This window comes from Mauremys reevesii, linkage group 10 (assembly GCF_016161935.1).
Source record: "Mauremys reevesii isolate NIE-2019 linkage group 10, ASM1616193v1, whole genome shotgun sequence".
NCBI lineage: Eukaryota > Metazoa > Chordata > Testudines > Geoemydidae > Mauremys > Mauremys reevesii.
Genome location: NC_052632.1, coordinates 8,350,058 through 8,579,750, shown reverse-complemented (window position 1 = coordinate 8,579,750; position 229,693 = coordinate 8,350,058). Strand labels below are relative to the sequence as shown.

General features: G+C 41.9%; 2 protein-coding genes and 1 long non-coding RNA gene across 16 annotated transcripts; 1 reads left to right on the top strand and 2 right to left on the bottom strand.

Annotated features, from left to right (window-relative positions):
* Positions 1 to 37,954: 37,954 nt before the first annotated feature.
* On the top strand, positions 37,955 to 213,800 carry MEF2A (myocyte enhancer factor 2A). 13 transcript variants are annotated; one of them, XM_039491481.1, is made up of 12 exons: positions 37,955 to 38,040; positions 41,061 to 41,185; positions 106,278 to 106,485; positions 124,296 to 124,499; positions 168,113 to 168,250; positions 171,258 to 171,477; positions 179,619 to 179,678; positions 192,440 to 192,630; positions 194,998 to 195,021; positions 199,400 to 199,526; positions 208,717 to 208,843; positions 209,603 to 213,800. In XM_039491481.1, exons 3-12 carry the CDS (start codon positions 106,432 to 106,434, stop codon positions 209,925 to 209,927), a joined length of 1,470 nt encoding a protein of 489 aa, XP_039347415.1. In that variant the 5' UTR covers positions 37,955 to 38,040; positions 41,061 to 41,185; positions 106,278 to 106,431; the 3' UTR covers positions 209,928 to 213,800. The 13 variants fall into 13 exon arrangements, with proteins under 13 accessions (XP_039347415.1, XP_039347416.1, XP_039347418.1 ...); XM_039491482.1 differs by lacking the exon at positions 37,955 to 38,040 and adding an exon at positions 38,079 to 38,246; XM_039491486.1 differs by lacking the exons at positions 37,955 to 38,040; positions 41,061 to 41,185 and adding exons at positions 52,718 to 52,767; positions 84,441 to 84,667.
* LOC120373271 lies at positions 84,342 to 87,109 on the bottom strand. Its single transcript, XR_005585470.1, has 3 exons — positions 87,065 to 87,109; positions 86,921 to 86,966; positions 84,342 to 84,435 (listed from the first exon to the last, which is right to left on the bottom strand). It is a non-coding gene; the product is annotated as an uncharacterized LOC120373271 (long non-coding RNA).
* A 5,954-nt stretch (positions 213,801 to 219,754) lies between the features above and the next one.
* LYSMD4 (LysM domain containing 4) lies at positions 219,755 to 228,278 on the bottom strand. 2 transcript variants are annotated; one of them, XM_039490291.1, is made up of 3 exons: positions 228,185 to 228,278; positions 225,417 to 225,704; positions 219,755 to 221,646 (listed from the first exon to the last, which is right to left on the bottom strand). In XM_039490291.1, the coding sequence occupies exons 2-3, from the start codon at positions 225,687 to 225,689 to the stop codon at positions 220,990 to 220,992; spliced, it is 930 nt and encodes a 309-aa protein (XP_039346225.1). In that variant the 5' UTR covers positions 225,690 to 225,704; positions 228,185 to 228,278; the 3' UTR covers positions 219,755 to 220,989. The 2 variants fall into 2 exon arrangements, with proteins under 2 accessions (XP_039346225.1, XP_039346226.1); XM_039490292.1 differs by having other exon boundaries at positions 228,194 to 228,270.
* Between the last annotated feature and the right edge of the window lie 1,415 nt (positions 228,279 to 229,693).

The window sequence follows — 229,693 nt, the reverse complement described above, 5'->3', positions numbered from 1 at the left end:
ATCCTATTCATCTTCTCATGATTCTTCCTGGGACGGGTCAACTGTCGTCAGTTCTGTCACTCTCAGCTGTCACAACAAGGGAGACAGCAACAAGCCTCCCACCGAGTAGGACAGGTGCTGCGTTATTTACAGCATTGAATATCTAAAAGTGAAGCCTTGAAACATGCTTGTCAGGCAGCTGTTGCTTGGTGCAGACATCTCCCACCTAGCCACAGACCTGAGCTTTTGCAAGACATTGCTTGAGTCACAAACTAAAAGGAACTCCTTGGTCTCCATATACCACCAAAGTGATTGACTTTCTGTGGGTGCCTCCTAGGTAGCTGTAGGGGACTGGCACCATCTCAAGCACCCTGATGCTATTTTGCATGGTAATGAGAAATGTCAGTATTGACAGACTCATGCTGCAATGTCCCCTGTCAATCATGACTGGCTGCCTGTCCATCTGACTAAATGAGTGGCTGCTGCTAAGGGCCTGCCATACAGAGCATGTGGAGAGGGTTGTGGGGAGATCAAAAGATGAAACATCTTGGAGAGAAGATAGAAAAAATATTCTAGCAAGTGTCATATTGGAGCTTTCAGCAAACTGACCCTTTTGATGCATTCCCCCAATGTGATTTAACGTGACAGTTTGAGCAAAAGGCAGAATGTTCCATAAGAGTGAAACAAAAGTGATGCTTGAAGTAATGAAGGGGGAGCTTGACTCACAGACATCTTTAAATGAAGTACTGAATGGCTAACAGAGACACACACACACACTCCATATTTGTAAGATGCAGCTATCTAAGAAAATGTATTTTTTTTTAAATGACACTATCTAAAAATAGCTTCCCCAAACCACAACAGAAACTCAAGCCACCCTTGATTTTCAGATACACGGAGCATTCACAAAATTCTGTTGAAGTCAATGGAAGTTACAGGTGATCAGCACCTTTGAAAAATCGAGCAATGGGTGAATAGATAATATGACAGACGTGAGACTTCAGAAGCATGGAAATGTCAAAAGGCTATTCTACTGAGATGTGCTGGATGCTATAGGCAGAGAGGTTATTCATAAACTTCTACCTATCAGTGTTATATGTATCTTTGTGAGGTAGGGATGGTATTCAGGGGAGAGGGGGAGTGTTATCTTCCTCCAGGCACTAAAATCAATGGGGGCATAATTACTGCAAATCCTGGGATAGCTAAAGAACTCCGGAGAAGCACCACCCGCGGAGGCGGGGGAAATGCATAGGCTGAGTCAGACAAGGTTGAAGTGGTGCAGGAGATGAAGGATGGGGGGTTGGTATAAAGGGTCAGCCTGAACTGACTAGCATCCCCCGTTTTGATCCAAAAACTGATGAGATTAACCAGGAGGGCAAAACCCAGCTGGAAGGGTTTGCAGGACTGGATCTGCCGGGGTCTCCACTTGGGAGATGGAAGACACTTGGTAAGCATTGCAAATGTGAAGGCTGTTTTATGTTTTCTCTGTAATGCTTTTGTCCTAAAATAAATGTACTGTGCTTTGTGAAAGCTGGCTGGTTGCTGGTAAATGCCGGCATAGCCCCTGGGAGAGAGCCGAACGGCATGTGCTGGACTATGGTCAGACCTGCTGGGACAGTTACAGTGAATTGCAGGGAGATTTCAGGTCTAAATCCCCAATCTGGAAGGAGAGGGATGAAGAGAGGTAATGATGGGAGGCCTGAGACCTAAAGGGATGCTCTTGGGCAAACCACAGAGGGGGCAGAGGTGCAAATAACCTGGATGGTGTCACAGATTGTGCAAAGTGCAATTAATGTCAGCCAATTAGGGCCTTGTTGGACCAAGTGGGGACGTGAATTCCATAGCTGAACCCTTCCGCATGGTTGTCTTGTGAGCACAAAGGCCAGGTCCAGCTGTGCACAATGAAGCCTCAGAACCCATTGATATTATTCCTTTCACAGGTGGGATGAAGTGGGAGTTAGGGATCTAGACGATTTGAAAATCCTACTAGGCACCTATATGCATAGTTTTCCCTGTACCATCTTTGGCTTGTTTCAGCTGCTGATGTGATCTGGTCCTGTAGCCAAGCCAGGTGCGAGTCCAACCCATCACAGGGCCTCCAAGTCCTTTACTTAAAGTCCAACTGGACACAGCAAAACAACTGAATCTTCAGCCTAGCTGGGCTCAGTTGGTCACTGCCTACTTTGCAAGCTCACCCTAGCTTCACGCCATCCTAACATCCACCCCAGTTCCTGGACTTGAGTCCCACTTCCGAGGGGCTGTCACACTCTCCATACACTAGGGTTTCAAACAGGCCACAGTCTCTGGTCGGCCCTTGTCTCCAGTCATGTTTCCAGCTCAGCATTCAATCTCCCAGGCTTCCCTCAGTCCAAAAAAGAAAACTCCCATTTGTCTCTCACCTGCCTCTGCTCTCTGGCCCTTCCTCCGGCAGCTCTTTGCTTCTTCCTTCATGAAGGACCCACCCCTTCCCTAGCTGGGCTTGACCACCATTGATGACTGATACCCCTCCAGGTGCAGCCCAGTAGGTGAAGTGGCTTCAGGTCACTTTAATACATTTGTCCCTTCTGAGGAACTATATACCCCATCACACCCACGCACGTGGCTTTTGCATACATGCCCAGTATCTCCTGGTTAGTGCCGGGTAAACTCTCTTCCCAACAAGATGGGCACAGTATTTCCAGCTTTTAGGTTAGCCTGACTGTGATAAAAGAGACATCTTCTCAAACTCAACACTTTCATTCTCAGGTGTGACTATGAGCTGTCCAAAAAGGAGCTTTTTTTTTTTCTCTCTCTCAGCATGAGGATGGTTCATATATAGCAATCTGTTAGCTGTTTGGCGTTAAGAATCCCAGCAAACTGACCTTTCCATAACACCCAGTAGGCGTCAGAACACAAAATGGAAGGGACTTGTTCGTGCTCTTCACTTTGCATGTGCTCTCTCTAGTTATGAGAACTTCTGGGCGTTCAGTAATTTGAAGTAGTGGCCAGGTTCAAACAAATTTCAAATTTTGGAGAAGTTTGGCCCCAGACCCTGACTTTCTGACTTTAACAGGCCTTTGTATCTGAGCAGCTGTTTTTAACATAAACAGCAGTGCACCACTGAAATAGATGCTAAGTGGCACTCCTGCATCAGAGAGGCAATTGCTAGGGAGGAGATTGAGTGCAGTATATTGCAGTGACTCTGAGCACTGTGTTATGTTATAGGACTTGTGAGAAGTCTGGTTAGAGGCACAATCAAAGTTCCTTCCAAACCTATTCACAGTAGGGGATAGGTATGTACTGGTGCCAGCAGCATAAGTGTCAGGAATCAGAAACCTCATCTCCCCAAAGACAATACAGATACATTAGGAAGTGATGCTGCTCATTCATTAGCTGGCAGTCGTCTTCCAAGTCCATACAGAACCAATGGCCCTTCCTATACTGCAGTGTTGGTGGCTCTTAAACAGCTGCTGTGCTCCAGGTTGCTGCTTTTCTAGGCAGAGATGGGTCCAAGCTGCAAAGATCAGATCAGACGTATTGGTTCTCTAACTAGCTATTAGCATGAGATGCTATTGAACAAGCAGTGAGTGTCATTTACCACTTATTAACCTATGCACATTTACTGCGCTACAGAACTCAGACTTCCTCCGGCTCTTGTACTGAGAGAAGCAACAACAGGGAGAATGTAAGTGAAACACTGTCACAGGCGATGTTAATTCAGACAGCAGCACTGGGACACTGTGGCTTTGGGCTACTCTTATATTTCATGCAAGGAGATCTTGATTATTTAATGTAAGGATCTCAATCCAAGCATCCTGCCTAGAGCTGGTTGGAAAATGGAACTTTTGTACAGGGAAATTCCAGTATTAGGATGTTTGTATCTAGTCTAACAGTTGAAATGTTGAACTTTTTCACAGAATGAAAAGTTCTGGAAAATGTCGACATGGGACCATGGCAGTGAAAAACATCACCATTTCTAATTGAAATGTCGCTTCATACCGAGCGGTTTCATTTTGAGCTGTCTGTCATGGAGCACCCTGCTGCAGTCCATAGAGGCATCAGGCTCCCTTCATACCAGTCTCCTTGTCTGCTGGCCTGCCCCCAGTGTGACAGTATCAGGTGAAGCACTGTGTTCTCCTGCAGAAAGGCTAGCTTCTGCTGCCTGTGGGATTTCACATTCAGGTCTGCTTGTTGATGGAGGAAGGAAATGCACTCAACCAGCGCAGCATATGTGCCATGTACAGTGTAAACACATAGGAGAGCTTTCTGGAGATGTATTACTAAGCTCTTTATAGCTTAATGCCATCTTGAAGTGTAAGGAAAGGCATAAGCAGCTTAATGAGTTAAAATGATCCAGTGTCCTTCAGACAGTTTAAGGCCACAGTCAAAACCCAAGTAGGCCACCTGATCTGTATTCTGCCACCCCACTCCCACCCTCACCCCATTTTTCTCTTAGGCAGAGTCCCTGGGCCAGCGTTGTGTGTGGAGCGATTGTTAGGAAGTTTGTCATTGTTTAACAAGCAGGTGGTCAGAGTTTAATGATTGGGGTTATAACCAGAGCCATCACCGGGTGTGAATACCGAACACCATTGGAATGACACCAAAAGATCTACTAGAGCTTGGCATATCACTATCACCCTTACCTGTTGGATGATTCAGTGCTGGCTCACCACATACTCAAACCTTTGGGGAAGCAGTCAGGCCACTGGGCAGGGTTACACCTGGCCATGCAGGGTAAGACTGAGACAGCTTCTGCTTCTCCTCCTCCTCCTCCTCCCAGTGTGTTGAGGAAGAGCAAGGGAAGCTCCTTCCCTTTCCTTCAAGATCCTCATGGAGCTGTGAGGGCTTGGGTTCAGATGGCTCCCTGGACACCTCTTCCCCCGCAAAGGCCTTTATTGCTTGGTGAGAGGATCCTGACTGGCCCTTCCCCCCTGCTGCTGAGGTCAAGGTGCTTCTCCCAGGCCAGCAACTACCAGATGCTTGTTACTGCCCCACTGCTCCCTGCCCTTTCCCACATATGGTGTGTTGGCTGGATGCCTTGGAATGCTGAGGGCTTTGGCTAATCACTTTTGGGGGATAGGAAGGCATTTTTCCCCATGGGGTGAGGGGTCAACTTCCTCTCAGCATCCCAGAGTCTGGCTTTAAGTTTTGTCGTGCTGCGGGAGTCCAGTGCAGATACTGGAGTTGGCAAACTTGGCGAGCTCATGGCCCATTGAGGCTGGGGCCGTTCTGGGGCTTGGTATGTTTGGAAAGGAGGTCTAATACAGATTGAGAAGTCATTGGTAAAACTCACAGAGGCCGGGTCCTTTAACACCAAGGACTTTATCCTAGACATCTATCCAATTTAGGTGCTTAAAGAGCTACAGATGTGCCTCAGTCTGATAAGAGGGCTCCGCCTATCTTGGGTTAGAAACAGAGACTTTGCATTTCATGCTGTTCACATCATCCATTTACCTTGGCTTGTCCAAACTGCTCTTGATGTTTCACATTCATGCATGCACTCTTGGCCTGATCTGGCTCCCACTGGAACTTTGCCAGCGGGGCTCATGTTGGTCTGTGAAGTGCTTGGGCTGGATATTTCATCGTGAAGTAAATGCAATAGCCTCAATTTAAAAGCTTGGTTATTTTAACGGAAACAAGGAGTTCAGCGTCTAAAGACATGAGAACACATGAGTCCTGGAAAGAGTTGGCCCCATTCAATAGCATGAGAAAGGTCCTGCCACTCTTATTTCCCTGACTAGCCACGCTGCAGTCTAATTTGCATCTCACATTGCCTTGCCACATGTACCATCACTTTCCTCCCCTAATGAGCAGTGATAGAGAGATGAATTGTCTGCAGCCAAAGGAGCACACAGACACGTGGTGATTTCGGCCTGAGCTGGCTGAAGGCTTTTAATAGGCTATTCTATTCTGTGTTTTTTATGCAGCATAAAAAGTTCTCAAAAGCCAGTGCTAGAATACTGTAGAGCAGACACTGCTGCTGGGTAGTGTGGTTTACAGTTGGCAAGAGAGGACTGTTTTCTCACTTTGGCTATTTTTGTCCCTGGGCGGAGTGAGAAAATGACTTTAAACCAATGCGCAATTTTAAGTTGGAGTAGATAGTCGTTCAGTGACACCTCTGCTTATGCAGCAACTATCCCTTGATACAACAACAGTGCTCTGCTTGCCGTCTGTATTAAAGTTCATTATAACCGTCACTTCTAAACATTGAATCTCTCTAAGACCAAGTGTTTTGCACCAAATTCTGATTGCTTTATTCATCTGTATAGTGCCATTGTGGGTCCAGGAAACACATAAGGCAAGTGGGCAAGATTGTATCCTATCTAGATGTATGTTTGCATGTTCAAAGGGGGCTTTAGGAAAGGCTGTTTCAACATTTTGACTTTGTTTTTTTTCTTTTTTCCAAGCTTGAAACACTGTTAATGAGGTGTCAGACATCCCGCCATTCAGCAATGAGCTTTTACACAGCGAGAGGGGATGACTGCCAGTGGTTAGAGCACAGGTCGGATGTTGGAGTCAGGACTCCAGGGTTCTGTTTCTGTCTGTCCCCGTGGGCACGTTAGAACTCCTCCAGACCTCAGCTTAGTCCTCTAAAAATGGGCATGACAATTGTAAGATTTAATTAATGTGCTTTGCTAAGAGACCTTTGCAAACTCTCTCTGAATGAAAACTGCCATTCCGAAGCGTTGGTATAAACCTCTGAATATTTGGGTGAGTTTGCTTTCAGTAGGGCATCAAGATAGCCTGACAAAGTCTGATTAACAGCAAGATGAGTGAACTCAGTATAGTCATATTTTTATGCCCTGTTCCAAACTAACTCCAGCGCTGCTGATTATGTCCCTGGCGCGCTGTCACATCTCTTCTGCAGCTTCCCTCAAAGCCCAAACCAAGAATCTGTGACACACACGCTAATGCCACGCCACAGCACCAGCTGAAAGTGCCAGCTCAGAGAGCCAGTCCAGGAATAGCTTCTCCGGGCTGCAGCCAGCAAACCTAGTCATGTAAGAGAGACACTGCCCAGCCTCAGAGGGAGAAAGGGAGCTATGCTGCTTTATGGGAAGGCAGTCGGAATGTCTGTTCTTGACTTTAGTTCGAGACACGGGAGAAAGCAGGCTCAGTGCTGTTGGAGCAGGACCCTGACAGCCACTTGTTTCCAGGAGCTCCCCCAAGAGTCTAAGGGATGGATTTAGCCTGATTTACTTTTTGTGACTCGCCAGTTTGGTGGTGCAAGTGAGATCAGAATCAGCAATCTGGGAGTTGTGCTTTGGCAGTCAGTGTGAAAGGAGAGACTCCAATAGGTTGCGCAGCAACAAGCTAGCTCTGTTCTCTTGCGTAGATGGCTTTCTGGAGACATGTCGGGCAGATGGAAAACTTAATGAAATTCACAGAACCTCCTGGTGCAGTACTAACATATCCTCGCCAGCTTTCCAGCCCAAGGTTGTGGTGCAGCAGTGGGGGACGTCTACACAGACAGAGCTGATGGCAGATTAACCTCTTAGGGACTTGTGAAAGGGATCATTTCTTTAGCAGGCAGACAGCCTTCTTCCTAAAGTCACTGCTGCACTTTGGGGTGGAGTTACCCACTGTAAAGGCCATGCACAAGCATAGATGCTGGGGGTGCTGCCGCACCCCCTGGCTTAAAGTCGTAATAATAACCCAAATACAGGGTTCCTGCCTTCAGCACCCCCACTCTAAAAATTGTTCCGGCACCACTGTGCACAAGATCATGCTCCCAACAGCACATTGATATTGTAAAGCTCGTTCAGCTGTTACACCTCAGAAGCTGCACAACATAAATAATAACTAACCGGGACTTAGTGGTACATCCACCACCTTAGCTAGAAGAACGGCTGTTACGATAATTTATATTTCTGCAGGGCCTTTTATCCCACAGCACAAATAAACCAGGGGGCTCAAAGGATTACTGCTAATTATTTATATTGCCTAGAATACACAGGGACAGTGTGAAGTGCAGTACAAACACAGCGCATGCCCCAAACCATGTACAGTCCTGAGGACACTGTCTTAATCCTCCCCTGAGTACCTTAATCATCTTCCAGTGGCACTTAGTGCTGCAGAAGAGGAAGGAGGAAACAAATGCTTTATATAGTAACTGTGTTGTGTCTTTGATTCTCTCTCTCTCTGCTAACACCAGCGAGCCTTTTCTGTGCTTTTAATTTTCTGTTTACTTCAACCTGAGGGCAGCAATTTTTTTTTCTACACCTGCCCCCAAAACCTGGAGTTTGGATAGCTTTGGTTTGCTGAATAGTTTCCAACAGTGCTGGAGGATGATTTCATCTCGCAAGTTAGGTAGGATTATTTTTTTTTTAAACCTGAGCTCCATTGGAAAAGCTGCCTTTTTTGAGAGAGAGGAAAGGGACTTTGGAAAAGCAGTTTTTGAAAATGGGCCTTGACTTTGTTTAGTGTACAAGTATCAGAGGGGGAGCCGTGTTAGTCTGGATCTGTAAAAGCAGCAAAGTGTCCTGTGGCACCTTATAGACTAACAGACATATTGGAGCATGAGCTTTCGTGGGTGAATACCCACTTCGTCAGATGCATGTGGGTATCCGACGAAGTGGGGATTCACCCACGAAAGCTCATGCTCCAATACGTCTGTTAGTCTATAAGGTGCCACAGGACTCTCTGCTGCTTTTAGTGTACAAGTAACTCAAAGCTGACTCAATAAGAACCTTGGCTCGGCTTCATGTGTGAGTTTCCACGTGGAGCAGCACACAGGACCTGTTAGAAATGATCTCCAGATATTGTGAAACTTCCACAGAAGGGACTGGTGAAGAATCCAGTGTCAGTGTCCCTCCTCCGCTTTCACAAGTAAACTTTCTAGCCTTTTCCGTTGCAAAGGTCATTTTCCGAGCCCAACATGATCACTGGGCATTTCCCTAAAAAATCGGTGTCTTCATGTGTCCTTCCACCACAATCATAGGTTTTTCCAGTGTTAGACGTATGCTACAGCCCAGCCTGTAGTCCTGGCAAGGTCTTCCATGGTGCATGGTTCCTCCAGGAGCCAGCAGACCAAGAGATGTGGCATGGTTTGTGTTTCACCACAGTTACATGTCTCTGGGTTCTTGGAATATCCCCACATCCACACCTTGACTTTTGACCTGACAACTCTAGTTTGGAGGCGATTTTAAACATCTCCAGGTACACCAAACCTTCTCTGCATCTTCAGCAATGCATGCAGGACTGTCAATGTTCTCATCGAGCATTTGGAGCCACCTGTGCCACATTTGCAGTTGTGCAGGAGTCTGATTTTTTTTTTAAGCAGTTTTGTTGTGGCTTGGAAGCTTTTCCATGATTTGAAGTGGCAAACTGCTGCAGTGAGGCCATGTAGCGGGTGTCTGGTATCTTCAACCTGTTGTCATCATTCCATTTTGCTGGTGACTGCTCTCCTAACATCTGGTGGAGCACTTAAAGGTTGTTCACATTTGTTAGTTTTAGACATCTTGTGATGTAGCAACAACTATCCTTCAGTGCAGGGGCCGGCTACTTTACATGAACCAGTCTTCACCACACCGGACATGTGTATTTGGCCATCAAAGTGCAACCATGGTGGCCCTCAGTGTTGCTGGGTTGGTTCCCCATTTTGAATTTGCCAGGTTCCTGAATATGTTGTTCTGGGTGCTAACTTTGCCTTCCATTTTCTCCACATGCACCCTGAAGGAGAGAGTGCGGTCTAGCATCACTCCAAGGTAGGTATCCTGAAGTGAGCAAGTGATACCCTATTCCAGACCATGTTAAGTTGTCTATTGGCCTTGCAATGATGAAGATGGAAGAGACTCACTTGCATTTTGGATGGGTTGGTGCGCCGTTGTTTTATTGAAATAGACCAAGGAAGTATTATCCCCATTTTACGTATGAGAAGACTGAGACACAGAGAGATGTAAATGATTTCCCCAAAGTGACACAGGAAATCTGTGTGAGAGCCTTGAACTCAACCCATGTCTCCTGAGTCCCAGCCCAGTGCTTTTACCACAGGACATTTCTTCATTTTAACTCCTACTTTCAGGTGTCTTCCTCGCCTGCCTGACTTCTTGCTCCTGGCATCTGGTGTGCGTGCATGTGTGTGTGTGTGTCTCCATGTCCATGTATCTGGTGCTGCATCCTAGCAAATGCTAATATATTTACCTGTTGAGATTTACCCCATAGTAGAGACCTGTAGCTAGCTAGGCACTATAGGATACAAGCTCCTGGCCACCCCTTCTGGAACAATGGTCCCAGATTGCTGATGCAGTTTGAAGCGCTCACCAGTCAAACGTTTGATTTAAACCTGGTTACACTATAAAACAACAAAGCTTTGAAGCGTACTGCCGAGCCAGGAGCAACATGAGAGCTGGAGCTGCAGTTCACCCCAGCCTTTGCTTCTCATCTGTTTTCCGTGGTTCCCAGAACTGCGGTCCCAAGAACCCCCCCAATTGCTGACATCCATCACTAGACCCGTACATCTCCTGAGCGAGGACTGACGGTTTTGGCTGTCGCACATAGTGCTCAGTCCGCGGCGGCTTCTCCTATTATTGCGGCTGTGTCTGAAGTGAGGCCTCTGTGACGCCAGTCGAGTTGGCATGTCATCAGCCCATCTATCAGTGCTGGCGTAATGCCAGTAACCCACACGGGGATGAGGTAATACATTTGCATTTTAATTCCACAGCTGTCGGTTTATCAGTCTGATTTATATGACGACGATGGATGTCATCCACAATTACGTTAGCTAGGACAAAAATTGAGCAGGATTCGGACAATTTACACTCCAGAGCATAGGCTGACCACTAACTGCTTAGGGTTAGGAAGAAACTTCTCCCAAGGCTCTCCTTTGTACAACTGCCCATTAGAAGGGGCTTACACCTTCCTCTGAAGCATCTGATACAACTCTCATCAGAAATGGGATATTGGTCAAGACAGACCATTGGGCTGCTCCAGTCTGTCAGTTCTAGCTGTCTAATCTACGCTGTATATACACTGCCTGCCACCACTGGATCTAAGGAGAGTTCTTGTATCCTGTTAGGCTATTTGTTTTATTTAAATGGATACAGCAGTCGCCAGAGCTAGCCTCAGACTTCCCAGAGCTCAATCAAGAGGAGTCAGAGAGACTTCTGGCTGCTTCCAATGCAGGCAGTTTAAAGGTTCTCCTGTCCTAATCAATGTGTGGTATTAGAAGTAAAACCAAGCGTCCTCTCTCAATTGAACCAGAGAGGGGCCGCAAAGTCTCCTTTCTCGGTGCTGGGTTTTATTGGGATTGACGTGCACTCTGCAGCCGGGAACATAACGTGTTTGTTTTAGTTCACAAATTAAAAATAAAGCCATGTTTGTTTGCATCGGCTGAGGGGTCCTTTTCTCACAGCTGCTCGAAAAGCCAGCTCTGCCAGCCAAGCAAAACAAGGTTTAATGTTACAACATGCACCGTGAAGGGCAAAACTGGTAATTAGCTTGCAAGAAGTAAAGACACCAGTACAATAGAAACCCAGTTAAAGGGTAGGAACCTAACTGCAGGCTGTGTCAGATATAGGATTAAGTGCAAGGGGGTGTTCCGCTTTAAAAGGGCAGCAGCTATCTGTAATGAGTCATTCATGTGAATGTGGGGAGAAGTAAAGGGGCTGCTTTTAAGGAAGATCTAGCAAGGAACCATCACGGACACGCTAGCTAAATATCACAACCCACTTCCAGCCTTCCCGTCTTGGAAAGCTGGTTGTGAAGATGGCAGCTCTGGTGCTCTCTGGAATCCTCAGTTTCCCTTCACTCCTGTCAGTCAAATTCCAGGCATTGGGGAGGGACAGACACTGCACTGGTGGTGTTGGTCAATGAACTTGTAGCAATGAACAAGAAGAAAGGATCCAGCTGATCCTTCCGCATCTATCATCTCTTTGGGATTGCTGACCTTACGGGCATTGCAGACACAGCTGCAGTTTCTAGCAGGGTTGGATGGCATCACTACTGAGTGGCTCTGCTTTTTGTGTGTGAGATCCCAGAGGTCACAGTAGTTTGGGGCAATTGCTGAGGAGGGTTTTATCTTGTTGCCCTGTTCAATGTCTGGGGTGAAGGCATCACTGGCAGGGCCGGTGCAAGGATGTTTTGCGCCCTAGGTGAAACTTCCACCTTGCGCCCTCCCCCGTTCCTGAGCCCCTGCCCTGAGGCGCCTCCCCACCGCGGCAGCTTCCTCCCCTCCACCCTGAGGCGCCCCCCCTGCTTCACTTCTCCCGCCTCCCAGGCTTGCGGCGCCAATCAGCTTAGGCACCGCAATCCTGGGGGGCGGGAGAAGTGAAGCAGCCACGGGGTGCTCGGGGAGGAGGCGGGGCAGGGGTGAGCTGGGGAGGGGAGTTCCCCTGCATGCCGCCCCCCCCTTACTTGCTGCAGGTGGCCCTCCCTGCGCTCCCCTGCTGCAGCTCCCTCCGCCTAAATGCCGGCGGCGACCGGGGTGGCTGAAGATCCGGCTGCTGCGGTCGCTGCCGAAGAAAATGCCGCCCCCCAAATCCTAGCAACCTAGGTCGCCTAAATGGTTGCACCGGCCCTGATCACTGGGTGTTGTGTTCTCAGTATGCTGGTGACACTCAGCTCTGTGTCTTTCGCTATCTAATACAGTGAAGATGATGCAGTGTCTAAATGCTGGTTTGTACTATGGTAGCACAGACCTTGATCTGTGCCCCAGAGCGCTAGGCCTTGCGCGTACACATTGTAACCAACCGTCCTTGCCCTGAAGAGTTTACATTCTAAATAGACAAGCTGAGAGCAGGAGACAGGAAATGTTATTTTTAAAGATGGGGAACTAAGGCATGCAGAGACTTGACCAAGGTCTCACAGGGAATCCTTGGTAGAGTCTGGAACTGAATCCAGATCTCCTGACTCCCAGTGTTAAACCCACAAGACCATCCTCTCTTAAATGAAAATGAGACCTGGATGAGATTGGCTGAAGTTTAGCTCAGCCAAGACAGAGACAACGTTGGCGGTATGAAGAAGCCGCCGGAAGAACTAGTGAAGATTATACAAGCATGCCTGATTGGGAAAGTGCACCTGCCTTAAGAACCTTGTAAAATCTTTGGATGCTCAGTTACCACCGTGACCAAGAATGCTTTAAGGTACGATGGAGCTAGTGCAGAATGGAGCTGCCAACTTGCTAAGTGGTGCCTCAGGCATGGAATGCATGAATCTGCATTGACTGCATGTATCTTCCCAGGTGTAGGTTTTAACCTATCAAACCCTAAATGGGTTTGTGAGCTGACAACCTCAGAGTCTGTCTTTCGTCCCCTGTAATCCTACCACCCTGGTGATCTGCAGAGGTGCTCAAATTGGAAAGAATTCTTAGCAGTGTCACATTCTCTGAAGGCTCCTCAACTCCCTTTGCCTGGGTCTAGTAAGCCTCAGGCTCGTTCACCTACTGAACACGTTGCAAAGCTTTTCCCTTCTCCTTGGACAGTGGAGGTGGAGATGATTGGAGAGAAGTGAGAGGGTTAGATATGGGGCCATTGATGGGGGAGTGTTATTTCAGTACTGCGTGTGTGCAGTTCATCGCATGTGTTGTGTTATATTGTGCCTTTTAAAATGTTATTTATTTGTATTACCGTAGCACCTGGGAACCCCAGTTCTGGACCAGAACCCCATTGTGCTAGATGCTGCATAAACTCAGACTAGAAAAATAGTCCCTGCCTCAGAGTTAAAGTGCCTAAAGCCAGGAATGGGCACTTAATGGAACATGAACTATAATAAGGGTGTATTTCTATTGCTGGACAAATCTCAAGAGGTTCTATGTCTGGGTTCATTTAAGCCTCCAACAGTTCAGATGCTGAGCTAACCTTTATCAACTGTCTTGAGTCAGTCAGGCAGAAGTAGATTAGTAACTTTAGCAGGGCTGGGGATATTGCAAGATCACTCTTTTCTGTGCCAGCTTTGTTTCAAAAGTTCTGCTCCAAGGCCATATAGAGATGGGTCAAACTTGAAATTTGGATTCAGATCCAATTTTTTGCAAATGTTGGGGTGGTTCAGATCTAGAATTTTTTCACTGGGCAGTTTCTTAGCAAAGTATTTTTGTTTTAAAGAAAAAATATGTAATCAGCTGCGAAACTGTAATGCATTGGAAAGGATAAGAAAAGGTTGATGTTGTGAGCTTGCTACCTTTGATATAAGGTGTCAAATGACAATTACTTTCCCAGACTTTGTTAATGCAGATTTTATGTATATATATGAGTGAAGGATTGATGGCTTGTCCAGAATATCGCTACAGTAGGCAAAGAAATGGCCTAAACATGGAAAAGTTAAAAAGGTTTAAAAAAAAACAAAACTTTAGCCTTCTCCAAAAACGTTTGAAATAATGAAAAGAACTGAAGTGAAAAGCGATTATTAAGAGATCTTGTGAGGATCAAAGTCTTGTTTCAGTTTTGCCAATGGAAAAAAAAACTTTTTATCTGTTCATATGTTGAGCTTAAAGTAGGGCAGAATATTGTCGCTTTTTAAAATGATTTCATTTTACAATTTACTTTGGACAGGAGGAAGGGGTTCTTTCTGTTTGTTCTTTCTCTTGTCATTATGTGTCCTTAACACAAAAGGCCAGTCTGGCTCTGAAATGAAGAACAGGGTCATTCTATGAACTGATGGTTCATTAGTGTCCTTTTGATACACCAGAACAGTAAGATACTTCTATTTTTCCCCCACTATCTAGTGAGGTCTATGCTCTGAAATCAAGACATCTTCCCTCATAATGTTGCTGTGACTGAGTCATTCTCCGGCTTCGTCTTGAACAATTGCACCAATAACAATCATCCTGATTGTCTGGAATAGATAGTTCAAAGTCCAAACTGAACTAAGCATCTAATTTTCATGATTTCCACACAGAACATCCTATAACCCAACTGCGTGCTTATCCTTGGTGGCTTCTCACTGAAATGACCACAGTGTGTGTGTCCTGAAGCATCTGGGATACGATTCCAGTGAACGTGATGTGGTATTGCTGACCCTTAGCATACAAAATTCACAACTGGGGACCCCAAAATCATGATATTGACTTGAAAATTAATACAGTGGGGATTTTAAATAAATAAGAAATGGCCTTGGTGCTGATGAGTTGTAGCAGGTCTCTGACAGAGTTCGGGGACTAGGGGGAGAGTGCAACTAATTTCCCTCTGCTTAAACCAGAACAGCCCCCTCCCTTCTCCCTGCCTTGGTGCCGTGAGCATGAGGAGAGCTCCCCTTCGTGTTTCAATCTACTGGGGGCTGGTGTGGACAGAATCTTCCTCCAAGGCTGTAGAGTGGCTCTCTGGCCCCTGTTGCAGCATCAGAGAAGTGGTAGGTTTTACACCAATATCCTGGTGGATCTATGTGTATGAGGGTCCACAGACCCTCTCCCTCCTCCCCTCAAAGCAGCCCTCTGCACTGGGAGTCCCTGAAGAGCTGCCCTCTGCAGCCTACCGCTGGCACGGTGCCACTCAGTGGGCTTCCCCAAACCTGCCCCACCAAGCAGAGTATCTTGATGCTGTTTATGGCAGCGTGTCGAGTCCACACCCTGCGCGCCCCCCAGCATGGCTATAAGCAGCAGGGTAGATGGTGAGGCGCTGGTTAGGTGAGTACAGATACGCCTGTACTCTACATGGCGCTCTGCTTGCCCAAGCAATGCCTCCCCCCATCCACACGGCTGTTATTAGCAATGCAGGGTCCCCCTGCCTCACCACTGCTGAAGCCTTTCTTCACCACAGGGGAAAGACTCTGGCAGGGGTGAGGCGATGTGGGGAAAGGCTCCTGCGGTGAAAAGCAGCCCTGGCTGGGGGAGGCAGAAGAGAAGGGGTCTGGCAGCTCCCCAATGCTGCAGCCTTTCACTGCCACACGTAGCTACACACTGCGCTGTGGACACAGCCTGCTTTTCACTGTGGTGTATAGCTACAGGTACCCTAGAGGCCACTGCCACTGGTGTGCAGTGTAGACATACCCCGCACCGCACAACTTTTTTTAGATGCTCTCATGCTTTGACACTTGCGACAACACAGTCTGTCCACCTCCGGGTTTCTCGCACACAATGCTACTGCACCAGGGCACTGTTACCTGGGCTGCAGTGTGCATAACCTTTGATATATGTTATGTACTGGTTCTTCATCACAGAAAACACTGTTGGCATCAGAGAAACGATGCTTTCTTTACTCTCGTGTCATTCTATACATTTTATCTTTCCTGATCTTTTGTTCTTGGTCTTACTTTAGTTGAAATGGTTGTTAGGGACTCCTGGGTGTAAGGTGTATAAGCTACATTATACAAATGTAAGTGTCCTGGGACAAAAAGATATTTTATCCTCATCCTTTCATTAACTGTTCTTTGTTCACCTACTTCTAGATTAGCTCTGCCTAGCTGCAGCTAGTATGTTAATGATCGTACAAATGGCAGAGTCAGATTGGCCTTTCTCTGCTTTGCTGGTGTGAACCTGGAGTAAATCTGTTGATTCTAATGGAGCTAGGACTAATGTAACTGAGAACTGAATTTAGTCCCATGTGTCTGTCTTGAGAGGTATGATATGATGATATGCTGGAGGGCACACATCCTACGTTCCGACGGTAGCTTTGCCCATGGTAATCACTTACATTAAAAAAAAGTTATTTTTAGAAAGATCATACACTCCCTGTAATTGTTTTAAATGCATCAAAGTGCCTGCTGCTCTAAATCCTGTGAGTTATGGGTTTGCTTTATTTTTTCTATAGCCAAACTTAAATCCTGGATTCATTGAAACCTTTTGGAAAATTGGGATCATTCCAAAGTGGAGAAAAGGGAGGGCGCCCTGGTGCTTTGCCAAGATCAGCAGTGATTCATTCCCACGTTTTATGCTCTGCTTCCAGTGAAGGGCAGAGACAGGGAACTTTGTAAGGAGATCTACTGAGAGATTATCTTGTTCTAGGGTAATCTAACCTGCCTGAGTTTTATTGGAAAATGAGCCCTACACAATCCCTATGTTGCTAGATAAAGTGCTTTAATTTAGGAAGTTACTTAGCCAAATTCTGCCCACTACCTTCTTTCCCATCATCTCTTCCAACTACTGAGTATTGAAGGGAATCCAAAAATAGTCTGTTTCATCTAATCTCTCTAAGGTACCACTGAGATATGCAAGTGCTGTCTGTCGTGATAGAGGTGCTAGTAGTGATAGGGGAAATGTCAAAAGCTTCACATTAAGCATCCAAATGTTGGCATTCCCTACAGAGAGATTCTGCAGTAATTGTCCAAAACTCAGGAGCTGGCATTACTATACAACGGTAGATTTACTTATGGTGTCCTGGTCCACAACTGGCTCCCAGACATTACTACAGTCCAAATAATACATAATAATTAACATGGCATGTGTTACGCTTTTACAACAGTCTGTTTGTGCTACTGCTTAATAAGAGGTCACTCAGGAATGGACTCTCTTGTGAGATTTCCATCATTTTCAGTTCCAGTACCCACCAGAAATAGCACGAGAATAGACTTGCTCAGGGTATTTCAGCCCCTCTCGTCCAATCAGGTCCCCGGAAATGTAAAGGCATGGGAAAACAAATGGAGCCAAACATTCCAGCACCTTAAAGTTTGCTCACAATCCAATTCTAGAACTAGAAAGAGAGAATTTGGGGCGGGGGGGGGGGGGAACGGGGAAGGGAAGCTTATTGTTCTCTTCTGAACAAATTTTTCCCTCACTCTTTCTTAGAATTCTGAGAGATTTTGATGGCACCTCTGCAGTAGTGGAGATGAAAACAAGCAAATCTTAGGAAATGATTTCTATCAACGGCAGTGCTGTTGAGTTGGATATGGACAATGAGTACAATGAGAATTGACTTTTAAACACAAGGAATAAACTCTTGCTTTGGTATTTCACATGGTATTTGGAGGGGCCCTGGATGTTGACATGATCATGGTGTTTCTGGCATTTCCCATCCTTAATATAGGAAAAAAACACAGTATGATAAATACTGGCTGCTTTTTGGTGGCAACCACTGTAACTTACATAAAGCAAGAGGCAGATACCCCTTAAATACAGTGGAGATACCTGGAATGGAAAATGTAAGCAGGATGGAATAAGGATTTTTGCATTATGATTCTTGAAAGATTCTAAACGTGCATTGTTGGCCCATAATCAACTGTGCAGGAAGACCAAAACTCTAGGTCTTAGAAGTTGAACAGTTTCAAAAGCTGTAGCTGAAAATATTGATGATTATTTTGTCAACATCCACTCAAAAATATATCTGTGAATAAAGGTTTAAGGACGAGTGTTTGGTCATGACCCAATAACCCAACTTTCAGAAATCATTGTCTTTATTGTAGATTAACATGTAGATTGGATTGTTTTGATTGGTAATGGAAAAATATTAGCCAGAATATTTTTTTCTTCCCTGTTCAAGGCACATATTAAATTGCAAGTTTCTGGCAAGGCGCTCCCAATGTTATTTGAGACGAGAGAGGAATGTAAACTATGTCAGCAGAAAACAACCGACTAGCAGTTAAAACGCTTGAGCCCGAAGTCGCTCCAGGAATGAAAAGAAATACAGCAAATGGGCTTTCTTTGTTTGAGTCCAAATACAAGTGAAGCCTTGGAACTAGGTGGTGGTTGGGTCTTCCTGTGGCCATCCCTTCCACAGCAGCCGGAGTGCTTGGAGACTGCTAGGCAGGCAAGTCTTGAAAGTGCCAGGACTGATGTGGTGCTGCTGCAGAGGGGAGAACTGATACTGAAATCCCACATGTGTGTACAGTTCTCCAATGGGCCACAGAGCTGTGCTGCATGGGGGCTTCTTCCACCTTGCTGTTAATGTCAGTTGAGGCTTAATATGTGGATCTGTGACTATGTAGAACTGCTGGCTATTACCTCTTCCCTGGGCAGGTGAAGCACACCAAGATGCCAAAGCGGGGAGGGGAGAGGAGGAGTGAATTTAAACTTTTTTTTTTAAGCCTGGTGGGGGGTTTTCACCAAGTTGCAGCCTGTGGGCTTTTACGCTTTTGCTCTGGGCTTTTTGTGTGGGTGCTTTGACCATAGCAGCTAAAAAGAACAGTGGCCCTTACCAAAGCCCCGACCCAAACCGCCCTGACCTTGAAAACTTTGGGGCTGTTTGTAACTGGAACCTACATCCAAATTTTTGCAAATGACCCTTGGCCAAATTCACAACGTTTGTGCCTAGCCAACATAAGCACCTTTGAATCCATATATAGGCACCCAAATAAGTGCCTGACTTCCAGGCATGCTGAGCACCTGCCACTTCTGTGCCTGCCCCGGGAGTTGCACATTCCAAGCACCTCTGAAAATCAAGCTGCTTCTTTAGGCATCCACATCTGGATTTCAGTGCCTAGCGTCAGGCTTCCAAATTTGGAAATATTGGTCTCTAGCTAAGCAGCAGTCCAGTCTCTAAGTCAATGTGTTCAGATCCAAAGTCTGGGTGGCAGGGTAGAACGAAGGGTCTGTTTTGCATATGGATCAGAATCTGAATGTGCACTTAGCTTTTTTTAAATAGAGCATTTAGTTAAGTTTTCAAAGAAGAGAAACTGTTAATAAAATATAAACTATTGACTTTGGCATAGGACTGACAGGACTTTAACCCTTTAAGTTTGTCTTTAAAACAAAAGAAAACTTTGCAATACACGTTACTTATACGCAAGCATGATAATTAGTGTCATCTGCATCAGCAGCATGTTTGCACTTACATAGAGCGGCTAATGTAGGGGTGTTTTGCTATTGACTACCATAGGAGCAAGAATACTCCCATGGAGGAAGACCTGGTCCCTGTGCACCAACTCCCACTGCAGGCAAGGGAAAGATTTCCATTGATTTCAATGGGAATAGGATTGAGCCTTTAAGCCCCACTTTTGCAGGGAACTGTCTCTCTCCTGGCATGTGCTGAACACCCTTAACAGACAACACAGTTAAGACACGCATTAAACCAGATGCATCACTTGCATCCGAAGAAGTGGGTATTCACCCACGAAAGCTCATGCTGCAAAACGTCCGTTAGTCTATAAGGTGCCACAGGATTCTTTGTTGCTTTTACAGATCCAGACTAACACGGCTTCCCCTCTGATATTAAACCAGATGTTTGGGAGACAGTAGGATCTTTAAGCAGTGCAGCTGTTGCTCTTGTGGTGCTGTTTTACACCACTCCTTCAGAGGATTAGCAATACGATGGGGCAAAGCTGCTTGACACAAGCAGAGTGAATGCTAATAAACTCTCAACAGAAAAATCAGAGAACTTGTCCATATCAATATTTTCTTTTAGTGCAAGTGGAAAAATTTAATAAAATCAAGAGGAAATGCTCCCTGCCCCTGCACATCATTCCTCTACCACAATAACTGACCAGCCTCTGTGCATTTTTCTTTTTAAATGGAACCCTCTAACGACAAAATCAGTTAATTCAAATTATTATTTTTTTTCAATAACCCGTGCTCCCATAATTGTTGAATCTGATGGATAGAAGGTGAATATACGACTCCCTAAAGTTTTTTTTAGCTAAGTCCTTCTTCGGTATTAACCCTTTACTCCTCAAACATATTTCCTCTCCTCTCCATCCCTAAATTTTTGACATTATATTGCACGCTCCAGTCTTTCGCCAGATACATTTTTACTTGCATGCAAATTGACAGGAGGAAGTTTCCCTGTAAATACCATGCTAATTAATTACAATTTATTCCATGGCTCATCAGAATTCTCAGTTCTAATTGGTTATCAGATTGCCTGTAACTCACAGTAACCTGATTTAGAGCCATCAAAATTGTTGAATCTACATAATAAAGTGAACGTGATGAAAAGCAAATGCACACCTAGTTTATATGTGCATTATCATTGTCATCAAGGTCAAAGAATCTTTTTCCTGCCAGATCTACATATTCATAAAGCCGTTTGCACGATTAATGAGACGGAAGATTAAATGGTTATGGATTAAGAACAAACCCTACTGTTCTCCTAATTAGACTGAAAGTTACTTAGTTCATCTGATTAGAATTCCAAATTCAAACTAGCTAACACAAGCATAACACTCCCTTGCCTTCCCCTCTGCTCCCCTCCCCTGCATCTCTGGACCAATGTCTTTGAGAAACATGAACACAAGAATTGCCATGGGACAGACGAAGGGTCCATTTCCTTATTCCCTGCCTCTGACAGTGGCCAATATATACTTCAAGGGAAGGTTGAAATCTCCCATGATACACATAGGGTGAAATTCACTTGCAGCCAAGGGCTTGTGCTAAAGGGTGACACTAGCAGGCAGACAAAAACAACAAAGAGTCCGGTGGCACCTTAAAGACTAACCGATTTATTTGGGCATAAGCTTTCATGGGTAAAAACACTTCTTCAGATGCCTGGAGTGAAAACTGAACCACTTCTTCAGATGCCAATTTTCACTCCACTCCAGGCATGTAAAGTAGTAGTTTTTTACCCACGAAAGCTTATGCCCAAATAAATCTGCTAGTCTTTAAGGTGCCACTGGACTCCTTGTTGTTTGTGGATACAGACTAACACGGCTACCCCCTGATACTTGACACTAGCAGGTAGGGCATTTGTTCAAAGCCCTTAGGCCAGGATGAATGTTTTCCCTAATTTTGCAAGGCCATTGTGAGGAAGCTTTTTCTGCTGTCACCTGGCAATAGTCCTATTCCTTGAGGTGTGAAGACTGAGGAAAGCTCTTGCAATTTTATCCTGGCTGCTGCAGCTGGCATTTATATAAACCTCTATTCCTTTTTAAAACTAACTCACCCATGTAATTAGCAGAGATGGGCTCAGACCAAGCCTCCAGGTGTGAGAGATCCACAGCCAAACTTTGCCACTTCTCCTGTAACGTGGGCCAGATCAAAACCCTGGCTCCAAATGCCCAGAGACGTTAAGGACCAGACCTCAGTTCAGATGGCCCTCTCTATTAACAGTCCGTTTCTGAGCATGCTGCTAGGTGGGCCACTTGTTTTGGGGCGGAGTAAGTCTTTACCAATATCCCTGCCTCCACCAAAATTCTCCTACATGGGTTATGTTCTGCAGCTGTGCTGGGCCTCCCTTCTGACCCTCCCTGGGGCTGCACAGCTGTTACTGTTCCAGCTATCACTGTGGGAGGGTCTGGCAGATCTGTCAGAGCTCCCTCACAAAGGTCTTTCAAACCAAGCATCGTGGAGTGAATGACGCCCTTTAACTTTCTATGGACATTTGTCCTTCTACTTTGAGCTTCAAAATGGTAGGATCATTGACTATTTGGCTTCTGTTTTTCCCCTTTCCCTTTTTTGTTTTGTTTGGGTAGAGGAAAGGCAGCAAGAGGAATGTGACAGAGGATCTGTTTAAATACGAAAGGGAAAGCAGTGGATTTTGGGTGCATTGTCCTACTTCCTCCCTCCCCCACCACTTTTACCATTTTTGGGGGGAGGCTGGTCTGCGTATCTTAACTAAAAGAGAGAGACGTTAAAGCAATTTTCACTGGTGTGTTGATGCTAAAATAGCAGCAGACTCTATGCTTCCATTTTCTATAGGGAGCAGCTTGCATCTTTCAACGGTGGATGTGAAACAAAATTTGCTGAGAAATATCTAAAACTAAAAGGAACGAGAAGGGAACTGTTAAAAGGTTAAAATCCTGCCTGCCAGCCTATAAACCATTTCAATTACTCCATAGAAATTCCATTTACTGAATCATCTTTTGGATTTATAGCTGAATTATACATCCTGGTTGAGGACCACGTGTCCCCACTGTCCTGCTTCAAAATGTACCCTAATGAGGGGAGATTATAAAAATGCATTTAAAAATGATTCGGCGAAGGGGGTGTAAGGTCCCTGCTGCAGCCAGCCCTTGCTTGACATTGCTGCTGAGAACATAGCAACTGTGCTGCTGTGATCGGATGTGACCTAGATTTCAGTTCTCTGTAGCCCCTGCTCTCCCGGATCTTGCTTAGGCCTAAATGATTTGAATATAATCATTCCTGGATTCTTTCAGCAAAGCGGGACACACTTCTCCATCCCCCCTTCCTTCAGCCCATCAAACCACTCCACCCTTTCCCCTAGTCTGTTTCCCCTTCACTGCTGTACAGCTGCCAGGGAAGAGGACAGGGCTTAGGGCAGCTTTATGATTGTTAGTGACAGGTGGGAAAATCCGATGATTCGCTGTTCATCCAGAAGTGTCAGTGTGTTACCTGATGAAACACTATAGCTAAAATACATATGGAGGAAGGCTCATAGACTGGCGAGAGGAAAAATAAATGCTCTGGAGGTCTGAGGGCAAGGCTGGGTGTTGAGAGATCCTGAGTTCTCATCCCAGCTCTGATGTTGCCTCTCTCTGTGGCTGTGTAAGTCACTTAAATCAGAGACTTTTGGTTTAAGGCAGTTGATTGGGCTCAGGCGATCTGGGTTGAATTTCTAGCTCTGCCCCAGACATCCTGGACAAGTCACTTAAACTCCGTGCCTCAGTTTCTCTATCTGTAACATGGGGATAAGATTTCCTTTCCTCTGCCCTATGGCTGTTTATATTATAGACTGTAAACGCCTCAGGGTAGGAGCTAAGTCTCTTTCTAAGGATACGTACAGCTCCTAGCACAATGGGGCCCTGATCTTGATTGGGTCATCTTGGTGCTAGTGTAATGCAAATTGCATTACATCTATTCGACATTGGTGAGGCCTCATCTGGAGTACTATGTCCAGTTTTGGGCCCCACACTACAAGAAGGATGTGGAAAAATTGGAAAGAGTCCAGCAGAGGGCAACAAAAATGATTAGGGGGCTGGAGGAGAGGCTGAGGGAACTGGGATTGTTTAGTCTGCAGAAGAGAAGAATGAGGGGGGATTTGATAGCTGCTTTCAACTACCTGAAGGGGGGTTCCAAAAAGGATGGATCTAGACTGTTCTCAGTGGTGGCAGATGACAGAACAAGGAGCAATGGTCTCAAGTTGCAGTGGGGGAGGTCTAGGTTGGATATTAGGAAAAACTTTTTCACTGGGAGGGTGGTGAAGCACGGGAATGGGTTACCTAGGGGAGATGGTAGAATCTCCTTCCTTAGAGGTTTTTAAGGTCAGGCTTGACAAAGCCCTGGCTGGGATGATTTAGTTGGGGATTGGTCCTGCTTTGAACAGGGGGTTGGACTAGATGACCTCCTGAGGTCCCTTCCAACCCTCATATTCTATGAAATAATAATAAACATATCTGCCTCAATTCATATGTAAAGTGGAAATCATAATGATCTTGTTATCCACTCTGCAGAGATGCTGCGAGGCTAAATTCTCTGTAGTGCACCATGAAGTTCTGGAGTTGTTCTGTCAATGTAGAGTTAAATGTTACAGTGTGGGCGGAGTGAGGGTTTCTGCCAAGATTTTACTTAACTCCAATATTGCCCATCAATGTGATTGACTTGACACATACATTCAAAACAATTTGAGCTTCTCTCCCACTGTGTGGTAGCAACTTGGATGTGAAAATGACACATGCCACTGTGAGTTGATAGTTCACTGTTTGATGCTGGGGGTTGCAGTTACTCTGTTTACTCAGTTTGGCACTTGGCAAGCATTCTTTGCCACTTTACGGCTGTCAGTTCTGCCTGCTGAGGAATGAGAGAAACCTTCCCAAAACCATCCGCTCAAAGCGAACCTTTGCTGTAACTGACCCATTCGATGGCATAGGAGCCAGGAGCCTAAATATGTTTTCTCAAGATCTGCTCCCTTCCCCTGTCATGCTTTTATTTTCAAGTGGTATTTCCTACACTGCTGTAAACATGAGGGTGGCTTCTGTCTTGTGATTCAGCAACCCTTTGCCATGACATTCCTTTCATAGCACATTGGTGATAGGGCTGGATGCACTCTGTGCTGCCTCCAAGGCTTATCAGAGACTTTATACCACGAGCGTTTAGATAATGCGGTGATGGGTGCTTGAGAAATAGGAAATCTGCCTGGAGCCCGGTTGTTTAACTTACTGTCTGTTGGATTTGTGATATGAGCGGTGCATGTGTAGTAAAATGATATAGAGTGGAACAACTTTATGGCTACCTGGGAATTCATGATTCTCACTTTGCAGTGCATTGCAGCCATAGAGAACGGGCAACAACTTGGATATTATGATGATTTGTGTTACCAGAGCGCTCGGAAGCCCTAATTATAGACCAGGACCCCATTCTGCCAGGAGCTGTGAAGACACAGACCTTGCCTCAAAGAGCTTACAAGGAATCCTCCAGCTCCATAAACACGGACCTTGTTGTCTGAGCTACAGGAGAACTAGAGAGACAAGGTGGGTGAGGTAATATCTTGGACAAACTTCTGTTGGTGAGAGAGACAAGCAGAAGAAGAGCTCAAAAGCTTGTGTCTCTCGCCTACAGAAACTGGTGCAATAAAAGGTATTGCCTCAGCCACATCGTCTGTCTAATGTCCTGGGATTGACATGGCTGCAACACCACCACAGTCTATAGGAGAATCTCAATTCGCTATTAGTAGTATAGTGCCTATGACGCAGGGTAGGGCAGTTGTGATCCGTCCAGCACGGGGCAGTGTGTGAAATATAGGTTAGCCAAATTATTACAATCAGTATCTTTAACAGAAGTGTGAGAAATATTCCTAACCAACCTGAAACTCCCCTGGGTTCCTGTTGTGTTACACAAAACAGACCAGATCTGTCAGAAACCTCACTGAAGCGCATGAATCTTTAGAAAGATCCGGGACTCAACCTTGAGCAAACATGGCCCCACCCATGTTAGCTGTCTGAAATGTGTAGCTTTGCATGTTCTCCAGGTGAACCCTCACCTATTTTCAGGAAGTGTTTGTTGTGTCTTTTGCTGCACCATTCACAATAGGAAGAAACCAAAACAGGGCACAGCCAGGCCCCAAATAAGTGTGTACTAAATATACACAAACACTCCAGGCTAAGCTGCACACATACTGCTGCTCTGACTGGTTTCTGGTGGTTTCTAAAACACAGACCACAGTGAGCGCTACTGAGAGGACTCGTAAACTACTTAAAGGAATATTACCTTATTCTTAAACACCAGAGTTCTGCTTTGTGATTTGGCAGTTGTTTGAATGTGAAACTCTCAGTAAAACACAGGACCCAGGGGAGGAGAGTCAATTCCATGTGGATGATGCCAAAGGAAATATCCATGTGGAGTGAACCTGCTGCATTTGTTCTCCCAGCACAGTGGTATAACCATGGAAAAAACAGTAACTGTGCAACTATCCGTGAAATCAAAACGAATGCCTGCAGTCCAGATCCCAGCCCCACTGGAATCCAAGGGGGTTCTCTCAGTTGCTTCAAAGAGACCAGTACTAGATTAAGCACTAAAATTAACTGGGATGAAGAGAGGCGTTTCATCCCTAGTTATACTCACTCCTTGCTGGAAGCTGCCAGCAGCTGCAATTAGCAATTGTCATTGTTTGCTGTTGTATGGGGAGCTGCAGGTGATGGAAAATTAAATTGGTCCCTGTGGGCAACATGATTTGACTAGATCCACCTATTATCAAGGAGTCTGGTGTACTTTGAACTGTAGGTTGGGTGGCAATAATGAGACATGGAAAACTGGTACATCACAACTGATGGAAATCTGGTTGTGGAATGGGTAGGCAGGAATGCTAGATAGCCTGTAACAGATGGAGAGAGACAGAGACTCCCAGTCTCAAGTCTATGCCTTGTAAGAGTTTGTTTAAGGATGCCAACTGCATACCCAAGAAGAAGAAAAATCAGCTGATAGATCATTATCTAATTTATATGGCCCTGCGTTACTCTGGTATCTGAGCCCCTCACAGTCTTTAATATGGTCACACAGGCAGTCTGATATAGGGCAGGGAATTGAACCTGGGTCTCCTTAGGCCCATACTAGCACCTTAACCACTGGATCATCCTTCCTGTTTGTGCAGTATTAACCATTCAGCTAGTACATGGTTCTGAAAATGGTGTGCAGCTTTATAACCTATTGCATAGCTGTGGTATGGCTAAAGCTTTGGATTGCACTGTCATGTGGGCAGGGGTCACATGAATCTACGGCCCTGGACCCGTATCAATACTGACCAGGCCTCTCTCAGACTATGATAAATGGCCCTTTCTGTGGCAGCCGTGAGGACTTAGACAATAGTTGGTGATACAGTCCGTCTATAGACCAGTGGTTCCCAAACTAGGAGCGCGGCTTGTTCAGGGTAAGCCCCTGTTGGGCCGGGCCGGTTTGTTTACCTGCCGTGTCTGCAGGTTGGGCCCATCACAGCTCCCACTGGCTGTGGTTCACGGCTCCAGGCCAATGGGGGCTGCGGAAATGGCGACCAGCACATCCCTCGGCTTGTGCCGCTTCCTCCAGCTCCCATTGGCCGAGAACGGAGAATCACAGCCAGTGGGAGCCGTGATGGGCCGAACCTGTGGATGTGGCAGGTAAACAAACCGGCCCGGCCCACCAGGGGCTTACCCTGGAGAAGCCATGCCCCTAGTTTGGGAACCACTGGTCTATAGAGGCTTGTTGGTGGTGCTTTGTTGTATTAACCTTCTAATGTAGCCCTAACAAGCCCACAGCTTGACCTTGAATGAAGGAAACCCCTGGAGCTTGCCCCAATTGTGTTTCACCTTGGCTATCACAGCCTCTTCCTCCCAGCCTCTGACTCGCACCTGGCTTTCCTCCAGCCTGTCCAAAATGGTGCTGCAAAAATCGTCTACCTGGCTGGCCACGTCCAAGCATTTGTCCTCAGATCTCTTCAGTGGCTTCCTCTCACCCTCACGTTCAGGGCCTAGTACTCCCTGGCTCCCTCTCTGTGCTCTTCTCCTCCTCAACCCCTTTGCTCTGCCCAAGCCACCTCCCTTATTATTAGTTTTTATTCCAGTAGCGCCTATCGGCTCCAACCAATATCTGGGCTCGTTGTGCTGTACGAACACAGAACAAGTGAGTGCTTCTCATGCACTCTCACCCTTTTGTCTTTTCTTGCCAGGGTCTATATTACCTGACCCTGTTCCTGACCCAGTCTGCCATGCTTACATCCTCTCCTCCCTTCAGTTCCCTCCTTCCCGTTCATTTCTCCGAAGAGGTCTTATAACCTTCTCTCTCCTCCACTATCCCATCCACCAAGAAAGTGCTTCTCTGCTCCATTGGAACAATTTTGTTTCTTCCCATCCCCTCTCCTGCATTTGCACATTGTCTCTCCAGCTCATAAGCTCCTTAGGGCAGGGATGTTTTCTCTGTGCATGTCTGTAAAGTACCTCACATGCTGCTGGCACGCCACAAGTAATAACGTAACAGTAATAAAGCTTGGCAAAGTACAACAGGTAACTGGTGGTGAGCAGGCAATTTTGTCTCTATATTCCCCCCCACTCTATCTCTTGCATGTCAGGTTTTAAGATGTGCATGCCCCTCATGTGGTCTATTCATTTGGTATGAGCATTGATTTTATTGTACAGTTGTAAGCCCTAGAATATTACTTAGATCTCTAGTGCTGAGCTTGGCACAAATAACGTGGCACCAGCGTTTTCAATACCGTTCTCATTATAAAGAGAGAACTTTTCCCTGGAAGTCTACAACACCTCTTAGAAATGAATTGTGAGCAATAAGGATGAGTGACAGCTTTTCCCCTGGACCTCTCTTTATTAAGTGACATCAAAGGACTACCATTTGCTTCCTTTGCAAATGAAATGTGGATTAAAATAGCATTAATAAGACCTAACATATCATATTAGGGACACTTAAAAATGAGAGCCAGTCATTTGTTGCAGAATAGACATTATTCTTGTCCAGTAGCAGCAATGTATGAGAAGGTACCTTACAAATTTCAGGAAAGGATGGGCTATTCTGAAGAAATACGGGATTCTTTATGCTTCTTAGCTGTATGAAAATATTAATAGGAAAAGAATATTAAAAAGAGTGGATGAGTTACATTGGAAAGAACAGCATGTGTAACTTAAAGCCATCTAGATCTTTGAACATCTTTCCCAATAGCTCCTGTCCAAGCAATTCAAACTTGTGCCTATTTATAGCATAACTTGTTTTTATCACCTGATAATTGTCAGCGTTCAATAATAAGATTAATTGTTACCTGTACGAGAAAATCCTGCCTTGAAAATGGCTAAGATGGTGCATGTGTGCAAGTCATCAGCTTTGGGGGTTCTTTCCTCTTGCTTATCCCTTCAGGGGTAAATGGCACCAAAGTCAGAAACAACGTTAACCCATCTGATTGAATAATAATAAAGATAACGATAACTTGGATTGATATAAAACACCTATTGTTAGCGGACGTAGAACACTTTGTGACAGGGAAACAGGCACAGGGCGATGTAGTGTCCTGCTCAAAATTACCACTGAACTTGTAGACTCTTGTAAACCCCAGTGATGTGCTCTCATTTGGGACAGAGCTTGAAGCCTGGTCTACACTAGGCGTTTAAATCGGTTTTAGGAGCGTAAAACCGATTTAACGCCAAAACCGTCCACACTAGGAGGCACCTTATATCGATTTTAATGGCTCTTTAAACCGGTTTCTGTACTCCTCCCTAACGAGAGGAGTAACGCTAGTATCGGTATTAACATATCGGATTAGGGTTAGTGTGGACGCTGATCGACGGTAATCGCCTCCGGGAGCTATCCCACAGTGCACCAGTGACCGCTCTGGACCGCAATCTGAACTCGGATGCAGTGGTCAGGTAAACAGGAAAAGCCCCGCGAACTTTTGAATATTTCCTGTTTGCCCAGCGTGGAGCTCCGATCAGCACGGGTGGCGATGCAGTCCGAAATCAAAATAAAAAAAGAGCTCCCGCATGGACCATGCGGATGTGATCGCTGTAAGGGCAGGCAAATCCGTTCTATCAGCGCTCCGTTACAGAAGATGAAATTCAGAATCCTTTTTTAAAAATCTCCAGACAGACGCCATAGCAGGGACTCAGCGCACTGCAGCGTGACAAGCGTAACGGAAAGCCAAAGAATCAAATGGATGCGCATGGACTGGAGGACTGAAGCTATCCCACAGTTCCTGCAGCCTCCGAAAATTATTTGCATTCTTGGCTGAGCTCCAAATGCTTCTAGGGTCAAACACAGTGTCCGCGGGTCAGGGCATAGCTTGGCAATCTACTCACCCACCCCCCACCCACCCCCAGAAGCGAAAGGTAAAACAATCCTCTGACTCTTTTACATGTCACCCTATCTTTACTGAATGCTGCAGATAGACGCGATAGTGCAGCACTCAACACCAACATCCTTGCTCCCCCCCCGCCATGGGCGGCTGATGGTACAATACGATGGAAATCCATCCTCATCATCAGCATAAGCTGATCGTACAAAAAGCTGGAAATCCATCTTCATCATCAGCCTCAGCTGATGGTACAAAAGGACTGGTAACCGTCCTCGTCATCAGCCTATTGGCCCTAATTTTTTCTGGTGGATGGATGGTGCAATATGGCTGGTAACCATCCTCATCATAGCAACAGGGGGCTGAGCTCCATCAGCCCCCACCCTTCATGTGTAAAGAAAAGATTCAGTTGCCCCTGGACTAGCAGTGGGATGCTGGGCTTCTCTCCTACACACTGCTTAATGTCCTGTCTGGACTATCATAGCAGCTGGAGGCTGCCTTCCACTCAGTTCTCACTAACAAGTCAGTGTGTCTTATTCCTGCATTCTTTATTAATTCATCACACAAGTGGGGGGACAATGCTACGGTAGCCAAGAAAGGCTGGGGGAAGAACGGAATCAACAGGTGGGGTTGTTACAGGAGCACCCCCTGTGAATAGCATACAGATAATAATTTCTGCAGGCTCTGACACAGAGCAGCTGTGCTCTCTGGTTCTATGATACGGTGGTTCTCTAGCACACTTGCCTATATTAGGCAGCACTGATTCTATTTTTAGATACCAAAAAGGAGGGATTGACTCAGGGAGTCATTCCCAATTTTGCCCTGGCTGATCGGCCAGGGGCACTTATGACAGCAGCTAATGGTACAAAACGATGGAAGGTGCAATATGGCTAGTAACCAATCTTGGCTTTTGCACCCCTGGCTGATTGGCCAGGGGCACTAGCAGCAAATGGTACAAAAGGACCGGTAGCCATGATCATCCTCAGTTCCAATTTATGGAAGGGTTTGGATGGTGCAATATGGCTAGTAGCCATCTCTGCTGTCATGCAAAAGCAAAAGCATGCTTCTGTGTAGCGCTGCTGAACCGCCTCTGTGAGCGGCATCTAGTACACATACGGTGAGAGTCACAAACGGCAAAACAAGCTCCATGATTGCCATGCTATGGCATCTGCCAGGGCAATCCAGGGGAAAAAGGCGCGAAATGCTTGTCTGCCGTTGCTTTCCCAGACGAAGGAGTGACTGACGACATTTACCCAGAACCACCCGCGACAATGATTTTTGCCCCATCAGGCACTGGGATCTCAACCCGGAAGTTCCAAGGGGCGGGGGAGGCTGCGGGAACTATGGGATAGCTAGGGAATAGCTACCCACAGTGCAACGCTCCAGAAATCGACGCTAGCCACGGACCATGGACGCACACCACCGATTTAATGTGCTTAGTATGGCCGCGCTCCACCCGATTTTATAAATTCTGTTTTACAAAACCGGTTTATGCAAATTCGGAATAATCCCGTAGTGTAGACGTACCCTCAGTCCTCCCATGTGCTTGCATAGAGCACTCCGTGCATATTGTGCTCCCTACCAGAAAGCTTTGTTAGGAGTAGCAATTCCTCTTTGCTAATGAGGGCAACCAGAGAGACTTGAGGTGAGTCCAAAGAAAAAGATATTTTACCTCAATGGACAATGTACACAATTCTGCTTCCTTATTGGATTGTAAGAAGTCAATTCTAAGCTATGGAATTCCTCTCCTTAGTTTCAAAAGAGAAACTCTTTCATGTATGGCTCTGGTGGAGAGATTTTCAGAAATGTCTAACAACAGCATTCGGAATACAGGCAGATATTGACATCTGGGGTCAAAACACTGGTTGTGACTTTGCCTTGATCACTGTTTACCTCACAGAACTTGCTAGAAGTCAGTGTGGTGCTTATTATTTAACCCAGATGTTGTACAAGAATTTTCACCTCTGTGTCACTTTGTTTCCCGTGTATTACTTTATATAAAGTAATAATTATAGCTAATTTTATTTCATTTTTTCATAGATTTCTCTGTTGTAAAATATTTAAATTTAATAAAAGAAAACATTCTGAATCACAGAATGAAAAGCATGATTTTTAAAGCAATACCATTATAAAGGGATTTTTTTTTAAACTACTTTGTCCAGGGAAATTTACATGTATTTTTGTCTTAAAGGGCATTTGTCCTATGTGGTGGGATAATAAATAATGTAGCAGCCCAGAATGCACTCCTCCCCTCCCCCACCCCTCAAGCTGAAAGAACTCAATTCTCAGAAAGTTCTGGGCTGTATTCTAAATCTAGAATCCAGGGTTCTCTAGTGGCGAATCATGGGAGATGAAGTCCAGCCAGGGAGTCTGGCCCATAGGGGAGAATGGGGGCATGTGGCACCCAAACTACAACTCCCATGGGGCATCATGGCAGCTAAAACAAACACAGGTTAATGTTGAACTGCTCCCAAAACTAAAGGTTTGGGTTGACCCAACCTGAAACAAAATGTTTCATTTCAATTTTTGTGATGAAAAATTTAAAAATGGGGGGAAAATTAAAATTGTCCTGAGAAAATTTTGGGTTTTTTGCAGAAACTGCATTTTCCCTTTGAAAAAACATTTTGATAGAAAAATCCCAAGCAGCTCTAATTCTTTCCCCCCCCACACCCTCTCTTTCTTCCTCCTCCTTCTTACTTCTAGCACTCCTAACTTGATGGTGGCCCTGGGAGGGTGGCAGTGGGTTGCTGAGTGATGCCTTTAGCAATAATGTGGCTTTAAGCACCTCAGTCTGAATATGTTCAAGCTCAGGTGCAACTGGCGGCGTTCCAAAGCTGGGGATCTGCTATTGCGAATGTTCTGTCCCCTGCTCCCTAAAGCCCGATTCTGGTCTTCTCTACCTGTATCTTCCCTGTAGAGAAAAGCTGTCTTGGTGGCTGGTGAGGCAGTCTCTGAACTAGCCAGATCCTAACCTCCACAGGCCCTTGTCAAATGAGACTCAGCTTTGAATTTGGTCTGGAAATTAATACAAAGCCAGTGGAGTGCCCAGAACACTAATGCAATATGTTCATAACAGCCTTTGCTGAGTTAGAGGGGGCTGCCATGTGCTGGACAAACTGTAGCATCTCTGTGTGGTACTTGCATTCACTCCCAGGTGGCTGGAGTTGCAGTAACCTGGAGGTAAGGAGACTGCGAATCAACAGTGCATCGTGCAAGTATTTGGATGGCTCCTTCTGACACAGAATGAAAGCGATAACAACAATGACCACAAGTGCTACACCCATCACAAGAGCAAAGGAAACTATATGGGACACAATAGAAACCCGGAAAATGAACTCCAGAGGATGGGGCAAGGAGAGAGGTTCAGTAGAACAGCCAGCACAGTGCTCCAAACTGAACTGCAACTTGGAAAATGTGATTCAAATACGCAGCTCTGGGAAATCAAGGAATCTCTGCTCAATATTAGGAGGCTTGTTTAAAGCTTGAACAAAGGTTCAGTGGCCCTACCTGCCATGCAAGGGGTGAACTCCCCCCGTGCCCTGCGTGACTACAGGATTGAGCAGAGCCTGGTTTGGTATCCACAGGCGGATCAGATTCCCCAGATGGAAATTAGGAGTAGATATTTAAGGTGGCATAAGACGTCTCCCTTAGAGTAAGACGTCTCCCCCATACTCAGTGCTACAGGGCTGAGAAAACAGGCTAGGCTGTTTCTTCCAAAGGCTAAAAGCTTTCAGTCGCAGGACAGGCCTGTAAAGCTTTGCTGTTGCTGCCCATTCACCTGCTTATTTGGTTACACAGCATTGAAGCATGTTCTTAAATCACATCCAGTAGAGGAGTCACCTCAAATGATGGCCCTGTGTACCCACACCACGTGTGCCAGACACCCAGACGGTAACTGGTGCTCTTATCTAAGGGGTGCCAAAGGGACTTCCGCCACTTACAGCCACTGCTGCTTTGCCTGGCATCCTCCTCCTCTGGGCAAGGGGGGGCTCCCCAGGGCAGGTGGGGCATTCCACAATATCTGTACCCTCTTCCCTCACCCCACTCCAGCTCCCCTTCATGTGGGTATGTGGTGAAAAGTGTCGGCCCCTTGGGGTATCTTCTGAGCTGGACCACTTATTTCACTGATACAGGCAAGGAAGAAAAATGAGCAGCATCTGCTTCTCTCATTGGTGGGAACATTTGAATGATGTAATCACGGAACGAAAGCCATTTCCTGTGGCTTCAGCTATGAAAAACTGGACCAATCTTCCATACATCACTTGGAAAGAGAAGCTCTTCCTGCAGCATGTTGTGCTAGGGATCCACTTGGCTGCGGCTCTGAGAGCGCAAGGGGCTCTTGGAACTCACAGGAACTTCGACTGTCTTGTCACCAGCAGTGTCTTGGCAGGGAACTTGCTGCACTGGGCATAATGACTCATTGTTCCTGTGGCAGGAAAAAAGATGCAAGCTGGGGAGGAGATGAAGTAAAATCAAAGGAGAAAAATTGGACCTCAAACCCAGTAAAGCTGGACATTATTGCAGTAAAAGGAATGCCTTGCTTTTCTGTGGCACTGTGCATGTGAGACTCTCAAAGCACCTTAGGAACACTAATAAATTTCAGCCTCGCAAGAGCCGTATGACACTGGTAAGTATTACAGATGAGGAAACGCAAAGAGAGATTTCAAGCAACTTACTCAAGGCTGCACAGTGTGTCACTTGCAGAGGGGGGGATAGAACCCAGGTGTCCTTACTCATGTCTCTGCACCAAACAGAGGATCACTAGGGGAAACTTTGTGAAATATGCAGTTTCTTTGAGGACTTGAAACAAGATTAGCTTTATAGTTCAGGCTAAATAGGACATGCATATACTATTAAAATAACGCAGAATCAGCTGGCATGGTGACTTGGAAGCAGCAGTAATTAATCTGTGAAATTCCTAGAGGAGGGAAGCCTCGCAAAGGCCCGGAAGCTGCAGACTTCAGTGCAGAACACATCATAATCTAGTTAGCAAATAATAATGGAAACCACAAATATTTACAGAAGAGGAGCTGGGAAGCTGGGAGCTGACTGGGAGGCTGTTGAGCCCTGAGAGCCAAAAAACAGAGTGTTTAAAGGTCTCAGTGTTTTTTTTCAATGGACAGTGCTATGGGGAGGAACCTTGATTTAGGTATAGTCACTGCACTTTTGGAGAGCACATACTTTAGGCCTACTTCTCCTTTCACTTATGTGATTGTAATTTGGGAGTAACTCAACTGAAGTTAACAGGATTACTCCAATTTACACATGTGAGAGGAGAATCAAAATGCTTGATGTCCCCTGGGGATCAAATGCACCTGTCCAGGGATTCACAGAGGGCTATTGTGACAGAACATTAGGAATAAGGTTCTCCTTCTTGCTTGTATCAGTTGTAAGTGTCAATCTCCACCCAAAGAGGAGTTTACATGGGCAATGTGAGTTACCTTGGGAGCAGTGCAGAGCCTGCTTACATGCTGTTATACAGTGCAATGTTTGGCATACTACACTGCATTTTGGTTAGATCTCCCTGTAATGAAGAAACTGTTAGCTGTCACTCTTTACTAACATAAACATTCGCCTATTTTAAGCAGGGCTATAATGATGGCTGTTTTTGCTTCACTGATAATGCTCCTGTCTTCATGCTGAATGTGGATAGGAAGCTGAAAATGTGTTTGAGGCATTGTTAGCGCCGGGTTTCACACACACAATCAGGGCTGATTCGTAAGCAGAACAATCAGGTAAAATTATTTTCCTTATGTGAAAGAGTCCTTGGATCTCCCACTTGGACTTACACTCACTCCTTCAGTAGGTCCAGCTATGTCCTCTCCTTCTGTTACTGTGGCTCAGTTTATTCTCCATTGTCATTCATGGGACTGTCTTTACCCAGAGTTACTATGGATCTTATGCTCTTCTCACATGCTGCCTTTGTGATGAACTTTCTGACATCTCCAAAGTGTCTGTTTCCAAAGTGGCTGTGGCAATACAACCTGATGTGTATTAACCATGGTAAGTACCCAGGAGGAACTCATTTCCATCTGCTTCCCCAGTGCCCATGTATTCCTTTATAGCAGATTATTGTCAGCAGTATGTGGGGAGAAGTCATGCAGTCCTAAAGCTTTAGTTCTAGCACAAAGGAAGCACTCCTGGAAGAGAAGTTGGCCTTGGCATATGGAGCAGCTTGTGAGCAGGCAACTTGCCTACTAGACAGGAAAAGCTGTAGACGGCTAATAGATCATGTGTATATATGCAGAGAAGGCAAGATGCACAGCTGGGAAATATGAAACATATTTCTGTAAACTCCTGCTCCTACAGGTAACAGTGCATAGAATCATAGGACTGAAAGGGACCTCAAGAGGTCATCTAGTCCAGTCCCCTGCACTAATGGCAGGACTAAGTATTATCTAGTCCAGGGGTAGGCAATCTATGGCACGCGTGCCGAAGGCAGCACGCGAGCTGATTTTCAGCGGCACTCACACTGCCCAGGTCCTGGCCACTGGTCTGGGGGGCTTTGCATTTTAATTTAATTTTAAATGAAGCTTCTTAAACATTTTAAAAACTTTATTTACTTTACATACAACAATAATTTAGTTATATATTATAGACTTATAGAAAGAGACCTTCTAAAAACATTCAAATGTATTACTGGTACGCTAAACCTTAAATTAGAGTGAATAAATGAAGACTCGGCACACCACTTCTGAAAGGTTGCCGACCCCTGGGCTAATCCATCCCTGACAGGTGTTTGTCTAACCTGCTCTTAAAAATCTCCAGTGACTGAGATTCCACAACCCCCCTCTGCAATTTATTCCAGTGCTTAACCACCCTGAGAGTTAGGCAGTTTTTCCTAATGTCCAACCTAAACCTCTCTTGCTGCATTTTAAGCCCATTGCTTCTTATCCTGTCCTCAGAGGTTAACAAGAACAATTTTTCTCCCTCCTTCTTGTAACAACCTTTTATGTATTTGACAACTGTTTTCCTGTCCCACCTCAGTCTTCTCTTCTGCAGACTAAATAAACCCATTTTTTTCAGTCTTCCCTCATAGGTCATGTTTTCCAGACCCTTAATCATTTTTGTTGCTCTTCTCTGGACTTTCTCCAATTTGTCCACATCTTTCCTGAAATGTGGCCCCCAGAACTGGACACAATACTCCAGCTGAGGCCTAATCAGTGCGGAGTAGAGTGGAAAATTACTTATCGTGCTTTGCTTAAAACACTCCTGCTAATGCATCCCAGAATGATGTTCGCTTTTTTTGCAATAGTAGTTACACTGTTGACTCATATTTGGCTTGTGATCCACTCTGACCCCCAGATCCCCTTCTGCAGTCCTCCTTCCTAGGCAGTCATTTCCCATGTTGTTTGTGTGCACAAATGATTGTTCCTTCCTAAGTGGAGTACTTTGCATTTTCCCTTATTGAATTTCATCCCGTTTACTTCAGATCATTGAATTTTAATTCTATCCGCCAAAGCTCTTGCAACCTCTCCCAGCTTGCTATCATCTGCAAACTTTATAAGTATGCTCTCTATGCCATTATCTAAATCATTGATGAAGGTATTGAACAGAACGGGACCCAGAACTGATGCCTGCAGGACCCCACTTGATATGTTTTTCCAGCTTGACTGTGAACCCTGATAACTACTCTCTGGGATTTGTTTTCCAACCAGTTATACACCCACCTTGTAGTAGGTTGTATTTCCCTCATTTGTTTGTGAGACGGTCATGTGAGACAGTATCAAAAGCCTTACTACAGTCAAGATATACCACGTTTACCACTTCCTCCCTATCCAGAAGGCTTGCTCCCCTGTCAAAGAAAGCTATTAAGTTGGTTTGACATGGTTTGTTCTTGATAAATCCATGCTGACTGGTGTTAATCACCTTATTATCATCTAGGTGTTTTCAAATTGATTGCTTAATTATTTGCTCCATTATCTTTCTGGGTACTGAAGGTAAGCTGATTGGTCTGTAATTGTCTGGGTTGTCCTTATTCCCCTTTTTATAGATTGGCACTATATTTGCCCTTTTCCATACAACCAATGCCAAGCCAAACGGGGTTAAAGGAATAACTTCTGGCACCTGAGACAGGTTCTTGGTCCTGTTGAATAAGACAGAATGCTGTGGGGGAGAAATGGAGAGAGTCATGGTAATGAGTATGGAAATTGTATTAGTAGCTTGGCCATCTATGTTTAAACTTCGTTAATCTCTAAAATATGATCGTTTATAGTTTAACAATTCCTGGCCTTCTAGTTTGAGGCATAAAAGCCCTCAGTTTTTCTGTAGTCAGTTGCCATGTGTAAAGAGCAGGTGGTTAACAGCAAAGCAGCAGTCTTGCTTTCACATCTCAGCATGGTAAGTTTAATTTAAAATAATCAAAGATGCTTTTTTTTCACCTCTTGGTTTCTACTGACAAACTGAATTCCTTACAGTATCCTTGTTGGCTTTGTAGGGAGCTAGAAGTTTGCTCTTAATCACGTGCCCTCTGCATATAGCTGCTTTGTATGCTCATTAACTCATGATCTACTCAGCACTAGATTTATCTAATTCGTGCATCTATTTAGAAATCTGGAGTGGAAATGACAAGCTAAAGCAAACCAGATTTACTGTGACTGCGTGTTCACAGTATTTGTGTATTGAGCTATTATGATCAAAACTCTGGGGGGAAAAAGTCAGGAGTCTGATCCCTTTAAATAATGTACAATAGACAGCCACCCCTGTTGAACCTAACGAGAATAGTAGCTATTGCAAGCATCCATGCTGGCCTTGCTCTCTCTGAGAGAGCCAGAAAGTCAGCCTTGTGGAGACAGCACGTGGAATCTGACACTACCGTGTAATCGAGAGAAAAGAGGCCAAATGCATTATGTATGAGCAGAAGGCTTGGCTTGATGTTAACAAGAGAGAAGTTATTTCAAAGGGAAAGTGGCTTCCAAACATTGGCTTTGCGTTGTTCCCTTGGAAAGGAGCCTGTGTTTTAAATTGCATTACTCGTTTTATTACTGCTCTCTTATTGTTCCTTTGTTTGATTTCAGTGTGCCTGGTGCTGTACAACTTAATACAGTGGGAGAAGCAGCCGCTGCTGCAAGGACTGACTGCAGGGAGGGATAGCAGAAATTGTTTTGTAGCAGTTAATCCCAGCTCTGCCCAGGGAAGGAGTGTTTCACTGAGGGAGCAGCCCTCACACTAGGGTTTCCAGTGGTTGGGGACAGCTGTCAGTCCTGATTGCAGTGCAGAGGAGACCAGCTAGCAGAAGGTGGGGGAGGTGATCCTCTGAGTCAATGTATCCACTGGCTGCCTTGGCCAGCCCTCTCTCTGTCCACTTCTGAGCCCCTTATGGCTTTTGGTCAGTGGGCTTTCAGTCACCAGGGCCTTGACCAGAGTCTTCGCTAGCAGATGTTGTCCTATAACCTGGGCTGGGTCTGGCATTAATGGTACAGTTCACACCCCATCGCAAAGCAGCACAGACCACGTTCTGTTTTGTCTTACGAGCTGTTTTCTGTCAATTAGCCTTGAAGGTGAGACACCGTCTGCGATAGTAGCTGGTGCCTGATGGACTCTGCCTTTCGTTTTGAATGATGGCCACATAAATCTAGGGCTTGGGAAATGTGCCACGCTTCTGGGTGCAATGGAAACTGAGCTTCTCTCTTCACCCTCCACAGATACACGTGGCTGAATGGGTGGGATGATGGGTAGTTGTACTGTGGAAGCACCTAGAAGCGCCAATCAGAGTTCAGGGCTCCGTTGTGCTAGGTGCTGGACGCACATGCATATTAAAGACCTTGCCTCAAAGAGGGAAGTCGTGATCCATGCCTCCCACACCCGCCTGGGTTTCTTAGCTGAACCTCCCCCTCGTCCTCTAATGCAGATCAACCGACAGATGTCAGATGGCTACTGCCTTTGGTCATTACTAACCCCAACCTGGCTTGGGTTTGAACCAGGGAGCTATAACACAGATTTCTGTGCTGTGAGCACTAACACACACAATCATTTTTTTTTAAAAATCCCATCCAAATGCTGCCTCAGGGGTCCCAGTGGTAAATAAAATGTAGGTCCCCTCCTCCCTGCCGCTGTAGCACTACATTCTCCTGTCACCACTTCTGCGTCATGGCTACTTCAGCTTTCTGGGACATAAAATCCAGGCTTTCCCTGCCTCAACTGTGACTGCCTCCTGGTGCCATCCATACCAGTCAGCACTTCATTTCTGGGAAGGAAAAATAGGGCAATGGAGTGGCATAAGAATAACTGAGCCTCTGTAAAAGTCAGGGAGCAGAGAAAACGCTATTCCACTAGAATTGACTGGAAAACAAATTCTGTTCCTTGGTTTCTGACATTGGCTCATTTATTCTTCTTGGGGCTTAATTAGCAGTTACTACTTTTTCTTAATTTACCTCTAAAACTATTTAGTGAAGATGGCTCCTGAACAGATAGACCCCATGAGAAATTTCAGCGGCAGAAAAATCTGAAGAACATTGGGATCTAATTTGTGGCCCAGAACAAATGTGTTAGAGCAGGAAGTTGCTGATAAGTCTTCCCTTACTGCTTTTGGTAATAGCCCCAACTGTGTGAAAGATGCTCTACAGACAGATGTGAGGTCAAAGTCCTCACCTTGAGGAGTGTGCAATCCAGCTATGCAATGAGCAAGCACAGTCATTGGGGATGGGAAGATGTGTTCCTGAGCAGTGAAATTTAGACTTAGTAGTTTTGTGATTTTTCTTGTTTGTGGCAAGGAGAGAAGGGTTAAGAAAAGTGTATCTGTCCTCTAGTTTGTGTTTGGATTCTTGTGGGCTGAAAAATTCGTGATCAGCTAAACTTAAGGAGCCCTAATGAGCGTTGTGATGAGTTCTAACCCTTCTTAAAACAGTCCTGAGTATACTCTGTAGGTGAACCTTGGTAGCACACACTAACTACAGGTTATCTCTGCTCCTGACTGTATGATCAGAAAGTGGGAGTTCAGTGACTGACACTTTGTGCTGCAAGTTATTGCTGCCATGTCTCTTTCTCTTTACAACTTTACATGGGGATAGAGTTGAAAGAGATTGCAATGAGCTAGCTAACGTGTGTGTGCACTACTTTAGCCTTCTATGGATGGATTCAAAACTGCTCAACTCTGGCTGACTTGGCCTATGACACCAAGAGCTAACCGAGATTCTCATTTATTTTGGGTGGCAGAGCAGAGGCCCTGTGGCTTGGAGCAGAAGAATTTGAGTTCCAACTTGGCTGTCACTATGAAGTTCTGTGGAAGTGGGAAATGACTCTGCATTGCTACCATTGGACTCTGAGGTCAGAAGATATAGGTATGTGAGAAAACTCAGTCCATTTTTGCTCCTAATGTGTTTGATGATCTTAATTTTCCAGATTGCTTCACCTGAGAAGCTTCTCTTGTGGACTATTCTTTAATGTTAAATCTTTCCAAAATGAAGCAGGAGCTTTATATTGATGTGCCTGAGAGATGCTGTGCACGGAATGCAAGGTCTCGTACCCAGAAACCTGGTTTTTAAACATGCTAGCTCACTGTGGGAGTGCCTGAGAATGTGACTGTGTATGGAGGACACAATTGCAGTCTGAACAGGAGCAAGTTTTGGTTAACCAGAGCTTGGATACCTGGGGTGAAATCCTGGCCCATCTGAAGTCAGTGGCAAGACTTCCATAGACCTCAATGGGGCCAGGATTTCACTCACTGTTGACTTTTAGCTGATAGAAATAATGAATCACTTTCTAAAGGAAATGTATGATTAATTAAACTAGTGATCAGAAAGCATGTTGATTTAAAAAAAATTACTAAAATCCACATGCTGCTGCTTACTATGTGGTATCTATAAATGGTATGTTTGATCTTAAATTGACAAAAGCTGTGCTGTTGACCTACCTCAAATTACTGAAAAGGATTTAGATTGTGTGAATAATTCAGTACAAGACACTACAAACATCAACTCAAAAGTGGCAATATTACACACACAAATTTTATTTGCAAGCTGTCAGAACCACGTGTGGCATTCTCTGCTACTTCTGTTTACTTCTGAGTGGCCTGTGCAGAATGTTCAAACACAGTTCATGTGAACAATCCTCTTCTTTTGTTTTTTTTTTCTTTTGCTGAAAACAAAACAGCCACATCAAGTCAGATTGTCATTAGCTTTTCAGAGAGATTTTGTTTGCACTTAGCACACAGTTGGGGCCAAAGTGAAAGCTGGATAAGTGCCTGAACTATTCAGCTGGAAATTACATCTTGCACAGGAACCTAAATGTCAAATTCCACAATCCCCCTTACAGCCAGAACTGTTTCAACTCCCTTTTCCCCCATGACTTTCCTTCATTTTACTACAGATGTAAGTGTACTTTCCTTCAGATATGATAAATCATATTTGAGAATGCCACTATCTAGGACACAGTAAGCTATCACCCAGCATTTCAAATGACACTTAACTACAATAACAAGTAAACAGAGCCCAGGAGAGAAATGCATTTTGAAATGTGCTGTTCATGCTAGTAATGCGAAGCAATTAATGAACCAAGAGAGTGAGGAATGAAGGGAATTACTTTTAGTTCTTGTAAAGACACTAGTAGATCAATGGGCCATATATTCAGACCTGCTGAAAATGGGTGCAGCTCCTGTGGAAATCTCTGGGACTCAGCCATGCCATTGCTTATGTCTTCCATGCACAAAGGGCAGAATGTACTCTCAGCCTCAAGATAAAAGGAAAACAACAGAAGAAAGAACAAAATCTACAGGAGTGAGCACAATGTGTGTGTCTCATTTTGGAACTGCCTCACAACACACCAGAGAAACAGAAACTCCTCCACACATTTAAAGCTGCAGTACACAGAAAAAGAGTAAGAGCAGTTACTTAGTTTCATGCACCACAACTCAGAGAGTGATATGAATTACAGGTCTGGCATACCTGGGTGATAAATAGGTGGGTGTTAAAACAATGTAACTTGTATCCACTTGGCAATCAGGGACAACCAGATTCTACTCTTTCACCAGTCAGTGGAGTCACTCCAAACTTACACCAGGGTAACAGATCAGGATCTGGCCTTAGATGGGTAACACTAGTATACAGTATTAACCTAAGGGAGAAGAAAAGCGGTGTAGAATGGAAGGCAACTAATGGTAGGATATAAAGAAAAGTAGGTGGAGAATCTGTTTTGTTTTACATACTATTGCTAGTTGCTTTTCATGATACAGTCCTCTCTCTAGCCCTTCTGACGGGCACATTACTCCTACCTTATTTGTAACTTACACTAATATTGAGTTTGGTCCTTTACTTCTTTAAATGATAACCCTTTCAAGGAATCACTTGGTTCATTCAACTGTGACTTGAAAAACCTGATTTTAAAATGTTTTCTGAAATCCACATGCTCTTGCTGACTACACAGTATGTGTAAAGCATACGCCGTTTGATCTTGAATTAACAAAAGATGTGGCTTAGATCATCTTACCTCAAAAATTCCTGAAAAGGATTTGGCTTATATGAGTAATTTGGTACCAGAGGCTGTACAAACATTGACTGTAATAGCAGAGTGTTAAGGTTAACAGTAAGGCTAAATGCATAACATTTATTCTGCTTTAAAGAGCGTAAATATAGTCTAGTTAAGAGATAGTTGAAAAACGTATTTCCAAGAGCAGTGGCCTACAGTTTAGTTCTTTATGATAAAATAAATAACTTCTGATTAACTTCAAGTTCCAATACTTCAGATGTTTGTTGTCACAGAGAGGCAGCCTTGACGATTGGCAGCGCTGGTTTAGTCTCATGTATTTGCAGAAATCACTCGATCCAGACAGAGCACCTCATTCTTTGCTGTTTTCAAGGTTTCTCTCTCTTTGGGCTGGTCTACACTAAAGCTGTAAGTCGACTTCAGTTACGCTACTTCAGTTATGCAAATGATGTATGTATGTAAATTACATAACTCAATTTAGGTGGATTTACAGCAGTGTCTACACCACGTTATTTTGATGGGAGACGCTCTCCCGCTAACTTACCTTCTGCCTCTCGGGGAGGTGGAGTGCAGACATCAACGGGATAGTGCTCTGCCATCGACTTAGCTTGTCTTCACCAGACCCACTAAATCGACACCACTACATCGATTGCAGCAGTGCCTATTTAGCCAGGGCCAGCTTTAAGCCGATTCCCCCGATTCCCCAGAATCGGGCCCCGCGCCTAAGAGGGCCCCGTGCCTTAAGCATCTTTTTAATTTTTTTATTTTTTTTTACTCACCCGGCGGTGGCGGGGGGTGGTGGTATCTGTTCCGGGTCTTCGGTGGCATTTCAGCGGTAGGGGGTCCTTCGGTGCCACAGAAGACCCGGAGCGAACCCCCTGCCGCCGAAGTGCCGCCGAAGACCCGGACCGCCGCCGGGTATTCGAATCGGGCCCCGCAGTTCATAAAGCCGGCCCTGTATTTAGCGGTAAGCCCTCAGATACTAATGTTTCATTTTTGATTAGGCAGAGGGCTTGCAAGAGTCATTAAAGAAATCACTAATGCTTCTGCAAATGCAATGGGCCGGATTCCAGTTTGAGATGCACAAACACATCACTGCAAATATTTTCCAGATAATGACGCTGATGATATTGTAATCTGGAGTTAGAACTGCAAGCAGTTTTCCCTCCTACACTCAACTATCCTGATAACACACTTCTGGTACTCCAAGTGTGTGGCCTCTTGTGGATGATGAATTATACAGTATTGCATAGAATCCTGTTCAGATACAGAAAATCAGAGTGGGTAAAATTCATCCCCTGGCAGAGGGCACTTAAAAAGCCCTCTATGCCACAGAATATCTGTTGTACGCTTGAGCCCTGATGATGGACAGAAGGAGAGCACAGGGAGGCAGCTGTATCTCCTCCATGCTGCCAAGGTGAGCTCCTTGTGTGTTCAGAACAGGTTGGCACAGCAGGGCATTTTGGGAGTGGGATGGGAGAGGGACCACTAGATTATTGTTTTCCATGGACTTTGAATTGTAAGCTGTTTGGGGCAGGAACAGTCTTTTTGTTCTGTGTTTGTACAAGCCCCACAACAGGGGTCGGCAACCTTTGGCATGCAGCTCGCCAGGGTAATCACCGTGGCGGACCGGGCTGGTTTGTTTACCTGCTGCGTCCGCAGGTTCGGCCGATCGCGGCTCCCACTGGCCGCGGTTTGCCGCTCTGGGCCAATGGGGGCGGCGGGAAGTGGCGTGGGCTGAGGGATGTGCTGGCCACCGCTTTCTGACACCCCCATTGGCCTGAGATGGTGAACTGTGGCCAGTGGGAGCTGCAATCAGCTGAACCTGCGGACGCGGCAGGTAAACAAACCGGCCCAGCCCACCAGGGTGCTTACCCTGGCGAGCCGCGTTCCAAAGGTTGCCGACCCTTGCCCTACAACAACGGGATCCTGCTCCATGACTAGGGCTCTTAAGAGCTATCACAATATTAAATAATAATTTTCCATGACCATTCTCAACAGACAACTTCTTAAAGAATTATCCTCACCTATGCAGAGAGTAAAAACCAGGGGTCAAATTCCAGAGGCTTTATTTGAGCAAATTTCCCATTAGCTACAAAGATAGTTCTGCTCTGTTAAGCACCTCAGAGCTTGTCTACACTTGCAGTGCTGCAGTGGCACCCCTGTAGTGCTTAGTGACGACGCTACCTATGCCAACAGGAGAGCTTCTTCCATTGGCGTAGGTACTCCACCTTCCTGAGAGACGGTAGCTATGTCAATGGCAGAAGTCCACTCATTGACATAGCGCTATCTGCACCGGGAGGTGAGGGGTGAGGTTGGTATAACTAAGTCACTCGGGGGTATGGCCTCTGGTGACTAACCACTACTAAGCAACACATCCCAAATTTCAAACAGAGATAGACAAAATCCTTAGAATGTCACTGAACAATTGTGAGTGATGAATCCGTTCAAGAAAATCATGATCTATTTGCTGATGTTCTCCGTCAGATCAAGTTATTCTCTCAGATCAAGTTATTGATGATACTTTAGATTATTAAAGCTGTTTTAAAACCCAGATTAACTCTTTCAATAACTGTGTTTTTGTTTATGTGCTACTTCTCCCTCAGCTAGAGGAATGCACGTAGACTAGCCTGTTTCATGTTTGTTCACAGTCAGTGTTCTAACCCAGGACCATGTTAGCATTATTACATATTTATTAATTATATGTTCAGTGCGACCCCGTGTGCTCAGTGCTGTACAAGGTACAGCAGAATACACTGTGCCTTGCCTTAGGAGCTTAATGTGATTGATTGACCCAAATCCTACTGGAAGAACCAAAGAGGTTCTGTTAGAAACTCTTTCTCTGACTTTGTGTTTGCTGAGGCATCGTTGAGAATTTGGTCCATTGTCCTTGCCCATTTCTCAAGTTGTGTTTGTTGTTTGAAATGAGTGCACATGCCCTAGGCAGTGTACAGCAGTTGAGCAGCTGATTTTTGTTTCTTGCTGCTAATTTAAAGTGTTTTTATTTGTTAGACTAAAGCCTATGTCTACACACACACTTGCACCAGTTTAGTTTAGCCAGTGCAAACTTCTGTGTTGCACTCTCGTTCTGGACTGAGTGGTATATTTCAGTTTTATTTAAATCTGTTCCTAATTAACTTAAAGGAAACCAAAATAGGACCTGGTCTATGCACACAGTGATACTGGTTTAATTAAAGATGTGACTTCAAACGGATTTAATTAAACAAGTGTAATGGGGTGTGTGGACATTCCTATGCTGGTTTAAATCTGGTTTACAACAGTTGAGCCTTTTGCATCAGTTAAACTAAATTAGTTTAAAAATCACACTTTAAAGTAAACTGGTGCAACTCTGGGCTCCATCCTGGCTCCACTGAGATTAATGAGAGTTTCTGCATTGTCTTCAGTGAGGCCAGGATTTCATCTTGTGTGCAGATAAGCCATAAGGCCCAACATTCTGGGACCGAAGGTTGAGCTAAGATTCTCTTTCTTTAAAATAAGATAAACAAACAAACACCTCAGATTTTCCACTAGATAACTCCAGCCCAACTTTATTACTATACCCTATGGGAGATTTTAAGCAGGAGTTTACTCCTGCCTGCTTGGAATGGAAAAGAGAGTTGAACTGGGACTGTCACGAGGCTAAAACAAAACCAAGTATCCAAACACGTGTGAACTCTGGAGAATTTGGATCCAGATCCACACTGCATGACTTGGGACTATATAAAAATATGCCAAGGATATACAGGACTAACCAGCAAAACTGTTGAGGATGCTGTGCACCTGGCAGAATCCAAGTCATCTCATTTTCAAGGGTGCCTTGAGTGATTTGTCACTTAAAGGGACACCATCGACTTGAACTTTATAGTCAGTTTTTAAAAAATGGCTTAAAAGAAGTTTCGGGTCCAGTGCATCCTTCTGTGTGTTTTTGTGACTTTGAAACCGCGTTTCCCTATTGTTTCCAAACAGGGAAAATGGCCTATACAGGGGAACCAGTGAAACTGACTATATACACACAGTGCTGTCAAATATAGAAGTTAAACAAATTGGCAAAAAGAACATTCTTTCTCTAATCTGTCAAATCTAGTAATTTTCTAATTCAGACAGAAGAACAATTCTTAAACTGACAGTGTCCCTTTAAGAGTTTGTTTCAGATTAAGCGACTCAGAGTTCAGTTTTAGCATAGAGAATCCTTGCTTAGTTTATTTAAAATTTAAATTAGAGATAACTGCAAAATGCATTTATATAGGTTTCTAAATGGTAAATTGTATCTAAGCATCTTAAAAATTCACATGAAATTTCTACCAGTTTGGAGGAAGGACAAGCTCCTGCTGCTGGTACCACTTAAAAAAAATAACTAATTTAAAAAACAGGCAGTTTACTATTGCATTTATTTTTGCAGCAATACACATATTTTAACCAGTATATAATATTAGATGAAAGGCTGCAGTGTCTGAATGATGCAGTAAATATGATTTTTTGAAAAATGTAGAAATGATCAAATATTATGGAAGGAAAAAAGTAGTTTAGTGGATAAAATATTAAACTGTAATAACCATTTTTCTTTGGATCTGCTTAGCCTACTTAGTGTTCTGTGTAAGATGTAAATTTATAATATGCATATGTACACATCTGTCTCTATAAATATACATGTGCATCCCACATTTCTAAAAACAGGACGTGTGCTGGGAAAATACAGGAACAATGAACTTCCTTAAGAGAGGCTTATTTTTTCAAGTTATTAAAAGAAGGTGGCAAGCATTCATGAGGATATGAAAATTTAAAGCCGTCTGAAGGAAACTCTTGAAAACCTCTGGTTAAAGTTGTTGCCAAGGAATCTCAGCTATGTTATGTCAGAATGTTTAATTGCAAGCAGCAGCTTAATGAATGGAAAGATATTGCAAAAGCAGGAAGTTTCTGAAGCTACATAGAGCAACCATGAAAATAAAATTCCAAAGGTTGTGGATCTGAAATCCTGTTGGAAATTGAAATTTCCATCTACATTATTACTCCTTTTCCTACTGTGTACAGTTTGCCAGCTGTGCGGCTAAAGGGAGGTAAGCTGCTCTGGATATCATCTTCTCTTAGGCTCAGGCACCATTTGTTATGTTAATGTGAAGAAGTCAACTTCTTTGCATTTGTTGTTGGGGTGTGTACAGAAATACAGCTTGGCAATAAGGGGAGGAAAAGCAAATGTCAGGGTGCATTAAATAATGTATTTTTTTCTTTACTTTCCAAAAAGCTTGCTTTCAGCATGATGCTATTTATACCATCTCTCTAAAACCCAGCTGTTGATTCATGTTAATATGCAAAATGGTGCAGAAGTCCCAGCAGAAGTGTGTGAATCCCAGAGAAACCTATATTCTGTCATTTTGAGAACATATTAAATATCACAAGTTTTCCTGGGATGTGGGTCAGTAACGCAGTGTGTGATGTAGGCAATACAAATATTTCTGACATTTAATACCTGATGTTAGGAGGCCAAACAGAGCAGCTGACTCAAAACAACATATCTGTGATTCCACAGTTGGACATGGTTGAAAGAGAACTTTTACCTGTAACTCCACCCTGACAAATGTACCATACACCCACATTACAGCATTCTTATACAAGCGATCTTATGTACCTGACTGAGTCAATGTGGTCTTCCTTAAATATCTCCATTAACTTTATTTAAGTTTATTGAATTTGTCCTGCGGATTGTAGAACACGTTGTTTTTAGCCTCTTCTAGAACTTCTTTATTATTTGACAAATACCCATAAAGCTACACACCATCTAATTTATTTGTGACTTTACAATTCCTGTTTGTTTTATTTTTTAAAAAATAAAACAAATGCCATTAGGTATATTAATTAAGAGCCAGAGACTGAGTGTTTTTGTGTGAAACACTGTGAAAAAGCAGCTGTTTAAAACACCACATATGCTCTAGAGGTGACATAAGGTGTTGTAAAGGTAATTCCCAGGCTAGAATGTTTACTTTTGGGTGGATGGTTGTACAATATGAGATAAGAGTCTGTTGGCAAATAAATCAGGGAGGATGACTTAGACAGACCCTGGAGTCCTGAAGAGTTCTGATTGAGTGGAAATACATTGGAGTAGAGAGTGGTGGGGAACCTCTATTGCCATTATAACTGCTAAAAAACAATGTTAACTGAGATCCACGCAGCTGGCAAACCAATACTCTGTGAGCTTATCTATTTACAATGAGGACAAGTTCACAGCAAATGTCTATCTCTTTTCATGGTTTTCTTGTGTAGTTTCCATTCCTTTGTTCATATTTGTATACATGGCACAGAAACTGCATTAGTTACCTTAGTCAAAAAAGGGAGGTTTTTTGTTTCACTGGTGGTTCTTGATCTAGCAGTAGTCTTTGATCCACTCACCATGAGTTTTCTGTCCTGCCTGTAAATCCTAGGTTGGATAGATAGAATTGCATCTTGATGATTCTCTCCTTACCTCTCAAGAGTGACCCCAGAAGGAGTACTGTTGGATAATTACGCACTTGCCCTATGAGCATTCTCATGTGATGTTCTGTGGGCTTTTGTTCCATTACTCCTCCTATGAAGATACTGAAACAATCAGAGCTGCCCTGTTTGGTGAAATTTCTCCTATTTTCCTGACTGGCACTGGGACGTAGATTAAACAGGAGCTGGTTCAGACTCAGTGCAGAATAGATGAGGAGGCATTGGTGGTAGGATGAAGTATTTTCGTGTGTGTGTGCGGGGGGGGGGGGGAGGTGCTGGCTGATGGTTTTGTGGTTGGTTTACCTACCCTTTATCAAACAATACAAACTTCAGATCCTAGAGTCCCTATCTACTCTTGGATTCTTAAGTGGAAGCAGTGGCCAGAAATTCCTTTTTACCATTTGCATTTGGCTTACAAGGTAGCAATCCTTTTACTCTGTGATGTGGATTTCAGCTTAGTCAGCCACAGCTTTGTGCCTTTCAGACTGGATTATCCCAATATATTTGTCTTCATGGGACAACTGTGGAAGTCCTCTTGGAAATTTATAGTCAGTGCAGAATGATGTTGCCTGCCTACTTAGTGGTATTAGTCATGTTGATCTATGATGACCTCTGTGGTTTAATTAATTAATTATTTCATTGACCCAGCACAGGGAAAGAGGTTAAACAATATTTAGATAAATTAGTTGTCGAGGCCTGCTGACTTGAATACAAAATCGATCCTAGGTACGGACAGGAGTGTGCAGGGGCCAGTGTGATTGGACAGGGGCTGTGTGAGGATGAGGGGTATGATTGGATAAGGGGGGGGGTGATCATTTTTCTGAAAGGGAAAACGGGAAGGACACCATGTGGGGCTCGCCTGAGTCCCTCGCCTGAGCCCTCTCCACCTGCATGGGGCTGGTTCGAGCCTTGCACTGACACTTCCCCCCCATGTTCCTCTGCACCCCACTGTTTTTTTGACAAAAGTGGCCATTTGCTCTTTCCAACTGATCAAGTTGGAAAGAGCAAATGGGACAAATGCCCATTCCTGCAAAAAAAAAAAAAAGTCAGGACAGCCAGGATAGGTCTTAAAAAAGGGACTGTCGTGACCAAAACAGGACCTCTGTTGACCCTAATAAGGGGGTGCACAGGAGGCAGTGTAACTGGACAGAGCTGGATGTGGGGTGTGATCAGATGGGGGCACAAAAGGGGCAGTGTCAGGATGAGGGGTGTGGTTGGATGGGAGTGCATGATTGGACTGAGGCTGTGTGAGGGTGAGGTGAGGGGCATGGTCAGCTGAGGAAGTGCATGGGGCCAGTGTGACTGGTTCAGGGCTGTGTGAGGGTGGAGGTTAGGCGGACCAGTTGTCCAGTTTTTTGACTGGAACACAGGTCACAAAGGGATCCTGGTAGCTCTGGTCAGCATTGCTGACCGGGTCATTGACTGTCCAGTTGGTGGTGCCACATAACGGGCCTGGCAGGCTTCTTGCTAGGCGCTGCGCACCGGAACTCCCACAAAGCAGCTGGCATGTTCCTCCTCTGCGTAGGGGCAGCCAGGGGGCTCCACATGCTCACGCCGCGGCTCCCACTGGCCAGGAACGGCGGTCAATGGGAGTTGTGGGGGTGGCATCTGGGGACAGGGCAGTGCGCAGAGGCAACTGGCTGCACTGCCACATAGGAGCTGGAGGGGGGACGTGCTGCTGTGTGCGGGAGCTGCTTGAGGTACGTGCTGCCTGGAACCCCCCGCTGCCCCCACCCACGCCCCAACTTCCTGCCCCAGTCCCGTCCTGCTCTCTGAACCCCTCAGTCCTACCCTAGAGCACCCCAAACCCCTCCTCTCCACCCCAGAGCCTGCGCCCCAGCTGGAGCCCTCGCACTCCCTCCCCAGCCCCCGCCCCTGAGACAGGGCGGGAGGGGGATAGAGTGAGCAGGGGCCGGGCCTCAGAGAAGGGGTGGGGCCTGGGCAGGGGGCGGGGCAAGGGTGCTGGTTTGTGTGCCCGGAGAAAGTTGGCAGCCCTGGAGGGGGCGTGGTCAGATGAGAGAAGTGCTGCGGGGGCTGTGATTGGACAGAGTCGGGTAAGGGGCGTGACCAGATGAGGCTGTACACAAGGGGCAGTGTGATTGGAGAGGGGCTGTGTGGGTGCTGTGATGAGGGGAAGGAGGCGTGGCCGGCTCCCCACGCAGCGGACGCCTAAAGGGGCAAGCAAACAAGGGAACCGACCTAGCCCTGAGGGGGCTGCTTGCGCATGCGCCTCTTGTTGCTTGGGAGACGAACTCACGTACATGCGTCACTTGCTTTAAAGTAAGCGACAGAGAAGATGAAGGGTTCTTTGTACGCATGCGCTTCCCGATAAGAGCTCTAGCCACCGCCAAGGCCTCCTTCCAAGCCGAGCTGCACAGTACTCAGTTTTGATTGGTTGGTGCGTCCCGTTCTCTCTGTCTTTGATTGGCTCTTTATTCCTGTCATTCAAGAACTCCGCGTCCCATAACTTCCCCACCCACCAGCTGCTCTCCCGTTGACTGGCACTTTACTCTGCCCGACCCCCTTCCTCTCCCTGATTGGACTGTTCTTCCCGTCACTCTGTCTCGCTGCCTATCAGCTTCCGGTTCTGTTCGGATTGGGTCGGGTGTAAAGATCATACACTCCGCCGCTCCCTATGCCCATACAAAATAATCCTGTGGCGCTAGCTGTGTCGAGAGGGCCCAGTCAGTCCCCTCTGCCTGGGATAGATTATAGGCCTTCCCCCATACCCCACCTCCCCGCGCTGAGCGGCCGGCTGTATCCCAGCAGCAGCCGTCAGGACAGGGCGCGGAAGGATACCACAGGTTGGTCGGCTGATTCTGAGAGGAGAGTGACAGAAAAACTAGTTCCGGCTCCGCCTGTGCCTTGTTTCCCCAAAATAGCGCCCAGCGGGTATCCGTGCGCCGGTGTCAGTGTCTCCCAAGGAGCCTCAGCGGGGAGGAGGCAGCGGCAGTAGCGGGGTGCAGGGGGCGGCGGACGGGTGAGTGAGTGAGCGAGCGAGCGAGCGAGCGGGCGGCCAAGCTGGTTGCCAGGGGCGGGGCAGTGAGGAAGCGGGAGAGGCTGAGGGCACAGACGCGGGGTTACGCAGGTTGCCCCGGGGCCGGGGCGGGGACCCCGCGCTGACAGCCAGCCCCGCGGAGTGGGGGGGCGGCTGTCACGGGCTCAGTGTGCGGGAGACCCCCGGGGGGAGAGGGGGGGCTGCTCCTGGGGCGGGGTGGCGAGTGAGGAGCGGGATCCAAAGTGTGCGTGCGTGTGAGAGTGAGTGTGAGGGGGTGTCGCGCGGGTGGGCGAGTTGTGCTCGCTGATGGGCCTCTCGGGAACTTCCTGTCCCTCCTGCCCTGCGGAGGAGATGGAGCAGGCCGGGGCAGCCTGTTCGGGGGCTGGGTGTCAGGGAGGGGAGGAGGGGCGTGGGTGCGGGTACATGATGGCAGTCAGGGAGCGCTGCGGTCGAATTGTATTTATCTAGTGGCGAACTTCCCCTTGTGGGACGGAGGGGGGGACGACGACACCTTTTGACCTGCTCGTTTGTTACCTGGAAGGGTAGACGCCCCACTGGGTAAACGGCACCGCATAAAGGTGGGCGATGGTTTTTGTCCAGAAGAAGAGTGTATCAGATGCCGTCAGAGAAGTGAGGATTTTCTGGAAGCGGGGGTTGAAAGAGGAGTTGTTCAGAGAGTTCTACGGTGAAAGAAGGCAAATGTTTTGATAATTTTTTTGAGGAGGGGCGGATCTCGGTTTTGTGTGTGATCAGAGAAAGAAGAGGTGTGAGTACAGTTGTCTGTGTGCAAACAGCATTGTATTAAGCAGTTTTGTCCAGAAGTGATGAAAAAAGGTAGGAAGGAGACCATACTCTTTCTGAATGAGTAACAGCAAGTCCCCTGAGTTTTTTTTTCTGAGGTTAGCTTATGAAACTAAACTTTCCAATACATTTTATCTGCTTTTGAGATGGTGAGGAAGGTGGTGAAGGAAAGGGTGCTGTTCAGAACATATAGCAGTGAAGGTGTTTGGCAAGTGGTTCACTTCAGTTTTGCAAGTGTGCAAACGGTGTAAATTGAAATTGTCTTCAGAAAGGGAGAAGTTAGAAGGGAGGCTGCTTTTGTGGCTAATGGCAAAACCAGTGAATCCCACAATCCTTGGGGATCTATCTTGCCAAAATAAGTGGTCATATCTTCCCATCGTTTAAGAAAGATATGAGATGGGAAGTAAAGGGTGTCAGAAAGTAGATAGTGGTAGCAGAGTAGTAATTCTGAGACAGTGGGAGAGAAATAGTATCAGAAACAGAAATCTGTCTTTGGCATGAAAACAGGTTTTATGTATATTTTGTAGCATAACACTTATATTTTATTTTAGTGTTCTTTTGTAATAGCACAAGTGATCTGTAAACTTCCTAAACCTTTCAGTAGGGTATTATATATGAGCACTTCCAGAATCTAGGTATAGTGTTTTGTCATCTAAGTGTGCATATTTTTTCATTGATGAAGTTTTGGCAGATACTTAACTTTTACAGAAGGTGGCAGAGCAATGATCTTGAAAGCAGTCTGTGATATTTCTTTTAATGAGTCTGATTTTAAATAGGATATACAAGATTGGAAAACTTATTATTGGCCAGCAACTCTTCCAAAAAACAAAGATCAAACAAACAAACCCCAAAACCCAACAACAAAATCCTGTTTCTTCTGTGTCTGAGTGAGAAATGTGATTTTCCCAGTTAAAATTCTGCTAATTTTATTTAGTCACTATAACATGTACAGAATTATTTCTCAATTGATACATTCTTTCTAGACAGTATATTATAGGTGTGTTTCTTTTTGTAATGCACGACTTCAGAATTTCTTTAGTAACTAAATAGCACAATATCTGGTGGGATAAATATTTAAAAAATGCTGAATATTGAAATATTTGTCAAAATTACAGAACCCTAAATAGGGAAACTAATGGTGTAAGAAAACAAAACATTATTGATATTTGGGGATTATATTAACTTTATATAGTTGGAGAAATAAGTGTCTCGTATTCAGTTCTGGGTTACTAGAAAGATTTATAAATTAGGATTTAAGAGGAAAGCAGCACGCTGATCAGAGGGATAGAAGGAAGTGAATTATGGAAAGAATAAAAGAGCCAAATATGCACTTTATTAAATGGAGACTAAGGTGGGGTGAAAAGGCGTAAGTCTATCAATATTTGCAGGGTGTTATCACTAGCAATGGAGAAGAATAGGATGGGATGGAATTGGGCATAACGAGGCAAAAATAGAGGGAAAATTTAAATATAGAGAACAGTCCTGCACTGGCAGGGAGATAAAATAGTTTATCCAGGTCATTTCTGACTTCTGTTATTCCATTTCTGACGAGTATTCACTAACTGTATAATTACAATAGAAGCATAGAAGTCTTCAATATAATCATGTATTTGCTTTATTTCTCTGGATGGTTTAAATGTGTATTTAAACCTTCATGAATATTTACCCACCTGTTTATATATAATCTTTCATCCAAGAGTCTTAAAGTGCATACAAACATTAAACCTCACAGCTCTGTAATCGCACAATACCATTTCCTATGCCTAGAAAGGACAGGGTGAAATAAATTGATTCATTATGGTTTAGGTTAGACATTAAAATGTCCTTAGAATTACAAAGTTTAAGCACTGGAGCAAATTATGTAGGGAGGTTGTTGAATCTCTATCATTGGAGGTTTTTAAGAACAGATTAGACAAAGAGCTGTCAGGGATGGTCTAATAATAATAATACAGCAGGAGACTGCACTATATGACCTATCAAGGTCCCTTCCAGTCCTACTTTTTGATGATTCTGTGATGCTAATGAAGGCTTTAGGTGAAATGTTTCATAGGATTGACATGGGAGTACTAGGGCGTTGGCCATTTTGCAACTAATAAACAGTTTTGAAGAAAATAATGTTATATTATAAGTAGCCAAATCAGTTTGTGACAGCACAAGTCTTAGAACTTGTTTAGAAACCTTATTTGAACGAGGGCACAGGCTTACGTGACATCTGTGTTTTGAGCTAGGAGATGTGATTCCCAGCTTGTATAGATGTACCTGCTCTAGATCTGCTCAAGCTAGCACCTAAAAATAGCATTGTGTGTGCAACGGCATGGGTGATCACTTAGGTTAGCAGCCCCAAGTACAATCCTGCCTGGCCCCCTGGGTATACACTTGGGTGGCTAGTCCGTGCCGCTGCCCATGCCACTCTGGATATACTGCTTATTTTAGGTGTACACTCAAGCTGAGCTAGCACCTTACATCTACTTGAGCTGGGAATATCACCTTTCAGATCAAATGCAGACATATCCATAGTCTTTCCATAGGATTTACCTTAAACCAGTTAGTGACAGTCTCAGCGATTTACAGGTTTACTGTACCACAGTGTTAGTCAGGATTCCTGTGTAGTCCCACAACACACAGGGTGATGCTAGCAACTTAAGTGGAGATTCCAAACCAATAATGCCATGTAAATTAGTGTAAACAATGTCAGGAATCATGCCATACTACCTTGCCTTGTCACAGTCACACTATACATTATAAAACACATCTGGAGGGGCTGGGGAATGCTCCTAACAATTGTAAGAATAGTTTAGTGTAATACTGTTTGTTGCATAACCATGTTAACTTAAACTAGTCTGGAATGCAGTTAATCTTTTTGCTACTATAGACAGCGTATAAATATTACGGTGCCTAGAATATGAAATACTTGCCCTCCCATACCGGTTATGTGTGTGCTGTGCAGTATAGCTTGTGTGTTTCACCTGGTTGCTAAACATGCACTTTCATTAAAATTGAAAAACTGTACATAATGTGTCCATTTTATCAGGAACACAAACTTGTTTTTTTTAGGGAATATTTTTGAATTTCTTACAGAAACTGTACAATGTAAGACTTAAAAAAAAAAAACTTTTGCTAGTAGTTAAGTCATCTATGGTTTTATTGTTTTTTGTTTGGAAAGAATCTATCTCGTTTTGGGTGCTACAGAGTAGTTCCAGTATATTACAGTTCTTTAAAGAACCAGTTATCAACTGTGTTTAATAAATGGTGGTTCCGCGTTTCCTCTGGAAGAGGGGCCACAATGCTCAATTTTCCTTCTCTCACTCTTTGGTGCAGCGGTGGTGGTGGCAGAGAGAGGAAATGCAGCTTCTTTGTGTTGAGGTCACAGTGAAACTATAGCTGTTCCTGGGGGGAGGAAAAGCACTTCTGGTGTGACTTCCGTAGAATGACAGCCATATTGCATACGAACAGATAGGCAAAATATACAACCAGCACATTGAAATACAGTTTTTAACATGTAGGTTGTGACAGTGACAAAAGCAAGAGTATTCAAAGTTAAGGTTAATCCTCTGTACATAGTGTTTTGTTTGGGGAAGTGGATGTACATATGCACTTGGACTACTATAATTAAACTTGTATAGATACAGTTGAATGATCTTTACAAAACAAGTTGTTGACCTTTTGTTCCTACATATATGTTGTTGTAGTTTTCTCTGAATGAAACAAATCAAGAGAGAGAAGAAAGTATGTTAGAATCTACACTCATGCTGAGTAGTGGGAATTTTGCTGCATTCTGTTCAGACTAGGTACATTCAGTGGTTAGTTTGGCTTTGGTCAAATCAGAAAAAGTGTACAAGATCTTCTCCCCTTTTTGGTTTTGTAGTATATGTTAAATGGTACTGAAGGGGCTAATCGAATTACTAATTTAAGAACATAAAATGGTCATTCAGGGTCAAACCAATGGTCCATCTAGCCCAATATCCCGTCTTCTGATGGTGACTGGTGCCAAATGCTCCAAAGAGAGTGCATAGGGAAATGTATTCAGTAATCCATCCCCTGTCATCCAGTACCAGCTCCTAGCAGTGAGATGTTTAGGGACATCCAGAGCATGAGTTTGCATCCCTGACCATCTTGGCTAATAGCCATCAATTAACCTATCCTCCAGGAACTTATCTTTTATTTTTTTGAACCCTTTACAACATCCCCTGGCAATGAGTTCCACGAGTTGACTGTGCTATGTGAATAAGTACTTCATTTTGTTTGTTTTTAAACCTGCTGCCTATTAATTTCATTAGGTGACCTCTGGTTCTTGCTATTTATCCCTTCACGTAACACATTTCCTTATTCGCTTTATTCACATCATTCGTGATTTTATAGACCTCTATCATATCCCTCCTTAGTTGTCTCTTTTCCAAGCTGAACAGTCCCAGTCCTTTTAATCTCTCCTCGGATGGAAGCTATTCTATACCCTTAATCATTTTTGTTGCCTTCCTCTGTACTTTTTCCAATTCTAATATATCTTTTTTGAGATGGGGCAACAAGAACTGCATTCAGTAGTCAAAGTGTGGTTGTACCATGGATTTATATAGTGACATTATGATATTTTCTGTCTTATCTATCCCTTTCCAAATGGTAACTAACATTGTTTGCTTTTCTGAGTGCTGCTGCACATTGAGTGGATGTTTTCAAAGAACTATCCACAGTGACTCCAAGATCATTCTTGAGTGGTAACAGCTCATTTAGACTTCATTACTTTTGTGTATAGTTGGGATTATGTTTGCATTTATCAACATTCAAGTTAATCCGTCATTTTGTTACCCAGTTTTGTAAGATCCCCTTGTAACTCTTCACAGTCTGCTTTGAGCTTAACTATCTTGAGTAATTTTTCTATCATCTGGAAACTTTGCCATCTCACTGTTTGCCCCTTTTCCCAGATCATTTATTAATACGTTTAACACCAGTGGTCCCAGTACGTATCCTTGGGAGATCCTGCTATTTACCTCTCTCCACTGTGAAAACTGACCATTTTATCCTATCGGTTGTTTCCTGTCTTTTTACTGATTCATGCAAGGGCCTTCCCTCTTATCACATGACTGCTTATTTTGCTTAAAGCCTTTGGTGAGGGACCTTGTCAGAGGATTTCTGAAAGTCTAGGTATGCTATATCCACTGGATCATACTTGTTCAGATTTTTTTCTTACCCCCTCAAAGAATCTTTAATAGATTGGTGAGGCATAATTCCCCTTTACAAAAGCTGTGTTGACTCTTCCTCAACATATCATGTTCATCTATGTGTCTGATAATTCTGTTCTTTACTATAGTTTCAACCAGTCACTACCAGCTTGGTAGTGAAGTTAGTCTTACTGGGCTGTAATTGCCAAGATCACCTCTGGACCCTTTTTTAAAATAATCGGCATCATATTAGCTATCTGCCGGTCATTTGGTACAGAGGTTGATTCAAGTGATAGATTACATACCACAGTTAGTAGTTCTGCAGTTTCATATTTGAGTTCTTTCAGAACTCTTGAGTGAATCCCATTTGATCCTTATTACTGATTTAGTGACTCATTACTGTTTAATTTACTTGAATTTAATTTATAACTTTCTGTTGACATCTCAGTTTGGGACAGTTCCTCAGATTTTTTTTGTCCCCTAAAAAGAATGGCTCAGATGTGGGAGACTCCTTTAGCTCCTTAGCAGTGTAGACCAATGCAAAGAATTCATTTAGATTCTCTGCAAAGCCCTGTTCGTTCTTGAGTGCTCCTTTAGCACTTTGATTGTCCTGTGGCCCCACTGATTTTTTGGCAGGTTTTCTGCTTCTGAAGTTCTTAATTTTTTTTTTGATATTTGTTTTTGTGGGTTTTGGTAGCAGCTCTTCAAATTCTTTTTTGGCCTTCCTAATTATACTTTTACACTTGAATAGGCTAGCTAAAATGCTGCTGAAGTATAGTTAAACTGAAATTGTGCTTAAAATATTTCCCATATTTATGCAGAATGTATTAAGCCTCCAAAGGTGTCAATCCCTTCTATGGCATAGTTGAAACCACCTACTCATATTTTAGACTTTTTCCCTTAATTTTATTTTTAAAATGTGTTGTTTGATGTTTTTTGGAAAAAGAGTGTATTGTTAAGTGTATTGCAAGTTCCAAAGTTAATTCTCTAACTTCCTGAACTGTATTACTTATTGCCAGTGTTATTTGGGGAAAGCAATCGAAGTGTATTTTAAGTGGCTGTTCAGATATAACTGTATAACACACTACACACTGGGAGTTTATCAATCTTATTCCTCCAGTTACTATGTATTCTGTAGAAAATAAAGTAATGTATAACTCCCATTTTTTTATGAGAGTGAGCTACTGGTTGATCCCCTTGCAATGGTTTTTGAGAAAAATAATTGCTCCTATCTTGAATTTTTGCAGTTAAGCCAGAGACACCATCTCTTCTTTTAACATGCATTCTTTCATGTTGTTTCTTAGGTGAGTTGAATGGAAGATATTTCTTGCGTCCTAAGGAACTTCTCAATAACCCATTGATGCTTTTGTGTTCAAGAATATAAGTCTATAAAAATACCTATTTTGTTCATGTGTATTTGTTAAAGGTTGATAATACAGTAGGAAAACCTAAGTACTGTAGAGCAGCATGCTTTCATTTTCAATTCAAACTTAAAGGCACTTGAAACCTTGTTAGACCAATATTCTAGGTTCTGAAGAATTACTTACTGGAAAGTGCATTCTTGGTTTTGGACAATTGAACTGTTCACATACCATTTATTTATTTATTTATTTTTTTATTTGAAACTGCATTGGCAAGTTTGACATAAGAGGCTTTTATTAGTTGTGCTTTTCCCAGGGTACATATCTTACAATCATCTTACATCTTCACCAAAACTTTATTAATGCACTCCTGTTCATATGGATCTGATCTGCAGTGAAACTGACCAGAGTCTTATTAATTGCAGTATTCTCTTTGGTAAAGCTATGAATAGCTTTGCTGCTGCTGTTTGTTTGCAAAGTGGAGAGGACAGCAATGAACTGGTGTTCTATTTGGTTAATGGCTCAGAAGTTATCTTTGCTTTCATATGGGGTATAAACTTTAAATTACAGCCTAAATTCTGCAGAAACTGGTACCCATATTTGCCAGCAAATGCCTCTGGTGAGATGGGAGAATATCTCTCACAGCACAGTGGGAACCCCCCCCCCCCCACACACACACACCATAGCTGGTTTCAACTGTGTAGTGGGACCTGGAATACACAGGTTTTGGTTGGTTGGGTTTTTTTGCTTTTGAAGTTACACACTAAATTCTGATTTTTTTTCACAACACTACCCTTCCCCCCCCCCCCCATGGATAGCCCCACCTAGTAAGCTGTCAGTTTTTTTGAACTTCTGTTTCACTGGAATATTTACAAGTTTTTGAACTGAGAAACATGAGAGATTTAAATAGGAAGACTTCAACTATTTTAACAAATTGAAAGGGAAGTGATGGAAAACTTCAATATTTTTGTTATGCCTATTAGAGAACAATCAATTAGTAGAACTGAATAAATGCTTAGAGGGGAAGGAGAATGGGTGAAATCTCTGATTATTTGAGAGGGGTGTGGCTGTAGTTGCAAACTATTTTGGGGGCTTGGTTTATTAGAATCTAAAGCTTCTGGATAGTGTGCAAGGCATATGATAACATGGTTGCATTTAAAAGGTTGCTATTAAATCATAATTTTCAATCTTGAGAGGTTGGTTCTCATTCTAACTAGTAAATGTGATAGCTATTGATCTGAATAGCAGCAGTGAAATTACAAATGGAGGATTAGTATGTAGTGATGACCAGATTTCAGTGTATTAATTTATCTGATTCAGTATGCCAGAAGTTGAAAAGTGGTGGGAAATGGTTCCATTATTTACAACTGAAGTAATGATAACATAATCCTTTTATGTTAGAATGTAAATATTGTCAAGAGTTAAGTAGCAATAGAAAGCATTTGTGCTCAGTTCAGATGTGCATAAATCAATGTATTTGGATTCTTCAAGATCAGATTTTTCATCAACTGAAACTATTGTATTGAAAGAATAATACATTGAGTGTGATCCTGCAAATGGGAAATCACTGAAGCATTTTGCCATGGGTTTACTCCTCAAGATCGAAAGTTGCAGGTCTGAGTTGTTATATGCCGCAAATGAATAAAAAGGGGGGAGTTAAAGGACAAACTAAAAGAATTACCTTGAACTAAAATCCGTTTTGGTTGGTCAAAAATGGGAAATGACCCAATGATTCCATAAGCATATAGCTCTTACTTAAGGCTATTGATTATATATGTATTGAAATATTGTGTTTGAAGATGCTGAGTATAGTTTTCAAAAGCACCAAAGTGATTTAGGCTACCAAGTGTTGATGTTTTGTTTGAGAATGGGACGTCTAGTGCTTTTGAAAACTTTACATCCTGTCTGTAAGTGTAAAGTATGACAATAAAGTATGACGCTTGCTGAGGAAATGGAATAAAGCACACTCTGGAAGTACAAAAAATCTTCCAAAGCTATCATCAGCCTCAAGGTTAGCCGATTGAAAAATGCTCCAGCTTCCCAGTGATGCTTGATGGAACTTGTAGGGCTTGTCTACACAGTGTGGCCAAGTGCCCGAGAGGGGTGTGAATTGTAAAGTGCTGTAACATGGTGAGCCCTAACTGCCCCATATAGACCGTGCTGGTATGCTTTAAAAGGTACGTAGTTTGCATTAATGTTGTGCTATACCTTAGATTGTGTTTCTATGTCCAACTACCATAGTATTTTGAAATCTGCACAGAACACAAAATTGCTCACAACTGGCATACGTTTTGTTTAGCCAGGGACACTACGGAGAGGCATTAAACTTACAAGAGCAATTGAAGGAGGAATCAAAGGGACTCGACACATGACAGGTAGCTGACCGCTGTCAGACACCAGAAAAAATCTGGCTTGATATCATTAACCATACAAGTCCAGTATTGAAAAGTGATTTGGAGACATTATGGTGCTCTTCCTTTACTTAGTTAATGTGCCTAGTCCAAAATGTAAATGTCAAAGGCTAAGTGCATAATAAATAGGAACAAAAGGTTCAAATGTGATTGGTTGAACATGTTGAATTTGCTCCTTCTCTTGCAGTATTTAAAATTGAGGAGCCAGATTTCTACTCTTAAATCTTCTTGTGAAGAAAGGTGTCACAGTTAATTGGATCAAAATGGTGAAAAATCATGAAGTAAAATCACAAATATGCGGTTACTGGATTCATACTCGTATTACAGCCAGTTCAGTATTAATTGAGCCTATTTTTGGTGTGTTTGGTTAGGTTTAAACATCATAACTGGAAGTGCTGGTGAAAGTGTTTAAATTGGTTGTGTATTGTCCACAACATATCTATTTATGAGAATGTATTCAAAGTGAATTATATAGTAGATGTGTTTAATTACATTAAATATACATGCTTCCCCCAGGAGAGAATCTGTTAGCAGTTTTTGTGCCCTGTGTTATGTCTCTGTCACAGGCTGGCAGTTCCTTTAAGGAGAGTCAGGCTCAACCTGGCCTGTAATGGATCAGCTACCCTCCCCAGTTGACTTTCATTATCTAGGGATCAGATTACTTAGGTCAGTTATCAGACCCACTTGGGAAGAAGTCAGGTGACTTCTGTAAAGGGCTGGTAGTGCTCAGTTGGTGAGTGGTGTTGCCTTCTGTGATTCTCCCTGAAGGAAAAGGATGGCAGGAGAGAAGGAGGCTCCTGTGGTAGATCCTGGACAGGGCCAAACCCCAGGCAGATGGCCTGGAGGTAGACTGGGAATAAGAATCCAGCCTGTGCGGCGGGAGGGAGTGGGGAAGAATCCAGAGAGGAACCCCTCAGGGTCAGCACTTGGGTTGGAGCGTGGCCTCCAGGGAGAAAGTCTGGAGGGTCAAGCACTCTACAAGAGAGTAGAGTGGAAGGGTAGCCTAAGCAGGGCAAAAGACCCTTCCATTTTATGTTTCCTTTGGGACTATTGTTTAAATTCATTATCAGTGCCCTGCTTAGGGTTGCTGGGGAGAGATGGTGGCCCACAAGGAGCAACTATGGAAGGCCACCCTGCTACAATCTGCAGTGTCCATATTGAGAATTTCCCCTCACCTATGTAGTTCTTGCAGCGTTCTAGTAGTTCAGTGGCTTATAATGGCTGCTTCCTACAACCTGCTACATTCCGTACATCAGAATGCCAAGTTTATCACTGTAATATGTAGTTTTGGAGCTGGGAGCAGGGATTTTACTTTATTTTATGCACTTGCAAAAAGGAATAAAATTTATTCTTTGTATCAAACAGCCAAAATGCCTGATGCCTGTCTAGCCATGCAGGATCTTCTTAAATCCTAAGAAACAGCTATTGCTATTAATAGTATGTCCCAAAAATCATAGAATCATAGACTTTAAGGTCAGAAGGGACCATTATGATCATCTAGTCTGACCTCCTGCACAATGCAGGCCACAGAATCTCACCCACCCACTCCAAAATCTTAAGGCTTTAAACTTTTTCCAGCAAAATCAGTAAGATTCATACCCATGTTCCTCAGTTTTTTTGTTTTAGCCCTTAGTTCTTTGTTCAGCTTTCTGTAGCTTCTCTCATAACTTATTGGCCAGTTCAAACTTTAAAATGTTATCTCCTTGCCTTTTGATTAATTGTATATATTGGTTACTATGTATTTTTCTATAGAAACACTTCAGTGTGCCTGCAGATGATGGCTTGTTCTCATGCGATGCTTTTTTAGCAATTTTAACTTGCTTTTCTTTGTCTGTCTGTCTGAGAAGATTATCGTATAAGCTACAAGAACACATTTTGCACAGTAAATTGACTTGTGTGGACTAAGGAATAATCTTTGCATTTGCATTTCCCTGTAGACTTCCTGTTTCTCCTTTTATGGTCTCCAGTATTGCATTCATGAAGATAACATCCAGTAGCCAATCCTTGAAGACTTACAGTGGTTCTTGATGCATTGTCTTATTAATACCAAGGTTTGAATGACTAATTTTGTTAGTGATTTCTGAGGAAGCAAAGCTGTTAATGAATAGGTTCTCCTCAATACTTTCTTCTTGATTGGTTTTGTAGGCTAGTCAGTTTTTCCTACTTCTGTAATTCTGGAGTTGCTATCTGAACTATAAAACTATCTTGCTACCAGTTGAATCTTTTAAACTTGTGATCTCAGTGGCCTTGTTGGGATGTTGAGGTCACATTTCTCTCTTGTCCTTACTCCACTGTTTTTAATTCTTAATGGTCTCTTCTTCTTGATCTTAATAGTTTAAGAGACTTCACTGGCATAATTGGTTTATCTTAATCTGATCTGTTAGTAGATATTGGAGCATTACCTCTAGAAGGGAAATTCTGTTTCATACAAGAATACTCTGAACATATCAAGCATTTAATTACAAGAATAATTCTTTCTGTATTTTACAGCATTCAAGGCAATATTTTCCCGTTATATTTTGCTAAAATATAAGGGAGAAAGAGAGAAGATGCTATAAACTAGACTCAAGATATTACTTTATTAAATGCAACATACATTTTTATTCATCCTTTTCCTTTTGAGTGGTACGAAAAGCAACTTTCTTTCCCAATAGTTTATCATACATCATAGAAACCTATAGAAAAAGGACTTTAACATTTCCAGAGAGAACTAGAGTATACTTCACCAGATTGGCATACAGAGTCTTTGGTGAGTCTCTAGAATCTCTTTGTATGATGCAAGCAGCCACTTGGTCAAATGTTTACATGTGGAGTAGATATTATACTTTGGATCTGCGGTCACTGGCTGCTACTGTTCTCCGAGAGAAGGTGCTGTCCATTGTAGTACTGCAACAAATAAAAATGCTAGTTATATAGTTCAGAAAGTATTAATTGGTTGGAATTTGGGAAGAAGTTCATCTCCCCTCACATTTTTAGTAATAAACTACTGTTTGTTTATGTGAAGTTATCTTTTAGAAAGAGATGAGGAAATCTCAAATGCATTTACTGTTCAGGGAAAAAACCATTACATTGCTCAATCTTTTTCTTCTGAGCTCAGTTTTCCTACAGAATAATGTTAGGATGGAGGGTAGGTAGGAACTACACCTCTACCTTGATATAACACTGTCCTCGGGAGCCAAAATATCTTACCATGTTATAGGTGAAACCATGTTATATTGAACTTGATTTGATCTGCTGGAGCACGCAGCCCTGCCCCTCCCCCCCGGAGTGCTGCTTTACCGAGTTATATCCGAATTCTTGTTATATTAGGTGGCGTTATAACGGGGTAGAGGTGTATGTGTGAAACTGTACAGAGGTATGTGTATCCTTATAGTCTTCTGGGGCTTATTTTTGTTGGTTGAAAAATAGCATCCAGGAAAACTCAGGGTTTTTTTACTGATATATAACTTTCTAGGAATTGAATCTTTGAAGATGAATAGGAATAACTCTACTTAACATCTTTCCATAGCTGCAGCTTTCTCTCCTACTTAGTAAATTCCTCCTGTAGCTTGTCTTTGGAAATGGGTTGGCTGCCAAGAGAGTTCTTTATTATTGTGTTGAGAAGTTCAGCCTCAGTCTTACAACTATTTCCCTCTCTCATACTAATTGATTTCTTTACATTTGTGTATATAGTGTTACTGATGTACTTAAAATCTAGTGATGTTATAAAGCTATTAAAGCTGTATTTTTAATTCAGATAAGTTGTCTTAAATCTGCTTTGCACATTAAGAAATAGATGGATTTGTTCTCTTAAAGCTTAAGGATACCACTATAGAATCTCTTAAATTAATTATGAATTGTGTCTTTGTAACATACAGCAGCTACTTTTTGAGTAGTAGAGAGGTTCAAAATGGCTTTTAGAATGGCTTAAGTATGTGAAGTGGAGGACATATGACTCCTAAAAGCCTGTTTCACACAGAGGAAACTGTAACATGTCTAGCTGATTTGCCAGCATGCATTTTGGCAAGACAATCAGGAAGAAGATTCCAAAAGCATTTACAAAACTTTGAAGGCTTTTAGGTAGAAGGAGGAATTGGCAGTTGACTCTCTCCATTTGCTTCTTCACAGACATTGCAGTCAAAATACTGACTTGATTGTCTTTCTGTTTGTAATAAACATAAGATAAATGATATACTATTTCTGCACTAAATTGTAGGGCTTAATTCAAAACAAACAAAACCAGAAAGTATTCGAAGGTAAAATGTTGCAACCCCTAATCCTGACAGCAGTCATTGAAGCTAGGAAAGTATTATTTCCTAACTTGGACTTTGAAGCTGACAGAAAATTAATGACTAGACCAAGATTGCATGAGTAAATAGAAGTCACAGCTAAACTTGTGAGTTCGTGTTTCTAGTCCTGTACTTGAACCACTGGTCTAGTGGTCCTTCAAAGTTCAGGTCATGACCCAGTGCGGGTTGCGAAATGCGAGGCACTGGGTTGCCTTGCTCAGCACCCAGGGACTCTTGCGGCTGGCCAGTAAAAACTAATAGTCCTTACCTGTTATGACACCACGTTGCACCCCAGGAGTGGCCAGCAGCAGGGCCGGCTCATAGGCAGGGGAGCCACGGGGCTCTGTGCGCTGCCCGAGCACTGGCTCCACACTTCCATTGGCTGGTTCCTGGCCAATGGGAGTTGGGGGGGGTGTGCCTGTGAGTGAGAGGCATGAAGCTGCTTGCGCGCCTCCGCCTAGGAGACGGACCTGCTGCTGGCCACTTCCAGGGCGCAGCACGGTCCCCGGTGACTGGACAGGCGAGAAGCCTGCCGCTGTGCTGCTGACCGGGAGCTGCTGGAGGTAAGCCTGTGCCCCAACCCCACATCCCAATCCCCAGCTCTGAGCCCATCCGAAAGCTGGAGGCCTTTCTTGCATCCCAACCCCTTCTTCCCTGGCCCCAGCCCAGAGCCCTGACCACCTCCTGCACCCCAGCCACCTGCCCCAGCCCTGACACCGCCCCAAACCTGGAGCTCCCATCTGCACTCCAAACCCCTCATCCCTGGCCTCACCCCAGAGTCTGCACCCCCAGCCCAGAGTACTGACCCTCTCCCAGACCCCAACCCCCTCCCGCACCCCTGCCCCAGCCCAGAGTCCCCTCCCACACCCTGAACCCCTCATTCCTGGCCCCACTCCACAGCCCTCACCCCCACAGCCCAACCCTCTGCCCCATCCCTGACCCTCTCCCACACCCCAAACCCCTCATCCCCAGCTCCGTTGAGTCACGGGCATCGACAGTTTTCTTCAACTGGGTTGCCAGAAAAAAAGTTTGAAAACCACTGCATTAGACAACAATGCATTTTATACATCAGGCTCAGTTTGTAAGCAACTGTATTTGCATTGCTGTTTTTTCTGTCTGTTAAAAGAATCTAGACAAGAACAGTTTGCTTATTTTACTTCACAGAAAAAATGAAAGAGGTTACTTTCCAACATCAGTGTGTTAGAAGGGGTTTATTTGTACCTGTTCATTGTATTTGGCATTATTTTCAAGTGATTCAAAGCTTCATTTGCAGAAAATATGAAATTAAGAAATCAATAATCTTCTGAAAGCGAGTTGGAGTACCACTTTCCATTATGGAATAAAATGGAATTTTTGAATAGTTATTTCTTATGGTAGTTGTGTAGCATTTACAAATGTGATACTTTAATCTCTTTTGAAGATTAAAATGCAGTATTTATATATGTAGGGCTTTGCGTTGCCTATAGAAAAGTGTCCAGGCATCAAATTATAATTTTAGATTTTTAAATCGCTATTTAAAAAAATCCCTTCCCCTGGCTTCTGTATTGTTTTGTGACACTTTATAAACTTCTGCTCACTTCTCAAGAATAGCTGTTTTGTATCCTCTTCTGCTCTGGAAAGTGAGTAGTAAGGAACAGTGTTTAAACACTATTCATGTAAAATCTTCTTCTAAGCTCTTGCCTACACTAGGGAGACTCTAAATATTTAATCACAGTAACCAACGACAGTGGGAGCCCTGGGCCTGGTTTGTACATCAAAGTTTTGCCAGCATAGCTATGTCAGTTAGGAGTATGAAAACAATTACATTCCTAACCAATTCAGCTATGCTGGTGAAAACCCTAGTTGCATTGGCCAAGTGCTTTTGCCTGTGTAGCTTATTTTGTTCCCAGAACTGGTATAAGCTGTACTGGCAATGGACTTATTTAAAATCTGTATAGTTTATCTATACTGGTAATCCTTTCTAGTGTAGACAAAGCCCTAGTATCAACTAAACCACTTCCGAGTTAGTTTAGATCAGTACTTCTCAAAGCTGGTCCGGCACTTGTTCAGGGAAAGCCCCTGACGGTCTGGGCCGGTTTGTTTACCTGCCCCGTTCGCAGGTTTGGCCGATCGCAGCACCCACCGGCCACGGTTCGCCGCTCCAGGCCAATGAGGCTTGCGGGAAGCGGCGCGGGCTGAGGGATGTGCTGGTTTAGATGGCATGAAACTTTAAAATACTGGTGGCCAGAATCCAGCCTCCATAGTGCTGCACTGGTGTTAGTGACGGAGAAAGTTATGACAATGAGCATGCTGTGGAAAAGGCCTACTTTGTACAGTAGTTTAACACAGTTATAGATAGCAAGGTTCTTACATGCTTGCCTTGAGCAGTGTGGAGATTTCTCTTAAAAATGTGCTAACCAAACCAGGCTGTTGGCTTCCTTCCTCTTCAAGGTAGTTTGTAGTGTCTTTTTTTTTTTTTTTTTTTAAAGTATACTTATTAGTCATAGGGACTCTGTCCATGCTGGTCAGGAATCTGTGCTAGAACCTTCCTAGAAACAAATGTTAAATTATGCTTGTAGTTCCGTTCCCACTGTGCTTAGAGCTTTAATTGCTGGATTTTGGAAGTGTCTTTTCTTGTGCCTTTCCCATGTATCTTATCTCTATGCTTGTTTGGAGTTCAGTTAGCATTTCATTACAGGGTTGTAACACAACTTGGTAGCATGGTTAAAACACTAGTCCTGGTTAAATGGGTGATACCAAGCTGTTTGTGTAGTTGTTGTCTGTATAAACCAGGGATCGGCAACCTATGGCATGCATGCCAAAGGTGGCACGCGAGCTGATTTTTGCCTGGCACGTGGCTGCCGGCCAGGGTCCCAGCTGCCAGCCCCGCTCAGCGTCCTGCTGGCCTGGGGTTCCGTTCACTCAGCTGGTAGGAGGCTGAGTGGGACCGGGACTCCAGACCGGCGGCAGGCATGCCCCCCGGCTCATCCCTCACCGCGCTCAGGTTCTGCGGCTCCCAGAAGTGTGAGCCGCCGCTGCTGCTCCTCCTGCAGCTCCCCCCCCGCCCGCAGCCTCAGCACTCCACATGGAGTCAGTGTCTGACTGGCATGGGCATGGTGAGGGGAGTCCCGGGGGGCAGTCAGGGAGCAGGGGGAGGATTGGATGGGTCGGGAGCTCTGGGGGTCCTGTCAGGGGGCAGGGAGTGGTTGGATGGGACGTGGGAGTCCCGGGGGTGTGGATAAGGGTTGAGGCAGTCAGGGGACAGATAGGGGGTAGAGTCCTAGGGGGGCAGTTAGGGTTGGGGGGGTCTCAGGAGGGGGCAGTCGGGACAAGGAACAAAGAGGCTTAGGTAGGGGGTGGGGTTCTGGGGGGCAGTTAGGGGCAGGGGTCCCAGGAGGGGGCAGTCAGGGGACAAGAAGCAGAGGGGGTTGGGGGTTCTGACAGGGGCAGTCGGGGTGGGAAGGGGGAGGGAGTGGATGGGGCGGGACTAGGGCAGGACTCTCCCCTCTTTTTGATTGTTGGAGTATGGTAACCCTAGGCGAGGGGGAAGCTGGGGGGCGCATGGGGGCTGGCGCCCGCATACATTCACTGCAGCCTGCAGGAGCCCCCTGGGGGGTGCCGGGACACAGCCTGGGCAGGAGGGGCAGGGTGGGTCACGGCTGCTCCCCGATAGAGGCACTGCTGCCTTGGCAGGGCTGCTGCATCCCTGCACCGCACCGGTTCCTCCATGGCTGGGGCTCGCTGCTGCCGCAAGCGGGCTCTCCGGTGCCTCCGGAAGGCGGGCTCCTCCCTGCTGAGCTGCTGCAGCGGCCCATGCCAGGCAAAGCCAGTGAGTGGACTTGGGGCGGGGGCTGGTGGGGTGGGGAGGTCTTGTGGGGGGGCTGTGCACCCTCCAGGGGAGTTCGGGGGCGGGGAGGGGGAACCTGGTCTGGGGAGCAGCCCCTGGGCATGACTGGCCCCTGGGGTCTATAAAGGCTCATTGGGATTTGCCCCTCAATTAACTGTTTTCCGGGGGGGGGGCACAAGGTGGAAGTTTTGCCTAGGGCGCAAAATATCCTTGCACCGGCCCTGCCCCATGGGGTGCGTGCACCCCAGGTTAAGAACCACTGCACTAAACTGATAAGATCTGCATTTTAATTTAATTTGAAATGAAGCTTCTTAAGCATTTTAAAAAACTTGTTTACTTTACATACAACAATAATTTATAGACTTAAAGAGAGACCTTCTAAAAACATTAAAATGTATTACCGGCATGTGAAACCTTAAATTAGAGTGAATAAATGAAGACTCGGCACACCACATCTGAAAGGTTGCCGACCCCTGGTATAAACAGTCTCTAACAACACACTTCCACAAAGCTACATTGCAATTACATATCCTCTTGTTGGAAGGGTACAAGAAACATCCAGTCAAGTTCTTGATGCCACTCTTAGATCTGCTGAACTCAGCTGAAAATTTGGAGTCTTTGCAACATATCTGTACCTCCACCATATCACTTCCAAAGTGCGTCAGTGATTTTGAGACTCAGCCCCTGAATCCCAGCATCCAGCACTGGTGTGGGGACCTCTACCTCAGTGGGGAGTTCCTTCATAGTTGAGCACAGTGACTGAAACTAAGTTAGCCCCCTTCAGTTGTTGTTTTGAGACAGGCAGGAGTATTGTTCCAGGAGTGATTTACAGGTACCAGTCTTCCTCATTTGGGATTGTCTGTCCTCCTTAATGAACTCTCTCTGGACTACAGAGTAGAACTGAAGGAAATCATGACAGAGGGATAGTTCAAAGCCATTCACTCTCTTCAGGCAGAAGTGGGCGCCTCAGATATAACAGCTAGGTCGGTTGACAATGAAATGCTTTTCCTGGCTGTGCTCTTTAGGCACTTCAAAGGAGCTGCGAGCCACTATAGAGGACCTACCAAAGGAGGGGCCAGAAAGCTTCAGCATGAAGACAGATGATGCCCATTGCTCTCTCGGGTTCCAGGGCTTTGCACTTCAGCTACCAGATGAACACTATGCTGGTCCCAAGGCCAGTCATGCCAAAAGCCGCAGCAGAGGCCATATTGCTCTACTGAACCTCTTGAAAAATCCTAGTTTTCCCATAGAAAAAGCTTCTCTTCTGTTTACTCTGCATACCCACCAATAAGCAGCAGATTTGACGGATGAGTCGAGTTCCACACAAATCCCTGATTATGGACCCCTCACTCCCTTGTGTGTGTTTTCTCCCTTCTTCTCCTGCCCCTTTGGGGGGTATCAGGAGACCTATTGTATGCCTTCTGTCTAGTTCCTCTGATTCCCCAGAGTAATGATGATGAAGATCAGATGAGATGCAGCCACAGTTGTCCTCATAGTGCCCTATTGGGTGAGACAGTTATGGTTCATAGACGTGTTATGCCAGTCTGAGACACTTTTTGGATCCTTCTCCTGATCATCCCAGATCTTCTCTCTCCCAGCCAAAGACACCCGAACCCCAAGTCCCTGCACCAGGTGGATCTTATTTGTTGCAGACTAGTGACTTCCCCTCCTGTGGGTAGTGAAGCTCATTCTACTATACGTGAAGTGGCTTCCTCCACTTATTTTAAGAACACTTTATTCAAGAAACTTGCTGAGCTATCATAAGGATCTCTGTTGGTACATTTTCAAAACATTACTTACTGGACCTGGAATCTAGGTTAGATGCCAAGTTCATGAGTAGCTCTACAATATATTTAGCTAGGACTTCTCAGACCCTCCTCCTTTCAGGGCTACACACGGACAAAGCAATGGGGTAACCGTGTTAGTCTGTATCACAAAAACAACGAGGAGTCTGGTGGCACCTTAAAGACTAACGGATTTATTTGGGCATAAGCTTTCTTGGTTAAACCCACTTCTTCAGATGCATGGAGTCAATACAATACAAAAAACGCAAACAAAAACCCAAACCGCAAACAACACCAGTCTTGGAGATGCTTTGTGTTGATCCCCTGGCCATTCCTCTTTCTTTGCTACTTTAGAGTCCTCCAATACATATGGGGTTCCTGAATTTGCAAGAGATCTTGAATAGTGGATGGGCCTGCACTTCCTCTTATGGTTTGAGATGAAAGGGCGCAAGGACATGTGGAACACATGTGTAGCCCCAACACACACTGCTGGCTAAAAGACTTTAGACATACGTACGTGGAACCATGTGTGCTATTAGTAGGATCCATGTGGACAAAGCACCTTTTGGGTTTTGTCCAATTTTAAGAGTTTCATGGGCAGTCAGGAAACACACCTTGCTTAATTATAGTATCTAAATGAGACACAATTCTTTCTTTTTAATGGATAGTAACTCTTAATAAATGTTATCAAAGCCATCTGTCTTAGCTCAGTTCCTCAAAAAACTTGCAAGAATAACACGTAAGCTACTTTAGTTATGACTTTAAATTCAATAGCGAGACCCATGTAGCTGGCAGTGCACCTGCATCTTTAGGAGGGTATGTCTGATCACATGCTCTCGTGTGGTTTCAAGTTGTGAATTCCTGTTTTAGCTTTTGTTCTTATCTTCATCAGAAGAGTACTGAAAAACTATTTGAGGTATTCCTGTAAAAGAAATGATAATCTACAGCCCACTCTGCACCTAGCACTTTTTTAATTAAATTCCTTTGTTTAAACATATGGTAGGTATCTTATGTATTACTTACAACAATTTTCTGCTTTAAAATGCATGATTATAAAACAGATGAAAAGTAACCATGACAACTCTTTATATTTAGATTATCACAAATTTAACCATAGCCAGTAAACCTAAAAAGTAAACAAATTACAACTTTTCTTTGCATATTTAATTTATTTGTTGTCTAAAATGTAGTTCAATACCTCAACTTCCATTTGATTTATACTTGCATATATTAATTTCAGTTCCCAAACCTGGCCCTACTAGCTCTTCCAGAAATAACCTTGGAGGTCTTCTGATAATACTGAGTAGATGGGGTATTGGGTTAAAATTGGGGAACTGGATCACAAGTCCACTGTTTTAGGCTTAATCAATTTTTGCCTTTATTTCAGTTATGGTGTCTGAACATATATTTATGCCGGACAAATAACAGACAAGATGCAATTGGTAGGGACCCAAGTTACCACATTCTGGGGGCCTGGGAAATTTTCGTATACTTTTTGATGGTCTGTTGATCTCCTGGTCTGATCCTTCAGTCTTGTACTTCAGTTTATGGTTTGGTGTGTCTCTGATTTGGGCTCTGTTCACTTATAGAAATATACTACAAATTACTTAATCTTTATCCAATTGGCTTTTAACACATCAATCCTTTTGGTGTCAGGTAATACATATAATACACATGTGCAAGTTTCAGTTACCCAACTTCTGCATTTTTCCTACTGGTTTTGCAGCTTTTGGGTCACGTTATTCTGTGTCACCCTGTTCCTAGGCCTTCCCAAAAAATGTTTTGTATTTTTTTTATATATTACATGTTTGTGTACCTCTTATTTACATCTTCCAACACGACATATAACCTGTTTTGCCAGCAATAGTGTTGTTTTAAACAATTTGGCAATTTTATATCCAAGACGAATTGGCAAAAACACACTCGGGTTAGGCAAGGTCTTGGCCTAAGTGCCACCTTGTGCATACTCCATTATCCATAATTACAGATAATTTAAAATATAACTAACAGCTTTTAATCTTACCATGTATCAATCCTTTTTTTTATATTTTAGTATTTCATTCATTGTATATTATCCTCCCCCTTAATCTATTTGTGGGGGGAGAGGGGGGGAGTTATGGAAAAGACGAGTCTTTAATGTCAACATTTCTTATCTTCTTTAAACATGGGTTTACAAATGCCTTTTTCATTCCAAGTCCAGTTTTGTTTATGAATCATTATAAAAAAAATCTTCACTGGGGAATTTTTTGTGTTGCGTTTTGAGGTGTCTCTCAGTTTTAGGGCCTTGATATTTAGTTGCTTTTAATGTATCCCAACATGGGAATCAGCATGCAGCCTTCTTGTCTGGGAGTAGCAACCTAGGATTGAATGTCTTGTGGTGTGTGTGTGTGTGTGTGTGTATAAAATAAAGTGGCAATCTACCTGTTACGAGGTGGGGAAATTTAAAAAATCGCTTTCCTTATTATTCTGTATATAAAGAAAATATTGTCCATTGGAACATTTTGGCTATACAAGCCTACTGTAATCATTTTCAGATTTGGTTGGTAGTGCAGTGCACACCCTGGAAGTCCATTACAGAAGGTACAGCCCAGTGTGATGGAGGTGTTCTGAAGTTTGCTTTAAGACTCTTCTGGGCTGTCCCAGAGATCAAAACAGTCCCTGATGTAACTTAGAACAGCTACTGTAAGTTGCAGTAGCCTCCCTAGTGCTCACTATACATTCAGGTCAGAATGCATGTAGTGAAATGTGCTGTGGGCTCTACCCTGGAGTACCGTCCATAATACCATAGAAACTGTACTGAGGAGATTCTTCCCTGTTTCTTGAAGGCTGATTGACTCCCATATGCTGCTGGAGCGGGAGGCAGAATCCTTTCCAGAGAGGGGACAATGTAGGCCACAGTCAAAGATTTAGATGATAATGAACAATAGTCCCTTCATGTAAGGTTTGGGGGTGTGCTTTGGTTTTTTTGCCAGTCTGCTGCCTCATTCAACATGTAGTTTGTGATGTTCTGATGGAGGCAACTTTTTAGTATTTATTCTTCAGCGTTTGCCCCATATCATATACCACTGCAATCCTTTACACTGCCTCACTGTAAAACACCATCCAGATTCTACAGTAAATATGGTATTCCTCTTCGTTTAAGCCTCATTTCAGTACACAACCCTGACTCATTAACAATCAATTTGCATGCTGAATGAGGCAGTGGTCTGGTAGGGGAAAAATGGGATGTGGTATGCAGATGTTCATTAAGAATCAATAAAATGTTTCATTGACGACTACTGGAATAGTATTAAAGTTGCATGTAAAAAGACCTACTTTGTAATAATCCTATGCAGTGATGTTGTAGCCATACTGGTCATAGGATATTGGAGAGAGAAGGTGGGTGAGGCAATATCTTTTATTGGACCAACATTTGTTGGTGAAAGACGAGCAGAAGAAGAGCTCTGTGTGGCTCAAAAGCCTGTCTCTCTCTCCAACAGAACTTGGTCCAATAAAAGATATTGCCTTATACACCTTGTTTCTATAATAACTCTATGTATTTTCCCATGTAGCTTGTGCCAGAGAGGCCTAAAATGCCCTATGCCCCAGAAAATTGAGGACTTTTTCTATTATATTGCTGCTACTTTGAAAGACTAGCAGGCTGAACAGAGTGTACACTTTATTTTCTCCTCTGCTGTCTTCCTTTCCCTACTTTGTCTGCTACATAAATATTTCTGGCTGTATTAATTTGGGATTCAAAATGGATGATGATCCACTTAGTTGCCCTTCTCTCATGTTGATGCTGGAGTTTTGTAAGGGTACGTCCATACTTACGGCCGGGTCGATGGGTAGCGTTCGACTTCTCGGAGTTCGAACTATCGCGTCTAATTTAGACGCGATAGTTCGAACTCCGAACGCGCTCCTGTCGACTCCGGAACTCCATCACCGCAAATGGCGGTGGCGGAGTTGACGGGGGAGCCGCGGTGTCTGGACAGGTAAGAAGTTCGAACTAAGGTAGTTCGACTTCAGCTACGCTATTCTCATAGCTGAAGTCGCGTACCTTAGTTCGACCCCCCCCACCCTAGTGTAGACCAGGCCTAACAGAACTGCCTCTTGGGGCTTTAGAGTTATCCTTAAAGGAAGAGGGAGCTGGAAAGTCTTGTCAACTGAGCTTGAAAAATGCACTGTGTGTATACTTAAACTGTCGTAATTGCTTCATTTGCACTTTATTCATGTGAACAATAAGGCAAACACAGATAAAACTACAGATGTTTGCATCCTGAACTAGCTACAAAACTGAATTTTAGCATTTCTCCTTACTACTACACTGGGCATATTGTGTACTGAAAGTGTATATTCCAAAATTGGATACATATTCAGACTTCCAAAACTGCTGGAAAACACTTTTTTATCACACCATCTGTTCTTACTGTATATGTAGATATAATCTATAAAATCAAGCATCTAGGTGCAGTTATATCTATGTAATTCTTATTTAATCTACCTCTCAGTTCTGTTAGGGTTGTACAGGTGTTAAATTTTCACACTGAGTCTAAAATTAGTATTGAAGTATTGTTGATAAAGTCTAATGGCAAGTGTCAAAGTTGATGGCTATTGAAAAACCATTCATAACATCTAGTGTTATCAAGCATTTCCTTTTTAAACAGCCAAAAATGTTACAAATGACCGCTGGAAGTATTTACTTTCTTGTCAGTTGACAGTATTTTCCCTTTGCAAAAAGAAGAATCCATCGGTTTATAAAATTATTTGCCTTTTAAAGAGACAATAAGGTTTTGGATAGGGTTGAGTGCCATGCATTGCAATTTTCTGATGCACTGTTTTCTGTATTTTAATGCGGTAATGCAGTTTATAGCAGATCAAAATCTAAGACTTTCCTCACAGCATTTGTCAAGATGGATAAGTTTTGAAATGATCAGAATACTAACATAAAAGATTTATTGTGATATGATGCTCAACAGATTGTGATTATTTCACCTGTAACTGGTCAGGTTGTTCTGGACAAAATATGGAACAAATTATTGTTCAGTTGGGTGTTCTGCATTTGTGACAGTTGTATTGTATAGAGAGATGCAGAGTTGAATCTCAGTTCTTGAAATAGGGTGGGGAGATCTTTTGGTGGTTTTTTTTTTTTTTTTTTAAGGCCTGGTTCCTGTGTTCTTGTGCCAAAAACAACCAACCACCAGTAAGAACAGCAGCAAAAAAATCTTGAGCACAGGCTACATGCTCATCTGCAAGTACAAATATGACCCAGGTTTAGATGCCATAACATTATTTTTAAAACCACATCAAATGAATAATATTAGGATGATACTATTTGATTGCTCACTGACTGGCTTAAAAAAATCCACAACTTTAAAACTAAATCAAGTTAAGCATCCTAAAATAATAAAAATAGTAAGCATCTTTATGGTTTTCCTATACATTTATTCTCAAAACACCGCAGCATTCATGTTACAATCCATGTTCTTTCTTGAATTAAAAGTCAATCACAACACTACTCCACTCTCTTCAGTGCTTAAAGTGTGCTGAATTGTGGACCTGGAAAACAGAAGTAAAAAAATGAGCCAAGTTGCTGGGGGGTGGCTGCAGAAAGATCCCAGCAGTTCAGGCTGGCTATACTCCCCTTTCCAGTTGGTGAACAACAAAATTTCTCTTCTGCTTCTTCCCTGCCCCCTCTTCCATCCTGCTGCACCTGGCCTGGGAAAAGGGACAGGGAACCCTGTTGCAGCCTCCCCAGACCTGGGAGACAGATGTGAAGAACGTTAGGAGTAACAATAAGGATGGAGGGGGTGAAATTGTTTATGAGGATGGGATTTGTTTGAGGCTTCAGGGACAGAATTAATTGCTGTGCAGGGGAATAGGCAGATATGGGAGTGATAGACCCTCCACTTTTTAGACCTCTTTAAGCACTGACTTTTTTTTGCTGGTAAGTGGCGGGGAAACTATGCATATAACTCATATATTACACCAAAGATTTCCCCTTCTCTGTTAATACTTGGCAAATAAGATACCTTATCTGGTCTAACAGTGTCATCATTCTGTGATGAAGTGACAAGAAATGCTATACACAGGCACACGTTCTGCTTCTGTTTATGTAGTAATTACTGACAAATGTCTCTCTCTGATGGAAAATCTATGCAGTTTTTTTTTTTTTTGGGTGGGTGGCAGGGACACTGCATAATTTCTGCAAAGGATTATTTGTGAGAAAATTGTATTCTATTTGTATTAAGTTTTTCTCTGCAACTAAATTCTTATGAAGGAGAGAAGTTGTAATGTTGATGTGAATACTTAGTTTTAGAGGTAAAAAAAGTTGTAGTCAGCATATCCAGGAATATAGGTTTTAAGTAAATAAAAAAAATTAGGCAACAAACATAATAACTAAAATAAAACTGCTAGAATTAAAACAGAGAATTATTTTCTTCATTTTGTAAGGTAAAGTGAGATACGGACATCTTGGTTCACGGGACATTGGGTTCTTAGATAATTCCAAACTAGTATTCATTGTTGCAGACTGATTAAGGAATCATTTGACAGTTTCTCAGTGAACTAATTGGGAGTATATTCTATAAGTGCAATAGTTGCAGGCCTATCTGCACCTCTCCCACCTTTCTGGTCTGTCTCAAGGCACGCAAAACAGGAGTTGGGCCTCTTGTTCTCACCTGACTTGAGGGCGAAATCTTGCAATTCCTTCATTCCTAGACGAGGACCCAAGTTCACGGTGTTGTGTGTACAATCCACTTATCACCCTACAGAACTGAGTGGGGTTTCAGGCACATACCTTATGTGACCAGTAATATTGACCAAAACCTTACTTAAATGTGTTATTTAATTGGCACAAATCATTAGAGAAGAAGGGACTGTAAAATAACAAACAGACGATGTGCCTATTTAGTCTAATCTAATCTTACACTTCACTAAAAGCTAAATTAGATAGGCTTTCCTCTTCGGGCTTATCTACATACACAGTGCTGTAGTCTGTACCAGAGGGTTCTAAATTTTAGTTAGCAGTAATATGTCTCACCCTAATTGGCCCACGTGGATCCCCCTGGCAAACACTAAAATGTTTCCTAGTATGCATTAATGTTGTCCCCTTTCACAATGCTTCATTAATGTGCACTATGAAACGTCTTGGTGCATGCCAGGAGGCTCCATGTGGGTGTGACATACTAGTGTGACATGCCCTCAAATTACATGCCCCCTGCCCCCAGGCATCGGGGCTAAACTTTTTTTTTAATGAAACCTGAGAATCTCAACACAATTCTAGCATCTGGATATTTAAGAAAAGCTACAAATATCATGAGACTCTTGATACAGTTGTGATGAGTGGCTAGACTTGTGTTGCCAATAGAGTTGTCAAATTTATTTTAAAAATTGTGAGATTTAAAAATATCAGTTAATCAGTTTTTGTTGCCCTGTTAAAAAATAGAATAGCATTTAAATATTTTTGGATGTTTCTACATTTTCAGATATATTGATTTCAATTACAACACAGAATACAAAGTGTACAGTGCTCCCTTCATTATTTTTATTACAAATATTTGCACTGTAAAAAAGATAAACAAAAGAAATAGTATTTTTCAATTCACCTCATACAAGTACTATAGTGCAATCTCTTAATCCTGAGAGTGCAATTTACAAATGTAGAACTTTTTTTACATAACTGCACTCAAAAATAACACTGTAAAACTGTAGAGCCTACAAGCCCACTCAGTCCTAATTCTTGTTCAGCCAATTGCTAAGACAAGAAGTTTGTTTACATTTACAGGAGATAATGCTGCTGGCTTCTTATTTATAATGTCACCTGAAAGTGAGTGCTAGTGTTCACATGGCACTTTTGTAGCTGGCATTGCAAGGCATTTATGTGCCAGATATGCTAAACCAGGGATCGGCAACCTTTGGCATGCGGCCCGTCAGGGAAAGCAGCTGGTTGGCTGGGAGGGTTTGTTTACCTGCAGCGTCTGCAGGTTTGGTCGATTGCGGCTCCCACTGGCCGCGGTTCGCCATGCCAAGCCAATGGGGGCTGCAGGAAGCGGTGGCCAGCACATCCCGCATTCCGTGCCGCTTCCCGTAGCCCCCATTAGCCTGGGACGGCAAACTGCGGCCAGTGGGAGCTGCGATCGGCTGAACCTGTGGACGCTGCAGGTTAACAAACCCTCTTGGCCCGCCAGGGACTTACTCTGGTGGGCTGCGAGCCAAAGGTTGCTGATCCCTGTGCTAAACATTGGACTTGTAAGCTCTGAAGTTTTACATTGTTTTGTTTTTGAGTGCAAAATCTACATTTGTAAATTGCACTTTCACAATAGAGATTGCACTACGGTACTTGTATGAGGCAAACTGAAAAATCCTATTTCTTTTGTTTATCTCTTTTACAATGCAAATATTTGTAATAAAAATAATATAATTAGCACTGTACGCTTTGTATTCTGTGTTTTTCTACATTTTCAAATGCATTCAACATTTATAATACATCTAAATTGATGTTCTATTATTAACAGTGTGATTAAAACTGCAATTAATTGTTTGACAGCCCTAGTTGCCAGTGTTTCTTTTTCTTTGACTTGCATCCGAAGAAGTGGGTATTCACCCACGAAAGCTCATGTTGCAAAACGTCTGTTAGTCTATAAGGTGCCACAGGATTCTTTGTTGCTTTTACAGATCCAGACTAACACGGCTACCCCTCTGATACTCTTTTTCTTTTACATTTTAAATTTTGTGCCAATTACATGTCTCCTGCAGTTCTAACTAATCCCAATTTTATTTGATACTGTGCAGAGAGAAATGTTTTATGTACATTTTCTGCTTTCAAAGAAGTGTAATAAGATTAAAAGTTTCTATATATCAAACTTACCAAAACTCCACTGTGAATACAGTACTGACCAATTTAAAGGTTAACCAGTTTACTGACTAATAGTGAGAATTAGGAGAGGTGGAAGTGCTCTGAGTGAGGGGGGGGGCATAGGCACCTGAACTGTGGTCCCCTGTGCTGCTCCCACAGTGCCTCTTCCCCCTGAGATTACCCCCTGCTCACTTCTCTCCACCCCTTCTCCCTGTTGCTCGCCCTTACAGCCAGTAAAAAGTGGGAGAGCCCTGGCCGCCTCTTATTCCGGCGCCCCTGGTCAGAAGTGACATCAATATTTTATCTGTGGTTTTTAAATCACTAGTGCTGTGGAAAAAGTTTTGTCAGTGGGTAACAGGTTTAAAAACCTGATGATTATATCAGCACTCTTCTGTGATCACACCGTTTGGCATACAGTAGCAGGGTTTTACTTGTATTTGATCACAACATGCAGATTAATGAAGACAGACACAGGGATGTATTTAAGCATCAAACTGCAACTTTAGTAACACTTGGGAGGAGCGCTATATGCCTGCCAACTCCCCTCTTCCCCCCGGCCTCGTGTGTCTCATACCAGGCATTTAACTAGGTGTAGTCAAGATTACAAGGTTTCCATCATACAACTCATGGAAGACCCTCCTTAGTCTGCCCCTTGAACTCAGCTTTAATGAATCCTCTGCTCTTGCAAGAGGGGAGGTAAAGGTTTCCAAAACAGCGACCTCTATCTGAAGACTATCTCCCTTTTAGCTACAGTCTCAAAGACCAGTGAAATCCTGGGTCTCATTTACTGCTGGGAGCTGGCCTTTTTAGCCTATATCTGCAGTGGAAACTGGCAGCAAATTGTGAGCAACCAAAGAACCGTAAAAGCCTGGGAAGGGTTTAGATTGATGTGGGGGAGGGAGGCATGCTGGCCAACCAACTCTTCTGTTCCCTCCACCCTTTGCCAATGGGAAGTAGAGTGCCCAAGGAGGAGTTAGGGCCCAGCCCTGACATTTTCAGGCATGTACTTTCCCCCTCTCGTTTGGGTTCTTCATTCCCCTGCCAGTCTGACCAGCATAACTTTCTCTTTCTCTGCCCCTCCTTTCCGTTGAGATTGAGTGGGGGCATTTCCCACTGAACTATTTGCAAGTCAGAGTTGTTGGATTTTGGTGCTCCATGTTATTTTGTAGCTCCACTGCCTATATCCCTCCCAGTTCCATGGTAAGACATTGCGTTTTCTGCCTGCATTTTTCATGGCATTGGTTCATAATGAGTTGAAGGATACAAATGCTGCATTTATAAGTCAATAGTAAGCTCTATTAAGTTTCTTCTATCTTCAGAAAGGATCCTGTGTTCATCAAATTCTTCAGCTGTGTTGGAGCCCCTCAACTTTTCTAGAAGGTTGCAAGGCCAGTAGGTTTTTCTCCCTCCTCCTTCAAGGAGAGAGCCCATAAGTAAGCATTTCTGGTTCTAAGTAACCTTATGCAGACAGTTGCTTTCTATTGGCCCTCTTCTTTAGGTCCTCAGAAATTGTACACCTCCTGTTCTTTTGGAACATAACTGCAAGACGTATTCTGAGAGCCCCAGGCACACTTTAATCCTGAGGAGCATGGTTGTTATCAAAGTATTTAGGATGAGACTTAGATTAATTTTTTTCAATTAATCTAGCCAAATCATAGCACTTGTCTCAATTAATTTGACATTAAAGGTTCTTCACACTAAAAGTATGAACAAAATTTTGGAACGCTACACTGACAGAATGTGTGCAAGTACTCTTATGGTGTACTTGGCCATAGCTGACTGCATTTAAAAAAGAAAAACAACTTCTTAAAAAATCACCATTCCTAAAGTGTATGTATGTAAAGAAAGATATCACTGGAAGTAGGACATGCTAGTTAGGAAGCTCTGGGAAGCTTCATCTAGAACACCTGCTGCAACAATTAATATTTTGCCAAAGCCATTCTGGCATGGATGAGCAATCTGCAGAGGAACCAGATTTAGCTCCATTCTATATCAGAGCTGTTCCCAGTAGTAGGGTTTGTATGATGCATCTAAATTATGTTAGCTTAGTCCAGTAATACAAAACTTCTAAGGCAATGGGAAGAGTGGGCAGAGCTATGTAACACTATGAAGGGAAGGGATGGGATGGATAAGAACAGTTTATTGCACTAAGTTATGTAGCTGGAGTTAAATTTTGTTATGCGTCTATGCTGAAGGGCAGTGCCTGCATTTTAACTGTAGATAATTGAAGAGGATTAGCCCAATATTTCAAAGTAAATACAGTATATTCAAAGGATCTGCATATTTTTTGGAGGGAGGGGGAAAAAGCTTTTTTTTTTTTTTTTTAAATACAAAAAACTAGTGACAGTAATAAAGCAGCTGAACATGTCAGGCCCTAGTCATACTGTCCCTTCTAGGCTCTGTCTTTGCTGATGCAGGTGAAATTGAAGACTGGGGCATTGGTATCTCAGCTGTTGCCAGCTACCCGTCATCATTCATTGCTTCAGCTGCTACAGTTCTTCAAACCAGCACGTAGAAGAAAAGGGAGTGCAGTCTCCTCCAGGTCAGGAGCACTCCACAGTGTCCCATTCTTTATTTCAAAACATATTCACAACAGTTGAGGTTTATTGCAGGCCAGAGGACATAGGGGGGGAAGATAGCTCTGAGAAGATTCTTAATGTGTGTTTGTATAGAAACTCTGTATTTTATAATTGGCTGTGATTCATCTTCTAGCTACATGTTCATATGTTATCAGAAATCTTGGGATTTAAAGATATGGATGGAGTAGATAAAATACACTGTAAAAACACAATTGAAGTCTGGATTTTAGTGTACAGAAATCACTTTTCCTGCATGTATGTGTGCAAATATAATTTTTTCTTACACTTTGTGTGTCTGTAATGCCATGTGGTATCTTCACTTCTGCTAAATTATCATCCAATTTGTTTTTTCAGGTTGACTCAAATGGCACTTATTACTAAAGTAGACTATGGTAATTAGGAAATTTAAAACAAAACTTATCAGATATCAGATTTTTTTAAATTGCTGTGTCCTTTGGGGTTGTTCATGTGCCCTGTGCCTCCCATGTGAGAGCTCAAAGGGTGGAACGGCTGTGACCATTCCTTAGTTCTCTCTTACCACCTGTTGCAGCAAGATGAGGCCCAGTGAAAGCATCAAAGATCTTAGATTGGTTGTTTCACGTTTGGTGATTTCTGTCTTCGCACTCTTTCTCTAAGGGAAGTTCCAAAGAAGGAAGAAAAAAAATCAATTGACATTCCCACTCTGCGCCCTCCACCCCTTCTGGTACAGTGGGGTGAAGCACTTTGTGTCAACTGTCCCACCTTCTGACGAAGTCCAAACCCTCAGGGTTCAAACCATGCCTGTCCTGCAATGGGCTGATCCCCTCCCTCAGGGATGGACACAGCAGAAGCATCTTCTGCCTAAGAGAGAGCCACATTCCCAGGTAAGTTGTTTGTGTGCAGGTCCTTCACTGCTGGGACCCACAAGTTCAGGGACATGCAGTTCAATTTACATCTACTTGAGCAGTCCATGTGGGTCACTTCAGACTCAGTCATTGCTTACAACCAGAGTGAGGCCAGGTAAGCTAGCATCAATCAGTGCTTCTTTGAGCACTCCTCACACTCCAGGATTGGGCAGTGGAAAGAACACAAAGATGACACTGCCAGAGTCAGCACTGATGATATTGACCATTTCAATATCTGCAGAGTCTCTGGTGCCTAGACACAGCTTTGGTGTTGGTACTTCTGGCTCTGACCATGCCAGCTCCCCTCCTGACTGCCCCAACTCAGGCACTAAAGCTGGCGCCTGTGCCTGCCTGTAAATGGGATACTGATTCTTGTAGCCATTGTGAGTATAAGTGTACCTTTGAGACCAAGGGGAGCTTGCAGAGAGAGAGACTGGACAGCACTATAAGGACAAAGCAGCTAAGAAATCAGGCATAACAAGAAGCCAGACACTGAATTTGATATTGATGCCCATGTCTAAGAGGCATCCATATTACCCCCAGTTGCACAGAAGCAGCCAGCATGGGACCTGTTATGAATTCTGTACGATCCCTTAATGCTGCACTTATTCCTCCTTCCCTCCTCTCTGGTGTGAAGCAGGGAACCCTCTCCCTTGCCATTGAATAAAGAACCCAATGAGGTTGTCAGGGAGCCCCTCTTCAGAGTGCCAACCCAATGAGCATGGAGCAATGAATGGCACTGGGGCAGCCAGCCACAACCTGGCCAATACCCATACAATTTACCAACTTATCCATACTGGCCTTACTGGGGACAGTACTTCCATGTGTCATGGAGCAGATCACCTTCCCACATGTCCAGAAAAAAGAAACCAGTCACACTTCCTGGTGGCTTTGTTGGCTAGACCAGCCACACTAGAACAGGAGATGATAGAGCAAGGGTAGGCAACCTATGGCACACGTGCCAAAGGCGGCACGCAAGCTGATTTTCAGTGGCACTCATGCTGCCCGGGCCCTGGCCACCGTTCCAGGGTGCTCTGCATTTTAATTTAATTTTAAATGAAGCTTCTTCAACATTTGAAAAACCTTATTTAATTTACTTACAACAATAGTTTAGTTATATATTATAGACTTATAGAAAGAGATCTTCTAAAAACGTTAAAATGTATGACTGGATCACAGAACCTTAAATTAGAGTGAATAAATGAAAACTCGGCACACCACTTCTGAAAGGTTGCCGACCCCTGTGATAGAGGGACAATGATTCCCCCCCCCCATCTTCCCTAAGAAATACTCCTCATCACTCGGCAAAGCGCATCACCAGCACCCACCCTGTCAAGAGATGACTTTAAAGTAGTAGTCTCCAAACTTTTTATCTTATGCCCCCCCCTTGCCCCTGAAAGCTTTTGAAAACTTGTATTTCCACCCAAGCCCAGAGTTCTGCATTGTCTCTGTAGTACAAGAGAAGTCAGAGTCCAATAAGGGCACTCCTAAGGACAAGGGACCCAAAGAAGTTAGACTTGTGTGTTCAAAAGCCTCTTTGTAGCTTTGGGTGGTGAACTACCAAGTACAGTTGCAGTACAGAAGTACAGTTACTTCTTGTGAGGGAGAGTAACCCACTTGCAAAAGTTCAGCAGGATGGCAGGGATGAAATGAAAAACATCATCAGGGAAGGGGGCAGCTTTGTCATGAAAACATCACTGCAGATGGCATGGGTGCTGTGATACGGCTGCAAGGTTGATGGCCATGGCCATTGCCATGACAAGCCTTGTGGCTGCAGGCATCTGGCATATCACATGAAGTAGAGGCCACAGTAAAGGACTTGATTTTTCAGGGAATGGAGCTCTTCAGCCAGAGTACAAATGAAGTGCTCCAATCCCTCAAGGATTCAAGGGCCATGTTAAGGTCCTTTGGGGTTTATGTGCTATTTCCCTGCCAAATGTCTTGTATCAACCCTGGCTAGAGCAGAGGATACATTATTCCCAGACCTAGAGCCAGACTGTCAGCAGCAGAAGACCGCTAGGTACTCCAGGATACGCCCCCTTCTGCCTCCTTGGCCAACCCAGATCCTTCTCAGAGGCAGCAGATGTGATAGAATATCACGTGCCACAGCAGAGCCCATCCTTCAGGAATCACCTTGCTTTGTTCCATCAGGCCTGGGTTGCTATCACAGCCAACAAAGGAGCAATATATATCATTACCCATGGCTACCCTTTAGACTTCCATTCCACCTACCTGCCCTTCTTTCCCATCCCTTTTCATGGACTCATCTCACAAGAGCCTGTAAAACAAATGGAAGTGACCTCATTGCTTTATCTGAGAGCCGTAGAAGAGATACTGTGGGAATGAAGAACAGAGGAAGAGCCTTCTACTCCTTACTTCTTTCTCCAGAAGAGGAAAGGGGGTCTTGGTCATATCCTAGACCTGAGGAAAGTGAACAAATACATATTTTGCTTCAGATTCAGGATGGTAATACTTAACCTCTGTCATTCTATCTTTCCAGGCTGAAGATTAATTTGTGTCTCACTACTTGCAAGATGCGTACTTCCCTGTATCCTTATATCTGACTTACAAGGAGTACCTAAGATTCACAGTGGGACCCAACCATTGCCAATACAAGGCACTACCATATGAACTCTCCACAGCACAGAGTCTTCACAAAATGCCTAGCAGTGGTAGCAACACACCTCAGAAGAAAAAGGCATTCATGTTTACCATTGCACCAATGATTGTCCGATAAAGGGCAAATCCCAACAGGAGGCTGCGGTACATCTGAAATTTGCTTTCTTCCTGTTCTTTCAGCTGGGTCTGTTAGTGAACTACAATAGAGTTTATGGGAGTCCTTATCAAATCTGATTTGGCAAGAGCATACCTCCCTGAAAACAGGTTCTTGTTACAGCAGTCATTAGTTTGCAGGGTAGAATCAGCCCAGACTAAGAATGTATGGATGTTTCTGGAGTTGCTTGGCCATATGTTGGGGTGTGTGTATATGTGACACCACTTGCCAGACTTCACCTACAACCACTCCAACTCTGACTCAGTTCAATCTATTCTCCAGCAATGAACCAGGTGAACAAGAAGGTGGTGATCCCACCACACGTTGCAACACAATTTAGCTGCTGGAAGAATCCTGGAAATGTGTGTGGAGGGATACCATTCTCTGCCCTATCCCTGATAAAGACTTTTAATTATAGGTGAATCAGGTTCAGGTTGGGGACCCCACTTGGACTATTTACAAATGCAAGAGGACATAGGGCTCCACATCAATATTGTGGAGCTCAGAGCTATCAGGCCAGCCTGCATAATATTCCTACCTGTTCTTCAAAACTATAGTGCGGAGTCTTATGTGCATCACAGAGATGTCATCTACATAAGTGTTCACCTTCTTGCTTATTTCTCTCTCCTCTGCCTGGGAGCTATCAGGCTCTGGACGTGGTGTCACCAACACAGGATGACTCTGATGGCTCTTCATCTCTTGGATGTCAGCAAAAACCTGGTGGATTTCCTAAGTAGTCAGTTACCTCTCAGGAATGGTCATTGTGGAAATCCATCATAAAGCCGATATTCCTACTTTGGGGGACCTCAGTAATAGACCTGTTTGCCTCCAGTGTCAATGGCAAGTGCTTGAACTCTTGTTCCAGAGGTGGTATAAGTCTGGGCTCGTTACTGGACACCTTCCTTTTGCAGTGGTCTCAAGGCCTCTCGTATGCCTTTCCACTGATTCCCCAAGATGATTTCCAAAATCATGTGACAAGTCTTTGATTGTTTTCGTAGCTCCATACTGGCCCAGGCACCTTTTGGCCAATGGATCTATTACTTCTCCCTACAGTGTCCAGGCCTGATCTCACAACACCATGGACAGCCAGATACTCCATCGAGACTTGAAGTCAGTTAACCTGATGGCATGGTTGTTGGCTGGTTGAATGCCACAGATGGAGATTGCTTCCTGCAGGTCCAGAAAATTCTGATAGATGCTTTTCTGCTCTGTATCAGACTAACATATTCATCTGAATGGAGAAGTTCTTGATACCGACAGCCCATCATGGTCTGGACTGGTCCAGGCCTCGTTGCTACAGATCCTTGTCTACGTATTGCATTTAAAACAGGCTGGCCTCTTATTCAGCTCTATTAAGGTCCACTTCACGGTGATTTCAACTTGCCATCCACCTGTACAATTATGTTTGGTCTTCTCTCTCCTAATAGTATCAAAGTTTCTTAAAGGGCTGTTACGCACCCACTAGTCAGAGGCAGGAACCTCAATCTATTTCTTCTGAGACCTTTGGAGCTTCCATTCAAATCTCTGTCAAACTGCTCCCTGTACCACCGCCCTCCGAATACAGTGTTCCTAGTGGTTAAATGGGCTATACCTGGAACCAGCTAGAGCGAATGGCCCAGGATAGAAGACTCTGGAGATCTGTGGTTGGCGGCCCATACCCCGGTTGGGGTGACGGGCATGAATGATGATGATGAGTGGTTATTACGGCAGCCTGGAGAGTCAGTGCACTTCAGGTGCTTATGATTGACAATATTCCATAGGAACAAGACTGTTGCAACCTCACCTGAGTTTCATTCCTAAGGTGCGTTAAGGTTCCTAAGGTGGTCTCAGAATTTCACTTGAACCAGTCAATCAAGCTGCCTGTTGTCTTCCTACAGCCACCTGCTGCACAAGGAGAAAGGAAATTATATACACTAGATATATCCAGGACTTTGCTTTATTACGTTGACGACCAAATTGTTCAGCCTATTGCCCCATCTATTTATAGCTATATCCAAGTGTTCTGAAGTTCAAGGCATCTTCTTACATTGTGTTAGCCATTTCAGTATCCTCAGTATTTCGCTTTGCTATCAGTTGGCTAGTGTATCTGTCACACCAAACATCAAGGTTCACTCCACCAGAATTCAAGTTATATAGTCAGCCTGTTTCAGAAATGTGCCAGTTTCCAAGCTCTGCAAGGCGAAAATGTGGTGTAATTTGCTCACTTTTGTCAAGCGTGTTGGATTTAGTGGTTAGAGCAGATACCAAATTTGGAAGAACAGTACTTCAACTTCTGTTCAGTTGATGCAGCTGAAATTCCTCATTCTCATCATCCTGAGGGGATGTTGTTTAGTCATCTACAGTGGGATCCACACTGACACATACTCAAAGAACAAACAGTAACTGTAGTTCTTTGAAATGTTATCCCTGTGGATCCCACACCAACCCATTCTCTATCCCTGCTTTCAGACGTCTCAGCTACCATGGGCTTCAAATGGTGAGGGAATTGAGGGAGGTTCACAGCCATTCCCCCCTTCATGCTCTCACTAGGGAGCAGGAGAAGATACGGAGTGCATGCACAGTTCTGAGGGATTTTGCTATTCAAAAAAAATCTGAACTCTCTCACATGAGGCACATGCACTTCAACAGTGTACATCTAAATCTTCTCCACATTGTCTACATCATCTTAAAAAAAACAGTTACTGCAGGGTAAGTAGCTATTCTTTTTTCACATAATATACACTTAAGATTAGCGTAGTAGTTATACAGACTGTTCTCTTGGGCCTGAAATATAATTTAAAATAATGTGACCGGTCTCCTTAAAATGGAGATTACAGCTGGTATGGAATCATACTCTGTGCTCAGTTTCTTTGATGGACTTATTAGACCAAAAATAAAGTGCTCTTCTCTCATTAGAACTATAATCTGGAAGATTGATTTGTTTCATGTAATCAAGAGAGAGTTTATGAAAGTTAATTGTAATGTTCTTGAATGCCAAGATGTGTAGACTTTTAGCAGAATTTTTTTTGTAAGAACTCTTTAATGATGGTGAAGTTTTGTTAATAATGTAAAAAGTGATAATGGCTAACTATCTTTGGATATTTTTTTTTCTGAATTGCCATGCAAAAACAAGTCACCCCTCTTTTTCCCCTTTAGGGTCTAAGAACTTCTTTGAATTGCAAACTTTTAAAATAAACCTTTAGAGATATTTTTCAGAAAAATAAGACGCTTGCCTATTTTTCTCTTCTTCAGCTAGCTGTTTTAAACTGTCAATATGTATTCCCCGTGCCTTTTCTCCTTTCCTTTAACTTTGTGGGAGTGTATTAGAGGCTACAATCAAGAGTACAGAAGAATTTCAAATATTCACCTGTAACTATATTTAGCAAAACAAGAGTTAGTTATTTTGTTTCTTTCTGTTGTATTGAAATAAACTCTTCTTTAAATCATTTTAAAATTGAGGTTGTCCATAGCAAAACACACACATTTTAAATAAAATGTCACTGTATACAGTATACCCCAGTGGGTGCAATAAAAGAGGCTAGTTAAGAGTTGCGTCTCAAATAAGTTCATAAGAATAATATTGCTTCTAAATGATATTTAACAGAAGGAAATTAGAAGCATCTCTTGCAGTATTGTTAATAGGAATATCCTTAGTTATCAATGCAAAGATGGATATTTAAACTGCGGAAATCCATCACAAAGCCAATATTCCTACTTTGGGGGATCCCAATAATAGACCTGTTTGCCTCCAGTGTCAGTGGCAAGTGCTTGAACTCTCGTTCCAGAGGTGGTATAAGTCTGGGTTATATAAATGAGTTCAATAATGGGTAATCTCATAGGCCCCCATTCTGTAAATACGCATGTACTTAAGTTTACTACCATAAGTAATACCATTGAAATCAGTGAGACTATTCACAGTAGTATAGTTAAGCATATGTAAGTATTTGTATGAGTGAGCCCATAGTTTGCCCTTTCAGAGTAGTTTTTATATGAAGATCTCAAAACACATTACAAGATTACTGCAATTTAGGTATCCCCATTTTTATGGATGCGTTGAAATGACTTGCTTAATGGCACATGGGAAATTGGAGTTGTAAGATGTATCAAAGAGTTCTGGTTTCCAGACCAGTGCCCTAATGATCAGACATCAACTTGTCATGAAGAGAAAAAATGTTTGTTGGAAGTTGAGATGTTCCGAGATACTTAATTAAATTTTCTGGGAAGAAGAGTCCACTTCAAAAGGGAATATCCTATTCACCTGTCTTTTATTCAGAATTTTTATTAACTTCTACATGAAGTTTCTACAAAATTATTTTTGTAGACATAAAACCCACAACAATATTAAATTGATTCATTTTACTATAAAACTTAATTATTTGAAAGACACATTTGTCGAATGCATCCTTTAAGAAAGGAAAAAGTATATCATATATAGTTTCTGCCTATAAACATATTCATGTTACAAATTGTGTATTTTAATTCATTCTGATTAAAATCAAATTGATTATGCTCCTGCTACACAGTTCATTCTAAATGTGGTTAAAAGCAGTTTTGAGTTTAATCAGAGGACCACCACCAATCTTTAGAAACATGCAAGAATATTTATTTGGAATTAAAAACTTACTTTAATATAATATTTTATTGAGTAAAACTTTCAATTGTGTATAAATTTCAGTAAGCTGAGCTTCAAAATGTTAAGTTTCTGTCGGCAAATTTGAGTTCAGAAAGACAGATCAGAAACTTTCCCCCCATAAATTTTAGGGGAAAAAATTGTAATACGTTGCTTAACTGAGGCCAGGTTTCTAAATGTAACTAAGTACTTACACTTCATACAGAAATGGAGACTTTCTTTTTAACAGAGGTTATTCAATCAGTTTTCCTTCTGATATTTGCTTGTATTCATAAAATATATCAGATCTATGTGAACTGTCAAAATTGGTTTCTGTATAATACAAGCAAACTGAAAAGTTTTACACCATGGTGTGCACCAAAAATGTCATTTAGTAACATAAACAAGTCAGTTAAAGCATCAAAAACAATGGTCTTAGAAATGCTGCTAGCCTGTGGCATCTTGTTTTCCCTCTGCCAGTTCTTACAGATGCTGGCCTGTGGTCACTCCATCCAGCCTTTCATCACTCTGTGCTACATGGTTTCTAATCCATTTACTAGTCTTTTAGTCACCTTTCAGTTGTATGGGTTTTAAGTAATAAGATAATTCCGTTACTTATTGCTTTGACCTGATTGGAGCATGTTGGTTGCTCCTCTGTTTTAAAAATTGCTTTTAAAAATCATGAGTGGTAAGTGTATTTAATCTATTTGTGTATTAAATAATACCATGCTATGAAAATGTTTGGTATTGAAACCAACCCTTTATTGGTAATGTGAATTAAAAATAAGTTGTGTGTTTGTCATTTGCATTGTTAGGTTAAATAAAGTTGCTATTTGTCAAACTGTTTCTAGCATTTAGTACTTTTAATAAATTGTAGTTCTTTATATCTTTGTTTTTAAACAGATTGAACTCTGGGTCAAAGTGATCTCATGTGATAAATACAGTAATTTAAAAACAAACAATTGAATTCTATCAGTCAAGGTTTTCCCCATATAAAAGATTATACAGTGTTTTTTTTCCTTTGTATTAAAGCTAAAGTTTGTAAAATGGATATATAAATTTGCATGTTCCTCCTGCATTTCATTTACATGACTTGCTCAGAGACACTTTTCTCATACAAGTTCAAAGTGAGGAAAAAGTTTGAACTAAAAAGTTGAGAATGTTATTTTACTTTCTAAAAACTTAGTTCAAACATGCCAAGGCAGAAAAGGAAGCTAACATTTTATGTTGGACTTTGAAGGAAAGATTGGAGTGCTGCAATAGATCACTGACCAAGTCCAGATGAAAGAATAAATGGGAACTGGAAATTCATTCTAGATCTTGCAAGTGAAGTGCTAATGACGGCCTGAATGTCAGTGTCATCCTAAGTAGAGCACTTAGGGTGTGGTTAAAAGCAACAATGAGTCCTGTGGCGCCTTATAGACAGAAGTATTGGAGCATAAGCTTTCGTGGGTGAATACCCACTTCGTCAGACGCATGGGTGTGGTTGTTGCTGTATAAAACACCAAGGAAGGCACAGCTTCTGCCCAGATTATTTTAAGTATTAACTATCTTTTTTAACTGTAATTTTAATTAGAAATATTGTTTAATGCTTTTGAATTATTTAAGAAATAACTCTTGACAATACAACAGTTAGTATAAATACATTTAGAAGCTTTTTGAACTGCTCTGCATAGAAGTAACTCTCTAAACTCATCAACATGACCCCCTATTCTTGCCATATTAAGTCCCTCTCAAAACTTACTCCTTCTATATTGTTTAGGGTGAGTTTAGCTGACTTATATGTAAATTGTCCATAGTTGTTCCACTTCTAATCCACTTGTCTATCTGGCTGTAGATTGCAAGGTTCCATGAGCAGACGATGTCCATGAGTTTGTACATAGTAGATATAAAACAATAAAAACGTATAAATATAGCAGAAATGGTGTGCATTTTACTTAGCTATTAATGACTAAAAATGTAAAAGACAAGAAAAAAAGCAGTTGGAATTAGATCTCCATTCCTCTAGGCAAATTTTTTGTCTTATTTTCTATTAAGTCTAGACTTTTCAGTGTCTTGACATTTTTTTGTTTTTCTATTCATTGTTTTGAGGTTTGAGCTCCAGCATGAGCATCTAGATTTTAAAAGAAGAAGTTGAGTTTGGTACAGTGGTTAATGTAGCCACAGAAGAAAAATCTTACCACTAATCTTTTGTTAGGAACCTGTAGGCGTCTTCATGGTTTGCTAAATGTCTCACTGTGGCGTGAAGATTGTTTCAGCATTATGTTGTTTTGTCTGTTGGCTTATAGAATTCACATCTAAATAGTGTGACTGTCTTGTATTATTTAACCAGGCTCTGAATACATTTTCAAGTAAGCTGTTTGGATTACTGTGGTTGGTGGTTTTTTAAAGGAGTGGGTTTTTTGCCCCCAAAATCTGTAGCCCTTGAAATCTACTCTAAACTTTTATGATTACAAGAGCATCAATTCATCAGAGTGTATTAAACTTGGTAAACTGCAATACACAGTCTCAACAGTATGCACAATTTAGACAATACCGAATGGGTGGTTTTACTCTTGATATTTGAACTTCCGGTTAACTGCTGGCATTAAGTCACCTGACAAAAATTTCACATCTCCACTTGTTCTTAGGAAGCCCTGCACCTGTATACCAGAAAAAGTTAGCTTATTGAGGCAGTATGCTAATATAATTTCCTGTGCTTTTGTTTTAAGCTGCAAATTTTCCTTAAAGATTGTCTCTGTTTCTTCTATTTTCACCACTACAGTTTTCTTGTAACTTGAACAAAATCAGTAGATGCAGATAGTTACCCATACTCAAATACCTTTGATGTATATATCTATGTCTAGAGCTCATATCTCCATAGTTTTTGTGCCCACCTTAATACAGTTTGCCAGTTACGCACTGTATTCGTTTTGGAATAACTGAAACACTGTGTGCTTGCCGTAATTGGAGAATTGGTTATGTGGTACGTACTATAGTAGAGCTGAAGCACAATCAATAAAACTGAAAACAACAACATTTTAAGAGAGACTTGATCTTTTCCACAAACTTTAATCCTTATGCCAAGAATGTTGGTTGTTCTTTTAATTAGGCTCATTTTTAACTTGTTAGATTCGTGGTTTTATGTACCTTTTTAAGTGTAGTGTAGTCCACTATGTGTGGTTTTTTTGTGCAGCTCCTTTTTGCTATTGTTCAATTTTGTTTTTCCTGTACAAATATACTGCAAAGACATAGTAATTCTGCACCAGTATTTACAGTGTTGACTTTACCTACCTACATCTTTCACTCACCCACCTTCTGTAAATAAAATCACCTAGTTTTTTAACCTATGAGGCTTCCGACCCCTATCATTACAGTTTTTACCGAGGTGTCGAGCAACTGTAACAGTGCTGGCACAAAAATTATTCACTGTAGATTTTCAGTGTTTGAAATTCATCTGTAGAAGGCTCTCTTGCAACATTAATAGGCTACAGATGGCACTTTGGCTCCCAGTTTCATTAATTCATTATAATGTAACAGCCTTCTTGAGAGACACCTCTTGGCTATGCTAAACACAACTGGATCCTCTCAGGGATAATGTTCTAACGAGGTAGCATGTGTATTTTACCTTTGTTAAAAACCTAAATGAACTTTGCTTAGAACTTGCAGTACAGTTACAATTTAGTCTTTTGCTCTATTTATGTATTAACCATGCAAGGGGGAGAAAGAATAACGTTATCCTTTTGATTATACACACTTTTCTGACTACTGAGGTATATTGCATACTAGCATCTGAAATGATACCAGCAAACACAAATCTAAACATGCATACAGGATTTGCTTGCTCCTTGTGAACTTTTCATGCCAGCCTGCAACTAAATCCTGTTTTCCATCTTTCTTCCTTCATTCCTCTGTCGTCTTCTCTCCCCCACTCCCCTCCCGGAAATGTTATATGAAGACAAATTGTCAGTGCAATATTCAGGCTGAGAACTTAATCCAGAAAACTGGGGAAATGCATTGTTAGAGTTTTTATAGAAACTTTAATTTTGCTCCTTGTGCATATTTATTGCAAGAGGGTTTTTGTTACTTGATCACACAACCCTTGGAAGTGAATTGCTATCTGGCAAAAAATTGTAAGAAAGGTCCACATCCTTTCTAATGCGAAATGCACATATATCCAGCTAAGTATAGTGTTATACATTGGGCTATCTAAATAGATAGATATATAAATCCTATATGGAAGGGGACAGAATTAGTTGCTGTGTAAGCTTTTAATTTTGAATGTCCCATTTTATGTGTGATTAAAGATCCTCAGCTTGTGGCATCTGACTCAGTTCCATATATGTCTGTGGAGCTATTCTGATTACATCATTTGAGAATTTGGCACAAAATAGGTATTGTCATTTTAGTGTACAATGCCTTTTTGACCTGATATACAGTATAGTCAGATATTGAGTGCTGGTCCCTTTCTACATGCAAGTTTTTACCCAAAAGATGAAGGGGGACAGGGTAGAAGAATGTGCTTAATAAACATGAGAAGTTAAGATGGAAAAATGCTGAGATCCAGGTTAGTAGTAATTAAAGCCAGTGCTTCACTGAAGTGACCGTATTGAAATATGAACACCACTGAGAGAGGAGAATTCCAAGTGATCCATTTGCTTCGTGCTGTTTTAATCAGATAACATTGAAGGCATTTTATATGCCATCAAACCACAGTGTCTCAGTGAGCCTGAAAATACTGGACTACTTCAAAATAATTTGTTTACTTGAAAATAGTCCTTTTTTGGATTTTTACTAAGCATATTCTACCCTTTGAAGATAGAGGAAAATACCGTCAATGAACTGTTGACTCATCATCCAGAATGTCAAGAGCCAGAATTTTTTTCTTTTATTCACTGCCTGTGCTCTTAAGTGTATGGAGGTTTGTTTTGAGATGGGCCAATCAAAACCTCTGGAAATTTATTGAGAGATTATGGTAAATTCTTACTCCCCTAAAATGAGTAGCATAGCTTTAATGATTTCCACTGAGGTGAGTATAGGCAGTTCACACCAGTCTTGGATTAGTTCTGTTCGATTCTCTGTAACTGTTCTCTTGTAGTAGAATCAGTGTCTTTCTGGTGGATGAAGTGGAGCACAATTGGGGCAGATTATGCAAGCATGCTCACATCATCTGTACAGCTCACTTTGTGATGGTTCCCTGCTCTGCTGTATAGGAGGGATTTGGTGATGGGGCATGCGGATCTTGAGATGCTCTTCAAATAGAGCAAATGATGGGGAAGTGACTTGACCTGTACAGCATAAGTAGAACCCATAGAGTGTCTCTGCTGACCTGCAATGGTCTAAAGGAAGGATTTCTTGATCCCGGACTCCGAGGAACATCTAGTGTGGAGCCTAGTTAGCTGGGTTATGCCTGGGTCCAGAATTTAGGTCTTACGCAACAAATAATCTCTATAGAGGTATTGAAGCTGTCTATAGACTTCAGACAATAGCACTGCCTTGGGGCACATTCAGAACTTGTTTTTGTAACTACAAGAGTTTTATATAGCATAAAGGTTTTAAAATTATTGCTTAAATCCTTTAGAAATCAATAAGTATTCCATTCCACCCTCCTCCACCCCCATTCTGGATGGGAAGTTTCCAGCTCACCTTTAGGAATTTTCAAGCTTTGCTATCAAATTTCTGGTATTGCTCATGAGTACAAGGCTCTGTGTTCTAGAACTTGCCCCCTACAGTTCAACGATAGCCTGAATCTGAGAGGGGTTTTAAGTCCTGTTGCAAAAGGCATTTGTTCACTTTGTTTTCCCCCTCAATTTGGTTCCAGAGCCTATCCTGTCACTAGGTTGCAGTCTTGGGGACTGGATGGTTTGATTTTTATTTTTTTCCAATTATTGGCAGGTTGTTCACTTCTAAAGTTTCTGTAATGTGTTAATCATGGGTACAGATAAACAATTATGGGGATAAAAAATTGTTCGAGGGAACACTTGTACTATAGCTTAATCTGCTTTGCATGTATTAGCTGTGACCACAGAAAACAGAATCCTTCAGCGTGGGTTGCAAGGTTTTGACTTCTGTTTTGCATGATCATTTTGCTTCCTCAGCAAAACTACACATGTTTTTGCCAAAACCTTAAGTATATATGCATGTGTCTTGCCCAAATTTTAACCCCATGTCATAGACTCATAGACTTTAAGGTCAGAAGGGACCATTATGATCATCTAGTCTGACCTCCTGCACAAAGCAGGCCACAGAATCTTACCCATCCACTTCTATAACAAACCTCTAACCTATGTCTGAGTTACTGAAGTCTTCAAATTGTGGTTTGAAGACCTCAAGCTGCAGAGAATCCTCCAGCAAGTGACCCATACCCCATGCTGCAGAGGAAGGCGAAAAATCTCCAGGGCCTCTGCCAATCTGCCGTGGAGGAAAATTCCCTCCCAACCTCAAATATGGCAATCAGTTAACCCCTGAGCATGTGGGCAAGACTCACCTGCCAGCACCCAGGAAAGAATTATCTGCAATAGCTCAGATCCCATCCCATCTAACATCCCATCACAGACCACTGGGCATACTTACCTGCTGATAATCAAAGATCAATTGCCAAAATTAGGCTATCCCATCATACCATCCCTTCCATAAACTTATCAAGCTTAGTCTTAAAGCCAGATATGTCTTTTGCCCCCACTACTCCCCTTGGAAGGCTGTTCCAGAACTTCACTCCTCTAATGATTAGAAACCTTCATCTAATTTCAAGTCTAAATTTCCTAGTGTCCAGTTTATACCCATTTGTTCTTGTGTCCACATTGGTACTAAGCTTAAATAATTCCTGTTAAGTGCCCATTGTTTCTAAGTTTATTCAGTTTGAATATTAATTAACAGGCTGCTTTGCTTGATCCCTTTAAAGGAAACTAATTTTTTCTTTAGGTGCTTGTCCTTCTGGTCGGAAGAACTGTATGTTTTCAGGACAGTGATAATCTCAGGTGGTGGTGATCATCTCTCGTGGCTGACTCACATTTAACCAAAGTATAAACTTTTTAAATTGAAACTTTATTTGTACAAAACAGTTATGAGCCAAAAAACAAACACAGAACAAGTAGAAAAGGTTAGTTTCATAAGAGTCTTTGTGCCAGAAGGCCACATAGGTGTTCATAGATTTTTAAAGCCAGAAGAGGTTATTCTAGTTTGACATCCTGCATTACACAGACTAAAGAACCTCCCCAGTAATTTGTGCATGAAGCCCATAACTTCTGTATCTATCTATCATCTTTTAAAGGTATCCAGTCTTGACTTGGATGCAAGTAATGGCAAATCCACAGCATCCTGAATATTTGCACCTTAATTCTTGTCTGAATTTGTCTGGCTTCAGCTTCCAGCCATTGGATTTCAGTATTCCTTTTTCTGCTCGATTAAAGAGCTATCTACTCTAGAAATCTCTTTTCCCCCATGTAGACTATGATAAAGCCAACTCTTAACCATTTCTGGAATAAGTTAAATAAAATGGGCTTCTGTAGTCTTTCAGTGTAAGACACTTTTTTTCAGACTTTTTATCATTCTTGAATTGACTGCAGATGGCTCTGTTTTACCTGCAAGTCTTCTTGTATACGTGTGTGCTGGCAAGTGGGTAGTGAAGTCTTACAGTGACATGTGATCATGTCACCTGAACTGGAATACACCTTTTCATGTTCTCTGTATGTATATATTTCTTACTATATGTTCCATTCTATGCATCTGATGAAGTGGGCTATAGCCCACGAAAGCTTACGCTCAAATTTGTTAGTCTCTAAGGTGCCACAAGTACTCCTGTTGTTTTTGCAGATACAGACTAACTCGGCTGCTACTCTGAAACCTCTCATTCTTGTAGCTCTTTTCTTATCATATGGTGCAAGTGTTTTGGCAGAACTGATGACAGCAGTGGGACTAAGGGTTTATCCCAATCTAAGATTAGAATCTGGCCCAACATCTGTAATTGGTTCATTTTTTCCTTGGTCTACTTTCTCAACTTACTGACTCCATTCATTTCCTAAGCAGGTTTTCTGAGATGGACTCTAAATTATAGGCTAGAGAGAATACAACTTCACATAAAACCTGTTGAGACTTGTTTAAATGTCATCAAAAGCTGAATTTATTGCCATAAGTAGGGCCAAAATGAAGCATAAAACATTTAAAGATAAATTCTAGTAATGGAAAAGACATGCTATAGAGATGAAAATACACTTTATTTAAATTCTCTGTATGGATTTCTCCAATATTGGCCCTCTCTATTCTTGGAATAGCAGACTGCGCCTGAATAGTCTGCAGTATGACTTTGTATTTTATTTGCTCACAGTACAGCCCTGCACAGGACTAGCATAGAGCTCTACAGCAGGACTGGGACCCCGCAGGTCCTGCAGGACCCACTGCCATAATAGTGGGAGCAGGATTAAAAAATAATCCCACACAAGGCTCTAGTTAGCATCCACTAAAACAAATCTCCTTGACTAGCTCAGGTTTACTTGAAAGATCTTCTAGAAAGCAATGGGGAAAGTATAGCCAAATTTCAGCCTGCACTGAAAAATCTGAAATATGGGACTTTGTGAGCACTTCAGAGTTCCATTCTAGCAAGGATGGCCGGGCACTAGGCCCAGTCTTCTCAGTATAGTTGTCTTGTGTTCGCTAGTAGAAAAACATTCATTCCATTATTTTTTTCTAACATTACCCTAAAGAGATTTTCCTATGTAGTATATTTCCCTAATTGCACATTACTGTAAGGAGAATTATTGTTTTTATATAATATAGAAAACACTGAAAATATTTTTAACTAATAAAAATTACCTGAATTTATAAAATACTTCCAAAAATAAGATATTTTAGTTTTTAAAAAATCAACTCTTGACCATTTTCATTTTCTCCTCCATAATTGCCTTAAGGTGAAAATAAGTTAATATAGTGCTGATCTGGTCCTTACAGGAGTACTTACATAGGAACATATCACATTTTTTAACATGTTAGGTAATTACATTTAATAAACTGAATCCTGTCACCATCAGTGGTGAGTTTGCCAGCAAATTAAATAACAATTTGCCCCATTTTTTCCCCATTTTTGGAACTACGTGGCAAATATATATGTGTCTGTGTTTAAAAAAAAAAATCCTTTCAGATTCAAATGTTTCATATGTGGTCTCAGTCCAAAAGTGCATTTTTTGTACTTGAGCAAAATCTTAATTTATTTTTTTAGTTACACCCTGTTCAAACCACTTTTTGACCTGACACTTAAAATTTTTGAATTACAGTCTTAGCACAGAAAGGAAGTCTTTTGAGAGAGACTGTGGCCGATCTAAACTGAAAGGTACATTGGCATAACTACATCAATCAGGGGTTTGAAGTAAACTCCACACCCCTGACCAATACAGATATGCTGGGGGAAAAAAACCCAATGTAGACGTAGGTATGTCGATAGAAGAAGGCTTCCATGGACATAGCTTCATTCAGGAAGGTGATGTTCCTATACTGACAGAAAAACTCCTGGTTGGTGTAGGCTGAGTCTTTACTACAGGGCTATGCTCGTGTAGTCTTCATAGTGTAGACATACATTGTGCCATAGGGTTGCAATATTGAGTATTTTATAGCTTCAGGCTTTACTAAAGTGCTGACCGTTATCACTGTACATTACTTTATTAAACTCTCTATTAACTTTGACTGTGTGTACAAACTGATAACTTTTATATTACCTTTCACCGAAAGATTTCAACATTTTTTTTAATAAATATTAAGCCTCTACATACATGTGAGGTAGCTTCCTGTTTTACTGAGGTGCAGAAAGGCAGTCATTTGCTTAAGAGTCACATAAGAAATGCTTTGAGGAATTTGGTATAGAACTCAGAAGTTTTGGCTTCCCTTCCCCATGCTTGAATAGTAGAGAACATTCACTACATAACTTTCTTTACTTTCTCTTATATTTTGCCTCTTCTACCTTTTTGCTTTAAGAATATTTAATATTTTGTAGTGTGTAAGTATATTATTTAAACTACAAAATTAGTTCATTTTTGAGATTCTTAAAACACTTTTTTCCATAAGATCATTTCCACATAAATGACTGTTTTTATGAGCCTTGAGTTGTGCAAATCATCTGAAGTTGTCTTATTTGTTCTTTGTGTGTATTGTGGTACATTATAGTAAACTGGGATATTGGAGTTGTTCATTGACAAGTATAATCTGGAATCATGATGGTAAAGTACAAGTTAAAAGAAAACAGGAAGAAAAACAAGGTCAATAATTTTAAAATAAGAATTTTGTTAAACTTGTGTAATTTTGATCTCGGTCTTCACAGCTTTGTTTAAATGGGCAGCAGTATGGGCACCAGTGTAGTTTGATTTTGCTGAATCATTAAAATCATTTTTCTAAATAGCACAGATTTCATTAGTTAGTTTTAGAGTGATACATTCCTCCAGCATTTAGAAAACAATTGCAGATTTAGTAGTTTACATGAATCAAAGTTAGTGAGAACATGTGATTGATAGTTTTTTTTTTCTTTTTGCCTATGGCACACTATATTTTAAGACTGCTTAGCTACCAGTTGTGTTGGTCGTCAAATGAAGATATCAGTGTTTTTAGTGTACATTGTTTTTAAAAATGTTAAATTAAAACAAGACAAGTAGAAAGCTAGGAGACCCAGTATTAAGATCAGTTTCATATGAGATCATACTCAAAAACTATTCTAATCTTAATTTTGTCTCATTAGAGTTGCAAACGTAGTATTCTCTGATTGAAGCAGAAAATACTGCAGTTTTTCTTTTGCTTACACTGACCATTTTATTTTATGGAGTGCTTGATATTCATGTCAGTGTGAGATTTCACTTCTGTTGCCTTTCTACAGAGGTGAGGTAGTAGTAGTTGCTAGGGTGTGGTTCTATGACTTGTGGAAATGCAACCTTAACTTTGAAATTCCTGGGGTTTTAATGTTAATTTCATTTTTACTCTGTTTGAAATATAATGTGCTCTGTGATCATGGATATGTGCAGTGGTGCTGGAACACTTTTAATAGTGGGGGTGCTGAAAGCCAGCCCTCTTAGCCCTGTTTGTCCCCCGCCCCCAGCTGGGGCCAGGAGTAGGGCTGTGTCTCTGGAATGGAGGGGGGGGGAGGGGCTAGGACAGGGGTAAGGGGGCTGAGGCTGGGGCTGGCTGCCGGGACCCTGCATAAAACCTTGGGGTGCTGCTGCACCTTCTGCACCCTTAATTCCCACGCTATGGATATGTGTCTGCTAACTTAACTTCAGTATTATTACTTGGCCCAAATTTTTGTTCATAGCATGGGAGGGAGAAGCTTTTCACGATACAGGAATATACCAAAGTGACTTTATGGTCACAACTGTGATTTTAGTGAGTTGTCTTCAGCAGCAGTTTCTTTGGAAGAAAATACTGTTCTCTTAAAGTGCAGTATAGAATATGTGACAGTGATGCAAATTTATAGATAGTCCACAGTTTGATTATTTGAGATATAATTAACCCATAGCATACAGGGTGATTCTGTTTTATCCTCTTAAGCAATGGGCCTAATATAGCCTTTGTGCCTCTTTGTGCTTATTATAAATTGTCTTCCATGTCTTTTGAGCATTCAGTGATACTCTAACAAGGAAGACGTTATTGAGGTCAAATAAATATAAAATGACATCTTGTGCTCTTGTGATATTCTTCCATCCCCTTTTTAAGCTGTGTCAGCATCAGAATGTCATGATTCTATACTCTGCACAGAGTGAATACATAGTGAAGTGCAGTCTGTGACTAATCGCCTCTTTCTGTCACTACTTATTAACTGTGAGATGGTTTGTGGTATGGTTGCACCATTTTCTACACATGGCTAAAAGAATAAGGTATTTGTGACAGTCCTCTTACAATAGATGTAGGGGTCAATTTCAAAAGGTATTTTGGATTGGAAGGTTGGAGAAGGTTACAAACCCAATACTATGACTATTTTGACCCCTTTCTTTGTCATTCGTATCAACTAATAGGTCTTCAGAATATGAGTTGTAGCCAAGTTCAAGTTTTTTGTTCTGAATTACATAAGCTGGGTATCGGAGAGACAAGGTGGGTGAGGTAATATCTTTTATTGGACCACTTTCTGCTGGTGAAAGAGACGCAGAGCTCTTCTTTAGATCTGTGTAGCTTGAAAGCTTGTCTCTTTCACCAACAGAAGTTGGTCCAATAAAAGATATTACCTCATCCATCTTGTGTCTCTGATATCCTAGGGCCAACGTGGTTACAAAGACACTGCAAACAACAAGTTGGGTAATACATTGTAGTACACAATTAATATTGGAGAAGTTAAATCTGTTTTCCACTGGTCTCCTGTTACTTTGTCTTATATTATCCCACAGTTTAGTTGATTATGGGAGGATTTGGGGAGAAGCATCTTCAAAAGTTTACAGTATTAATGCATGGTTTTCCAAGACTTAGGTAATTGTCTATTTGTAATGCTTTGGTTCTTAAAAATAAATAATTTGTTCATGTGTGATAGTAAAATATTTAAGCGTCTGACTTCGTCGCCCTTTCAGTTTGTGTGCATCCACTGCAAATCTTTTTAAACATGAGGATTTGTTGTTGGTAATTGGCTTGTTAGTAGATGTGTGAAAAGTTGCAAGTTACTGTAGTGAACATAACCTTGAGATTTTCTCACCTATTCATCAACATCTCCATACTTGTTAAATAATCCTTTGGGGAAATTAAATTGTAGTGGTGGATGAAGATACCAAAAATATGATTTATTTTTATATGGCACTCGAATTTCAAAGGCATACAATAGCCCCTGTCCTGAAGAATTAACAATCTAAATAAAAACAAAAATAAGTGGCTTTAGTCCTTAGCGATTTGTCTTTACTAGTTTAATATCAGTCTTAGTCCTTTCATTTCAATTTTTATTTTTAAGCCTTTTTTTCATTTTATATTTTTATTACTGCATTTTATCTTATCTTTTTAATTTTTTTCTTTTAGGTATACTCATCCTTGTAGTATCTGAATATTTTTAATCTATTACTCCAATTCTTACCTAATTGTTTTAATCTTTCCCTATGTTTATTAACATATTTTGGCAAAATGACTTCTGCAACAGAGTACCTATTCTTAATCCTTCCCTAGCTGACCACCTTACCAGCAAGTTTGATATGATTTCTTGCCTATGTATTTTGATTCTATAAATTATATTAGCTGTGGCTTAAATATAAGCTCTTTGAAATGCAGGGCCTGTGTTTATGTATGCTGAGGAGCTCTAAAGAATAATGTTGCAAGAGACATGATTTGAATTGTGAAATTAATTGAGGCTAAAAAGGTAATCTTAAATTTTGTTTCCAACAGTCAGAGCTTGAATAATGATGGAAAATTGATTTTTTCAGATTGACTGCTTGTTCAAAAGGTGAAATAACACCAAACAACCTTAAGCAAGACACCATGCCAGGGATCGGCAACCTTTGGCACACAGTCCACCAGAGTAAGAACCCAGGTGGGCCTGCCACGTCCACAGGTTCGGCCGATTTGCGGTTCGCACTAGCGGCAGTTTGCCGTTCTAGGCCAATGGGGGCTGCGGGAAGCGGCAGCCAGCACATCCCTCAGCCCGTGCCGCTTCCCGCAGGCCCCATTGGCCTGGAATGGTGAACTGCAGCCAGTGGGAGTTGTGGTCGGCCGAACCTGCGGACGTGGCAGGTAAACAAACTGGCCCGGCCAGCCGGGGGCTTCCCCTGGTGGCCCATGTGCCAAAGATTGCCGATCTCTGCATTATGCTTATATAAATTTTACAAAGAGCATAACTTAAAGGGTTGTCACATGTCTGTGGCTAAATATTTTAAAAAGTTACCTTTAAAAAAAAAAAGGTTAAATTTCCCAAAACCCTAGATGATGATTCTCGGAAGTTTATTTTTTGGGCGCCCCACGTTTTGACTGCTCAACTGTAGACATCTTGAACAAGACTTATTTTTTCAGAGAGTGTTGAGCACCCTCTGAAAATCAGTCCTTTTTTAAACATGTCCCAGTGGAGGATCCAAAATCACTGATCACTTGACTCTTGGCCATAGGTTCTGTGAAACAGCTCAAATGCTTAATTTACAGTCATTGCTTGCTTTTGCTTGGTATGATTGTAATGGACAGGATGTCTGATTAGAGAGAGATGAGTTGGTTCATCTTTGCACATTCAAAGCAATTCTTGTAAACACAATTTTTGATGTGAAATTGTCTGTAACTTTGAAAATATTGAAGGCACAAAATTATTTCAGTATTTCTTTTTATTTTAGGTTTTTATAACAAGAAGCAGCAACCTTTTCATCGGGTGGAAGACGAAACAGTGGAAAAGAACTGTGTACCATGTGTTAGTATATTGAAGAGTGAGAATTCTTGGATTAGTGTGGTTTTGGATTGTAAAAAGGGAAAAGAAAGGAGAGAGTGAAAATGGGGAGGAAGAAAATACAAATCACAAGAATAATGGACGAACGGAACAGACAGGTGAGAAACGAAGCTTCCACATGAACAAGTTCATGATAAATTCTCTTAAAAATGGGAATGGAAAAGTTGTACATGGGTTTTTAGCCAAGTAACACAAGTTTCTTCTGGCCCCTGGGCTTTGTCTTTTTGTGTCTGTGGATAGCACATTGAAGGCATTACCAGAATAGAAATTTAATATTAATGTTTGACTTTAGATCAAGGATCGGCAACCTTTCAGAAGTTGTGTGCCAAATCTTCATTTATTCACTCTAATTTAAGGTTTCGCGTGCCGGTAATACATGTTAACATTTTTAGAAGGTCTCTTTCTATAAGTCTATAATATATAACTAAACTACTGTTGTTTGTAAAGTAAATAAGGCTTTTAAAATGTTTAAGAAGCTTCATTTAAAATTAAATTAAAATGCAGAGCCCCCCCGACTGGTGGCCAGGACCCGGGCAGTGTGAGTGCCACTGAAAATCAGCTCGTGTGCCGCCTTCGGCACCCGTGCCATAGGTTGCCTACCCCTGCTTTAGATAATTGCAATATTTATTTGGGAAGAAATAGTTGTCAATTTGTTTTACAATTGCTGTATAACTAATAGCCTTGCTAAAATGGTACACTGGGGCTTGCATGCTGATAGACTGGTTTGAAGATGTTTGGAAAAATCTTTTTTTCTTTATGCTACTGCTATTTGGTGGAAAGAGCAACCCTTGTAGTTAATTATCTTGTAGCTGCAGTTGTTTGTGTCTCCATATTAAACTAATTCAGAAAGGATATGTTGAAACTATTTGCTGCTGCCTGTAGGTGAAACAAATCAAATAATCAACTATGATTTTAGATATTGTGCTGATCCCTGCTTACATGCATATGATTGCAAGTTGTCTCTGAAGTAAACAACTCCACAAGGGATAATTTCCTCGAAAATTGAAGGGTGTAAGAGGCATGACTACAAATAAAAGTATGTTGAACTGTGTGTTCTTTCACTCTGAGAATGGTATAGTAAAAATAAATGTTACTTCCGTTCACATTTTTGTATAATAAAAACATGGAAGCATTCAGTGAAATTGAAAAAGGGGCAAATAGAAGACTGATAATAAGAATTCTTTTTCCACGCACAGTTAGCCTGTGGCATTCATTGCCACAGCATGTCATTGAGGAAAAGTAGGATTCAAAAGGGGATTAGACATTTATATGAATAACAGGAATATCCAGAATTATCATAGTTATATGCCTGCAGGATTTCTGGCACCTCTTTTGAATACTGTGTTAAATATCGATCATTGGTCTGAACCAGTATGGTAGACTTCTAGGTAGGCAGTAGGTTCTGAGCCTGGGGAAGAGTGAGTAGGCCTTTTAGGCAACCCTTACAGCTTGCTTGCATGAGAAACTTATACTGGTATAATGTAAATTGTGAATTTTAACTGCTGTAATTTTACAGGTATAACTCCCATGTGGACATTCTTAGTCTGGTATGAAAGGGATTTTTTTCCAGTTAATTTTGTCACTTTCTGGAGGTGCTTTAAGCTAAACTGAAAAAGCCACATTTATTTTGGAATAAGATTGTCCACACAGATTTTATACCAATATAACTATAATGACTTAACTATAATGGTATAATTATACTGGTATAATGAAACACAAATTCTCATGTAGATGAGCCCTAAGGTGAGATCCGCTTTCAACTCTAGTCCCCTCCTCACCCTGTCACTACCCTGGAGATCCTCAAGAAATTGCAGTTTCATAAATCAGCCTAACACTACTACAGATACAATACTATAAAACTGAAGCTGAAAATTCTTGTTCATGCTATGATTGGTACAACTTGTTACCGAGTGTGTTCCAGTTAAACACTTCACTTTAGGTTGTCTCTGTTATGGTACTTCTACCACATGTGGTACTTTCCCCAACCCAAACGGGGTTCTGTCTAATGGGTGGGTGGTAAGTGTGGAGAACACACACACTCATTCACAGTTACACTGGAGTATTTTTTTAACTATTCTAATTTTGGGGGGGTTCATCTAGGATTCTTGTAAACTTTTTTGGATAGTCCTAGACGTAAACGTTACAAATTACACTGACCATTAATTGCAAGGAAGGTACCATCTGAACTTGAACAAAAGCCAAAGGTTGTGTTTGATTAGCTGCAATCACATATATGTTTAGATGTAGATAAATCACTTAAGTACGCATATTAAAGTACACTAATGACTTCTGGTTGTTCATTTTCATTTTGTTCATCTTGTTTGAAATCCTAGAGGAGTTCTAAGTTAACTTACGTCTCAGTTCTTGCTATCAAATTTGTGCCAACCAACCTTGCTTCTTGTATAACCATGAATAAGCCATACTCTCAGTCCCAATACTTTTCTAGATTCTTTACCTCAAAAGCAATGCAAGATAAGATTTATTATGACATGGGAGACTAGTTGGCTCCTGCCTTCTTGTATTGCTTATGTTCCAAACATTAGCCACTTGTATGTTTGCCTTTGTTGATGCTAAATATAGATGGCTAAGCTCTGACTCTCGGACTAATTTCTTGGCTGATCTTTTGGCTGGCCTCTTCAGTTGGCTCTAGTTCTAGTGACTAGGAAAATGTCTTGGGCTTTGGTGCAAGGCTAGACTCTGACTTGATTTCTCCTTGTTCCACATGCTCCATGCTAAAGTAACTCTTGTAGTCAAGCAACTCAGTTCACCTACATCATATTCCAGCTCACACCAGTGTGCCATATGAAGCATAGAATATATTGTATATATGATTTTGGGTTCTGAGTAAGCTATTTCTTCTAAATAATGAAGGAATCTAGGACTCATTTTACTGTAACCTGAGAGCGTAGTGCAGTAGTTAACTGCCATGTTTGTGTTCTTTCTCTGTCATAACTAGCTAGCAAATCACTCATGAACATGCATATTAAAGTCTGATGTGGCTGTTTAATGCATTTTCATTTAGAAACATGAGTAGAGCACAGTAGTGCTTTACTTACCTGGCCTGGTTTTATAACTTCACAGTGGGGAAAGTCCTTTGTCTCTTTAGAAGTTTCTTTTTATATAGGATTATAACTGAGCTCAAAACAGAATATACAAACTAACTATTACTCTGGGGGATTATAATTAACATGAGATGCTCATTGTAGTAATTAAGAACTCTTATCTGCTTACATGAGCTATAAGGCATTTATATTCATTAAGCTGAAGAGAATAAAGTGCAGTAAATTAGATATCAAACTGAATGTTACTTTTGTTACCAACCTCTTCATTAATCGATACCGGAATCACTTTGAAGAACCTGTTAACCTTCCTGTGTTAAGATAGTAGAAACATGTTTTGTGGAATATTTATGGTTTGTAAACATCAGAAAAACAGAACTTTTTTTAAAAGGACACTTAAAAGTAAGGAATTAGTATTCTGCCATTTCAGATTTGTTATTACAAGTTGAATCTTTATCTATTTATTATTTGCATGACAGTAGTGGCTAGAGTGTTAGGCATTGTACCAACACATAGTAAGAGATGGTGTTCACCTTCGTTTATCTTCTCACCCACTACCTTCTCAACTTAAATTATCAACTCTTCAAGGTAAAGTGACTTGCCTAAGGTCACATGTGGGAATTTATCTACTGAGCCACATAGCCTCTCAAGGCAATGCAAATATTCCCAAACCCTGTTGAGCTTGCCTTCTGTCTGACAAAGAGTAACAGCAGAAAGATACAGACCTGCTGTTTTTCTAGTAATTATCTTTGCAGTGTCAGAAGAAGAGGTACTGGAACAAATGATACTTTAAAAAAAATAGTGTCACTGGGCCAGGAACTGTAAATGCCATAGTTCTGAAAGAGCTTAATTATGAAGTAGTTGAACTCCTTGCAAAAGTGTACAATATCTTATTAAAAACAGCTACTGTATCTGAGAACTGGGAGGTAGCAAAAGTTATGCCTTTATTTAAAAAGGCTGTAGGGCAGTGTTTCCCAAACTTGGGACACTGCTTGTGTAGGGAAAGCCCCTGGTGGGCCAGGCCAGGCCGGTTTACCTGCTGTGTCGGTAGGTCCGGCCAATCGCAGCTCCCATTGGCCGCGGTTTGCCGCTCCAGGCCAATGGTAGCCGCTGGAAGCAGCGGCCAGTACGTCCCTCAGCCCGCGCTGCTTCCAGCAGCCCCCATTTGCCTGGAGCGGTGAACCACGGCCAGTGGGAGCCGCGATTGGCTGGACCTGCGGATGGGGCAGGTAAACAAACCGGCCCGGCCCACCAGGGACTTTCCCTACACAAGCGGTGTCCCAAGTTTGGGAAACACTGCTGTAGGGTAATCTGAAGAATTATAGACAAATAAGTCTTACATCTATACCTGGTACATGGGTTGAAATGATTTAAAAATACAATAAAAAAACAGTTGGAAAATCATGATTTTCCAAGAGTCCAACGAGCATGGTTTTTGTAGAGAAATATCCTGTCTCATCTACTAGAAATCTTTGAACATGTCAATAAATTACTGGATAGAGGAGCACCATCTGACATAAATTGAATTAGACTTTAGAACTGGAGGGAGCCTCTCTACTACAACATAGCCAGGTATGTGTTGTTATGCTGTATTTTACCAAGGCTTTTCATCACTTGAGTTAAAGTAGAGGCAGTCCTCTACTTTCTCTGACTTTCGAGTTATGACAGACGCTTCTGCAATGACACCCTGATTCGACTTACGACTATAGGTTTTGCATTTATGATGCTTGGTCCCGCAGTAGATTGCAGTTCGGAGTTACGACGTTCTGACTTACGATACAGTTGTAAGGCACCAATTGTGTCATACGTCTGAGGACTGCTTGTAACTCAATTGAGTTAACACGATTGAAAAGCTCACTCTTTTTGCATGTCAAGAAAGGGCCTGTGTGAAGGGAAGGAGGCAGGGATTCTTCCATGCAAGACTCTGCCATACCACTTTTGGGAAGTTTAATGTGGCATTCTCTACTCCCTTGCCTCTTCCTTCCGTATTCCAAGAACAGCTTTGTTCTGTCTGGAAGTGGAGGTGCTGGAATACCAGAAGACTGTTCTTGCAGTATTTTTGCCCTGGTCTAGAAGCAGGAAGCACTTGAGCTCTGTCTAAAACTTGTTCTGTTTTTTTTTTTCCCCAGGGAATTTTTTTTTATTTCCCCCCCTCTAAAGAAATCCTGGCTGGATAAGTAGGATTTCTTGGGAATACTGTGAAACTGTCTAGTGCTTCAATAGGATTGATTTATGTGTGGTGCTCAGTATTCTATTTTTCTGTAGCTAGGCATAAATCTTGTAAAACAGATCTTAAAACTATTTTGTCCAATTCTCTACACAGTATATCTTTCTGGATAAGTCTGATTTTACCCCACCCTGTTTGTTTATACTCAAGACCTTTCAAATAATTGTTCATCTAAATGGGTGAGATTTGGAAATACACATTCAAATAAAGTATGTGTAAAAATTAAACATTGGATTAGTAGAATTAAGATCACATGCATTATATGTATCTTAGTGTCACTTAGTTATATTCTATCTAAAAATGCATAAAGAAAATTAAACTTAACACCCTTTTTAAAGATTGCTATTTCTATGTCTCAAAGTTAGAAAAGGAAAACAATCAGTTAAGGCTTCAACAGCATTCTTTAAGCACTATATGTATGTAAAACCTTGAAAAAAATATACTATTTTATTAGAAGGCCCTACAATACTGAGTAACATTTCAGATGCATAATGCTGTATTCTTTAAACACAAACAGACACAAACATATAGGTGTAGACCAGGGGTCGGCAACCTTTCAGATGTGGTGTGCCAAGTCTTCATTTATTCACTCTAATTTAAGGTTTCACGTACTGGTAATACATTAACATTTTTAGAAGGTCTCTCTAAGACTATAAACTATTGTTGTATATAAAGTAAACAAGTTTTTTAAAACGCTTAAGAAGCTTCATTTCAAATTAAATTAAAATGCAGCTCTTATCAGTTTAGTGCAGTGGTTCTTAACCTGGGGTGCACGCACCCCCTGGGGAAGGGCCGGTGCAAGGATATTTTACGCCCTAGGCAAAACTTCCACCTTGTGCCCCCCCCGCACATTAGTTCATTGAGGGGCAAATCCCAATGAGCCTTTATAGACCCCAGGGGCTGCTCCCCACCCCCGAACTCCGCTGGAGGGTGCACAGCCTCCTCACAAGCCCTCCCCACCCCACCGGCCCCAAGTCCACTCACTGGCTTTGCCAGGCTTAGGCTGCTGCAGCAGCTCGGCAGGGAGGAGCTGCCTTCCAGAGGCACCGGAAAGCCCGCTTGCGGCAGCAGCGAGCCCCAGCCATGGAGGAGCTGGCGCGGTGCAGGGGTGCAGCAGCAGTGCCACTAGTGGGGAGCAGCCATGACCCCCCCCCTCGTGCCCAGGCTGCAGCCCAGCACCCCCCAGGGGGCTCCTGCAGGCTGCAGTGGATGTATGTGGGTGCCAGCCCCCTTGCACCCCCCAGCTTCCCCCTCACCTAGGGTTACCATATTTCAAAAAGAGAGGAGAGCCCTAGCCCTGCCTCTAGCCACTCCCTCCCACTTCCCACCCTGACTGCCCCACCCTGCTCCTTGTCCCCTGACTGCCCCCTCCTGGGACCCCTGCTCCTAACTGCCCCCAAGAACCCCACCCCATACCTAAGCCTCCCTGCTCCTTGTTCCCTGACTGCCCCTTCCTGAGACCCCCCCCTCCCCAGACCCTACCTGTCCCATGACTGCACCAAACTTTATCCACATCCCTGCCCCCAGACAGACCCCCACATCCCATCCAACCACTCCCCACCCCCTGACAGGACCCCCAGAACTCCCAAACCATCCAATCCTCTCCCTGCTCCACGACTACCCTCCCCCCCCTTTAACATGCCCATGGCAGTCAGACGCTGGCTCCACCTGGAGGCAAAACTCCACATGGAGTGCTGAGGCAGCAGGAGGGGGGAGCTGTAAGAGGGGCAGCAGCGGCTCATACTTCGGGGAACTAGGGAGCGTGCCTGCCCGGGCTATGCCCTCTCCCCCCCCAGGGGGTGCTCCTGCAGCAGATGCATGCGGGCAGTGGTCCCTGCGCGCACCTCCCCCCCCCCGGCACGGCAGCTCCTGGGAGTGTGAGCCACTGCCCCTCCCACAGCAGGCTCAGCCCCACGCCCTGGCGGCCCTCACTCTCGGGAGCTGAAGAACCCGAGTGTGGTAAGGGGAGAGCCGGGGGGGCATGCCTGCCACTGGTCGGGGATCCCGGTTGGCGGCCCCGCTCAGCTGCCTGAGTGAACAGAACCCCAGGCCAGCAGGATGCTGAGCGGGGCCAGCGGCCGGGACCCTGACCGGCAGCTGCATGCCAGGCAAAATCAGCTCGTGTGCCACGCGTGCCGTAGATTGCCGACCTCTGGCATAGACATTAGTGAGCTAAACATTTCTCCAATGTAAGCTTTCCACAGTGAGCCTGAATCTGATTAGAAAATACTTCTGGCTTCCTGGGCCTTTAAAATCCAAAGAAATTACCCCAAATATGTTAAGAACATTGAAGTGTTTTATACAGAAACAGATGTATATATCAATATCTGGATACTAGGCAACTTTGCAGTGCAAAAATTGGGTGATTCTGTGTCTAACTGGCCATTTGCAAGTACTTGTTTAATACAGGATTTGCCTATGAACAATGATATATTTCTAGAGCCTACTAAAAACTTGACCATGTAACAATATTTAAGTTTGAATACACTAATTTTATTCTGATATTTTATCTTTATTTTCATACATTTAAATGGAATATTGTTTTGCCATTTTGTTGACATTGTTTTAAATGTGGTCTCTGTGTTCATGTTAATATTGTAAGTCACCTTAAGACATTCTGTATTAAAATAACTTAGTATCATCTTGAAATAGTGAAAATCTAGATGAAGGTTACTCACTATTGTGTTAAAGTAGTAGTATTTTCATGAGCTCATTGGTTGTCATCTGTGTCCTATTGGGAACAATTGTCATCATGATGATTGTTAGAAAAAGTACAGTACGCACAGCATTTAAAACCAAACAATTTTTAATAGATTAAAAAACCTATTATGACAGCCTTAATTTACATTAATCTTACTGTCTACAAAATGGAGCTTCACCACCCATAAAGCTGCTTGGTTTTTATGCTAAGTCCCTCCATTAATATTTAATTAGTATTGTATGACACACATATTTGAAGAACTTGAACCAATTTTCAGTTTTAGAAATATAATTTATCTAATAGTTTGTGAAATTTCATCATGATGCAATTTGAAACTAAGATGAGCCTGGAAAAATCAGGAGTTGTAATGGGAAAAACAATTCAGTCTAAATTTATAGCAGTCCTGCTTGGTGCCATTATAATTATTCTCCTAATTGTAAATTGTTATCTGGATCACATGAAATTTGGTGATCTAGGAAGAATGACTAGATCATAACTTCTGATTGATGCTTACCTAATTTGCAGGCTATTACTGTTTTGCAAGGTGTATCTTGCATGACCTTTTAAAAAAAAAACAAAAATATCCAAATGCATCAAAAACTTCATTTTGGGAAGAGGGGAATAAAGACAAGGTATTATCCGGTACAATACATTTGAGTGTTAAAATTGTTTTCTATTTAAAATTGTGTATTAATGTAAGTAGTTTCCTGTAATTTTGTTGTTCTAAAGCTTTCCAAAAGTAATTCTTATACAAAATCATTCAGAAGCATGTGTTGTAGTCACTACCCTTTCCTTCCTTTCATTTTGTTTCACTTTCTGTTGTGTATCTATTTCTTTCCACCTCCCTTGTTCATTTCCTTCTATTGCTTCATTTTTAAGAATTAAGCAGCTGTTCTGAGGTTCCAAATCAGGCTGGGTGCATTATTATATCTATACAAGGAGGTGCAATACTGTTTTTGTATATATTCCCTTAATCTAATGATATTGAAGTTTAAATGTTTGGCTGTTACCCTTGCCTACTGGGGCTCAGAGTTGCACCCATCTTTCAGATGAGGAAAACTGGGGAACAAGGTCAATTCATTGGAAAAGCAAAAACTGAGTTCCAGGGAAGTCTGACCCAAAAGCTTGTGTTCTAATCACTAGACACACTGCAATAAAATGGTGAAATGGAAGGAAGATTCTAGTTGGTTAGAACTCTTACCTCACAGACAGTACTTTAGTAGTCTTAACAAATGGCAGGCTGCTACATCTTTCATCTAGAAAAAGCGTGCAGGTACAATGAGTAATAATTCCAGCTTTTATCCATGGCTTTGGAGTGGAGCCGGAGCGTGGAGCAGCTCCGGAGTAGTGGAGCTGCAGGTTTTTGCTTGGAGCTGGAGCGGAGCTCCAAAGCCCTGCTTTTATCATAGTCTGTTTGAATAAATAAATCAGCCCCAGTAAGTCCATTGACTTGTATATTCCATTTCATGTAGCTTGCTAACATCTGCAACTACAATAAGGATAGCTTTCCAAAATTCATAAGCTCTCTGTGGAGACTTTGACATATGTTGCAATGGATTTTCAGATGGACATGAACACTTTATTTTATAGCTTTATAGGAAACTGCAGACACTGGGTGATGTTGCCAACAGCCATTTTAATGAAGAAGTGTATATATATTGTTTTAATAAAATGGCTATTGGCAGTGTTCTGTGTAGATCTGATGTCTGTCTGTTTCCTTTAATGTTACCTCCCACCAGGAGATATCGAGAGTACGGAATGTATTTTGCAGTGTAGTTGGCAGCAAAGAGGCAGCACTAACAGAGCTTTACTTATGGAAAAATATCTTAATGTAGAGGGTGTGTTGATACACTTTCTTCACTCAGCTTCCACAGAAAACTCAAATTTGTCACTCCAAATAATTTGTTTTACAGAGGCTTGCTCAATAATGAAATGTAGATACCAATAATTTAAAAACAAACCAACCCTAGGAGCCAAGGAAAACAACATGTTTTAGCATTGGCTCATAAAAATATTTTTATTCTGACAGCTGTTAAACATAAGGTGTAGTGGCTTATGAATTTGTAAAATGGCAATGCCAGAGCAACTCCATAATTAAAGTTGAGCTGATTTTTTTACTTAAAGCAAGGATTGAAACTGTTGCTATGTATGAAATGTACAGCGCATTGTCCTCCTCAAAATACTGAGTGTAGAATGAATTGAGGATTTAAAAGTAAATTTGTTAGTTTGTTAAAATTAGCTAAAAACGGGGTCCTTTAAGATACATAGTTACTTGGTGTCAGACTTGTTTTTATCCCCAGAGATTGTCAAATAAACTCTTCAGAGAATTAACTGTAAAAGGGAAATTTGAAGTCTTGTGCCTAGGCTACATTTTTAAAATGTTTAGTTGGAATTAATGGTAATTTCCCCCCCATTATTCATAACTGAAAGTTTCTCCTTCAGCAAATGCTGTAGAATAGTATTCTACCTCTGAGAATTCCATGGACTCTTTCAAAATGCTGCCATCTCCCATTGTTCACAGTGTGACTGAGGCCACAGATTCCCCTTGGTTAAAATGACTGATGTAATTCACCTCTTCCTCGTGTTCCTCTCTGCCTCCAGACAGCACATGGGGTCACAATTTTCCTTTGAAGAAAGGTTGGCTTCACTTTCATTCAGAAATATGGGAGCTGGTGGCCATTTTGAAAGCGGCTTTTGTCATGATTTTCTCTGAAGGAGAGGAGGTAAGAGAGGAGTGTAGAGGTTTGCTAAATGGGAAGTAAGTAAGTGGAAAGATAGAAAATGGAGATAGTGAAGGTGAGGAGGGAGGTTGTCAGGGTTCCTTCCCCACTCTGAACTTTAGGGTACAGATGTGGGGACCTGCATGAAAGCTCCCTAAGCTTATTTCTACCAGTTTAGGTTAAAACCTGATACGCTGCCACCACCAAGTGATTTAATAAGAAACAGGGAAAGGACCACTTGGAGTTCCTCTTCCCCAAAAACATCCCCCCAAGCCCTTACTCCCCCTTTCCTGGGGAGGCTTGAGAATAATATCCTAACCAGTTGGTTACAAAGTGATCAAAGACACAAAGCCCTGGGTCTTTGGACAATGGAAAAATCAGTCAGGTTCTTAAAAGAAGGATTTTATTAAAAAGAAAATGTAAAAATAATCTCTGTAACTTCCTGTTATACCACAGCTTCTCAACAGAGACTGGGCAAGGAGCAGGAAATGAGGGCAGAGAGAATGCCAGGGAATGTATGGGTTATAGGATGAAGAAGTGTGCAAAGAAGTGTGGAGTGTAGAAGAGATGGATTCTGGGGTATATTCAGAGGAATGCAGGAAGATACAAGAGGCAGTGGGAATTGGGAGGACATGGGGGAGGGGAAAATTGTTCCATACTGTAGACAGGCCAGACTCACCCCTGCAGCGTCTCCTGCTGGTGACTCTGGGGATTAGTTCTCTTCCAGCGCTGGAGCGCCCTCTGCAGGCTGGTGATCCGCCTGTCCTCTGGCCCCCCCATGTCCCTCCTTGGACCTGGTGCCCTTTCACATGGGGTGCTGCCCCTGGCAGTGACCCCTTTCTCTCTGGGTCTCCCCTCCTTGGGGAACCCCCACCCTCTATCCCCACCTTGCCTCAGTATTGGCTACTGCCAGTCATTGTCTAGCCCCACACTCTGGGGCAGACTGCAGTATCAGCCTACTCATCACAGGCAAAGGGGTTTGGACCTGCTGCCTTGGCCTACCCCTGGGCTGCCCTCTGCAACCCCCAGTACCTCTTAACCCAATTCTAGGCCGCAGCCTGGGGCTTTCCAGGCTGGAGCTCCCCAGTTCCTCTGCCTTTCCCCAGCCCTGCTTCACTCAGGTCTCAAGCTCCCTGCAGCTAGGCCCATCTCTCTCTCTCTCTGAATGCAGAGAGAGACTTCCCTGGCCTTTTATAGGGGCCAGCTGTCGCTCAGTTTGGGGCGTGGCCTCACCTGCAGCCACTTCCTCAATCAACCCAGCCTTGAGAGCAGCCGCTCTCAAGCCCTGCCAGGCTGCTTTTAAACCCCTCAGGGCAGGAGTAGGGTTCTACTCTGCTACACATACAGTCTGACAGCTTTGAAGAAGCAAAGTCGCTATGAAAGCAGCTTAACTGGACAGTATGCTCTGTATGTGTTGTGCTGCTCCAGAGTGGCATAAAGCAGCCAGAGCATACAAATGAATTTGGCCATAAAAATTCAAGTAAAAATGATTTAAAGTTCATACTTCATATAATTGGAAACATCATATGATAATATCCTCATTGTTTTTTTAGTGTTCACTTATGAAATGTTATCTTAGAGAAAAATTTACAGGCACGCCATATTTCGATGCAGTTAAATTGAAAGTATATAATGGTAGTATGGGGTAAAATGCTAAAGGTAAGTTGTAGTTATTCTGAAACCAAACATTATAAACCCAGGAAATTTCGTATCATGGGCAAACTTCAAAAAGAAAGTCAAACGTATTAAGATTTGGAATGCATAGTTAAACACCATGACAACATTAATTTTTCCTGGTAGTGACACCATTGGGGTGGTGAGTAAGGAGGAAAAAAAATTAAATGTTCGTTTAAAAATAATTTAATAGACCACAAATATTAAATCGCATTAATCATACTCCTGATTATTGCATGGTGTCACATAGCTTTTTGTCTGACAACGTGTATGTATGTATCAATACTGATTGTTTTTCTAAAAGGTCTGCTCTAGTTCAAATAGGAATTAATTCAAAGAAGTCCTCTGGTCTGTGTTCCACAGAACAAACTAGATGAGCCCAGTGGTCCTTTCTGGCCTTCAAAATCTGTGAATCACAACACTCATGTAAGGTAGTCAGTTATCTCTGTGTTACAGATGAGGGAAAATTAAGGTGGAAGAGCAGCTAGATGACTTGACCAAGGCTTTTGGGCCACTGCAGAAGGGAGGCCATTTCGTAGTAAAATCATTACAACTCTGCAGTCACTCATTCAAATCACAATACAGCCGCCCTCTGGTATGTGATATGTAAGTAAGATTTTTTTCCTTTGATGTATATCATCATATTGGTAGTTGAGTATGCATAATTTTATAAATTAGTTGTTTCACTTTTGTAAAAATGCCTATTGCATTTTCACAATTTGTGTCTTTGGTTCAGGACTATGAAGTAATTCCCAAAATTGGCTTAGTATACTGGTATTGCAATAAGGGGCTGCAGTGTTGAGTGGGTAAAATTTTCTAAAGTCCATTTTCAGAAGTGATTGAGGCACTTAATATCCTAAAACCCAGGCTCATAAGTGCTTGTTACTTTTTTAAAATGGGCTTTAGGCACTTCTGAAAATTTTACCCAGCATTCTTAGCTTCCTTATTGGCTTGTAATAAGGGAGATGTTTAGGTGTCCTTTCTTGTTCATGTGTTTGGGGATTTGAACATACTTTTATTTTTCACTGAGATTGGGGGTGGGGGGGGGGGACGACAACCTAGGGGAAATGACCAGGCTTCTCAAGAGCAGAATTGCCTCCCTTTAAAAGTGAAGGGCAAGCTTGTGTAAAATATATAAGCAAAGATTTTATAATTGTGCCTAATTTCTCTGGAACATCTGAAAAGAAAAATGTCTTTTTGAAGTAAATTCACATGAAGCCAACTTCTGTTTGAAGTACTTAATCTTATATTCTTTGCGTGATCTAATTTAAATGAAATACATTTTATTTTAAATTACAAAATTATTTGCAGAGTTGCTTCATTCTCCAGCAATTGTTTGTGTTGAGTGCTTGACCATGGTATCATTTGGAAGCCCAGAAGTTCTATTTGTTGTTTCTGAATTTTAGCTAAAATTTCAGGTGCCTGAGTAATAAATGGTACATGATAGCATTTCATTTGGTAAAATACTTTACAATGAGTTAAATTACTTTTGGCAGATCTGTCCATTAGGTTAAAAAAAATCTACCTTAATGTAACTGCTTCATCTTCAAGTGGTGGTCTGAGGGCAAGTCCATTACAATGTTCTGAATGTGGGAGCTGATTTAGGGAGAATGAGTATAGGTTGGCAAGCTGAATTTGTATTAATCTAAGATTGAGGCTTCAATTAACATTGGCAAACCAAAAGTATTGGATAGTGTTTCATGTTTTTGCCCTTCCAGCCAGCTACCCTGTGACAGATGGTTAGTCGAAACTTAGCAATTTATAGGTACAAAGTGGAGTCTGTAAACTCTTAACATGGCAGAAGTACTCAAAATTGCCCTGTTCTGTTCATTCCCTCTGAAGCACATAGCATTGGCCACTGTCAGAGACAGGATAGTGGGCTAGGTGGACAAGTGGTATGACCCAGTATGGCTGGTCTTATGTACTGAGGAATATAATATAGTGTGGGAGTATTTCTTCAGAGCACTTGATAGACTTGGTAAATCTTGCTTTTTTAACACATTTATGGTTTACTGAAAAAATTAAAGGAAGAGAAAGTGAGCAATGAATTTCCACTGATGAAAAATATATTCTTAAAGTTGCCTAAGATTGAAAATAAAGAAAGCTATGTATTTTGGTTAACAAGGTTCATCTTTGAGAATGTATACCTATTGTTTAAAAATGTTTTGTTTTTTATTTTGCTGGTATACATTTTCAGCGTGGTTGGAGGAGAATTTTTCAATCCAGTAGTTACTTGTTCTCATCCACTAAAAATGATGCTTAGAGATGTTCAGAGATACTTCACTGAAAATTGTCCTAGAAAATTTATCCAAACCAAAAACATGTGGAAACATATATTTGTAATAGAACTGTTTGACAGTTTAATATTTCCTAAATAGTCTTGTATGACACACATTAAGATTTTAGTGGTGAAATTTGTCGTCATGTTTTTTTTCATGTTTCTAGCCTTAAAGTTATCAGTCTAACTCTACTAAGAGTTGAAAAGAGGATGAGACAGATGACAATTGCTGCTCAGGATTAAAAAACAAAACAAAAAAGCAGCTGGTAAAAAGAATTACTTTTCATTTCCCAAAATCATAATTGTGCAATGAATGCATTTGGGGCCAGAGTGCAGTTCCAGTCCAAGAAATAATATTCCTGTTCAACTGTAAATGTGCTGTAGAAATGTATACATAAAATGAGTTTGATATGGTAGATTAAATTTAGGATGCTCTTGCCAAAGTAACTTCAATATGTGGCATAACAAAAACATATTACAAAATGTATCTATTAAGTTTAATTGTAATGGGGAGCACAGTCTGAGGTGAGGCAATAGTAGAGAATAGCTCTTAGATTAGTAAGAAGGGGGAGAGACCAATGTTTATAAGTGACTTTCCTTCGCTTGAGTCCTTGATCACTGAATTCTCTTAAGACGGAGATAAAACTAAGTCACTGTTGGTCCTCAATTCAAGAATATCCAGATTAGGAGTAGTATTAGTTTTGGTGGTGGTTCTCTTGCCCTTGCCTTCCAACTACCTATAATACACCAGACTATGTGAAGACATTGATGTTTTTTATAGAGCATTAATGTACCAAGAATTTTCCTTTGTATTTTGTAACTCTAAGATGAAAGCTTACTTCAGCATTTTACCTCATATAAGTACCTGACCTGTGATATCAAAAGGGCCCCTGTCCTGATATACTGCAGCATAGCTGTTCCGTAATCCAAGGTTCCCCTAGTAAATGGTTACTGTCTGTATATCTGTTTCTTTGAGTGAAGGGAATTGCTGTTCCAAAATAGCTGAGGGTATAGAGGAACTTACACTAAAGCTACCATGAAATGAGAACATTTTTCCTGTCTACTTATCAAAGTGCTTGAAGTTCCCGTTCTAAAATAACTCAAATAAGAAATACTGAACAAAGAAAGTGAATGTATATTCAGAGAATTTAAATATAAAAGGATATAAAAATCAGCATAGAGGCATTTGATCTTGTCAACTTTTGTTCTGCTTTCTATGCTTTTCCATAATATGTATTAAAATTAGGGCTGTTAAGCAATTAAAAACATTAATCACGATTAATTGCACTGTTAAACAATAGTAGAATATCATTTATTTAAATATTTTTGGATGTTTTCTACATTTTCAAACAATGTTTTCAGTTGCAACACAGAATACAATGTGTACAGTGCTCACTTTATCTTTATTTTTGATTAACAATATTTGCACTGTAAAATACAAAAGAAATAGTATTTTCAGGTCACCTAATCTAAGTACTGTAGTGCAATCTCTTTATCATGGAAGTTGAAATTAGAAATGTTGAATTATGTACAAAACAATAACTGCATTCAAAAATAAAACAATGTAAAACTTTAGAGCCTACAAATCCACTCTGTCCTACTTCAGCCAGTCGCTCAGACAAACAAGTTTAATTACATTTGCAGGAGATAATGGTGCCCGCTTCTTGTTTACAGTGTCACCTGAAAGTGAGAACAGGAGTTTGCATGGTACTGTTGTAGTCAGTGTAGCAAGATATTTACATGCCAGATGTGCTAAAAATTCATATGTCCCTTCATGCTTTAATCACCATTCCAGAGGATATGCATCCATGCTGATGACGGATACTGCTTGATAATGATCCAAAGCAGAGCGGACTGATACATGTTCATTTTCATCATCTGAGTCAGATGCCACCAGCAGAAGGTTGATTTTCTTTTTTGGTGGTTCGTGTTCTGTAGTTTCTGCATCTGAGTGTTGCTCTTTTAAGACTTCTGAAAGCATGCTCCACACCTTGACCCTCTCAGATTTTGGACAGCACTTCAGATTCTTAAATCTTGGGTCCAGCGCTGTTGCTATTTTTAGATCTCACTTTGGTACCTTCTTTGCATTTTGTCAATTCTGCATGTCTTTGCATTTTGTCAACGTCATCATCCGAGACTGCTATGACATGAAATATATGGCAGAATGCGTGTAAAACAGAGCAGGGAACATACAGCTCTCCCCCAGTGAGTTCAGTCACAAATTTAATTAACACACTATTTTTTTAATGAATGTCATCAGCATGGAAGCATGTCCTCCGGAATGATGGCTGAAGAATGAAGGACATACGAATGTTTAGCATATCTGGCACGTAAATACCTTGCAACGCTGGCTACAAAAGTGCCATGCGAATGCCTGTTCTCACTTTCAGGTGACATTGTAAATAAGAAGCAGACAGCAGTATCTCCCGTCAATGTAAACAAACTTGTTTGTCTTAGCGATTGGCTGAACAGGAAGTAGGACTGAGTGGACTTTGTTTTGGTTTTGTGTGCAGTTATGTAACAAAAAAAAATCTATATATTTGTAAGTTACACTTTCACAATAGATTGCACTACAGTACTTGTATGAGGTGAATTGAAAAATACTATTTCTTTTGTTTATCATTTTTACAGTGCAAATATTTGTAATAAAATAATATAAAGTGAGCACTGTACACTTTGTATTCTGTTTTAAAAGAAATCAATATCTTTGAAAATGTAGAAAAACATTTGTATTTTTAATCTGTTAATTTTTTTGAGCTAATTGTGTGAGTTAAGTACAGTTAACTGACAGCCCTAATTAAAATGTTAATTTTCAGTGACAATGAGGGGTAAGTGGATAATGACACTGCATGGATCAGTTATAAAGAGCTCACCAAGTATGACCCTCTCAATATATCTGGGCTCCACTGTTTCTGGGGACAGATCCATTTAGCAGTTATGACTAATTTTATTGATTAAAATTAACAGAGTTTGGCTCTTGTATAGTTACGTTTTTTGTAGAAGATACTGGCCCCACCAACTTCTATTTCACTTATATAACACTGTTAATGTTGTGACTGTATATTTGAGTAGGAGAAATGAGAATTCACAGTGAACATTAAACTTGCTTGCATGCTTACAGTAAATGTCTTGTTACAGGAATTTTGAAGTGCCAGCATTCAACTGACACTCCATTTTTATGTGTTAATTATAGCCATTCAAAATTTTGTTCTGTCATTTGAAAAACCTCCACTCTTCTTTCTTGTGTAGGTGACCTTTACGAAGAGGAAATTTGGATTAATGAAGAAGGCATACGAACTTAGTGTGCTCTGTGACTGTGAAATAGCACTCATCATTTTTAACAGCTCTAACAAACTCTTTCAGTATGCCAGCACTGATATGGACAAAGTTCTACTCAAATACACAGAATACAATGAACCCCATGAGAGCAGAACCAACTCAGATATCGTTGAGGTAACAATTTGAAAAGATCAATTTTCTTAACTTCCTAGTATTTGTTTTGGCAAAGTGTAAAGCAGTAAAGGGCTGTTTAAAGTATGTTAAGTAAAATATTTTTGACAGAGCATTTTAAAAACAGTGGCCATAAAACATGATTTGCTATTTTTCAATTATTCTATATTTCTCAGTTATAGCTAATGCCTCATTTGGTGGTGAAAAGAATGACCATTTCCACAGTAATCCACTAATGTGAATATTTACTAACAGATATTTGTTTGCTGCTGTGTTAATAGCTAAAGCACAACTACTATGAGAACTCATCAACTCCCACTTTCTGGTTGAAATGTTTAAACTAAATAGTAATAGAAACTATGGATTCTCCTTTCAATTGTAGCCTTTCCATAGTGTGGCTGAATTCTTATAAAAGCTATCAGATCTTTCCTTGATATTAATGGGCCAAGTTCTGCACAGCTTCATTGTAACTGCACTACTTTCAAAAGATTGCACAAGTGTAACTGAGCAGAATTTGGTCTGTTGTCTTATCTGTTGCACAACTATGAGTTTTATTATTGAAGTGTCTTAAATCTATTTTTATGGCAAAATGTATTGATAAATTATTTAATTTGCATTAAAACTATTTTTGTACTTTTTTAGCCTTTCAGTATTTTTCCTGTTATGTTCAAAAAGAGAGGATAAAAACAATCAGAATGTCCAGGAACCTGGTCCCCTTGTTTGTTCACAATATGAAAAATATAAAGGTTCTCAGCATTCCACTACTGTAGGTTTATGGTAGTCTTAGTATTACTGTACCTTTTTAAAGAAATTTTTCTTACATTTTAAATAACTCATTTTTATTATTTTTCCCTGCAAACTTTCTATAGCATTAATCTTTTAAAATAGCATTATATATTTAAAATGTCTAATGAGAAAGAAAGATCCTCAAACAGTGAAAACAAGTTAGGTAAAAAAAAATTGAATTTGTCCTTGGAAACAATATATTGACAAACATAAATGTTACAATTTAAATAAAATTGGGTCTCATTCATTGTTTGAGGAGTAATGGTTAAATGTGTGTAATAAATTTGTAAGTGAAGTTTAATAGTGTTATCTTGTAACACATGGTAACAGCGTTTCTCTCTCTCCTCCTATGGTGGCTAGACCATATACGGAGACTTGATTTGGGTGCTGCCTCCAAGCTAATGGACTCAGTCCATTAGATCCCAAACACGGCTGCACAATGACCATTAGCTACCAGCAGACCTGATGAGATTTGTTCTGTGCTTCATTTGAAATTTGAAGCTCCGATGTTCTAGCCCAACTTTACGCATTATTCACCTACTGGAGACAGTTTTGGAATGCTGATTAATATAGATAATTTGGCTCCATTGACTGACTCTGTTGTAAACCCACAAGATTATTAAGAAGTTAGTCCTTTTTATCATCCATCTCCAAACAGAATTCATAGTAGCAGAAAATCAGGGCGTAAATAAGCTCTTCATATTTTCTTTTCAGAAAAATTTGAAAAAATTCAGGAGACAGTCTTATATCTCAGCTGGTCAGCAAGGGAAAGATGTCAACCTACCAGACTTATATGATGAACTTTTTATAATTCATTGATACTGACAATACAAACCTTATTGGTCAGGCTTGAGGAAACAGTTATTACATCTTTAGGTTAACACAAATAAAGTATGCACGCAGTCGATATAATTACAAGCAGGGGGAAAGAAAATGTAACCCTCAGTTCTATTGTTGTAGATAACATACAGGGAGTGTCTCATTGTGTCTGGATCTGTGCTACAGACCATTAGTGCCTTTTTGATAGTTCTATTGTATGTAGTTCTTAGATTATCAGAGCTAGATTAGTTAATTTTTTAGGGGCTTTTCCTTGTCCTCTATACACAACACTACCCTACACGAAACGCAGCCCTCAGCCTCTTTAGATCAGCCCTCTGGACTCCGAATCTCTCTAAAATGATACCTCCTGAACCCTTCCTGGACACACTTTTAGCAAAATTAAAAGAAACCGAGTTGAGGGGTCGTCTTGCAAATGTATATCCTTTCAAGAGTTTTCCACTCCTAGAACTGCGTACATTCTTATGCAGTTTTCACAGTTATATCCATCTCTATTTCCTGTTGCTCACACAAATATCTAGTAATTGTTTCCTCCCGTCTGGCCAGTAAAACTGATATTATCCATATTGATGGATTATCAAGATCATCAGAGGTAGGTAAAATAGGCTGACCTCTTTCTCTAGAGATCCATTCCAGATTAAAAAATAGATTAAAAAAGTTATATTATGTAGCTAATATTCAGTTCTGTTACGAAAAGTCTCTCAGGACAGTGTAGAATTTCATGCTCAGTTCACAGGGAAAACACTGGTGGAGGGGGAATGCCTGACTTTTTAAATTCAGCTAGTGCTGCATTTTCAACATGGGATCTGAGACGCATTGAATTCATCCCCTAAAATTACTGTGCAGCTCTCTTGGGTGTTGCTACTTAGACAATTAACAGATAATTTTTCAGGTGAGGGAAGGGTGGGATAGTTTTGCCTGCCAACATACAAATAATTGCTCAACTTCAGCTTCTTCTCCTCCTTGATTTGGATGAGATTTGTTCCTGGAGGGCTGTAAAAAAATACTCAGGATATACAGAAATAAATATCCTGCTTGTTATATTTCAGAGGTCCCTTTTTGTATTCCAGTTACTGTATTTAGGTATTTGTACCATGCTGACTAACATAATGTTTGAGTAAATTCTCATGGAATTGAGTGGAAGCTCTGAGGACATGTAATTGTGGTATAAATCCACAAGGTTAAACTTTAAATAAAAGGATGAGCCTTTTTTCTCTTAACTTTAATGTATAAAATGCTTAATTGAGGGAAAGTTCATATAATCTTAAATGCCTTTGTATTTTTATGATTTTCAGATGCATCCTGGTGTTCTAACATAGGTTTTTTTTAACGCCATTAACTTACTGCTTCATCTTCTTTTCCCCCTAAAAAATACAGAATATATTTCACAAAAGGTTGTTAGCCATTCCAAGGCCGTTCAGATATTAGCAGCTCCAGGTGGGAGATCCTGGGAAATTATTGTTTTACCGTAGCAACATGTACCGGATCTTGTTATGTTAGGCACTGTAGAAACACAGAGGAAAAAAAGACAGTCCATACCCCAAGAGTTCAGTCTTTCACCAACATCTCCCATTCCCAAATGACCTTTATTCCACCTCATTCATAGCTGCCCCTGCTATTGTGCAGTAATCTTGTGGTAATGAGTTCCATGGTTTAATCCTGCATATAGTGTGTATTTAAAAAACATTTTTTCACCTTTATATTTATTGTCTTTAAATTTAATTGGGTATCACCTTGTTCTTGTATTGTGAGCGTTATTAGGATTGCCCAACTGATCTTTTGTAGGGCAACTTAGTAACCAGCCGCTGTTGAGTGCAAAGGAACAGTAAACAGTACATCCTTTTAATCAGAAACCAAAACCTATCCTTGAGGAGCTGAAGTTTGAAGGCAGCTCTTGAACTTGTGTCACAGAAATGGTATATTATGCTTCTAAATATGGTTATGTTCCTTTTCATTATGAAAACAATAGTCTAAGCACTTTTAAGAAACCTCTGTTATGTCTGTGAAAGAATCATATTACTGTTTGCATTTTGTCTGATCAGGAAGATTACCAGACTAGATATGGTCCATAGTGAAAATTATTTGTTCTCTTCTATCCTGTCCAAAAAAACAACAACAAAACCCTCACAAATGCCATTGTTTTATTTTTGATGTTGCTGGCCTGATTGAAAAAGACAAAAGCCAAGAATTTCATGGTTAAACCTTCGCTATCTGTAACTCATATGTTCTGCAGTACCTTGCACAACTGAAGTAAAAATATATAGTTCCTTGCAATAACAAAACAGTATTGTAGGTTAGGGACAAAGTGAAAGCCTTAATTCTGAATTTTCTTATCTTAAATCTGCCACTTTGTCACTGTGATTTATCTTTAATTTAATTTTCTACTAACAATTGATACTCTATTGCAATATTAAATTTGTTTGAACTGAAGATGAAATGTTTGCTAATTTAGTTTAACAGAGGAGAGATGAACTGCAGTCAGGAATCTGCTTAGCTACCAAAGTATCAAAAATCCTTTAGTCCAGTGTTTCCCAAACTTGGGATACCGCTTGTGTAGGGAAAGCCCCTGGCGGGCCGGGCCGGTTTGTTTACCTGCCACTTCCGCAGGTCCGGCCAATAGCAGCTTCCACTGGCCGTGGTTCACTGCTCCAGGCCAATGGGGGCTGCTGGAAGCAGCAGCCAGTATGTCCCTCGGCCTTCTCCGCTTCCTGCAGCTCCCTAAACAAGCGGTGTCCCAGGTTTGGGAAACACTACTTTAGTCCAATGGATTTGAAAGCTATTTCTCTCCCGAGTAAAACAGGTGAAAAGAGAACAACTGTCATCTGTTTGGCTACTCTGTGATACTGGCAAATACCCTCCAAATATCTTTCTTTACAGTGATTTTTCAGTATTTGATGCCTAGAAATTTGTTATTGGCTATGATTGATTTTTGTATAAAAGGCATTTCACAAAAAGTAGTAGTGTTGTTTGGAGATAAGCTCTAGTGATTAGGGGAATGTTTTCAAAAGCCTCTAAGGTAATGTCTACACAGTGCACTAATGCGGTCGTCTTGGGTGTCATTTCTGAAGCACACTAACATGCTGCTCATTACTTGGTCTGTGTAGATTCTGCTGGTGTGCACTAAAAGTTCCATAGCACACTTTACTCTAGTTCCGTGCAGTAGAGCAGTGTTTCTCAAAGCCTGTGCACTGCTTGTTCAGAGAAAGCCCCTGGCGGGCCGGGCTGGTTTGTTTACCTGCCACGTCCACAGGTTCGGCCAATCATGGCTCCCACTGGCCGCGGTTCACCGCTCCAGACCAATGGGGAAGTGTCGTGGGCCGAGGGATGTGCTGACTGCCCTTCTCGCAGCCCCCATTGACTTGGAACAGCGAACCGTGGCCAGTGAGAGCCATGATCAGCTGAACCTGTGGACGTGGCAGGCAAACAAACCAGCCCAGCCCACCAGGGGCTTTCCCTGAACAAGCGGCAGACCGGCTTTGAGGACCACTTCAGTAGAGAACCTTTAACGCCCATCAGCAAGTACACTACACTAACCAAGTAATACATATCACGTTAGTACACTTTAGAAATCTAATCCTGGTAGAATGCATTATCTCACTTTGTAGACAAGCCTTATGTCCCAATTTCAAAAGTGATATAGATGCTTAGGAGGCTAAGTCCCATGGACTTTGGCTCCTAAGAGTTAGAGACGAGGTGGGTGAGGTAATATTTTTTATTGGACCAAGTTCTGTGTAAGCTCAGAAGTTTGTCTCTCTCACCAACAGAAGTTGGTCCAGTAAAAGATATTACCTCACTCCCATGTCTCTAATATCATGGGACCAACACGACTACAACACAAATGCACCTATGGATTGTCACTTTTGAAATTGGAGCTTAAGCTTCTACATCACTTGTGTGCTTTTGAAAATTCTACAGTAATTGACCTAACCTATTGTGGAATGTGTATGAGTAATTCATTGCTTTGAAGTCACTGTAGTAACATTTTTCAAGGCCAAAGGGTACCAGTGCTCTGTTAGCTATCTTACAGGCTACTGATCTGAAATGTGATCTTTTTGAAATGCAGTGTCTAAATGGTTAGTTCATACTTCTGCTTTAGTATCAAATGGCAAACTCCAGTTCTTCGTGCTCCTCCACATTCAAGAGGTGAAACTGCCCTTATATCCTACAAGGCTTATCACCTTTTGTTTATACTGTAGTGTCACAAAAGATATGAAATTATGTTAACTTTCAAGCATTTTGAGGTGATGTACAGTCATTTCAAAGAACAACATGAACTGAATAGTGTGGTTCTCCTAACTGTCCCTTCACCAGAAGCAGAGTTGTAACCAAAATCTTGCTCAAACTGAATACTGAGATGGTTATTTAAGAAGAACTGGGAAACATTTCATATGAGTTTAATATAAAAGAATATAATTTCATATCAATCAATTCTGTTTTATATATATTAAATTACAATTGCATATACACAATTACATTATGTTCTGCAATTAATTGTATATTAATATATAAATAAAAATAAGTTAACACTTGACCAATTCACTTGCCTACTTGAGTTTGGTGAGTAAGGAATCATGAATCATATTTGCTGTGGCTTAGAATCACCTCGCCATCAGCCTTATCCCCTTGCATTGTTGGTATGTAATGCAGTTCAATCTCCGTACTAGGGGAGGGAGCCAACCAGTCCAACACCAACTTGCTTTTCAGCCTTGTATGTACTCATAACCAGTAAGAAAATCTTCGGTCTAGTGATCTGTTGAATGATTTGCTTAAAATAGACTAAAAACAAAATATTTGAAAGGCACTTTCTCCTCCTCTTACAGTTGCAAACTCCTGAGTTCAGGACTTGGAAGAACTATTACTCACAACAAACTAAAATTAAGCAGAGAGCATCTTCTTGCACTGCCGGAGGGTTATACATAAAATAATTGGAAGAAAACCATTGCTTTCTGAACTGTGAACTAGGAATTTTTGTTGAATAGCTGGGCATAGATCCCTATGTCATTCCCTAGTGCTCATGGCTAAGGCTAAGATTATATCATGGATATTTTTAGTAAAAGTCATGGACAGGTCACGCGCAAAAAAGAAGAATACACTGATGCTGTGACCTGTCCATGACTTTTACTAAAAATATCCCTGACAAAATGGGGATATCTGGATCCCCACACCATCTGAAGTGGGGCAGCTGTGCAGGGGCTAGGAGTTGCCTGCAGCAGTTGGGGGCTGTGGGATATCCCTGTCACCTGCAGCTCCGGGGATACTCCACTACCCATGGGAGGCTGGGAGCTGGGGGGTCCTCTGTTGCTTGCAGCGGCTTTGGGGGTTCCCCTTCTGCCCGTGGCAGCTTGGAGCTCTGGGGGCCTTCAGAGGTGCTGGGGCTGCCCTGCAGCTCCTACCCCTGTGTGTGGCAGGGGACTCTGCAGCTTCTGACTACCACAGACTGAAGTCACGGAGGTCACTGAAAGTCATGGATTCCGTGACTTCTGCAACCTCGGTGACTAAATCATAGCCTTACTCATGGCAAATTGCCATGGCTCACCTGTTTTTGTCCTTTCTCTCTCCCTCTGTATTTTCGTCTGCCCTTTTTTCTTCATCTTTCTCTTCTCTCATTGCTGTTTTTTTTCACTTCCCCCCTCCTCCTTAGTCTTTAACAATGTGCTTATGCCCAAAGTCTTGACTTCTCTACTAGCTCTTTGCCACGGCTTTCTCTCCCCATTTATCTTCCCCCTCCCTTTGAGTCTCTCTTTTCCCTTTCCCTCTCTTTCCCTTCCCTGCCCAGTGGAGTTCTGCTGATAGGAACAGATTAACTGGTGTGTCTAGACCAGGGGCCGGCAACCTATGGCATGCGTGCTAAAGATGGCATGCGAGCTAATTTTTAATGGCACATTGCGGCTGCCACTAGCCCCGCTCAGACCGCTGCTGAATCCCGGCAGCAGGTTGAGCAGGGCTGATGGACGGGACTGCAGCAGGCAGCAGCGTTCCATTAAAAATCCTGCCCGTCCCAGCCCGCTCTTCTCTGCCCCCCGCCTACCGCGCTCTCTGGTGGGAGCAGGGGGCAGAAGCAAGCTTGGTCCTGCCAGCTGCTGCTGTAGGGCAGGCTCCACCGGCAGCCAAGCTTCCCCTCCCCCACCTCTTCCCCTAGTGTGCTGTGTCGTGCCCCGCCTCCTCTCCCTCCCTGCTGCCGATGGCCCTTGTGAGGGAGGAGAGAAGAGGAGCCCCAGCGCCCTTGCTGCTCAGACCGGGAAGGAAGTGGAGAAGAGGCAGGAGCGGGGCCTTGGGGAAGGGGTGTGTGGAATCAGGGCGTATCCGTCCAGCCTTGCCCTGAGCTGCTCAGGGCAGGGGGCTGGGAGCATCCCCCTGCTCCTAGCCCACACCCCAGCCCCCCTGCACGCTCCCCATGACCCCAGCCTTGACTCTGGCACCCCCACACATACATACCCGGCCCCCCCACACCCCATGCCCTGACTTCTGCACCCGCCTCACACACACCCTGCAGTGACTTCTTCACTCCCCACACATACCCAGCCCCGCCCCCTTGCCTAGAATACCCTGACTCCTGCACCCTCCTCACACGTACCCTGCCCTGACTCTTTCACCCCCCACACACACATCCCCACCCCTCGCACCAAATGGGAGCTGCCCAGGTAAGCGCTCCACACCCAAACCTCCTGCCCCAACTCTGAGCCCCCTCCCTCATTCTAGCTCCTGGCCAGACCCTGCACCCCAACCCCCAGCCTGCTACTTCACCCCCAGCCCTGTGCCCCCTCACCCTGAGCTCAGTGCAGAGAGAGAGGAAGAGAATGGGCCAGAACCAGGGAGAAGGTAAGTACCCACTCTGTGGGCAGGGCCGGGACGCTGGCTGGCAGGAGCCAGCGGCCGGAACCCCGCTTAGCCCGCTGCCGGTCTGGGGTCCCGGCCCCGCTCAGCCCGCTGCCGGTCTGGGGTTCTGGCTGCCGGCCCCATGTCAGCTGGGGTCCCTGCCACCGGCCCCGCTCAGCCAGCCCACTGCTGGCCTAGGTGAACGGAAACCCCAGGCTGGCAGCGGGCTGAGCAGGCTAGCGGCGTAAGATCAGCCTTTTAATTTAATTCTAAATGAAGCTTCTTAAACATTTTGAAAACCTTGTTTACTTTACATACAACTGTAGTTTAGTTATATAATATATAGACTTATAGAGAGAGACCTTCTAAAAAAATGTTAAAATGTATTACCAGCATGTGGAACCTTAAATTAGAGTGAATAAATGAAGACTCGGCACAGCACTTGTGAAAGGTTGCCGACCCCTGGTCTAGACTGTGACAACAGACACTCAGTGGGCAACAGCTTAGAGAGAGAGTAAGAATAGAAGATAGGAGGCTTGAAAGTAGTCACTGATTGCTCTCTGCGCAGGACTATGGAGTGCTGCCTCTGTAGTGATTGGCATATAGCAGTTTCCTGTTTCATGAGAGCCAATCATTGACTGGCTAAGGAAAAGAAGAGTTCTGGGAACATAGTTTCCCATTATTAGTTGTTGGCTTGCTCCCAGTGTTGCAAATGGAATGACACTGGTGATCACCTGTAGCTGCAACCACCGTACCTCCAACTACCTGGAACTGTTTCATGCCGAAGCTGCCCAGGGTGAAACCACTGGCTTGCACTAAAAAATATTCTTCTGCTTAGTGGTCTCACTTGAATGGTATTACAACTGAGTTGTAAATCTTCTATTAATTTGTGGGTGGCTTTTGCCACTGCCACATATGGGAAAAGGGAAAGTAAGCTTTGTTTGTTTATCCAGTCTCCAGCCTTGGAATACTTATGGCTTCACCTAAAGGGGAAAAAAAAATCTTTATATAAAAGCATATGATGTTAATATTGTTTTCTAGTCTCATAAAAAGAAAAAGGAATATCTTCCGTGGAATCCCACAAATTCTTTTTTTCAGACAGTTTCCCTTGTGGCTATGCTCTTCATTAGCCTAATTAAAACCTCAGGTACAGTATTTGTTTAGGTTTTGGGATGTCTAGATAAACTTTAATCTTTGCTCCATCTTCAGTGTTTAGTTGGTCCCATGTCTTCTTTCCTTGTTTTCTTCTTCTTTACTCTGAAGTATAAACTAGATCTGTTTATCTTGGACATTCTGCATGGATGTTTAATAACTATGAAAAAGTACAACAATCTCTATCACAAAAATGTATATCTACATTCATTGGTATAGTTTAATTCAGAGGTCGACAACCTTTGGCATGCGACTCGCCAGGGTGAGCACCCTGGCGGGCCAGGCCAGTTTGTTTACCTGCCGCGTCCGCAGATTCGGCCGATTGCCATCCCAGGACAATGGGGGCGGCGGGAAGCGGCGTGGGCCAAGGGATGTGCTGGCTGCCGCTTCCCGCTGCCCCCATTGGCCTGGAGCGGGGAACCGTGGCCAGGGGGAGTCGCAATTGGCCGAATCTGCGGATGTGGTAGGTAAACAAACTGGCCTGGCCCGCCAGGGTGCTTACCCTGGCGAGCCATGTGCCAAAGGTTGCCGACCCTTGGTTTAATTTATACAATGTTGCTATACTAGAATAATGATCACAGGACCATTGTTTCCTGGTTTGAAATAAATCAAGGTGACCTTGATGTTTGTGTAAGTTATTTTAGCTCTTATGTAATGGGAAATTTTCCTGTGATTTTTGCATGGCATTAATGATTTTTTGATAGAAATAATACATGATGCAAACCTACTGTCTTGTAGGTTGTCATTGCTGTTGCTGAAAGGGAAAAAAGTAGCTATATCTTACTGTTATGCTAACTGGAAGCAAGCTGATGTGCACATATATGCAATTTCCTAAAATAGTGCAAAGAAGCCACTGCTGTGAATCTAGTATTTAGTGTGTAGAAAGAGAAATGTACATTTTACGTTGGGTCACTCTTTGATTATGAAGAACTATGAGTATCTATTCTCTTATGATGAAAAACAGCATGTGCACTAAAAGATACTTGTTTGTAAGGTCATGGCTTTTGAGTGCAGTATGCAGATCTCACCCACACATGCAAAGCCTGCAGCATAAACAAGCAGATGTACCTCCACAGCTAGATGAAGAGTGTGCCTGAGGACAAGTGTAACACTGTAGAGAACAGAGGAGTTGGTGTGGAAACACTGTTACAAGCCAAAAGCTAGGGAAGAAGCTAGGTGTAGTGTTCCTGTTTTTCCCAGCCTCGTTTTGTTTTGGTTTTTTGTTATGATTTTTGTCCCTAGATACAGGTAACCAACACACTCACTGAAGTTAAGTTCTTTACCTTTTTATGTGATGATAGTATGCTTTTGCCATATTTTGAGGGTACTTGAAAGAATTCCATAGTCTTTTTGCATTTGGGTGAAGTTGATGGGAAAAATTCTGAAGGGCTTGCCTTCATGAACAGTTAATTCTTGGCAAGCCAGGGTGTGACTTTGCGCCACACAGCCTGCTGTGGACCAAGCTCTGAAGTGCATTAATAGTTTGTTAATGCACTTTGGTCTAGTCCTCTTTGAAACAGGAGTAGACACAAGTGCATTAATGATCCATTAATGTGTCATCGGGATCCATGGGGAGAGTTAGTCTGCAGCAGGCTAGTGTGGGGTAAATTCACTCCTCTGCTTGCTGTAAACTAAATATTTGTCTACACAAATATTTAAAAGCCCTACATTTTCAAAAATTATGTAATTTCTGCCAAAAAAAAAATCAGAAAATAGAAAAGACCTTGAGTACACTAGTTCTGTTTCCCTTCCAGTGTTGGATTGTTCCCTCTTTTGAATACTTACTGGTTATGTCCAGTCTTGTTTTGTGTGTGCCAAGCAATAGGTTTTCCATCATATCTATTCAGAGATGCTACATAAGGTGAGAGATAAATGAAACAAGGAGTCAGAGAACGAGTGATAGCTCATGTCAACTAATATAATCTGCATAAAAGGTGATAAGGCTTGAAACAGCCAATGAAATGTTTCAGAAGAGAAGCCTCACAGTATTTCAAAAAGAAGGCCAAAGAGTCAATTTTTACTCATTTTTTGAATAGTATGAAAATGCAGCTTCAATCAGAAATGAAAAGAAAACAATGCCTGAAAGGGGAGCCCTCTAAAAGTTCTGTTCATATTCTTCATATTTGTAAACTCCCTTCTTTAGTTGCAAGTTTCTTCCAGGGTGCACTGTAGCTGTGATGAATTCCTACATATATGTACTCATAATGGAATTCATGTCATGCAGTAAGTTGTAGCATCTTCTTTGTACATAGTCGCCAAATTCTTTGATGATTTATAGCCCATTGATTTCACTGAGATTCTATGGGTTGGGAGTCAGTCCACATTTTCTGTTACCCTCCTGATTTACTCATAGCTGTTAAATAGCCATAAAACTAATAAATTCAGTTGTGTTGACTAATTTTCTGTTGAAATTTATTTTTCTCTGAAAGTAGATCTTCGTGCATGCTGCCAAAGTTGGACAAGAGTGTATTTTTAAATAGCTTTACAAGCTGTGTGTCATTTTTTTAGTTCACTAACATAGTTGGTATCTCTGCAATGAAATGTTTTGCACAGTAGGTGCATATTAGGTGTGTAGGTAGGGAGTTCTTGGCTTTGTATTTAAAGCATATTTTGTTATATAAAAGACTATTGTTTATAATTTAGAGCTATAAGGAATATGTCAGCTTCCTTTTTTGATGGCTGATTTATAGTATGTAGTTTATGCACACGTTACAAGGAGGAGGGAGAAAAATTGTTCTCATTAAACCCTGAGGATAGGACAAGAAGCAATGGCCTTAAATTGAAGCAAGGGAGGTTTAGTCTGGACATTAGGAAAAACTTCCTAACTGTCAAGGTGTTAAGCACTGGAATAAATTGCCTAAGCTGCTTGTGGAATCTTCATCATCAGAGAGTTTTTTAAGAGCAGGTTAGACAATGACCTGTCAAGGATGGTCTAGATCAGTGTTTCCTAAACTTGGGACGCCGCTTGTTTAGGGAAAGCCCTTAGCGGGCCGGGCCCGTTTGTTTACCTGCCCTGTCCACAGGTCCGGCGGATCGCGCCTCCCACTGACCGCAGTTTGCTGCTTCAGGCCAATGGGAGCTGCTGGAAGTGGCGCGGGCCAAGGGATGTACTGGCCACTGCTTCCAGCAGCTCCCATTGGCCTGGAGCAGCGAACCGCGGTCAGTGGGAGCCGCGATCGGCTGGACCTGTAGACGCGGCCGGTAAACAAACCGGTCTGGTCCGCCAGGGGCTTTCCCTACACAAGTGGCGTCCCATGTTTGGGAAACACTGGTCTAGATAATGCTTAATCCTGCCTTGAATGCAGGAGGCTGGACTTGAAGGCCTCTCAGGGCACCTTCCAGTCCTATGATTCTAAGTGCTTTCTACTCTGGGATTGCACCATGGATTCTCAATCCAGATTCCTTTTAGTATTATGCTGTGTATCTCCCTTGAGCATGTCATGTAGTCCTATCAAATATTGTTATTCCACCAAGCTCTGACATATTACTTCTTAAAAACACTAGCATAAAATAGAATGGCTGAAGAATGGGAATGACAGGAGGCTGAGTAGCCTGGGAGGAAGAGAAAGAGAGAAAAAAATCCCAGATAGGGAAGAAGTAATATAAGTAAAGGGGAGAAAAATAGTTGTTACAGAAACATTCCCTTTTTGTAAATCATAGTCCAGAAGCGCTTTTCTCTCTTTTTTTTTTTTTGGGAGGGTGGCGGCAGGCGGGAATGCAGGTACTAAGAAGTGGCAGTAGCAATGGGAAAGTCCACATTACTTGTCTATAGATACCAAAACTATGCTGTTGACCCCTATTTCTTGTCATTGCTGGAACACTGTGCCACTGAACAAATTCCTGAAATGCAGTATGTAAATATTTCAGGTTACATTTCTACAGTTGCAGACTCTTTGTACTATCAAGCAAATTTATCTCCATGTTGATCTGACAGAGTGCTTTGGAGAACACCAGGCAAATAAAACATAAATATTATGTGTAATGTTGTAGAAATTATATTTGACTAATGCAGCGGTTCTCAAACTGTGGGTCGGGACCCATTTTAATGGGGTTGCCAAGGCTGGGTTTAGACTTGCTGGGGTCCAGGGCTGAAGCCCAAGCCCCACCACCATGGGCTAAAGCCCGAGGGCTTCAGCCATGGGTTGTGGGGTTCAGGTTACAGGCCCCCTGCCTGGGGCTGAAGCACAGAAACACCTCATTGATCAAAAATCTTCGTGCTCACACAGCTCTGCTTACAAAGTTAGGTAACTGCATCACAACTCCAGTCTTCTGCCTCAATCTGCTTAGTTTATTAACAAGAAGATTGAGAGGTGGCTTTATTACTGTGTACAAGTACTTTCATGGAGAGGAAAACACTCAGTACTGAAGAGCACCTTAATCGTGAAAAAAAGGTAAAAAAAGAAAAAATGGGGCTGCTGCTGAGCCCGACAAATTTAATGAGAAATAACTGCCAAGTGTCGTGATTAATTTTCCATCTCTTGACATATTCAAATCAAGACTGGATGCCTTTCTGGAAGACATAGTATGATCAAACACAAATTATTTGACTCAAACAGGGGTAAATTGGTGAAATTTAATGACTTGTGGTGTACAGGAAATCAGATCGGATGTTCTAATGGTCTTCTGGCCTTAAACTCTGGAATCTATGGAGACTATTAATCCTATTTAGAGTCAGATTCAGTGTGGTCTTTGCATACTGCTGTAAACTTTTTCTGATTTGGATGCCATTATCTGTCACTTTTTTGCCTATTCACTTCAGATATTGCCGGCCATCACTGAACAAGTCTCACTGTCGGCGAACAAAGATTAAAAATAAGTGGACCGGCTGTCCAACCAACTGGGATTATTAACGTAAAATCCCATCTCTAGTTCATTCCTGGCATTCTGTTAGACAACATGTGTGGTTTACTGCAGCAGGGTTGAAGATTAAAGTCCAGACCTGGAAATAAAACATTGTCTTTCATACCATTGACTGCTTGTGAAAATAGTATCAGTCCTGATCATTCCTTAAAAATACAAATAAGTAAAAAGGGTTAGTCTAAGAATAACTTGTAGCTTTTGAAGATACTAATAAAGTGAACAAAAAATTGCCTTTCATACAGATTTAAATTGTTCCAGTAGCTTAATTTAGTAGCTTCAACCCTCATGTTAACAGTATTTATTGTTCTGATTTGATTTCAGCATTGACACATTATACTAGTCTATTAAAGCAAATAATGATTATGATTGCTTAAAGACTTCTTAAAAAAAGACTCAGTATTACAGTGCTGACCTTATGATACAATCATAATAGAAAGGAAACGAATCTGACAGAATGGAACAGAGGAATAACGTCGTCTTATAGATATTGCTGGCTCAGTTCTAACATTGTGTAGCCAGCTGGGTAGCTAAATGTATTTTTACACTGTTATAGGTTGTCCTAAACGGAATTACTTGGTAATATTGGATGTATGCATAATATTAGGGGGAAAATGACTACATCAAATGATTATTTTTGCAGAATATAAAAGTAATTTTCAAGAGGTGTATAATAATCATATTAGTTTGTTACCTTTTTTTAATGTTAAGAAGACTACTGTCTTTTAAGTGAATAACTGCTGAAGAATAATCCAAAGGAAAAATTACAAAATTTGATACAATTTTGGGGTATGAAAGAAAGAAAAAGATGAAAATGTTGAGATGGAAACTTTGCAAAAACTTTTGCATCAAAATTGTAGAAAACATAATTACATAACTGACTAAAATATTAATATAATGTTGATACAATCAGAATTCTTACTTTTTAGCACCCTTCTGAGAAAGTATAGTGTCAATAGTTATCAGAAGCAAGAATGAAGTGACAAACAGTGAATCTATGGGTATGTTGCCCTGGAAGCATGAAGGCTTTCTGATTAACTTGGAGAGAAGCCCAATCTGTCTTGATTCACTAAAGAATTATATAAAAGTAGTTTTGTGTGCAAGATGAAATTTTTTTTGAGATATTTGCAATATATATTTGAGATTATGGACCAGCTGTCCATAATTGGTATGCTAAGAGAAGTTTACCTGGAATGAGATAAAACCAGGCCAAATCAAAGAGGGCTTTAAAACATAATTCAGTAGGAAGTAGCTTGTACATTCAGTACTCTCCAAACTGTTTTTTGTGTTGTTTAATTTTTATTTTTTTCCAGTGATGTCTATTGCAATAAAATCCCAAATCTCGAAACATTTTTTCCCATATGATAGAGGAGGGGGAATAGTTTCAAAGAAATGTGAAAAATTTTTCACAATGACAAAACTTAAAAATATTTTGGAAAAAGAGAAACTACATCTCTTTTGTGTGTTTGTGAATAGGTTTGTCAGACATTTACAAATATCCAGAGCATGAAAGACAGTTCATTCATGATGATCTTAAATATGAACTATGGTCTTTTATTAACTTTCGAATCTTCCCATAAAATCACGTTGTTGTATTTATCCACTTTAAAAGTAAAAGATGGAGAGAGCACGTTCATTTTCTGTTGGCATTGCGCAAATTGTTTCTTTTGGCATTGTGATGACTAAGTAACGCTGACATTTTTTTTTTAAAATGACACAGATCATTTGTGATTTTAGGAAAGCTGACACCATTAGAAAAAGTTTCTTTGTTGCCAGTTAGATAATGTCATTTTGTATTACCTGATGTCTGATTTCTGGAGAATTGCCAGACGTAGAATAGATTAAAAAAAACAAAAACAGCTCTAGGCTGATGAAAAATACAGCACACTCTTTTCATGTTGTTGTTTCATGTTTGGACAAATCGCATTTTAATTTATTTGCCTCCAGATAATTTGAAGCTACAGTTTCTGCTTGTCCTAACCAGCAGCTGGACTAATGTTTGTAGAGATAAAAGATAGAGTAGCTGCACCTTTGACATGAAGCTAATTTTTGTGTTTTTGTCTTCAATTTAAAGAGAACAGAATTTTCACATTTACTTGGTTTTAAAGGAATTAAGATGCTTTTTCTTATAGTTCATGCACATTTTGACTGCTTTTGAGGGCATGTCTGTGTGCCTAGATAGATATTAATTCCACCCCTCTGTTTTAAAGTACTATTTCTAATTTAAAAGCAAAAAATAGAAATGTCAAGTTTGTCTTTGAATTGTATCCTCCTCTGCAGGATGAGGAATATTTTATATAGTATTTGGGATTACACTGATTTGCACCTTACCTTCAGCTTCCTTGGCTTGTTACTCGAACTTGTATTTACTGGAAGCAGAAACAAACTTTCAGAGGGAAGAATGACTGCTGGAGAATGAATTAACAGCATCTGCTGCTAAGTCATTTAGAATCCATAGACAGGATAAGTTGTTCCTCTAAATCAGTGTTTCCCAAACTTGGGATGCCGCTTGTCTAGGGAAAGCCCCTGGTGGGCTGGGCCAGTTTGTTTACCTGCCATGTCCACAGATCCAGCTGATCGCAGCTCCCACTGGCCACAGTTTGCTGCTCCAGGTGAATGGGAGCTGCGGGAAGCAGCGTGGGCCGAGGGACATACTGGCCGCCGCTTCCAGCACCTCCCATTGGCCTGGAGCAGCGAGCCGCGACCAGTGGGAGCTGCGATCGGCTGGATCTGTGGACACGGCAGGTAAACAAACTGGCCCGGCCCACCAGGGGCTTTCCCTAGACAAGCGGCATCCCAAGTTTGGGAAACATTGATCTAAATATAATTGTAAAAGAGATAAGTGAGTCAGTGATTGTGGACTGTCATTTTAAAGATTTTTTTGTTTTGGCTTTTTGTTGTTCCACAAACACTATTCTATATTGTTAGCATTTGTATTCTGATCTACAAAGTTCTAAACTGTCTGTATTTAATTCAGTGGAAACCTATACGTTCAGATAAAACACCTTGGCGGATGATAGTACATGGTCATCCCAAAATACTTAAGCAGAGGCACTGTCTATTCAAGACACACAAAACAATTAAGTTGAAGTTGAGCCATTGATAAAAGAGAGAGTTAGGTGCCACTACTAATTTATAACCAGTTTTTATATTTTAAAAAGCCATATGTAAAGAATCCTAAAATGCAGTGAAAATATATATGGACTCAAGACTTCAGAAATATTAAAATGCTCTTCAAACTTTAGTATGCTGTGTGACTGTATGGGTGCGACGGGTTTAGATGAAAACAAGTTTATTAACTACAATAAGATTTTAAGTGATTATAAGTGATAGCAAACAGATCAAAGCATATTACCTAGTAAATAAAGAAAACACAAACCAAGCTTAACATACTAGATAGATAGGATTTGAATTAATAATCTCTCACTCTGACTGATGATATAAGCAGGCTTTCAGATTCCAGAGGCACAAGCTGCACTTGGTTTGCAGCTTGGGCTCCTCACCCTTGGTCCAAGTCCTTTTCTTTCAGAGCTTCTCTTAGGTGTTCCATTGTGGGAGAGTGAACAACAGATGAGGTCACTCCCTGCCTTATATAGCTTTAGCATGTGGCGGGAACCACAGGTACCCAAAATGGAGTTCAGAGTCATGTGGGCTGGTCACATGGCCTTGCAGAGTCACAGCAGCCATTATCCATAGGCTGTCTGGAGTGTTCTCAGGAAGGTTCACCAGGTCGGGGGATAAGCTTCTCCTAAGGCCTATTGTTTTCCCTAAGGGCACATTACCCTGAATGGGCCCTTCACAACCAGCTCTTTAGACTAGAAGCATCTTGCCTAGTGGGTGTCACCCAGGTGTCACTACATGTAAAATACAGATGCATAGTCAATATTCATAACTTCAGATTCAAAAAAATATATGCATACAAATAGGATAATCATATTCAGCAAATCATAACTTTTCCAGTGATACCTTACATGACCCTTCTTGTACAAAATGCATCATAATTATGCCATAATCATATCATATAATAATACCACTATGAAGAATATGGGGTGTAGAGTCACAATGGGTATTTTAAATTTTGATGATTAGAGATACAATAATTAGAATATATCTGTAACAAAACTTAATCCATCTTATGTTATCTCTGGTTTCCTAAGTCTAGCTTCCATGGCATCTCTTTCTGGTAGTCAGCCTGCTTGACAAAGCACTACGGATGGTAAGATTATTCACAGCTGAGTTCAGATTTCAACACTGTTCTTTCCTTCTCTGTCCTCCCGTGATATTAGTGAGATGCTAATGAGATTCAGATGCTAGTGAGATAAGAGCACTAGATGGTGCATTCAGTACAGGACTGTTGTGACAATAGGGTCTGTAACCAGGGCTCCATGTCTGTCATGGAAGTCAAGGATTCTATGACTTTCTATGACTTCCACAGCAGCCAGTGTGGCTGACCCCAGGGCCACCCAAGCAGCTGGCCTCAGGGCCAGCTGCTCAGGCTGGGGCCAGCTGCACCATCCACTGCTGGGGCTAGTCCCAGGGACTGCCGAGGGGCATTAGGAGCAGCCGCAGTTTGGTGGCTCCCAGCAGCGGTCCCGGGGGTGGCTGGAGCAGTGGAAAGAGGGCGGCCCCGGCAGTGGCTGAAGCAGCCACTGCTTGACAACCCCTGGCAGCTGGTGCTGCTGGCCACCAGGCCCCCCTCCCAAGCAGTGGCCCCCCCAGGGCAGCAACTCCCCTCAGGGTCCCACCCCAGCAGCATGCTCCCCCCAAGGCTCCCAGAGCAGTGGTCACCCAGCTAAGATTTAGTCAGGGGTATTTATAGTACAAGTCATGGACAGGTCACGGGCCATGAATCATAGGCACTGACTCTGAGAGTGCCCCAGTCCTGGAGCATCCACAGAAAGAAATTAGCGGGTGCTTAGCACCCACTGGCAGCCAGCTCCCTCCCTCCTTCCCTCCTCCCAGTGCTTCCTGCCCACCGGCAGCCTTACTGATCATCTCCTCCCCCTTCCTCCCACCACAATCAGCTGTTTCACCGTGTGCAGGAGGCTCTGGGAGGAGTGGGGGTGGGGCATGCTCAGTAGAGGGAGCAGAACTGGGCAGGGGCGGGGGCAGGAAGAAGCAGGATGAGGGTGGTGGCTTGGGGGACAGGGTTAGGTGGCAGCAGGGCCTGGGGCAGAGCAGGGGTGTTGAGCGTCTCCCGGGCATGGAGGAAGCTGGTGCCTATGCTGGCAATTTTTGTTTATTGCCTGTGACCTGTCCATGACTCATTAAAAATACCCATGACTAAATCATAGCCTTACCTATAACTTTTGGCTGTTTATGAATGTTTGTTTATGAAAAGTAGGTCAAGTTATTTTTAATGAAGAGTGCTATAAACTGGGAAAAAAGGAATTAGACCAAACAAAAAGGTGTACTGATATAACTCAAGGACTGTTTTGAGATCATGCTTGGTAAACAAGAAAATGTGGGTCTGGAAATTAATGAACCAAATTGGCGTGTCAGAAACTAGGCCTAGTTGGTGGCCAGAATAGTGAGGGGAGGAGCTGTTCTACCCACTACACTCTTTTTGGGTCCTTAAAGACTCTTTTGGGAATGGGAAATAACAGATGGAGGCTACTTAAGTAAGCATCACCATCATGGCTGCCACCCTCACCATCTCCTTGGACCCTGAACTTTTGTTGTCATAATCCTGCAAAATATTCTGACCAGAACAGGCCAGAGAGGGGGACCCAGATAACATCACCATCTCTACTAGGTCCAGCTGAATCCTAACCACCACCTGGGATAAAATGGAATCAGATTTTAATGGCAGCAACAACAGCAGCTGCAATCCATTTTAATTAACTTCTCTTTTCCCAAAAAAGACAGTTATTGGGATCTTCAATACTAGCTAAGAGACTGTCAAACAGAGGGGTTTTCCTTCTAAAAATTCTCTTTAGCTATGGAGAAGGGGAACAAGGGATGTTAAAATGAAAACTTTAATACTTTACATTTCAAATATTTAACTATTTTCCTTTATCTTTAATAAAAGGGGGAAAAGGATTTTTAATGATGTGTTTGCCATGGTACTAAGCAGGCTGAGGTCTCTATGTACAAAACCCTAGACCTTGGTTAACACTGTTTTGACCCTTGTAATCAATGTGACAGGACCAATCTTTCTGAACATTTTTCTGAATACAAATGATACTCTCTCTTTCTCAAATAATTTGCTGAATATTTAGTTTTGGTTTCCATCCCTACCTTAAGTATTTATTGCTTGATGTATACCTGGCAAATTTCCAGAGGTCTGGTCCAGATCTTAAAATTTAGAATATTTGAGACCTGAACAGACACCATTTTTATTAAAGTATACCAAATTCCATGCTGGTGTGGGGCAAGTCCCTGTTAAATGGAACACTAAGGGGTAGTTTACTCCATAAGGGGAATCACTATCTGCAAGGAACGTTCTGCAATTAACTAATAATTTTAAATTACCTTTAATTATTATGGTTTCATATTATTGGCTCATGCTATCTTCGTAGATGACATAGCATTTTCATGAAGATCACATTAAACTTATAACCATATTAGCTAGTAAAGATGTGAGCTATTTATACCTTTTTAAATCTGAAGAATGTTATAAAATCTAATTACAAAAACATTTAAACACCCTTCATTTGCACTGTACTGCACTCTCCCTTACAATGTACTATAAGTAAACTTAATTGGAATAATGCAAAATATTGAACATTCATAACAGCCAGAGCAAAATCTGTTTCCACTATTGCTAGAGGATTTTATTTTTAAGATGTTTGCATCATGAATACTCTTACCACTTGCATATTTGACTACAGAAAATTCCTGCTATCATGCTAGGAATTAAATTTTATATATCATATCATAATTTAACTTTCCAGTATGAAGAGTCTACTTGATATTACTTGCTTTTAGATCCAAATTTGAATAATCTTTTTAAGTCTGTTAATCACTTAGTTCTGAGTAGATGGAAAGGAAATCACAAACTGCAGTATTTGAGGAAAAGATTAAATTAAAACTGGCATTGTACCAGATTTTTTTACTGATCCAACTAAGTTATTGTTTAACATTTCAGATTACAAAATAGTGTACAGGATTGGTTACATTGTTTTGTCATGTACTTGTCATACTCTTGATTAAGGGTCTCCTCAGTTATGTACAGTTCCTTTCAGGATGCATAAATCATTTGGAATAACACCCAGTTGCTTAAACATGTATATTTTAATAATCGTTTAGGTTGAAAATGATAGATAGGATAAAACTAGTTTTCTTTTCTCTAATGAAAGAATTGAATTGAATTAGATTAATTTTCTTGTACATTTTATGTGCTAGGATGTCACCTGGCTTATTGGATGTATGACTGGACATCTTAAAGGAAGAAGATTTGTTATTTCTGCAACTTCTCAAATGAGGGTTTAATATTTTGAGCCCAGACTTTACTTAGACGATGGCCTATAAACAGCCATATAATACATGGTGTAGTGTGGAACTCATGATCCTTGTCCATGGCTATTGTAGCTGACAAGAGTGTAATCCACTTGTGTTTAAAAGCAAATGATATATATTAAAAATAAGACCATAGTATCCTATTTATCTGGTATTTCTCAAAAATGCTGAATTGAAACATGCTTTTAAAAACTGACCCATTAAACCCAGACATTTTTTTTAATCATTCATAAATAAAGATGCCATTTTAAAGTGTAATAACCAGGGCTACTTTGAATGATTGATAGTCTATGTGGATTCCGCTCTTCCTGCACATGCATCCAAGATTGGATTCTTTTGGCCAGTGGTGTCATTTGAGGGGTCACACCTGCATCCTGAATGTTGTGTCCCTTCCATACCCGGGGGGGAGGGGGTAGAAATGGCAAAGTGAGCCCAACCATTCCTCAGTTCTTTCATCAATGCAGAATTCCAGAGAAGCAGGACTCTGTAGTAATGGGATGGGACAGTGGGGCATGGAATTCATGTGAATAGTACATCTTGAAGAACCACAGTAGCGGTCTTCTTTCTACTGACCTTTTTAGGGAGCCTTTGGCTACCCTATGTACTCAAGATGTGCTGTTAACTCAACTCTCTCAGGGCCCAGTCTCAATAGTCACACCCAGTTTATCTTAGATTTTCACCACAGTTCAGACCCCCAAAGTTTTCATATCTGTGGCTGCAATATTTTCAGGTAATGTATTAGTTATTTTCAATAAAAGCTATACATCTAATTTTATACAAAAAAACTGAATGGCTCTAGAGCAGTGCAAGTTGCCATATTGACAAATTGTGGAATGTGATATAGCTGCAAAAGAGATCAATACAGTTTGACTCCTACTCAGAAATTTACCATCCTATAGCAGGGAGTTAATAGTCCCTCTCTGTTAGGGCATTTCTGTCAGTTGCAGGCATGTCATTATCAGAGACTAGAAAACTGGTGAAAGTTCAGAAAAGAGCTAATAAAATGGTTAAAGGGTTGCATAGCTTAACTTATGAGGGGAGGAAAAAAAACCTATATTACTAATTGAATGACAAACTGGGGTTGTAAATCTGCAAATATATGCTGCATGTAAACATCAATGACTTCAAGGAATTACTTGGGATAGCAAATGAGTATCAAACTAGGAATAATGGACTGAAATGAAGTGATATTTTTTAGGCTAACCATTAAACTAAAAAAAAAAAAAACCCTAACCTGATAGTGATATGAAAGTCTTCCAAGAGAAGTGAAGAAAGTCACGTTGCTTGGGATGCTGGAAACTAGGCCTTGTGAAACACTAATATTTATAGTTAGAAAACAGTCTTGAATTAGCTACATGTCTTAGTATGTCTTTCCCTCACTAGTAAGGTGAGCAGATGTCCCGATTTTATAGGGACAGTCCCGATTTTAGGGTCTTTCTTATATAGGCTCCTATTACCCCCCACTCCCGTCTCAATTTTTCACATTTTCTCTCTGGTCATCCTAATCACTAGTTTCTATGATTCGGTAATTCTTCTACCCATTGAGTGGTTACAGACCCAGCAATAGTGTTGCAAGCTTCTAGGCACCATCCAGAAACATGCCTCAGCTCTTTTTTTTCCCCTCTCCCCCCCCGGGTCCATTTCTGGAGGTAGAAGTGTAGTTCAGTTTCCATGTATAGACTTACACAAAAGGGGCTAATTGTGGTGGTAATTATTGTGATATGGATGGACTACTGTTTCTATCCACGAACAGTCTGCTTACTAGCAGTCCTCTTTGTATTGTGATCTGAGCCTAGTTCATAATACTGATCTTTGTAAAATAATTTTCAGCATGCATGGGCATCCCTTTTTTATGCACACTTTGAGATAAGGTGAAAGCTTCCACTTAATCATTATATAGATGTACCATTAATCCTATTAATGTTTACTTAAAGGAAGAAAAGGATCATCTTTAAATATTCCTTGTTTAGCATTCCTTGTTTAGTTGTCATTTGGTTCTAATATAGACAATGCTATTGAATTTCTGAATGGAATTTGAAACAGTCAGTTTTATATGCCACCCTTCATACTTTTTTGGCAGGTGGAGATTGTGCCATTAATCCCCAGAATAACTGGTTGTACTATTCGCTTGCGATGTCATCTTTAAATCATTGCGAATAATATCTAAGAAGTAGAATAGGTACATACCAGTGGTCAAAAGTACCTTGAATGTCTCATTTTTCTTTTAGTTAAATTAAATCAGATCTTTTTTCCTGGCCTACCATTCTTGCAGAATTCAATAATGTAATTACTGTATATGGGAGTTTGAATTTATTCATAATGACAGGCTGTTAATATATGAATTATCAGTTACATTTATCATCCAGGACTATTGATACATTTCAATTTAAGAATCAACATTTAACCAACATTGTCATATTTACCAATTTATCTCTAATAGGAAGAAATTTTAGTTTAGGAGGAAAATTTCCTATTTTTTTTCCCTCTACCCCACTAAAGTTAACGATATTTTGATGGTGTTTAAAAGGTTCTGCTCTTGTTGTCTTGATTATTCACAGTTCAAATCTTGGCAAGTATGACCTTGTAGCTAAGTTTATATCCAGTAGTGCATCATTGAAAAGCTCATTATTCAAAGTGTTAATTGCAGAAGATCTATTTCAGGCATTAAAATAGTGCACTTGTCAGATATTAGAAGGTACAGCACCTTGTTTAATGAATTTCAATGAGAGTTGAGCCAGACCTGCCTGTTACTTGGTTGCTGCTAAAAGAAGCTTGTTTGAATTGTGGCTGTTTCATTGATAGACACTGGTTCAGCCTTATTAGAAGAATAGCAAGATAGATAAACTAACTTGTTAATCATTAGCTTAACATGGTATTGTGAAACCTAGTGGAAAAACCAAAGTGTCTGCATTGTAGATTGAACTTTACCTAAAATCTATGCACAAGGGGGCTTTACTTAGAAAAGACTCAGATTGTTTAAACAAATCATGTTTCCCAAACTAATTTCTGAAAAGTTTATGCTATTGCTTGCCATATTTCAACAATATGTTGCCTCTTTGTAATAGTTTTCATCTGGGGAATCTCAAAGTGCTTTATGAAGCTCAGTATTCTCCATTTTATTGTCAGGAAAGTTGAACCAGAGAGGTTAACTTGTTCCTATGGCTAACGAGTCAGTGGCCAAATTGGGAATAGGATTTAGCTATGAAAGGAAATTTAGTATTGAGATTTTTTTCTGGTAATCTGAGACTTGTGTGTATCTCTAAAAACAAAAACAAAAAACCAACCCCACAACCCTGAGTTTTAATGACTCTCTTCTTTCAGATCTTTAGTGAATTACATTTCTTTATTAGTGGCAATTGGACATCTAATAATGTAGTGAATGCCAGTGAAAATGAGGTAGGATCAGAGGCTAAAATAGGGAAAGAACAAGATAAAAATTACTTAAGCAAGCTAGATGTCTTCAAGTCACCTGGGCCTGATGAAATACACCCTAGAATACTCAAGGATCTGACTAAGGAACTATCTGAGCCATTAGCGATTATCTTCAAAAAGTCATGGAAGACAGGAGAGATTCCAGAGGACTGGAAAAGGGTAAATATAATATCAATCTATAAAAAGGGAAATAAGGACAACCCGAGGAATTACAGATGAGTACCCAGAAAGATAATGGAGCAAATAATTAATCATTTGCAAACACTTAGAAGATAATAAGGTGATAAGTAACAGTCAGCATGGATTTGTCAATAACAAATCGTGTTAGACCAACATAATAGCTTTCTTTGACAGGGTAATAAGCCTTCGGGAAGTGGTAGATGTGGTATATCTTGACCTTAATTGGACAAATTGGAGAAAGTCCGGAGAAGAGCAATAAAAAGGATTTAAAGGTCTAGAAAACATGACTTATGAGGGAAGATTGAAAAAGTTGGGTTTGTTTAGTCTGGAGAAGAGAAGTCTGAGAGGGGACATAAGTTTTCAAGAACATAAAGGTTGTTACAAGGAGGAGAATAGGACAAGCAGCAATCTCTGAGGATAGGACAAGAAGCAAAGGGCTTACATTGCAGCAAGGATGGTTTAAGTTGGACATTAGGAAAAACTTGTTAACTGTCAAGGTGGTTAAGCACTGGAATAAATTGCCCAGGGAGGTGTTGGAATCTCCATCATTGCAGATTTTTAAGAGCAGGTTAGACAAACACCTGTCAGGGATGATCTAGATAATACTTACCCTGCCGTGAGTGCAGGGGACTAGACTAGCTGACCTCTCGAGGTCTCTTCCTGTCCTTTGATTCTAAGATTTGATGCAGAATGGTTTAGGTATAAGGCTGTCCTGGTGATGAAAAAACATGTGGGTGGATTGATGGCATGGAGTGCTGAGATCCACTGATGCTCAAGAAATGCCCTATACTGAATTAATTGCTGTCATAAATTGAATTTAAAACTTATTGAAAACTGCGTTTTTTCACCTGTTAACTTGGAGTCTCCTGTTTTGTGGCCATTACATTCAGTCCCTGTGAATTTCTGTTATGAATTTTGTTGGATTATATGATAAGTGTACTTTTAGGGTATGTCTACACATCAGACAGACACCCATAGCTGGCTCATGCCAATCAATGCGGGCTTGTGGGGTTAGGGCTGCGAGGTGGTTTCATTTGCTGTATAGACTTCGAGCTCGAGTCTAGGCTCTGGGATCCTGCAAGGTGGTAGGGCTCCAACCTGAACCCCGAAGTCAACACAGCAATGAAACAGCCCAAATCCTGCAAACCCAAGTTGGCCGGCACAGGCCAGCCTCAGGTTGTCTTTGCTGTGTAGACACGCTTACATTCACAATAAGGTAGGTAAATGGGCAAGTAACTTAGAGTTTCATACAGAAATAATTTGAGGATGCAAAATATGCCTGCACATTTTGCAGAAAGAAATTGTGCCTGCTGTGGGGGAAATGGAGGCCAGGCCTTGAGCCTGGCTGAAAAGTTATCCTATATTATTGTTTTAGATGGTCACTGAGCAAAGAATCAGAAGTGTATGCAAGGAGCAGATTTGCACAGCTATCTAGAAATTACAAGATAGGCACTTAGTACTGAAACATCTGTAAGGAGCTCTTTGGGTGTCTAATTCATGGCAACCTGGATAGGTCATGTTTGATATGATAAACTTCTTTTTCTGATTACTTCTCTTACAGAAGACTGTAGGCCTCATAAAAGACTAAACCACTTTTTGTGAACAAAATTTACTTTAATCAATGAAGGCCAAACGAGAGAAAACTAGACAGTTTGAGTGGCAGGTATTTCTCTGCAATTCTGGCCCCTATCACCTTAGCATCCGAGTGCCTCACAATCTTCAGTATATTTATCCACATAACGCCCTGTGAGGTAAGGAATTATTGGGATCAAATAAAATGTGTATCCCAAATTAAAAACACAATAAGAGGACCAAAAAAGTGCCGCTGGGGCTAAACAGCCAAGTAAAAGAAGCAGTTTGAGGCAAGAAGGCATCCTTTAAAAATTGAAAGTTAACTCCTACTGAGGAAAATAGAAAGGAACATAAACTCTGGCAAGTGAAACGAAAAGTAGTCCAAAAAAAAAAAAAAATCTAAAGAACAACTAGCCAAAGACTCAAAAACTAACAGGAAAAAAAATTAAGTGTATCAGAAGCAGGAAGCCTGCCAAACAATCAGTGGGGCCACTGGAGGATCGAGGTGCTAAAGGAGCACTCAAGGAAGTTAGGGCTGTTGCGGAGAAGCTAAACAAATTCTTTGCATCAGTCCTCACTGCAGAGGATGTGAGGGACATTCTTAACCCTGAGCCCTTCTTTTTAGGTGACAAATCTGAGGAACGGTCCCAGATTGAGGTGACAGTTTTGGAACAGATAGATGCATTAAAAAATAAATCACCAGGACCAGATGGTATTCACTCAAGAATTCTGAAGTAACTCAAATGTAAAATTGCAGAACTACTAACTGTGGTATGTAACCTATCATTTAAATCAGCTTCTGTACCAGATGACTGGAGGATAGCTAATGTGACACCAATTTTTAAAAAGGCTCCAGAGGTGATCCTGGCAATTATAAGCTGGGTAAGTCTAGCTTCAGTACCAGGCAAATTGGTTTAAATTATAGTAAAGCACAGAATTATCAGACATATAAATGTACATGATTTGCTGGAGAAGAGTCAATATGGCTTTTTAAAGGGAAGTCATGTCTCAGTCTATTAGAATTCTTTGAGGGGGTCAGCAAACATGTGGACAGGGGTGATCCTGGTGGATAGTGTACTTGGATTTTCAGAAAGCCTTTGACAAGGTCCCTCTCCAAAGGCTCTTAAGCAAAGTAAGCAGTCATGGGGTAAGAAGGAAGATCCTTTCAGGGATCAGTAGCTGGTTAAAAGAAAACAAAGAGTAGGAATAAATAGTTTTCAAAATGGGGAGAGGTAAATAGTGGTGTCCTCCAGGGATCTGTACTGAGACCAGTCCTGTTCAACATATTCATGAATGATCTGGAAAAGGGGTAAACAATGAGCAAAATTTGCAGATTGTACAAAATTACTCAAGATTAAGTCCAAAGCTGACTGCGAAGAGTTAAGGGGATTTCACAAAACTACATGACTGAGCACCAAAATGCCAGATAAAATTCATTGTTGATAAATGCAAAGTAATGAACGTTGGAAAACATAATACCAACTGTGCATACAAAATGATGGGTCTAAATTAGCTGTTACCACTCAAGAAAGAGATCTTAGAGTCATTGTTGATATTTCTCTGAAAATATCTGATCAATGTGCATTGGCCGTCAAAAAAGCTGGTAGTGTTAGGAATCATTAGGAAAAGGAATATATAATAAGACAGAAAATATCACAATGCCACTATATAAATCCATGATACACCCACAGCTTGAATACTGCGATATTTTAGATTTGGAAAAGGTACAGAAAAGGGTAACAGAATGATTTAAGGGTATGGAACAGCTTCCATATGAAGAGAGAGAAAAAAACACTGGGATTTTTCAGCTTGGAAAAGATGAGTAGAAAGGGATACGATAGAGGTCTATAAAATCATGACTGGCGTGGAGAAAGTGAATAAGGAGGTGCTATTTACACTTTCACAGAACACAAAAACCAGGGGTCACTTAATGAAATTAATGGGTAGCAGGTTTAAAACAAACAAAAGGAAGTAGTTCTTCACACAACGCACACTCGACCTGTGAAACTTGTTGTCAGGGATGTTGTGAAGGCCAAAACTATAACAGAGTTCAAAAAAGCATTAGATAAGTTCCTGGAGGATAGGTTCATCAATGGCTATTAGCCAGATGGTCAGGGATGCAGCCCTATGCTGTGTGTGTCCATGGACTCTGATTGCCAGAAGCTGGAGGTAGACGATGGGCTGGATCTCTCGATGATTACCTGTTCTGTTCATTCCCTCAGAAGCCCCTGGCAATGGCTACTGTCAGAAGACGAGATACTAGGCTAGATGGACTAGTATGACCATTCTTATGTTCTCCGTGTCACATATAGGAAACTGAGCCATGCCTTTCCCAGCATCACGCAGGAAATCTATGGCAGAGTGGTTAATTAAATCTGGGTCTCCTGAGTGTAGGCTACAGCTTTAACCACTGGAACAGCTTTCCTCTCTCCAATTTCAATCTCACATTTAGTATGAGAGCATTTCTTAGTTTACCTCTGATCTCCTTACTCTTACTTCCTTATATATATATCTATATATATCCCTCATTGTGTAACACCTGAGAATCTCATAAACATTAATGAATTTATCCTCATGGTACTCTTGTGAGGTTGGTCTGCTGTTGAGGAACTGGGACACAAAGTAGATTTCAGTGATTTACTTGAAGTCACACAGCAAGTCTGTGACTGAGCTGGGAGTTGAACTTAGGTTTCTATTGCCCTATTCATTTAAACCATCATTCAATTTCTGTTACATGTCAGTTAAAATGAACTATTTTGTAAACAACCTCTCTGTAGCTGCTCCATCTTTGGTATTCCCATTAACTTTAATAACAATACCTATGGAGCAGCTACTTAACAGGGATGTATTAGTGTCAATATTTATACATTTTCTTCTTGATAGTAACTGTCTTAGATCTCTGCTCTAAAAAGAAAAAAATGGTGCCTGTAGAGGAGCAGACTCAGCCCTGCAGCGCCTCCTGCTGATGACTTCCGGGAATTAGCTCATTCCAGCTCCGGAGCGCCCTCTGCAGGCCGGTGATCCGCCTGTCCTCTGGCCCCCATGTCCCTCTCTGGACTTCGGTGCCCTGTTAGCTGGGGTGCTGCCCCCTGGCAGTATATCCCTCAGTCTTAGGGTCTCCCCTCCCACTATCCCCACCTCGCCTCAGTATCAGGCTACTGCCAGTCATCATCTAGCCCCCACGCCCTGGGGCAGACTGCAGTATCTGCCTACTCATCACTGGCAAGGTTGGGTTTGGACCTGCTGACTTTGCCTACCCCTGGGCTGCCCTCTGTAACCCCCAGTACCTGTTGCCTTCTGCTAGGCCGCAGCCTGGGGCTTTCGAGGCTGGAGCTGCCGACCTCCTCTGCCTTTCCCCAGCCCTGCTCCACTTAAGTACCCTGGCTCTAGCTCCCTGCAGCCAGGCCCATCTCCCTCTACAGCTAGAGAGAGACTGCTGAGCTCCTGGCTCCCAGCCTCTTTATACAGGCCAGCTGTGGCCTGATTGGGGCATGGCCCAGCTGCAGCCACTTCCCAATCAGCCCAGCTTAGCAGCTCCCCACCACAACCTTCCCCCAGGGCTGTTTTAAGCCCTTTAGGGAAGAGCGGGGTAATCACCCTGCTACAGTGCCCCTTTTTAATGTTCTGGGCATTGCAGCATTTAGTTAGTGTTAGACTGGGTAACATCAAATTACAAAGACCTAACAAATTACCTGTTGTACTCTTAATGTTTAATGCATTTGCTATATTGGAGATGAAAAATGCCCTTTTCTCCTGTACAATTGGGAAGAGGTCAGTTATCTAAGAGAGGCCACTAATCTATAACAAGTATGTAAAAGCGGTACATCATATTATACTACTACTGTATTACACATCCCTCAGCACGTGCTGCTTCCCGCAGCCCCCATTGGCCTGGAATGGCAAACTGCGGCCAGTGGGAGCTGTGATTGGCCAAACCTGCAGATGTGGCAGGTAAACAAACTGGCCCGCCAGGGGCCTTAACCCTGGCAGGCCGAAGGCGGTCCCTATTATAGACCATAATCAGGTCACTCCCTTACTATTCTCAAAATTTTCAACATCCTTCTTGAATTGTGGACACCAAAACTGGGCACAGTATTGCAGTTGCACCTGTGCCAAATAGAGAGGTAAAATAACCTCTCTACCCCTACTCAAGATTCCCATCTATGCATCTGTAATCCTTCTGCCAGGCCGAATTGATAGCAGCAAGGGCCGGGTTCAGTACATAGGGGTCCCCTCCCTACAACGTAATGTAAAACCAGCTCAAGCCCCCACCCAGTGACCTGGGAAAATCTTACACACACCCCTGGGCGCCTCGAAGAGGCAATACTTCCCTTCTCGCAAGCAGAGCGTCTCGGTGTAGCAGAAAACGTTTAATAACATGAGATAAACGACATCAGCATCAAATTGGGAAAACACCTCAACTAGAGTTCATAGACCAAACCATGAGCAAAGACCTACCCCAGGAAATTGGGCCGTGTCCTTTCCCCTGGGTTCTTGAGTCCAGCAACCCAAAAATCACCCACAGTCCCAAAAAGTCCCACAACCCAAAAGTCTCTGTCCCGGGTCAGTGCAGCCCCAGAGTTCAAGAGTCTATCTGCAGGGTTTTACCCCTCCCAGCCTGGGTGGAAAGGGGAAGCCCAGGATATTAAGGGACACCTTATGTGGTCCAGGGCCGACTGCCCTGCCTCTCCGTGGGGTTCTGCTTCTGCCTTCACCACAAACTGCTCTGCTCTACCAGCCACTCCACTCTGCTCCTCCAGCCGTCCCCGCAAACTGCCCAGCTCCGCTCACTCTGTGGGCTGTTCCAACTGTCCCACAAACTGCTGTGCTAGCTGCTCTGCCCCACCAGCCATCTCATGAGCCACTCCAGCTGTCCCTGCAAATTGCTCCATGCCACAATATAGCTTCAGGCTCCCCCACTAGTTAGCACAGCACTCAGTGATCTCAGCCCTTAGTAACTTTAGCTCTTTAGTGATTTCAGCTCATAGTAGGGGAGCCCCACTGCTGGTGCACCATTAGCCCAAAGTGAATTCAGCTCCATAGCCTGTAACTAGATTCTTAATAGAATCAAAATTAGCTCTGACATTCAACAATGGAGAGAGGAGGTGGTGCAATTGATGTTTCAGGCCCACACCACCAGGTATAAAATACCTATCCCCAGCCTCTCTCAATTCACTGGGTTTTGGAACCCATGTCCCTTGTCTAGCGAGTGCTACTTAGTTGATGGTGAGACCCTCTGTCATAAAACAATCTCATAGTCCTTCATTAACATTTATTCCTCCTACCCCAATAACAGAGAAATTGGAGATCCTACAGCTGTCAAAGTGACCATTTTGGGCTGCCGTGGACTCATGCTAGGCGGGGTGGGTGTGCCTATGCAAACAAGATCAGCCCCTTAAATTCTTTTCCACACTCGCCATAATTTACCACCAGATATCAGGGTAGAGCTCATCCTGACTCTGCTTACACATCTAAGGATTATATTAGCTGTTTTGGCCACAGAATCACATATGTTCAGCTGATTATCCCCAAATCTTTTTCAGGAGTCACTGCTTCCCAGGAATGAATCCTGCATCCTATAATGGTGGTTTATATTCTTTTTCCTAGATGTATGTTTCCATTTGGCCTTATTAACACACACATTGTTTGCTTGTGCCCAATTTACCAAGGGATCCAGATGGTCTTCGATCAATGACCTGTCTTCTTCATTATTTCTCACTCCCCCTACAAACTTTTATCAGTGATGATTTTATTCATTTTCTTCCAGGTCATTGATAAAAATGTTATGTAGTATAGGGCCAAGAACAGATCACTTTGATTCCCCATTAACAATTACATTTTGAGTTAGCCAGATGTGTGCCATTTTAATGCAATTTTATATCATTCCAGTTTTTAATCAAAATGTGCGATGCCTTACAGAAGCCTTCAGCATATTACATCAATGCCTGTATCAAACAAATTTGTAAGATCATCAAAAAAAGGTTTCAAGTCAGTTTGATTGGATCTTTTTTCCATAAACCTTGTTGATTGGTATTAATTATATTACCCTCCTGTAATTCTTTGAGTCCTGTATCAGCCATTCCCTTATCTTTCCCTGACAGGCCTATAATTAATTGGGTCATCCCATTGACCCTTTTCTGTTCACACATTAGCTTTCTTCCAGTCTTCTAGAACTTCTCCAGTATTCCAAGCCTTATTGAAAAGTGCTCCTTAGCTCATTTAAAACTCTTGGGTACAAGTTATCTGGATCAGCTGATTTAAAAAATCTCTAACTTTAGGAGCTGCTGTTTAACATTGTCCCGAGATACTAGTGGAATGTGAAGAGTTATCATATGATATTACATCACCTGTTTTTTTCCCTCAATACAGAACAGAAGTATTTGTTGAACACTTCTGTCTTTTCTGTATTATTAAGAATAATTCTACTATTTCCATTTGGTAATAGACCAATGCCATTGTCATGATTCTTTTTGTTCCTAATGTACTTAAAAAAACCTCCTTATTGTTCTTAACTTTGCTGGTTATAGATTTCTCCTTGTGTCCCTTTGCTTCCCTTGTCAGTTTTCTACAGTTCCTAGCTTCTGATTTTATTCAATACTATCAACTTTTCCTCTCTTCCATTTGTTATGTATTATTTTTTTATTTTTTATAGCTGCCGTCACTTTCCCTCTAAACCAGATGACTTTTTTAACCAGTACGTTCTTCTTCCTTGATTGTGGCTTTTTGGACATCTATAGTTTGAAGATACTGGTTTCTCATAAAGCATGATGTGGTAGACTGCATTTGGAATGTCTAAAACAAAAGAGACATTAAAACATACTTTTTTTTTTTTTTTACTATGAAAGGAATACATGTTGCAAAAGTCATTGCATAATGTTATCATTTCAAGGTTTCCTGTTCCATCAGTGTATAATGTCAGGAATCTGGATTTTTCATGGGATTAGACTTTAGCAGTCAAAGAAGAAACCATCATTCCACCCCCACCCCTCCAAAAAATTGTATGGGTTTATACTGAATCCCTACATGTTAGGCCATGATTTGGAAGTTTGATTTTTGCAAGCCTGCAGAGCACTAACTGATGTTGTTTACACTGATATAATCTCAGTACTTTGATTCAAATAGCTCTCATAATCTGGGATGCAGCACAGAGTGCTTGCATTCAGTGGATATCTACATTGAACCAGAAGCTGCATAGTATAGAAAGCAAATTCAGTGTATTTCCAAATAAATATTTATATCTTTCTCATAAATAATTTTTTGCACTGGTAGCTGAAAGTCCTTGCAATCAGTGAAGCAGTTGGGCCAAGTAATCCACCATAGGTGCAGTCTCCCTTGTACAGTCAATGAAATGCAAAGTGACTGTATAGTAAGGGTGGAGATTGGTTGAGTTACCTGTCACAACAGTCTAGGACTCTTGGCATGGCATTGATACATGCTTTGTTGTCTCACAGATATAATTTGTAAAATCAAAATGGCTGAGAACTTAAAATTTAGTAACAGATTGCAAAACTCTGTGATGAGTCAACTTGGTGATATTCTGAACAAAAAAGAGCTCTCAGCCATGCTTCTAGCTGTTTCTATTACTTCACAGACATTTTAGGCTTCAGAGTAACCCGCAGACAGGTGACTGTCCTGGAATCTTACTATATAGATGATCTGTAGTAAAGCAGCACCACCTTCAATATGCTGTCAAAATGGAGCAGTTACTAGGGAGTATTTTGCTTTAGTTTGTTAGAGCATTCTCTGGTTTGAGTTTAAACTCAGACTTAAGATGGTGTTTGTCTCCTTCCCAATCTCTCAGGTGTCTAAGTCTAGTTCAGAACTTCTAAAGTTGGTCTTGTGGTTAAGGCACTAGACTGGGTCTCTGGAGATTTGAGTTCAGTTCCCAGCCAGAAATTCCCTGTATGACCTGAGCAAGTCATTTAATCTCTCTCTGCTTCAATCTCTCATCTGTAAAATGTGGGTATTAACGCTTCTTTTCTCCACTCATTATGTTTGGTCTTTTTAGAGTGTGAAGAGAGGCAGGGAGTCTCTCTTACTATGTGGCTAGCACAATGGGGCCCAATCTTAATGCAAATAAACTTTTCTCTTCTGTCATCCAAACCCCTCTTGAAACCATCCCATTAGATTTGGGCTGTTCCCCATTTTAATAATAGAGGCCAGTGTACGGTATTACTTAAAGTCCATTGGGCCATACCGTAGAACAGGTGTGAAACGTGTTTTCCCCCCATATCTTTAAATTGGGTTTTTTTAATTGTGTCCATTCAACAATATGGAACATGCTCAGGCCTGTTTTAATTTTCATTAGACAGTGATTGTCATCTTTGGTCATGTAACACTATACAGTATGTTAAAAGTTTAATTAAACTGAGTTGAATATCAACAGCTTGGAAATAACTCATCTGATAGCCTTTTCCTTATCCAGATGTGTTGGGCACTCAGATGGGCATAAAAACTTTAAGGGTGGTGATTTGACATCACGTATACGCAAGCAGACCACAAGAAACTATTTTACAGCATTGAATAGACCAGTTTATAAAAGCCTAATTCAGAGTTTGGGAAAATATCCTTTTTGTTAACTTTGCAACCACTGTCTTCGTAAGTAATTTTTTCTGAGTGAACATTGGGCATATATGTATACGTATGTATATGTATATATGTCAGATTTTCCAGACATGTCACCATGCACTCTTCGGCCATTCTTACATGAGCATTGTGTTTAACTTGTTTTAAAATTAATTTGGTTTGTTGTAGACTACATTAATAAGAACAATAATAAAATAAATTTTAATGCAAGACATCAGATATTTTACTTTCTGGAGACAAATATAGATCCACTTTTAACAAGTCATCTGAGTTAACTGAAGTTTCTTTTACTTTAATTAATACAAAAACAAAACAAAAAAATCCATGCAAACAAACACACCAACCCCAAACTGCACTGATGACTTGTAAACAGGCAATTCCTTAGAATCTTCTTTGGGGGGGGAATCAACTCACTGCACTTTTAATAGAAGAAATAATATGAATTTTCACTGAACTCTAAAATGTAGGATGGATAATTTAGTTAATCCAGCAAATTGTGTAGAAAGTGAAATGACAAATATTTAAAACCTCAGCCTTTGAGAGTTTGAATTCATCTTCACTGTGGAAACAATATATTCTCTCTACTGGCAGTTACTAGATATCTTAAGCCTTGAGGCCTGGAATCCATTTAGAAATGAATAATCCTGTTGTCCAGAATAGGTCAACAGCAGCATTTTTAATGTCAACAGGTTACTAGATAAATTTACTGCAAAACTTTAAATAAAAGTATACCAATAGGGAGCTGTCTCTCCTTTCTCACACACTCAAAAATATTTCTGCACTGTGTGGGAAGTTCATACCTTGTAAAATTTATGTAGTCCTGTTAGGGTGACCAGCTGTCATGATTTTATAGGGACAATCCTGATTTGGGGGTCTTTTTCTTATATAGCCTCCTATTATCCCCCACTCCCTGTCCTGATTTTTTTCACATTTGCTGTCTGGTCACCCTAAAACCTGTGCCAGTTGTTTGTGGTATCTCTCTTACATTAATGTATGTTTCATAACAAAAGTGCTTCAAGCTAATAGTTAAGTTGCATACAGTATCTACTATAAAACTGTCAGTATGCTTTACTTTTAGAAACAGAGGTTTGAATCCTGAGTGCAGTCTTTATTGTATCTCAGTGGAATTTGACAGCTAGCTTTAATCCTTGGAGAGCCAGAGATACAGGTTAAAATTTGCCAGAGATTGGAAATGTTCCAGCTTTTAGAACAAGAAACTGTCTTTTGCTAGACAGTGGCGTACAGCAGGGATACTGATTAGCTTTCAAGCAGTATACCTTCCTGCATCTAAGATTGGTGAATAGCTCTATCTACAGTGGAATATTATGGATCATTGTACAAATGGCCAATTCTGGTATTTTATGACTTATTATTTCGGACCTGTTAATTTCTTTATAAAATATTCTATCCGTTCATGAATCCTAGAGAGAACTTTTCTTCCACGTACTTTAATATTGGATCAAAGAATGTAATCATTACCAAACTTGTTTGTATTTCATCACTTTACTTAGAATTATTTGATACCTTTACATACAAAAAGTTTTTTTTTTTTTACTATTACAGTACTGCTAGAAATTGAGGAAAAATTAAAATGTGGAAAATACTCACATCTTTTATTTTAGAATACTGTGTTGAGTATTGAGGATTTGTTTAGTATATGTTCTTGTCTGGCTGGTTGGGGAAAAGCATGTTTATTTTTAGATGTTGGTTGACTAATGGATCGCAGACCTCATCTTTTGAGAAGTCAAAGTCTTCAGTTGCAAGGGTGGTACGTAACTGTTGTGAAAGCAGTACTTTGGTTACTTACCTAGTTTATTTTATTGTGTTCTAATTTAATTTTTTGTATAAACACTGTTTATACATTTCATTGAAGCTTCTAGTCTTGGCAGTCATACAGAAGTTGCAAAATTAAATGCATCATTCGTTGTCCTGTAGGTTTACAAGCATTTGTAGCCTGCTTTTAGTTATATTTAAGACACATTTTTTGCTTAGGTCAGAATGTAAAATTTTGATTACTAACGTAGAAAAAAGATTTTCTTTCATTGAGTTATGGGGGTAATGTTGTCTAGTTAGTATACTAAAGGTATTGTTATTAGGGTTGGTCCTGATTAACATCTTAATGATCTCAAAGGGGCGGTAAACAGTTATTTTTAATGACAAATGCAGTTAATCCTGTAGCTGGAGAAGTCACGAGCACCACTGTGGACTGAGAAGAAATATTATCAGACATAGAGCTATTAAAAAGCACAAAATTGTGGAAAGTAACATTATGAGGTTAATCAAGAAAAATGCAGCTAATACAGTAAAATCAAACATAATTTTGAAGTACACTCATTCAATGAGAGAGAATTGTGACGTAGTACAGAAAGTGTTAGTAGTGATAGTAGACAGTAAAATAGATATGCAATGCAATATGGTTGCAGGAATGCCAATGTAATTTTGAGTCATGCAGACAGAAGCATCATGTTACTGAGCCAAGAGGAATTAATTTCTGTCTCTCTGGTTTGACCATGCACTTGGAGCCTCAGTCTTTTTGGATGGAAACTTAGAAGGAAAATGAAAATAGTACAGATTTATTGTAAGGACTAGATATACTCCTAAAGTAATCTAGAAAATAGGATGTGATGTAGGGCAATGCAGTGATGAGGTATGTGCAGGCAACCTTAATCCTGGAATTCTTAACTTCTGGATGATCGACTCTGCACCTTAACTTTTTTTATCATAGCTGTCCATATGTAAAAATAAATCTCACAGGGAAAGTAGGGAAAGTCTCATAAAAGGAAACCTTAAAAATGGACTGGACAAAGCACTAAAAATGCGTGCTTCTGTGACTTGACAGGGTCCCAGTGTTCCTCTCTTCACCACTCATTTGATTCATTGTTGGTCTTGCATCCTCTAATTGTGGGGACTAGTTGCTGCTTTTCTCATTTTTGTGAACTTCAGAGATTTTGCTTTGGAAACAGCACAAGTGAATTTTTTTGTATCTGGAAAAGCTTCAGAGAGTGCAAGATTTAAAGGGAGGTTTTGGACACTACAGATGTTACTATCTATCACAGTTGCTGGCAGATATATAACTGTGAGGATGTCACACATCTTAGGAAGAGGCCTGGAGTTGGGGCAAGGGTTTGTGAGGATAGAGTTTAAAGGGATGGTGGAAAGGTCTGAATGGGAGATGGAAGGAGATGATCCCAGGGCTCAGGTTGGACGGAATTGATGGTTCTAATTGACATTCTTGTAAATTTTAGCAACAGAATCCAGGATTGAAAGGGAAACTAAATTATTTTTATGCCTAGTGAGAAGTCCTTCAGATTTGAGTTTTGGCAAGTTGCAAGGCATAGAGTGAGCACTGATGCTATCAGTGTTGTGTATTTCCTGTAGGGGAATTGACCAAGGTGTTCTATCTAGCACGTATCAAAAGCATTTTGCTTATAGTAAAATGTCGGAGAAAGATTCAGCAAAATATTGGAACATTTGTACTGTCTAAACATAACTTTTGAACGTTTTCTGGTTAATCCATCACTAACATCCTCATATGGTGTTTCCTCATACCAGTCATTACAATAAAATCAACACAAAACCATCAGTCATTTAGTTACATATTTTATTTTTACATGGTGGAAGAAAGCCATTTTAAAACTTCTGAGTCACTCTGTTATCAGCATTTATCACAGCTTGCTGGGGCATTTGTACAATGTCTTTATTTGTAACACAATTAAGCTATTGTTTTCACTAAATTTTAATGTATATACAGGTTCCACATCTGCTTTGGTTTCTTCTAAATACTCATGGGTGAATTTCTTATGACAAGAATCTTCTTGTTCTCTGTTCTAATCAACTAATAAATGATCCAGAGTAACATCCAAGCTACAAACACATATTTATTGGAGCTCAACATAGTGAATTAGGAAACAACCATCAGAAAAGGTTTTCAGAAATCTTTGTCTGGGAACCAACAAAGAAAATGAAAATAGTACAGATTTATTGTAAGGACCAGATGTACTCCTGAAATAATGCAGAAAATAGGAGTTGGTATTCTTTCCTTATAATGCTTAAACATTCCATTACAGAACATAAAATGAAATGTTTCCCTTCTCTCTAGTAAGAATTTTTAATTGTGTATGCAAAAATACCAGTATAAGTAGTACTCTTTTGTTCTAGTTATTGTGAACTGCAAAAGCTTTAAGATTTTATGTTTAGTATCATATACATATTTTGTGTGTGACTCCATCTCTATATGCTACCTAAAGATTATTTGGTCTTATTTGGTTTTTTCTTAATAAGCTTTATTTTCAGGGGTCTACAAATTTCTCAGTCTTCGCGATTGTATCTAGGAAAGAATTTTGAGAGGATCACTTACTTACATTCAGTGTCGAAGTAATAACTTTTAGTATAGAAAATATGGAGGGTGGAGCCAGCACTAGTTTATGGAATGTTTCTTTCCTGCATACACACAACTTGATTCCCAGTAGTCATGACCTTTGTGTTTTTTATTGAGCAAGAGCCTGCTATCATGTCTAACTTTGTAGCCTGTGAGAAAACTGAAGCTGGCCTGTCTCCCACAGGCCTCGCCTGGCCTTGTTAACAGATTACAGCATTCCACTTGTTAGTACCAGCCATACAGGAGAAACTTTTTACTATTATGCTACTGGATAGTGATAAAGTAGACAGTCTTGTTATGTCAGTTAGGTCCTCAAAGTGACAGTTCATGTTTTGGTGATAAAGAAACAGAGCTTTGGATATCAAACACAGACTTGGATTTATCTGTAATAGTGACCCATAGCTTTAAGTTCTCTAACAATGACAGGAACACCATCTGGAGTGAAGGTTTCCAGAATCTTAAAGTGGAGATACTGAGGCATTTTACTTCCTCATGAGTCAAGGCAGAGTTAACCCCATTACTCTCAGAATAAAAAAATAACGATTGAAAAAAGGGTGAATGCATTCTTATATATTTAGCCTAATATGTACACTTTACATTAATAGTTTGTTTAATTTCTAAACTTCAGTGTTGGTGGACAGCGCTGGTGGGTATGCATTAAGAGAATTAAATTTTGAAGTTTCCACTTAAGCTGTACTGATTATTTGGGCATTCTGAGAAAGACACTTATGAGATTCCTAGATTTTAAGTGTAATTACTATAAAACATTTGACAAAATAAAATTAAATATTATAAAAATCAAAACTTTCACAATATTTAAATAATATAGAGTATAAAATGTAGGCTGGAGTTCACACAGATAACCACTGTACATTTCTTGCAGGCTGCCTTTTTCTAATTTACTTATATATTTAATACTACTTCACTGTAACATGTTTTACTGCTGCTCCTAAAGGAGTGCTGGGCACAGTTTGTATATTCAGATCCATGTGCAGACGTAACCTATTCAAATTCTATTTATAGATTATAAAGGTTAAATGTAATCCAGATTATACAGTGTTAACATTTTCCCCGCTGATACCAAAGTGTAGAGGACTGACAGCCTGAACTTGTTGAGAAGGGTTGGGAGGGATAACAGTCTCCGACCTTCAGAGTCCTAAACAGCAGGTCCTTGTATGGCTAAGTCCATGTAAGTGTCCACCTGATTGGTTAGACCAGCAGAGATCAATGCTGTGACAGGTGTTAGAAAAAGCTACACCTGTTTCCCCCCATATGCTGATTTAATGATTAAATTTTTGTGGGAGTTCCAGCCAGTGTGTGTGTGATACACAGCACATGCCACGTAATTTGAGAAGGAATTATATCTTGCCAATGATGACCTGTGATCTTTGAGAATATCTTATTGCATAATTGAATTTTGTAAAGTATTGCCTTACCACTATCAAGTGAAATTAAGCAATCTGTTGCTTACTAACAAAATACTAAGTAAAATTTTTTATTTTTAGTTTAAATGTAATCGGTTGTACACAAGTTGTTAGCTTTAGTCATAGCATAAGCTGAACATTTCTCTGAAGAAATTCAGTTGCAGATGATTGCACAGTTTGTCTGCTTACCAAGCTGCTAATGTGGATCCTATCACCATAAGATCTGGGCACCTTATTCTGTTTGATAAAGAATGGATATATACTTTTACTAATCAGAAAAAAGAAGATAACATATAAAAAAAACCTTAACAAATAATTGTACTGAGATTCTTCTTCTAAAAGTAGATTCACTGTCAATTGTTGAATGGAAATTCAAATGGTGACAGAACCAAATACCTTTCAGGTTGCTTAGGAAGCCTTGAGAATGCAATACCTCTGTGGTACATGAAATGACAGGTAGCTTTGATTTTAATTCTGTGGGGTTGTTTTTTTTATTTTTAAGACCAAGACAAGTTGGATAAAGATACGTTGTTTGTCCAAATGAAGATTCTCTCTGCATCACTGTTCTCTCACACACTTCTGACGTTTAAATGTTTATGATTATATTTCACTGACAAATTTTCTGTTAACAATAAGCTCTTCCTAGAGGTGGAAAACTTAGAGATTCTATTTAAAACAAACAAAAAAATGAGCTTGCTTGCTATGTGGATTTTCTGAACTTATAATACCAAGGAAAAATAAGCATTAAAGAATATGAATATACTTTTCAAGATCTTAAAGGCAAGAGACCTGAAGTTCAAAAACCTGTCTTGTGGTAGCTGATTTCATAGCTGCGTAGTGGGGAGACATGTACATTAAGGGGATGTTGATGCAGGTCCATATTTAGTAAACAGGAAAAGTCCCAACAAAGCAATCGCATTAAAATTAAGTCACCGCAGAAGATATGCACGTGAAAAAAGCTTACATTTGGAAAACTACAGTGTCTTAGAAAGTGATTGCAAAATAAAAATGGTTGCATTTTGAGCATTGTTCTTCTTGGATTGTCATGTTCTATGCAGTACTTGTTTTCATGTTGTATGCTAAGTGACTGAAGTCCAGGAAAGTATGTGCCTTAACTAATCAGGCTAATTGTTACATATGTTGTTAAAACCATTCAATAATACATTCATTTGGAAATTTTACTCACTATATTCTACACAGTTAATTTTACTGTTTTCTAGTGAGAATAGATAATTTGGGAAGCCAACACTGATATTTTATTAATACAAGGCCAATAATTTATTTTGGCATAACAAAGTACACTATTTAAAAAAAAAAAAAAAAAGCCGCTCCACTGAATTCTTGTGCTAATATGGGAAGTACCTTTTTTTATTACCACTAACGGTTCTAACCTCTTGCTGTAGCCTTCAACGTTAGTTGTATATATCAAACTGCTTGATTACATCAGCAGATAGCTAAAACAAATGCTGGTCATGGAATTCCTGGGGGCCAAAGTAATGATAGGTTATAGCAGGGATCGGCAACCTTTGGCCCGCGGCCCGCCAGGGTAAGCACCTTGGTGAGCTGAGCTGGTTTGTTGACCTGCCGTGTCCGCAGGTTCGGCCAATCGTGGCTCCCACTTGCTGCGGTTCGCTGCTCCAGGCCAATGGTGGTTGCGGGAAGCTGCGCGGGCCAAGGGATGCCGTGTGCCAAAGGTTGCCGATCCCTGGGTTATAGTTACTCATGAGATCAGAGCTGGGAGAGGCTATGCCTCTAAGTGCACCTTCCATTATGGTGCCCTGTAGAGCTACTTATTTTGAAAGGTCTAGCTTGTCTCTTAAAGTGAGTTGCATTTCTGACGGTTTTATATAGTTTCAGTGGCTCTGAATATGATTCAGCTTACAAAAAGTCTTGGCAAGTTAGTATTATTTGTGTGTGAATTTTCCAATTGTATTTCAGACTTTAAGAAAAAAAGGCCTTAATGGTTGTGAGAGCCCTGATGCTGACGATTACTTTGAGCACAGTCCACTATCGGAGGACAGATACAGCAAACTAAATGAAGATAGTGATTTTATTTTCAAGCGAGGCCCTGTAAGTACTTTTATTTTACCTCTACTTTTTATTTGTTGATTCTTTTTATTAACTTCATTATTTAGGCTCTGAACAAGAAGGAACACAGAGGGTGTGACAGCCCGGACCCTGACACTTCATATGTGCTCACGCCACATACAGAAGAAAAATATAAAAAAATTAATGAAGAGTTTGATAATATGATGCGGAATCATAAAGTCGCAGTGAGTACTAAAGAATGGCTTGTGTTTTTATCATGTGCATGAGAACTTTCACAATGTTTTGCTTACCATTGAATACCACAGTAAAGATAAGATGGTTTAATTGTTTACGAAGCAGAAATACCTATTCATTATGTATGCATATGCGTGTATGTGAGAGAAATTCTGAAAGTTATGTGAAACTGTCATGTAAACTAGGAGTTCTTAAACTTCCCAGGGGGTCTGTAGCTCCCTTCCTGTGCTCCTGAAGTTTCATACTTGTTTATGATGTTCCTGACTCTCAGGAACCCACCCCCCTTTCTAGATGCTGCCTAAAACATTTTTTTTTTCAAAAAAACTAGGATGGACTCTTATCCTGAGATATAAGATAACTTAGAGAGAGAGATTTTAAATTTTTTACCCCTCTGCAATGGAACAAGGTTAGAACAAATAACAAATAGCTTTAGAAATATTTCCTAGAAAGATGCCCTCATACAGAGAATTTGTTCTCCCTATAGTAAATTAGTCAATCGGTAATATCTTCAAAACCTGACTTAAAAGATGAAGTCCTGTTTTCAAAAGTGATGTAAACACATAGGCTCCTAAAGGTATTTAGCTGATTAAAGAGGTAATAGGTGCCTAGAGGGATTTTGAAAAGTACCTAAGCAGTAAGACACCTGACCCCCATTAAAATCCCATTAGCTGCCCATCTACATCTTTAGGCACCTAAATACCTTCTGAAAATCTCACCCTCAAGTGCCGACGTCACTTTTGAAAATAGACGTAGGCACCTAAACCACATAGCCACTTCTTGAAATTTTTACCCAATATCTTGTATGGTCAGAAGACTTCCCACAGGCCATTTTACAGCTATGAATTCCAAAAGCAAACCTGGCCAGGGCGTGAGTCCTCACATCAGCACCAACAAGTCTGCCTACTGCGCTTCACAATTTTGTATACATATAAGTATGATTGTTCTAGGGGCCATGGACTGGTTTAGTGGAGCATTGGTCTTGGAGAGGAATTAGGGGGTCTCATGGTTCAAGAAGTTTAGGTGCCACTGTGGTGTGTGTGTTTGGTGGGTCGGGGGTCATATTAATTCCTTTTTTAAAGTAAATTAATTTTGCTTTATAGAATAAATCAGAAATTGAACAATATGCCAAAGAAAAATATTGCCTCCTAATGAAAGTAATTTTGAAGCTCTGCTACATCTTTTCAGTTGTACATCATTGGATTTGTTGTGGCAATTAAAGTGGAGTGGTTAGGTTCCTCTTAAAATCTACATGGAAACTGAGTGATTTAACGTACAAGAGGTGACTATAGTCCCCAGCCGACTCTCCAGTAATGGAAGTAATTCCTTTGTTAATCCACATCACTCTGGATTAACTGTGTACTGTCAGTCTTGATACTCAGCATTAGTTCTGTCATTAGGCTCTCTATACTTGCACACAGGCAATATCTTTTGTCCCTCGTTGCCAATTTGAAGAATCCTCTCTAGGGTTTACATCAGTGGCCATTGTTCTGTCTTTGAACCTGTCCTAACGGTAGTTCTTTAGATCAACTTGAAATTTTAGATATTGAGAAATGGTGTGTCAGGGCATCTTCTCTAGGTCTGAGTTCTCACGAGTAGTCACAGTCTTCCAGTATAGTCTCTAAGCTGCCCCCTCTTATAGAAACATTAGCTTTTCAGGTATATTTCTCTGGCTCCACAGTATGCCATGAATTCCAGTCTGGAAAAGTTCCCATAATTAGAATGACTGATTAAAGACTTTGTGCTGACTGCTGTCAAAGGAGAGGAAAGAGAGATAGCATGGAGTAGTTGGTCATATCTAAAAGCCTACCCACTAAATGGGTTGGCAGCGTGAAATGTGGGTCTTCATTGTAGCAGTAAAAGTTGCTATCACTGGCTGCTTCGACATAGAAAGAAACACGTACAAGGATATTACTATACATTGCCTTTGTTACATTTTTGGAATCGTTAAAGGTGTTGCCTTGTGCTGCTTGAATGTAGTGTGTGTTTAAAAATTTTGTGCAAAAATAAATAATTTGTCAGATATTAAAAAGTTCTTTGAAGTGGCCTGCATGTAAAAATAAAATATCAATAATACAGCTTATTTGATAGATGTTTACATATGGAGAGTGCCTTCTTAACTGATAATTATAATTCTTAATTATATAAAATTATGATTTTGAAAAATTTGGTTATCATCCTTGTATTTTCTAAAGCTTATTGGGTATTAAATGTTTTCATATTGAGAATGTATGTAACTAAGAAATAAGGATTCAATCAAAATTTCTATATTCAAATAATTAGCACTCTAACATACCACTAATTTACAGAAATTCATTAGTATTCAGGTAAATAGTTCTTTATACTATAGAATGTATTACTCTGCTACCCGTACGCAGATGAAAAATCAGCTAATCAGTTTTGGAATAAACCTATTTCACTTCTGAATTTTCTAGTCTGTAAAAAGTATTTGTGGGTTTTTATAGATAAATTCCAGATCTAGATGGAAAACAACAGTAATGCTTTAATTTCAATGTCAAGATTGTCAGAAAAAAGATACCATTACTAACTTTTCTCTTTTGTCTCATGACTGACTCAGTTTTGTTTTATAATGTGCATGTTTATGTATTCTTACATTTTGAGGATGCAACAAATTCATTGATTATTAAAATGTATAGCTTATCAACTGGCTTTCTGGTATCAGGAATCAAATGTTAAATAATGGCATACTTCTGATTAAATTTAATGGATGAATATCAATAAAATATCTCCAGTCTAATGTTTACAAACTGTGGCTCTCAATATACCCAACGTTGATAAATGACCTTATTGAAATGTATCTTTAACTAAAGTACTGTAGATCACAATACCAGTCTCTTCAGAGTGGATGTTTTATAAGTGTGCATTTTTAGAGTGATACAAAATTACTAAACTAACATAATTAATCTGACTTTATCTCAATATTATAGCCTTGACAAACATTACTGTGCAATATTAATATGTTCTTGTTTTTGTTTTCAGCCTGGCTTGCCTCCCCAGAACTTTTCAATGTCTGTTACGGTTCCAGTGTCCAATCCCAATACTTTAACCTACAGTAACCCAGGGAGTTCCCTTGTATCCCCATCACTGGCAGCCAGTTCATCATTAACAGACACGACCATGCTCTCCCCACCTCAGGCCACATTACATCGAAATGTATCGCCCGGAGCCCCTCAGAGACCGCCAAGTACTGGCAATGCAGGTAAGACTTCAGTAGTGCTACATTTCTTCTTTATTCCCCTTCAATTCCCATAAAGCTTACATTATGAAAAACTAGCAAAACTGTATGCTGTAATTTTGATTGCTTGTATGGATAAAATCATAGAAATGTAGGACTGGAAGGACCTCGAGAAGTCAAGTCCAGCCCGCTACACTGGCAGGACCAAGTAAATGTAGACTATCCCTGACAGGTGTTTGTCCAACTTGTTTGTAAAAGCTTCCAATGATGGGGATTCCATGATCTCTCTCGGAAGCCTATTCCAGAGCTTAACTACCTTTAGAGTTAGAAAGGTTTTCCTAATGCCTAACCTAAATCACCCTTGCTGCAGATTAAGCCCATGACTTCTTGTCCTACCTTCAGTGGACATGGAGAACAATTGATCACTGTCCTCTTTATAACAGCCCTTAATGTATTGCAAGACTATTTTTAGGTACTCCCCTCAGTCGTCTTTTCTCAAGACTAAATTTGCCTTTTTTTTTTTAACTTTTCCTCTTAAATCAGGTTTTCTAAAGCTTTTATTATTTTTGTTGCTCTCCTCTGGACTCTTTCCAGTGTTTCCATATCTTTCCTAAATAGTGATGCCCAGAATGGAACACAGTACTCCAGCTGAGGCCCCACTAGTGCCAAGTAGAGGGACAATTACCTCTTGTGGCTTACATACTGTTAATACACCCCAGGATCATTTTAACTTTTTTGTAGCTGAATCTCATTGACTGCTCTCATTCAGTTTGTGGTCCAGTATAATCTCCAGATCCTTTTCAGCAGTACTACCACCTAGACAATTATTCCCCATTTTGTAGTTGTGCACTTTGTTTTTCCTTCCTAAGTGCAAAGTACTTTGCACTTGTCTTTATTAGATTTTGTTCTGTTGAGTTCAGGCCAATTTTCCAATTTGTCAAGATCATCTTGATTTTTAAACCTGTCCTCCACGGTGCTTACAACTCTTTCCAAGTTGGTGTCATCTGCCTATTTTATAAGCATATTCTCTACTCCATTATCCAAGTCATCAATGAAAATACTAAATAGTATCAGACCCAGGACTGACCCCTGTGGGATCCCACTTGATGTGCCCTCCCAATTTGATAGCAAACCATTGATATCTACTCTCTGAGTATAGTATTTCAACCAGTTGTGCAGCCACCTTATAGTAATTTCATCTAGACCACATTTCCCTAAATTGCTTATGAAAATGTCATGGGGGATTGTGTCAAAAGCCTTACGAAAATCAAGGTACATCACATCTACTGCTTCCCCCTTATTCTGCTGCTCTCACTCCTTCCTTTCCTTAGAATCATGAAATATATTATTTCATCATATCATGCCAAACCATTTTATGATCACTGTCACCCAAATTGTCTTTCATCTTCAGATTCGCTACCGATTCCTACCTGTTGGTCAGAATCAGGTCTAAAATGGTTGTCCGCCTTGTTATTTTCTCTACTTTCTGGAACAAAAATTCTTTGAGTGCTTGTTCACATCGATTCCAATCAGGTGTGCACATGCTGCGTGCACGGTCGTCGGAAAGTTTTCCCTTAGCAGCTCACGTCGGGTTGGCTGCGGAGCCCCCTGGAGTGGCACCTTCTTACCGTCTGTATCGGTCATTGGAACAATGCTCACTTGCTCAGCAAGTGCTCCCTTAATGTTCTTTTGTTAGTGGTTCAAGTTAGTGTTATAGTTGGTTTAGTGTAGATAGTTAGTTTAGATAGTAGGTTGGGAGTGGAGTCTCTCCCCAATTCATAACTCACCCACTCCCCCTTGGGCTCCGGGGCATGCCGTGAGCCCAAGGCATTAAGACCTGCAGTGCTTACAATAAGTCTATGCCCATCAGTGACCCCCAAGACTCCTGCTTAAGGTGTTTGGGGGAAGTGCACCAAACAGAGGTGCAAAATCTGCAGGGCTTTTTGGCCAAGAACCAAGAAGGAGCATGATTTCCATTTGAAACAACTTTCAATGGAATCCACTCTCTGCCCACAGCCATCTGCGGACCGCCAGGACCTGGCACTGAGTGCATCAGTATGGAGCGCTCCGGCATTGGTGTGCAACACGGTGCTGAGTAATGACTCAAGTATAAGACACCCTTGGCACCGTAGCCAGGGAGAGCTCCCCGGCACTGCTCCACCTCGCTGGTGCCGCATAAGTGCCATAAGAAGGCTGAGAGAGAGTACTCACTGGCTAGGAAAGCCAGGGGACCATCAAGGGATGGCACACCTCAGAACTGAATTGATGCCTAAATACACAAGCCTCTGCCCTTGACTTCAGCTTCCTGGAAGGGACTGTTGAATCCAGCACATGGTGACTTGCCACAAGGGCAGTGCCAGGTGGAGGATTTTGAGCCACCTTCCACTCTGGACACTTTTGAAGCTGCCAGAGACCTTATTGAAATGATGGCTTCACAGCCCCCAACTCTGAGGGATAAACCTCCAGTACCGATACGTCTGGTACCTAGAGGTAAACCGGCCATGATGCAGTGCTCACAGTTCCGGGCTCAACCCCATCCGTGGCACCACTCAGTCGCAATCACCATGGCACTGCTGCCCGGCTCCGTGATCAGTCAGAGCATCTCCAGCACCGCCAAGACGCTCCCCCTCTCTGGCACCGAGGGTGGACTAGCGCTGATCCCTGGCACCGAGAGACAACTGGCACCGATCATCGGCACCAAGTCAGCACCAGTATCTGGCACCGACATCGTGTCCTTGGTCGCTGGCACTGGATACTCGCCGATCTACGGCACCGGTCTCCCACCTCATCGGCTCGCCACCCATCTCCTGCGCAGGGCCCCTCAGCTCCACCTTGGTCATCACGTTCAGGGTCCACTTCCTTGGACTCTGACGGTGACTCATACTATCCAAGCATAGTCGGCATAGGTCTCACAGGTGACATAGGGAGGTGCAGCCAATCTGGCAGTTGCACTGGCAGCCCCCTGCACAATGGCCCTTTTGGACTCCCTGGGCTTACCATCAGGCTCAGGACTCCCTTTCAAGGGCTTCATGGTCGGCTGTCTCGGTACACTGACCACCTTACTCTGCCAGGGACAGGCCTACACCTTCGGGATCCGAGGCCACCCAGTCCCAGCCGCCCCCTCAGCCTCAGGCCGCTGCCGAGGCTACTCCGGCATAGGACCAGCCACAGGCTCAAGCTACAGCCATCTCAGCTATGGCCGCCACAGGGGCAGACATTGTCCAAGAGGATCAGGGAGCCGGAGGTACAAGAGGACCGTTACCTCCCCTGGCCACCTCGTCCTCATCTCCTGACGAGGCAGTGGCAGGAGCCTCAGCTTCGGGCCCTCTGACGATTGACCATAGGGCACATCAGGGCCTTCTGAGGCGGATTGCCCGCAACATGGGGTTGCAAGCAGAGGAGGTGATCAAGGCTGAGGACCCCATGGTGGACATTCTTACTCCCAAAGGTCTATCGCGGATAGCTCTGCCATTCATCAAGACAGTTCAGACCAACATCAGGAATCTGTGGCAGACACCGGCCTCAATTCCACCGACCTCCAGGGATGTGGAACGAAAACACTTCGTCCCTTCCAAGGGTTACGAATATCTGTTTTTGCACCTGCAGCATGCTCTCTAGTAGTCTTGGTGGTCAGTGAGAAAGAGCGACAGGGACAGCAAGGGAGGCAAAAAGGATGGACCTTTTTGGTAGAAAGGTCTATGCCACAGGGGGCCTCCAGTTGAGGATGGCAAACCAGCAAGCTATCCTCAGCAGGTACAACTTCAACTCATGGGCCTCCATGTTGAAGTTCAAAGAGCTAATCCCTCCAGACTCTAGGTCTGAGTTCTCCACCACTGTCAAGGAAGGGAAGGCAGTGGCATGGACCTCCCGGCAGGCATCCCTAGACTCTGTGGACTCGGATGCCCATACCTTCTCCTCAGGCATAGCCATAAGGACGACATCATGGCTTCAGGTGTCTGGACTACTCCTGGAGTTACAACAAACCCTGCAGGACCTCCCCTTTGAGGGCACAGGGCTGTTCTCCGAACAGACAGACTCCAAGCTGCATAGCTTGAAGGATTCCAGGGTGACAATGAAGTTGTTGAGAATGCACACACCAGCAACCCAACGCAAGCACTTCAAGCCCCAACTGCAACAATAGCGCCCATATCCTCCTTGGCTGAGGCAGGATTTGTATAGGCAAAGGGGCAGGAATGGCGGATGCAAACCTTCCAACCCCACCTCAGGGCAAGGCCAAGGCTAGTCCAAACCTTCATCAGGATCTAAACAGGAATTTGGAAGGGACGCCCCAAGGACGGCACACGTGTCTATCCACCGGATCCTTACCCATGCTTTCTGAATCGTCTGTCCCACTTTTAACGTGCATGGTCCCAAATAACATCAGACTGCTAGGTCCTTTGCATGATAGAAGTGGGATATTCTCTCCAATTCTGCTCCTTCCCTCCCTCCCACCCTCCTTCCCCGTCCCTCTTCAGGGACCCGTCTCACAAGCAGCTCCTTATCCAGGAGGTGCAGGCACTCCTCACCATGGGAGCAGCGGAGGAGGTTCCTCAGGAGCTAAAGGGCAAGGGATTCTTCTCCCACTGTTTCCTAATCCCCAAGGCAAAGGGGGGTCTCAGACCCATCCTAGACCTGCGAGGACTCAACAAGTTCATGATGAAGTTGAAGTTCCACATGGTCTCCTTGAGCACTATTATTCCTTTCCCGGATCCATGACACTGGTACGCATATGTGAAAGATGTGTACTCTCACATAGCCATTCGGCCTGCGCACAGATATTTTCTCCAGTTTGTGGTCAACCACAAACACTGTCAGTTCATGGTCCTCCCATTTGGTCTGTCTTCAGCCCCCCAAGTATTCACCAACTGCATGTCGGTCATAGCAGCCTTCCTCCAGAGGAGGCAAGTGCAGGTATACCCATACCTGGACGACTGGCTGCTCAGAGGCCGTACCAGGGAGCAGATAGTCTCATGTACAATTGGTCAGGTCCAAGTTCAAGAGACTGGGGGGACTCCTCAAAGTGAACAAGTCAACCTTATCACTGACCCAAGGAACAGAATTAATTGGAGCAGTGCTGGACTCGGTACAGGCAAGGACGTTCCTGCCAGAGACCAGTTTCCAGACATTATTCAAAGCCTCAGGCAGTACCTGGGGATGCCTGAGTCTCCTTGGACACATGGCAGCCTGCATTTACATAGTCAGGCATGCCAGAGCCAAGCTCAGACCCCGTCAAGTGTGGCTTACCCAGATATACCACCCGGAGCATGACAGGCTGGACTCAGTAGTGACAGTGCCAGGACACATACTAGAGTCTCTACATTGGTGGCTCAACCCTCAGATGGTATGTGAAGGTGTCACCTTCAACAGCCCATTGCCGTCCTTGTTCCTACTAACGGATGCGTCAGATCTGGGTTGGGGGGCACATCTGGGAGATCTCCGAACACAGGGCCTGTGGTTGCAGGACAAACTCCCCCTTCATATCAATATTAGGGAGCTCAGAGCAGTGCGACTGGCATGCCAAACTTTCCAGTCCCGGCTGCAAGCTCAAAGTGTGGCAGTGATGACGGACAACACCACTGCTATGTTTTACATCAGCAATCTGGGTGGAGCCCTTTCCTCCCCCCTATGTTGAGAAGCCCTCCAACTAGGCAAGTTCTGTATAGCCCACTCCATTCACCTGGAGGCGTCTTATCTCCCAGGAGCACAGAACAAGCTAGCGGATCACCTCAGCAGATCATTCTGCAACCACGAATGGTCCATCCGTCCAGATATTCTTCATCCCATCTTCCAAAGGTGGGGATTTCCCCAGGTCGACCTATTTGCCACCCAGAGCAACAGTAAGTGCCTAATGTTGTATTTCATCCAGAAACACAGCCCGGGTTCAATCACGGATGCATTTCTGCTACTCTGGGGAGACTGCCTCATGTATGCCTTCCCACCGGTCCCACTCGTACACAAGGTGCTGCTCAAGATCTGCAGGGACAAAGCAGAGGTGATTCTGCTGGCCCCAGCATGGCCCCGTCAACAATGGTACACCACGCTCTGGAGCTGTCAGTGGACACCGCAATCGTGCTACCACTCTGCCCCAATCTGATCACGCAGGATCACGGCCGCCTCCACCACCCAAACCTCCAGTCCCTCCACCTCATGGCCTGGAAGCTTCATGATTAAACCCCATGGAGCTGCTATGCTCGGAGCCGGTAAGGAAGGTTCTACTCGGCAGCAGGAAACCACTGGGGCTACTTATCTAGCCATGTCAACACACCAGAGATGATGCAGTATTCGGCAGGGCGGTGCTCCAATCAACTATTCCTTAAACTCCGACCCTATCTCTGGGGTAGAGCTTGGGAGTCACCTGATTGGAATCGTCATGAACAAGCACTCGAAGAATTAAAAACGGTTACCTACTTTCTTATAACTGTTGTTCTTCGAGATGTCTTGTTCATGTCCATTCCAATACCCACCCTCGTTCCCCTCTGTCAGAGTAGACAGCAAGAAGGGGGGTCGGGTCGGCAGGGTAATATATTGAGCACTATGAAGGCACCACTCCAGCGGGCTCACAGCCAGCCCGACTGCTAAGGGAAAACTTTCCAACGACTGTGCACACGGCGTGTACACCTGATTGGAATAGACATGAATAACACATCTCGAAGAACAACAGTTATGAGAAGGTGAGTAACCGTTTTTGTTGTCCCCAGTACATTCCAAAAACTTTTTGGAAATTTTGTCTTTTGCTGTATTATTTTCCCAACAGATGGCTGGGTAGCAAAAGTCCCCCATTACTACAACATCCTGTGTTTTGGATATTTCTATTAATTGTTTTAGAAATGTCCAATGCATCTCCTCTTCCTGGTTTGGTGGTCTACAGCAGACCCCCCCACCATGATATCACCTCTATTTTTTTAAATTTTTATTTTTACCCAGAGACTCTCAACTGGTCTGTCTCCCACCTCCTTCTGGACCTCAGAACAACTGTATACATCTTTTATGTACAATGCAACCCATCCTCCCTTTTTTCCCATGTGTCTTTTCTGAACAAGCTATACCTCTGTATACAAATATTCCAATCATGAAATTTATCCCTCAGAGTCTCTGTGATGCCAATTAAATCAGAATTTAGCTTATGTACCTAATACTTCCAGGTCTTCCTGTTTGTTCCCCATACTCCTTGTATTTGTGCACAGACATCTAAAATGTTGATCAGATTCCCCCACTGATTTCCTTTTGTTGCTCCTTTGACCCTATTGTACTTGTCCATGCCTCCTTCCTCTTCACCTTCCCCCCCCTCCCCAGTTAAAGTCACCTATTCTGATACTTACCTGTTGGCTTTTGTCACTTGCCCTCACTGAACCTAGTTTAAAGCCCTCTTCACTAAGTTGGCAAGTCGACACACAAAGATGCTCTTCTCCTTCTTGGTCAGGTGGACCCCATCTCTTCCTAGTGGACCACCTTCTTGGAACAGCATCCCATGGTTGAAGAAGCCAAAGTCCTCTTGTAGACACCATCTGCACAGCCAAGCATTCATCTCCAGGATGTTCCCCTGCTTGGGCCCTTACCCTCAACCAGGAGGATGGACGAGAACACATCCTGCACCCCTGACTCCTCCTCCCTGACTCTTAGAGTCCTATAGTCACTGCTGAGCTGCTCAGGGTCAGACCTGGCAGTATCATTAATGCCCACATGGATGAGCAGCATAGGGTAGTGATCAGAAGGATGTATGAGCATCTGCAACGTGCCGTAACATCTCAGATGAGGGCTCCAGGCAGGCAGCAAACTCCCAGGACATCATGTCAGATTGGCAGATGGATGCCTGTATTTCCTCAAAGGGAGTCCCCGTCCACAATCACAATACATCTCCTCTTGGCAGTGGCGGTGAGCTTCCTAGCTTTGGGGTGAACGGCGGCTCCTTCTCAGCCATTGGTATCTGCTCTTCACCTCCTGTTGTCAGTACAGCATATCAGTTCTTGATCTCTATGGATAGCGGACCAGGGTGTAGCACTGTCTACTGACTGAGGTGATCAGCAGCCAGTTTTCTCCTCACAGAGCAACCAGTTGTCCCATCGCCTCTTATGCTACTGCTTATTGTTATGAAATGTTTTAATATGGTACAGTACATTTACTAATGAAAATTGATCAGCTTTATCTTTGATTTTGTTAATTGTTAGGTGGTATTTTGGGTACAGCAGATCTCACAGTGCCAAATGGAGCTGGTACCAGTCCAGTGGGTAAGTAGAGTACCACGGTTTATTTGAACTTTGTTTCTTGAGTGCATTCACGTAAGTGTGTGATTTCTGATTTGGACTAGTTAAAAAAAAGTGTGTGTGTCTTTGAATCAGAACAGAAGTAAGCTGATGGATTGATCGGTTGTCTTTCCTTTATATATTAAAAAAAAATTAGCCTTTTCACTCTGTAAATTGCATTTTTCACTTTACTATATTGTAAACTGCATGTTTAACTTCCTTTATTTTCCCATTCCAGATAATTACTAGTATTTCCATTTTTATTACCATGAGTTTCACAGTAGTGTTTGCTGCTTTTGCTTTCATGTATCTTTCCTCCCTACCCCCACCCCTTTCAAGATCTCACACTGAAACCATAAATATTTTGCTAAGCATAAATTCTCATGGAACTTAAGGAACCCATCAGCCTAGTGTCAGTACTTGGAAAGATATTGGAACAAATTATTAAACAATCAATTTGTAAGATTCTAGAGGATAGTAAGGTGATAAGTAATAGCCAACGTGGATTTGTCAAGAGTAAATCATGTCAAACCACCTAATTTCCTTCTTTGACAGAGTAACTGGCCTGTTGCATAGCGGGGAAGCAGTAGGTATGGTTATAACTTGACTTTAGTATGGCTGTTGACACAGTCTCACATGACATTCTCATAAGCAAACTAGATCCTAATGAAATTAATATAAGGTGGGCAAATGATGCTTGAAGAAACATGCTCAGAGAAGTTATCAGTGGTTTGCTGTCAACTGGGAGGACTTATCAAGTGGGGTACCGCAGTGGTCAGTTCCAGTGTTGTTAAATATTTTCATTAATGACTTGGATAATGGAGCAGAGAGTACACTTCTGTAAATTTTTCAGCTAACACCAAGCTAGAAGGAGTTGGAATGACAGGATTAGAATTCTAAATGATCTTAAAAAATTAGAAAATTGGTCTGAAATCCATTACAATGATATTCTATAAAGACATGTAATGTATTACCATATATACTTATTTCATAAGCCGAATATTTTTGGTAAAAAAGTGACGCATCAAAGAGTGGGGGTCATCATATAAACAGGTCTACACCAAAATTTGATGATTTTAAACTCTATGGAATCATTGAATTGAATATCTAATACATTGTTGTTGTGTTTACCTAGAGCTTCTGCAGGCATGGAGCCCCTGTGGCTGCAGTTCGCCATTCCCAGCCAATGGGAACTGGGGGAACTGGGAAACGGCGAACTTGCAGACACTCCACGTAAACAAAACGTCCCGCCAGCAGCTTAACCTGACAGGCCAGGAGCCAAAGTTTGCCGACCCATTTATTGATGTCAATACTGCAGCCTTTTAAAGTTGCAAACACTTTGTTTATTGGACTAGATTGGGTTGAAAGGAATACTAAAAGAGCAGTGCCACAGATCTGCATGACATTTGACCCATGCATTTCACAAAATGCTACGCCTTACAAACCAATTAGAAAAATACAACGAACGATAGTACTGTAGCACTGGTGTAGTCCGGTGACATTCCTATATTAAGTCCTACAAAATCTATAACTCCGTGTTTCTCAAACTGGGATTGCCGCTTGTATAGGGAAAGCCCCTGGCGGGCTGGGCCAGTTTGTTTTCGTGCCCCATCCGCAGGTCCGGCCGATCGCGGCTCCCACTGGCCGCGGTTCGCCGCTGCAGGCCAATAGGAGCTGCTGGAAACGGGCGGCCAGTACGTCCCTCCGCCCACACCGCTTCCAGCAGCTCCCACTGGCCTGGAGTGGCGAACCGCGGCCAGTGGGAGCCGCGATTGGCTGGACCTGCGGACGGGGTGGGGAAACAAGCTGGTCCGGCCCGCCAGGGGCTTTCCCTACACAAGTGGCATCCCCAGTTTGAGAAACACTGCTATAACTACAATAATAATGTTCATTTTAAATACTAGTATGAAAATAGATTAACAATGAAATCAAAAGAAAAAGGTCGTCCTATCATGCAGCATTCAAACTTAAAGTTGTTGACTATGCAGACGCAAACAATAATTACGCCGCTGCTCGTGAATTCTGTATCAATGAGAAGCAAGTAAGAGAATGGCGAAAAAATAAAACAACACTAAAAGACATGCCAAGAAGCGAGAAAAAATGTCCAATGAGGTGCGATTCATTTCCTAAGCTAGAGAAAGATCTCAGTAATTGGGTTGTTGAATGTCGACAAAATGGGTACATTGTCACTAGAACTGGAATTCGTCTGCATGCTCTGCAAATGTCAAAAGACAACAAATACAAGTCAGTAAAGCCATCAGTGTTTGTCGCATCAGTCACTTCCTGCAGCTCCCATTGGCTTGGAATGGCAAACTGCAGACACTGGGAGCTGAGGGGCTCCGTGCCTGCAGACGCTCCAAGTAAATAAAACGTCCCGACCCGCCAGCGGTTTACCCTGATGGGCCGGGAGCCAAAGTTTGCCAACCCCTGAAATATAGGGTCGGCTTATGAAAGGGTCATACAGTTTTTGCTATTTTTACCTAACCATCTTGAGGGGTCGGCTTATAAATGAACAGGCTAATGAACGAGTATATACGGTACATCTTGCACAAATAAAAAATAGGGAATAACTGGGTAGGTAGTGGTACTGCAGAGAAAAATGTGGGGGTAATAGCGGATCAAAAATTGAATGAATCCACAGCGAAAAAAGGTAAGTGTCATTCTGGGATGTATTAACAGGAGTGCCATATGTAAGACATGGGAGGTAATTGTTCCACTGTACTTGGTTCTGGTGAGGTCTCAGCTGGAGTACTGTGTCCAGTTTTGGGCACCATACTTTAAGATGTGAACAAATGGGTGAGAGTTCAGAGGAGAACAACAAAAATTATTAGGAATTAAAAAAACCTGCCGTATGAGGAAAGCTAAAAAAGCTGGGCATGTTTAATCTTGAGAAAAAAAGACCCAGGAGGGAAACAATCTTCAATATGTTAAGGGTGGTTATAAAGAAGATGGTGATCAATTTTTCGCCATAGCCACAGAGGATGGGACAAAAAATAATCAGCTTAACTTTGCAGCAAGAAAGATTTAGGTTAGATATTGGGAAAAACGTTCTAACTATAAGAGTAGTAAAATACAGATGTGTGTTACCTCAGAAGGTTGTGGAATCCCTCTTGGAAGTAGACAAACATCTATAAGGGATGGTCTAGATATACTTAATTCTGCCTCAGCACAGTGGGATGGACTAGGCTAGATGACCTTGAGTTCCCTTTCATCCCTACATTTTTATGTTTCTGTGGAGCTCCTTTAAACCAGAGTGCCCCAAATTAGTAATTTAACAACAATACTGTAGTGATGTCTTACATGCCTAAGAGTTTCTTACTTGCATAAAATATAACACAGATTTCAGATTTATGCAGTAATGGCATGGAGACATCCAGGTTCCATTCTATCATATTACAGGAAGGCAACATAAATACTAGTCATCTGGCTCCCTGGTGTTTCTTCCATCTCAGGATATTGATTTGGTGGCTGAGGACCAATTCGGGAATTAGAACATAGCAAGAGTTATCAATCAGAGAAACTACTGGAGATACTCACATAAGTAATGACCAAATAATATTCTGGCAACTGGGAAAAGCGATCTTCCCAGATTAAAAATCAGAGCTCAAGAAGTTTATAAATGAGTAGTGCTTAAATTAGTAGGGTAAAAGTGTTGGTTTGACTCTCCACTCTGCCTCCACCTTGGGCCACATGCAACAAATATTTCCTTCATGCACACAGAAGCTCAAGAAATTCTATGATCAAAGAAACCTTTTAATTTAGGGGGGAAATGAAGAGCAAGGTTATCACTAGACATGATGGGATCCGAGATAGTGATTTCTCGTGTGTTTCAGAGATCAGCTTATTAAGAAAAGGGACCTACTTATAAAGAATCCTATGTTATTAGGACTAGATTCAGTCCTTTTCCCCCAAATTAGGCCTCAAGTTTCTGAGCTTCATTCGTTCACTCAGCAAAAAAACAGTGTAGCATAGCTATGAAACTAAGGGCCATATCCTTCTTGAGTGTTATAGATACTACAGATGTGAATTAGAAATTGCCCGTAAGCGAAAGCAATATACTGCGTTAAAGTACTGCATATACCTACATGAACTTCATGAACATTCTTAATAACGTAGTGTTTTCTGATTAGATCCTAAAGTAAACATTTTAGGAGCCGGTGTATGATAACAAATTATGGTGGTCATCATCTTTATTTTCCAGACTATAACCCCCCATTGCTCAGAAGTTTTTCACTCAAATGACAGTTGAAACTACATGATGACTGTACAACTCTTGTGTTGGTGGGGGATTTGCAAAATGTATCTGCAGCAGAACTTCAGAAACATTCAGATGATGCCATATCACTGAGCCATTAGTACACAATACCCTGCTATGACTTGCTGTATACGTTTTGAAATGGAGTGGCTGGTGTAAATTAACCCTCTCTGTCCCAGAGTTCTTATTTGCAGCCCAGCAACAAACACATAAAGTGGCCTGCGCATAAGCTGGCTAACTTGCCAATTGAAGCTTGGGCCACTGTTACTTACGTATGAACTGTGACAAGTTGTTAATGTCAGCTAATTAAAACAATTTTTAATGATTATTGACAATTCATATATTTTTCTAAACAGTTATTGATGAAAAGAAATTCATTTTATTTTCCAAAAAGCGTAGCCTTTTTCCCTTCTTTAAAGCTGTTGAGAGATAGGAAGGGCTGAGGTAGATATATTTATTGACAGGCCTTTGTTTATTTTGTGACTTTTCTTTTATGGGATCGGCACCAAGAGCAGTGGATGGGTGCTAATAAAAATAGGAAAAAATCCTTAAAATCAATAGTTTTGCACAACTGTGAAAATTTAAATAGAAAAAAGGCTTAAAAATAAACATAAATATCCATCAAAATTGTAAAAAATAAAAATTGAATCCCGCCAAGCCTTACAGATAAACCATCATTTTATATATTCTTATCCAACTATGAAAACCCTTGAAGATGATTGAGGGTAAAAGCTGATACCTTATCCTGGCTCACTTAGGGCTCAGTTCAACTAACGGCAAGGAAGATGCAGAAAACAGCTGCACATTTATCCCAAACACATTTTCCCCTCACATCCTGTGTGACTTCATTGAAGTTGACATGGATTGCTTCAATGAGCAATCTGCCAACCTCTGAGAGAAAAAAAGATACAGATATACAATAGCTTTCTAATATTCTGTTTGTCCGTGGACAGCAGCTTTTTTTTTTTAATGGCAAGTAAAACTATCACCATGGTAAGGATTGGCAAATTAGATGCGTCTGGGCTGGCGAATTTCACAACCATTTTGCAAGACTGATTGTAGGTGGAGCATACAGTAATAGTTGTAGGTAAGGTTGAACAAGCATTTTCGTTTTAGAGGGCTGCTTTCAGTTGCTCAGAATTTTGTCAAAGTTCTGCATTTCATATGAAAATTTAATGCAGGCTGGGGCAAGTTTTTTTAAAGTCTTAGGAAAAATGGTTCAGCCATTTTCAACATTGAAGAGTAGTAGAAATGTATTTTGGCAGAGACATGTTGCTGGTGTACCTTTTAGTGAAATTTTTTTCATTTGGCAGATTATAGCTGCTTAAAAATGTATGTTAAGTTTGGCTCCATTTTTTCTTCCTGTTGTGGAGTTTCCATTTCAGAGAAAAAGTTGGCAGTTAGCAGACTGTGTTCATTAAGTGCAAACTAATTCATACAGTGTAAAATGTGTTGGTGACCCAATTCCAGTGCTTGTGATGGCTAGAAACTGCAAGCCTTTTCTTCTCATGGGCAGAGAACAAAATGTCACCAGATGCCATGGTGAGGTTAAAAGAAATGAAAAGAAAAAGGAAGTGCAGTTCACATTTGCTATGCAAATGTGGCAAATGTTTGAGATGACCGAGCACTTGTTCTGTGTTTAATAGGGTTCCAATGTAAATCTAATAGTGGTGTGTCAGTAAAATAAAGGAAGTACATGGAAAACTAGGAGCCATACTTGAGACCAAATAAATCATTAAAATTTGCTGTAGCGAAAAGCCAGGCTTTGAAAGGGTTTGGACAGATGATGTAACAGACCTTTTCAGCTTCTAATTTCTCTGCTCCACCCTTAGGCTGATAGCATTCAGATTTGAAAGCTGTCAGAAAAATAAAAGTTATAAGTGTTTTTTTTAAATTTTGTTGCGGCTTTTTGAATAGTGGGTTTTGTCTCTCCCAGAAGTTCCATTTAAATATAAAATGGTTCTGAAAGTTCTGCCTGTCACAGCTGTAACATCAAGATTTTAAAAAATGGGAGTTGCTAGGTATTCAGAACGCTAGAAAATCAGGTCTTTTATTTAAGTGTTTACTAAGAAGCACAAATCCCCTTGACTTTCAAAGCCAATGGGACTTATTTCCTTAAGTTACTTAGGCATTTCTGAAGATCCCATCATTATTTTTGAAAGTCTTGTCTTTAAAGGTGTAAGTCCTTCCTAAATGATTTTTTCATACACTTCCACTAATGGCAGAGGTGTATCTTAATGGTATGATCAGAGCTAGACTTTCTCTAATCACCAGTGTTTAAGTGTCAGTGATAATACAAAGTATATTTATTTCCACTTTGAGTTGTCCTAATACACCATTCCACAAATGGAGGAAAGCATACACTTCTTAAAAGCAGTGAAATGTAAGTATAGATATTTCCCTCTTGATAAGAGCTGAAATTTATACCGCTTCTATGACTACAGCTTCAGTCTGCCATCTCTGCAATGTTTTTCTTCAAGAGGCTAAGAAGTGGTGCAGGGGTGTGTGTGTGTTTGTTTTAATTACTTTCATTACCTTACTGGAACTTATGTTCTTATGTTCACATTGATGACATTGACAAGCACTGATTTTAGTAATTTTCTTGTTTTTGATACTTAAGTTTTTTGTCCCAGAATATTTTTTTACTTGTATAAAAATATTGAAATATCTTTTTGCTACAGCACTATTTTGGGTTAGTTGATTTAATGTGGATATTTTTTAAATTCACTTATGTAGACTGCTTTTTGTAAGGATATGGACCATGATATGTCATATTTGTTTGAGGTATAAATATGTGTACATGATTATCTTACCTTGTATTGTTTAGCGGATTGCCTATGATTAACTTCTCCAAACCATATACAAGAAGTCAGTTTCTCTGAAGCCGAAGCACAATAAAAGATTAATGACATCAAAGGCTATAATTTATGCTTAGAGTAGTAATCAGAACATAGAGTACTTTCCAGCCACGTGTGTTCATTGTTTCAGCTGATGTGATTTATATAGTGAAATATGAGCCTCACTGATCTAAATGAATCTTGGACAATAAATGAGATTAGTGTGTATCAAGTTTCTGAAGGAATTGGTGTACACTGTTGTTGAATAGGAATTTTGAGCATTTAGTGTTAGTACAGCAAGTACCTCAAAATTAAAACCTGTTTCCTATCCAAAAAAGCATACAGAGTAACATGCCTTGGTAGTAATGGTCTGTTACTTTTGCAGTATTTTGAAAGTACTATAGTAGTCTGAGCTGAGATAAATGAAAATTTAATAAAACTGCCCCAGTGGAAATAAACTATTGTAGCTCTACATCTTATTTCCCCCCACCATTTTCATTTTTGACTTCATCATCCCTTAAAAAATAAATTATTGGATTTGAAAAGATCTGTTGTGGATGGGAAGGAAACAATGCAGTTTTCCTTATACAAAATAAATGGAACATATAGGGTTACTAAAGCTTCAGTTTGGCGAACTGCCAGACAGTTACATCATCCTGTAATCATTATCTGTTTCAGGCTCCTGATCTTCTGCTAAGAAATATTGCTTTTAGCTCCCCTTTCACTCCTTATTTATAATTTGATTTTCTTGGGGTACATTGTACTATATCTAATAGAGCAGCTTGTTGGATTCTTAACAACCAAAGAATGTTTTTTTGTCTAAATTAAAAATTAGGAATATCTATTCTAAAATACTTCTGCAACTCTGATACAGGATCTTTAGCTAATGTCAGTTTTGCACTCTTTACATGCTATTTATAACAAGCACACAAAACATTTATCAGAGGAGTCTGGTTGATACAGACAGATCAATGCATGTATTACATGTGATGGTATTCTGTTGCTTTTTTTTCCTCCCTAAACAAAATACTCTTCTAAACATTTTTATGTTTTGCATATAAAATGGCACAGTGTACTGGCAGGCAAAGTGCTTTGAATCCGTCTACCCCACTGCTGGGTGAGGTACTCCACAGAGAATGCAGTGGTGAGAGGTTTGTTGTTTTTGACAGCACCATTAGAAGCATGAAATCTTCTCTAAAGGACTGGCAGAGTCTTGTAATAAGGGCTATAGGAAATGACTGTACTGGGTGTGGAAGAAGAAACAGTCCAGATTAACACATGAGCTACCAAAATAGTTGAAAACAGAATGCAGGAAATGGCCTCATAAAATAGGCTAAACTATACTATACACTAAAAGGAAAATGGATGAATAATACAAAAACCCATTGTTTACAATGATAGTGTTGATCACTCTAAATAGAGATTCAAAAGGATCACAGAAATCTGAAGCATCCCATATCAAATGTCAAATTGCAAATATTAGTGCGTGATAAAACACTGCTAGTTAATATATAATAAACACAAGCTACAGTATACCAAGGAGCTGTTTGAATGTGTAGTATGCTGATATAATTATCTGCAAGTAAAATGGTCGGAGACACAAAGGTCATATTTATAGTTCCATATACCGTTAAAAGGGTACTGTCACGTCAAAATCACACTGTTGTCAAATAATTTTTCTTCAGGATTAACCCTTTAGAAGACTAAAATTGAATCTTTTTTCAAATCTATTTAATTGTACTCCCAATTAATCTTTTATTACTGTGTGAAATTTCTCTTTCATGCACACATGGCGCAAATTTGCACAGTCCCCTGTATTATGCTAAATCCATCCCTTAACCACTAGGCAAAACACAAAGCAATCCTGTGACTCATCTGCTGCTGCTGTTTTAACCACTGGCTGGAGTCAAGAACCTCAACCCCTTTGCATTCCTGCACTGGTGTTCTGACTGTCAGCACGCCACACCTCTAATCTCTCTTCCTCCTTCATTGGGTTATGCTGGGTTTGCATGGATTCTGGTAGAATATATGGAATTGGTCCCCTGGTGTATCTGCTGCTCAGCTACGTCAACTTCACCCATTGGGCGCACTGTTTTCTGGTAGTCATAGATTTTGTGCCACAGCAGAATAAAATCAGCCAATTGGTTTGAGGGGGCACACAGAGGTAGTTTACACTTAGTATATGTTTTGATTGCAGAGGTATGTATCTGTATAAATATTATACATATTTGATTGTATCCTTGTTCCTCCACTCATTGGATGTGTCTTATTCTTAGACCCAGTTTCTGCCAGCCACTCTGTGTGGGCAGATCCCCAAACCATCACAGAGCCCCATAGAAGTCACTGGGATTCTGTGCAGGTGCAAAGATCCACCTGCTTGAAGCATTTGCAGAGTTGGGACCTGGGATTATAAACACTTTAGAGAAGGCCCACACCTTCATTTGTTTGTACAACACCTAGCGCAGTGGGGCTCTGATTTCGATTGGGACCTTGAGTGTTATTGTAATATAAATGTTAAATAATATTTCTGTTCATGTCCTACTCTGCAAACTGAAGTGCTTTTCCCCACTTACTTTAAATGTGAATCAGTTTTACATCACCTGTGTATTCAGAGATGTGACTGTGTGTGTATACAGCATAAAATATAGATGCATGCTTTGTGTGTGTACATACATGTCTATAATGCTTATATATATGTCTTTTCATAAATATTAGGTATTGTCAGTGAGTTTTAACATTATCACACTGCATGTTTCCTAATTTCAAGCATGCTTAAAACTTTCACCAAGACTCCATTTCTTGTTTTCCTTTAAGGATCCTTACTTAGTCATGGTTACTTCTCACTTAAGCACCAGGATTGCATCCCACGTCTCCTGCACATTCGCAGTATCTGCCATTTCCTGCTTCCTTCCAGTGTCCCTAACCAGTTAAAGCAACCATCAGCCAGCTGTTCCCTGTAGTAATTTCACATACAAACTGTGTTTGGATTCACCTCACTCAGACCTTGCAACAACCATAACAATCCATCCCTGTCCAGCTACAAAAAACTCTCCATTCTTCCCCAAGCAACCAACTCTATAGCCCTATCCAGTTTCAGACTCCTTCCTCACTTCCAACAAAACCCTCCACCAACTTCACTCAATATCTACTACAAATCCATAGACTTACCTAACAAATTGTCCCACTCCTCCAAAAACCACCCTAATTTCCCCAATTTGTTTCACCACCCCAGCTGTACTTGCAGGAGAAGCCTACAAATGGTCTTTGTTAACCTAGGGGAGAAAAAAGTCTGTTTTCCCTCCCTGGTGAAGCAGTACAATAGTGGCTCTTCTTCCCATGGGAAGAGAGAATCAGACTTTTCTCACTATCCCACACAACCTTTGTAGGAAGATGGTTGAATATTATATTAGATTATTTTTTATTATTGAGCCAAAAAAGTTTTTTTTTAAATTTATTTCAATGCATTTGTAGCCAAACAATTGATTTTTTTCCCCATTTTATTCCTCAAAAAACATTTTTTTATTTTTTAGTGGAAATCTTTTATATTTTAAGTGTTGTTTAGCTGAAAAATCATTTTTCCCCCTTTTTTCCCCACAAACTATTTTTTCGTGCCACACCCATGGCCATTTTGGGAGAGGAGTCCTCTGGACCCTCTGTAGGCTTGTGATACATGAGGAATGTAATAGGCTGGTACAGTTCCAGTCAGACTGTTGGCATAGTAAAAAATCCACCAAAAAGGTGAGAGGGCCACAGTTTGTGTTACTCGGTTTTGTGGCTTCACTGCCCATTTATGCACATGTCTGGATGTTTATGGTTTCTATGTCTGGATTTCCAAGTTCCAGCGATATTGTATTTATTTTATTTAAAAATAATTTCATAAAGTTTCACACACCCTTTTATAAAAAAAGGTTACCGATAAGGTGTCTTATTAAGATTATATAAATGTTAAGGACTTTTGGTTATTTGATTACCATTCATATATAAGAGCCTGTTGTTTTTCCACTGTTAAAAATAAATAAAATTGCTAGCATACTGTACACGTTTACTGTGTAATGCATCACTGTCAATCACTTAGACATTGTGTCATGCTGTCCTGTTAATACACTTCATTGTTCTTCATAGGCATTTGGAGTTTTGCTTAAGAGAAAGGAATGTGAAACTATCAATTTTCTTATTTTAAATGCCTTTAAATTAACATGTACTTACTGTAATAAAATGGAATTGGGCACAGGGGCCTATTCAAATTAGAATGATAGTATAATATTCATGCCAGTAAGGTGCTACAGGCTATTAAAAGAAAATTTCACACACAGTAAACTTTTGGGTAATAGACTTGCCACTGAATTGTGACTATAAAGAGCACTTTCAGAACTGGAATGTTAGTATAAACATAATTTTATTATGAATTGTATTTATTTATACATATACAGGTTCTGTAGTGTGAACCACACAATTCACTTCCCCTGTTGTACATTTCTCTCATTTTCAGCTTAATATATTTTTTTCATTAATGGCTGAATAAAATCTGTGTTTTCTGAGGATCATTGCTATACATTTGGCAAAATAGTTTGGATGAAATCTTAAAAAAGGTTTCCTGAAAAATATATTGCAGTTAGCATGATAGGCACTTGGCTGGTTTGTTGATGAATGTTATAGGAAAACAATTAGAAAGGCTTCTGCTGTTAGTTGTCTCAAAATTTGGTATTCCTTGTTTCACTGACTTGTTTGAATATAACTTAAGGTCTGAATCTTTTGTGATACTGATCACTCTCCATTCTCATTGACCTCAAGTGGGAACAGTCAGCACCTCATAGGCAATGACCTGTACATAGTCTAGTGGGTGGGGGGGAGAGAGAGAGAGAGAGAGAGAGAGAGTGAGTGAGTGTGTGTGTGTGTGTGTGTGTGTGTGTCTGTCTGTCTGTCTAGAGGCTAAGGTGGATGTTAAGGAAATGGGCTTGTTTTAAGGTTCTCCTCATCTTCCTTGTTGGAGAAATACTGAATAAAAGTACCTTATCAGATTCCTACTATCTTATCAGAAAGTGTTCTTTGCTAAAATAATGTATTTTCAAAGGTAACGAGCAAATTAGAAAAACGTAGAGCTACAATTTAAAGGCTTGTTAATTGAGATACTGAAAATGTCTTTTATGCAGGGTAAGGTACACTTGTTTATTTTTACGAAAGAATCTCAAAAGAGTTTCTAGGCTGTTTTTTAAAAATCCTTATAAGCAACAGCACACTGTAATTCATGTTCTGCCTGTGGGGTGTGTGGGTGGGGTGTGTGTGTGTGTAGGACCATTTGTTAGATACTGTTTTGTTGCTACAGCAGCCTAGAGGAATTTCAAAGGATAAATTAATGAACAAATGGCTTTAATGCACTTTCCTTACAGTGTGCACTCCTCAGCATTTAAGCTGCCAGAACACACCCTGAGGTGACACCAGCATTACATATTGATCTTTTTGTGAAAGATACTTTGCTTTTTCTGTTCTACAATGTAGGATGTACCTTAATTATTCCTAAAAGGGTTAGACTCTTGTGAAATATTTGCAACTGAAACTTTTGTCTAAAAATAATGTGGAGTTTGTACATTTGCACTGTGGATTTACACTGCTTGTGCTCAGTCTTAAGGTGCATTTTGTTATATTTCCTACTTTAGGAAATGGATTTATTAACTCTCGAGCTTCTCCAAGCCTGCTAGGAACCACTGGTGGTGGGAATGGATTAGGCAAAGTTATGCCTACAAAGTCTCCGCCTCCACCCGGAGGAGGTAATCTTGGAATGAACAATCGCAAACCAGACCTTCGTGTTGTCATCCCACCTTCCAGCAAGGGCATGATGCCTCCATTGGTAAGTTGGGCTATTCATTCTATAGTATACAATATACAGTATGCCCAAGAGGTGCAAAAGGAGTGCTGCTGAAAGCAAAACTCTAATATGTGTTCATTTGCATTCAGACAAATGATCTCAGGCATTCTGGAGATGGCACCTTAGAAACACGCCTGTAGTAGTAGACTTGTCTAATAAAAGAACACAACTCAAGTGCAGATTGCCATCTTGGACAGTATTAGCAAAAAAAGGGGGAGAAGATATTCTTTCTTTCACTGGACTAATAAATACAGAATAATGAGCGGACCTACATTGGGTTATTTACGTTGCTATATTGGAGACTTTGGTTTGGTTTCTTGTCCTGATTGCAATCTTCCTCCATTGTGCTAGGACTGAGGGTTTTAGTGGTTTGGTTTCTGGGGGGTGAGAGAAGAGTTTATTGTACCACTCAGCAATGGCAACTTTTGCTGATTACTGAGCTGAGAGGCCTCGATGTAGAGTTCTGTCCGGTTCTCCCAGGTTGCAGTGTTGGTGAGTTGTGACATGTGGCTCAGAAAAAAATGATTATGTGGGAGGAACCTTCATTTTGTTTAGCGTGTTAGTACAATAGCCATTCACTCCCCATATTTGAAGTTAAAATCTTGAATGAGGACACAAGAATGAATGGTGGTCTCATCGTTTGTGCATCTCACAAAACCATTATGCCTTTCAGCACATCAACAATGTTTGTTCAACCTACCTCTAGATATAGCAGAGGGTATTGCAGGTCAGACCTGAGGTTGGCACGGCTCTCTCTGGAAGTCTTATCCAGCTTCTACTTCAACCTTGTGTGGCTGAAGTTATTGATATTAGTCGCTATATTTTATGTGCAAACTCATAATCATTTAAGTACCGTATATACTTGTGCATAAGCCAAATATTTTTGGTAAAAAAAATGACGCATCAAAGAGTGGGGGTTGGCTTATAAACGGGTCTACACCAAAATTTGATGATTTTAAACTCTATGGAATCATTGAATTGAATATCTAATACAGGGATCGACAACCTTTGGCACACAGCCCACCAGGGTAAGCCCCCTGGTGGGCCGGGCTGGTTTGTTTACCTGCCCCGTCCGCAGGTTCGGCCGATCACGGCTCCCACTGGCCGCAGTTCACTGCTCCAGGCCAATGGGGGCATCAGGAAGTGACGGCCAGCAGATCCCTCAGCCTGTGCAGCTTCCCACCGTGGGCCAAAGGTTGCTGATCCCTGATCTAATACATTGTAGTTTTGTTTACCTGGAGCTTCTGCAGGCCTGGAGCCCCTCAGCTACCTGTGGCCGTGGTTCCCATTGGCTGGGAATGGTGAACCACAGCCACAGGCCGGCAGACGCTCCAAGTAAACAAAACGTCCTGACCCACCAGCAGCTTACCCTGACGGGCCGGGAGCCAAAATTTGCCAACCCCTAAAATATAGGGTCGGCTTATGAAAGGGTCATACAGTTTTTGCTATTATTACCTATCCATTTTGGGGGGTCGGTTTATAAACGAACGGGCTAATGAACGAGTATATACGGTACATATATTCAGTTTATGAATCCTCCCCTATATGGAAGTAGCCAAAAGGAGTATAGGATGTAAACAGTATAAGCATTCTTTATACAATATTTACTCATTTATTTTTAAGATTCCACAAGTGTTTACATTTGCTATTGATGGTAGAGCTAAATCACACAAAATCAACGTAAGTAGTCAGAGTCCTAATTAAAGAAGTTCTTTAACACCTTTATTAAAATGTTTGAGGTTTTTCTAAAAATGCACAGATTATAGAGCACATTCATAAAGAAATATGTTGCTAATTCTTAATGTGAAACTTGTGCTTTAAATTATTTTGAAAAATGAATATGGGGGAAATATTTTAAAAAGCAATTTTAATGTTCTCTCCTTAAATTCTCTCTCTCTCTCTGTCTGGTGGAGAGGGGAGAGAAGTAAAGAGTAGAGATGTCTAGATGTCATGGTGATTGGTGCACTAAAAATACGTGCCTATGCAGTTGACTTTCATCTGATCAGTTCAACCATAATAGAACCGATGTGCACCTGTGTCCATATATGATGTCTGTGAATACTTGTGCCCTTGCTCTTGCTAGTTCAGCCAATGCTAATTTTCAGTTGTGAACACAACTTTTGCCACCGTATTTATTCCTGCATCAAAACACTCTTTTGATTTATTGACCCAAAGTGTATACAGTAAGTATATGATCACATACTTTGTAATGATTACATAATAGCATGATAAATTCAAAATATTAACAAACCGATAAAATCCTGAAGCACAAACATGACTTTTTATTTTATTTTTGAAAGCAATGCTTTTCTTAGTAACTGTATTATCCCTCTTGTTTGCTGAATACAGTCGGAGGAGGATGAATTGGAGTTGGTGAGTTTGGGTTCCTGCTTGATGAGTGAAGAAAGCTTAAGTCATACTATGTGGTCTCAGTTATACCAATGTTCCCTTTGTGGCAGAGAAGTGTACTTGTTTTATCGAAATAAAAAAACCCACAAATTGAAAAGTGCAAATACAACCAAAGTCTAGCATTCTCCATTTATAACTTTTATGAAACAGTTTTTTCATTTTTCTTAGAGGGAACATTGGAACAGAGCTTTACTCAGTAACTGTCCATGCACACAGGGTACTTGTTCTGATGGAGTAGAGTGTTAAATGCCTTATATAGTCCCCAAAATTATGGAAATATTTTTAGAAAATTACTTCACTCCTGAAGTTCCTCAAATTGTAACACACGCTGTGTGTTATTTCTCCTCCTTTCACTGAGATTACATCATTGTTGGTGAGGTCACCTTTTTACAGAGTTGGATATATTTCATGCTTTATGAGATGATTAAACCACAAAGGAGGGTTCCCTGTTTACCACAAGGAATATGGAATTGCAAACTAATTATTTTACCTTTTTCAACTGGAAATATGTTCTGTTTTTGAAAGGAAATTGATGTTTTTCAGAAAACATGATATCTTTTGGTGTTCACTGTGGAAAATAAATGTAAGACAAAAAATAACTTGACTCATGAGAGTTCTAGATTATTTTTCCAAGCAATATGCAAATGTTTTAGGTGTTATAGCACAACAGTAATTGCAGAAAATTCTGCATCAGAGTACAGTTGTAGATCAGCTTCAAGATCTTTATACACCTATGCTTTGATTTATTTGCACATGGACTTGTTGCTAATTTGAGGCTCTAATTGCATGAAAGCATGAAAATTGCTGTAGTTTCTTTATATTTTAAGTTGGTGAATGCATGCTGTTGGATGATATTTTACCTATATTGTTTTCCTAAATTTGAGCTGGAAAAAATTACTTTTGAAAATGAATACTTGAAGCTATCCAAAAAATTTGGTGGTTACAGGATGAGTTTAAATGTTCTAATTAACAGCTATTTAATTTGTTACTTTTTTTCTCAATGTTGTAGAAAAGCATCTGTTTTTCAATACAGAGAAATATGGGATTTAATTTAATCCATAAAATAGTTAACCAGGTCATTATATACATCTCAGTGATTGTAAGTCTTACTCAAAATCACTTTCATTATAGATGTGCTTATGTTCTTTAACTGTTAGAATTGCCATGTTCTTCTAATATAAATTGTTTGGAATCTACATATAGTATTCTGGAATATGAATAATGTAGGAAGAGCTTGCCCTCTAGTGGTTATAAAAATTTGACATGCCTATATAAACCTATTCAACCAACTGGAAAAAGCAAAATCTTCCTCAAACAAGACACTTTAAATTAGCAAATAAAGGACCCTGGGAATGCTACTTTATTCATTATATGGATTATATAATGAAATACATTCTGAAATACAGTTCCATATCCTAGCAGTAAACATTAAATTCTACATGACCAGAATCGAACACATTTACTAGATGGAAGGCAGAAGGGCTAGAGACCCTAGTTTATAGACTAATATAACTGTAACACTCTCCTTCCATTATCTCTATCAAATTATCCCCATCCAAAAATAAGGTTCTGAAAAATTTTATGACTGTCTGTAAAGCTTGGAATCCATAACTAAGACAAAAAGTAAAATTTGTCAGCAATCTTATATTTCCAAGTCACACATCCAAATCAAGTGCCCAGGTATAATTGTCTCTGAAAATAGCCCCAAATATCCCCCCAAACTCCCCTCAGGATATCTCTGAAACCTGGATAGTTTCCTAGTAGATGTCTCTAACTTTTCCATTATGTCAGGGGTCCCCAGCATGGTGCCCGTGGGTGCCATGGCGCCCACCGGGGCATCTAAGTGCGCCTGCATACTGGCCAGCAGACGAACATCTGCCGAAATGCCGCTGACAAGCTGCATCATCCAGAGGCGTTGCCACTGAAAGGCATTTCGGCGGCGACACCTCTGGATGCTGCTGCTTGTCGACGGCATTTTGGCGGCGACGCCTGTTGACGTTGCCACTTGTTGGCGGAATTTTGGCGGATGCTCATCTGCCGCCACGGTCCTCCATTGCTCGTCGTCTGGTGCCCGCCAGACAAAAAAGGTTGGGGACCACTGCATTACGTAGTAGTCCCAACTTTACAGGTTGTTATCCAAGAAACCTCTGGGAAAAGATCTGTTTTCTACAGACACAAAAATCTGGTCTAATAACATATCTTCATAAAAGATAAACCCAGTCTCTTACCGTAACAAAGAATGGGATTTTCAAAAGCACTTAAGTGACATACAAACACAAATCTCAGTGAAAATAAATGGGTTTTGCCCTCAAGTCACTGAAGTGCTTTTGAAAATTCCACCCTGAACCTACAGTATGTCCCTGCTTAACACAGACACCAACATAATCCCTAGAGTAGTAGTTACCAGACTCTTAGTCAAGCTGTCTCTAAGATTCAGACAAAATAGACATTCCTCGCACATGAATTAAACTTATTTGAACAAAGTTGTTCCTACAAGCAGTGGAGGAAGAAAAGGTTTTTGGAACAGGAAACAAGTTTGATCCTTCTTACTGGGCTGGCAAAATGATATGCCAGCAATGATTTCATACATTGAGTATCCACTATTATATAACCTATGCATTCAGTCTCCATCATCACTACTAATGGTATAATTTCATCTTTGAATGCCACCTTTTCTTTATCTTTTTAACATCACACTAAACCCCCAGATTTTGATCAGATATTGTACATTCTGAAGCATTAACATAACGCCCTTGGACTGTAAGCTTTCCCTGTGTTTTTGTGTTTAATGTAATAAGAATGGCTAGTAGAAGAATATAGTATATTTAAAATGGTAGCTATAGCGTGCCTTGTACTCTTCTTAAACTGTCAGCTACAATGTCCAGGTTGGTAGCTCTCAAATCAGCCCTCTTGGTTTTGATCTGCAGAGTTGCATAAACACAGCACTGTCTCTGTGTTCCATTCTTGTGAGAACAAGAATCATTTATATTTCTATAATGTGTGTTCTCTCAAGAACAGAGTGGAGAAGAAAATCAGAGAATCAGGGATAGTGAAATACCGATATGCCACCCTTGATCAGAAGAAAACAAAGTGGAGGGGTAGTGCTTTTGTTGTTGGCAGGTGCTTCAGCTAAGAAGTTGTGAAGCTGCTGTTCTGAGAGCAAATAAATATAATTTTTAAGTCTGGGAGTATTACTTATTTTTCTTTTAAAAAGCTAAAACTTAGGTCTGTTAACCTTAAATATTCCATTTAAAATTGAGTACATGATGGCAAGGAGAAGGGTGTTCAAATTCCTTAGGAAAAGTTAGGAATAAATCTTCTTTGAAAAGAAAAACAACAACATGGCCTATTCCTGTCACATCTGTGTTGACTTGGTTATTAAAAAAAAATTAAGGCTTCCTTGATAAAGAATATGGCATGCCAGTGATAGAGTGGCCTTGTTTTCTAAAAGGCATCCATCACAATGTTTAAGTAAAGCTTTTTGTATCAAATGTTTAGTATGGCAAATAGTTTTTAACTGCCTAATCTAAATTTGATGTTTGTCGCCAATTTTAGTTCAAGACTGTGGCACATAAAGTATTATTAAGATGGCCATAGAAGTTATTCACTTACAAATGGCAGGATAGTCAGAGCTTCTACAGTTTTGAGCTTAACTAATTTTCATATCAGAAGGAACAACCATTTTTTGTTAACACAAAAGGCATGTGCTTTGAAATATATGTGCAGTCTAATGAGTTCTCACAACCAGGGGAACCACAATATTATTCTACCACTAAAGTCTTGGCTACATTGAAGATTTAAGGGAACTCTCCCACTGTTGCTTTTCGGACAGGTGCAAGCAACAGTGGGAGCTCTAGGGTAAATTTTCAAAAGCGCCTGAAAGTCCCATTTTCAAATGTGGCTTAGGCACTTAGTATTCAACAAAAGTCAACGGGACTAAGTATAAGTCTCTTTTGAAAATGGGACTTACTCTCCTAAATCACTCCAGGCAGGGGCTTTTGAAAATTGTACACTCTAAAGGAGTGCATTTTCCTCTAAGTGCTATCACATTATTCAGATTGACATTAATGAAAGCTGCATGCGCAACAAGAGAATATACCCATAAGTCTAATGCATTAATTATACTCCTTTAAATTAGTCTAAAACAAATTAGTTTTTGGCCCTTTAAATGTTTTGTAGAAGAAAATCCATGACCATGAAAAAAGGAGATACTTTTCTCATCCCCAAAATAATGTGAAAAGGGACACGTTGTAATTTAATGTTACTTTTACATTAACACATTCTATTCATTGTTGTAATTGACTTCCACAAGACATGTTGTTTTGTGTTTAATCATTTACAGAATACCCAAAGGATAAGCAGTTCTCAGTCTACACAGCCTCTTGCTACCCCTGTGGTGTCTGTGACAACTCCAAGCTTGCCTCCACAGGGACTGGTGTATTCAGCCATGCCTACCACCTACAACACTGGTAAGTGTCATGTTTTTCTTTTTAACTTACCATTTACCTGATAAGTGCAGCTAAGGCTTTTATGATTCTGAATCTCAGAAGGTTTACATGTTTTAGACCCTTTATCTTACTTGAATATTTAATTTAGGTGAGGGCTCTTTCTTACTAGTTGAAAATTAGCCTTTGGTTTGTGAGGGGCGTTACTGATACAGAAACATACATCAGAAAGTAGTTTTTGGCAGAGACTTTGGTATTTGGATGTCAGTTGTACATGACTGAACACAGCAAGAGACTGAAATGAAATGTGACGTGTTTTCTATATCAATAGTGCCTGACCTGTTCAGTCTAAGGGCTGAAATATTATTTCCAAAACGTCAACAGGCAACAATCTATACTTTAGAGCATAGTGTCAGTTCTGTTCCATTTCCTCTGCTCCTTTCAGGCCATGTACATGGACTAGAAACTATTTGATCGTCTTGTGAGTGTAGACATACTCTTTGAGCCTTGAGGGCCACAGATTGGGATGGGGAGTGTCAGAGAGAGCAGGAAACTCACCAGGAAGAAATCAGGGGACATTTCCTCTTTCCTGTAGACTTACTGAGAGAACCCCTGAGAGAGCCTTAGGAAGTTCATCACATGCCTTAAGTGGTGTATTGAGTGGGTCCACCTAATCTTCAAACCACAGGTTAATCAGGGGCCATCTCACCCTAACTCCCTCCTGAGCCATAGAAGACTTATCCACGGACACCCTTAGCACGGTTCCTGTTAGCCAACCTGAGGATCACTGGGGCCCATAATTATCTCAGCCTTTAACCTCTGACCCACGGGTAGGCCTGCTAGTCCCCAGAAATCCATTTAATTAATTTATTTCTTACATTATAACATCCAGATACCTCAGTTAAGATTAAAATCCCATTGTATTGGCTACTGTACAAATAAGAGGCAGATGTTGTTGTATTTATTTGATGTAGTGAATGGGCCTGTGTAGTCAGACTATTGATATGAGACTTTCACTGTACGACTAAACAGTTGCAAATGATTTGGGGTTTATGAGCACAGAGAGCTCAGCTTGCTTTGTCACCCTGGCAAGTGCACTGTAAAATACATGCCAAAGTCTAAGCCATTAATTTGAAGTAAAGAACAGAAAACGAATAACCCAAAGCAATGCATGAAACATTTTAAAGTAAAAAAAATAAAATAAAAATTGAACAATGTCTTTTTTTAGAGAGTAGTTATTAGTACCTTGTTTTATGAAATAGTTCTTGTGAGGAAGGAAAGAATAGTTTTGTTGCCGGACCAGTACATTAGCTGTTGGGGTCTTTTATAGACAGGCAAAAGAGGAAGGAAAGAATGAGAGCAATAAAAAAATAAGAAGCAGGGAGATACAACTTTTTATTGACTGTGTGTGCATTGATCAATCACAAGTGGGCACTCTGGGCAGGTGGAATGGCTGCAACAGGTGCATTTCTGAGCCCTGGATTCCGTCCCTGAACTGGGATTCCATCTGGCTAGGTTTAGCTGGCCCCTTTCTTTCCACCAATCCTCCTCAGTCTGGACAGGGCTGGGTAGGCTGCTTTATCCCATTGTGTTGGTGCTGATGATCTTAGAATCGTGGCAGAAGCCAAGTGAGTGGTAGGACAGGAAGAAGATAGTAGGGGGAACAGAAAGCAGTGTACAAGGAAAAGGGAAGGTAGAATAGGGGTCTTGTATGTATTAATCTGGGATTTGTGCTAGTCCAGCATAGATGATCCAGTGTCCTTACTAGTGGTTTGAGGTCTGGAGATCTGACTTCCCTTGAGGTTTACAAATAAAGGGTGGAACTTCTGGAGCAAAGCAAAGGCCTTTCAGGCTTTCCTAAGGAAACCCTCAGGAGTCCATGTTCCCCAAATCCCTGTTTTAAGAGTCCCACAAGGTGTCATGGTTGGAATAGGTCATTCCTTCATTGTTACTCTTCCAACTAAGTCTAAATTTTGACACAGTTTTGGCCATTGTTTTTTTGGTTTTTAAATCCCCTTGTTTGCAAATTACAACTTCAGCACAGTCCTTGAGTTGTATTAGTATCCCGCTTCTGTCTATATAAATGCAGCTGTTGTCTTTTTTTCCACAGCCTTTTTCTGTTAACATAATTGATGCTCAGGGTTCATACAGATAACACAAAACAATCCCTGCTTTGAAGTGCTTAGTCTGTTTTGGCTCACTCAGGAGATGTAACTTGAAAGTGACTCTGTTTTTGTTAATAGTAGTAGTAGTAGTACATATTTATATTATGGCAGTGCCTTAAAGGTTCTAAGCACTGTACAAACGGAGAGAGACAATCCCTGCCCTGAAGGCCATAACAATTTGAAGATATATACAAAGAATAGAGCAGTGTTTCCCAAACTTGGGATGCCGCTTGTGTAGGGAAAGCCCCTGGTGGGCCAGGCCAGTTTGTTTACCTGCCATGTCCGCAGGTCCGGCCAATCGTGGCTCCCACTGGCCGCGGTTCGCTGCTCCAGGACAATGGGAGCTGCTGGAAGTGGCGTGGGCCAACGGACATACTGGCCGCCGCTTCCAGCAGCTCCCATTGTCCAGGAGTGATGAACCGCGGCCAGTGGGAGCTGCGATCAGCCGGACCTGCGGACGTGGCAGGTAAACAAGCCGGCCCAGCCCACCAGGGGCTTTCCCTACACAAGCGGCATCCCAAGTTTGGGAAACACTGGAATAGAGGATGGGGATGAAACATACAGTCAAATGAGTATGGTAAATAATTGGCACTGCTTTGTTTGATACGTCTCTTGTGTTCTCTGACTTGTTGTAATATTATTTTAACTCTGAATTTTCTGGTTGTGTAATGTTTTTAACGTGCATGTGTTTGAAAAGTAGTATGCAGTCAAACCAATATCATGTGCCTACAACCTGAACTTCACCTTAGTTTTCTTGTGTGGGATTTATAAGTGTGTGTTTGATGTGAAATGGGTATAATATTTCTGAGGGGAAGAAAAAGATGGTTATCTGATATATGTGGTACTTGTACCATCTGTAACTTATTTCTAACAGGAAAATTTTGTTCTTAAACCTTAAACTGGTATAATCTTTCTGGATGTGAATGTTGCATGAGGATGGTATCTCAAGCCATCAGTTCCTCAGAAGATCAGTTAGAGACACATGGTAGCCACGCTTGAACAGCGCAAACACATCTCACAAACACAGAAATTCTATTCTTGCCCTCTGTGACAGTTGCTACAAAAAGACCTAAGCTTTAATGGAACCTCATGTCTATAGTAAAACTTCCTTCACTGTATGAACATTCTCTGTATCAGCATAGCTTTTCCATATCACATCAGACCATTGGTTTATAAAACCAGGCTTCCTGCCTTGAGCAGTAGCAGATATCTGACTATTTAGGCACGGTAAATAAAATCAGTGCACCTACCTAAATGTGCCGTTATATACATGGTGGAGGGAACAGAGTTCTTTCCTGACCCTTGTCATCAATCACCTTATGACTGAAGCATAAGATGTTACTATGCATTATCATAAATATTGTTTCTTTGCAATTTCAGTTTATTTTCCTACAAGTTTTCATCCCAGACTCTGATATTAAAGAAATCCCTCTGGGGATCCATGATGCAGAGCAGCACACCCATCTCAAACATTTACCTTAATTCTAGTCCCAGCTTGTTAGAGGTCTAAATCCTTTGAGTTTTATTGAGTGCAAATATATCTTGCTGACTGGAGATTGAATTCAGTGGATAAGAGGAATAAAGCTGTCAAAAAGAAGAGATTCTCTTTACCCTTGTAAGAGGACTCTGAATTTATCAGTGTGTGAAAAATTCGCCAGAAATTGACAGTCTTATCCATGCAGACAGATTTCAGTGCTAATGAGGCGCCTTGCAGAGTCATTGTGATGAAAAACTGGCAATTAAGAAAAAAGAAATGCACAAATAGCTGTTTAGTTTGTTCAGCTATGAAACTCCCTTCTTCTGTACCTCATAGAAGGATCTCATTGCAACAGTCTCCCTGGCTTTGCATGTTGAGAGTTGCCGTTGAAGTAGCAAAGAATCCTGTGGCACCTTATAGACTAACAGACGTTTTGGAGCATGAGCCTTCGTGGGTGAATACCCACTGCGAATCACAGCCTGAGCAAACCTCCTACAGCCTGAGTAGCCCTCCTACAGCAGGGCTAGGGTTATGTCCTTTTTAAAGATGTTAAAAAAATGTAATCCAACTAGGGATATGCTTCTTTGTAAGCCACCAGAAGGGCCGTGTTTCTGAGACCTTAAAACCCCAGGCCCAATGTCATGGGCTATGCAGAAATGCCCCCTCAGAAGGTTACAGATTAAAATCTTGAGAGGAGGTGTATCCTCCTCCCCCTTCCAAGCACATTTAGATCCTTTCACGTGGTGTCCTCTTGGTTGGTCAGTATGCCTGCATCTCTGGTAACTCCCCAACCAACCCTAAGCTTTCACTGCAATAATGTAGGGCATACCATGTTTAAGATTTCTACTGTGTGAGACACTGGAACTCTCGACTCATGTAGCACGTTATTCTTCACCTAGCAGCACCTCTGAGTATGTATGAATTGCATCAGTGCAACGGACTGGAAATCTAACAAAAGATTAATACAAATGTGAACCCTTTTAAATCAGGAAGTACTTGGAGATTGTCAGTGCACATTTTTCTAGAATCCAGACACTGCTTTCAGATTTGGACCTCTTGGCATTTAGTGATGCTTCTGGGTGTGAAGGAGAAAGTTGTTGAGAAGGAAGTTTCAGAGGTCTGAAGAGATTGTAATGTCCTTTGGGGACATGGATGGGACACGGTGATGGCTCTCCTCCTTACCTTTTAGATACAGGATGGATGTTTCCTTCTCTGAAGAGACATAGGGACAGAGGGTCATATTCACAATGTGTTCCACAGTTTATGTAGCTGGACAATCCTTACAAATTGGTGTCTTCACAATTCAGCCCCTAAGATCATGGCTGCAGATCAAGTCTAACTTCCTGTGCAGACAGAGCTTAGAGATCAACCTGTGTGCAAAAGAGCTATTTCTAGTTAGTTAACTTGGATGTCTTGTTGCCTTTGTTGAGCAGCATTTTACCTTGAGAATATGTCCGGACTCATACAGTTGGAACTTTGGCACCAGTGGTAGCTGAAATTTCACTCTGCCTCAGAAGATGAGATTTTCAAAGTTACAACATGGAATATCTCCACATTTCACAGAACATTAATGTAACAATAGTATCATGGAAGATAGCTATTACATGTTTAAATCTGTATCTCCTTTTGTCCAATATAGAATCCACAATAATAAAATCCAACCTTCTTTTCCTTTATCTGTATGCAAATAGCAATCTAATGCCCCATTGAAGGGTATGTATAAGTACCTGCACAGATAAGCATACTCTTTCACCACCAGTCGGGTATTAATCACATATAGCTATAAATCTAATACAGAATGTCTCTAGAATTTACAGTCCAAAAATTACTACTACTAAGCTTTTCTGAATGTGGTCATGTTAGTAGATTATAACATTTGGGAGTACTTTTACTCTATAAGAGATACTCAGGCCTGGATTTAAAAGAGACAAATTGTGCAGTAAGTGTGTGATTTACATCTTCCAAGGCATATACAGTGTATCAGCTGTTGCACCCTGAAGGGACAAGTTCTTAACTGACAGAATGTTAGTGCAGGCTCTAGAGTCAAAATCCATACCCCACTTGGTCTACAAATCATAGTTACAGGGCTGCTGCTCTGACCCCTTTTCTGGCCTCTCTGAGTGCACCCCCTTAGGTATGAGGCCTTGTGTCTTTAACTCACTAGGGTAGAGTCACATGATCCTTCCACTTTTAGAGCAGGTCCTGGGCTACAGCATGCCTACAGTAACACAGTCTGACTGGGTTCAGGTACCTGCAGAAGCTGTGACTAGCACTGAATACTGTGTCCCTTAACAGCCGGAACAAAGCCTAATAAGAGAAAAGGGGTTTAAAACAATAAAAAGTCTACATGCATGTCTGTCTAACCATGTTCTTGGGGAGGGACCCCAGTAAGTCTAATTTATGGGTTCTCCTTCGTTCTCGCTCTCTCTGAGTGTGTGCAACTCCAGGCCTAAATCCTTTTCTCTTGAATTTTCTGAGCCTGGAGGACTCAGCAGGGATCGGGAATAGCAACTAAATTCAGTAGCAGTTGGTGTTTGCTGAGAGGCTGTTTGTCCTCCTCCTTGCCTGCATGTAGACCAGGAGTCGGCAACCTTTCACAAGTGCTGTGCCGAGTCTTCATTTATTCACTTTAATTTAAGGTTCCGCGTGCCGGTAATACATTTTAACGTTTTTTGGAAGGTCTCTCTTTACAAGTCTATATATTATATCACTAAACCAGTGTTGTATTGTAAAATAAACAAGGTTTTAAAAATGTTTAAGAAGCTTCATTTAAAATTAAATTAAAATGTTGATCTTACGCCGCTGCCCTGCTCAGCCCACTGCTGGTCTGGGATTCTGTTCACCTAGGCCAGCAGCGGGCTGAGCAGGGCCTGCGTCCAGGACCCTGGCTGGCAAGGGTCTGGCAGCCAGAACCCCAGACCGGCAGCAGGCTGTGTGGGGCCGGGACCCCGGCTGGCAAGGGTCCGGCAGCCAGAACCCCAGACCGGCAGCGGGCTGTGTGAGGCCGGTGACTGGGACCCCGGCTGGCAAGGGGCTGGCAGCCAGAACCCCAGACCGGCAGCGGGCTGTGCGGGGCCGGGACTCCGGCTGGCAAGGGTCCGGCAGCCAGAACCCAAGACCAGCAGCGGGCTGTGTGAGGCTGGTGGCTGGGACCCCGGCTGGCAAGGGGCTGGCAGCCAGAACCCCAGACTGGCAGTGGGTTGTGCGGGGCCGGTGGCTGGGACCCCGGCTGGCAAGGGTCCAGCAGCCAGAACCCCAGACTGGCAGTGGGCTGTGCGGGGCTGGCGGCTGGGACCCCAGACCACTGCTCAGCCCACTGCCGCTCAGGGGTTCCATCCACCGGTTCCTGCCAGCCGGGATCCCGGCTGCCGGACCCACTCAGCCTGCTGCCGGTCTGGGGTTATGGCTCTGCCCACATACAGTGGGGACCTACCTTCTCCTTGGTTCTGGCCCATTCTCTTCCTCTCTGCACTGAGCTGAGGGTGGCAGTGCACTGAGCACAGGGTTGGGTGTGAAATATCTGGCCAGGAGCTAGAATGAGCGCGGACCCTGCGGCTTGCCATGCCGGGAGAGTGGGGCCATTTGCCCACCCCATGCGCACGCTTATGCTTCTGCTCCCTGCCTCCGCAGGGGGAGCGGAGGGCAGAGGAGAGCAGGCCAGGCTGGGCAGGATTTTTAATGGCATGCTGGAGTCCAGACAGGCAGTAGCGTGCCATTAAAAATCGGCTCGGGTGCTGTCTTTGGCACGCGTGCCATAGGTTGCCGACCCGTGATGTAGACAGACTCTTACTGAATTAATTCAGTATATGCATACAGTAAATAGCTTGACAACAATCAGGCAAGCAGAACATACAGTATTAATAAATTATTACAGTGCAGCTCCAAATCAGTCACACTAGACCGTGTAGTCCTAGAAAATATCTCATGAGAAATTGAACTATAAATAGTAACTGACTGTCATTTCAGACAGGTGTCAATGTATAAATTTGATTTGTAAGTCTCCAGAAAGATCCTGCTTAAGTAAATTGTTAGTTGATCTCTTGTGGCAATGGAAAGTAACTTTTTTCTTCCTGACATTTTGTCTGATTCACAAGAGATCAGAAATTATATTAAGGAAACTGTATTGCAAAGTGATTAAGAGCAGAGAAGTGTTTGCAGCTTTCTCTTTTAAAACCTGAAAGGAAAGCATAAGTGATAATGATGAACTGAAAATAACTTCCTATGTGTGAATGAGCAGCGAGAACTATCTAAGCATTATATCCTGGCAAAAAAAAAATCCAATAATTAAATTGTTGATTACAACTGTACAGTGTTCCTCTTAATCAGCATATAAAAACTATATCCAACTGCATGACACATTTTTGCTATATATAAAAAGAATACTTAGGCTCTGACTAAGTCATCAGTTGTATACCACTGATGAATATAAGAATGAAACTGAATTATGGTGGGAAAGGAGTTTGATCCGTTATAGACTGCCAGCGATGCTTTTAGAGCTTTAGATGTCATGCAAATATTTCCTTATGCCATAGGAGATTAATGTTGTGATTTGAGATTTTTTGGGGGGGGTTGTTTTTTGCTGAACTAGGTTTTTAAAAAAAAAAGTTTACATTATCACCATCACTATGATAAAGGCGGGTGAGTACATTTTTTCCTGTAGATGGTACATTTTCATAGCGGTTTTGTAAAGTAGCTATAGTTACAGGATTTGATTATTTTCTGGGCCAACATCCACTTGGCCCAGGGAAAGGGGACAGGCCCTCAGGAAGATGGTACTAGGTTCCCTGATTATCTGCTTTGCACAACTCCTGCTCCAGTATAGGTTAGAGCAGCCTAAAGGCTGCTCTGACTTATGCTAGCATGCATTGATCTCCATGAGACACTTTACCAGTTTAGAATTGCTAGAACACAATAGTGATACAGCTAAGCCCCCTGCACCAGTGGCAGAAGACAGTGTGGCACAGGAGCTGGTTATACCAGTTGAGATGTTGCCTCTCTTAGAGGAATTCTCAGCTGGCCATATACTGAGCAGAGCAGAGAGGCTGGATCGAAGAAAAGAATCTGGCTCTCCCACTGTGTCGCGGGTTGAACACGACAGGTTTTCTCTTATGCCAGATTTATTGTATTAAATTATTTCAATTGGTTTAATGGCCTGTCTTAATGCCCACTTATTTATTTTATGTAGAAGTTTCTGGACAGAGCAAAATATTCAGAAATGTACACGATAAAACCAGCACAGTAATGAATATTTTCTTTTATATGCACAAGAGAAGACCTGTTGGCTGCCGTACATGTATTGTCATATTTATTGGTGTAAATAAACCCAAATCAAGCAATAGCAACTAGGAGTTGGAAGCAGGGGTGAGAAGAGAGAGCATTCTGAGGCCATGGTCCTGCAAAGGGATCTGTGTGAGCAGGCCCTTATGATGTCAGTGGAACGCCACACAAATGAAAGGGTCGGCCCTTTTGGATCCTTTTGCATAATCAGCCTGTAGCTGATTTGAACAGGGAGCTAAAACGTTGGTTCTTATAACTGAACGCAATATAAACTATTTTTTTGCTTCTTTTTCAGATTACTCCTTGACTAGTGCAGACCTGTCTGCCCTGCAGGGCTTTAACTCCCCAGGAATGCTGTCTTTAGGACAGGTATCTGCCTGGCAACAGCACCATCTAGGGCAAGCAGCCCTCAGCTCTCTTGTGTAAGTGGATCTGTAATGTTAACTTACCACACCCGGCTGGGAATATCTGCTACTTTGATTGCAAATGAATAATCCTGCGTTTGACACTATTCAATAGGACTCTACTTTAATTTCTCCCTCAATGTACATGTTTGCCAGTCAGCTCACTGGTTGTGAAATTACTGTAGTTATTTAAAAAAAAAAAAGTGGGGAGGGGGGTGGGGAGGAACCTTGCCCTCCAATTGGACTGTTCAGTATGTAGCACACTGCTGGTTCTGTGTACGTAGTAATGCTGACAAACATCTCCACTCTGCAAACATTACCAAGAAAACACCTACCTGAAAGCTTGAGACACATTTCAAAAAATTAAACATTTCTATTTGTCTTAATTCCTTTAAACACAAGTAAAATACGTAAGAACAAACCACAGAGTAGTTGGACACTCAAGTTCCATGGAAGAGCACAGCACTAATGGAACAATTGTATGCAAAATTTTATCCATTTCTTCCTGCTAAAAGACACTTTAATCTAACTGCTTATGCTTCATCTGGGGCTTATTGAACAATAACGTATGTAATAAATACCACCTCTCTGTGAATTAGTTCAGGATGCTGACACACCTTTAATTCACAATTTTCAGCTTTGAGTCCTACACTAAGCATTCAATAAATGTTTATTTCTGCATTTAGCTTGGATTCAGTTTGAGTATGGGCTACAAGATTTCACAACGCTTAATATTTAAATATAAATATGAATTGTAACATTTTTTTATTTCCCCAGTGCTGGAGGCCAGTTATCTCAGGGTTCAAATTTATCCATTAATACCAACCAAAACATCAACATAAAGTCCGAACCAATTTCACCTCCACGGGACCGTGTGACTCCATCTGGGTTCCCTCCGCAGCAGCAGCAGCAATCTCGGCAGGAAATGGGTCGTTCCCCTGTTGACAGTCTCAGTAGTTCCAGCAGTTCTTATGATGGCAGTGATCGGGAGGACCCAAGAAGTGATTTCCATTCACCTGTTGGGTTGGGAAGACCACCAAATACAGAAGATAGAGAGAGCCCATCAGTGAAACGGATGAGAGTGGACACATGGGCAACATAAACTTTCAGCATTGCCACTTCTATTTTGTGTTATCACAGTGAACTGTCCTGACATATCTAAATATATATATAAGGACATGAAATAAATATATTTATATGTATGTACATACATGCATATATATATCTTCACATGTGTATATATATGTGCGAGTGTATGTAGCATACACAAAATCATCAGGCACTTACTACAAACTCCTTGTATAGCTGCAGATGTCCCATGGTAAAAATATAACAAAACAATCCTATAGGCATTGGTCTAGTCTGGCACTTACCTGGACATGCTGTTTTAATAATATAACCTGTTCTGCAAAGAAACATTGTACCTGTCTATAATCCTGCCACACTAGATTGCAGAAACCAAGAGGGCTCCCCTGTAGTAGTGTCCCCATGTGTTTTATTAAAGCTGTATGGTTACTTGTAGTTAAGAAACAATGCTTTGTAGCAGCAGAGCAGTAGAAAAGCAGGAAAAAGAAAGCAATACTGTACATAAAATGTCCTTTATATTACCCAACCTGGCATGGGTCTCTGTTGCAGAGAGTGCATGGCGAAGGGCTGAAGGTATAAAAACCTGTTTTGCACGTGCAAAAAAAATGTATTGGGTCAAAGAAGTGGTTCTTAATAATAAAGAGTGAGAGAGAGAAGACATAGAGAACTCGCATGAAATATTCAGAAAATAGCCTAGAAAATAAAGCATTAACAAAATAAAAGTAATATATTAAGTTATAATTGGAATATGTTTGAAAAGTTTCTTTTTACGTTCTATCTTTGAAAAATATAGAAAGAAACGGATTTAGCTCATGTATATTTTATATTAAAGAAAACAATACCCTTATGAATTGAAGACTATATATAAAAGTTATATACAGTACTTTTGGACACATTCTGCTATGAATTATTTATATAAGCCAAAGCTGTATGATGTAGCTTTTTGTAGAGTATAGTTTTATCTTGTTATTTTGACTTTCTAGTTTTTTGCTTTCAGAAGAGGAAAAAAAACCTTGCAGGCAGAACATTGGGGGAAAAATAAGCCATGAACACTTATTATTCTATATGTAAATTAAAATTTGAGCCAAACTCTTTGTGTATATAGCATCTTAAATATATCACCTTTGGTGTAAGTACCTATGTATTGTACGTTCACCAGATTAAAAAGTATATTTTTGTGGATTGACGCCAACTTGAAAAAAGGCGAGGTCCTTATTAAGTAGAGTATTCACTGTTTAATATTTACTATTTTGTTAAATATACTGTACTTTCTTTGGATTTTAATTATTATTAATATTATTAGCCAGATTTTTCAGAGGATGTATAAAGGGGTTGTCCCCTTCACTGGTGGTGAATGTGTGCCGTTAAAATGTAATCTCTGTGCTGTATGGTTAAGCTTCATTATACATTTTATATATGTGTATATAAATAGCAAAGTGGCAAAAAAAAAAAAACAACAAAAATCCGGTGTTAAGTTCATCCCACATAAATATTAAAAATCTGTTACAACACATTTTAAGGCATTATTTTAAAACTGCCTCTTGTGAGAAAATATTCAGTGGAAAAACTTGACCTAATTACTTATGTTAGGGAAATGATAACACGTATCAGATGAGCATAAAAGGTTTTGTAAGTGGTAAGTGGTTTGGGACAAAACATTTGCATTGCATTGGAAAGAAATCCTCTCATGTCTCCTAACACTCAAAAAAATTGAGCAAGAAATCCAAATACCCAACATGCGATGTATCTGGTTGGTACCTAACGTTCTGATCCTGCAATTCTTTCTCATGCATTAGTGAGCCTGCTTGCAAGAGTTAAGTAAGAAATTCGCCCATCATTCAGGGATGTTAAGGAGTACCATCATCTCCGCTTTTAAACTGATATTGCTATTGCTAATCTATTGAAGTTGGGCAAAGATTTACTTAAAACTGGATCTGTACAGAGTAAGTCTCGAAGGGAGGGGCAAAAATCTGACACAATTCGCTTTGCTTTAGTAACTATGTGCTTAACTTATGTTTTGAGTTAAAACTCTGTGCTTTCAAATCCCTGCTACTTCTCGTCATCCTGTGTATGCAATATAATTATATCCCTCCGCACGACGAACAAAATAAAATGTAGACTTGTAAGAAACATAAATCTAGCTACTAGCCACTCCAATTTTGGGAAAAATTGAAGTTGTTTTATGTGTTACACAAAACTTTTTGAAGTTAATTCTGTATATTTATTAAAACATTTTTCTCTTGGGCATTCAACACTTTTTAAGGAAATTTTCTAGTAAAGTCACTCAGTTGATGCTATAATTAAAAAAAACATGAGAGGTAGAAATGGAAATCCAGTGTGTACCACCATCTCCTTGGCATCTGCTTGTACATGGAATGATCCAAGAACAAGTGTACTGCAGGTGGATTTCAAGACTAAATCTGTTGTGTTGTCAGTGTAACTTAAAATTATGGAATTTTTTAAAACATTTGAGGCAAACTTTGACTTCCTTTCAAATTAATCTACATTTAGTAAATTGAAGCTAGAGTAGTCACTGCAACAGAAGAGCCTACAGAGGATTTCAATTTTCAAATGAAAACTGCATTTCCAAAGTATTTCAGTTCACTTACTGTTTCACGGAACCTTTAATGCTTTGAAAAGTTATGTGATTTTTTTTTGTTATTTATGCACGTATATGAACTTTGCTGTACATTTGAGTGGGAGTTCTGCATTCACATTTACTGTCTATTTTCTTGTGTGCCTTATGAGATGGCTTTGCTGACTGTATGTCAATAGTCTTTATTTCTATGCAGGTTTGTAAGCAGTACTATTACTGTTTTCTAAAACAATGTTATATAAGGTTTGGAGTTTGTATTTAAATCACACCAACTGACTAATGTAAAACTTGTGCAATTCTTAGGAATTGAGGATCAGACTGTTAACCTGTTGCCCATAGCCCTGTAATGGACTCCAGTAGATAAGCCTTTGCAACAACATCCCATCTATCTGTGGAAGAACTCCACACCATAGAAATCATAGGGGAACTCAGATTTTTAATAACACTAATCGTGTAAGTTTGGAACATACTTTTTTTTAGGAGATGTAGAAGTGTTTTGTAGAAGAAAGGACATGGCACAGGAGAACATTTCAGCAATTAAAAAAAATGAATATAGCATTTTTTATTAAGTAAATTTAATAAGTGCAGTTCAAGGTAGGGTTGCAGATAGATCAAATCTACTGTGAACCTATTTGGCTCGTATTGATTCATGAGAGTTGTACCTGCTAAAATGACAAATCATCTTTGAGCTCTAACTAATAGTATTTAAAAATATATATATAATCAGGGGTTTGTTGAAGAAAAATGCCTTAGCATTTCCTTTTATTGTAAAGGACACTAATGCATCAAAAACTTTTCTGAATTATTATGCGCACAAGAAATATATAGTAAATAAGGAACATAATAACTCCTAGCAGTTGATCGTGGGAAGAAATTAAATTAGAATGTGAAAGAAAGACTTATAAATGTAAACAGTTACTTCTTAGTAGAAACTTTCTTCACTTTGCTGTGCAAGAGAACACTGCTTTGCTATATTTAAAATGGCTTTTTTAAAAGAGATTTATGTATTTGGTAAATGTTTGTAGTCAACAGTTCACACAAGAAGCTGTTCACGGCTTAATGATGATAAGCCGTTTGGCGGCACAAGCTGGACTTTGTTGCCATCCTTGAGACGAATCTTTTAAGAAAAAAATAAGTTAATCTCAATTTTTCCCTGAATGTGTTGTTTTTCTTCATTATACAATAAATATTCTAGTGAACTTTTTATCAAATGGTTAAGAAAATGCTAGAAGTTGTTGTAAAATATTTGTATCCTGCATTCACTAAAGTAAAAATACTGGCTTTTACTGTGTACTCCAGACTCTGTCGTATTTGCAGAGTATAGTGCTTTTATCATGCGATTTCTCCTTCTCCCTAGCATCTGAAAGAATACTTTCAGCTTGACTCTAAAGAGCACCTGTTAATAGAATCATGGACCCATTTTCATCCGGATGGATTTTTTTAAGCCAATAGAATTATATCCATTCATATATTTTTCTCATTGTAGCCAGAATTGAGTAGTTCTGACATAAATCCATATAATAAAAGAAATATGAATAGACAAATACAAAAATTGGTGTAAATGAAATTTTCATAATTTAAATAATTCCTTTGTAATGTTGAAGTCGGCACGCGAGCTGATTTTCAGTGACACACACACTGCCTGGGTCCTGACCACCGGTCCGGGGGGCTCTGCATTTTAATTTAATTTTAAATGAAGCTTCTTAAACATTTTAAAAACCTTATTTACTTTACATACAACAATAGTTTAGTTATATATTATAGACTAATAGAAAGACCTTCTAAAAACGTTAAAATGTATCACTGGCACGCGAAACCTTAAATTAGAGTGAATAAATGAAGACTTGGCACAGCACTGGTGAAAGGTTGCCGACCCCTGGACTAGTCTCTAGCTCCCCTTGAGAAATGTTAAGTATATTTGTGGCTGCTGCTGGCTCACTCTTTTCCTGTAGGTGGCAGTGGCCTTGCTTTCATCAGTTATCCCTGCCTCACATCTCCACTTGTCCTGCAGATTATTTTAGGTGTCACTCCTCTTTAGCACCGCAAAATGTGGGCTCTTCTGATGGCTGTGCTTCCCTTCAGCTGGAACTCACCCCTAGAGCAGTACCCTCCAATGCGCCAGACTTCTCTTCTTTCCTGGAAGCTTCTGGCCATGTACCTTGACAGCTCTACCCTGCATTTCATCTCCTCCTACTTCCCCTGTGTTGCTGCTGCCGCCTCAAATTCCTAGAGAGCTCAGTGCAGCCAAAGCAATGGAGGAGTGAAAGCTCACAACTGTTGCTAACCATGGCACAACTTCTGGTGCTGGGCTAGAAGAATGGTCAGTTAGCAAAAAGTCAACTCACTGCCACTGATAATTCTGCTAACAAAGCAGGAGAAACCTCTTTCTCCCAAGAGCCCTATCCCACAATTTCAGGTTCTGTGCTTCATTGTGAATCTCTCACAGGGAGCCACTACCTGTGCCCAAACCCCCCTCTCCTCTTAAACAAAAACAAAAACTTGTCATCTGTCCCACTGGGCCAAATTCTGCATTTCACCACTGAAAACTGCTTCGGTTTCTCCTTTTCCTGATTTATCTTGCCCAAGCAACAGCTTTTCTGGCTCTCACATTCCATTATAAGCTGGAGTCTGGGTGCTAGTTTCAATTCCTGGCTCTGGCGGAGGGCTCTTCTTGGCAGGTTTTGAAGCTGGTTGAATCTTATGGCTAAAAATATTCAAAGTGCAGCTACAGCTGCTGAAAATGAATTCACTGTTATTTCTCAGTTAGCTCCCACAGGTACCTTGCTCTAGGCTGTCTGATGGTTTTTTTTAAAGCTGGTTTTGTCGCTGCTGGGTGCTAGGAGCCCTGTCCAGTCAGATGCTAGGGTGCAATAGGCCTGGTCAAACAACTGTGGTCACCCTATGAAAAGGTAGGTGTTGAGTACAAAAGTGGCATCTAGTAATAGAATGAAATCGCAATCAATACTGCAGCTTCTGGCGGTCGACTGTATTAACTATGCTAGTATCCAAGAGTTAAGGCAGATTGTAACATGTTGAACGGAGCACAATTGTATTAAGCGCTGGATTAGCAAAGCTTGCTACAATTTGGAAACCTAAAATGGGCTTGGGAGGCTCATAAAATGGAGGCAACATTTTCATGTTTGGCTATAGTCTTGTAAGAGCTTTCCCTACTCATCTCTTTCTGCTGCAGCTTAACACATCTAGGGGGTCTGTTGACTCCTGGATAGCAAGAGACTACGTCATGAGGTCATTTCTTTTGGGGGGGGGGGCGCAGAGGGGTTGGTGAGCAATGTGCCGCCTTTGGCTGTGAGTTGTGGGATAATTTTCAGCAGTCTAGACAGTTCAGGCTCGGGTGGAGTGGGGGTAGAGCCAGGGATTGAGCAGTGAGCACCCCCAACACATTGGAAAGTTGGTGCCTATAGCTCCAACCCCAGAGTTGGTGCCTATACAAGGAGCCGCATGTGGCTGCAGGACCACAGGTTGGCCACCCCTGCCCAAGAGCAATAAAATGAGTATGTTGCAAAATGTGGAAATACCAGTAAATTATGAGGATGGAAGCTTAATACTGTACATTAGTTTTCAGCTAATGTCAAACTTCAGCTCAGCAAAATGCTGCTCAGTAGCCAGATGTGTCGTTTTCCCCATGAAGCAAACCACCATTTCTGTGACTTCAGGCACAAAGGGATGCAGTGCCTAAGCCTATGATACTGTTAGCTTTAAAAATGCCTGAACAGAGTGACATTCAACAGAAAAACGTGATCACAGGAACAGCAATTGCTACAGTTGTGATTGCTTAACCGTTTCCATGTTACTCTAGCGTCAGCTGCTACTAACGTTCCAAAGCTTGCAGCTTTGATGCTGAAATGGGCCGCTGCCTAAAGCTTACCATTGCGCTAGGAAGTGTGAGCAAAACCCTTTCCTACCTACTTTTGAGTACCTGAAAGTGAAGGCACCTGAAGCCACAGCGGGGGGGGGGGGGGCATCAAAAGCTGAAGCTGGCAGCACAGAACCAGCCTCGCCGAGGCGAAGTGCCTTTGTATGTTCTCAGGGACTTTTGCTTTGCCAGTGAGCTGAGCCTTTGCAAATTGCACACTCGAGAGCTTTCAAGTGTGGTGCGGCATGTCTACAGCGTTGGATGGGGTTAAATGAGCAGCCTAGTGGGGCAGTAGCCAAGTCAAGGTGGTGCCCTTACATGCACGCGCTAAGACATACGGTTATCACAAAGGGGGGGGGGGGAGAGTCGTGAGCTCTCAGCCGCCACCTCAAACGCTGCTTTGCCGCCAGCATTTACAATGGTGTTAAAAACGTGTTTTTAATTCATTTGGGGGGGGGGTGTTGCACTCAGACACTTGCTGTGTGAAAGGCGTCGCCAGTACAAAAATTTGAGACCCACTGCTCTAAGATGTGCAGCTGGGACTCTTGCTCTGCAGTGGAGGAAGCACAGGTAAGTCTTTTCCCCTTTTTTACTTGCATCTGAAGAAGTGGGTATTCACCCACGAAAGCTCATGCTGCAGAACGTCTGTTAGTCTATAAGGTGCCACAGGATTCTTTGTTGCTTTTACAGATCCAGACTAACACGGCTACCCCTCTGATACTTCCCCAGCTGTGTGGTGCCTAGCAAGGGGCTCCCACTAAAGGGGCATGAACAAGGTGTTCAGGTGATGCTTTGCCAAAAATCTGTGTTAAGAATTATTCAGCTAACACGTAATCGTCACAGCTAAGGAAGGCCGTAGTAGGCAGCTAAAGCTGACCTAGGCAAAGCAAGTTTGGTTAGGTGGTTCTAAATATATTTTTGTAGGGGTGGTGGAGAGCTGGTTTCTTTATCTCGTAGCGCTGAGGTTTTTGGTGATAAAGACTTTGCTTTTACTATAACATAGACATGGTCAGCTGGTCACGGGGGGCAGGGCAGGAGGCGTGGCACACTGACAACTGTGACCTGGGATTAATATCCCAAAAGAGCAGTTCTGTGAAACTGGCACCACCTTAATCAGCAGCTCAGCTCCCCGTGCACATTGAACCTCAGCTGTGCTGACGTCAGTGATTCTCAACCTATTTACCATTGTGGGCTGCATCCAATACTACCTGTTTGGCCCTGAGGCTGTCACATGGGCCGCAGCTATGTGCTGATTGGGCTGCAAGTGGTCTGTGGGCCACAGGTTGAGAACCACTGGTTTACTACTTTTTATTCCGGTTAACCCTGCTGAGCCAACATGGCTGAGAGCGTCTGCTCTGGATTCTGTTCCTCTTTGTGTGCCAGCAGACTCGTTCGCTGGTTTTCACCTGTGTAACTCCCTGAAAGCACGGGCCCGATGGCACAGCTTATCAATGAGGGGACAATTAGCAACACTTAAAATAAAACATTTGCAGGCTATCTGACAAAGGAGAAATCCAGCTCCTTTGAGTCTCCAGTCCCAGGCTGATTTTAATCATGGGTGGCAATTTGATGGGTTATCTTGAAAACTTAACGTGTTTGATAAGGAAACACAGTAAACAAGGGTGATCTTTACAGTCACATTTCAGAGCAGAACTTTCAACATTCCAGTCTGCCTCTTGGAGTGAAAGATTTAAATTTTATATTGTGTTTTCCATGTCAGTAGTGAATAGGAACGTACATATTAAAAACACTTAATATTTGTAGCCAGCATTCTGCAATTTCGAACTGGATACGCTTGGATATTTTGGTCCCACAACTAATGGCCACAGTACTCTGCCTTCTTTGTGATTATGTTTCCTTGTAAAGTAAATGTTTATAATTGAAACAAATTCTTAATCTGACCAGTGTCTGGCCACGGTTCTGTCCTAAAACTTGCTTTAAGGAAAACTGCAACATTAAACAACATAGTGTAGTTCAAAAGATACGGCTAAAGAAACAGACCGCAGTCCAGAATCGTTCCTATTGTGCTTTTATTGAATTTTTCTTCATTTAAAAATGTAATATTAACCTACAGAAGGGACCAGTTTTCCTTCACAGAAGAAAAATATATTTTTTAAATGGCTACAGGTGGCTTTAAGAAAGCAGATGCTTTAGGTTATTTCTTTAAAAAAATTATGTTCCCTCAAGCCCCCTTGAAGCATGACAAGAGCTTCCTACTTGCTGCAGGAAGAATATTTGTTTATCAGTACCGTGACTTAACACTGTAACTCAGGAAGAGTCTGTTTACTTTATTCATTGTACCCAGATCCCTTTGCAGCAAGAAACTAGTTTTTCAGATACATTTTTCATTTGAGTCATAAACACAAATGCTGTCCATGCGTTTGCCTCAGGCCAGCAAGACTTTATTACTGACATAATTGATCTTAAAGACAGAACTTCTAGCTCTTAACTTCAACACCCATCTCAGAACCTTAGATAAGATAGTCATCAGCACTTAGATTAATTTGGGACAGACATGGCTAGTACTAATCACTGTGCTCATAAATTTCAGATCTGAATTTCCTTCACGTTGCCTCATTGACTTGTGTATTTATGTGACAACAGTGCCCTCTAGTGACAAGACAATAGCAGGCAATTCCTTAATTCAACAAATCATTTCAAAAGTTGTTTCAGTCTATCATTTCCTCCTTTACCTACTTAATTTTGTGTTATTAAATACATCTAAAACTATTGACTCTTGTATCTGAGTGTTTGAAAGAGAGAGAAAAAAAACCTTTATGTATTTTCTAATGACCGTTCTATTAATCTGTTTGAGTAGCAGCCGTGTTAGTCTGTATCCGCAAAAAGACAGGAGTACTTGTGGCACCTTAGAGACTAACATTTGAGCATACGCTTTCGTAGGCTATAGCCTACTTCATTGGATGCACAGACTGGACTCTATGCATCCGATGAAGTGGGCTGTAGCCCACGAAAGCTTATGAATCTGTGATTTGTACCCTGTTAAACAGTACTAATTCTATAACCATCCTCCAGTGAGGTGATGGTGGTGGGGGGACCCAGCTACCTTCTGCATTCAGCACCCTTGTGCTTTTCATACCATAATTTCAGCTAGTAGCCTTTAAGACAATCCGGCTGGTAAACAAATGCATTATAATTGCACTTCCTGGGATGTCAGTGTCTAGGCCTGGGGAAAGTCCAACTTCCTTAAACTTTGCTCTATGCTGAAAGTTAGCTTAGATTTAGGCAATATATTATGGAGATTTTGCTTATGTTATGCACAATGTTTCCTAAAGTATTTTGAATTCTACAACTTCAAAATGTCGATAGCAGGGGTTAGCCATGAGAAACGGTTCTGAATTTATTTTTAAAATGGCTACACCACGTAAGAGGTTTTTACTGCAGATTCAAACAACCCAAAGCTTAGTCTTCCTCCATATTTATCGCATATACTGTAAACATTTACATTTAGCATTCATTGTAAACAAATCTTTGAAAAATATACCCGATACCTGTGGGCCTCCGTTCAACAGACCAGAATGCATCAAGAACGGTTTAGGCTCTGGCCTCACGCAAGAGACCTTATCTCTGCATGGAGATGGGTGATCAGAAACATGACTGACTATCTACACAGGCCCTAAAAATGCCTAAAATTAGCCTACACCAGGTTTGTACAAGTTATGCTCCTCCTGAACTCCTAAAATAGCTGGGGGTTGTTTCCCCTGACTTTTGATTACTGTACAAAATGGAAAAACTCCTCACTGACCCATCTAGCTTAAACTCCTAAGAGCAACAACACTTGCAAGGCTGAAATGCAGTGCTGGAGATAGCTCACCGTGCAAAGACAAAGGGATTACCGACTAGTGACGCTATCTCAAGATGCCTTTAAGGCTGAGTCGGCCACTGCAGGTTGCTGGCAGGCTGGACTCTGCGGCTGAAGAGAACTTTTGCTATCACTATTGAGCAAAGGCTTTTACTGAGGAATAACCGACCTGAGGGCCGGTTCCTGCAGAGAGCTCTGGGTACCTGCATGGAGCCCAAATGAAGTCACAGGGCCTCCCTGCACAGGCAGATCCTTGCCTCCATGGCGCTCACAGCAGGCTAAGACCCTCCATCAATCTAGCACAAGTTAGCTTAATACTGTCATTGATAAGAGTATCCAGTGTCCTGCTTAGTTTTAACAGTGCCACGTACCAGAGCTAGTCTATCAAGCTAGAAAGGCATACGTAGGGTTAAACAGGCGGGGCCCACTCGGTTCTGCCAGAGAATGAAAAATGTTGTTTTAAGTTGTTGTGGGGGAAAAAATGCTCCATCCATACAAAATGTGTCTTCTCATGTGCTATTAGACTGCATTATTCCAATCAATAACCCATGCAGTATTTAAGAGCACACACTCTGACGTGTCTGCCTAGTTCAGATTTTTAGACAAGGCCACTCTTGAGAGGTACCTGAAACAAATAAAAGTAAATTAGGGCAAGCTACTTTCCCTTGGAAGGGTTGATAAACGCAAATGTCTGTTGCACGTGGTAAGCTACAAAACATCTTTATTCATTCAGAGAAAACACGTCACCCTGTGTTCAGTCAAGATCATTAGCTCACTTTAAAAAAAAATTAGCCACCTGAATCCAGTAAGGTCAGAGTTACTGGTTTATGGGTATCAGTGTTGGACGGTGAGGCAGTACTGGGCTGTATCTTCGCTTTGGGGGTTTCTACGACCAGTAGGTGCTGTGACAATTCCCCCCCCAATTCATGAGCTGAGCTATTAGAGGCAAAGGTTGTGTTTGAGGTATGGGCTGCAGCCCCAGTCTGTTGTGTTTTAAAATAGACAATATAAAATACTGGCAAGACTATTCCTATCAAAAGCATGATAAAAACTGCATTCCACCACTGGATTCCACAGTCTGCACCATTACTGGGCTCCTTCTGCCCCACTAAACCGGAGCGGGGGCAGTTTGGTGCGCCTATGCAGTAATCTGCATTTAAATGGACTTTGGATTGCACTACATCCTCAATGGTCTGGTCAATCCCCTTGAAGTAGTCAGTCAGGTCTCTGCTTTCACTATAGCTGCTGCTGCTGGTGGCTCCATCATCAGGCTCTGGTAGTTCAATCAGTGTCATTCCAGCCCGGGAAGGCGCATTCTGAGGAGGTTTTAACTCTTTGCTGGTCTCCGTTAACACCCCATGGGCCTTGACTGGAATCTTGATAGACTTCAGAGCATACAAGTCCTGCTCACAAATGAAGTTGTTGACACGTTTGATATCTGCAACCTACGGAATTCAGAAAGGAGAAACACGTAAACCTAAGGCATCACAATCCTTTACCAATATTGATTCACGAACAAACCAGGAAAATACAAAATGTCAACAGTGAAAACAAACACTGACGGAAACCTGCTGCTATGGGGAGTCTGGCTCACTGTCCTAACTGTTCTTGCAGCTCTCTGACGCTGCAGTCAGAGATTTCCTAGCAAGGTTAAGACTCCCAGTGAATCTTATATGTTACAGTCCTTCACATATTGAAAGGTGTAACCTTCAAGACACGTTCAGTAGTGTCTCCAGGAACCATCAGTTGTATTTGTCTTCAGCTTTGTCATTCCCATCCCTAGGTTTTCTGCTGTTCCTGTCAGCTGGGGAAATCCTTGGGACACAGGCCCAGATGTTTAAAAGTATTGCTGTTCTCAGTGCTGTGTGTCTAACTGATGGAGGAGCCTATATCTCATCTTCAAAAATGATGTCTGCATGTTGACTGCCAAGGGGATTTTGGTTCCCAGGGCTAGATTCACAAAAAGAATTAGTAGGGGCTGATTCGTGGAGTTAGGCACCTGAGATTCACTAATCCCTTATGTACCTGCCCCCACAAACCCTGTAATTGCCTAAAGAGAGTAAAGAGCAAAGATTGGTAGCACTACATGGCTGGCATGACATAGTGGTGGATGGAGAGAATCAAATCACTACAGATAACAGCACACAGCTGGCAAAATAAACTGGAAGATAATCTCTCCAGTAACTACATGATTTCTTGTTTACCCAGAATCTCCCACTGCTTTTTATTCTCCACTATGTCTTTGTCTTTCATTCACATCTCATGGCAGGGATTGTGTCTCACTGTGTCTACACAGCTCCTAGCACAAGAGGGACCTGAACCAAATGGGAGCTCCATTATAATATAAATGATAATGATCAAACCCAGCATTCACATACCCATCATAACTACCAAAGTAGTAAGAAGGATCCGAAATCGGCCCTGAACAGAATTCAGGCCTGGTTACAGCCTGGGAAACAAACATTGGGGTTGAGTTACTGGGTGTCATTGTAGGAGGCAGGACACACACTGCAGAACCTTGGACCCCTCGGGAAGTCATGTGAGAGATGAAAAGGCAACAAAGTAAACCCCAAGTGCAGCCTCATGTGATGCTCAGCTTTTCCATGCACAAGCCTCAGACTTGGGCCCTGGTTCTGGTCCTCAAGCAGCAGGAAAAGGTGACTGCTCTGCCTGAGAAAAGTGCATTCCTGTCAAGTTCCCAGGAACACCATCCAACCTGAGTTGGGGGAGGTTTACAAAGGTGCCGCAAGATACCAAGGGGGGGGGAGAACAGAGGACGGGCAGGACAGGACAGAAGGGCAATGTAACAAATTAACCAACTGCACTAAACCTAGCAGCAGAAATAGCACTCGGGACAGTATTTTCCTAGCATTTAAGCACATTACTGCACTAACACCTGTATATGCATTTGGCAATGAAAATCAGTCTAAGAACTCAGTAAATATCTCTCAAAGAAAAAAAAAACCCACACACACATTTTCCTTCCTGAATGAGCCAATATGCACCATCAGCTGCATCCTCATTGCCTGATCAAGGTACAGATCAATTTTTAAACAACAATATGTAATTACAGTACAGGGAGCCCTCCAGCAGCTTCACAACCGCTGCAGCAGGAGTCCTGTTGTCAATGCAGTGGATGCTCAATGGCCACTTGAAGACTTTGTCTTCGCCAGGTGGCTGACAGCCAGCACTGGAGACACAAGCCAGCAATCAGCACAGGTAAGGTGGCAGCTGGCTACAGGAGAGGAGGAGATGAGAATGCAGGACGCACACTTCTCTATTCACTTTCTCCACACCATTCATGATTGTATAGACTACCAGATCCCCCTGAGTAGTCTCTTTTCTAAGGCAAACAGCCCTAATCTCTTTAGACCAGAGGTGGACAAACTATGGCCCATGGGACCATCCTGCCTGGCCCCTCCCCTGCTGTCACCCCTTCCCCACAGCCACACTGCTGCGCAGGGACCACTCTGGCCCACCGCTCCTGCCGGGCTGCGTGGCTTGCACCCACCCACCTCCCAGGCTTTCCAATAAGCCAGTCCTGCTGCTCTGAGCAGCATGGTAAGAGGGCAGGGAGCGTGGGGGAGGGGAGGGTTGGATAGGGGGTGGGGTCTCAGGGGTGGTTGGGGCGGAGGGTGGTTGGATGGGATGGAGGTCCGGGGCGGTCAGGGGATGGGGGTTGGATAGGTGTGGGAGTCCGGGGACCTGTCCGGGGCCAGGGGTGTGGATAGGGTCGGGGCAGTCAGTGGACGGGGAGGGGGTGGGGGGGGGGAGGTTGGATAGGGGGCAGGGTCCCGGGAGGGAGCAAGGAGCAGGGGGGGTTGGGGGCTCTGAGGGGGGCGGAAGTGGGAGGGGTCGGCTAGCAGGTGGGGGCCAGGCTGATTGGGGAGGCACAGCCTTCCCTTCCCGCCCTTCCATATCGTTTCACAACCCTCACCTGGCCCTCGGGCCACAACGTCTGCCCAGCCCTGCTCTAGGCTCTCCTTGGACAGACGCCGTCCCATACTCCTGCTCATCTTTGTTAGCCTCTGAAACTTCTCCAGTTCCACTAGCTCCTGTCTGAGATGGGGCTTCTGAGGACCAGTATTCGAGGTGTGGGTGCAGCAGGGATTTATACAATGTCATTAGGATATTTTCGGTCTGATTTTCCTCCCTTTCCTAATACTCCCTAACATTCAGTTAGCCTTTCTGACCACTGCTGCACATTGAGCAGAAGTTTTTAAAGAACTATCCACAGTCATAGGCACCAACTTTCCCCAGGGCCTGTGGGAGCTCGCACCCCCTGCCCTGCCCCCATTCCAACCTCTTCCCCAAAGTCCCTACCCCCAACTCCGCCCCCTCCCTGCCTCTATTGGACCCCTTCTCCAAATCCCCGCCCCATGTCTTCACCAAGCGCACCATGTTCCCCCTCCCTCCCAGCTGTGTGAAACAGCTGTTTCGCGGCGCAAGCGCTGGGAGCTAGTGGGAAAAAGCGGGCACACAGCACGATCAAGGGAGGCGGAGGCAGAGGTGAGCTGGGCGGGGAGCTGCCAGTGCATGCTGAACACTCATGAATTTTTCCTAGTGGGTGCTCCAGCCCCGAAGCACCCACGGAATCGGTGCCTACATCCCCAGTGACTCACAGGTCTCTTTCTTAGTGTAACAGCTAATTTGGACTTTTCAGTGTCTATGTATAGTTGCAATATTTTTTCCAGTGTGCATTACTTTGCACTTATCTATATTGAATTTAATCTGCCATTTTGTTGCCCATTCAGTTTTATGAGATCCCTCTGTAATCAGGGATTTTTGCTTAACAGAGTGTAAGCTCCTTACGATCAGCGCTCGTCTCCCTTTTTCAGTACAGATGTTGTCCTCCCTCAACAAATTATTAATAATTGTGCGTTACCTGAGAGCTGTAACACACTTAGTCATCCAAATTATACAGAAATCCAGGTCATGCTGGGTGTGGGAGTGAATACACTTTACTTGTGTTATTAATTCCAAGACATCTGCACCCTGCATCACCTTGGTTTACACCTGGGTATCAATAAATACAGGACACACACAGAAGCAGGCGTCTTTCTGTGTCAGACAACTGAAGCCTCTCTCTGTATGCACAGAAACTGAACTACACATAACAGATCCCTAAACACAAGTGCTTACAAAACAAACACACATGAAGACAAGACTAAGGGAAGAAATTAAAGGAGCTGCATCATCTTGCTGCGGCTCTTACTTTACACCCATACTGCAGCGCTAGCTTGTTAAGGTTATCGCCCTCGGTGAGCTCTCGTTCCAGTAGCACCACATCCCCAGCTCTCTCTTGGGAAGAACTGCTTCTCTGCTGCTCCTTGCCCCTTGGACGTAATTCCATGAATTCAGATTCCTCCTCTGATGACTCATCCGGATCTGATCGGCCATTTGTAAACACATAAACGTGGCTGCTGGGATAATTATGAACAGTGACAGGAGCCTGAAAAGATCTGATTCGTCCCTCATAGAGCCTCATGTTTTATACTAGAGCCTGTAAGAGAAAACAGACATTTTAGTTGTACTGGTCATAAAACAACAGGTTTATTCACCACCATGCAGAACAGTGACAACAGACCAAAAGCACAGCACCCTGGTAATATGCACACAGTTAAGCCAGTACACGTCTGATACATTGATCTAGTCACCAGACCGCTCTGCAACATGCATCACCTTTCAACAATTGCACTGACAGTGGCATTTGTATCCACTTCAGCAAGGGAGGCTGTCACTGTCGCAACCTATGAAGCCTAGAATATTTCTTCACTGGCAGAAAAACTTTGCACGATGCTACAGTGCTCATTTTAACAAGGGTTCATTCCAGAAATTCTAGTTTAGCACTATTGCAAATAGTCAGAGATGAAAGAAAGATCACGCTGACCTTGTGGATCCATCCCAGGAGCTGGGTGTCTTTGGTTATGATAAAACTTCAGTATCCCAGAACCTACAGCTCATTTGCTACTGCCCTGATGTTAGAATCCAGCCCAATGCACCTTTTTGCATGATCATTTTGTAAGTCCTTGATTGTCTGCTCTTAGTCACAGAATTCTGAGTGATGGTCTTCTGCCCTTCCAACCCTTTTTATGGGATTGGAACAATTTTTCTTTTAATATAATCAATATTCAACATCAGCCTGAAACAATCAAGATGATTTCATCTTACAAATTAAATAAGACAAGAGCTTGCTCAGTTTTGTTCTTATTACAACTGGGACTAAAGCAACTAGACAAAGTCCTGTGAAACCAATGATAGTACAACTGGGGCTTAGAGTAGCAATTTGTTGCTATCAGAATCATGGCAAGGAAAAAACCCAACACATTTTTAAAGCCTTAATCCTGTTACAAACTCATGCGGAACTCACTGACTTTAATGGGTCTGCGCAGGGATGGGTTTTCCCATGCTGAGATCACTTCAGGCTAAGGTTCTGCATATAATGGGGCTCTCAGAGGGTCCAGTCTGGATCAGGGCCACACAGTGCTAGGTGCTGTACACGCACACGAACCTGCTTCAAAAATTTTTACAATCTAGTAGGACCACATCACCCCAAAGCTCATATATAAAGAGCTTCTTTAAGATACTGACCTTTGGCCAAGAAGCAATAAGCAAAGCAAACAGTAAGAGTGCAAGTGTGCTATGCTGGAGGTAGGATTTAAGTTTACTTTTTTGTTAGTTGTTCTTTCAGCCACAATGAGTTTTGTTTATCATTTCTCCCCACAGCACAGGAATTTGTCCTTGCCCACTCGGTGTTTATGTTTAGTGCGATCCACAGCTGCCCGAGATGGCTGTTATGTCTCAGCCTCTGCCTGCATGAAGCACTGGCATTTGAGCCCTTGTCGTACCAGTCGGGGCCCCAATCCTGCTCAGTTTGTTTATTTCCAGGGCATCAAAGCCCTGATTTCCCCTCCTGGCATTTAATACAGACAAAGCAGGCGGTGACTCCCCCATTGGTTTCAGCAGGGCTGTGTGGGAGCGACTGAGGGCAGAGTGAGAGCACAGGGTGTGACTGCAGTGGACTTTAGCCCAGTCTCTCGGGCTGACTGCTGCTAGCCACTTAAGAGGGAAGTGCCTGAGAGGGACATCACCTCCCAAGAACCAGCAGAAGCAGCTACCAAACTGAAAGCTGGAGCTGGGGATGGTTCAGGAGAGGGCTCAAAGGGATTGGTTAATGGGGTGACTTCATCAGCACCCTGGGATGTCCCACAAGTAGGAGCATGGGCCCGCTGCTGAGGCAGTGATTTCGAGGCGTGCCTTGTCAGCAGGCAGGCACCCAGCGCCTGGCACCACAGGCGGGAGACGCACCTTCCCGGGGTGGGGAAGGGAATGAACACTGAGCGGGGTGGGGGAGGAGGGGAAGAGCAATGGGGAACAGGGCATGGTTCCTCCACCCCCCACACATTCCCCTTTAGAAATAAGTCACTGCCCAAAGGGGCCCACCGCTTTCCCTCCCCCCCCCTCACTTCCCCAGTCCCCTTCTCCAGCTCCCCAGGAGGGACCAGCCAAGGTCCCTTCCTCCCCCTCCTGAACCCCAGGGAAAAACCTTTCAGACCAGCCAACTGCCCCCCTGCCCCATCTCATGCAGAGCGGAGCCCAGCCCCCGCTTCCAGCCCAGGAACACCCCCCCCCAACCCCAGGGAGGGGCGAGCTCCCATTGGGGACCCTAAGCAGGAATATCTGAGGGGGTCCCCCCCCCCCAAGCTGCTGAGGCCTTAAGCCATTGATAAGTCTATTTATGCGCTGGCTCTGCCTCCAGCCCAGCCCCCTCTCCCCCCGCGCCCGGGGGAACCCCGCCAGCCCAGCCCCCCCCCGGGGGGAAGGGAGAACCCCCGCCAGCCCAGCCCCCCCCCCCGGGAGGACCCCGCCAGCCCAGCTCCAGGGAGGGGGGGAACCCCCGCCAGCCCAGCCCCCCGGGGGGGAACCCCCGCCTCGCCTCTTAGCCCCGTTCCCGAGAGGGGGCCGGGCTCCCCCAGCACAGACCTCACTAACCCTCGGCTCCTTCGCTCTCCGGCCCTCAGCCGCCACATACAAACCCACTGTCTGCCCCTCCACCCGCACTGATTGGCTGGGACCGCGCAAGGCTGGGATCAAGGGCACACAGCGACCAATCGGCAGCGAGGATGGGCGGGGCCGCTGGGGAGGGCGAGTTAGGTTGAGCGGTCAGCGCTGGCCCGTGTCTGGGGCGGGCGGGGCAGCGTTAAAGGGCCAGTGTCCCTCCTCCCCGCCCCCGCCCCCCGGAGGCCCAGGGAGGGACAACGGGCTTCCCAGGGTCCCCGTGTCCGGGGCTTGGTCTGGCACTGCCCCCCCCCTTGCTGGCAGCTGGCACCCCGCCGGGAACAGGCCAGGCTAGTAGCCTGGGTGGGGCCAGCCCCCATCCTGGGAGAATGGGGGAGGGGGTTAGGCTCCCCCACCACCGGCCGGACTTGGCGACTGGAGCAACCAGCCCTCGAAGCGAAGCACAGGGAGCCGCCCTGCCAGCAGTACGTGCCACGCCCAGCCGGGGGTGAGAGGCACAGCGTCCGAAACAGCGCCCACGGTCCCACCGTCCAGGCCCCCGCACTCACCCATCGCCCAGGCGCCTTCCCAGGGCCGTGACTAGAGCCCAGGCGTGCTGAGGCCTAGGATCCGAGTCCTGCAGGAGCCATAGAGCCCTCTTCTTCCCAGAGCAGGACTGGAACCCAGAGCGCTCGATGGGGTGGCCGGGCGCCCAGTTTTGAACTGGAAAATCCAGTCGAAACGGGGCCCCGACAGTGTCTGGTCAGATCTACTGACCGGACACCCACTGTCCAGTTACTACGGGGGAGGCACCGGGTCATCATCCACGCCAGCCCCTACGCAGCCGAGGCTGCCCCCTACCTGGGAGATGGGTGGGGAAAGGTGGCAAGTGACAGGGAGGAGGAGAAAAGAGGAGTGGATGGGGTGGGACTTTGGGGGGAAGGGGTGAGGCCTCACAGGGAAGAGGTGGGGCAGGCTCCGGCCCTCCTGCTGGAGTGTCCTGTTTTTAAATATTACCACATTGGCAACCCTAGCTTTCATTCATAACTCTCTCCCCTCCCCCCAACTCTAATTGCCAGCCCATAATGTTCTTCTGAGGCAAATCCATGGTTTGAGGTCAGTTGGAGGCTTTGACAAAGGCTCAGGGATGGGCTCAGAGGTCCCCCTCCTCTGCCAGGATTTGGCATCTCCAGCACTTTACCTGGGTCTACATTCAAGGACCTTTGGAAGCTCAAGCCTGAGCATAGGGCAGATGCACATTAGGTAACAGTGAGGACAGTAGATTACACTCGCTTGCAGTTGGTTTCAAGTTCCAAGTGTCCCATGTTCCAAGTGTCCCTAAACCTTCAACTGCCACTGGATGACAGGTGATGGACCATGGGAAATTGCTCTGTTCTGTGCATTCCCGCTGAAGGTTTGACACTGTCACAAGACAGGATATGGGCTAGATAGACCATTGGTCTGACCCACTATGGCAGGGGTCGGCAACCTTTG

Excerpts from the sequence above, each read along its gene's own strand:
- MEF2A (XM_039491493.1), top strand. The coding sequence starts at position 106,432 with ATGGGGAGGAAGAAAATACAAATCACAAGAATAATGGACGAACGGAAC. Across the intron at positions 168,251-171,257 it reads TGCGGAATCATAAAGTCGCA|CCTGGCTTGCCTCCCCAGAA; the intron begins GTGAGTACTAAA and ends TTTTGTTTTCAG. Across the intron at positions 179,679-192,439 it reads AGCTGGTACCAGTCCAGTGG|GAAATGGATTTATTAACTCT; the intron begins GTAAGTAGAGTA and ends TTCCTACTTTAG.
- LYSMD4 (XM_039490291.1), bottom strand. The coding sequence starts at position 225,689 with ATGAGGCTCTATGAGGGACGAATCAGATCTTTTCAGGCTCCTGTCACT. Across the intron at positions 221,647-225,416 it reads CGCTGCAGTATGGGTGTAAA|GTTGCAGATATCAAACGTGT; the intron begins GTAAGAGCCGCA and ends TGAATTCCGTAG.